Here is a 234,885-nt window from a genome sequence, read left to right on the forward strand (position 1 = left end):
CACAATTGGGTACTTTCTTTACCAGAATAAAAGTATATATTGATACATTGGTGTGTATATATATATATATGACAGGTTCAAAACACAAAACATCTTGGTGTGGCAGGGTAGCCTAGTGGTTAGAGCGTTGGACTAGTAACCGGAAGGTTGCAAGTTCAAACCCCCGAGCTGACAAGGTACAAATCTGTCATTCTGCCTCTGAACAGGCAGTTAACCCACTGTTCCTAGGCCGTCACTGACTTGCCTAGTTATATGGCTCTTCAAGGCCTTTGGTCACAGCTTGAGGTAAGATTGGCACTTGGTACATACTTGTTAAAATGGTAATGAAGGCATCCAGTGGGTGAGAGGTGTATGGTATATCTAGGCAATATGTACATTAAAGCAGTAGGCATAAACATATATTCATGCAGAGGTGCTGATGTTGAGAATGACGTCAGCCAGACCCTTTACTGCCCTTCACCTCCTTGTTCCTTTCTTCATTCTTGGTCTTCATCACATCGAGTGTCTTGGTTGTCTGGCTTCTATGCTGAAGGATTGTTTGACTGTGATAATGAGAGGAGCAGGCTGCCTCTCCCTCCTACTCAGTCATTTATTTTCAGTGTTCACATTGATTAGGCACCATGGATACCACCAGACTACGAATTAGCCTCCCCTCCTTTGTCCTTTCCATTGTATGGCATCTGCTCTGACAGATGAACTGAGAGAGGGACATTGCCTGTAATGATATTCTGATACATAACATGAGTATTTCAATTGAAGTGTTTCCACCTCATTTCTGTGGCAGCGATAGCCAATAAACAATGTTATTTAAAAAAATGCAACTTGCTATTAGTGCCTAACGATTAATGCTTTTTTAAAGGTTGGTTTGGTTTTAGTTCAATTATTAAAAAATAATCACGATTTTTGATGATTTAAAAAAAACATTAAATGCACTATGCATTATGTGGGTTGAATGCAGTAACAACAATGAATAAAAGTCCCATGATGGTCAGGCAGTGTTTCCCAAACTCGGTCCTCGGGACCCCAAGGAGTGCATGTTGATTTTTGTCCTAGCACTACACAGCTGATTCAAATAATCAACTAATCATCAAGCTTTAATGATTTGAATCAGCTAATGCTTGGGCAAACAAGTGACTGTGGTAGTCACGGACCATTACTGCTTATCACTTATTACCCATCAGTTCATCATATCGCTTTACTTCAATAAAATATTTCAGTATATTACATTAGTTTTATTTGATTACTTCATTTCACTCCAAGTCATCATCTCATCTGTATAGAGATGCTGCCTATGCTGCCTGACAAAAATCACAATTTGAGCAGTTCTTCAAAGTAAATCAGGTATACTTTTATGACAGCTGAATACCAAATATCAAATCACTTAAGACCATGTATTTTCAGGAAGAAATACCTTGCAAAGCAACAGCTGCTCTATCTAGTGTCTAGACAGACACCACAAAGTCATGTGTCTAGACAGACTGAGGGAGACGTATCAATAAGAGGCAGGCCTAGACTGAGGGAGACGTATCAATAAGAGGTGGGCCTAGACTGAGGGAGACGTATCAATAAGAGGCGGGACTGAGGGAGACGTATCAATAAGAGGCGAGCCTAGACTGAGGGAGACGTATCAATAAGAGGCGAGCCTAGACTGAGGGAGACGTATCAATAAGAGATGGGCCTAGACTGAGGGAGACGTATCAATAAGAGGTGGGCCTAGACTGAGGGAGACGTATCAATAAGAGGCGAGCCTAGACTGAGGGAGACGTATCAATAAGAGGTGGGCCTAGACTGAGGGAGACGTATCAATAAGAGGCGAGCCTAGACTGAGGGAGACGTATCAATAAGAGATGGGCCTAGACTGAGGGAGACGTATCAATAAGAGGTGGGCCTAGACTGAGGGAGACGTATCAATAAGAGGTGGGCCTAGACTGAGGGAGACGTATCAATAAGAGGCGAGCCTAGACTGAGGGAGACGTATCAATAAGAGGCGAGCCTAGACTGAGGGAGACGTATCAATAAGAGATGGGCCTAGACTGAGGGAGACGTATCAATAAGAGGTGGGCCTAGACTGAGGGAGACGTATCAATAAGAGGTGGGCCTAGACTGAGGGAGACGTATCAATAAGAGGCGGGCCTAGACTGAGGGAGACGTATCAATAAGAGGTGGGCCTAGACTGAGGGAGACGCATCAATAAGAGGCGGGCCTATACTGAAGGAGACGTATCAATAAGAGGCAGGCCTAGACTGAGGGAGACGTATCAATAAGAGGCGGGACTGAGGGAGACGTATCAATAAGAGGCGGGACTGAGGGAGACGTATCAATAAGAGGCGGGACTGAGGCAGACGTATCAATAAGAGGCGAGCCTAGACTGAGGGAGACGTATCAATAAGAGGTGGGCCTAGACTGAGGGAGACGTATCAATAAGAGGTGAGCCTAGACAGAGGGAGACGTATCAATCCCTGGATCTCACCCTCTTTGCTCTGAGTTTTAACTTTCTGATTGATAAGCTACTTTACAGGTCCACCATCTCTCTCTCTCTCTCTCTCTCTCTCTCATTGGAGCTGCCACATGCACTGTCCCCATCATGAAGCTCCCCCTGTAATGCCAGTTTATATGCCTCTAAAATCTCCCCCACAGGAACACTAGATCCCAACACTTTCTCCACACCCCCGTATTCACCTTCCTGATGGTAACATTCTACAATCTGTGTTTACCCATTAGTCTATTATTCTACCGGTCTTTTCTGGCCCATCATATTGTAATTCTCTCTGTGATTTCAGAGAGAACACCATTTTCTGCTGGAATTAAGTTGAAAGAAGTCACCCAAAAAACAGACCAAACTGAGATTAGCATGTACTCAAGGCAACTTCTATACTTGGGTAGTGTGTACATTAAGACAGTTTTCTACACCATTCTGTTTTGAAAGCAATTTAAATGTCAGAAGGTACATTTAAATATTTTATCAGATTAAATTGTCATTAATAAAATATATATTTTTCTTGAACCTACTCTGGTACAGAGGATGTTATTGCATGCTGCTCGAAGGCAGAAAACTAAGAACCAGACAGGGATATTCTTTCCTTGTGGAGGTTTACATGAATTTGTGTAATAACAGTTTCCAACTGCCACAGAGTAAGAGTGAGACAGAGAAACATGTGTCTCAGTTGCCTATTGACTGAGGTGCATGTTGGGCCATAGAAAATCAGGACATTTAACAAGTACTACCTTGCTGATTTCTGCACAACTGACTGCCTGATTGGACCAAATCAAATTTTGGGGATTTCCTTGGGGGGGGGGGGGGTATATTCTTTCTTCTGTTATGAGATGCATTAAGACTATACTATACAAACTGGATAACCTGTCAATTGATAAATGCAATAGTGTATTAAAGTAAAGCCCATTAATTGACTGCATTGCCTTGATTCTTGCTCTATTAACAAGAAAAAAGGGGGAAGTTGTACAATGCATTTAACTGAATTATGTCTTCCGCATTTAACCCAACGCGGGGTGCTGCCTAAATCAACATCCACACCATCGGCGCACGGGGAACAGTTGCCCAAACTACCTTGCTCAGGGGCAGAACTACAGATTTTTACCTTGTCAGCTCGGGGATTCGATCACCTGCATTGAATCACCTGCACCTGCAGTGCTTCTACACCTGCATTGCTTGCTGTTTGGGGTTTTAGGCTGGGTTTCTGTACAGCACTTTGAGATATCAGCTGATGTACGAAGGGCTATGTAAATAAATTTGATTTGATTTGATCCAGCAACATTCGGTTACTGGCCCAACACTAACTGCTAGGCTACCTACCACCCCAATTATTATATTGCCCTAGTAAATAAATAGGTTATAAACTCTGCCACCTGAGTTGACCTTTTTTTGTCCATTGGGATGAGTTTCTTTGAGAAGCAGATGTTTTCTACTAACACAGCACAAGACTGGGGAATAAATCACAAGAAAATGCAACGTTCAATTAAGTATTTTATTAATTGAAACCACCTACAGTTGTATTACCACTGACATAGTGTTACCAATCCTGACCTAAGGGCGTAAGACACGCTCTGGGCCAAAGAAGAGATCACTTGAACAACCAAACAATGCAATCCTGGGCCTTTGGGGGGAAAAAACTAACAAAAAAAAACAGGGCAACAGTTATATTTAACAACATTTACAGAGTCAAAGGATTGTACAGGATCACAGCTTTCAGAGATATTTGATGCGTACGTACGTGTAGAGACAAAGAGCCTCATAGGAGACTTAGTTGCATTGTTTTTTACGGTATAGAACAATCAAGAGGCATGGGAACTATAGGGGCACACAGTCTGTCTTCTCACGTCTACAGACAGAGGTGCAGGATTGAGTCTATTCTAACAAGTGATACGCCAGTGTACAGAGGCTATGCCAGATATGGTTGAGAGAAGCATTAGAGGTAAGTGCTAAAAATAAGTCCTCCATCGAAGTGATATGGAGAAATGCTGTAAATGTTAAGGGAAAGGTAACAAGACGCCTGATAAGGATCACTGCTAGTCTTAAATTGGAAAATGTCACATGTTGACGCATTTACTGTGCCGTCTTCGCTACTCCTTCTCCAGACCATCTACTATCAAATCAGAAATGACATCAGGTGAGATTTGACATGTCAATTGAAACAGTGCTTTAGTTGAGTCGTTCCACATGAACACAATCCACTGGTAAAATAGTATTACACGGTTGTGTTTAAAATGAGTTCACAGATTCCATATATAGACGTAGATTATTTATCATTCCACTCAGAAGCACAGATTACGCTAACGTGTCATTACAACAAAAGCCTGTATTTACTTAAAATCCTCTGAAAATGGGCAAATGTAATAAGTGTACCAACTGATAAATAGCAATATGTTAAATCCTACATTTAATGTGTCTGAACAAAGGATTACTGTATCTGCATAAGAAAATACTGGGATTAAGTTTAAACTACGGAGGAATTTTAACTATAGATGTCTTCAAGGGGTCAGCCATCGTCTTACGATAAAATATCAAAAGGTTAAAAGAATAAAAAACATTTAATATTATATTCAAAATGAATTCAAGGGTAGACCTCTTCATATGGACTTCTGTATATAAACCAAAATACTATCCTCACATTTATATAACAGAATCAGCTGTTAAGGTCTCGTGATATTAACTTGAAACCTTTGATAAATGTACCACATGTATTGTCTATATTAAGTGCTTCAATGTCAAAACACTCACTAACTTTCACAATAATCGTACAGGTCAAATAGTGCCACTATGTGAGGAGAACATTTCCAAGGAAAAGGTTTGCACACTAGCTAGCTAGCACAAACTACTGTAGAACGTTTGTCTAAAAACATGCATTACGGATATAGGTATATTTAGTTGGCTATTACCATCGAGCTCTACTAACACATTCTATTTGGTGTCTTCGTAGAGAATTTAAGAGAAAATAAAAAAAGTTATACAATAAAGTGAAAATAATCAAACATTTAAAGTAAACAATATATATATTTTAACTGTAAAGACTCGGTACTAGCCTCATGTCTTCCAAAAACAAAGTACATTTTCAAATTGGCTTTGCATCATTACAAATGTTTCTTCATAACATGTTAAAAAGCTAAATTCCTTCCAAAATCTTCAATACATGAAAAAACGCAAACCTTTTGGTAAGGACAAAACATATGTTGGTATGCAAAAGTCCATTGTGGAAGTGTAGACATACAATCCAATGTCTAACTAAATGCTTATGTCGTTCAAATGTCAGTAATATTTCTAATGAAAATGTGTAAATGATATTATAAATGTAATATCACCAGCATGTGTAAATGATATTATAAATGTAATATCACCAGCATGTGTAAATGATATTATAAATGTAATATCACCAGCATGTGTAAATGATATTATAAATGTAATATCACCAGCATGTGTAAATGATATTATAAATGTAATATCACCAGCATTGGAAAAAGGCAATATTTGCAAAGTACAGATCTATAAATAGTTCCCTAAAAGGAAACTTTGTCAATCAACAAATCTACCTAGGACAGCAAAACTACCGAACCACTTAAAACAAACTAAGACGACATTACGAGTTGAGCTGACGGAAACCTACTGAACTGTCGCGCTCAAGTACCTTCAAGAAAACAAAAATAGTTCTGCCTGAAAAACCTGTGATGTCAAAGAAACATAGCAGTCTAACCTTTATAAAGCTCTCTATAATATCCAAAAAGAACTCATTTATAAAGTGCACTATAAATACTAAATTTGATCTTTACAACAATAGTTTTCAACTTAGAATCTAAAACACATACGATTAGAAAAGACAAGAGGCATTGGTCTTTACACTACTCAAAAAGCAGAAGTATATTTTTTGCAATAAAGGATAAAAAAATAAATGGCTCAGCTGCATAAACTCTGATCTCAAGTCCAACATCAGTGAAATACTGCAGTCTGAAAAGATACGGATGCAGCTGCGACTGACCCAATCTGGGGAATATGTTTAAACATCCCAAATTGTTAATGTGCAAAATTAGGGATTGGAACGCTTTTGAACTGCGTTTTCTAACATGATAGTGCAGCCTTCCACACAACTAAGGACATTACTGTGTTTTATCTGGGGTTGTTATTACTGTTGTAAATGAGAGGCAAGAGACTGAAGATCCTAACCACATTTTTTTAGATCCACAATTAATCCCTTTCCAGGATTTACACCTTGGTGCATCTTCTGTATGAAAAATAAACATTCCCAGGTGAAAGGAACCTTAAAAAGGTTGAAAAATGAGGAAAAGCTGGGAGGAAATTGGATGTCCAAATCACCTGCCTATTCTCAATGGAAGCCATATTTGTGTAAAATACTCAACTTAACTGGTTCAATATGTCCAATGTTTACTTAAACTACATATCAAAATAAAAACTTCTGAGTAAGACTATTCTACATCTAGCCACTATTTATATATCCAAGAGCTAGCGTTGGTAATTCCACTAAACTGGAGACAAGAAAAATCCTCTCTCTTGACTGAAAGGCAAATAAATGGTTTTTATGAGAGGAAGGAACAATACAGCAATATTGAATAAAGCAATAGAGTCAAATGGGTCACAAACAATATTACGTTCAATACAAGAATGACAACATCAACATCAAAATAAAAGGACCACAAACATAATGCAATGTTTCCATACAAAAATGCTACGCCAGTCAATTTAAGGACGAGTATTCATCATTTACATTTTACACAACTGTTTTTGTTAAAACAGTGGCCAGATAAATAAATTACAGAAAATATATTCACACACTTTTGTTGCGTATTCATGGCTCTTTCACAGGCTCGCGAGGGGGGGTAGCTTCCTATGTGACCTTGGGCGGCGTCTCGGGTCTCCTCTCCGAGGTGTTGCGTTTGACTTTGGCCGCGGCCGGCTGGCCCTCCTGGTTGAGAGAGGGGCTGGACTGGGACTTCTTGAGGCCCGCGTCGCCATCTTTGCCAATGAGCAGCTCCTTCACGCCCTCCCTCAGGAGCTTGACGTACATCTCATAGCGGTTCTCCTACAGTGGAGAGACGACACAGAGAATGGGGTGTTACGGTGTAGAATACAAACACATGTAAGACTTATATACTGGCGAACAAGAAATGATGGAAAACAACTACAGCAACTACTTTGGTTTATCACCGGAAATTATAATAAAGAAATATAGGTAAACACAGCAATGAATGATATCGCCACCTCTGGCCTGATCACGTATCCAATGAATGATATCGCCACCTCTGGCCTGATCACGTATCCATTGAATGATATCGCCACCTCTGGCCTGATCACGTATCCATTGAATGATATCGCCACCTCTGGCCTGATCACGTATCCATTGAATGATATCGCCACCTCTGGCCTGATCACGTATCCATTGAATGATATCGCCACCTCTGGCCTGATCACGTATCCAATGAATGATATCGCCACCTCTGGCCTGATCACGTATCCAATGAATGATATCGCCACCTCTGGCCTGATCACGTATCCATTGAATGATATCGCCACCTCTGGCCTGATCACGTATCCAATGAATGATATCGCCACCTCTGGCCTGATCACGTATCCATTGAATGATATCGCCACCTCTGGCCTGATCACGTATCCAATGAATGATATCGCCACCTCTGGCCTGATCACGTATCCATTGAATGATATCGCCACCTCTGGCCTGATCACGTATCCATTGAATGATATCGCCACCTCTGGCCTGATCACGTATCCATTGAATGATATCGCCACCTCTGGCCTGATCACGTATCCATTGAATGATATCGCCACCTCTGGCCTGATCACGTATCCATTGAATGATATCGCCACCTCTGGCCTGATCACGTATCCATTGAATGATATCGCCACCTCTGGCCTGATCACGTATCCAATGAATGATATCGCCACCTCTGGCCTGATCACGTATCCATTGAATGATATCGCCACCTCTGGCCTGATCACGTATCCATTGAATGATATCGCCACCTCTGGCCTGATCACGTATCCATTGAATGATATCGCCACCTCTGGCCTGATCACGTATCCATTGAATGATATCGCCACCTCTGGCCTGATCACGTATCCATTGAATGATATCGCCACCTCTGGCCTGATTACGTATCCATTGAATGATATCGCCACCTCTGGCCTGATCACGTATCCATTGAATGATATCGCCACCTCTGGCCTGATCACGTATCCAATGAATGATATCGCCACCTCTGGCCTGATCACGTATCCATTGAATGATTTCGCCACCTCTGGCCTGATCACGTATCCAATGAATGATATCGCCACCTCTGGCCTGATCACGTATCCAATGAATGATATCGCCACCTCTGGCCTGATCACGTATCCAATGAATGATATCACCACCTCTGGCCTGATCACGTATCCATTGAATGATATCGCCACCTCTGGCCTGATCACGTATCCATTGAATGATATCGCCACCTCTGGCCTGATCACGTATCCAATGAATGATATCGCCACCTCTGGCCTGATCACGTATCCATTGAATGATTTCGCCACCTCTGGCCTGATCACGTATCCAATGAATGATATCGCCACCTCTGGCCTGATCACGTATCCAATGAATGATATCGCCACCTCTGGCCTGATCACGTATCCAATGAATGATATCACCACCTCTGGCCTGATCACATATCCATTGAATGATTCCCTCTCATGCCTCTCTACAAGTCTGCCAAATATCATGACAACCAAACAAGTTAAATAATATTGTGCTGATTATAGCACTAACAATGTCAAAATCTAATTTTATTTGTCACATACACACGTTTAGCAGATGTTAATGCGAGTGTAGCAAAATGCTTGCGCTTCTAGTTCCGACCTTGCAGTAATATCTAATATCTAACAATTTCACAACATCTACCTTATACACAAGTGTAAAGCAATGAATAAGAATATGTAGATGAAAATATGGCCGAACGGCATAGGCAAGATGCAGTAGATGGTATAGAGTACAGTATATACATATGAGATGAGTAATGTAGGGTATGTAAACATTATATAAAGTGGCATTGTTTAAAGTGACTAGTGATGCATTTATTACATCCCATTTTTTATTATTATAGTGGCTAGAGATTTGAGTCAGTGTGTTGGCAGCAGCCAATCAATGTTAGTGATGGCTGTTTAACAGTCTGATGGCCTTGAGATAGAGGCTGTTTAACAGTCTGATGGCCTTGAGATAGAAGCTGTTTTTCAGTCTCTCGGTCCCAGCTTTGATGCACCTGTACTGACCTCGCCTTCTGGATGATAGCGGGGTGAACAGGCAGTGGCTTGGGTGGTTGTTGTCCTTGATGATCTTTTTGGCCTTCCTGTGACACCGGGTGGTGTAGGTGTCCTGGAGAGCAGTTTCCCCCCGGTGATGCGTTGTGTAGACCTCACTACCCTCTGGAGAGCCTTACGGTTGAGGGCAGAGCAGTTGCCATACCAGGCGGTGATACAGCCCGACAGGATGCTCTTGAGTGTTTTTGGTGACAAGCCGAATTTCTTCAGCCTCCTGAGGTTGAAGAGACGCTGTTGCGCCCTCTTTACCACACTGTCTGTGTGGGTGGACCATTTCAGTTTGTCAGTGACGTGTACGCAAAGGAACTTAAAACTTTCCACCTTCTCCACTACTGTACCGTTGATAGGGGAGTGCTCCCTCTGCTGTTTCCTGAAGTCCATGATCATCTCCTTTGTTTTGTTGACGTTGAGTGCGAGGTTATTTTCCTGACAACACACTCCGAGGGCCCTCACTTCTTCCCTGTAGGCCATCTCATCGTTGTTGGTAATCAAGCCTACCACTGTAGTGTCGCCTGCAAACTTGATTGAGTTGGAGGTGTGCATGGTCACACAGTCATGGGTGAACAGGGAGTACAGGAGAGGGCTGAGAACGCACCCTTGTGGGGTCCCAGTGTTGAGGATCAGCGGGGTGGAGATGTTTCCTACCCTCACCACCTGGTGGTGGCCCGTTAGGAAGTCCAGGACCCAGTTGCACAGGGCGGGATTGAGACCCAGAGTTAATGACAAGTTCGGAGGGTACTATGGTGTTAAATGTCAGCATCTATGTTAAGGTAACGACCTTATTCAAGTTCATTGTTTCATGGCAACCCTTTTGCAGTGCTTGGACCCCTACTTACCACAGGATTAAGAGGTGAAATCACAGGTCGATAAGGCAATTCATTACAACAAGAAAGGGCATCCAGTCAAGGTTGTGTCCCAGTGCTGTAAGTCTCCACATTCCAGGATGTGTTCCTTGTTTAACCAGAGAAACAGATATATCTGCAATTCGAGTGACTGCAGCATTCTCTCATCATTTCTTTAAGGTTCTATGTGACACATAACAATTCCAGGGAGACAGACTAACACACAGATAGCAACAACCCCAGAGACATGTTCTTCTGTAGTATGAAACAGTTCAAAGTATTTCTGAGATGTTAAGAGACTTACAGTAGAGAGGGGCCAGGGGAGAACGTTTCTGTTCTCCCTCAGTGATTAAAGATAATTCTATTAATTCAGGGAAGGATTCATTGGAGATCGACAACAGAATTAATGAGTTGGTCATGAATGTTTAATTGTTCTTTATCATATCTCCCTGTGGTAGAATAACTCTGCTAAAATGGAGTAATAATGAAGCAAACTGGAATAGCAGAAGCATTGATAAGACGTGTGGCAGAGAGAGGGACTTGGTTCTCAGATGATCGTCCTGGCCCAGCACTAAATCCTCTTAACCCTGCTGATTACTAATTCAATACCGTTTCTGACTGTCACCCCCACCTGCATGCCAAGCTTGTACTAATGGAATACCAATATATAAAAGAAATACATTAGAAAACTAAAGTACATATAACTAGATCTACCGTAGATCTAAAAAGAGATCTCCTTGGCTTTGCATCCAGATCATTCCTTGACCAATTAGCGCATTAGTTTCCCTGTGGTTGGGGAGGGGTCTGCTTTGACATGGTGCGGATCGGGAGTGAAGGAGCAGTTGGGAGGTTAATGTAGCCGGTGTGTCGACCAGGACTCTCCTGCCACAACAGTCTTCAATGCTTCAACTGGAGAACAAGGTGAAGGGGCCGTTGATCTTATCGCCCAGGGCCCATAGGTAAAAAAAAAAAAACATCTCAAATGATCTGTTCATACCTTCATACTACAACAGGACATAAAATAGAAAGTGTGAGTAATGCCATCTCATGCAGACTTTTTGGATACTGTAGGTGGAAAAATAATTTTCCTTCGGCACAGAGGTAGAGCTAGCTCATTGATTACGGTAGTGTTTCACAGAGGTAGAGCTAGCTCATTGATTACGGTAGTGTTTCACCGAGGTAGAGCTAGCTCATTGATTACGGTAGTGTTTCACAGAGGTAGAGCTAGCTCATTGATTACAGTAGTGTTTCACAGAGGTAGAGCAGGCTCATTGATTACGGTAGTGTTTCACCGAGGTAGAGCTAGCTCATTGATTACGGTAGTGTTTCACAGAGGTAGAGCTAGCTCATTGATTACGGTAGTGTTTCAGAGGTAGAGCAGGCTCATTGATTACGGTAGTGGTTCACAGAGGTAGAGCTAGCTCATTGATTACGGTAGTGTTTCAGAGGTAGAGCAGGCTCATTGATTACGGTAGTGGTTCACAGAGGTAGAGCAGGCTCATTGATTACGGTAGTGTTTCACCGAGGTAGAGCCAGCTCATTGATTACGGTAGTGTTTCACCGAGGTAGAGCTAGCTCATTGATTACGGTAGTGTTTCACAGAGGTAGAGCTAGCTCATTGATTACGGTAGTGTTTCACAGAGGTAGAGCAGGCTCATTGATTACGGTAGTGTTTCACCGAGGTAGAGCTAGCTTATTGATTACGGTAGTGTTTCACCAAGGTAGAGCTAGCTCATTGATTACAGTAGTGTTTCACAGAGGTAGAGCTAGCTCATTGATTACAGTAGTGTTTCACAGAGGTAGAGCTAGCTTATTGATTACGGTAGTGTTTCACCAAGGTAGAGCTAGCTCAAAAGGCAGTGCTTGATTTTTGTATTTATTACGGAGGCAGCTAGTCTTCCTGGGGTCCAGCAAAACTAAGGCAGTAATACATTAAAAAAGAAACATCAAAACATTCACAACAGATTTCCCAACATATTAAGTGTGCCCCCTCAGGCCCCTACTCTAGTACCACATATCTACAACACAAAATCCATGTGTATGTATAGTGAGTATGTTATTGTGTGTTTGTATGCATGTGTCTGTGCCTATGTTTGTGTTGCTTCATGGTACAGAATCAATGTGCGGGGGCACCGGTGTCGAGGCAATATGTACATGTAGGTAGAGTTAAAGTGACTATGCATAGATACCAACAGAGTAGAAGAGGGTGGGGGGGGCAATGCAAATAGTCTGGGTAGCCATTTAATTAGCTGTTCAGGAGTCTTACGGCTTGGGGGCAGAAGCTGTTGAGAAGCCTCTTGGACCTAGACGTGGCGCTCCGGTACCACTTGCCGTGCGGTAGCAGAGAGAACAATCTATGACTAGGGTGGCTGTAGTCTCTGACAATTTTTAGGGCCTTCCTCTGACACCGCCTGGTATAGAGGTCCTGGATGGCAGGAAGCTTGGCCCCGGTGATGTACTGGGCCGTACGCATTACCCTCTGCAATGCCTTGCGGTTGGAGGCTGAGCAGTTGGCATACCAGGAAGTGATGCAACCAGTCAGGATGCTCGATGGTGCAGCTGTAAAACTCCTGAGGGGGAATAGGTTTTGTTGTGCCCTATTCACGACTGTCTCGGTGTGCTTGGACCATGTTAGTTTGTTGGTGATGTGGAGGTCAAGGGACTTGAAACTCTCAACCTGCTCCACTACAGCCCCATTAATGAGAATGTGGGCGTGCTCAGTTGTCCTCCTCCTGCAGTACACAATCATCTCCTTTGTCTTGATCATGTTGAGGAAGAGGTTGTTGTCTTTCCACACGGTCAGATCTCTGACCACCTCCCTAAAGGCTGTCTCATTGTTGTCGGTAATCAGGCCTACCACTGTTGTGTCATCAGCAAACTTCATGGTGTTTTAGTCGTGCCTAGCCGTGCAGTCATGAGTGAACAGGGAGTACAGATGGGGACTGAGCACGCACCCCTGAGGGGCCCCCGTGTTGAGGATCAGTGTGGCGGATGTGATGTTACCTACCCTTTCCACCTGGGGGCGGCCCGCCAGGAAGTCCAGGATCCAGTTGACGAGCTCTGAGGGGACTACGGTATTGAACGCTGAGCTGTAGTCAATGAATAGCATTTTCACATAGGTGTTCCTTTTGTCCAGGGGTGAATGGGCAGTGTGGAGTGCAATAGAGATTACGTCATCTGTGGATTTGGTACGCAAATTGGAGCGGGTCTAGGGTTTCTGGAATAATGGTTTTGATGTGAGCCATGACTAGCTTTTCAAAGCATTTCATAGCTAGACGTGAGTGCACGGGTCGGTAGTCATTTAGGCAGGTTACCTTAGTGTTCTTGGGCACAGGGACTATAGTGGTCTACTTGAAACATGTTGGTATTACAGACTCAGACAGGCAGAGATTGAAAATGTCCTGGTAATCCATCTGGCCCAGCGGCCTTGTGAATGTTGACCTGTTTAAATGTTTCTCACATCGGCTGCAGAGAGCGTGATAACAGAGTCATCCGGAACAGCTGATGTTCTCATGCAAGTTTCAGTGTTTACTTGCCTCGAAGCGAGCATAGAAGTTATTTAGCTCGCCTGGTAGGCTCATGTCACTGTGCAGCTCTCGGCTGTACTTCCCTTTGTAGTCTAATAGTGCAAGCCCTGCCACATCCGACGAGCGTCGGAGCCTGTGTAGTACGATTCGATCTTAGTCCTGTATTGATGCTTTGCCTGTGATGGTTCATCAGAGGACATAGCAGGATTTAGCTTCCGGGTTAGAGTACCGCTCCTTGAAAGCGACAGCTCTACCCTTAGCTCAGTGCGAATGTTGCCTGTAATCTATGGCTTCTGGTTGGGGTATGCGTCCTCGATGCACTTATTGATAAAGCCAGTGACTGACGTGTACTCCTTAATGCCATTGGAAGAATCCCAGAACATATTCCACTCCGTACTAGCAAAACAGTCCTGTAGTTTAGTATCTGCTTCATCTGACTACTTAAAAAAATAAGTATTGTTTTTTTTGTCGCTGGTGTTATTGGGGCTTCCTGCTTTAATTTTTGCTTGTAAGCAGGAATCAGGAGCACAGAGTTATGGTCAGATTTGCCAAGTGGAGGGCGAGGGAGAGCTTTGTACGCATCTCTGTGCGTGGAGTAAAGGTGGTCTAGAATTGTTTTCCCTCTGGCTGCACATTTAACATGATAATAAAAATGAGATTAAACTGATTTAAGTTTCCCTGCATTAAAGTCCCCGGCCACTAGGGGCGCCGTCTCAATGAGCGTTTTCTAGTTTGCGTATGGCGGTATACAGCTCATTGAGTGCAGTTTTAGTGCCAGCCTCGGACTGTGGTGTTATGTAGACAGCTACGAAAAATACAGTCTAATCTGAGGTGAGTAATCGCAGTTCTGATGTCCAGAAGCTCTTTTCGGTCATAAGAGACAGTAGCAGCAACATTATGTACAAAACTAGTTACGAATAACGCAAAAAACAAAAATAGTATGGTTGGTAAGAGCCAATAAGACTGCAGCCATCCCCCTCCGGCGCCATCTTCATACAGTCATGGCTCTATGTAGTACTGTTCGGCTCCCATAGTCAACTTGGGGACTGTGAAGAGACCTCTGGTGGCATGTCTGGGGTATGAATGAGGGTCTGAGCTGTGTGTGCCAGTAATTCAGACAGACAGCTCGGTGAATTAAACATGGCAATACCTCTCACAAAAACAAGTAGTGATGAAGTCAATCCCTCCCTCACTTTGAGCCAGGAGAGATTGATATGCATACTATTAATATCAGCTGCCTGTGTAAATGCAAGGGCCAGCCGTGCTGTCCTGAGCCAATTGCAAAGTCCCTCTTTGTGGCACCTGACCACATGGCTGAACAGTAAACCAGGTGCAACAAAACTAGAATCTGCCTTGTTGATAGTGCTGTTAAGAACCCAGAGTAACGCTTTATTATGAACAGACTTCTCCCCAGCCTAGCTACTCTTAATCAATATGTTATGAACATGACAGTTTACAATCCAGGGTCCTCCAAGCAGTTTAGTCTTCTAAACTTGCTAAATTTCCACATGATTCATTATAAGATTTAGCTGAGGGTTAGGGTTTAGTGAATGATTTGTGTAAGTGCTGTGCTTGATGACTGTCATTCACAGAGGTATGCCCGTAACTGTCTATGCCCTCTCTCTCTAGCTTTTGTTTTGGCGATTGTGGGCCGGACACAGTAAAAAGACTGCATTCAACCATTAACAGATTGAAGAAAAAGTTCTGAGGGTTAGGGAGCTGAGGGTTAGGGAGCTGAGGGTTAGGGAGCTGAGGGTTAGGGAGCTGAGGGTTAGGGAGCTGAGGGTTAGGGTTCAGGATCTGAGGGGCCTGACCTGTATGTCTGAACCATACTCCAAGAGATCTGATCACATTGATCCCTGTGTAAACAGGGTCTGCGTCCTAAATGACACCCTATTCCCTTTATAGTGCACTGCTTTTGACCAGGGCCCAAAGGGTAGTGCACTATATAGTGGATGCCATTTGGCGCGACAGGCGGGGGTGTAGAGTAGGAGAGTGGTAAAGCTCCGCAGGCAGAGTGGTAAAGCCAGGAGGATATCATTATTCCTATGATGTTTTGCACAAAGGGAGCACACAATTTAATTGATTATCTGGTACTTCAAGAAAGCGCTGTTTCTTTGATGAAAAAAAACTTACAAAAAAACAAACAATTTGCTCAATGAAGAAGGTTATTGATGAGGTCGTGTCTTCTCCTGTGGAAGTTTGATTGGAAAACAGTGCTACAGTCACAGCTCAATTAATACAGGGCTTTGGTGGGGTTCATTAGAAACCTATGACATGGAAATTGAGGAAGGCCAGAGGAAAGCTGTGATGGAATAATTGCTGACACTGACGAGAAGCATGTCAACTAATGCTTTCTCAGAAGAAAAAAATATAAAAAATATTCTTTATCCATAATCAATGTGTAAGACTCATGTAAATAAATAGATTTTCTTGTGTTCACCAGCATAAATGAGCTCAAGGGACAAAATTGAAATGACATTTTAATGGACGTTTGTCTGAGCTCTATATTGTAACGCCATGACAATAGAGGTCAGAGAGTTCCTTTTACATATGCTCTCATTAAGCTTGCCAGTACAGCCACCCCCTAAACAGTGATAGATGCATACTGTATGTCGCCCATACCCACTCTACTTTAAATGCGGGAAACAAACGCCTAGAATGGCCATTCAAGCAGCTACTTGGCAGTTTGTGACCTTGTGTGTTTAAAAAATAAAAAATAATGCAATGACTTCTCAAATGTTTCTATCCCATCTTTGGTGATATCCTTGGAATCTTGACCTAAGGACACGCCCGTGTTCAGAATAGAGAGCAGGGCTGAGAGAGACACACTCCTGAGCCTGGCAGATAAGAAAAGCAAAGCTCCATTAAGGTTGCCAGAGACTTCCCCAGCGGTCTGCCTGGAGGCATGTCAGAAACTGTCTGTGTCCGCACGGATCAGTGTTCGGAAGGGCTAGATGCAGAACGACACAAGAGTGAAGCGGCATAAAAGAAAAGACCCTGTGAACCAGAGTGTTGGACGATGACTGGCAGCAACCTGCTGCCTGGCCTCGCCCAACCAACCCTCTGCCAGTGCACATCTGTGGTGAATGATGATGTCTTACCTCAAACTCCAGGTAGTGCTCTTTGAGTCGGTACTCGTCGATCTCCTTGGCTTTAACCTTCTTGTCAGGAGGGTAGGATCTGTGCTCTGCCAGCTCTGTGGAAACGTGCTTCAGCTTCGCCTCGTGAGACTTCAGCTGTTCCTCCTGTAGATAGCACTTTATAGATGTAATACCAGGTTCTTAAAACACCAGACAGTCATCTCCCAAAAAAATTCTGGGCCAACAATGTATTTAAATGGTAGGCTGGTCTAGAACAGTGGTCACCAACCATTCCTGCGTCAATATCACTTTCTAAGTCAAAATGCAAGCAGGAATCTACTGCTCAGATTAAGAATAACAAAATAAAGTAAGCCAATGTAACATGAACCAATTAAAAACAGTTTTGTAGTAAAGAGGTTTGTGCAGTAAGTTATAGGCCCAGTACAATATCACTGCATATTGGACTGATGGCCTGCATCTGATGGTCAGTCTGAGGGGAGGGAGGGAGAAGTGGTGAGGCTGCCTCTCACCCAACTCACCGTCCCTCCTTCCCTGCGTTGAGAAAAGGGGCCAGTCTTTAAAGCTGGTGGCAAAACTCAAGTCACACTGCATTATTTCTGCCTCATGCACCAATTCATGTTGTGACTCCAATGACCAGAAAAAAAGGAAAATATTCCACGATAGTAAAAAAAAAAAAGCCGAGCCGCTAATGACACCAATGCAAGCTTATCGGAACACTTTTCTATACCCATTCATCGCAGCTGCACTGCTAGTTGTAGCATGAGTGGCAGTAGGGAGAATGTTCAACCTCTTTTCATAAGCAATAAAAAGGGTTGACAGCTGAAAAACTTAAACATGAACTTACACAAAATCTGTATTCATCGAGTCTATAGTTATGTTTTAAACGTTTTTAAATGTCACAGTATCAACTTTGCTGTGCATTCCAGGGCTATCTGATTTGCCAGCTGATTTGCCAGCAGGTGCACTTGATTTTCTCTCTGGGCCTGCCGGGTAGGCAGAGCTCTACCTTCAGACACATTAAATGGTTCAAAAATGGGAACACTTTTCCTTCCCGGCGCTAGGGCTGCTGAATCAAGTGCACCTTCCCGAGCTGTTGGCGGTAGGTGCACTTGATTCAGCAGCACTAGCGCCGGGAAGGAAAAGTGTTCCCATTTTTGAACCATTTAACGTAGTTTTTTTTTTATGTTTGGTGATCGACTTTTTTATGTTTGGTGATCGACTAGGAGTGCCTTGGAGATTGACCGGATGGTGACCACAGTCTAGAACAGGGGTGGGCAATTCCAGTCTCGAGGGCCTGATTGGTGTCACAGTTGTGCCCCAGCTAACACACCTGACTCCAGTAATCACCTAATCATGATCTTCAGTTTAGAATGACATTTGATTAAATCAGCTGTGTTTGCTAGGGATGGAGAAAAAAATAGGACACCAATCAGGCCCTGGAGGACTGGAGTTGCTCACCCCTGGTCTAGAAGGACATTTGCGCTAGTCAGACATTTATATCAATGGCAGAAGTGAACATTTGACTAAAGTGAAAGTTTGGGCTCTCCGTGAGGGAATCCTAATGTTTACCTACAGTACCATTCGGGAAGTTTGGACACACCTACTTAAACGGTTTTTCTTTATTTGTACTATTTTCTACATTGTAGAATAATAGTGAAGACATCAAAACTATGAAATAGTTTGGAATATGGAATCATGTAGTAACCCAAAAAAATTGTTAAATCAAAATTGAGATTCTTCAAAGTAGCCACCAAATGCCTTGGCATTCCCTCAGCCAGCTTCATAAGGTAGACACCTGGAATGCATTTCAATTAACATGTGTGCCTTGATAAAAGTTATTTTGTGGAATTTCTTTCCTTCTTAATGCATTTGGGCCAATCAGTTGTGTTGTGACAAGGTAGGGGTGGTATACAGAAGATGGTATTGTACCAAATAGGGCTAAGTCCATATTATGGCAAGAACAGCTCAAAAAAGAAAAGAGAAACAATCCATCATTCCTTTAAGACACGAAAGTCAGTCAATCCGGGAAATTTCAAGAACCTTGAAAGTTTTCAAGTGCAGTAGCAAAAATGATCAAGCGCTATGATGAAACTGGCTCTCATGAGGACCGCCACAGGAATGTAAGAGCCAGAGTTACCTCTGCTGCAGAGGATAAGTTCATTAGAGTTACCAGCCTCAGAAATTGCAGCCCAAATAAATGCTACAGAGTTCAAAACAGACAGATCTCAATATGGGCTCCGAGTGGCGCAGTGGTCTAAGGCACTGCATCTCAGTGCAAGAGGCGTCACTAAAGTACCTGGTTCGATTCCAGGCTCTATCTATCACATCCGGCAGTGATTGAGAGTTCTGTAGGGCAGTGTTGTCCGTGTTTGGACGTCATTGTAAATAAGAACTTGATCTTGAACAAATTCTTATTTTCAATGACAGCCTAGGAACAGTGGGTTAACTGCCTTGTTCAGGGGTAGAACGACAGATATTTATTATCTTGCAACCTTTCGGTTACTAGTCCAACGCTCTAACCACTAGGCTACCTGCCGCCCCAATCAGGCCTTCATGATCAAATTGCTGCAAAGAAACCACTACTAAAGGACACCAATAAGAAGAACAGACTTGCTTGGGCCAAGAACAACAAGCAATGGACATTAGACCGGTGGAAATCTGTCCTTTGGTCTGATGAGTCCAAGTTTGAGATTTTTGGTTCCAATCGCTGTGTCTTTAAGACGCAGTTGGTGAACGGATGATCTCTGCTTGTGTGGTTCCCACTGTGGCTATTTGACCAAGAAGACCAAGAAGGAGAGTGATCGCGTGCTGCGACAGATGATCTGGCCTCCACAATCACCCGACCGCAACCCAATTGAGATGGTTTGGGATGAGTTGGACCGCAGAGTGAAGGAAAAGCAGCCAACAAGTGCTCAGCATATGTGGGAACTCCTTCAAGACTGTTGGGAAACCATTACAGGTGAAGCTGGTTGAGAAAATGCCAAGATTGTGCAAAGATGTTATCAAGGCAAAGGGCAGCTCCTTTGAAGAATTTGTTTAACACTTTTTTGGTAACTACATGATTTCATACGTGTTATTTCATAGTTTTGTTGTCTTCACTATTATTCTACAATGTAGAAAATAGTACAAATAGTACAAACATTGGACTGGTATTGTAGGTAACGGTGATATTCCAGAGGTGGTGTTTCTGGAGGCTCTACCGTACCTGTGACATCCTCGTGGTGGTGGCCGGTAGCAGTGGACGGCTGAATTTCTTCTGAGAGCCAATGGCGGCGGGGAACGAGGGGGCAGAGAACATGGCTGCCACAGAGTTGACTACTCTGATCCAAGAGTCCATTTCCTCTGGGCTCCTGTTGGGAAACAGAGACAAATAAACAACTTACAAAAGCAGCCATTTGCTTTGAGACTTTATATGGGAACATTTTGAATTAAACACAGCTTTGGTATTCAACCAAATCCAGGCTAAAGCCGCAAACAATTTGCCCTGGAATAGCAATGTGTTCGGTTGTGATGGGGAAAATAATCGTTCAAAGTTGATAGAGTACGGTGAACTACTTAGAAATACAACCCAACTGTGCCACTGTTCATTTATGCATCATGGAAGTACATCCCAGGAGGAGGTCCTATCTTCTTCAATGATAAGCACCTCTATTAGGCACCTGGAATATTCCATGATGAGGGAACAAAGGAAACCAAGAACAATAGACTTTGGACAGAGTAATGGCCGAGACAAATGGATTTTCACTGCGCTTGAAGCCAAGCGTGAAATGACATTTTGCTTCCAGAAGTGGTCCTTTTCTCTCCCTCGTCTCTCTAGCTCTACTGGAAATAACGTTGGGTTGTTTTGCGGCAGTAAATTGTGCCACCCGATTGCAGAGGCAACGGTCGCTGGTGGTGCAATTTAAGGATAAAAGGTGAAGTTGTCCCTAGACGCTGATCCTGGGGTCAATTTTGCATTCCTCCCACTAATGGTTCAGGTTAGAATTGGAGGGAAAGCTGATCCTAGATCACCCTAGGGTAAACTTCACTCCAGAGCCAACTTACTGGGCCTGGAAGAGGAAGACCCTCCAGTCGGCTGTCTTGAGCTTGAGAACGTTGGGCTTCTTCTCGTAGTCCACGGCTTTGATGGACAAGGCGTGGTGGATGCTGATGGCATTCTTTAGGTCCTCCTCTGAGAGGGCCTTCTCAGCCTTGTACTCGTCCTGTGGGAGGGTAGGAGACAACAACAGAAATCAGGCATTGGGTCACACACCCCTACACTGCATAAGAAACCAGTTGGATGTAATCATATGATATTTTCTCAACCAGAAAAATTGTTCACAACCGTAAAGTAACATGTCTCACTGTTCCATTTTTCCCACTGGGTATATGATACCATGGCTGGCTCTAAATCTGAGATGGTTCTGGGGGCCAGAAAATCATTTTTACACTGCGAATTGACTAAGTAACTAAGCACCCAAATAGAATGTATTTCAAAATAATAACATTGAGACACGATCACATCTTTTTCTGTGGGAATACTTGGATACAGATTTCCTAAATTACATTTTTTTTGTCCAAAACGACCAAAAAATTCAAAACTAGGGGGCCAAAAAAATATATCACTGCCTGTTGACAACCCCTGCTCTAAACTCTTCTCCAGAAGAATGCATTGTCCAGCCATGCTTGCACCAATTAGAGGTCGACCATTTGAGTTTTCAATGCCGATACCGATTAATGGAGGACCAAAAAAAAGCGAGTTTTATATATTTGTAATAATGACAATTAAAATAAGTGTTCAGTATTGTTGTAACGTAATATAATACATCAATAAAATCAATTTAGTCTCAAATAAATAATGAAACATGTTGAATTTGGTTTAAAAAAATGCAAAAACTGTTGGAGAAGAAAGTAAAAGTGCAATATGTGCCATGTAAAAAAGCTAACGTTTAAGTTCCTTGCTCAGAACATGAGAACATATGAAAGCTGGTGGTTCCTTTTAACATGAGTCTTCAATATTCCCAGTTAAGAAGTTTTAGGTTGTAGTTATTATAGGAATTATAGGACTATTTCTCTTTATACCATTTGTATTTCATATACCTTTGACTATTGGATGTTCTTATAGGCACTTTAGTATTGCCAACCTAATCTCGGGAGTTGATAGGCTTGAAGTCATAAACAGTGCAATGCTTGAAGCACAGCGAAGAGCTGCTGGCAAACGCAGGAAAGTGCTGTTTGAATGAATGCTTACGAGCCTGCTGCTGCCTACCCCACCGCTCAGTCAGACTGCTCTATCAAATATCAAATCATAGACTTAATTATAATAAACACAGAAATATGAGCCTTAGGTCAATAACATGGTCAAATCCAGAAACTATCATTTCGAAAACAAAACGTTTATTCTTTCAGTGAAATACGGAACCATTCCGTATTTATCGAACGGGTGGCATCCTTAAGTCTAAATATTGCTGTTACATTGCACAAGCTTCAATGTTATGTCATAATTATGTAAAATTCTGGCAAAAATTATTACGGTCTTTGTTAGGAAGAAATGGTCTTCACACAGTTCGCAATGAGCCAGGCGGCCCAAACTGCTGCATATACCCTGACCCTGCTTGCACAGAACGCAAGAAGAGCGACAATTTCCCTAGTTCAAATAAATTAATGTTAGCAGGCAATATTAACTAAATATGCAGGTTTAAAAAAATATATACTTGTGTATTGATTTTAAGAAAAGGCATTGATGTTTATGGTTAGGTACACATTGTGGCAACAACAGTGCTTTTTCGCAAATGCTCTTCTTAAATTATCACCCGTTTGGCAAAGTAGGCTGTGATTCAATGATAAATTAATAGGCACCGCATCGATTATATGCAACGCAGGGCAAGCTAGATAAACTAGTAATATCATCAACCATGTGTAGTTAACTAGTGATTATGTTAAGATTGATTTTTACAAGATAAGTTTAATGCTAGCTAGCAACTTACCTTGGCTCCTTGCTGCACACGCGTAACAGGTGGTCAGCCTGCCACGCAATCTCTTCGTGGAGTGCAAAGTAATCGGCGTCCAAAAATGCAGATTACCAATTGTTATGAAAAGTTGAAATCGCCATTCCGATTAATCGGTCGACCTCTAGCACCAATCCAATGCTTTTAAATGCAACAGGAGGTAGTGAATGATACGAATGCAACCCATGACCTTCTGTGTAGGCCAGTGTGAAGTTTGTCAAACCTTTTTGTTTTGGGTCATAAAACAGTTCCTCGAGCGACCCCTCATGGCGTACAAAACCCTAATGACACAGAATAGTGACTCAGGATGGCTCAAAAGATGACAAAATAGTTGAACTGACTTCATCAACAAATCTAACTTGACGAGACAGAGGTGTCTGAATATGAGGGGTGGGGATTCATATGAAATCCCCTCACACCTTTGCGCCTCAGTGCATTGACAAATGTGTGGAGAATGGTAAACAGTTGACTATAACCTGTCAGGTGGCATATCAAGGTTATAATTTAACATAACATCCCCAAGATTCAATAGGTTACAGTTGATCATTTAGCTTCAATAGGTTACAGTTGATCATTTAGCTTTAATAGGTTACGGTTGATCATTTAGCCATAATAGGTTACAGTTGATCATTTAGCCATAATAGGTTACAGTTGATCATTTAGCTTTAATAGGTTACGGTTGATCATTTAGCCTTAATAGGTTACGGTTGATCATTTGCCTAACATCCCAGAGATTCAATATTCCTGCTGTCGATCGCACTACATGGAAAATTTGTCGTTCTGAATTTATCATCTAGAGGCCTGCCGGTCATCCTTCACCAACAATAATTCAAAGCAGTGTCATTTTTCAATACCATGCAAATTCATTAATTAAAATCACTACTACTACACAATCTTCTCAATGTATTTTTCCCCCCAAATACAATACAAGATACACTAGAGTCGACAGTAAAACACAAGTCTAACACAGCGTCCAACAGTAAAACACCACAGTAAAACACTAGTCTCTACAGTAAAACACTACAGTACAACTCTACAGTAAAACACTACAGTAAAACACTACAGTCTCTACAGTAAAACACTACAGTCTCTACAGTAAAACACTACACTACAGTCTCTACAGTAAAACACTACAGTCTACAGTAAAACACTACAGTCTACAGTAAAACACTACAGTCTCTACAGTAAAACACTACAGTCTCTACAGTAAAACACTACAGTCTCTACAGTAAAACACTACAGTCTCTACAGTAAAACACTACAGTCTCTACAGTAAAACACTACACAGTCTCTACAGTAAAACACTACACAGTCTCTACAGTAAAACACTACACAGTCTCTACAGTAAAACACTACACAGTCTCTACAGTAAAACACTACACAGTCTCTACAGTAAAACACTACAGTCTCTACAGTAAAACACTACACAGTCTACAGTAAAACACTACAGTCTCTACAGTAAAACACTACAGTCTCTACAGTAAAACACTACAGTCTCTACAGTAAAACACTACAGTCTCTACAGTAAACACTACAGTCTACAGTAAAACACTAGTCTCTAAACAGTAAAACACTAGTCTCTAAACAGTAAAACACTAGTCTCTAAACAGTAAAACACTACAGTCTCTAAACAGTAAAACACTACAGTAAAACACTACAGTCTCTAAACAGTAAAACACTACAGTCTCTAAACAGTAAAACACTACAGTAAAACACTACAGTCTCTACAGTAAAACACTACAGTCTCTACAGTAAAACACTACAGTCTCTACAGTAAAACACTACAGTCTACAGTAAAACACTACAGTCTACAGTAAAACACTACAGTCTACAGTAAAACACTACAGTCTACAGTAAAACACTAGTCTCTAAACAGTAAAACACTACAGTCTCTAAACAGTAAAACACTACAGTCTCTAACAGTAAAACACTACAGTCTCTAACAGTAAAACACTACAGTAAAACACTACAGTCTCTACAGTAAAACACTACAGTCTCTACAGTAAAACACTACAGTCTCTACAGTAAAACACTACAGTCTCTACAGTAAAACACTACAGTCTCTACAGTAAAACACTACAGTCTCTACAGTAAAACACTACAGTCTCTACAGTAAAACACTACAGTCTCTACAGTTAAAACACTACAGTCTACAGTAAAACACTACAGTCTACAGTAAACACTAGTCTACAGTAAAACACTACAGTCTCTAAACAGTAAAACACTACAGTCTCTAAACAGTAAAAACACTACAGTCTCTAAACAGTAAAACACTACAGTCTCTAAACAGTAAAACACTAGTCTCTAAACAGTAAAACACTACAGTCCTCTAAACAGTAAAACACTACAGTAAAACACTACAGTCTCTACAGTAAAACACTAGTCTCTACAGTAAAACACTACAGTAAAACACTACAGTCTCTACAGTAAAACATACAAGCTCTACAGTAAAACACTACAGTCGCTACAGTAAACACTACAGTCTCTACAGTAAAACACTACAGTCTCTACAGTAAAACACTACAGTCTCTAAACAGTAAAACACTACAGTCTCTAAACAGTAAAACACTACAGTAAAACACTACAGTCTCTACAGTAAAACACTACAGTCTCTACAGTAAAACACTACAGTCTCTACAGTAAAACACTACAGTCTCTACAGTAAAACACTACAGTCTTCTACAGTAAAACACTACAGTCTCTACAGTAAAACACTACAGTCTCTACAGTAAAACACTACAGTCTCTACAGTAAAACACTACACAGTCTCTACAGTAAAACACTACACAGTCTCTACAGTAAAACACTACACAGTCTCTACAGTAAAACACTACACAGTCTCTACAGTAAAACACTACACAGTCTCTACAGTAAAACACTACACAGTCTCTACAGTAAAACACTACACAGTCTCTACAGTAAAACACTACACAGTCTCTACAGTAAAACACTACACAGTCTCTACAGTAAAACACTACACAGTCTCTACAGTAAAACACTACACAGTCTCTACAGTAAAACACTACACAGTCTCTACAGTAAAACACTACACAGTCTCTACAGTAAAACACTAGTCTCTACAGTAAAACACTAGTCTCTACAGTAAAACACTACAGTCTCTACAGTAAAACACTACAGTCTCTACAGTAAAACACTACAGTCTCTACAGTAAAACACTACACAGTCTCTACAGTAAAACACTACACAGTCTCTACAGTAAAACACTACACAGTCTCTACAGTAAAACACTACACAGTCTCTACAGTAAAACACTACACAGTCTCTACAGTAAAACACTACACAGTCTCTACAGTAAAACACTACACAGTCTCTACAGTAAAACACTACACAGTCTCTACAGTAAAACACTACACAGTCTCTACAGTAAAACACTACACAGTCTCTACAGTAAAACACTACACAGTCTCTACAGTAAAACACTACACAGTCTCTACAGTAAAACACTAGTCTCTACAGTAAAACACTAGTCTCTACAGTAAAACACTACAGTCTCTACAGTAAAACACTACAGTCTCTACAGTAAAACACTACAGTCTCTAAACAGTAAAACACTACAGTAAAACACTAGTCTCTACAGTAAAACACTACAGTCTCTACAGTAAAACACTACAGTCTCTACAGTAAAACACTACAGTCTCTACAGTAAAACACTACAGTCTCTACAGTAAAACACTACAGTCTACAGTAAAACACTACAGTCTACAGTAAAACACTACAGTCTACAGTAAAACACTACAGTCTACAGTAAAACACTACAGTCTACAGTAAAACACTAGTCTCTACAGTAAAACACTACAGTCTACAGTAAAACACTACAGTCTCTAAACAGTAAAACACTACAGTCTCTAAACAGTAAAACACTACAGTCTCTAAACAGTAAAACACTACAGTCTCTAAACAGTAAAACACTACAGTCTCTAAACAGTAAAACACTACAGTCTCTAAACAGTAAAACACTACAGTCTCTACAGTAAAACACTACAGTCTCTGCAGTAAAAACACTACAGTAAAACACTACAGTCTCTACAGTAAAACACTACAGTCTCTACAGTAAAACACTACAGTAAAACACTACAGTCTACAGTAAAACACTAGTCTCTAAACAGTAAAACACTACAGTCTCTAAACAGTAAAACACGACAGTCTCTACAGTAAAACACTACAGTCTCTACAGTAAAACACTACAGTAAAACACTACAGTCTCTACAGTAAAACACTACAGTCTCTACAGTAAAACACTACAGTCTCTACAGTAAAACACTACAGTCTACAGTAAAACACTACACAGTCTCTACAGTAAAAACACTACACAGTCTCTACAGTAAAACACTACACAGTCTCTACAGTAAAACACTACAGTCTCTACAGTAAAACACTACAGTCTACAGTAAAACACTAGTCTCTAAACAGTAAAACACTACAGTCTCTAAACAGTAAAACACTACAGTCTCTAAACAGTAAAACACTACAGTCTCTAAACAGTAAAACACTACAGTAAAACACTACAGTCTCTACAGTAAAACACTACAGTCTCTACAGTAAAACACTACAGTCTCTACAGTAAAAACACTACAGTCTCTACAGTAAAACACTACAGTCTCTACAGTAAAACACTACAGTCTCTACAGTAAAACACTACAGTCTACAGTAAAACACTACAGTCTACAGTAAAACACTACAGTCTACAGTAAAACACTACAGTCTCTAAAGAGTAAAAACACTACAGTCTCTAAACAGTAAAACACTACAGTCTCTAAACAGTAAAACACTACAGTCTCTAAACAGTAAAACACTACAGTCTCTAAACAGTAAAACACTTACAGTAAAACACTACAGTCTCTACAGTAAAACACTACAGTCTCTACAGTAAAACACTACAGTCTCTACAGTAAAACACTACAGTCTCTACAGTAAAACACTACAGTCTCTAACAGTAAAACACTACAGTCTCTACAGTAAAACACTACAGTCTCTACAGTAAACACTACAGTCTCTACAGTAAAACACTACAGTCTCTACAGTAAAACACTACAGTCTCTACAGTAAAACACTACAGTCTCTACAGTAAAACACTACAGTCTCTACAGTAAAACACTAAGTCTCTACAGGTAAAACACTACAGTCTACAGTAAAACACTACAGTCTACAGTAAAACACTACAGTCTACAGTAAAACACTACAGTCTCTAAAGAGTAAAACACTACAGTCTCTAAACAGTAAAACACTACAGTCTCTAAACAGTAAAACACTACAGTCTCTAAACAGTAAAACACTACAGTCTCTAAACAGTAAAAACACTACAGTAAAACACTACAGTCTCTACAGTAAAACACTACAGTCTCTACAGTAAACACTACAGGTCTCTACAGTAAACACTACAGTCTCTACAGTAAAACACTACAGTCTCTACAGTAAAACACTACAGTCTCTACAGTAAAACACTACAGTCTCTACAGTAAAACACTACAGTCTCTACAGTAAAACACTACAGTCTACAGTAAAACACTAGTCTCTAAACAGTAAAAGAGTCTCTAAACAGTAAAACACGACAGTCTCTACAGTAAAACCACTACAGTCTCTACAGTAAAACACTACAGTAAACACTACAGTCTCTACAGTAAAAACACTACAGTCTCTAAGTAAACACTACAGTCTACAGTAAAACACTACAGTCTACAGTAAAACACTACACAGTCTCTACAGTAAAACACTACACAGTCTCTACAGTTAAAACACTACACAGTCTCTACAGTAAAACACTACACAGTCTCTACAGTAAACTACACAGTCTCTACAGTAAACATACACAGTCTCTACAGTAAAACACTACACAGTCTCTACAGTAAAACACTACACAGTCTCTACAGTAAAACACTACACAGTCTCTACAGTAAAACACTACACAGTCTCTACAGTAAAACACTACACAGTCTCTACAGTAAAACACTACACAGTCTCTACAGTAAAACACTACACAGTCTCTACAGTAAAACACTACACAGTCTCTACAGTAAAACACTACACAGTCTCTACAGTAAAACACTACAGTCTACAGTAAAACACTACAGTCTACAGTAAAACACTACAGTCTACAGTAAAACACTACACAGTCTCTACAGTAAAACACTACACAGTCTCTACAGTAAAACACTACAGTCTACAGTAAAACACTACACAGTCTCTACAGTAAAACACTACACAGTCTCTACAGTAAAACACTACACAGAAGTCTCTACAGTAAAACACTACACAGTCTCTACAGTAAAACACAACACAGTCTCTACAGTAAAACACTACACAGTCTCTACAGTAAAACACTACACAGTCTCTACAGTAAAACACAACACAGTCTCTACAGTAAAACACTACACAGTCTCTACAGTAAAACACTACCACAGTCTCTACAGTAAAACACTACACAGTCTCTACAGTAAAACACTACACAGTCTCTACAGTTAAAACACTACACAGTCTCTACAGTAAAACACTACAGTCTTACAGTAAAACACTACAGTCTACAGTAAAACACTACACAGTCTCTACAGTAAAACACTACACAGTCTCTACAGTAAACACTACACAGTCTCTACAGTAAAACACTACAGTCTACAGTAAAACACTACAGTCTCTACAGTAAACACTACACAGTCTCTACAGTAAACACTACACAGTCTCTACAGTAAAACACTACACAGTCTCTACAGTAAACCACTACACAGTCTCTACAGTTAAAACACTACACAGTCTCTACAGTAAAACACTACACAGTCTCTACAGTAAAAACACAACACAGTCTCTACAGTAAACACTTACAGTCTCTACAGTAAAACACTACAGTCTCTACAAGTAAACACTACACAGTCTCTACAGTAAAACACTACACAGTCTCTACAGTAAAACACTACACAGTCTCTACAGTAAAACACTACAGTCTACAGTAAAACACTACAGTCTACAGTAAAACACTACAGTCTACAGTAAAACACTAGTCTCTACAGTAAAACACTACAGTCTACAGTAAAACACTACAGTCTCTAAACAGTAAAACACTACAGTCTCTAAACAGTAAAACACTACAGTCTCTAAACAGTAAAAACACTACAGTCTCTAAACAGTAAAACACTACAGTCTCTAAACAGTAAAACACTACAGTCTCTACAGTAAAACACTACAGTCTCTGCAGTAAAACACTACAGTCTACAGTAAAACACTACAGTCTACAGTAAAACACTAGTCTCTAAACAGTAAAACACTACAGTCTCTAAACAGTAAAACACGACAGTCTCTACAGTAAAACACTACAGTCTCTACAGTAAAACACTACAGTAAAACACTACAGTCTCTACAGTAAAACACTACAGTCTCTACAGTAAAACACTACAGTCTCTACAGTAAAACACTACAGTCTCTACAGTAAAACACTACAGTCTACAGTAAAACACTACACAGTCTCTACAGTAAAACACTACACAGTCTCTACAGTAAAACACTACACAGTCTCTACAGTAAAACACTACAGTCTCTACAGTAAAACACTACAGTCTACAGTAAAACACTAGTCTCTAAACAGTAAAACACTACAGTCTCTAAACAGTAAAACACTACAGTCTCTAAACAGTAAAACACTACAGTCTCTAAACAGTAAAACACTACAGTCTCTAAACAGTAAAACACTACAGTCTCTAAACAGTAAAACACTACAGTCTCTAAACAGTAAAACACTACAGTCTCTAAACAGTAAAACACTACAGTCTCTAAACAGTAAAACACTACAGTAAAACACTACAGTCTCTACAGTAAAACATTACAGTCTCTACAGTAAAACACTACAGTCTCTACAGTAAAACACTACAGTCTCTACAGTAAAACACTACAGTCTCTACAGTAAAACACTACAGTCTCTACAGTAAAACACTACAGTCTCTACAGTAAAACACTACAGTCTCTACAGTAAAACACTACAGTCTCTACAGTAAAACACTACAGTCTACAGTAAAACACTAGTCTCTAAACAGTAAAACAGTCTCTAAACAGTAAAACACGACAGTCTCTACAGTAAAACACTACAGTCTCTACAGTAAAACACTACAGTAAAACACTACAGTCTCTACAGTAAAACACTACAGTCTCTACAGTAAAACACTAGTCTACAGTAAAACACTACAGTCTACAGTAAAACACTACACAGTCTCTACAGTAAAACACTACACAGTCTCTACAGTAAAACACTACACAGTCTCTACAGTAAAACACTACAGTCTCTACAGTAAAACACTACAGTCTACAGTAAAACACTACAGTCTCTACAGTAAAACACTACAGTCTCTACAGTAAAACACTACAGTCTACAGTAAAACACTAGTCTCTAACACAGTAAAAGAGTCTCAAACAGTAAAAACGACAGTCTCTACAGTAAAACACTACAGTCTCTACAGTAAAACACTACAGTAAAACACTACAGTCTCTACAGTAAAACACTACAGTCTCTACAGTAAAACACTACAGTCTACAGTAAAACACTACAGTCTACCAGTAAAACACTAACACCAGGTCTCTACAGTAAAACACTACACAGTCTCTACAGTAAAACACACACAGTCTCTTACAGTAAAACACTACACAGTCTCTACAGTAAAACACTACACAGTCTCTACAGTAAAACACTAACAGGTCTCTACCAGTAAAACCACTACACAGTCTCTACAGTTAAAACACTACACAGTCTCTACAGTAAAACACTACACAGTCTCTACAGTAAAACACTACACAGTCATCCAGTAAACACTACACAGTCTCTACAGTAAAACACTAACACAGTCTCTACAGAAAACACTACACAGTTCTCTACAGTAAAACACTACACAGTCTCTACAGTAAAACACTACACGTCTTACAGTTAAAACACTACAGTCTACAGTAAAACACTACAGTCTACAGTAAAACAACTACACAGTCTCTACAGTAAAACACTACACAGTCTCTACAGTTAAAAACACTACACAGTCTCTACAGTAAAACACTACACAGTCCTACAGTAAAACACTACACAGTCTCTACAGTAAAACACTACACAGTCTCTACAGTAAAACACTACACAGTCTCTACAGTAAAACACTACACAGTCTCTACAGTAAAACACTACACAGTCTCTACAGTAAAACACTAACACAGTCTCTACAGTAAACACTACACAGTCTCTACAGTAAAACACTAACACAGTCTCTACAGTAAAACACTACACAGTCTCTACAGTAAAACACTACACAGTCTCTACAGTTAAAACACTACACAGTCTCTACAGTAAACACTACACAGTCTACCAGTAAAACACTACGTACAGTAACACTACCCAGTCTCTACAGTAAAACACTACAGTCTACAGTAAAACACTACAGTCTACAGTAAAACACTACACAGTCTCTACAGTAAAACACTACACAGTCTCTACAGTAAAACACTACACAGTCTCTACAGTAAAACACTACAGTCTACAGTAAAACACTACAGTCTCTACAGTAAAACACTACACAGTCTCTACAGTAAAACACTACACAGTCTCTACAGTAAAACACTACCACAGTCTCTACAGTAAAACACTACACAGTCTCTACAGTAAACACTACACAGTCTCTACAGTAAAACACTACACAGTCTCTACAGTAAAACACAACACAGTCTCTACAGTAAAACACTACAGTCTCTACAGTAAAACACTACAGTCTCTACAGTAAAACACTACACAGTCTCTACAGTAAAACACTACACAGTCTCTACAGTAAAACACTACACAGTCTCTACAGTAAAACACTACAGTCTACAGTAAAACACTACAGTCTACAGTAAAACACTACAGTCTACAGTAAAACACTAGTCTCTACAGTAAAACACTACAGTCTACAGTAAAACACTACAGTCTCTAAACAGTAAAACACTACAGTCTCTAAACAGTAAAACACTACAGTCTCTAAACAGTAAAACACTACAGTCTCTAAACAGTAAAACACTACAGTCTCTAAACAGTAAAACACTACAGTCTCTACAGTAAAACACTACAGTCTCTGCAGTAAAACACTACAGTCTACAGTAAAACACTACAGTCTACAGTAAAACACTAGTCTCTAAACAGTAAAACACTACAGTCTCTAAACAGTAAAACACGACAGTCTCTACAGTAAAACACTACAGTCTCTACAGTAAAACACTACAGTAAAACACTACAGTCTCTACAGTAAAACACTACAGTCTCTACAGTAAAACACTACAGTCTCTACAGTAAAACACTACAGTCTACAGTAAAACACTACAGTCTACAGTAAAACACTACAGTCTCTACAGTAAAACACTACACAGTCTCTACAGTAAAACACTACACAGTCTCTACAGTAAAACACTACAGTCTCTACAGTAAAACACTACAGTCTCTACAGTAAAACACTACAGTCTCTAACAGTAAAACACTAAGTCTCTAAACAGTAAAACACTACAGTCTCTAAACAGTAAACACTACAGTCTCTAAACAGTAAAACACTACAGTCTCTAAACAGTAAAACACTACAGTCTCTAACAGTAAACACTACAGTCTCTAAACAGTAAAAACTACAGTCTCTAAACAGTAAAACACTACAGTCTCCTAAACAGTAAACACTACAGTCTCTAACAGTAAAACATCTACAGTAAAACACTACAGTCTCTACAGTAAAACACTACAGTCTCTACAGTAAAAACACTACAGTCTCTACAGTAAAAACACTACAGTCTCTACAGTAAAACACTACAGTCTCTACAGTAAAAACTACAGTCTCTACAGTAAAACACTACAGTCTCTACAGTAAAACACTACAGTCTCTACAGTAAAACACTACAGTCTCTACAGTAAAACACTACAGTCTACAGTAAAACACTAGTCTCTAAACAGTTAAAACAGTCTCTAAAACAGTAAACACGACAGTCTCTACAGTAAAACACTACAGTCTCTACAGTAAAACACTACAGTAAAACACTACAGTCTCTACAGTAAAACACTACAGTCTCTACAGTAAAACACTAGTCTACAGTAAAACACTACAGTCTACAGTAAAACACTACACAGTCTCTACAGTAAAACACTACACAGTCTCTACAGTAAAACACTACACAGTCTCTACAGTAAACACTACCACAGTCTCTACAGTAAAACACTACACAGTCTCTACAGTAAAACACTACACAGTCTCTACAGTAAAAACACTACACAGTCTCTACAGTAAAACACTACACAGTCTCTACAGTAAAACACTACACAGTCTCTACAGTAAAACACTACACAGACTCTACAGTAAAACACTACACAGTCTCTACAGTAAAACACTACACAGTCTCTACAGTAAAACACTACACAGTCTCTACAGTAAAACACTACAGTCTCTACAGTAAAACACTACAGTCTCTACAGTAAAACACTACAGTCTCTACAGTAAAACACTACAGTCTCTACAGTAAAACACTACAGTCTCTACAGTAAAACACTACAGTCTACAGTAAAACACTAGTCTCTACAGTAAAACACTACAGTCTACAGTAAAACACTAGTCTCTAAACAGTAAAACACTACAGTCTCTAAACAGTAAAACACTACAGTAAAACACTACAGTCTCTACAGTAAAACACTACAGTCTCTACAGTAAAACACTACAGTCTCTACAGTAAAACACTACAGTCTCTACAGTAAAACACTACAGTCTACAGTAAAACACTACAGTCTACAGTAAAACACTAGTCTCTAAACAGTAAAACAGTCTCTAAACAGTAAAACACGACAGTCTCTACAGTAAAACACTACAGTCTCTACAGTAAAACACTACAGTAAAACACTACAGTCTCTACAGTAAAACACTACAGTCTCTACAGTAAAACACTACACAGTCTCTACAGTAAAACACTACACAGTCTCTACAGTAAAACACTACACAGTCTCTACAGTAAAACACTACACAGTCTCTACAGTAAAACACTACACAGTCTCTACAGTAAAACACTACACAGTCTCTACAGTAAAACACTACACAGTCTCTACAGTAAAACACTACACAGTCTCTACAGTAAAACACTACACAGTCTCTACAGTAAAACACTACACAGTCTCTACAGTAAAACACTACACAGTCTCTACAGTAAAACACTACACAGTCTCTACAGTAAAACACTACACAGTCTCTACAGTAAAACACTACACAGTCTCTACAGTAAAACACTACAGTCTACAGTAAAACACTACACAGTCTCTACAGTAAAACACTACACAGTCTCTACAGTAAAACACTACACAGTCTCTACAGTAAAACACTACACAGTCTCTACAGTAAACACTACACAGTCTCTACAGTAAAACACAACACAGTCTCTACAGTAAAACACTACACAGTCTCTACAGTAAAACACTACACAGTCTCTACAGTAAAACACTACACAGTCTCTACAGTTAAAACACTACACAGTCTCTACAGTAAAACACTACACAGTCTCTACAGTAAAACACTACACAGTCTCTACAGTAAAACACTACACAGTCTCTACAGTAAAACACTACACAGTCTTACAGTAAAACACTACACAGTCTACAGTAAAACACTACAGTCTACAGTAAAACCACTACAGTCTACAGTAAAACACTACACAGTCTCTACAGTAAAACACTACAGTCTACAGTAACACTACAGTCTACAGTAAAACACTACAGTCTCTACAGTAAAACACTACACAGTCTCTACAGTAAACACTACACAGTCTCTACAGTAAAACACTACACAGTCTCTACAGTAAAACACTACACAGTCTCTACAGTAAAACACTACACAGTCTCTACAGTAAAACACTACACAGTCTCTACAGTAAAACACTACACAGTCTCTACAGTAAAACACTACACAGTCTCTACAGTAAAACACTACAGTCTCTACAGTAAAACACTACAGTCTCTACAGTAAAACACTACACAGTCTCTACAGTAAAACACTACACAGTCTCTACAGTAAAACACTACACAGTCTCTACAGTAAAACACTACACAGTCTCTACAGTAAAACTAAGTCTCTACAGTAAAACACTACACAGTTCTACGAAAACCATACCACAGTCTCTACAGTTAAACACTACACAGTCTCTACAGTAAAACACTACACAGTCTCTACAGTAAAACACTCCACAGTCCTCTACGTAACACACAGTCTAAACACTACAGTCTACAGTAAAAACACTACACAGTCTCTACAGTTAAAACACTAACCAGTCTCTACAGTAAAACACTACACAGTCTCTACAGTAACAACACTACACAGTCTCTACAGTAAAACACTACACAGACTCTACAGTAAAACACTACACAGTCTCTACAGTTAAAACACTACACAGTCTCTACAGTAAAACACTTACAGTCTCTACAGTAAAACACTACAGTCTCTACAGTAAAACACTACAGTCTACAGTAAAACACTACAGTCTCTACAGTAAAACACTACAGTCTCTACAGTAAAACACTACAGTCTCTACAGTAAAACACTACAGTCTCTACAGTAAAACACTACAGTCTACAGTAAAACACTACAGTCTACAGTAAAACACTAGTCTCTAAACAGTTTAAAACAGTCTCTAAACCGTAAAACACGACAGTCTCTACAGTAAAACACTACAGTCTCTCAGTAAACACTACAGTAAAACACTACAGTCTCTACAGAAAACATACAGTCTCTACAGTAAAACACTCACAGTCTCTACAGTTAAAACACTACACAGTCTCTACAGTAAAACACTACACAGTCTCTACAGTAAACCACTACACAGTCTCTACAGTAAAACACTACACAAGTCTCTACAGTAAACACTACACAGTCTCTACAGTAATTAAACACTACACAGTCTCTACAGTAAAACACTACACAGTCTCTACAGTAAAACACTACACAGTCTCTACAGTTAAAACACTACACAGTCTCTACAGTTAAAACACTACACAGTCTCTACAGTAAAACACTACACAGTCTCTACAGTAAAACACTACACAGTCTCTACAGTTAAAACACTACACAGTCTCTACAGTAAAACACTACAGTCTACAGTAAAACACTACACAGTCTCTACAGTAAAACACTACACAGTCTCTACAGTAAAACACTACACAGTCTCTACAGTAAAACACTACACAGTCTCTACAGTAAAACACTACACAGTCTCTACAGTAAAACACAACACAGTCTCTACAGTAAAACACTACACAGTCTCTACAGTAAAACACTACACAGTCTCTACAGTAAAACACAACACAGTCTCTACAGTAAAACACTACACAGTCTCTACAGTAAAACACTACACAGTCTCTACAGTAAAACACTACACAGTCTCTACAGTAAAACACTACAGTAAAACACTACAGTCTACAGTAAAACACTACAGTCTACAGTAAAACACTACAGTCTACAGTAAAACACTAGTCTACAGTAAAACACTACACAGTCTCTACAGTAAAACACTACAGTCTCTACAGTAAAACACTACAGTCTCTACAGTAAAACACTACACAGTCTCTACAGTAAAACACTACACAGTCTCTACAGTAAAACACTACACAGTCTACAGTGAAAACACTACACAGTCTCTACAGTAAAACACTACACAGTCTCTACAGTAAAACACTACACAGTCTCTACAGTAAACACTACACAGTCTCTACAGTAAACACTACACAGTCTCTACAGTAAAACACTACACAGTCTCTACAGTAAACACTACACAGTCTCTACGTAAAACACTACACAGTCTCTACAGTAAAACACTACAGTCCTCTACAGTAAAACACTACCAGTCTCTACAGTAAAACATACACAGTCTCTACAGTAAACACTACACAGTCTCTACAGTAAAACACGACACAGTCTCTACAGTAAAACACTACACAGTCTCTACAGTAAAACACTTACACAGGTATCTACAGTAAAACACTACACAGTCTCTACAGTAAACACTACACAGTCTCTACAGTAAAACACTACACAGTCTCTACAGTAAAACACTACAGTCTACAGTAACAACACTACAGTCTACAGTAAAACACTACACAGTCTCTACAGTAACAACACTACACAGTCTCTACAGTAAAACACTACACAGTCTCTACAGTAAAACACTACACAGTCTCTACAGTAAACACTACACAGACTCTACAGTAAAACACTACACAGTCTCTACAGTAAAACACTACACAGTCTCTACAGTAAAACACTACAGTCTCTACAGTAAAACACTACAGTCTCTACAGTAAAACACTACAGTCTACAGTAAAACACTACAGTCTCTACAGTAAAACACTACAGTCTCTACAGTAAAACACTACAGTCTCTACAGTAAAACACTACAGTCTACAGTAAAACACTACAGTCTACAGTAAAACACTAGTCTCTACAGTAAAACACTACAGTCTACAGTAAAACACTAGTCTCTAAACAGTAAAACACTACAGTCTCTGAACAGTAAAACACTACAGTCTCTAAACAGTAAAACACTAGTCTACAGTAAAACACTACAGTCTCTACAGTAAAACACTACAGTCTCTACAGTAAAACACTACAGTCTCTACAGTAAAACACTACAGTCTCTACAGTAAAACACTACAGTCTCTACAGTAAAACACTACAGTCTCTACAGTAAAACACTACAGTCTACAGTAAAACACAGTCTCTACAGTAAAACACTACAGTCTCTATAGAGAAACTGGACTAGGACACAGAAAAATAGATGAACACAACCAGTCTGTTTTGCCCTGCAATAAAACTGCACTTAAAGCCTCTACAAGTGCACACTCCATCCAATTTACACACTAGAAAGTTCATAACCATGTCAACAAGCGGAATGCACTATTTTGACCCTCACTTCAGTTATAAAACAGTTGAACAGTTATGCTGAAATACGCATCAGGATTTACATTATTCAGATATGTAGGAGTACTGGCAACCTTTTATTATCATCTTTAAAGGAGCCTTCCATACATCTGCAGAGCATAATGTTTCGTAAGAACCATTACTGAATTCCAGGAGTAGTTTATGTAACTTCCTGTGTGTGTGATGTACTAAAGGGAAGTGCAATTGACCTCTGCCAGTCGTGATTGTCACTCAGTGTTCTCAGGTGTTGTGATGAGTCCTAGAGCTGGTGGCAAGTCTGAGCACCTCACTGCCTCCACACGTCACAGGAGTTCACATTATAAACGTAGGACAAATTATTCTCTGCTTCCCAGAGCCTATTGACGAGGCACACAGATTCATTTGCGGTGATTGCTACTCCAAAGTTAATGTAGCTGTAACGTCATTGGTCATTAGCCGACAATACCACAGCAACCACTTGCAGCCAGGCATCAAAATCAGCACACAGAAGTAGAAACGCAATCTTCAAGACTGCCGGTTTCCTAGCCATTTCCAATCTGTGCTTTGCATCGGCCCCGGGCCACAGAGCAGCGGCCCCGGGCCACAGAGCAGCGGCCCCGGGCCACAGAGCAGCGGCCCCGGGCCACAGAGCAGCGGCACCAGGCCACAGAGCTCATCTGTCAATAGGGATTGAAATCAGTCACAAGGAGGAAAAGGTTCTCCAAACCTCCAATGGATTTTGTCACGGTTTTAATAAGGACCATGTTTAGCACGATAAGGTTTTAATAAGGACCATGTTTAGCACGATAAGGTTTTAATAAGGACCATGTTTAGCACGATAAGGTTTTAATAAGGACCATGTTTAGCACGATAAGGTTTTAATAAGGACCATGTTTACATTTGGAAACATTTTGTCTGTGCGACTTCAGATATTAAAATGTAATCCAATATTCTACTACAGATGTTGCTAATTAATAGCTGCATCTGTTAGTGATAGGGTAGGCAGAACGGATGCTGGCCACAAGAGCAGTGACATGTTGCCTGGTCCCATCTGTAGCCATTAGAGATCATCCATGCTGGAATAATTAAGTTGCTCTGGTTGGTAACGTAAGAGGACTCATAATAACTTCCCTCCCAAAACTGACACAGAGAGAGGTGGGGTGTCTAACAGGGGTGTCTGACTGCCAGAGAACATCAAAATAATACAATTGCCTTGGCAATGCCATTTGGGTTGTGTGCCGAATACAAAAATCTGTATTCTTAACTTTGTTCTTAATTTCAGGTTGTTGAAGTCCTTAAAAATGTTTTCTCCCTACTGAACATGACTGTGTCCTCACAAGCAGCTTAGCTGCAGCATTGGACATGATATCTGCTCTGCACTGATCCTGGCCCAGAGAGAGGACCAATGTGGGTTGACTCTGTGCCTATCTGGCAGTCCAGACAGTAAGAGCTGGCCTAGGATCAGGGGTTTGATAAGGTTGGAAAAAGGGGGACAAATTTCGGTCAATTTCTCTGCCGACTAACTGACCCTCATTAACCGGTCAACGAACAGTAACACGACCAAGAGAAAATACGATGCATGCATACAAAGAGCCATTTGTCATTAACACAGCTTAATGGAAACATGCAATCATAGCAAGCCTATCGTCTTCCAGTCAAAAGACTATCATGTTATTATTGAACATGCAACTGCTGTAATGAAGCAACTAATAAAACGATATTTGCCTAAATGCAATTAGCAGGAGAACTGTTCTTAACAGTTTACCTAATGCAAGAGGTTCCATGTGTGACAGAGATGAAAATATCCCTTAGAAACCTAGAGGGGGAATCTAATAGCAACAGGGATGGGTTGCTAATATGACTAGGATTGTGCCTTTGGCTTCTGGACAACGAAAGAAAGGTGATATGAAAGTGAATAGAACAGGAGAGAAATGCCGGTTAATGGCACCTGGAAGTCTTTATAAAAATAACTGCTCGCCTTCTGTTGACTACAGCCTATGCACTCGAATAGCGAAAGCGAGGCGCACATTAATTACGAGTTGAGATTGAGAAATGAAAATAGCTATTTTTAAATCGTGGTAATCAACAGTTTAACACACCATCACATTTACAATTGTTGTTTGCTGTGACCGGGGTTACTATTAACGAAAATACACACCCGCGAATTTAATTCAACTAAATTATGCAAATGACCTTTAGACCGATATGCATGACCGGTCATATGTATTTTCGGCGGCTAACCGATTAACAGTTTACTATTAACACCCCTAGTTGGAAACATATGGGTAGTATATGGAACTATGTGCACTGTGTGGCACATATGGTGTTAATAAAATGATTCGCAACATTTCATGCTTTTTTACATTTACAGAGCGACTTACAGGAGCAATTAGGGTTAAGTGCCTTGCTCAAGGGCACATCGACAGATTACTGGCACAACGCTCCTAACCGCTAGGCTACCTGCTGGTTACTGGCACAACGCTCCTAACCGCTAGGCTACCTGCTGGTTACTGGCACAACGCTCCTAACCGCTAGGCTACCTGCTGGTTACTGGCACAACGCTCCTAACCGCTAGGCTACCTGCTGGTTACTGGCACAACGCTCCTAACCGCTAGGCTACCTGCTGGTTACTGGCACAACGCTCCTAACCGCTAGGCTACCTGCTGGTTACTGGCACAACGCTCCTAACCGCTAGGCTACCTGCTGGTTACTGGCACAACGCTCCTAACCGCTAGGCTACCTGCTGGTTACTGGCACAACGCTCCTAACCGCTAGGCTACCTGCTGGTTACTGGCACAACGCTCCTAACCGCTAGGCTACCTGCTGGTTACTGGCACAACGCTCCTAACCGCTAGGCTACCTGCTGGTTACTGGCACAACGCTCCTAACCGCTAGGCTACCTTGCCGGACAAATAGAATGGACATAGTCAACTCAGTGTCATCAATGACATGTTAACCTGAGCAACGACCACAAATGTTACAAAAATCTTAATTCAAGGTGGTATACATAGCATTGTATTACCTTCTGCAAGTAGAGGATCATTCCTTTGAGAACAGCATAGAATGTTTTCCAGCCTCGCTTTCCTCTTGGTGCTGGAAAATGAAAGGGGACATTTTAGTGACCAACAACATCATTTTAAAAAGAGAATTATGATTATTAGGTACAATATTATTTGTGTAGGAGCTGAAGTAATGTTCAATTGCAATTTCATCTCTAATCTGTTGTGTTAATCACTGATACAATCTGCTTCAGTGTTGGGGACAATCATTTAATTCCAATCAAATAAGGAATTCATATAGAGAAATTCCTGTCAGGAATCGGAATGGAATCAAGCCCAGTTCTGGAATTAATTTGACTTACTTTTACTTAATTACTTTAAAATCCTTCTTTCATGATTTTGACATCAACAACTGATAAAAAAATGTGGCAAAACTAAAATGTAAAAAGTGTATTTTCAGCCGTGCCACTCGTGTGGGACATGGCATTCATTCCGAGCAGTGCCTAGGGCTGCATCCAAAATGACACCCTATTCCTTTAACTGTTGACCATGGCCCATAGAGTGCACTATATAGGGAGTAGGGTGCCATTTGGAAAGCAGACCTAGAGTCCGAAGTTGGGAGAATCTCGTCTCTAGCTGGTCATAATGTTGCAGCCCGACTACAGCAGCCCCATGGGACAACGACGTGCATTCTTACAGAGCATCATGTGATTAGCGGGGATCAGAAATGAGTTGAAACTCATAACCAGAGCTGCTTTTAAACTCCATTGGTAATGGTATAGGAAGTTAATAACCGTCCAGGGGTATGGAAAATATTGGAGGAAAGGTCTGACTGTTTGGAATGTTCCTGGCTTGGATGAATGTACCTGAAACCGGCCTGCTCTGAAAGGCATCACTATAGTTATTTACAATGACCATAGAGACTGATACTTGAGAGGGCTTCATTTTGAGTGACTTATCTCCCACGAGCTGTGTCCAGAATTTAAATAGGCCATTGTAAAAAATCTGCATGGTGTAAACCTCGACGACAGGACCTGATACAGAATACTAAACATTTATCAAAGACATTAATCAAGCAGCTTCTAACACTTTAACCAGTGATCTCTCGTTTCATGCCATATATTTCAATATATTTACTATCAGTTGGAAAGCCATCGTGGTATCTTGGAAGTAAATTAAACTTGTGTATAAAAACGCCGGGTTACCCTGTGCAGCAGATATTGACTGTAATCTGGATGGTTTTCTGCAGGCATAAAGCTCAGTGCTAATAAGTCAGCAGGTAAAGTCATTAGCGCCCAGAGATAAATGGATGTGAAACACCAACACCATCCATTCTCGTCGGGTTAACCGGCAGGTTCTGCATCTAAAGTGCACCCGTTAGGGGTTTCTCATTACGCAGCAATTATATTAATGACCTATTTGTCTCCACTGTTTCCAGACAAACATCACAATCTGAAGGTCGAGGTGGAATCTGGAGCTTCAGACAGGGAAAAAAAATTGTCCATTAGTGGGATCCTAGAGAGCAGAGGTTTGTCACAATGCTTAGTCTTTTAACCTGCTACAGCAAATCAGCATTTCAAAAAGCCCCAAAATCCCTCATTAGAAATGGTATAAAATATGTTTCTCTGACTGAGGCTAGTTAGGAACCCACAGAATGCTAATAATAACCTGAGTGGGCATATGAAATACATGCTGAGCACAGAGCCATTTTAAATACCATGTGTTACATACTGTATGTAAGGGACATTTAAAATGGTCCAGCTTGGGTTCATCTGAAGGTATACTTCAAAAGAACACTGAGAAAAATCGGTCTAAGACTCATTGATCACTTACTTTTCTTGCCGTCCATGTCGGCGTGGATTTTGCGGGCCAGGAAGCCTGTTTTGTAGACTGCGGCGTTGGGGTCGTGGGCAATGTCCAGGAAGGGGTTACTGCCACTGCTGATCCGCGTGATACTTTTATTGTCCTTGTTGTCTGCCAGCTCAGACAGAGACTTCTTCAGCTCATCGCCATCTCTGGAAATAAAACCGACAAATAGGATTCTGTGTTGCGGATGTTGGCTAGGTAAGAGGCAAGATAACTTTGATCATACTCCCTGAATGGATAGAAGCAATTTGGCTTTTTTTCACCTCCCATCATTTGGGTTATTTTCTAGTGGAACAGAGGCTGTGCTTTTGGAGCTTTCTGGTTGTCGTAGTAGATCCTACAGAACCACTCCCCTGTCGTAGTAGATCCTACAGAACCACTCCGCTGTCGTAGTACATCCTACAGAACCACTCCGCTGTCGTAGTACATCCTACAGAACCACTCCGCTGTCGTAGTACATCCTACAGAACCACTCCGCTGTCGTAGTACATCCTACAGAACCACTCCGCTGTCGTAGTACATCCTACAGAACCACTCCCCTGTCGTAGTACATCCTACAGAACCACTCCGCTGTCGTAGTACATCCTACAGAACCACTCCGCTGTCGTAGTACATCCTACAGAACCACTCCGCTGTCGTAGTACATCCTACAGAACCACTCCGCTGTCGTAGTACATCCTACAGAACCACTCCGCTGTCGTAGTACATCCTACAGAACCACTCCGCTGTCGTAGTACATCCTACAGAACCACTCCGCTGTCGTAGTACATCCTACAGAACCACTCCGCTGTCGTAGTACATCCTACAGAACCACTCCGCTGTCGTAGTACATCCTACAGAACCACTCCGCTGTCGTAGTACATCCTACAGAACCACTCCGCTGTCGTAGTACATCCTACAGAACCACTCCGCTGTCGTAGTACATCCTACAGAACCACTCCGCTGTCGTAGTACATCCTACAGAACCACTCCGCTGTCGTATTACATCCTACAGAACCACTCCGCTGTCGTAGTACATCCTACAGAACCACTCCGCTGTCGTAGTACATCCTACAGAACCACTCCGCTGTCGTAGTACATCCTACAGAACCACTCCGCTGTCGTAGTACATCCTACAGAACCACTCCGCTGTCATAGTATATCCTACAGAACCACTCCGCTGTCGTAGTAGATCCTACAGAACCACTCCGCTGCCGTAGTAGATCCTACAGGACCAATCCGCTGTCGTAGTAGATCCTACAGAACCACTCCGCTGTCGTAGTAAATTATGTACTATTGACCACTTAGAATGGTGTTCGGTGCTTTGTTGGCGTGCTATGTTTTCACTAGGGGACTCAGTGGGGGTGTTTGTGCAGTCGGAACAACAGCCCCAGTCAGACGGCTCTACTAACATCACCCTGTCCACCTTCATCACAATCAATTCTGGAACCTCCGTGTCATGGCACACACACACAATCACTGGGTAGTACAGCACCACACACACAGGACACAATGCCATTACACCAATGAGTTTGATCTTTGAGTGTGTCAGTTTCTATTCACAAACATCGAACTCTAAATATGGTCTTGTTTATGGAACTGCCGGTGATTTCGAAACTCAAATATAGTTCTCAATGAACAAAATGAAAAAGGATTAATGCAGTATTCTACCCAGACATTTAAGGAGCTAGTTACAGTGCCTGCCTAGTCAAGGTCTACAGTACACCCTGCACAAATTTCACATTCAACAGCCACAGATCAGAGGAAGGTCATGAAATAATTCCAAGACATAAATATCCCTTTGAGTACGGTCACATATGGTAATTACATCTGTGGATGAAGTATCACATCACCCAGATCTGTCCGTCCATCCGAACTGAGTCGTGGAATGTTTATATTTTTTAAATTGAATGTTTAACAAATTCTTATTTACAATGACGGCCTACCCCGGTCAAACCCTGACCTAATCCGGACGACGCTGGGCCAATTGTGTACTGCCATATGGGACTCCTGGTCACAGCCGTTTGTGACACAGCCCGGGATCAAACCAGGGTCTGTAGTGACGCCTCTAGCACTGCGATACAGTGCCTTAGACTGCTGCGCAACTCGGGTTGTAATGAATACAACCTGCTCAGGGATATCACTGAGGCTAAAGGTGCTTTTAAAACAGCAACCGAGTTCATAGGCTGAGTGGTGAGAAAACTATGCATGGATCAACAATGCATTCACTCCACAATACTGGCCTGTATGACAAGACTGAGAAGGAAGAAGCCTGTGCTAAAGAAATACAGTCCAAATCATCCATCCTGATTGCATCAAGGCCTTTAAGTAACACTGCAAGAGAACAGATTTAAAATGAAGGCAGCAAAATGTGACAACTAGGCCCGGGTGTTCAGACTTCTCCCCCCAAGGGGACTGTATACTGTACAGTATGTGGGAAAACCAAACCAAATGTTTCATACCAACGTACTACACACACACACACACACACACACACACACACACACACGTCTTCACTATTATTCTACAATGTAGAAACAGTAAAAAAAACACAAAAAAAACGCTTGAATGAGTAGGTGTCCAAACTTACTGTATATGCAGTATATTCAGAAAGTATTCAAGACCCCTTGACTTTTTACATATTGCTACTTTAGAGCCTTATTCTAAAATGGATGATATTGTCCCCCCCATAAATCTACACCCTATAATAACAAAACAAAAAATATATTTTATAAACTGAAATATCACTGTTACGGATACAAGTATCCTGTGTGTGTATATCCTGTGTGTGTGTTTCTTTTCTCTCCTTCTCCCCTCACAGGTGAAAATCATCACTCCCCAATCAGTCACCAATCATCAATCAGAAGACACACCTCCTCCTGTTTCCTACCCAATCACCGGTCCTTTCCCTTTGTTTAAAAACCCTGTCAGTTGTTTTGCTGTGGAGCTCAATCTCTCTGTAAATGCCATGTCTGTAGGTCTCTCTGTTTCACTCTCTCTTTGTGTATTGACCTCTCTTTTGTTTGAGCACCTCCATAACACTTTGTCATCACCTGTGAGTATTGTTTTTGGTTATGGTGTTTGTTTGTTTGCTGGTGGGAAAAGGGGGAACCAAGACAAGTCGCCCATGGGCATACACTACCCGTAGGTAAACTTTGTTAGATACACTAGTTAGAACTGGGCGGACCACCCACTGTATTTTTGGTTAGTTAGTTAGCTGTTGTTAAAGTAGGCTAGTCTAGCTTAGGGGTGTTTTTTAATACTTATTGTTTCTTTCCTTGGGTCCAGCTCAGCCCCTTTTCCTGCTCCCCCCATTACCGTGTGTTTTATTAATAAACCCTGAGTTTGACGGGAGATTTCAGTTGTCGTGGTTATTTCGTTCTCACTTTTACTTTGTCACTATTAGAATTGCATGAGTTATGTTACGGGTCTCATTACCATCCCCCTAGACTGTCGGGCCAAAAGGGATTCGTAACAATCACGTTTACGTAAGTATTGAGACCTTTTGCTGAAGCACCTTTAGCAGCGATTACAGCCTTGAGTCTTGGGTGTGACGCTACAAAATTGGCACACCTGTATTTGGGGAGTTTCTCCCATTTCTTCTCTGCAGATCCTCTCAAGCCCTGTCAGGTTGGATGGGGAGTGTCGCTGCACAGCCCTTTTCAGGTCTCTCCAGAGATGTTTGATCAGGTTCAAGTCCGGGCTGGGGCACTCAAGGACATTCAGAGACGTGTCGCGGAGCGACTCCTGAGTTGTCTGTGGGCATAGGGTCGTCCTGTTGGAAGGTGAACCGTCGCCCCCAGACTGAAGTCCTGAGCACTCTGGAGCAGGTTTTCATCAAGGATCTCTGTACTTTCCATGTTCATCTTTCACTCAATCCTTAGTCTCCCAATCCCTGATGCTGAAAAACATCCCCACAGAATGATGCTGCCACCACCATGCCTCACCGTAGGGATGGTGCCAGGTTTCCTCCAGATGTGAGGCTTGGCATTCAGGCCAAAGAGTTCAATCTTTGTTTCACCAGATCAGAGAATCTAGTATCTCTTTAGGTGTCTTTTGGCAAACTCCAAGCAGGCTGTCGTGCCTTTAACTGAGGAGTGGCTTCCATCTGGCCAAACTCCCATAAAGGTCTGATTGGTGGAGTGCTGCAGAGATGGTTGTGTTTCTGGAAGGTTCTTCCATCTCCACAGAGGAACTCTGGAGCTCTGTCAGTGTGTCCATCGGGTTCTTGGTCACCTCCCTGACCAAGGCCCTTATCCCCCGATTGCGCAGTTTGGCTGGGCGGCCAGCTCTAGGAAGAGTCTTCATGGTTCCAAACTTCCATTTAAGAATGATGGTGGCCACTGTGTTCTTGGGGACCTTCAATTCTGCAGATATTTTTTGGTAGCCTTCCCAGATCTGTGCCTCGACATAATCCTGTCTTGAGGCTCTTTGGACAAATCCTTCGTCCTCATGTCTTGGTTTTTGCTCTGACATGCACTGTCAACTGTGGGACCTTATATAGACAGGTGTGTGACTTTCCAAATCATGTCTGATCAATTGAATTTACCACAGGTGGACTCCAAGTTGTAGAAACATCAAGGATGATCAATGGAAACAGGACGCACCTGAGCTACATTGAGTCTCATAGCAAAGGGTCTGAGTGATTGAAAATACACACACAAATGCTCAAACATGTCTAAACAGTTTTCGCTTTGTCATTATGGGGTATTGAATGCAGATTGTTAACTTCTCTAGGGTAGGGAGCAGCATTCAGAATTTTGGATGAAAAGCGTGCCCAAATTAAACTGCCTGCTACTCGGGCCCAGAAGATATGATATGCATATAACTGGTAGATTTGGATAGAAAACACTAAAGATTCCAAAACTGTTAAAATAGTGTCTGAGCAGAACTTATTTAGCAGGTGAAAACCTGAGGAAAATCCAGTCAGGAAGTAGTTTTTTTTGTTTTGTTGTAGTTTTCTATTCAATGCCATTACAGTATCCATTGACTTAGGACTCCATTTGCAGTTCCTATGCCTTCCACTAGATGTCAAGTCTTTAGAAATCGTTTCAGGCTTGTATTCTTATAAATGAGGGAGTAAGACTAGTCTGAACGAGTGGACCCTACCGTTTCGCAGAGTTTTTTCATGCGCATGTGCATTTCTTGTTTACCTTTTATATTGACGCTGTTATTGTCCGGTTGAAATATTATAGATCATTTAGGCTAAAAAAACAACCTGAGGGTTGAATATAAACATCGTTTGACATGTTTCTATGAACTTTACGGATACAATTTAGATTTTTTTTGACTGCGTTTGAGCCTGTGGATTACTGAAGAAAACACGCAAACAAAACTGAGGTTTTTGGATATAAAGAGACTTCATCAAACGAAAGGAACATTTGAGTAAATTAATGTCTTCTGATTGCCACCATATGAAGATCATCAAAGGTAAGGGATTAATTTTATCTCCATTTCTGAGTTTTGTAAAGCTTCTGCTTGGCTGGCTACGGTTTGTAATAATTTGTCAACTGGGCTGTTTTGGGCTAGGTATGCTTTTGCCAAAAAGCATTTTATAAATATGATACTGTGGTTGGTTTAACAAGAAGTTCATCTTTAAACCTATGTAAAATATGTTTTCTGTATTTGAATATGGCGCTCTGCAATCTCACTGGACGTTGGCCAGATGGGATGCTAGCGTCCCACGTACCCTAGAGAGGTTAAGAACATTGTTTTATTTAATCCATTTTAGAATAAGGCTGTATCGTAACCAAATGTGGAAAAGGGAAGGAGTTGAAATACTTTCCGCATGCACAGTACATGGATTTATATACATCTTACCATTAGCAATTTGCTACGTAGGTTGCTAAACCACAGATTCATTTTTTAAAACCTGTTTTGACTGTTCCAGCTGTATTTCGGGTCACAGGAATATGGTCAGACGATAGGGCACTCACAGGTAGAAAAACATTTGTTCCTTTAAAAAGTTCCTTTAGACATAATTTTCTGGTTGAGAGGTCATAAACAGAGTAACGAACTAGTCTCTCTTAGAACCAGGTAATCACTTTCATGACTGGATTAGGACCAGATCCTGAGACTTATTCTGGTAGGTATCTGGACATATACCCACACAACCTGATAAAGAAAAAAAAAGTATAGAACCCGACCATGACATCATACAATGCATCTATGCAGACAGATTAGAACCAGACCATGACATCATACAATGCATCTATGCAGACAGATTAGAACCCGACCATGACATCATACAATGCATCTATGCAGACAGATTAGAACCAGACCATGACATCATACAATGCATCTATGCAGACAGATTAGAACCAGACCATGACATCATACAATGCATCTATGCAGACAGATTAGAACCCGACCATGACATCATACAATGCATCTATGCAGACAGATTAGAACCCGACCATGACATCATACAATGCATCTATGCAGACAGATTAGAACCCGACCATGACATCATACAATGCATCTATGCGGACAGATTAGAACCTGACATCCTAAAATGCTTCAATACAACCAGTATAGAACATGACCATGACATAAAATGCTTCATAATGGCATCATTACAAACCATTTGTTTTGTGCACTTCAAAGTGAGCTACAGTGTAACCATAATGTCCCATATTCAGTAATACATCTTCTCATCACACACACTCGCCTTGAGGTTTCAGAGTTGGCAGCAATAAAGCAACATTAACAGATGAGTTATTTGACCCAACAACAAAGGGATATGGGTAATAAATTGCTGTAATTGGAATGAACTTAGTTTTAGCACCGGTTTCCCCCTGCATCTTCCGCAAAGTAGCTCAACACCAGGGAGTCTCTTGAGACAGAGTTATGGTATGACCCGCACAATCTTTAAGATAAACTAGTAAATTATAGCAAAGCCATATTTCCTCATGCACTTTCCCTCGTCTCATCTGACAGACACACTCTGGAGTTTGCCATGTCCATTTAGTTTAGTTGCTTTGCTCAGAATACATACGATCTGGGTTCCCACACTGCGGTTGAGCCATGAACTCCTAAAACGTAGTGAAATAGTGAAACTAGGAATACAACTCCGCAAAAAGCCATAACAGACTACTACTAAATCTATTTTAGTGAACCTATTCCAGCAGGCCCACAGTGCTCACAAGGAATATGTTCTTATTAAAAGGCGAGCAGCTGTGGATCAGGAGTGCAGCCAAGCTTTGTGGGGCTGTGCTCAGGTCAGAAATGCTGCAGTGGGGCCATTACCTAAAAACACCACTAAACCCATCATGTAGATAGTCCGGGCTTCTTCTACACTGTTAACAGGTTTGAGAAACTACTAATATGATTGGCATCTCACTTTTTGATCATCACTGCTGTCTAGTATACATTTGTGTTTAAAGTAGGCCTAGTTGATACTAGCATCAAACCAGAACTAGATGTTGAAATAACAGCTTTGAAGACAAGGCCACGATTTTGAGCGGTGGCCTACTTTAATACCAGGACATATAAAACATTATTCAATATACATATTCAAAACAATGAGGGACTGCCTTCATGACTTTATCCTAAATTAAATTTGAACTAAAGGTCCCCATGGTCTTAGTAGCTGCAGGCCGGTCTGATTTGATTGAAGAGACATTTTCTACAAGATTCCTAATATAATTATTTTGGCGCAAGCAATCTTCTTTCATACATGGATTTGTAAAATGTACTACTTGCTTAGTTACACTGGTCATGCACTGACAGGGACGGTTCCCAGACCTTGATTAAGCACTTTAAAATGAGTTTCTCCATTGAGCATGCTTTTTAGTCCAAGAACAGGATTCCCCTGGTGTAACATGCTGAATATCCTAATTTGTCTATATGCCTTTGCATGTACATTTAATGTGACGCAACAGAAAAACTGTCGCTGTGACAACAGAGGAGTATTTTCCGTTCATGGCAGCCATTTGGTGAGGGGACAGTGAAGGCTCCTCCATCACACAACACATTCCAGTTCAACCAGTGCTACAATAACCATTTATGTACCAAGTGTAATCCATTTCATGTTAATGTATCCTTTGGGTCGGTCTATGCTACGTTTTCAATGACAAGTTAAACATCCCTTACTACTGTGGCATTTAAAATCTTCCGGCTCGGGCCCCTTAATGTCAAAAATGATCTTTCACCTGAAATAACATTTAATGCTAATATTCTTGGAAAATGGAGATGACAAACTGCACGAATGTAAACAAAACTGCAGACAGCCTTTGTTTTGCTTGCAAAAAGCGGTAAATAAGTTAATTGTCTCAACCCAGTTAGCCAAGATCATTAGCTAGCTAAGGTAGTTTACAGTAAGTAAGCAAATGCTACTACACTCTTTTTGCTAGCTACCATATCGCAGTCATGTCAAACAGATATCCAAAAATGACAAGGTGTATTGAATTCTGTTTCAATTTAGCAATTGTGATACACCTTCCATGTATACTTGCTTTCAATCCGCTTGGTCAAAATGTATATTCTATTTTAGAAATATCTAGAATTAAGACATTTGCTTTGAATCAGTCCGTGTCTGGCTCTGAGTTAATACAGTGCAGTATTTGTCTGCAAACATTCTTAGAGATTGATTAAAGCAGCAGGGTCACGGAGGTTTGAAACATTGTGTGAGAAGCACGTATTTTAACTAAATGCTAACAACCCTGGTCCCAAGCAGTGACGAAGGACTTTCAGATCACCACTGAGCTGTTGTAGCTCATTGAGAGGACTTTCAGATCACCACTGAGCTGTTGTAGCTCATTGAGAGGACTTTCAGATCACCACTGAGCTGTTGTAGCTCATTGAGAGGACTTTCAGATCACCACTGAGCTGTTGTAGCTCATTGAGAGGACTTTCAGATCACCACTGAGCTGTTGTAGCTCATTGAGAGGACTTTCAGATCACCACTGAGCTGTTGTAGCTCATTGAGAGGACTTTCAGATCACCACTGAGCTGTTGTAGCTCATTGAGAGGACTTTCAGATCACCACTGAGCTGTTGTAGCTCATTGAGAGGACTTTCAGATCACCACTGAGCTGTTGTAGCTCATTGAGAGGACTTTCAGATCACCACTGAGCTGTTGTAGCTCATTGAGAGGACTTTCAGATCACCACTGAGCTGTTGTAGCTCATTGAGAGGACTTTCAGATCACCACTGAGCTGTTGTAGCTCATTGAGAGGACTTTCAGATCACCACTGAGCTGTTGTAGCTCATTGAGAGGACTTTCAGATCACCACTGAGCTGTTGTAGCTCATTGAGAGGACTTTCAGATCACCACTGAGCTGTTGTAGCTCATTGAGAGGACTTTCAGATCACCACTGAGCTGTTGTAGCTCATTGAGAGGACTTTCAGATCACCACTGAGCTGTTGTAGCTCATTGAGAGGACTTTCAGATCACCACTGAGCTGTTGTAGCTCATTGAGAGGACTTTCAGATCACCACTGAGCTGTTGTAGCTCATTGAGAGGACTTTCAGATCACCACTGGCCTGTTGTAGCTCATTGAGAGGACTTTCAGATCACCACTGGCCTGTTGTAGCTCATTGAGAGGACTTTCAGATTACCACTGGCCTGTTGTAGCTCATTGAGAGGACTTTCAGATTACCACTGGCCTGTTGTAGCTCATTGAGAGGACTTTCAGATTACCACTGGCCTGTTGTAGCTCATTGAGAGGACTTTGTAGATTACCAATGGCACAATAGGCCAGCTTCATTCCTTATTACTTTTATCAGGGAGACCGATTGTCATGTTTTTCTAATGCTAATTATGGTACACTGCTCAGCTGTCACCTGTCCTATCATTTAGCATGGGATGATATACAAACACATACATTTACATATTCACAGCTTTGTTTGAACATAGTCCTACGGGTCCCTTCATTCTTATGAAAATCATTTTTACAAAATGCTAAGAGTCATTTTAGATGAGTCCCAAATTATAAATTCAATGTCATCCAGTATAACTTGATGCACATTGTTGTAAACGTCTTATGTCTACAAACAAAAACATGATTCCTTATCGACTGAACACTCCATTGTCGATAACTCGCTCCCTGGAGAATTCAATATACGCAACACATAATTGACACTGTATTTCTATGCATCGTTTAACTAGTTTATATTTTCAGTGGAGTACATTTGCACAATTCATCTGCCACCAACTAGATAATTGACTGTGGCGCCCATTGGTTCCAATTCATTTTCACGAGGCCTGCAACAAATAATGTGTGACCAATGTAATTAAATTGGGCCATCTGAAACAGAGTTTATTAAATGGGATCATGTTGCCCTTTTGAATGGTACACTGGGGCAGTGTAAATTCTGAGACGTCACCTCGTTCGTTCTAGTAGGTACAGTAGTAAGATGTGGAAGATGCCAGGGTAGATCTAGCTATATAAACATTTGATTCATATACAGTGTTGACATGCTCTCCCTATATTGGCCCACGAATGCTTATGTTTAGAGATCAAAATAGAATCTTACTTACATGGCCCATTCCAGCTTGTCGTTTTTGATTGAGTTGTGCAAGGCCTGTGAAGAAAATCAAATCTATTAGTATACATTATTTAAGGAAAAAAAATGTTTGAGCTTGTGCATGGTTCAAAAACATGTATCGACATCTTGACAGCTTCTATCACATCTAAAGCCTTTTGCGCGCACACACACACACACTCTAAAAACATTAAGACCACAAGGCTAAATAAAGTGACCATATAGTGGTAGTCTACATGTTTACACGCACAACTAGCAGAGTGGCTGGTATTCATATCCAGTGCATTACAGAGAAGATCTATTGGCATTGACAGCTGAGGGACAGGTGACAACGTTATGTTAATCAGGGTAGAAGAAAACAAAAGCACTGGACTCGCAGTGGGCCAACAACACGGCTGCTTCCTTCCGTCAGTAACATAGCAGGAGAAGAGAAAAGGGAGGACTAAAGCATCCATCTCTTTGAAAAGCCCCATGCCGCGCCCAATCGGTCAAATAATATTTAGTGGAAATCCAAAAAGGAGCATTTAACCAGGAGGGAAATGTAGCCATTTGATCCCTGGCATGTCCCCTAAGACCACTAACACTGCAGACTCAACACTAACACGTCTAGACAGAGTCCTTGGTCTAACACGTGGTTACTTACTGGAAAGCTCTGTCCTGACCCACAGTAATACAAAAAAAGACTTGATTTAAACAGATGTCGAGTTAAGGAGAAAAGCGCCAATGCACAAACCATTCAACTCAAAACCAGCTGCCTGGATACAGTCAAACTATTCCAGTCAGTTGTAAATGCTGTGCGAAAAAAGAAAAGTGCCTTTGACTTCAGAATCAATAACGCTTGTTCTCAGTCTCATCCTAATTGAATCTCCCAAACTGGATTTACAATCAAGCAGTGCAATGCTTTTTACCTTCTGTTTGTCCTTCTCTAGTTTGTCCTTCTTATGTTTTTCAGATGCAAATTCGGTGGAGTGGGACGTTTTGAGTGACTTAGAGCGGTGCTGCGGGGCCCGACGCATCGACTCCTCCCTGCCATATTTGACCGAGCTACTGCCGGGCCGCCGATGGCTGCCTGTCCCCTGGACACTGTTTACTCCGATCATTTCCGAAAAATCTAAAAAGGCAGCTCCCAAAACAGACACGAGACCAAGCAGTAGCGATAGAGACCTGGAGAAGCTCCTAGACGCACAGCTGTCCCAGAGACCTGCGCTGTTCCAGCCCCTGTAGCGGGTAGCGGGGAGTAGTGTTTCACTGAAGCCGAGGCAACAAGAGAGAGACGGAGCAGGAATGATCATAGAACACGTCCACGCTCTCTCAAAGCACCAGCAGTGCTGCCTTCTCCAGCATCGCTCCACTAGTGCTCGGATTCAGAGCGACAGTTTCAGTGAGATTCTGGCGTCAGCGTCTGTGTGTTACACACAGAGGAAGAGGGAGGGACAGAGGGAAGAAGAGGACAAAACCTCCCTTTACAAAACTAAGGCAAATGTATATAGTTGAAATAAAATTTGCCACAGGTCACCAAACCTGCCACGTTAAAACAACACTGAGCAGAAACCTCTGGCTTTGTCACTGGCTTGTGGTAGACACCTGATGCCTAAATGGACTGATTAGCCCAATGAGCAAACAGCACTGTTTTCACACCACTTCTGATTAATTCAATGTGTAATTCGAGCAAAATCAATAATCCAGAACAATTACCGAATTCAAAGTGCGATTTAAATGCAAATAAATTATTAATGCTTGGGATTACACAGCTGGTTCCAATTATTCCAACAAGCCAATATGTAAATGATGAGGGGCTGGCTAAATACATTCACACTATGAACCACAATGTCCTTCATGCCTAATATAGCACAGCACCCCCCTCCCCGCAACACAGTCACTCAAATGAACCTAAAACAAGTCAGTCAGCGGGATGAGTATAAAACACAAACAAGACTAACAATCATGACATACTGGAGTTTAAACAGGCTTGATCAAATTGCCATTTCAGTGAGCGTTTGCAAATGAGAATCTTAATTTTCTGGACAGTGAACATGTGTTTTTCTATGAATAAACATGACAGCTCTTAGACTTGCCACCAACTTAATCTTGCACAACTATGGACCCAAAAGCACTGATTTAACAAAATTCAGGAGGTGTAATGTAGTTGCATTGGCATTGGATTGAGTGTGTCGATGAAAATGTCAAAAACATTTCATTTGGGACCATCTCATACCAGAGATAAATGAACATTTTGGATATGTGCCATGTTCTGTGGAAATGTGTTGGACTAAAATAAAAATGCCAGTAAAATGTTCACTGCTGGGAATGGGCTCATTGGTTAGATAATTAACTCTTGGCCAATTCCGTAACTGGCTTCACGTGATCACTGAAGCAGTGGCCTGTCGTCATCAACATGGCTTCACGTGATCACTGAAGCAGTGGCCTGTCGTCATCAACATGGCTTCACGTGATCACTGAAGCAGTGGCCTGTCGTCATCAACATGGCTTCACGTGATCACTGAAGCAGTGGCCTGTCGTCATCAACATGGCTTCACGTGATCACTGAAGCAGTGGCCTGTCGTCATCAACATGGCTTCACGTGATTACTGAAGCAGTGGCCTGATGTAATCATCTTGGCCATCTGTTACTTGACAGTATGCAGGGGAGAATGTTGCTGAACTATTTCTCCTGGTGTCTCCTGCAGCACTTAGGCTACTCCAATTTCTCCCCAGTGCTGCTCAGCCTCTTTCTCACTGTGTGGTACTTTGTGTTTTATTAGAGATCTGTATATAATGAGGAGATGATCATGTCTCCACACTAACAATGGGAGTCTTTAAGACGGGAAGCAGAGATTATGTCGAGAGTGAAACCTCTCGCTTCACCTCTCCTCTCTGGTTTTATCAAACTGGGATTGTCAAAATGTGGTACAATCTAGGGGCCGCATTAAATTTCAGAAATCATAAAAAATGTAATTGAAACCTGCGTTTTATACTGAAATTCACGTGTTTTTTTGGCTTCATTAACGTGACCAGGAAAATGCAACTGTAGTTTTCATTCACAGAAAATACATTAGTGCAAAAACCTTCGGCAGATTACAACAGAAGTGCAACACTATGTGGTTAGCAGCCACACACATAAATTAGCTTACAATGAAAAAGTAATCTTTTTTTTGCAAAAACAATGCATGGGCATCATACCTTCTAATGTTAATTATAGAAAAAACCATGTAGCCAGCTACATCTACTGTTTTGGCTGAAGTCAATCAATGCATTTTACCAGAAAAAAGTACACAAGTTCTGGAGAGAAGTAGCTACACATTCAGAGTGCTGTCTGCTGATAGAATGGTTGTTCAGACATGAAATTCCCACATTCATGAAGACGAGAGGAAAGATCTCTCATCCGAGTGTAGATGTGCAACTGAACCCCAAAATGAGTCCGAAGCCGAGCAGAAATGAAAATGAATTCATTTGAGATCTGCGTTTACAAAACGCAGCAAGATATGAGATTGTAGCCATTCTCTGGCCATATGACTAAATAGAGGCAGGCTGTCAGTATGACCAACTGTTGGGTCTTCCATATGTACTGCCTCACTTCCATAACATACTAAGACCACACGTGTATATATCCACCAGAGAAAGAGTGGGTGTGACAGGCCAACAAGGCTAAATTAATTACCCTACAACATTGGGACACAGCAAATTAGTCTCATGAGACTGTAAAACACAAAAGGATAGTCAGAGTAGCTATTATTAACTCATCAACACTGTTTCCAACTGATATAACTACACTAATCATTGGTTTAAAATTGCCATTAAAAAGGGGAAGTTAATTCAAAAAAGTTACATTTTGATTTTCTTTTTCATCCAATATTTCTTCCATTCGTGTACTAACCAAGATCCTTCAGTGGAAATCTACAGCAGATCATTAAAGCTGGTAATGTCACAGGCTCATAGCCACACCCCTCAGCATCATTCAGGCATGCTTTTACTTTGAAAATTACCATGCCGTTTTAATAGTTTTGTGAAGTAATGATTCCATCAAATCAAAAGGTTTTATGACTAGATGAGGACAGAGCATAATAGTGGATAATGCTGTATGAGATGTACCCTTTGAGTAACCGGAGATAAGTGGAAAGAGGTTGAGAAATGGCAACGACCTCTAATCAATACATTTTCCTAATGGGTGTTTTGTATTGTTTATCTTCTTCAATTAACCGTTTGAGACTTGCCATAACAATTGACATTTGTGTTAATGCGTTTTGAAACAGGAATATAGCAGCAAAACAGACTGTTTACAGGGCTTACATCTATTCAGCCAGAGTGTGTGCATTTGGCTCACGGCCCAGTGTTTGGAAAGGCACACCTTCAGTTGTTTTTCTTGGAGCGCATTGCTCACGCTACTCTGATGCCCCGCCAGCTACATGTGGGAGGCTTTCTGTTGTGTTGTGAAGGGGGTTTTGTGAGGCTTTCTGTTGTGTTGTGTAGGGGGTTTTGTGAGGCTTTCTGTTGTGTTGTGTAGGGGGTTTTGTGAGGCTTTCTGTTGTGTTGTGAAGGGGGTTTTGTGAGGCTTTCTGTTGTGTTGTGAAGGGGGTTTTGTGAGGCTTTGTTGTGTTGTGAAGGGGGTTTTGTGAGGCTTTCTGTTGTGTTGTGAAGGGGGTTTTGGGAGGCTTTCTGTTGTGTTGTGAAGGGGGTTTTGTGAGGCTTTCTGTGTTGTGAAGGGGGGTTTGTGATGCATTCTGTTATGAAGGGTTTTTTGTGGGGCTTTCTGTTGTGAAGGGGGTTTGTGAGGTGTTGTGAAAGGGGTCTTTCTGTTGTGGAGGGAGTTTTGTGAGGTGTTGTGAAGGGGGTCTTGTGGGGCTTTCTGTTGTGAAGCGGGTTTTGTGAGGCTGAGCATATGGAGCTCATTGTCTTGATGTTAATACAGTTGATGAACTATGAATAAATGATGACTATAACCTTACAAAAGGAATTTTCTGCACTTTCCTACTCATCTCAGTGTCACCTCTCCCATTTCATAGCTCACCATTGTGGTGTCTGAGGTTAAAGTAATAAAGCAAGCGGAGATGATTGATAAGGACCAGCTTTATAAGGATGATTTACAGTACTGCTCCCTACTATTATAACTCTGTGGCGATACAGTTTATTACCCGTAATAAATACTGTACAGCAGAAAATATGCAAATGGTTGCAGAAAACTACCCGAGCATTTTCACTCTCCCTAAATGGAATTCACTTTTTTCAGATAACATTTCAATTTAAAAATCACAGCATGAGAACTACTTAGATCAACAGCGTCAACCACCAGCATGCTCTGCTGGGCCCCGATTTAAGCTTCAGTGTTTGGGGTTATAGTCCCATTATGTGACTTGATCATGTTACCCTTCTATCAGTAATCACATCTTCAACAGACTGGACTCATTCATTCACTGTGGATCTGGGTGGCTTACATGGCAACAAGCTGTTCAGCATTAGCAATTTAATCAGATAAGATAAAGCGATCTGTTTATTATACAAGTGACTACTAAATTGCTTTAGCGTCACTGTTAAAATTGGACATGCAAGTACTGTAGGTTTAAAGTAAATTAGCAGAAGACGTTTTCTACTGTACATGGACGTTAACAGAAAGTCATTTTGTTATTCTGTAAAATTGTCCTAACACTATCGTTCCTATTTTCTGAAATAAATGGATAAAATAAACCTATGACAAACTATATACACCAATCAGCATTCCGCAAGATGTATGAAAAGATGTCAATGTCCTACAAATCTCTGAAAAATCATGCTGCTATGAATAGCATTTACTGGGAGATGTGTAAATGATTGCGTAGGCTGAGAATGGATCAGAAAGGAGAGTACAGCCACAGCGCTCTCCCTCCCAGTCTCTCTCTCTCCCAGTCTCTCTCTGTGTCTCTCTCCCTCTCTCCCACACGCATATTTTTTTTTAAACCAGGGGTCGGTCATCTCTGCCGCTGACTCGCTCACTACTTGCGGGTTGTTAAAAATACCACAGCAGTAATTATTCTATAGAGCAGCTCCTGATGGGCTATAGGCACAGGACACCAGCATCTATAGAAACATGTCTGTTAATATCTAGGCTACACAGAGCAGGAAGTGCCTTAGTGGCACTGCTTACACAGGGTTGTGGAACCTTCTTAAACGTCATATCCAAAAGGAAGCTATAATAATTCAACCTGACAAATGTTTTGTCAGAAATGTTCCTTCCAACAGTCAAATGTTCAGTCATTTCACCACTAACCCTCAATGCACATTACATTTCCAACATTTGTCAAATTTGTCTGACGGAGGGGGCACTGGTTTTCCATTATTTACTTGCCCTTTCTTAGAAATGATAAAACAGGGCCCTGGCACCTGCGTTGCCAACATACAGTACAAAAGGATGTGTCTGGGAGACTTAGCTGTGCTAAATATATGGGTAAATCCATCCCAATATGACAGGCACTGTTCAAACACCAACGACCAAGAGGAAAGAATGTTCTGGGTAATATGACCCATGTGGAGATAACGACAATGTTAAAAACAGCGGCTTCATTTGCTTCTACAGAAGCTGAGCATTACTAGTAATGCTTCAATGACACGTGGGGAGGAAAAAAAAGTATTCCATAATTGTTTTATTGTACAGTAAATTCAGTAATAACCATTAATTCAAGGCATTTTCAACTTCTCAGGAAAGTGCACAGTCACGAGTCACTGACTGGGTCTCGTCTTAGCAGGAAGACGGAGATGGGGGAGATAGAGTTCTGCCCTAAAGGAGGAGCAGCGTCTCTGGTGCGGCTTGCATAGTTGATCTAAGCGGTTATGACACAGATTAAGATCTGAGAGCCAAGTCGAACCCAAAATTGGAGCTTGTCACAGGAGCACTGCCAGTGAGCGATATCAACTATGGTCCCAGTTTGTCAGTTTAACTCGATAATCAGTATTTCAGTAGTGGTTCACTGGCCACCACAGTCCATTTGATTATTTTACAGCTACAGCCTACATAACCCCAAAACAGTATTATAATTGCAATTAAGCCAAACTCAACCCAAGACCAGAAATTAAGTGTCCAAGAATGACATTCCAAAAAAACTTACATCAAAACAAATGAAGTAAATATCTATCAAAACACTGAAACATGTTATGCAGGAGCAGTAAGCTAACAATCTAAACTGGGTTTGTGGATTTAAATCTCAGCGCTTTTCACAGACCTAAAGACGATTGAGAGTGTGATGGATTGTTCCACCTTTTCACCCTGAGATCATGTCAACGACAGCAACGCCCCCGTCATTAAACCTACATGCACTTTATCTAAAAGGAGTCACAGGGGGATGCCCATCATATCTACGTTGCTGTTGAAAGTGATCCTCTTGGGAGAGCTACGGTGTCAGGAGATATTAGATAGAAGATGGCTCTGCCCTCAATACTATAGTAATGTTTATGATTCGATGTGCCATCAATGTCCATGTCGCTACAGCTTCCTTCAATGCAATAAAGACAACATTTCAACTAAGTGCAGGTCAAAACCATTGTATACAGCTATTATAACTGCATACAAAGTTTGAAATGCTACATGAACAATAGATGATTATCAGGGCCGTAGTCAGGATGAATTTTAGTGAGGTCCAGACAAGGGGGGGGGTTTAAAACGTTTTAATACGTAGCAGAGAAAGTATTGATGAATAAAATAGTTTACAGAACCATTTATTTTTCAGTTTTACAGCAAATATTCTGCAATTCTACACATTTTGCCATTGGGTGGGAAGACATTTGCGCAGATTTAAATGCATATTTCCCCATGACAAGGGGCGGCAGGGTAGCCTAGTGGTTAGAGCGTTGGACTAGTAACCGAAAGGTTGCAAGTTCAAATCCCCGAGCTGACAAGGTACAAATCTGTCGTTCTGCCCCTGAACAGGCTTACCCACTGTTACTAGGCCGTCATTGAAAATAAGAATTTGTTCTTAACTGACTTGCCTAGTTAAAATAAAAAAATATGATACGCTATTTATACACAAAGTATGTGGACCCTCCTTCAAATGAGTGGATTCACCTCTTTCAGCCACTCCGGTTCCTGACGTGTATAAAAATTGCACACAGCCATGCAATCGCCATAAACAAATATTTTAAATATTGTCAGTAGTATGGCCTTCCTGAAGAGCTGTGACTTTCAACTTGACACCGTCAAAGGATCCCACCTTTCAACAAATCAGCTCGTCAAATTTTTGCCCTGCTAGAGATGCCCCAGGTCAACTGTAAGTGCTGTTACTTTCCCCGGAACAACGTCAGCACATTAAATGTTCATCAGAAGCTTCATAAAATGGGTTTCCATGGCCGAGCAGCCGCACACAAGCCTAAGAACACCATGCGTAACGCCAGGCGTCGGCTGGAGTGGGGTAAAGCTTGCCACTATTAGGTTCTGAAGCAAAGCGTTCTCTGGAGTGATGAGTCACGCTTCACCATCTAGCAGTCCGGCGGATGAAATTGGGTTTGACGGATACCAGGAGAACGCTGCCTTCCCCAAAGCATAGTGCCAACTGTTAAGTTTGGTTTTTCATGGTTCGGGCTAGGCCCCTTAGGGAAATCTGAACACTACAGCATACAATGATATTCTAGACAATTCTGTGCTTCCAACTTTGTGGCAAGTTTGGGGAAGGCCCTTTACTGTTTCAGCATGACAATGCCCGCGTGCACAAAGCAAGATCCATACAGAAATGTTTGTTGAGATCTGTGTGGAAGAACTTGACTGGCCTACACAGAGCGCTGACCGCAACCCCATCGGACATCTTTGGAATGAACTGGAATGCCGACTGTGAGCCGGGCTTAAAATCAGTGCCCGACATCACTAATGCTTGTGGTTGAATGGAAGCAAGGCCTTTTATTGTCCTCAGCACAAGGTGCACCTGTGTAATGATCATGCTGTTTAAATCAGCTTCTTGATATGTCACACCTGCCAAGTGGATGGATTACCTTGACAAAAGGATAAAATGTTCACTAACAGGGATGTCAACCAATTTGTGAACAAATTGAGAGAAATCAGCTTTTGTGTATATATAATGGAACATTTCTGGGATCTTTTATTTCAGCTCATGAAACATGGGACCAACACTTTACATGTTGCGTTTATATTTTTGTTCCGTGTATAAACCCTGGTATTGTACCCGTTTACGGTGCTGATGATCCCAAACTGTCATCGCAGCTTTTGTGGATGTCGATGAGTGTCTGATTACATAAAGGGACATTTGAGCGGCTCCTCTGTTCTGAAGGTCAGCATCTGAACATTGGTAAGCATGTAAGCTTAGTGATGCGCTCCTGTGAAAACATTGTCCAGGGTCATAAAATGTTGGCCCAAAAACCTGCCCCTTTAATCCCCCTGATATTTGATCTCATTGTGTGCTCAGGGCCACAACAAAACCTATTTCGAAAGGGTTGGCCAGTATCCAGATTTGTATACCGTTCCTGTACCATACCGGGGTATATGGTATTACCGGCAGTTTCTTTCCAAAAACATGTCATTTTATTTTTCAAGGCACAAAACAAATTTAGGCAGCAGGGATCTTGATCCATGTGGAGATTGATTATCTCTGCTGGAACCAAGAAGCTTGATCTTTCCATCAAGCCGCTTAGATAGCTAGTTAGCAAACCAAATGCATAGCTGGAGCCCCGAGCTGGATATCATTTATTTGATACAGCTTAGATAGTTAACTAGTTATAAGAAGTGGCGTAGCACCATCTCAGCACCCAATAACAAGACAATGATGACCAACCCTGTGGTCACATCCACTAGACAGGGTTTATTAAGGTACTGGAGTGACCGACCGAGGCAAAATTCAATAACATCCGGTGCTGTCAGCAGGACCTATCTGGACTCCCTGCTAATGCAGAGGATATAGGGCTTCACATAAAGGAGTCGGACATCATAATACCCTACCTTTCTAGAGCAAACACACATTCACAACAGCAGGCCATGGACTGGTGTGTGCCATCTAGTTATTACAGAGGAAATCTAGGGATCTACAGAATGAATCTAAGGCCCCAATTTGATAAATCACAGAGAAAAATCAGCACTGAGGGTTCACAGATGTGGTTTCCCTCAATATCCAATGTCTGCGAGAAGAGCAGATTGCGGGATGTATCGGGTTAAAACATGGTTAACACCTCCAATAGAGTATACACATTCCTCCATCTGTGTTGGATTGAACAAGCAGAACATATGTTCTGCTGGTTCTTAAAAGTAAGAGAAGAAGCCAGGTTAAATATTAGGATGTAGGCTAACTCATAAATGCCTATTCTGGTTGATGTGATATTGAAATGCTAAGAGTAAATCACCAGATAATTAGAAAACCTGCCACTTTGCACTTCAGTTGTTTTCACCCAGCCTTGACAAAATGTACCTCGCCTCATCAAGGGTTCTCAGCTCACACATGGTAGTGCTTAGTAACCATCAAATAGAAAAGGCACTGATAAAAATTAAGAAATAAGCCCCGTTATAAGCATTCAAACTGTATAGTGCAATATTGATCAACTTGTTTTTTAAATGTATTACTAGACTTTGAACAGCAGTTGACTTGGGGCTCTCTGTTCAATAAAAATCAGTTAACCATTCTTTCTAAATTGCATGTCTGGATTTAGATAAATCTACTAAACCATTTTTTACAGTGTGAATAAAAGAATACCAGTAAAACAGAGAAGGTGTTAACCCTAAACAAAAGCCCTATTCACACAGGACTAGTACATTATAGAATGTTGTCTATGTATTTATTACCCCAGCATGCCTGTTTCCAGTGGACGAGTCGGACCGGATTAGTTTACCAAACAGCCCCCTGTAATTCAATAGATTTTTTCTCATTGAAAATGGACCGTTATGACAGTAGCCTGGAGGCTGTTCTAGGTGTGAAGATATTTCAATTTCGCTAGGGATAGCCTATTACTGGCTTTCAGTTCGGAAAACTAAACAAGAATCAATATGAACCATGAACTGTATGCAGATCATTTCATTAAACTGACGTATTTGGTGATGTATCAATTCCACAGGATAAGTATTATCAGAGGACCTTTCCTGAGAAACAGCAGGTTATTAGTGCTGAGATAATAACCTTCCTGTCAAATCAAAAGTACGGACATGGCAGATTAGGACAGGATTAAAAAGACAAAATGCGGTGATTTGTGCTCATCCCGTCCGAATAAGGCTATCGACTATGTAACGGATGGATGTGCTGCAGACAATCCTGGCTTACAAGGTCATTATAACCTTGGGACGAACTGAAGGAATGACATCACCGAGTCTCCGATCAACATTCAACTTTTACAGCATGTTGGTGATGAATCATAATTATGAAAAAGTCCATGAAATGATCAGTTTTATATTCAAGGCAACTAGCCAGGTGTGAAGGATTTTCATTTCTAAACCAGCTACCGACGAAAGTCATTACATGAACAACCAAGCAAATTGCATTGACGAGCCATACCGCACAAGTACTCTGAGGAAAATTAGACTTCGTAACAGGAGTACATCTAGGCTATAAGAGGAATACGCGATACAGCTACATAGACACTGTTTAATATTACAAGAGACAGCTCCCATATGTCCATATGCATCCTCTTGTTTGACGATCACATGGAGCCTTTGGCCAAAAAGCGAAGGCAGATTGAAGGTTAACTCAGGACCAAACAGCATGTCATGCTTTCTAATACAAGCCATTGGTGTCAGCTTATTCCTGGACCAGAGAAGACTGCAGTTCCAATGACTTTCAGGCGGTGACAGAGGACACGTCAACAGTGTGTGGACCAAATTGCATTTGGATATTTAGAGATCGATTCTCACAGACACTGCTACTGGGAATCTAATATTACGCTATATAACGCTTAACTTTGAAAACAGTCCAGAACACCATTCAATAGTTTTTGCATTTGGCCAACCTGCTCTACCTGTCTGAGCGTACAGTATACATTCTATTTTCACACAACAGTGTACTAATCTAGGGAGAAAGTATGTATGTAACACTCCAGGAATCAACTCCATCTAGTGTGAACAAATTCAGGGATATTATGGACACTTCCATCCAGTACTAAGCATTTCCAAAGTGGTAGAGCTCCCTTAGGCAAAACAACCATGAACGAAAATACACTCAACCCTGACCCATTTGCTAAGCAGAGTAGAAAAGAGACACTACAGGATTTGTAGAATTGACCGACACTCACTCATACAACATCAACATACAATGTTGACAAGAGACTATACAATTTGGTCCCTTCAAAAACAGCCACACAAATGGAAACAGTTGTTTAGGGTGAAAAGGTCTTGAAACTTCAGTGGATTCCTGACATCCATCCAGTTGGCACCCAGGTTTCTTTGAGCAATGTACTAAAACAAACCTAAAACAGTTACAATCACCAGCCAAGAAAACAGCTGGTTGTTGTTTTAGAGACTAATTACAGCCAGCATATTTCTGTGATTCAAGCTTTCAGTTTCCCCTCGCCATCTTTTTCTGATTTCTTGCATGACCATAAGATCAACGACAGATTTAGTAAATAAAAAAACTCTTGAGTCAGACTAAATGTAGTGGTTTGGTGGCTGTCATTCAATTCAACATCATTCTACTGCCCTAAATTGAGGTTTCAGCTGTCGGCCAAGACTAATCGTCCTTAAACCCCTGACAAGACGCCTCAATTAACGTTTACTCAACTCCATCAGCACGATGAATTCATGATTTTGCAAGTGCTCACATCATTCAAATTTTAGTAGGGGAGGTGACATTTGGGCCATAGACTTGCACTAAACTGGTAAAGAACTGTTGTATGTCTTAAAAGGGGCAGTGTTGTATTTGAGGCAGGCTTGAATAATCTAATTAGCCAATAGGCAGAGAGCAGCATAATGTGTCTGATTCTCTGTAATAATGCTGTGGGAATAACAAAGCATCTTATTTTGTAAAGTGGTTTCTTGCATCAAACAACATTTTCAGTCACCTTGTCTGAAGGACATGTAGATACAGATTCATGTCAATCCCTGTGTGTTTTCCAAAAGTCTCATGGAATGTAGGCCTACATTTTACACCACAATATAGGCTGCTACTGTAGGCTGAATGATAGAACAGCTATTTCCATGTTAAAATGTTGCTCAGTGGCAAAACAAATTGAGGGAACATTGCTTCTTAGTATATTTACTCATATATCTCCCCTAGAACATAACGAGAATCTGACAATTCTGCAAGATGTTAGTTCTGGGTGTCTGAGATTAAGATGAAGCTGTCTACATGTTAGGATTGGACACTGCCAAATGTCTCCAGTTTCTGTACTCATCTGCCTAAAGACTCAAACACCAAGAAGCCAACACTTAACATTTAGAAGGGAGAGCCGAATGTTATCCACCATCCATGCAAGTATTCATACTGTAGGAGTCATGCTGGAGCCTGTGTTGGCCAAGCTTAAGGGAACACTACCTCTGCTTACATAAGCTGTTTTGCTATGCACCAGGTGCCAACGGGTAAATGCAATAGGAGGCATCTTGATTTACATACAACGGCTATGCTTGTAATCCTCACAACTCTCAGGTTAACTTTCTCATTAATCAAATCGCTAACCATAGCTAAGTCAAATGTGTTTACTGTTTATCTGATGGGTCAACCTTTAGTGACAAATGGCAGAAAACTTCAGGACCTAGACAATAAGGTGCAGTGGGCCAGTAACCAGAAGGTTGCTGGATCGAATCCTCGAGCTGACAAGGTACAAATGTCATTCTGCCCCTGAGCAAGGCAGTTATCCCATTGTTCCCCAGGCTTCGGACTATTAAGGCAGCCCCCCACACCTCTCTGATTCAGAGGGGTTGTGTTAAATGTGGAAGACACATTTCAGTTGGACAACTGACTAGGTATCCCCCTTTCCCAGTAGGCTTAGTTTATAGGCCAAGAAATCTCCAGAATGAATAGTAATTTAATCTTCCATGTAACCTAAACCCTTTTCCAAGGTTGTAATTACAGCAAGTGAACTACCTGAAGATTGGAACAAAAACAAAAAATAGCAATGTGGAAAATAATATTCAACCAATCACATTTATAATGGCTGAGCTAGATCCTTCCCACATTGTTCAAATGTAGTTAGTCAAAAACGACTAACTACACTGTAGGATTCCTATTTTGACAAAACTACAATTGTATACATCTAAACTTCTAAACTTCCATTAGTGCACTGCATACCGCTTTTGATTATTTTGTGGTGTAAAAATGCCTAACAGTTTTTTTCTGATCACAAACCGAAAACTCAGGGACCTCCACTTCATATTATCTCACGGATGTATTCAAACCAAACTAGCATCTGGATTTAAAGGATAAGTGCAAAATGTCAATGTCAATGATAATGCTGCTTATATTTCTTTTGTTTCACAGTGTAAATATTGGTTTGTCACACCCATTAATCCAGTACTCATATTTAAAGGGTCTATATGAAACTAGGTATCCTGGATAAGGAAACGCATCACCTGGCTCCAATGTACTGTTTGTCAGTAAACATTTGACCCCCAGAAAATATGAACTTTTTGGATGTTATTCTGAAACAATGGACTGATGTCACTTGGGAAACCAGTCAAGCAACTGCAGAATATTACCATAGCAGAGGCCATAGAAAAGGATGAATAGTTTTTATGAAATCGATAATTCTGCCATTAGGCAATGGGCTAAGATGGACTTGCCTATTCATTCGGAAAGTATTCAGACCCCTGGACTTTCTAAATATGTTATATTACAGCCTTCTGAAATTCATTAAATATTGTTTCCCCCTCAATCTACACACAATACCCCATAACGACAGGTTTGACATTTTTGCTAATTTATATATTTTCTTTTACAGAAATACCTTAACATAAGTATTCAGACCCGTTGCTATTCGACTCGAAATTGAGCTCAGGTGCATCCGGGTTCCACTGATCATATTTGAGGTGTTTCTACAACTTGGAGTCCACCTGTGGTAAATTTTAATTGATTGGACATGATTTGGAAAGGCACACACCTGTCTTTACAAGTTCCCATAGTTGACAGTGCACGACAGAGCAAGAACCAAGCCATGAGTTTGAAGGAATTGTCCGTAGAGCTCAGAGACAGGATTGTGTCAAGCCACATATCTGGCGAAGGGTACCAAAGAATGTCGGCAGCATTGACAGTCCCCAAGAACAGTGGCCACCTTCATTCTTAAATGGAAGTTTGGAACCACCAAGACTCTTCCCAGAGGTGGCCGCCGGGCCAAACTGAGCAATTGGGGGGAGAAGAGCCTTGGTCAGGGAGGTGATCAAGAAACAGATGGTCACTCTGACAGAGCTCAGAGTTCCTCTGTGGAGATTGTTGTCCTTCTGGAAGGTTTTCCCATCTCTGCAGCACTCTACCAAATCAGGCCTGTATAGTGAAGTGGCCAGACAGAAGCCACTGCTCAGTAAAAAGGCACATGACAACCCGCTTGCAGTTTGCAAAAAGGCACCTAATGAACTATCAGACCATGAGAAACAAGATTTTCTGGTCTGATGAAACCAAGATTGAACTCTTTGGCCTGAATGCCAAGCGTCACGTCTGGAAACCTGGTACCATCCCTACGGTGAAGCATGGTGGTGGCAGCATCATGGTGTAGGGGTGTCAGGATGGAAGGAAAGATGAATGGAGAAAAGTACAGACAGATCCTTGATGAAAACCTTCTCCAGAGCGCATAGGACCTCCGACTGGGATTGAGGTTCACCGTCCAACAGGACACCGATCCTAAGCACAGAGCCAAGACAACGCAGGAGTTCTGAATGTCCTTGAGTTACCCAGCCAGAGCCCAGACTTGAACCCGATCTAATATATCCGGAGAGACCTGAAAATAGCTGTGCAGCAACACTCCCCATCCAACCTGACAGAGCTTGAGAGGATCTGCATAGAGGAGCGGGAGACACTCCCCAAATACAGGCGTGGCAAGCATGTAGCGTCATACCCAAGACGATTCAAGGCTGTAATCGCTGCCAAAGGTGCTTCAACAAAGTAATGAGTAAAGGGTCTGAATACTTATGTAAATGTGATTTGTTTTATTTGTAATACATTTGCTTGTTGAATGAACATCCCCTGATCTATAATCCCTACATCTCATATTTGACATGACAAAAGGACTGTGTTATGATATGACAGCTGACATGATCCGAACATTTCAGTGTTTAGTGTAAAGGCCATCCATCATCGTAGGACATGTACATCTGTAAATGATCCAAAATGGCCTTTTGTCATACAGAATTATTTTGCAAAATACTTTCACAGAATAGCAACAACATAAAATGCTCAACATGTGAATAATGTTCGCAGTGCCAGTACACTCAGTCGCATTCATTCATTCATATGCCACCAGTTTAGCGAGTGGTTTAGCGAGTGGTTTCCCCAGTGATGTCTCTGCAAATGCAGTAGTGTTATTTTTTAAATGAGGTGAAATTAGATGACTAATGGTTGTGAATAGGCTACAGGGTGGTTTTTGAGTTTTATAACGGCCTGTTAAAATGTTCCATAAATATATTAAAAAAAGACATTTTAAAATGTTTTACTATGGACACCAATATTGATAAATTAGGGTTGGAGTATTAATAGGGGGTGGAAAAAATGTGTGGTTGCAAAATAGATCATGTTAATATTTTATCTCGTCCGAGACATTCCAGAGCAATAGGACAAAGTTAAGAAAACAGATTACTGCTCTGCCGGGTTTCCACATATGAAGTATGAAAGATATCTGCGAGATCAAGTACTTCTAGTCTTTATTTAATGTCTTGCGTCACAGTGAGGCACTGCTTTTGTTTTATGTTATCTGATAATTGGCACTCGATGCAGGTGCGTTTGTGGGTTGAGTCACTGATGTGATCTTCCTGTCTGGGTTGGCGCACCCCCCCCCCCACTTCAAAATAACTGCACTTAGTTGACCGGGGCAGCTCTAGCAGGCCAGAAATTTTACAAACTGACTTGTTGGAAAGGTGGTATCCTATGACAGTGCCACGTTGAAAGTCACTGAGCTCTTTAGTAAGGACATTCTGCCAATATTTGTTTATAGAGATTGCATGGCTGTGTGCTGTCAACAACTGTTGTGGGTGAAATAGGTGAATTAACTCATTTGAAGGGGTGTCCACATACTCTTGTATTTATTAATCTGAAATGCAGAAAATATCTGATCTGAAAAGATGCACAAAATGTACAGTAATTCATGTCCGAATTTTGTAGACGAAACAGTACAGTCCCATTCTCTACAGAGCCAAACTAGAGCCATGAAGCAAATTCCCAAAAGACTAAAGAGGAAAGAGAAGAGAATCTAAGATGACTTATCCAAGCTGGCGCCAGGCGATGCCGAGGAGGCACAGTAAGGGCATTTTGCTTTGCCTGGAGATCGTCATCCTGCCCACCATTTGGCCATGTCCAATGCCAACGGGTGTTATTGCCAAACGCTAGTCGATGCAAGAAATTTGCTGTGAGAGCTAGGTGTGTGTTCTTTTTAATTAGACAGGAGGGGGGGATATTATTTCATTAAATGATGAACAGTGAGAAGGAGTCTTGGCAGAACATGCTAATTTCCTATTTTCTTGGCCAGTGGAGCTTATGGCCAGCAGGGCTATGCTCTGGTTCACCCAGCAAGGGAGTAAGCTTTTTCCTCACCGAGTGTGCCAACACCGGACATCTCAGAATGACCGTGGGAAGAGATTAAGCAGCAGGAAGTGTTGCTTTCTATTGGTGCAATATTGGCAGGTCACTGAGATGATTGCAATATTTGCTGACGGTGAAAATACTGCAGGTTCATGAAACTACAGTATACCTTGCCTATAATCAATATCTTCTTAGAGAAAATGATACCTAAAAACTTGAAGGCCCTCAAGTAAACAAAAAAGACATTAAGAATATTACAATATGTCTAATGTTTTTGCAGTGTACTAACTGAAGAACTAGTAGCAACAAATAGTTTGCATAGTTCGCCATAGACCACAGCAGCTGCCATAATATAAGTGGACTGTAATAGAACCTTCTATGCTTGTGTGGTCTGATGTTTCACTTTGAGGCAAAGTCCCAAGACCTTTATACCCGGTCTCCAATGACAGAACCTAACTAGCACTAATTAATACCAGGGTAGAACGTTTGTCATTCGGTTGTAAGTCATTCAGAATATCAGGTGAACAAATATCAGGTTAACGTGGGCTGAATGGCCGAGGCAAGTGCTGAATGGCCGAGGCAAGTGCTGTCTGACGGCTGAAGGGATCGGATTGTCATTCGAACAGAGTGGAGCTAATATCGCGTTTTGTGTTACTTGGTGCAATAGAAGTCTCCTCTTTCACATGACAGGCCATTGGACCAGTCTATCCACAGTCTTGTTTCACTCACGCCATTAAGGCACTCATCATTTTACATTCGAGGGCCTCCAGACATGATCCTCCATCAGCCTTACACAATCACTGGCAAATTATTGAATGAGGCAAAGCAACAGGACCTACCTTTAGGAGCTCTCGGGGGAAATCTTGTCCTCCATTTAACCCTTCCAGGTTATTGATGAATTCCTGGCACGTCATCTTCTTCCCGATATTCTGTAAGGTGTAGGAAAGATTTATTACTGGGACGATGTGAAAAGAGCATCAGACCGAGGCCTTGGTTAACCCTATCAAACTTACACAGTTAAAAGGGGGGGCCATGATCATGACTTACTTTATGCAGGAAGCAGAGCGTCGCCTGCATTCCAAAATAGTTCCTGACCCTAAATACAAAACTAAGTGGATAGGTGCTACATTCATGGCTACGTCAAACTGAGCTACTATAAATTTGACATCATCCATACATTTATAATTTCAGAATAAGCACCAAGTCCAGAATTCTAATACAGACATCAAGGGTAAACGGAGGTGGAAAAGTGGCATCTTATTGAATTGGAAGATATAATCACTTGGCTCCCATAATAAAAGACCATTAAGCTTTTTGCTCTGAGGCAGTAAGTAAGTCGCTGGCTGGATAAGAGTACACTAGGGGGAATTTCAAGTCCCGACTGAAAGTTGGTGGAATGTAGGTGCAATCAAATATCTTTATTCGATACATTGGATTTAATTCAAATAACCAAACGTTGTAAAGGAAAAGTTACAAGATCATTGCTGCGGCATAGTATATCAGTGGGATTTAGAGGAGGTACCTACAGTGGACTACTACAAAAATGATCTACATTATCTGGTACTTCATTGTTGTGCAGTGTGTTCCCACAATGCACCACAATGAAATCCCAGTCTAAAACTAAACTCCATTAAAGTACTCAACCAAAACACGCTGGTACTGTACACTCATGTCAAGTAAGGGGGTCTGTTTCCCAATGGAGCTCTGTACTACTGTCTCTCAGAAAGTAAGGGGGTCTGTTTCCCAATGGAACTCTGTACTACTGTCTCTCAGAAAGTAAGGGGGTCTGTTTCCCAATGGAGCTCTGTACTACTGTCTCTCAGAAAGTAAGGGGGTCTGTTTCCCAATGGAGCTCTGTACTACTGTCTCTCAGAAAGTAAGGGGGTCTGTTTCCCAATGGAACCCTGTACTACGGTCTCTCAGAAAGTAAGGGCGTCTGTTTCCCAATGGAACCCTGTACTACTGTCTCTCAGAAAGTAAGGGGGTCTGTTTCCCAATGGAACCCTGTACTACTGTCTCTCAGAAAGTAAGGGGGTCTGTTTCCCAATGGAACCCTGTACTACTGTCTCTCAGAAAGTAAGGGGGTCTGTTTCCCAATGGAACCCTGTACTACTGTCTCTCAGAAAGTAAGGGCTCTGTTACCCAATGGAACCCTGTACTACTGTCTCTCAGAAAGTAAGGGCTCTGTTACCCAATGGAACCCTGTACTACTGGCTCTCAGAAAGTAAGGGCTCTGTTACCCAATGGAACCCTGTACTACTGTCTCTCAGAAAGTAAGGGCTCTGTTACCCAATGGAACCCTGTACTACTGTCTCTCAGAAAGTAAGGGGGTCTGTTTCCCAATGGAACCCTGTACTACTGTCTCTCAGAAAGTAAGGGCTCTGTTACCCAATGGAACCCTGTACTACTGTCTCTCAGAAAGTAAGGGCTCTGTTACCCAATGGAACCCTGTACTACTGTCTCTCAGAAAGTAAGGGCTCTGTTACCCAATGGAACCCTGTACTACTGTCTCTCAGAAAGTAAGGGCTCTGTTACCCAATGGAACCCTGTACTACTGTCTCTCAGAAAGTAAGGGCTCTGTTACCCAATGGAACCCTGTACTACTGGCTCTCAGAAAGTAAGGGCTCTGTTACCCAATGGAACCCTGTACTACTGTCTCTCAGAAAGTAAGGGCTCTGTTACCCAATGGAACCCTGTACTACTGTCTCTCAGAAAGTAAGGGCTCTGTTACCCAATGGAACCCTGTACTACTGTCTCTCAGAAAGTAAGGGCTCTGTTACCCAATGGAACCCTGTACTACTGTCTCTCAGAAACATAAAAATACTTGTAACATTACATGTATCATTAGTAAAGATTGAACAAGGTTTTTCCTTCTCAGTACGAAATGGTTGTAGACTAGATCACTCTAATATTGCTGTTAATAGTGTAGGGGACGAAAGCTAGTATTCACTGCAACCGCTTGTTCTAATTCTAACAGAATGAGCAGACGGTGTTTGTTCCAATGACTTGACGGTTCCTGCCAACACCGGCCAGAGTTTGTAGGTGGACGGCACTGACAAATGTTCAGACTGGCACACGATTTCCAAAAGGCAACACCGAGCACGTTTTGATCAATATAACTGCAAGAGCTGACAATCTCTCTGTGTACGAGTGTTAGAGTGCAAGAGTGTAATGAAATCCTATACATTGTGTTTAGGATGCATACTTCACATCAAAATTCTGTTGTTGTTCAGAGATTCTCTCTAATCTATGCTACACCAAGAGGCATCCATTTACTGTGCGATGACGCCGTGGACCCAACTAAGACATTAAAATAACCTCCCCGTTTTTCAACTCACTAGCAAACTATTTCTTATGTTTAGTCCCCCCAACCTTCAGAACAAGACTTGTGACTACTTACAGGCAAGGTCAGAGAGAGCCTCTGGTGGCTGTGTGCACCCCATAACTTGCCCATAGTGCCAATGAGCACAAGTCATCCCCCCTGAGAAGGTACATATACTTTAGTGACCAATTCACAGCAGGTTGTTTTCGCTCAGGGCTCTCGAAAACACAGTTCCAGCAACAAAAAGAAGATGCTTTCATGTTAGCACAGCATAGCAGCTCGTGGCCACACAGCGATGCTATTCTAATGGCAGAGTTTAATCATGTTTTAATGGCATAGTGCTGTGGGCCCCGTGCAGCAGAGTAATCATTGAACTATACTAAACAAAAATAAACATGCAACAATTTCCGAGATTCAGCTGAGTTATAGTTCATCTAAGGAATTCAGTCCATTTAAATTTATTCATGAGGCCCTAATCTATGGAATTCACATGACTGGGCAGGGGCACAGCCATGGGTGGGCCTAGACCCACCCACTGGGAGCCAGGCCCAGCCAATCAGAATTGGTTTTTCCAACAAAAGGGCTTTATTACAGAAAGAACGAATCCGTTGCACGCATCCCTTAATTAAGGTATCTTTTTTTTTTTTGTCATTATGGATATCAGCCAATAGAAACACATTCAATAACATTCACTACATGGAACATATTAAAAGAAAGTTTGTTTAAGAGTCTGTCCTATATCAGAGACACGATCAGGAAACATACCGACACACAGCAAATAAATAAACATCCTCTCACTGTCAACTGCGTATATTTTCAGCAAACTTAACATGTGTAAATATTTGTATGAACATAACAAGATTCAACAACAGACAAACTGAACAAGTTCCACAGACATGTGACTAACAAAAATTGAATAATGTGTCCATGAACAACAGGGGGGGAGGGGGCAAATCAAAAGTAACAGTCCGTATCTGGTATCTGCATTAAGTACTGCAGTGCATCTCCTCCTCATGGACTGCACCAGATTTGACACTTGCTGTGAGATATTAACCCACTCTTCCACCAAGGCACCTGCAAGTTCCCAGACATTTCTGGGGGGAATGGCCCTAGCCCTCAACCTCCGATCCAGCAGGTACCAGATGTGCTCAATAGGATTGAGATCCGGGCTCTTCGCTGGCCATGGCAGAACACTGACGTTCCTGTCTCGCTGGAAATCACATACAGAACAAGCAGTATGGCTGGTGGGAGGAGGAGGACTTCCCTGTAACGCACAGTGTTGAGAATGCCTGCAATGACAACAAACTCAGTCCGATGATGCTGTGACACACTGCCCCAGACCATGACGGACCCTCCAGCTCCAAATCGATCCCGCTCCAGAGTACAGGCCTCGGTGTAACGCTCATTCCTTCGACGATAAACGTGAATCCCACCATCACCCCTGGTGAGACAAAACCGTGACTCCTCAGTGAAGAGCACTTTTCCAGTCCTGTCTGGTCCAGCGAGGGTGGGTTTGTGCCCATAGGCGACGTTGTTGCCGGTGAGGACCTGCCTTACAACAGACCTACAAGCCCTCAGTCCAGCCTCTCTCAGCCTATTGCGGACAGTCGGAGGACTGAAGGAGGGATAGTGCATTCCTGGTGTAACTCGGGCAGTTATTGCCATCCTGTACCTGTCCCGCAGGTGTGATGTTCGGATGTACCGATCCTGTGCAGGTGTTGTTATACATGGTCTGCCAATGTGAGGACGATCAGCTGTCCGTCCGGTCTCCCTGTAGTGCCGTCTTAGGCGTCTCAGAGTACGGACATTGCAATTTATTGCCCTGGCCACATCTGCAGTCCTCCTTGCAGCATGCCTAAGGCACGTTCACGCAGATGAGCAGGGACCCTGGGCATCTTTCTTTGGTATTTTCACAGTAGAAAGGCCTCTTCAGTGTCCTACGTTTTCATAACTGTGACCTTAATTGAAGGTCCTCAAGAACAGTGGTTTCCATCATTCTTAAATGGAAGAAGTTTGGAACCCCCAAGACTCTTCCTAGAGCTGGCCGCCTGGCCAAACTGAGCAATCACGGGAGAAGGGCCTTGGTCAGGGAGGTGACCAAGAACCCGACGGACACTGATTGAGCTCCAGAGTTCCTCTGTGGAGATGGAAGAACCTTCCAGAAACACAACCATCTCTGCAGCACTCCACCAATCAGGACAGATGGAAGCCACTCTTCAGTAAAAGGCACATGACAGCCTGCATGGAGTTTGCCAAAAGACACCTAAAGGACTGACCATGACAAACAAGATACTCTGGTCTGATAAAACCAACATTGAACTCTTTGGCCTGAATTCCAAGGCTCACGTCTGGAGGAAACCTGGCACCATCCCTAAGGTGAAGCATGGTAGTGGCAGCATCATGCTGTTGGGATGTTTTTCAGCAGCAGGGACTGGGAGACTAGTCAGGATCGGGGGAAAGATGAACGTGCAAAGTACAGAGAGATCCTTGATGAAAACCTGCTCCAGAGCACTCAGGACCTCAGAATGGGGTGAAGGTTCACCTTCCAACTGGATCTCAAATATATTTTGATTTGTTTTACACTTTCTTGGCTAGTACATGATTCCATGTGTCATTTCATAGTTTTGATGTCTTCTATTATTCTACAATTCAGAAAAGAGTAACAAATAAATAAAACCCCTGGAATGAGTAGGTGTCTGAACTTTTGACTGGTACCGCATATCTAGTTTAAAACAGACGGATTTTGATGGGGATTTTTGTATTATGTTAATTACATTTCTGCGGGTACGTGACCATTGTAGGCTAAGTGTTATTCAGCTTTTTGATATGCCACACATGTCCAAGTGGCGGGATTATCTTGACAAAGGATAAAAATGCTCACTAACAGGCACGTAAACTAATTTGTGCACAACATTTGAGAAATAAGCTTTTTGAGCATATGGAACATTTTTGTGATCTTTTATTTCAGCTCATGAAATATGCAACCAGCACTTCACGTGTTGACTATATATTTTTGTTCAGTGTAGTATTTTATTTATTTGAAATCAAAAGTCTAGTCAGAAAGGGAAGAGACTAATTCAAATAAATGTAATCTCTCACCAGTTGCAATGTGTTTGACAGTTAGCTGGACTTAGAAGTGAGACAAGGCTTCCTTAAGAGCAAACCGAGTCTGTCAAACAGTGTCAGGGTGTTGATCAGACTGACTAATGCCTACCTAACCAAAGCCTGTATGGCCGAGTAGGGAGCCACAAGCAGATGGTACATGGGAGAAAAAACATTGACCAGACGGAGAAAATATCCAAAACCTTGAGCCAATACAAAGTTACATTAACACTACTTTCCATCACTTACATGCACATTGGAATCATCAGAGTGCATAGCCTACCCCTCGTCTCTGTAAGAGGAGCACATTATATAACTAAATGGACAGATTTCCCCCGAAAACTATTGATCCCAGTATTTATTGAGTTGTGGTGGTGGGCAAACCAACCAGTCATCCTCTTAACTGCCCCTGTTCCCAAACAGAAGGTGTGTGTTGGACAGGCACCGCTTCGATAGCCATTCATCACTGCTCTGTGTCCTTGTCTAGGAGTATTCAGCCATTTTACAGGAGGGACTGGAGAGGATCCCAGGGTGAAGTGGTAGCCTTCACTTTATAAATTGCTCAAAGCTTAAAAAAAACACTAAATCAAATAAAAGCCTGTAATTTAGTAGCCAGTTCTCAGAGAGGATGATGTAAAAAATAAATACATGAATACATGAAGTTAAAAATGATTCAATTATCTTTGAGGCACAAGCTTAATATTTAGAATAAGAATAATTGCAGTTTTTGTAATCAAACATATATATTAGTGAGTCTCCTTGGAAAGACACAAAAAGGGGCAATCTGGGGTTGGTACATTCATTATACATTTATTTATGTATGATCTATAGCCAATCATTATACATTTATTTATGTATGATCTATAGCCAATCATTATACATGTATTTATGTATGATCTATAGCCAATCATTATACATTTATTTATGTATGATCTATAGCCAATCATTATATATATTTTATGTATGATCTATAGCCAATCATTATACATTTATTTATGTATGATCTATAGCCAATCATTATACATTTATTTATGTATGATCTATAGCCAATCATTATACATTTATTTATGTATGATCTATAACCAATCATTATATATATTTGATGTATGATCTATAGCCAATCATTATACATTTATTTATGTATGATCTATAGCCAATCATTATATATATTTTATGTATGATCTATAGCCAATCATTATATATATTTGATGTATGATCTATAGCCAATCATTATATATATTTTATGTATGATCTATAGCCCATCATTATATATATATATATATATTTTATGTATGATCCATAACCAATCATTATATATATTTGATGTATGATCTATAGCCAATCATTATATATATTTTATGTATGATCTATAGCCCATCATTATATATATATATATTTTATGTATGATCCATAACCAATCATTATATATATTTTAAGTATGGTCTATAGCCAATCATTATTGAAGAATCGAACTTAGAAATGCCTTATGAGCTTAGGTCAAATGATGCACCCCATCAGAACCTTAAATTAGCTTATTTTAGATTATTTTATTTTTTTTGTAAACAATGTATAACTTCAAAACATGGTTAACACTATCCCCTTGATCTCATGGAGGGTCAGTCCTTACATCTATAGCTCTGTCTAGTCATTTGAGAGTGGTTACATTTCTCCATTCCCAAACGTCAGTTGTTTTAACCCCCCAAAAAATTGTCAGGGTGGATGTTTTGCTGCTGTTTGAATTGCAGATTGCCCCTTTAACAATGCCTTATGTGATAAGATTAGTGTAGTGTTTCTAAAGGGTTAGAATGGCAGGAACAAAAGGTCAAAAGCTCAGCAGAGAAAGAGAGTGAAGAACTTACATGGCCATGAAGGTCCGTGTTCAACAGCATCAGAGCACATGTAAGGCAATGGGCTCCATCTGCAAAAATGTGGTTAATTAGTGAAGGGGAATTTTAGGAGTACCCATTTTAGCAATGACGGATGGTTGTTCTGTGCTCATATGTACATCAACAAATATTTTTTTAATGTTACATTTCATGAGCAACGGGATACAGGTTGTGGTGCGTACTGTTGGTTAGACCAGCAAGGTACAAAAACATAGTTTTATCTTTCTCATGCTGCTGAAATGTCACATCATGCACAGATTTATAAAGATGCCCTCTAGAAAAGGAACAAGTCCCCCCAATGAAGATCAGTTCATCCATTTCTACATAGTGGTGTAACATCACTTCCATGGCAACGAGAGGACCGTTTTAGCTTTTACCCATACTGGTCAGAGGCTTGTTGTTACTAAGACTGTTGCTATGGAAGACATGACACTGGTATTGGGCGAGTACTGTAGACTGCATTTGAAGGTAAAAACCAATGCATTTGATTCCATTGAAATGGACATTGTTAGAAAGACTAGTCTAATACGACTACTGAGCCAATGAAGCTACACGATATAATCAAGCAATGAGGGGGAGTGGAATATGGCCAATATACCACGGCTAAGGGCTGTTCTTATGCACGACGCAAAGCGTATATCACACAAACCCCCGAGGTGCCTTATTGCTATTATAAACTGGTTACCAACGTAATTAGAGCAGTAAAAAATATATATATTTTGCCAATAGCCATGGTATACAGTGTCATATACCATGGCTGTCAGCCAATCAGCATTCAGGGCTGGCACCACCCAGTATAACTAGTGGAACTAACACAGCAAATAGTAACCCTTCAGCACACACTGAGATATGACAAAATCTTTGGTATGTCAGCCATTGGGTAAGCACTTTTCATATTGCCAGTCATTCAATCTTGTTTAATCACTCAAACCACTTGTCAAGTCATGTAGCATAGACACAAAGAAGTTAACAAGTACCTTGTGAGGAGATGACGGTGGGGTTACATTGATAGTACCTATTGGAAAAGTGGATCAAAACCCGTTCTCTCTCCTGGGTTTCGCCTATTAGTGCAAAAGCTTTCAAGAAAGATCTGAGGACACAGAAGCAGCAAGTCAGATGAAATGAAGTGCATACATCAATATCAGGGCTCGAAGAGGACCCTGGGTCTCTTGAGGAAAAACAAAACACTGGTCATATCAAGATGTAATTTATTTGGATTACCGGGGAGGCAGGCATTAAACCTCTATTTTTTGAGAAATGCCTTTGTTGCCTTCATGCTTGAACTAAATGTGTCAAATGGCTACAATAGTGATAAATGGTTACCTGAGAGATTGGTCCAATGTCATCCCTGTAAATTCAAAAAATGTAAGGTACTCTTCAGCAACCATCTTGCTGAAGTCATTGCTGTAAGAAAGAAAGAAGATGGTGTTTAGATACACATCGAAGACCACAATTGCCAGTAACAAAACTCACAAGTAAATAGTTTATAGGTAACTGTTGCCTTGCCACGAGGATTCAAAACTCCCCACACACTACCCTGAAAGGGTCAAGGATCTCAGGCTCTTACTGGTTTGTACAGAGCCGTGTACAGAGCCGTGTACAGAGCACATCACTTTCATACCTAAAACACAGCTTCTAGCTCTACCTAAGGCTCTAGCGGGGGTTTTATCTGGGCTTTATCGGCTTGGCCCTAATTTATGTGCTCTGACACATGGAGTTGCATGGCAAATGGTCCAGGATCAAAGGACAATGCCCAAGGACTAGGCAAAATGCATATCTGTTGAAGTATTCAGTGGACTGAATATTGTGACAGAATAATTCTATAGTATCCATCATGTATTGTATCTATCTGAAACGTGTTTACTCTAGATAACTGTTGTTATCCATGGATGCATGATCTCGGTGGTAACTTGCATCTGCACAGGGTGAACTCTGATTTACTATTACGCAAAGGGTTTTTGTCTTAGGAATTCTGTCTTGGTTTTATGTTGAAAGGTGACACCTTCAGAATTAAATGCCTTCGTTCTCTCTTATCCTGTACCCAGTCCACAGGGGAAGGTTATATGATCAAATCTCTTTGTTCATGCTTTGTCTTCCAAGTTCAGGATCTATATGCCTAGAAGTATGCTTTGTAAATTAAGCTTTACGCCTTGTATGTGAATCCATTCATTGCACAATTTTAATACAATTTATGCCTTTGATATAGACAAATTCTCAGACAAATTCTTGCTAGTCAACGTCAACTCATTGCCTAATGCTTGCTTGTATATTTTTTATTATCTTTATGGAATCAGAAAAACATTCTAATAGGCTAATTACAAGTCGCATGTTAAGTATTTATAGTATCTTATATACTGTATATATACACACACACACACACACCAAATATTACTGGCCACTACAGCTGTATCTGGGAATAGTCAGAATAAAGGACAAAGCAATGTAGGAGTTGGTTTCCTTGGCGACACAGACCACTGTATTTGATCAGAGACTCTCCTTAAAAATCTGTGTGCATCTGACAGCCAGTTCAATTTGGGGTTATTCCAATGAATACTAATAATAATTTGTAGAGTATATTCTCCGCCCTCACCGCACACAGGAAAACAGGTAAAAACAACAAAAAGTAGAAAGAAAAAAAACTATGCATTAGGTTATATTTTGATGTCAAAGACAAGACTAAGCAGATTAAGCAATCAAACAAAATTTAGCTGGAATAGGTCAGTCTTCAGTTGTTTTTAAATGAGGAAATTTAAGCTGCCTCCTTGACATGTGCAGGTTGAGTGTTGAAGAGCTGAGGGGACACGTGTGCAGGTTGAGTGTTGAAGAGCTGAGGGGACACGTGTGCAGGTTGAGTGTTGAAGAGCTGAGGGGACACGTGTGCAGGTTGAGTGTTGAAGAGCTGAGGGGACACGTGTGCAGGTTGAGTGTTGAAGAGCTGAGGGGACACGTGTGCAGGTTGAGTGTTGAAGAGCTGAGGGGACACGTGTGCAGGTTGAGTGTTGAAGAGCTGAGGGGACACGTGTGCAGGTTGAGTGTTGAAGAGCTGAGGGGACACGTGTGCAGGTTGAGTGTTGAAGAGCTGAGGGGACATGTGCGAAGGCCTCGTCACCCATGCTGCACAGATTTGCGGCTGGTGTTAGCAGGCTGTTTGACTCTGACTGTAGTGGGTGTACTGGGGAGTAGCTCTCCAGAATTTGGCATACGTATGTTGGTGCAATAGGTTTTGTATAGAGCTCATAAAAGAACCCAAAGTCGCTGAGGATGGCAATTGACAAACAAAACAGCCCTAATACCATTTCATAACGTCTTACTAAAATATGCTAATAAGCCTAATTTGTTCTGCCCAATTTCCTAAGTGTAATTGAAATGATAATTGGTGGTGATTATCTAATTTGCCTCAATTCTCATCAGTTTGTCGTTTTGAATAAAACTTTCCAATCCGAGCCTTCTGGCACAGCAGTCAAATTAAACAGACCGGTCTGATGTTATTATGCTACTCATTTCCACTAGCCTGGTCCCAGATCTGTTTTAAATTACCTTAGGAGTTGGAATGACAAAATAAAAACAAAAATCAGGGCCACTGATTATTAGAAAGAGAGCAATCGTCTCCTTTTCTTTCTCTTAACGGTGACAGTAACAACCTAGCCAGCAACATTGTTGTCAGTTTTTTAAAACATTTTTCTTCACAGAACTTTTCTTGTTCTTAAAGCAGATCTTTGAGACACGTGATTTTGTCTCTGAGCGTTGAGTGAAGCAGGCCAAGCTGTGTGACGTCGGGGCTTCCGTTGCAGTATTTACTCATGGTGGAAAACGTTGCAGGGGTTGTGGCAGCACAGATCCAAGATGACTCTCTTAACCATCATATCCATCTGGTACTCTTCTACCTCATTCTTCTGGACCGATTTCAGCGAGAGGAACTCTGGAAGAAGATCCGAGTCTCTCTTTGGGCGTTTCTCTCCGCACACCAGGTAGAGGGCGTCCATCAGGTGAGTGCCACACAGGTACTGGGGGGGTGAGGGCAGCGTCCGCAGCAGATTGGAACAAGAGGCCTATGGGGGATGGTGGTGAAGCTCTGTAGGAAAGTAGCAGCAGAAATGCCAAAGGAAGAATGGTTGAGGCAGAACAACCAGGTCCTCCCCCCCCATCTACACCCATGGAGCAGACAGGAATTTGCTCTTTGCCAGTTTCTGCGGAAAAAGAGAAGTCACTATGTGATCAAATGGTAAGTGACGATCCAATTGCTCGTCTCATTAGGCATGTTCGTCTTTCTAAGTGAGGGGAGCGGTCCAAGCGCAGGGCTGGTGAATGGGGCGTAACTGACAGGATGAGTGGCTCAGATGTCAAGAGGATTCAAGGCATTGGTGGCCTATGCATGGCCCACCTTCTCCTGAATCAACCATACTAAAGAGCACAGGAGGTGTTTGTTTGAAGGTAGCTAGTGCGAGACAGCTGGTGGCTCCAAGAGTGTTCTGAGTGTGTGTTCAAGTACTTAGTACCTTTTGGAGGTGAAGGTACTTAGTAACCATATCCTTTTGAGGTGTTAGTGGGATGTTCCATGTTGACACATTGCTCATTAGCTGAATCTCTGAACATGTCAGATCTTTTTGTGACAACTTCTTTAACAACGCACTCCAAGTTGATGTCATGGTTAAACTGAGACAGCTATATGACATTGGGGCAGCCGGTAGCCTAGCGCTTAGAGAGGTGAGCCAGTAACCGGAGGGCTGCCAGTTCGAATCCTGGTGATGGGCTGGCAAACAGAGGGTTGCTGGAATCAAATCCTAGATGCCATTGCCTGCCATTGTGCAAGACACTGAGGCCCACACAAGGTGGAAGTCAAATTTCGATTGGACCTTGTGATCTTAATCTTAAATTGCCATGAACAGCAAGATACACCACTATAGTACTGATCAGTCAATTCATAATTTTTTCCCTGCTAGTGCTGTCCCAGTCAATTGTAAGTGCTGTTATTTTGAAGTGGAAATGTCTAAGAGCAACTACGGCTCAGCTGCAACGTGATAGGCCACACATGCTCACAAAATGGGACTGCCCTGTGCTGAAGCGCATAAAAAGTGTCTGTCCTCAGTTGCAACACTCACTATCGAGTTCCAAACTGCCTTTGGAAGCAACATCAGCACAAGCATGGTTTGTCGGAAGCTTCATGAAATGGGTTTCCATGGCCGAGCAGCCGCACACAAGCCTAAGATCACCATGTGCAATGCAAAGCGTTTGCTGAAGTGGTGTAAAGCTCACCGCCATTGGACTCTGGAGCAGGGGAAACGCGTTCTCTGGAGTGATGAATCACGCTTCACCATCTGGCGTTCCGACGGACAAATCTGGGTTTGGCGGATGCCAGGAAAACGCTACCTGCCCCAATGCATAGAGCCAACTGTAAAGTTTGGTGGAGGAGGAATAATGGTCTGGGGCTGTTTTTCGTGGTTCGGGCTAGGCCCCTTAGCGTTCAGATTTCCCTTCCCTGGAACTACGGCATACAATGCCATTCTAGAAGATTCTGTGCTTCCAACAAACTGGCAACAGTTTGGGGAACTCCCTTTCCTGTTTCAGCGTGACAATGCCCCGGTGCAAAAAGCGAGGTCCATACAGAAATGGTTTGTCGAGATCGGTGTGGAAGAACTTGACTGTCCTACACAGAGCCCATCGAATCCCTTTGGGATGAAATGGGACGCCGACTGCGAGCCAGGCCTAATCGCCTAACAGTGCACAAACAGACTAACGCTTCTGTAGCTGAATGTAAGCGTAGTAATGTCCACGTAGTAATGTTCCAACATCTAGTGGAAAGCCTTCCCAGAAGAGTGGAGGCTGTTATAGCAGCAAAGGGGGGACCAACTCCATATTAATGCCCGTGATTTTGCAACGTAGTGCATCGTTAAGTATCTCACATCTGGTGAGGTCAGTAGCGAGTCATGTAGTAGAATCTAATCCTTGAGACAGGACAAGCATATCCTATTTCTTTGTAGTGCTTGTCACCACACACACACACACACACACACACACACACACACACACACACACACACACACACATCAACCCTAGTGCAGCATAGACACAAAATTATTATTTATAGAATGTGGTATGTAATCAATACCACTGAGGGGTCCAATTTTGGGGCATTTTGAAGTGTTTGTCTGACAGGCCTGTGAGAGGTGTGTGTGTGCTGCGGTTATTGCAGGTGGAGGAGGAGGTGCTATTCTTCTGGAGTGAGGGGGTGTATAAAAGGATTGGGGTCCTAGAGGCAGAACAGCTGCACCCCAGGGCAACATTCAGGCCTGGCAGGGAAGCAGACCCGCAGCATTAGGAAATTGGATGAGTCGCTAGAACCAAAGGAAATCCTGGCCAAAGCTACATTCCAAATGGCACCCTATGCCCTGTTTAGTCCACTCCTTTTGACAAGGTCCCATAGAGCTAGTGTCAAAAGGAGTGCGCTAAATAAGGAGGCATTGGCGACGCAACTAGAAAGTGATGAGACAACAAATGCATAAATTAAGCAAAGACCAAGCCTGTATTGGCAGCTGTTTAGCCAGGACTATTTTTGATGCCAGCATGCAAATAAAATACTGGATTTTGCATGTGTGGGATTTCTAGGGTTGGGAGATCATGTTTGTTGACCTTTCATTGACTCATCACAAATGGAATTCATAACTATCCGCACCACATCATTTTCAGCAAAGAGCAGTAATTTCCCTGTCAAAAACGGTGTTTTAGATAAGCAGTGATATTATGCTGGTAAACAAACAAACTCCAGCTAACTTTGTAGCCATAGATTGTGCACCTTCCATTGTTTAGCTAAGTAGCTAGCTGGTTGATGGTTTTCCTTATGTAAGCAGAACAGATGAAAGGAATATTCACCTCCACAAATGCTGTTTACATTGATATCCATACTGAATAAAGCAGTTAAGGGGCCTTGTGGGAACCCTTACATTTTTCACTTAATTTAAGGGGGAAATTCACCTTAAAATATTTTGCGCATCTAACTTAAAGTTAAGGAAACTAAGAGAAAAGGGTGAAATTAACTGAAGATGTTTTATGCAACAGACCCCAGGTCCTTGACCACAGAGTCTGAGAAGGAGTAGAGACCTGAGTTAGGTAACAACAGTAGAGGACATGAAGGAGACCTGGTTTAGGTAACAGTATAGGGTAGGACACACTCACTTCTTTCCCAGGTGCTTGGCCACGTCGGAGCGGCGAAAGCCCTCCAGGTGGTAGAGCCGTCGTGCGAGGCGCTGGGCCCCCTCTTGGTCTCCTCGGTTTCCATTGAGCAGTGTGTCCGTGCTGTCCTTCAGCCGCTCCGTGCTGCCCATGTCTGAGTCCCAGTCCGACAGCGCCGTCTTCAGCCCTGCATCACTGCTGGGAGAGAAGGATGGGAGAGATGAGGAGAAATATAAAGCGAGCAAGAGGGAGAGTGAAAGAGATGTTTATCAGGGCACAATAACCAAGCATTACCCCAAACACAAATAACCCTGGTCAAACCTGTCGCCTACAAGTCAACACACAAATCTAGAACGTAGAGCACACCTTGAAGGGCTTGCAATGGGGATCACACACTGAAAAGCTTGGTCCCAGAAACCTATAGATTAATCATGTCAAACTAGGGCCGTATTCATTCACGGAAAAACTAAAACATGCATTTCTAAAAATTGACAAGTTCAGGTTTGTCCCTCCCCGTTTCAACCTGTTAGACCAGTTCTGTGCTTTTCAATCCAGTTCTGTGCTTTTCAATCCAGTTCTGTGCTTTTCAATCCAGTTCTGTGCTTTTCTTCTGCCTGACACTCATTTGAAACGTTTCATATAAACTCCTTGGAGACATCAGATTGCAGTGACAGTGGAGCCTGGGAGTCAAGTGCTTATTTTGTAGTTTGCCTTTCATTCCTGACAATGTCATGTCAATTGCTTTTACCTGCTGGGAAGATAATGGCTGCACATTAAGTTCATGCTGATGGGTGAAATAAAGACAGACTGTGATGGTGGCAGTATTAGCACTGGGATCACCTTCCCATTGACCCAATATTAGAAGTGACGCCAAGTACAAATAGTGTACTTCCTACACACTGCTAGGCTAAATACAGCAGATTGTCTTTCAAACGAGGCCAGCCTGTCAATTAACAACCATTTCTTATTTATAATGACGACCTGTACCTAGACTAAGAAAGGAATCCATCTTACATCTAACCAGACAGTCCAACATGTAAAAAAAATATAAAATTATCACCATGAGTGGGCATCAGGGGGGATCCTCAAACTAGATCAGTGAGATGATGGAATGGGGTATATGCAGTATCTAAACCCAGTACTGGATCAGAGGAGCAGGTTCTGCTGCCTCACAGATAGAACACAGTGGATCCACTCACAACACAGAGAGAGAAAAGAGGGAATGACAAGGACGAGCTAGAACCAGCCATTAGGGAGTACTCGCACAGGGCCGGCCCCGATGAGAGGCGGTGTCAGTAGCAATTAAGCTGTAACATCCAGGGTGTGTGTGTGCTGCTCGGTCCATTTCTCTCCAGCAAGGCTGGCACAGCGGGCAGGTGGCATGATGAACCATGATGAATGGTAAGCGATTTGATGTTGCACAAGGACAACCGCTAAATAAATAAAAAACGTAATTTGAACAAAACTGTAGAGTTGAGAAACAACTTGAGTTCCTAACTTCTGTGCAAATGTTGGCCTACTGTAAATGGGTTCATTGGTAGTAACACAATTAATTGCATCACTCTCAGGCGTAAAATCCTAGTTATTGGAGCGCAATATCCAGTAATGGAGTTGAAAGGTCAGCTGGTATGAAAGGTCTATTTCTATCAGCCATACTGCACCAGGAACTTAGGACAACTGCAATACTAATGTGCTTAATAAGAGTGGATAACATGGAGCAATACCACATGACTGTGCTTATAAATGAAAACAATATAGCCAGTCAAGAGTTGGTGGGCTTTTTCAACACTGTACTGGGTAAAAAAGAAAGCCCAATAGTTTATACTGCACTGCCACCTGTTGATCGTACAAGCACACAGCAGTACAATAGGTCTCTGTAATAGAAATGTAGGCTATGTACTACTATTGCAATTAAACCACTGCAAAAAAAGGGACGTGTGGAAGACAGAGCAAAACGAGTCAAACTAAATGGCCCTGTTTATCCAGAGGAGCATTCAGTAGGGAACAATTTGGAACAGCATGTGAAATAGGTTATTGATATATAAAGGTATCATGCCAGCTCGATTCAGGACATTTAGAAGTGTAACTATCTGCAACATTTGCATACTGAACGTGGCCCTGAACATCAGGCAGGACTAGAAGGTCACTGTGACAGCGTTTCCCATTTGCATCCCATTTCCCTACATCAACATACCAGTGTTTAATCCCATCATTTTACTATAACCCACTGCTCTAAAAACAAACAAAAAAATGGTTTAATACACTGTCTAGTGCTGTGTGTGTGTGTGTGTGTGTGTGTGTGTGTGTGTGTGTGTGTGTGTGTGTGTGTGTGTGTGTGTGTGTGTGTCTACCTGACTTTTTTTATATTAAGCAACAGTAAATGTATCATACCCATTACCACCTGGATGGATGGCACACATCATACCCACTACCACCTGGATGGATGGCACACATCATACCCATTACCACCTGGATGGATGGCACACATCATACCCACTACCACCTGGATGGATGGCACACATCATACCCATTACCACCTGGATGGATGGCACACATCATACCCATTACCACCTGGATGGATGGCACACATCATACCCATTACCACCTGGATGGATGGCACACATCATACCCATTACCACCTGGATGGATGGCACACATCATACCCACTACCACCTGGATGGATGGCACACATCATACCCATTACCACCTGGATGGATGGCACACATCATACCCACTACCACCTGGATGGATGGCACGCATCATACCCACTACCACCTGGATGGATGGCACACATCATACCCACTACCACCTGGATGGATGGCACACATCATACCCATTACCACCTGGATGGATGGCACACATCATACCCACTACCACCTGGATGGATGGCACGCATCATACCCACTACCACCTGGATGGATGGCACACATCATACCCATTACCACCTGGATGGATGGCACACATCATACCCATTACCACCTGGATGGATGGCACGCATCATACCCATTACCACCTGGATGGATGGCACACATCATACCCATTACCACCTGGATGGATGGCACACATCATACCCACTACCACCTGGATGGATGGCACGCATCATACCCACTACCACCTGGATGGATGGCACACATCATACCCATTACCACCTGGATGGATGGCACACATCATACCCATTACCACCTGGATGGATGGCACGCATCATACCCACTATCACCTGGATGGATGGCACGCATCATACCCATTACCACCTGGATGGATGGCACGCATCATACCCATTACCACCTGGATGGATGGCACACATCATACCCATTACCACCTGGATGGATGGCACACATCATACCCATTACCACCTGGATGGATGGCACACATCATACCCACTACCACCTGGATGGATGGCACGCATCATACCCATTACCACCTGGATGGATGACACGCATCATACCCACTATCACCTGGATGGATGGCACGCATCATACCCATTACCACCTGGATGGATGGCACGCATCATACCCATTACCACCTGGATGGATGGCACACATCATACCCATTACCACCTGGATGGATGGCACACATCATACCCACTACCACCTGGATGGATGGCACACATCATACCCATTACCACCTGGATGGATGACACGCATCATACCCATTACCACCTGGATGGATGACACGCATCATACCCATTACCACCTGGATGGATGGCACACATCATACCCATTACCACCTGGATGGATGGCACGCATCATACCCACTACCACCTGGATGGATGGCACACATCATACCCATTACCACCTGGATGGATGGCACACATCATACCCATTACCACCTGGATGGATGGCACGCATCATACCCATTACCACCTGGATGGATGGCACGCATCATACCCATTACCACCTGGATGGATGGCACACATCATACCCATTACCACCTGGATGGATGGCACACATCATACCCATTACCACCTGGATGGATGGCACGCATCATACCCACTACCACCTGGATGGATGGCACGCATCATACCCATTACCACCTGGATGGATGGCACGCATCATACCCATTACCACCTGGATGGATGGCACGCATCATACCCACTACCACCTGGATGGATGGCACGCATCATACCCACTACCACCTGGATGGATGGCACACATCATACCCATTACCACCTGGATGGATGGCACGCATCATACCCACTACCACCTGGATGGATGGCACGCATCATACCCACTACCACCTGGATGGATGGCACGCATCATACCCATTACCACCTGGATGGATGGCACGCATCATACCCACTACCACCTGGATGGATGGCACGCATCATACCCATTACCACCTGGATGGATGGCACGCATCATACCCACTACCACCTGGATGGATGGCACGCATCATACCCATTACCACCTGGATGGATGGCACGCATCATACCCACTACCACCTGGATGGATGGCACGCATCATACCCATTACCACCTGGATGGATGGCACGCATCATACCCACTACCACCTGGATGGATGGCACACATCATACCCACTACCACCTGGATGGATGGCACGCATCATACCCATTACCACCTGGATGGATGGCACGCATCATACCCATTACCACCTGGATGGATGGCACGCATCATACCCACTACCACCTGGATGGATGGCACGCATCATACCCACTACCACCTGGATGGATGGCACGCATCATACCCACTACCACCTGGATGGATGGCACGCATCATACCCATTACCACCTGGATGGATGGCACGCATCATACCCATTACCACCTGGATGGATGGCACGCATCATACCCACTACCACCTGGATGGATGGCACACATCATACCCACTACCACCTGGATGGATGGCACGCATCATACCCACTACCACCTGGATGGATGGCACGCATCATACCCACTACCACCTGGATGGATGGCACGCATCATACCCATTACCACCTGGATGGATGGCACGCATCATACCCACTACCACCTGGATGGATGGCACGCATCATACCCATTACCACCTGGATGGATGGCACGCATCATACCCACTACCACCTGGATGGATGGCACGCATCATACCCATTACCACCTGGATGGATGGCACGCATCATACCCACTACCACCTGGATGGATGGCACGCATCATACCCATTACCACCTGGATGGATGGCACGCATCATACCCACTACCACCTGGATGGATGGCACGCATCATACCCACTACCACCTGGATGGATGGCACGCATCATACCCATTACCACCTGGATGGATGGCACGCATCATACCCACTACCACCTGGATGGATGGCACACATCATACCCATTACCACCTGGATGGATGGCACGCATCATACCCATTACCACCTGGATGGATGGCACGCATCATACCCACTACCACCTGGATGGATGGCACGCATCATACCCATTACCACCTGGATGGATGGCACGCATCATACCCACTACCACCTGGATGGATGGCACGCATCATACCCATTATCACCTGGATGGATGGCACGCATCATACCCATTATCACCTGGATGGATGGCACGCATCATACCCATTATCACCTGGATGGATGGCACGCATCATACCCATTATCACCTGGATGGATGGCACGCATCATACCCACTACCACCTGGATGGATGGCACGCATCATACCCATTACCACCTGGATGGATGGCACGCATCATACCCACTACCACCTGGATGGATGGCACGCATCATACCCATTACCACCTGGATGGATGGCACGCATCATACCCACTACCACCTGGATGGATGGCACGCATCATACCCACTACCACCTGGATGGATGGCACGCATCATACCCATTACCACCTGGATGGATGGCACGCATCATACCCACTACCACCTGGATGGATGGCACACATCATACCCATTACCACCTGGATGGATGGCACGCATCATACCCATTACCACCTGGATGGATGGCACGCATCATACCCACTACCACCTGGATGGATGGCACGCATCATACCCATTACCACCTGGATGGATGGCACGCATCATACCCACTACCACCTGGATGGATGGCACACATCATACCCATTATCACCTGGATGGATGGCACGCATCATACCCATTATCACCTGGATGGATGGCACGCATCATACCCATTATCACCTGGATGGATGGCACGCATCATACCCACTACCACCTGGATGGATGGCACGCATCATACCCATTACCACCTGGATGGATGGCACGCATCATACCCACTACCACCTGGATGGATGGCACACATCATACCCATTATCACCTGGATGGATGGCACGCATCATACCCATTATCACCTGGATGGATGGCACGCATCATACCCATTATCACCTGGATGGATGGCACGCATCATACCCACTACCACCTGGATGGATGGCACGCATCATACCCATTATCACCTGGATGGATGGCACGCATCATACCCACTACCACCTGGATGGATGGCACGCATCATACCCATTACCACCTGGATGGATGGCACGCATCATACCCACTACCACCTGGATGGATGGCACGCATCATACCCATTACCACCTGGATGGATGGCACGCATCATACCCACTACCACCTGGATGGATGGCACGCATCATACCCATTATCACCTGGATGGATGGCACGCATCATACCCATTACCACCTGGATGGATGGCACGCATCATACCCATTACCACCTGGATGGATGGCACGCATCATACCCATTACCACCTGGATGGATGGCACGCATCATACCCATTACCACCTGGATGGATGGCACGCATCATACCCATTACCACCTGGATGGATGGCACGCATCATACCCATTACCACCTGGATGGATGGCACACATCATACCCATTACCACCTGGATGGATGGCACGCATCATACCCATTACCACCTGGATGGATGGCACACATCATACCCATTACCACCTGGATGGATGGCACGCATCATACCCATTACCACCTGGATGGATGGCACGCATCATACCCATTACCACCTGGATGGATGGCACACATCATACCCATTATCACCTGGATGGATGGCACGCATCATACCCATTACCACCTGGATGGATGGCACGCATCATACCCATTACCACCTGGATGGATGGCACGCATCATACCCACTACCACCTGGATGGATGGCACGCATCATACCCATTATCACCTGGATGGATGGCACGCATCATACCCATTACCACCTGGATGGATGGCACGCATCATACCCACTACCACCTGGATGGATGGCACGCATCATACCCATTACCACCTGGATGGATGGCACGCATCATACCCATTACCACCTGGATGGATGGCACGCATCATACCCATTACCACCTGGATGGATGGCACGCATCATACCCATTACCACCTGGATGGATGGCACGCATCATACCCATTACCACCTGGATGGATGGCACGCATCATACCCATTACCACCTGGATGGATGGCACGCATCATACCCATTACCACCTGGATGGATGGCACGCATCATACCCATTACCACCTGGATGGATGGCACGCATCATACCCATTACCACCTGGATGGATGGCACGCATCATACCCATTACCACCTGGATGGATGGCACACATCATACCCATTACCACCTGGATGGATGGCACGCATCATACCCATTACCACCTGGATGGATGGCACGCATCATACCCATTACCACCTGGATGGATGGCACGCATCATACCCATTACCACCTGGATGGATGGCACGCATCATACCCATTACCACCTGGATGGATGGCACGCATCATACCCATTACCACCTGGATGGATGGCACGCATCATACCCACTACCACCTGGATGGATGGCACGCATCATACCCATTACCACCTGGATGGATGGCACGCATCATACCCATTACCACCTGGATGGATGGCACGCATCATACCCACTACCACCTGGATGGATGGCACGCATCATACCCACTACCACCTGGATGGATGGCACGCATCATACCCACTACCACCTGGATGGATGGCACGCATCATACCCACTACCACCTGGATGGATGGCACACATCATACCCACTACCACCTGGATGGATGGCACGCATCATACCCATTACCACCTGGATGGATGGCACGCATCATACCCATTACCACCTGGATGGATGGCACGCATCATACCCATTACCACCTGGATGGATGGCACACATCATACCCATTACCACCTGGATGGATGGCACGCATCATACCCACTACCACCTGGATGGATGGCACACATCATACCCATTACCACCTGGATGGATGGCACGCATCATACCCACTACCACCTGGATGGATGGCACACATCATACCCATTACCACCTGGATGGATGGCACACATCATACCCATTACCACCTGGATGGATGGCACGCATCATACCCATTACCACCTGGATGGATGGCACGCATCATACCCATTACCACCTGGATGGATGGCACGCATCATACCCATTACCACCTGGATGGATGGCACGCATCATACCCATTACCACCTGGATGGATGGCACGCATCATACCCATTACCACCTGGATGGATGGCACGCATCATACCCACTACCACCTGGATGGATGGCACGCATCATACCCACTACCACCTGGATGGATGGCACGCATCATACCCATTACCACCTGGATGGATGGCACGCATCATACCCATTACCACCTGGATGGATGGCACGCATCATACCCACTACCACCTGGATGGATGGCACGCATCATACCCATTATCACCTGGATGGATGGCACGCATCATACCCATTATCACCTGGATGGATGGCACGCATCATACCCATTACCACCTGGATGGATGGCACGCATCATACCCACTACCACCTGGATGGATGGCACGCATCATACCCACTACCACCTGGATGGATGGCACGCATCATACCCATTACCACCTGGATGGATGGCACGCATCATACCCATTACCACCTGGATGGATGGCACGCATCATACCCACTACCACCTGGATGGATGGCACGCATCATACCCATTATCACCTGGATGGATGGCACGCATCATACCCATTATCACCTGGATGGATGGCACGCATCATACCCATTACCACCTGGATGGATGGCACGCATCATACCCATTACCACCTGGATGGATGGCACGCATCATACCCACTACCACCTGGATGGATGGCACACATCATACCCATTACCACCTGGATGGATGGCACGCATCATACCCACTACCACCTGGATGGATGGCACACATCATACCCATTACCACCTGGATGGATGGCACGCATCATACCCACTACCACCTGGATGGATGGCACGCATCATACCCATTACCACCTGGATGGATGGCACGCATCATACCCATTACCACCTGGATGGATGGCACGCATCATAGCCACTACCACCTGGATGGATGGCACGCATCATACCCATTACCACCTGGATGGATGGCACGCATCATACCCACTACCACCTGGATGGATGGCACGCATCATACCCACTACCACCTGGATGGATGGCACACATCATACCCATTACCACCTGGATGGATGGCACGCATCATACCCACTACCACCTGGATGGATGGCACGCATCATACCCACTACCACCTGGATGGATGGCACACATCATACCCATTACCACCTGGATGGATGGCACGCATCATACCCATTACCACCTGGATGGATGGCACGCATCATACCCATTACCACCTGGATGGATGGCACGCATCATAGCCACTACCACCTGGATGGATGGCACGCATCATACCCATTACCACCTGGATGGATGGCACGCATCATACCCACTACCACCTGGATGGATGGCACGCATCATACCCACTACCACCTGGATGGATGGCACACATCATACCCATTACCACCTGGATGGATGGCACGCATCATACCCACTACCACCTGGATGGATGGCACGCATCATACCCACTATCACCTGGATGGATGGCACACATCATACCCACTACCACCTGGATGGATGGCACACATCATACCCACTACCACCTGGATGGATGGCACACATCATACCCATTACCACCTGGATGGATGGCACGCATCATACCCACTACCACCTGGATGGATGGCACGCATCATACCCACTACCACCTGGATGGATGGCACGCATCATACCCACTACCACCTGGATGGATGGCACACATCATACCCATTACCACCTGGATGGATGGCACGCATCATACCCACTACCACCTGGATGGATGGCACGCATCATACCCACTATCACCTGGATGGATGGCACGCATCATACCCATTACCACCTGGATGGATGGCACACATCATACCCACTACCACCTGGATGGATGGCACACATCATACCCACTACCACCTGGATGGATGGCACGCATCATACCCACTATCACCTGGATGGATGGCACGCATCATACCCATTACCACCTGGATGGATGGCACGCATAAAGATGAAGCAGATACTAAACTACAGGACTCTTTTGCTAGCACAGACTGGCTTCATCAATAAGTGCATCGATGACGTCTTCCCCACAGTGACTGTACGTACATACAGTTGAAGTCGGAAGTTAACATACACCTTAGCCAAATACATTTAAACTCATATTCGCACAATTCCTGACATTTAATCCCAGTAAAAATGCAGTTTTAGGTCAGTTAGGATCACCTCTTTATTTTAAGAATGTGAAATGTCAGAATAATAGGAGAAAAAATTATTTAAGCTTTTATTTCTTTTCATCACATTCTCAGTGGGTCAAAAGTTTAGACACTCAAGTAGTATTTGGTAGCATTGCCTTTAAATTGTTTAACTAGGGTCAAACTTTTTGGGTAGCCTTCCACAAGCTTCCCACAATAAGTTGGGTGAATTTTGGCCCATTCCACCTGACAGAGCTCATGTAACTGAGTCAGGTTTGTAGGCCTCCTTTCTCACACGCTTTTTCTGTTCTGCCCACAAATTTTCTATAGGATTTGAGGTCAGGGCTTTGTGATGGCCACGCCAATACCTGGACTTTGTTGTCCTGAAGCCATTTTGCCACAACTTTGGAAGTATGCTTGGGGTCATTGTCCATTTGGAAGACCCATTTGAGACCAAGCTTTAACTTCCTGACTGATGTCTTGAGATGTTGCTTTAATATATCCACATCATTTTCCTACCTCATGACGCAATCTTTTTTGTGAAGTGCACCAGTCCCTCCTGCAGCAAAGCACCCCACAACATGATGCTGCCACCCCCGTGCTTCACGTTTGGGATGGTGTTCTTCGGCTCGCAAGCCTCCCCCTTTTCCCTCCAAACATAACGATGGTCATTACGGCCAAACAGTTCTATTTTTGTGTAATCAGACCAGGGGACATCTCACCAAAAAGTACGATCTTTGTCCAAATGTGAAGTTGCAAACCATAGTCTGGCTTTTTTAATGGCTGTTTTGGAGCAGTGGCTTCTTCCTTGCTGAGCAGCCTTTCAGGTTATGTCGATATAGGACTCGTTTCACCAAACTAGCATGGTCCAAGCACACCAAGACAGTCGTGAAGAGGGCACGACAAAACCTATTCCCTGTCAGGAAACCGAAAAGATTTGACATGGGTCCTCAGATCCTCAAAAGGTTTTACAGCTGCACCATCGAGAGCATCCCGATGGGTTTCATCACTGCCTGGTATGGCAACTGCTCGGCCTCCGACCGCAAGGCACTACAGAGGGTTACCCAATTGTGATTTTTCAACACCGATACCGATTATTGAAGGACAAAAAAAGCAGATACGGATTAAATCAGACGTTTTTTTTCCACATTTATTTGTAATAATGACAATTACAACAATACTGAATGAACACTAATTTTAACTTAATATAATACATAAATAAAATCTATTTAGCCTCAAGTAGATAATGAAACATGTTCAATTTGGTTTAAATAATGCAAAAACAAAGTGTTGGAGAAGAAAGTAAAAGTGTAATATGTGCTATGTAAGAAAGCTAACGTTTAAGTTCCTTGCTCAGAATATGAGAACATGAAAGCCGGTGGTTCCTTTTAACATGAGTTTTCAATATTCCCAGGTAAGAAGTTTTAGGTTGTAGTTATTATAGGACTATTTCCCTCTATACCATTTGTATTTCATTAACCTTTGACTATTGGATGTTCTTATAGGCACTATAGTATTGCCAGTGTAACAGTATAGCTTCCGTCCCTCTCCTCGCTCCTCCCTGGGCTCGAACCAGGAACACAACGACAACAGCCACGCTCGAAACAGCGTTACCCATGCAGAGCAAGGGAAACAACCACAAGCTCAGAGCGAGTGTCGTTTGAAACGCTATTAGCCAGCCATTTCACTTTTCACAGCCTCATCTAGGGAGTTGATAGGCTTGAAGTCATAAACAGCGCAATGCTTGACGCACAACGAAGAGCTGCTGGCAAAAAACGCACAAAAGTGCTGTTTGAATGAGTGTTTACGCACCTGCTTCTGCCTACCACCGCTCAGTCAGATACTTATATGCTCAGTCAGATTATATTGCAACCCCCCCTCCCCTTCTACGCTGCTGCTGCTACTCATTATCTATGCATTGTCACATTAATAACTCTACCTACATGTACATATTACCTCAACACCGGTGCCCCCGCACATTGACTCTGTATAGGCACCCACTGTATATAGCCTCCACATTGACTCTGTACCGGTACCCCCTGTATATAGCCTCCACATTGACTCTGTACTGGTACCCCCTGTATATAGCCTCCACATTGACTCTGTACAGGCACCCCTGTATATAGCCTCCACATTGACTCTGTACCAGTACCCCCTGTATATAGCCTCCACATTGACTCTGTACAGGCACCCCTGTATATAGCCTCCACATTGACTCTGTACAGGCACCCCCTGTATATAGCCTCCACATTGACTCTGTACAGGCACCCCCTGTATATAGCCTCCACATTGACTCTGTACCGGTACCCCTTGTATATAGCCCTCCTATTGTTATTTACTGCTGCTCTTTAATCATTTCTTATTCTTATCTCTTGCTTTTTGGGGGGTATTTTCTTAACTGCATTGTTGGTTAAGGGCTTGTAAGTAAGCATTTCACTGTAAGGTCTACACCTGTTGTATGTGGCGCATGTGACAAATAACATTTGATTGACACGCATCATACCTATTACCACCTGGATGGATTACTTTTTCACAGCAGCCACAATAAGAGCAGGAATATGTGATCCTGGAGGAGCTTGTCCAGTGATCCTGAGAGACTAAAAGGAGGAGCTTGGCCAGTGATCCTGAGAGACTAAAAGGAGGAGCTTGTCCAGTGATCCTGAGAGACTAAAAGGAGGAGCTTGGCCAGTGATCCTGAGAGACTAAAAGGAGGAGCTTGTCCAGTGATCCTGAGAGACTAAAAGGAGGAGCTTGTCCAGTGATCCTGAGAGACTAAAAGGAGGAGCTTGTCCAGTGATCCTGAGAGACTAAAAGGAGGAGCTTGTCCAGTGATCCTGAGAGACTAAAAGGAGGAGCTTGTCCAGTGATCCTGAGAGACTAAAAGGAGGAGCTTGGCCAGTGATCCTGAGAGACTAAAAGGAGGAGCTTGGCCAGTGATCCTGAGAGACTAAAAGGGGGTGCTTGGCCAGCGCTTTTTACTAATTTTGATGGAGTGAGATGTGTACTGGATCCGAAAGACAGGCGCTCCACCCACGGCAGTGTTATACTTGGAAAGCTCTCTGGCAGAGCCAGAGGCCCCAGGGCTAAAGAGCTGGATGGATATATAGGAGCTGCATCACAAACTGAACCCTATATAGTGTACTAAGTAGTGAGGGGAAGGATGTGGAGACGCGCTCCACTTTGACACCATCCTCTGACTCATCCTCAAAACACACGTTGCTATGCAGAATTTTTTTTATGCGAGGCAACAACTTGTATTGATCTGTGAAATGGTGCTAGGTTACAAGAAAAGGGTTATTTTTGAGTCTTTAGTGCCTTCAGAAATTACAGCCTGAATTTCAAAATGTATTAAATATATCCCCCCCCCACCCACAAACACATAATGACAAAGTCAAAACATGTTTAGAAATTGTAGCTAATTTATTGAAAATGAAATCTCATTCAAATACGTATTCAACCCTGAGCCAATAAATGTTAGAATCACCTTTGGCAGTGATTACAGCTACGAGTCCTTCTTGGTTGCACACCTGGATTGTACAACTGCCCATTATTCTTGTTAAAATTCTTCAAGCTCTGTCAAGTTGGTTGTTGATCATTGCTAGACAGCCATTTAAGTCTTGCCATTGATTTTCAAGCCGATTTAAGTTAAAAATGTAATTAGGCCACTCATGAACATTCACTGTCATCTTGGTAACCAACTCCAGTGTATATTTGGCCTTTAGGTTATTGTCCTGCTGAAAGGTGAATTTGTCTCCCAGTGTCTGTTGGAAAGCAGACAGAACCAGGTTTTTCTCTAGGATTTTGCCTGTGCTTATAGCTGTATTTGTACCCCCCCCCCCCCCCCAAAAAAAACTGGCCAGTCCTTAACGATTACAAGCATACCCATTACATGATGCAGCCACCCCCATGTTTGAAAATATGAAGAGTGGTACTCAGTGATGTGTTGAATTTGCCCTCAATATAATGCTTTGTATTCAGAACATAAAGTTAAATTTGCTTTGCCACATATTTTGCAGTATTACTTAGGTTCCTTGTTGCAAACAGGATGAATATTTTGGAATATTTATTTATGTTCTGTACAGGCTTCCTGTTTTTCACTGTCATTTAGGTTACTATTGTGGAGTAACTACAATGTTGTTGGTCCATCCTCAGTTCTCATATCACAACCATTAAACTCTGGAACTGTTAGAAGTCACCATTGGCCTCATGGTGAAATCACTGAGCTGTTTCCTTCCTCTCCGGCAACTGAGTTAGGAAGGACACCTGCATCTTTGTAGTGACTGTGTCTATTGATACACCATCCAAAGTGTAATTAATTACTTCACCATACCCAAATGTCTACTTTGTTTATTTTTTACACATCTACCAATTGGTGCCCTTCTTTGCAAGGCATTGGAAAACCTCCATGGTGTTTGTGATTGAATCTGTTCTTTAAATTCCCTACTTGATTGATGGACCTTCAAGATAATTGTATGTGTAGGGTACAGAGATGGGGTAGTTATTCAAAAATCATGTTAACCACTTTTATTGAAAATAGAATGAGTCCGTGAAACTTGTGAAGCACATTTCTACTCCTGAACTTATTTAGGCTTGCCATAACAAAGGGGTTGAATACTTAGTCTGATGACATTTCAGCTTTACATTTATAAAAATTTCTAAAATAATCTAAAAAATATATAAAAATATGTCCACCTTCAAATGATGGCGTATTGTGTAGCTCAGTGACACAAAAACCTTATTTAATCTATTTTAAATTTAGGCTGTAACATGTGGATAAGTAAAAGGGCGTGGACACTTTCTGAAGGAACTGTATACTGTGAAAATACGGAACGGGTTCAATTCCAGCACCACAGCCCTAGTGAAGAATTCACATTCCTGGGTCAGTGGAGCAATGTAAGACAAACGGAAATTCACTATTGAAGGTTAGACAAAACCAAGTTTTTCATAGTTCTGCATTTAACTGAGCAAATGGTAGTCACACGTTAAAGTAAACTGATTGTTCATTTAGCACAAAATGACAGCCTTTGTTTCAATAACTGTCTATTGAGTAGAGGCCCAAGTACTTGAACTTTTTTTTTTATACAACCAATAACTGAAGTTGTCCAGCCAATACACTGACCCCAAAACATATATTTCTAGAGCTATGCACCAACCAAAACTATAATAAAGCTATACAAAGAGAAGTCTTTTTTGAAACTATGATTTTTCATTAGGGAGTTTACAGTGCGTTTCAGATTGTGGATCTGGCACTAAACGCAATGTAAAATAACACAGATGTATTTGAGGGAAACAATTAGTGAAAATACTTTCTGCTGCCCGAGCCTAATCCTTAAAATGTCACCTAAACACAATCTGGCTGCTTGCACTATGGAACCGTGGCACTACTAATCATGGTATTTACAGGACATGAATGCCCTTGGTTTCAATAATTTAATTTAGAAAAAGCTTACTGAAAATACATTGAGGCCATGACAGAAAAGATGAACTTGCTCAGGAGTGCAGTCTACTCTATCATCTTATAACTCGAACACTTCCCAATTTTCTTTCTTAACAAATATGGCTACAACTTCTGCTAAGTAAAATGTAGGTTTGTGCCATTATCTATGAAACAGTGTTTGTCGGCACCAGCCTGGGGTGTTACTGACTGAGATGTTGCCCAGACGGTTGGTCCATTTATTCAGTTCTCCTCAAGTGCTTGATTTAATGTCAGCACTCCTCCGACCATAGCAATGGACCACTGTTTACTTGACCTAGCACATTCATCTCGTAGGCATGTGTCCTAAAAAAGCATGCTTGAATTCATACACAAAGGTTATCCGTGAGTGAGTGAGAGTTAAGGATGCTGTTCTAGATATCTACCACTGTGTGGCACAACTAAGTGAAAGCCAAGGGAGATTCAGCTTCATCTATTGTACAGCTGCCCGATGGGTTATAAAGGTTTATCCTCTTGTTCCTCGGAAATCACCTCATTCAACTGTATTGCTAGACATGGACTACAAACTTGTTTCTTCAAATTGGACATCGCTTCACTGACTCATCCCTCAAGGAGTTACCTAGGCAACATGCTATGCCAGGTATCCTTTGCAAATCCAGTGCAATACATCAAAGAATGTCTGGCATTCTTCACTCAGGATAGCCCAGCATAAGCACACACACAGTCCAGTTGATATAGCCAGATAAAAACACATACTATACAGCCTTTTCAATATAGCTTCTCAGTCAACTGGACTTTTTAGAGTGTTTGTGAGTCAAAAGATAGGTTATTTCCATGTGTCATTTTGCCAATTACAAAATAGTAGCAGGAAGAGCTTATCGTTAAGACATCTAAAATGTTAATAGGAAATAAGCAGCCAAAAGATCATCAAAAGCTTGAATGTATGACTATTTCAGTCAAAGCATCCATGGCATTAGTAATGTGAAAGCAGAACACACTAAATTGACAGTGGTTGACTGATGAATCCCTGACGTGGAGCAAAACAATTGGTGTGAATCGTAATGAAATAATTTAATAATTTATATAGTTTTTCATAAATACAACCATGAACTGCACGTGTCGTTTGATTGAAACGTATCGTTTAATTATAGACAATGAAACAGAAAGCTGGTTTGGTAATCACGTGCTTCGTTCTGACTGTCACGCAATTCCAGGGTAATAAAGAATGTATTTTCTTATTTTGAAAGGATATTCACTAAAACAACGAATATAAGTCATGATTCCATGCACTAAAAAAAGACAACCAAGAGCTCAGTTTAGTGAGTAACGTTAGCGGCACAAATGTTACCGTTGAACGTTACATGGGCTGCGTTAAGTCAGGCAGACCAATTCTGATATTTTCTCAATAGGTATTTTGACCAATAGGTATCAATAGACCAATTAGTGGAAAAATATCAGATTTGGGCTGCCCGTCTAAACATAGCCTTAGTTGTTTCGTGAAGTGAGAAATTACACATTACTGAGAGAAGAAACCTGTTGAAAATCTCTCTCAAAAGGACACCTAAACTCCACCCTCCTAAAAAGACAACAGTGTAGCATACTTGCCAATTTGTAACTGTGCCATGGATAATCTCACCTTCCAAACATTCCTGCGTCCCGTTGGTTATACGTCACATTTGGTGAGTTGTTGGTTTTGTGTTTCATGCGAGTAAATAGCACTAAGTCGTCTCATCGCAAGTTGGAATTCAATTGACCACCGTGTCAGCGTTTCATCCAACAACTAAAAAACTTTACCTGCTGCGAGATTGTGCACAGATATCCAACATTTAAGTCTGAATACGTTGCTTTAAAAAGACTACGGAAAGTTATTCGCGTGCATTCCAGTCCACATGTATAGAGTGCAGCTCATGCTGTATATTAGTACCGCGCGCAGTCCACAATACGTTTGTTCAACGAAGAAGAAAATACTTTTACTTTGTTGAATCTAGGCTCATCTCCTACTAGGCTGAAATGTGGAGGCATTTCCCACAAACCATTGCATTCAGATAGCGAGTACCGAAAGAAGAGAGTCCCGTCAGAGAGCAAGAGGCGAAGCGAGAAGGTTCACTCCCGTCAAAATCTGCCCACGATATGCAGACCGCCTGCCTTCCCGCCTTTGGGACAACGACTCTCATTGTTAAAGTGGAAACAAGATAGTCTCGTCATTATACAGTATCTCTGGTCCCGTGCATTGAAACACACATCAAACAGAGAAAGTTATAACATCCTGCCTCTCCGCGAGTGCAGCACAACTTCCCCTTCAGCTGAATAGGCAAAGAGTGTAAGAACAGAAGTAATGAAAGACGAATGCTGAAAATTAACACTTCAATCTGCTCATCCATCGGACTTGCCCAAGTATATCTAATTTATGTTAATGGTTATGTTAATGCAATATGGTTTGGCATTCTCCATCTTTGGGTTTGACATGGACAATAAACTATTCCTCATTTTAATCGACTGCATTTTGTCTGATGAGTCATACCAAAACAAACCTCCATTTTAAAGCAGTAGCCTCTTATATAGGTCTAAACTAGCAAAGAAAACACAGAGACCATATCTCGACCACAGTAACCCTTATTTCAGCCAAACAGGCAATAACAAAAATACACAGTTGATCCTCCTGGGATCAAGATAGAGACAAAACAAACCATTTGCATACAGCCAGTGTATAATCAGCATTTAGAAGGCTTTTACTGAGCATTGAAATCATGTGTCATTTGGTCTGAAAATGAGAAACCACTGCAATTACAGAACCAACTCATCTGTGACGTTGGGTTGGATGTTCCTCAATTCTGTCAAGTTAAGGTTGCAACATTTTGGAATATCAAAACGAAATTAACCTTTAATTTGAATGACAATGAATAATCAAGAACTTCAGAATCTGCACTGCACTAAAACATAGGCCTACGCCTATTGCATGAAAACCCTCCAGCAAAACAGAGGTTTAAAGAAAAAACATGTCGTACACAAGCTCATTGTCACTCAAGCTCATAGTCTAATAAAGCAAATGACAGACCCTTAAACCATTAAATTATCTATAACATTTAAAAAAAACAGTTTAAGCATTCAGAGACAGATAAAGTAAGTTGACCACACTCTGGTGATTGACCATTGAAACACCACAAGGGGAAACCAGCATGCGAATGTGGTGTTTGAGTTCAACTTCATAGGTCATTTTTTGGTGAATGGATAACTTGAATGCCTCCTCTACTCTCCAATGATTGTCTCTCTGTCACTGTCTGTAACCACAGGCAGACCAAGCCAGCGGTGTTCTGCTCTGTATTCCCAAGTCTCCAGAGGGTGTGTCCAAAAACAGCTGCCGAGAGATTTCCCAGCAATGACTCACTGTCGTCTCGCCCATCCATGGTCTCACTCGTCTCATTAGACGTCCTGGAGGCCTCCTCCATCTGGGACAATGGAGGATCAGGAGCCTGTGCACCAAATGGCACCCTGTTCCCTGTGTAGTGAAATACTTTTTAACAAGGCCCATAGAGCCTATATGGTTCTGGTCGAAAAGTTGTGCACTATACAAAGAATAGGGTGCTATTTGGGGCACAAATGGTACTGTTGAAAAACCAGTAGCAGTTGCAAGAACCAACAGATTAGCAGTTGCTAGAACCAATAGTAGAAGTTACTACAACCAACAGAGAAGCAATTGCTAGAGCCAACAGAGTAGCAGTTGCTAGAACCAACAGAGTAGCAGTTGCTAGAACCAACAGAGTAGCAGTTGCTAGAACCAATAGAAGTTACTACAACCAACAGAGAAGCAGTTACTAGAGCCAACAGTGTAGCAGTTACTAGAACCAACAGTGTAGCAGTTGCTAGAACCAACAGAGTAGCAGTTGCTAGAACCAACAGAGTAGCAGTTGCTAGAACCAACAGAGTAGCAGTTGCTAGAACCAACAGAGTAGCAGTTGCTAGAACCAACAGAGTAGCAGTTGCTAGAACCAACAGAGTAGCAGTTGCTAGAACCAACAGAGTAGCAGTTGCTAGAACCAACAGAGTAGCAGTTGCTAGAACCAACAGAGTAGCAGTTGCTAGAACCAACAGAGTAGCAGTTGCTAGAACCAACAGAGTAGCAGTTGCTAGAACCAACAGAGTAGCAGTTGCTAGAACCAACAGAGTAGCAGTTGCTAGAACCAACAGAGTAGCAGTTGCTAGAACCAACAGAGTAGCAGTTGCTAGAACCAACAGAGTAGCAGTTGCTAGAACCAACAGAGTAGCAGTTGCTAGAACCAACAGAGTAGCAGTTGCTAGAACCAACAGAGTAGCAGTTGCTAGAACCAACAGAGTAGCAGTTGCTAGAACCAACAGAGTAGCAGTTGCTAGAACCAACAGAGTAGCAGTTGCTAGAACCAACAGAGTAGCAGTTGCTAGAACCAACAGAGTAGCAGTTGCTAGAACCAACAGAGTAGCAGTTGCTAGAACCAACAGAGTAGCAGTTGCTAGAACCAACAGAGTAGCAGTTGCTAGAACCAACAGAGTAGCAGTTGCTAGAACCAACAGAGTAGCAGTTGCTAGAACCAACAGAGTAGCAGTTGCTAGAACCAACAGAGTAGCAGTTGCTAGAACCAACAGAGTAGCAGTTGCTAGAACCAACAGAGTAGCAGTTGCTAGAACCAACAGAGTAGCAGTTGCTAGAACCAACAGAGTAGCAGTTGCTAGAACCAACAGAGTAGCAGTTGCTAGAACCAACAGAGTAGCAGTTGCTAGAACCAACAGAGTAGCAGTTGCTAGAACCAACAGAGTAGCAGTTGCTAGAACCAACAGAGTAGCAGTTGCTAGAACCAACAGAGTAGCAGTTGCTAGAACCAACAGAGTAGCAGTTGCTAGAACCAACAGAGTAGCAGTTGCTAGAACCAACAGAGTAGCAGTTGCTAGAACCAACAGAGTAGCAGTTGCTAGAACCAACAGAGTAGCAGTTGCTAGAACCAACAGAGTAGCAGTTGCTAGAACCAACAGAGTAGCAGTTGCTAGAACCAACAGAGTAGCAGTTGCTAGAACCAACAGAGTAGCAGTTGCTAGAACCAACAGAGTAGCAGTTGCTAGAACCAACAGAGTAGCAGTTGCTAGAACCAACAGAGTAGCAGTTGCTAGAACCAACAGAGTAGCAGTTGCTAGAACCAACAGAGTAGCAGTTGCTAGAACCAACAGAGTAGCAGTTGCTAGAACCAACAGAGTAGCAGTTGCTAGAACCAACAGAGTAGCAGTTGCTAGAACCAACAGAGTAGCAGTTGCTAGAACCAACAGAGTAGCAGTTGCTAGAACCAACAGAGTAGCAGTTGCTAGAACCAACAGAGTAGCAGTTGCTAGAACCAACAGAGTAGCAGTTGCTAGAACCAACAGAGTAGCAGTTGCTAGAACCAACAGAGTAGCAGTTGCTAGAACCAACAGAGTAGCAGTTGCTAGAACCAACAGAGTAGCAGTTGCTAGAACCAACAGAGTAGCAGTTGCTAGAACCAACAGAGTAGCAGTTGCTAGAACCAACAGAGTAGCAGTTGCTAGAACCAACAGAGTAGCAGTTGCTAGAACCAACAGAGTAGCAGTTGCTAGAACCAACAGAGTAGCAGTTGCTAGAACCAACAGAGTAGCAGTTGCTAGAACCAACAGAGTAGCAGTTGCTAGAACCAACAGAGTAGCAGTTGCTAGAACCAACAGAGTAGCAGTTGCTAGAACCAACAGAGTAGCAGTTGCTAGAACCAACAGAGTAGCAGTTGCTAGAACCAACAGAGTAGCAGTTGCTAGAACCAACAGAGTAGCAGTTGCTAGAACCAACAGAGTAGCAGTTGCTAGAACCAACAGAGTAGCAGTTGCTAGAACCAACAGAGTAGCAGTTGCTAGAACCAACAGAGTAGCAGTTGCTAGAACCAACAGAGTAGCAGTTGCTAGAACCAACAGAGTAGCAGTTGCTAGAACCAACAGAGTAGCAGTTGCTAGAACCAACAGAGTAGCAGTTGCTAGAACCAACAGAGTAGCAGTTGCTAGAGCCAACAGAGTAGCAGTTGCTAGAGCCAACAGAGTAGCAGTTGCTAGAACCAACAGAGTAGCAGTTGCTAGAGCCAACAGAGTAGCAGTTGCTAGAGCCAACAGAGTAGAAGTTACTGGAGCCATCAAGAATATGCAATTTAATTTCTTCAAAGTACATTTTTCAGTGGGGTGCTCTCACGAGCACAATTTGAACTGCACTAAAGAGCTGTCACATGGACTAACTAAACGTTATTAATATTGCATTTGAACTTAACTCGGATGAAATGAATCTATTCTCATTGTCCACAAACGGGGAGGATCACTTAATGCTTAGCAGCGTTTATGTCTGCATGTGGCAGAAGATCAAATCCTTTTCAAATCATAATAGTCTGACACCAGCATGTCTCCATCCCTACTTTCTCAAACCTCCTCCAACACCATAGTCGTTTTGCAATTGCTACATTGATTGACAGATAAAACTCTGTCACAGTCACTAAAACTGGCTGACACTGGTTCATAAAAAACATGTAGACGAGGAGGGTTTTTATCAAAATCAACATAAAACTGTAAAAATTGACAGCGTATTCATTCATTACTGTACATGGCCTATGGGGAAAAATCAACCCACCTAATGTTACCAGTACCATGCTCTACAGTATAACCCACAAGCCTAATGTTACCAGTACTGTGCTCTACAGTATAACCAACCAGCCTAATGTTACCAGTACTGTGCTCTACAGTATAACCAACCAGCCTAATGTTACCAACACCGTGCTCTACAGTATAACCCACCAGCCTAATGTTACCAGTACTGTGCTCTACAGTATAACCCACCAGCCTAATGTTACCAACACCGTGCTCTACAGTATAACCCACCAGCCTAATGTTACCAACACCGTGCTCTACAGTATAACCCACCAGCCTAATGTTACCAGTACTGTGCTCTACAGTATAACCCACAAGCCTAATGTTACCGGTACTGTGCTCTACAGTATAACCAACCAGCCTAATGTTACCGGTACTGTGCTCTACAGTATAACCAACCAGCCTAATGTTACCAACACCGTGCTCTACAGTATAACCCACCAGCCTAATGTTACCGGTACTGTGCTCTACAGTATAACCCACCAGCCTAATGTTACCGGTACTGTGCTCTACAGTATAACCCACCAGCCTAATGTTACCGGTACTGTGCTCTACAGTATAACCCACCAGCCTAATGTTACCGGTACTGTGCTCTACAGTATAACCCACCAGCCTAATGTTACCGGTACTGTGCTCTACAGTATAACCCACCAGCCTAATGTTACCGGTACTGTGCTCTACAGTATAACCCACCAGCCTAATGTTACCGGTACTGTGCTCTACAGTATAACCCACCAGCCTAATGTTACCGGTACTGTGCTCTACAGTATAACCCACCAGCCTAATGTTACCGGTACTGTGCTCTACAGTATAACCCACCAGCCTAATGTTACCGGTACTGTGCTCTACAGTATAACCCACCAGCCTAATGTTACCGGTACTGTGCTCTACAGTATAACCCACCAGCCTAATGTTACCGGTACTGTGCTCTACAGTATAACCCACCAGCCTAATGTTACCGGTACTGTGCTCTACAGTATAACCCACCAGCCTAATGTTACCGGTACTGTGCTCTACAGTATAACCCACCAGCCTAATGTTACCGGTACTGTGCTCTACAGTATAACCCACCAGCCTAATGTTACCGGTACTGTGCTCTACAGTATAACCCACCAGCCTAATGTTACCGGTACTGTGCTCTACAGTATAACCCACCAGCCTAATGTTACCGGTACTGTGCTCTACAGTATAACCCACCAGCCTAATGTTACCGGTACTGTGCTCTACAGTATAACCCACCAGCCTAATGTTACCGGTACTGTGCTCTACAGTATAACCCACCAGCCTAATGTTACCGGTACTGTGCTCTACAGTATAACCCACCAGCCTAATGTTACCGGTACTGTGCTCTACAGTATAACCCACCAGCCTAATGTTACCGGTACTGTGCTCTACAGTATAACCCACCAGCCTAATGTTACCGGTACTGTGCTCTACAGTATAACCCACCAGCCTAATGTTACCGGTACTGTGCTCTACAGTATAACCCACCAGCCTAATGTTACCGGTACTGTGCTCTACAGTATAACCCACCAGCCTAATGTTACCGGTACTGTGCTCTACAGTATAACCCACCAGCCTAATGTTACCGGTACTGTGCTCTACAGTATAACCCACCAGCCTAATGTTACCGGTACTGTGCTCTACAGTATAACCCACCAGCCTAATGTTACCGGTACTGTGCTCTACAGTATAACCCACCAGCCTAATGTTACCGGTACTGTGCTCTACAGTATAACCCACCAGCCTAATGTTACCGGTACTGTGCTCTACAGTATAACCCACCAGCCTAATGTTACCGGTACTGTGCTCTACAGTATAACCCACCAGCCTAATGTTACCGGTACTGTGCTCTACAGTATAACCCACCAGCCTAATGTTACCGGTACTGTGCTCTACAGTATAACCCACCAGCCTAATGTTACCGGTACTGTGCTCTACAGTATAACCCACCAGCCTAATGTTACCGGTACTGTGCTCTACAGTATAACCCACCAGCCTAATGTTACCGGTACTGTGCTCTACAGTATAACCCACCAGCCTAATGTTACCGGTACTGTGCTCTACAGTATAACCCACCAGCCTAATGTTACCGGTACTGTGCTCTACAGTATAACCCACCAGCCTAATGTTACCGGTACTGTGCTCTACAGTATAACCCACCAGCCTAATGTTACCGGTACTGTGCTCTACAGTATAACCCACCAGCCTAATGTTACCGGTACTGTGCTCTACAGTATAACCCACCAGCCTAATGTTACCGGTACTGTGCTCTACAGTATAACCCACCAGCCTAATGTTACCGGTACTGTGCTCTACAGTATAACCCACCAGCCTAATGTTACCGGTACTGTGCTCTACAGTATAACCCACCAGCCTAATGTTACCGGTACTGTGCTCTACAGTATAACCCACCAGCCTAATGTTACCGGTACTGTGCTCTACAGTATAACCCACCAGCCTAATGTTACCGGTACTGTGCTCTACAGTATAACCCACCAGCCTAATGTTACCGGTACTGTGCTCTACAGTATAACCCACCAGCCTAATGTTACCGGTACTGTGCTCTACAGTATAACCCACCAGCCTAATGTTACCGGTACTGTGCTCTACAGTATAACCCACCAGCCTAATGTTACCGGTACTGTGCTCTACAGTATAACCCACCAGCCTAATGTTACCGGTACTGTGCTCTACAGTATAACCCACCAGCCTAATGTTACCGGTACTGTGCTCTACAGTATAACCCACCAGCCTAATGTTACCGGTACTGTGCTCTAACCCAGTGAGCCATTGGCACCGTACTCAAACACAGCTTGTCATACAGTTATTTACTGTACTGCAACAGAAGAATTGGGGCTATCTCCCAAATGGAACTTTATTGGAACTTTATTCCCGATTTAGTGCACTACTTTTACCCAGGGTACTATGGGCCCTGGTCAATAGTGCACTATAAAGGGAATAGGGTGCCATTTGGAGCACGGCCTGAGAGATTATGAATCATTCGGTTTGGTTTCTGGTGTCATTACAGAAAATGAAAGGGGTGGAGGTGCTAAAACACATTGTGACTACTTTAGTACAGTAAACATGATCATTTACATTCATTTCCTCTGACATCTAAAGAGGGAACTACACAGCATGAGGAAGTTATTGTCGTCATGACAACCTGTATACTACTCCAGCAAACAAAGTATGCCTCTCACTTCATCCAAATCAAACCTGGTTATGACACTCCGCTTGCTTGAGAAACACATGAAGGGATTTAATTGCAGTGGAATTGTTGTCAGCCGAATACTTTGCATGTGAAGAATGTCTCTAAATGTGGCCTGTGGGTTTATGCCACAAAATATATTTTCAAGCCATATAAAACTAAAACAGACAAAGGCATCCTAAATAAGTGCTTTTAACTGGAAGATGTGAATAAGAGAAGAGGTGGATGTCTTGTATACCAGCTATTTGCTGTTCTGTTGTGTGTAATGAGAAGTAAATCAGACGCTGCACTTGACGCATTTATGAAATTGCTTATTCCAGTTACTAATAAGCACGGTATGGCACGGTATGGTTGAAAGGGATGAGGCAAAAGGAAATGGCAAATAAGTTTGGCTGCCCAGACGATTGGCAAACGTACTGTAGATTGTGAAATCATGTAACTAAACAAAAATAAGAAGAAACTGTACTATGAAACAAAGGCGAACTCCATTGAATCAGATGGCTCATTCATTAAAAAAAACACACTAATGCCAAATACTTTACTTTTTTCATTGACAAGATTAGCAAATTTAGGCATGACAACCTCAAACTCTGAACCTACACATCCATGCATAACGATATTGTGGTATAATACATATTGTATTGTAGCTGTTTTGCAAGGAGGAATGTCTCTCGATGTGCAAAACTGATAGAGACATACCCCAAGCGACTTACAGCTGTAATCGCAGCAAAAGGTGGCGCTACAAAGTATTAACTTAAAGGGGCTGAATAATTTTGCACGCCCAATTTTTCCGTTTTTGATTTGTTAAAAAAGTTTGAAATATCCAATAAATGTCGTTCCACTTCATGATTGTGTCCCACTTGTTGTTGATTCTTCACAAAAAAATACAGTTTTATATCTTTATGTTTGAAGCCTGAAATGTGGCAAAAGGTCGCAAAGTTCAAGGGGGCCGAATACTTTCGCAAGGCACTGTATGTAGTGGTAGAGTAGTTGTGTAATAATGTGTTGTATGATGTACTGTTTTATTAGAATTATTTTGTGATGTAATTGCCTTAAATCTTGTTTGGACCCCAGGAAGAGTAGCTATGGCAACAGCTAATGGGGATCCTTAATAAATACAACAACAAAAAGACCTGTCTCGAGGGGCCCATATTCGTACAGCGGTTTAACACGGAACTAGAGGTCGACCGATTAATCGGAATGGCCGAAGTTTTCATAACAATCGGAAATCGGTATTTTTGTGTGCCGATTTTGTTTTATACCTTTTATTTAACTAGGCAAGTCAGTTAAGAACGCATTCTTATTTTCAATGACGCCCTAGGAACGGTGGGTTAACTGCCTTGTTCAGGGGCAGAACGACAGATTTTCACATTGTCAGCTCGGGGGATCCAATCTTGCAACCTTACAGTTAACTAGTCCAACGCAATAACGACCTGCCTCTCTCGTTGCACTCCACAAGGAGACTGCCTGTTACGCGAATGCAGTAAGCCAAGGTAAGTCGCTAGCTAGCATTACACTTATCTTATAAAAAAACAATCAATCATAATCACTAGTTAACTACACATGGTTGATGATATTACTAGATATTATCTAGTGTCCTGCGTTGCATATAATCTGACTGAGCATACACGTATCTGACTGAGCAGTAGACAGAAGCAGGCGCGTAAACATTCATTCAAACAGCACTTTTGTGCGTTTTGCCAGCAGCTCTTCGTTGAGCGTCAAGCATTGCGCTGTTTATGACTTCAAGCCTATCAACTCCCGAGATGAGGCTGGTGTAACCGAAGTGAAATGGCTAGCTAGTTAGCGCGCGCTAATTGTCGATGTATTGCTGGTTCGAGCCCAGGGAGGAGCGAGGAGAGAGACGGAAGCTATACTGTTACACTGGCAATACTAAAGTGCCTATAAAGAACATCCAATAGTCAAAGGTTAATGAAATACAAATGGTATATAGGGAAATAGTCCTATAATTCCAATAATAACTACAACCTAAAACTCCTTACCTGGAAATATTGAAGACTCATGTTAAAAGGAACCACCAGCTTTCATATGTTCATGTTCTGAGCAAGGAACTGAAACATTAGCTTTCTTACATAGCATATATTGCACTTACTTTCTTCTTCAACACTTTGTTTTTGCATTATTTAAACCAAATTGAACATGTTTCATTATTTACTTGAGGCTAAATTGATTTTATTTATGTATTATATTAAGTTAAAATAAGTTCATTCAGTATTCTTGTAATTGTCATTATTACAAATACATTTTTTCCCAATTTTTTATTTTATATAAATCGGCCGATTAATCGGTATCGGCTTTTTTTTGTCCTCCAATAAATCGATATCGGCATTGAAAATCATAGTCTGTCGACCTCTACACGGAACCCAAACTGGCTGAGCACGTGCGCCATCGTGCATACGTTTATTTTGTCCCCCCACACCAAACGTGACCATGACACGCAGGTTAAAATATCAAAGTATTACCGCCACCAACCTCGTTCGTCTTTCAGTCACCCACGTGGGTATAACCAGTGAGGAAATAGCAGGTGGGTACCTGCTTCTATAAACCAATCAAGATATGAGAGGCATGACTTGCAGCGCGATCTGCATCACAAATAGAACTGACCTCTATTTTAGCCCTTGGCAACGCAGAAGCTCGTTGGCGTGCGCGAGCAGTGTAGTCAGCCTGTAAGACTAGGATCGGTTTTGGCTTTTAGATCACAATGAATAAGATTACGTGGTGTGGGGAGACCTGATCCTAGATCAGCACTCCTACTCTTGAGACGCTTGGTACATAATGGCCGCTGGCGCCTGTTTCTATTCACCCATAGTTTTATTTCTTAAGAGGTGGTTTTCCTTTTGTACTATTTCTACATTATCCTTGCGGAGTGCTGACTGTAGGCTATATACACTGAACAAAAAAATATAAAAACGCAACCTACAACAATTTCAATAGTTACAGTTCATATAAGGAATTCATTAGGGCCTAATCTATGGATTTCACATAACTGGGAATACAGATATGCATCTGTTGGTCACAGATACCTTAAAAAAAAAGACGTTTTAAAGTAGGGGCATGGATCAAAAAAACAGTCCGTATCTGGTGTGACCACCATTTGCCTCATGCAGCATGACACATCTCCTTCGCATAGAGCTGATCAGGCTGTTGATTGTGGCCCATGGAATGTTGTCCCACTCCTCTTCAGTGGCTGTGCGAAGTTGCTGGATATTACCGGGAACTGTAACACGCTGTTGCACACGTCAATCCAGAGCATCACAAACATGCTCAATGGGTGACATGTCTGGTGAGTATACAAGCCATGGAAGAACTGGGACATTTTCAGCTTCCAGGAATTGTGTACAGATCCTTGGGACATTGGATCGTGCATTATCATGCTGAAACATGAGGTGATGGTCGGTGGATGAATGGCACGACAATGGGCCTCAACATCTTGTCCCGGTATTTCTGTGCATTCAAATTGCCATCGATAAAATGCAATTGTGTTTGTTGACCGTAGCTTATGCCTGCCCATACATACCATAACCCCACCATCACCATGTGGCACTCTGTTCACAACGTTGACATCAGCAAACTGCTCGCCCAAACAACGCCATACACAATGTCTGGCATCTGCCCGGTACAGTTGAAACACGATCCAGTTGGTGAAGAAGCCCGATGTGGAGGTCCTGGGCTGGCGTGGTTACATGTGGTCTGTGGTTGTGCATATGGACCATTATTGGGATCTTTTATTTCAGCTCATGAAACATCTCACGTACACTACCATTCAAAAGTTTGGGGTCCATTTTTGTCAGAAATACAGTGTAGACATTGTAAATATTTCCAGCTACAATAGTCATTTTCAACATTAACATAGGCATACAGCAGGAATGCAAACTGGTGTGGGCTCAAAAAGGTGACACTTGTTTTGTGTAAAATAAAAAGTGGCTAATGTGAACCTAACTCACATCTAAAAAATATAAAAGAAAGCAATCCAATGTTATTTGTCGCCTAGACTTTACTGCAAATGGCACTCAAGTCTTGAGAAGAAAACAGCACTAATATTGCAGTTAGCCATGACAGCCTTTATAATAGAATGCTTGTTACCATGACAGCCTTTACAATGGAACGCTTGTTACCACGACAGCCTTTACAATAGAACGATCGTTACCATGACAGCCTTTACAATAGAACGCTCGTTACCATGACAGCCTTTATAATAGAATGCTTGTTACCATGACAGCCTTTATAATAGAACGCGTGTTACCATGACAGCTTTTACAATAGAACGCTGGACTAAAGCATCCGCCAACTCCTAGACAGTCTGTGGTGCAACGTGGCGTTGGTGGATGGAGCGAGACATGATGTATATATCAATAATGTTGCTCTTGCTGCGAGCGATTCCCTGATACACCTCTACGCAGACGACACCATTCTGTATACTTCCGTCCCTTCCTTGGACACTGTGCTATCTAACCTCCAAACGAGCTTCAACGCCATACAACACTCCTTCCGTGGCCTCCAACTGCTCTTAAACGCTAGTAAAACCAAATGCATGCTATTCAACCGTTCGCTGCCTGCACCCGCACGCCCGACTAGCATCACCACCCTGGATGGTTACGACCTAGAATATGTGGACATCTATAAGTACCTAGGTGTCTGGCTAGACTGTAAACTCTCCTTCCAGACTCATATCAAACATCTCCAATCTAAAATCAAATCTAGAGTTGGCTTTCTATTCCGCAACAAAGCCGCCTTCACTCACGCCGCCAAACTTACCCTAGTAAAACTGACTATCCTACCGATCCTCGACTTCGGCGATGTCATCTACAAAATAGCTTCCAATACTCTACTCAGCAAACTGGATGCAGTTTATCACAGTGCCATCCGTTTTGTTACTAAAGCACCTTATACCACCCACCTCTGCGACCAGTATGCTCTAGTCGGCTGGCCCTCGCTACATATTCGTCGCCAGACCCACTGGCTCCAGGTCATCTACAAGTCCATGCTAGGTAAAGCTCCGCCTTATCTCAGTTCACTGGTCACGATGGCAACACCCACCCGTAGCACGCGCTCCAGCAGGTGTATCTCACTGATCATCCCTAAAGCCAACACCTCATTTGGCCGCCTTTCGTTCCAGTTCTTTGCTGCCTCTGACTGGAACGAATTGCAAAAATCGCTGAAGTTGGAGACTTATCTCCCTCACCAACTTCAAACATCTGCTATCTGAGCAGCTAACCGATCGCTGCAGCTGTACATAGTCTATCGGTAAATAGCCCACCCAATTTACCTACCTCATCCCCATACTGTTTATTTATTTACTTTTCTGCTCTTTGCACACCAGTATCTCTACCTGTACATGACCATCTGATCATTTATCACTCCAGTGTTAAATCTGCAAAATTGTAATTATTCGCCTACCACCTCATGCCTTTTGCACACAATGTATATAGACTCTCTTTTTTTCCTACTGTGTTATTGACTTGTTAATTGTTTACTCCATGTGTAACTCTGTGTTGTCTGTTCACACTGCTATGCTTTATCTTGGCCAGGTCGCAGTTGTAAAAGAGAACTTGTTCAACTAGCCTACCTGGTTAAATAAAGGTGAAATAAACATTTTAAAATGATGTCCCAGATGTGCTCAATTGGATTCAGGTCTGAGGAACGGGCGGGCCAGTCCATAGCATCAATGCCTTCCTCTTGCAGGAACTACTGACACACTCCAGCCACATGAGATCTAGCATTGTCTTGCATTAGGAGGAACCCAGGGCCAACCGCACCAGCATATGGTCTCACAAGGGGTCTGAGGATCTCATCTCGGTACCTAATGGCAGGTCAGGCTACCTCTGGCGAGCACATGGAGGGCTGTGCGGACCCCCAAAGAAATGCCACCCCACACCATTTAAAAAAAAATGTTTTAACCTTTATTTAACTAGGCAAGTCAGTTAAGAACAAATTCTTATTTTCAATGACGGCCTAGGAACAGTGGGTTAACTGCCTGTTCAGGGGCAGAACGACAGATTTGTACCTTGTCAGCTCGGGGGTTTGAACTCACAACCTTCCGGTTACTAGTCCAACGCTCTAACCACTAGGCTACCCTGCCGCCTCTAACCACTAGGCTACCATGACTGACCCACCGCCAAACAGGTCATGCTGGAGGATGTTGCAGGCAGCAGAACGTTCTCCACGGCGTCTCCAGACTACAGTGTGAACCTGCTTTCATCTGTGAAGAGCACAGGGCACCAGTGGCGAATTTGCCAATCTTGGTGTTCTCTGGCAAATGCCAAATGTCCTGCACGGTGTTGGGCTGTAAGCACAACCCCCACCTGTGGATGTCGGGCCCTCATACCACCCTCATGGAGTCTGTTTCTGACCGTTTGAGCAGACACATGCACATTTGTGACCTGCTGGAGGTCATTTTGCAGGGCTCTGGCAGTGCTCCTCCTGCTCCTCCTTGCACAAAGGCGGGGGTAGCGGTACTGCTGATGGGTTGTTGGCTTCCTACGGCCTCCTCCACGTCTCCTGATGTACTTGCCTGTCTCCTGGTAGCGCCTACATGCTCTGGACTCTACGCTGACAGACACAGCAAACCTTCTTGCCACAGATCTCATTGATGTGCCATCCTGGATGAGCTGCACTACCTGAGCCACTTGTGTGGGTTGTAGACTCCGTCTCATGCTACCACTAGAGTGAAAGCACCGCCAGCATTCAAAAGTGACCAAAACATCAGCCAGGAAGCATAGGAACTGAGAGGTGGTCTATGGTTATCACCTGCAGAACCACTCCTTTATTGGGGGTGCCTATAATTTCCACCTATTGTCTATTCCATTTGCACAACAGCATGTGAAATTTATTGTCAATCAGTGTTGCTTCCTAAGTGGACAGTTTAATTTCACAGAAGTGTGATTGACTTGGAGTTACATTGTGTTGTTTAAGTGTATCCTTTGTTTTTTGAGCAGTGTATATAGGAAATCCTCAATGAGAAGGTTAATATTACAGTAATAATATATTGTTATAGGAAATCCTCAATGAGAAGGTTAATATTACAGTAATAATATATATATATATATATAGGAAATCCTCAATGAGAAGGTTAATATTACAGTAATAATATATATATATAGGAAATCCTCAATGAAGGTTAATATTACAGTAATAATATATATATATATAGGAAATCCTCAATGAGAAGGTTAATATTACAGTAATAATATATATATATAGGAAATCCTCAATGAGAAGGTTAATATTACAGTAATAATATATATATATATATATAGGAAATCCTCAATGAGAAGGTTAATATTTATATATATATATATATGAGAAGGTTAATATATATATATATATATAGGAAATCCTCAATGAAGGTTAATATTACAGTAATAATATATATATATAGGAAATCCTCAATGAGAAGGTTAATATTACAGTAATAATATATATATATATATAGGAAATCCTCAATGAGAAGGTTAATATTACAGTAATAATATATATATATAGGAAATCCTCAATGAGAAGGTTAATATTACAGTAATAATATATATATAGGAAATCCTCAATGAAGGTTAATATTACAGTAATAATATATATATATAGGAAATCCTCAATGAGAAGGTTAATATTACAGTAATAATATATATATATAGGAAATCCTCAATGAGAAGGTTAATATTACAGTAATAATATATATATATAGGAAATCCTCAATGAGAAGGTTAATATTACAGTAATAATATATATATATATATATATATATATATATATATATATAGGAAATCCTCAATGAGAAGGTTAATATTACAGTAATAATATATATATATAGGAAATCCTCAATGAGAAGGTTAATATTACAGTAATAATATATATATATAGGAAATCCTCAATGAGAAGGTTAATATTACAGTAATAATATATATATATAGGAAATCCTCAATGAGAAGGTTAATATTACAGTAATAATATATATATATAGGAAATCCTCAATGAGAAGGTTAATATTACAGTAATAATATATATATATAGGAAATCCTCAATGAGAAGGTTAATAGTACAGTATTAATAAGATATACACTGCACATTATTACATTGTACACGTTCTGCCTGTGGGGACATCCATTCTACAATGTGCCAGCAAAAGTGAGAAAGAGGGAAGTGTGTGTGGTGTTTCTTTCACCTCTATAGTGGCATCCAGTTTAAGCCAGGCCCAGCTCCTGCTACACTTTATCCCTGAATCCACTTGTCTAACAAGCAACGCCTAATTTGGACCTAATTCTCTCATAACTAGCTAACGTTGGCTGTCTGACTTTATTAGCAAGTTAATTTTCCCACCATAAACTCAATTATTTGATTAGATGATTTGGCAAATTTTGCGCAACATTTCTCTGGCTAGCTAACAGAGAATTCGATCCAGCTTTCAAGATACTTAATGCTAATACTTGTTCCACCACACTTTCTCCCTCACCTCAAACTTTCCAAATGCTAGTTTTTTTTTCTCGGTTACAGCTCATGAAGTTCGCTTCATCACCTTCTCACCCCCGTCTCCGTGGTCAGGCATCTCACCTAACTTTACCTCTTCATTATCGTACTGTAACTAGTAAGTTGGTTGTCTATTCTTTCTTAAGTCGCATGCTGCGCTGCATTCTGTTGTTATGTAAACGATTGGCTGAGCCTTGGAAACAGACAGTATTGCTCCAAACGCACATCACTCGTTCGGATACAGCCAGTAGTGATTCAAAAATGGACAAAAAAAGAAGCTTTTCTTTCAAAAACAAGGACATTTCTAAGTGACCGCAAACATTTGAATGGTAGTGTACTTGTGTCACGTGTCTTGATATTTGCCATTGACGTAACAAGAAGCACAAATAAAGGACTGTTGACTGGAACACAAGAGGCTTCCCCTGAGCAAGGCAGTTAGCCCACTGTTCCCCGAAGACATGGATGTCGATTATGGCATCCCCAGACACCTCTCTGATTCAGAAAGTTTGGGTTAAATGCGGAAGACACATTTCAGTTGAAGGCATTCAGTTGTACAGCTGACTAGGTAACCCCCTTTCCCACTTTCAGAGCCAATAGTTTTTATTAGGCCCACTTTTTACTGATTCATAGAAAAAAAGTTCAGGTATCACAAAACAACAATAATAAATACTGAGACCAGCAAAAGATTATACAAAAAAAAAATAAGTGTCTGGTATTTCCCTCTTTCCTTCGTATATCATCCGAGGCCCTATCCTGGCCTGGGTTAACCTAACTGTGCCTCCTCCATATGGTGGGCCCCTCCCACATGCTTAATTTTCTTTACACCATTCATCATATGACCCAGGCAGCCCTGTCTGCTCACCATTCATCATCATATGACCCAGGCAGCCCTGTCTGCTCACCATTCATCATCATATGACCCAGGCAGCCCTGTCTGCTCACCATTCATCATCATATGACCCTGGCAGCCCTGTCTGCTCACCATTCATCATCATATGACCCGGCAGCAGTCTGCTCACCATTCATCATATGACCCAGGCAGCCCTGTCTGTTCACCAATCATCATATGACCCCGGCAGCAGTCTGCTCACCATTCATCATATGACCCAGGCAGCCCTGTCTGCTCACCATTCATCATATGACCCAGGTAGCCATGTCTGCCCACCATTCATCATATGACCCAGTCTGCTCACCATTCATCATATGACCCAGGTAGCCCTGTCTGCTCACCATTCATCATATGACCCAGGCAGCCCCGTCTGCTCACCATTCATCATATGACCCAGGCAGCCCTGTCTGCTCACCATTCATCATGACCCGGCAGCAGTCTGCTCACCATTCATCATATGACCCGGCAGCACCGTCTGCTCACCATTCATCATCATGACCCGGCAGCACCGTCTGCTCACCATTCATCATCATGACCCGGCAGCAGTCTGCTCACCATTCATCATCATGACCCGGCAGCAGTCTGCTCACCATTCATCATCATGATCTGGCAGCAGTCTGCTCACTATTCATCATATGACCCGGCTCACCATTCATCATATGACCCGGCAGCACCGTCTGCTCACCATTCATCATCATGACCCGGCAGCAGTCTGCTCACCATTCATCATCATGACCCGGCAGCAGTCTGCTCACCATTCATCATCATGACCCGGCAACAGTCTGCTCACTATTCATCATATGACTCGGCTCACCATTCATCATATGACCCGGCAGCCCCGTCTGCTCACCATTCATCATATGACCCGGCAGCACCGTCTGCTCACCATTCATCATATGACCCGGCAGCACCGTCTGCTCACCATTCATCATATGACCCGGCAGCACCGTCTGCTCAACCAATCATGGTCCTGGAGTGAGTGGAAAGACAGGGGATTACAGAACTGCACTGACTCAGACTTAGAGGGTGTGTTGGTGTGTGAACAAAAGACACAGACAGACACACACACAGAAAAAGTGTGTGTGAGGAAGGGGGGAAAAAGAAGAGGGGTGATCTGAGAGCGGGTAATCAAAGAGCACATGACACTTCCCATACCAGAGGAATGGAGCTGCTTCCTGTTATCCTCCCCCGCATCGCATCGGCTCAGGAGATGAACATGGCCTGCAGATTAAGCTCAGTCCTAACACTGAACCATGATGGTATAGGGCAGGGAATCCCAAACTGTTTCACTTAAACACCCCCCCTGTCCCCCCCCCTCCGCCCTCTCCTCTCTCTCTTGTTGGCAGAGATTTTTTGCTGGTTTTAAAGCTTATTTCCAGCAATTCTACACATTTCGGCATGTCTTATGTGTATTCATGTGATATTTGTGTGACTCGAACATTACTACAAAATCTATGGGCTAAAAAACCTAGCTAAAAAATATGATAGCTGACAGGGCCTAGTTGATCTGGACATTTCTGTCGAGTTACAAATACCTCTCTAAGGCAGGGTTTCCCCAACTCGGTTGAATTAGCTATGTAGTGCTAGGTCAAGAACCAAAACGTGTGGGGGATCACTAATCTAGGGTGAAGTTGCCACTAGACACTGATCTTGGGCCAGCTTTGCATTTCCCCCATTTTAATGGTTAAGGTTAGGATTTGGGGAGAGGAAGCTGATCCTAGATCTGTGCCTAAGGGAAACCCTGACAGAGAGGATAGGGGATGTGGGTAGAGGGCCATGTGTCTCTGAAGGAATGACTCAGCATCTGCACCGTCATCTAGCCTATAAGCTCATATTCACCATCCTTAGAAAACACTAAAAGACATGGCTACATCATTGATTGCTCTTTGATTCAGTATGTCTTGTTAAGCTTCCACAAGCTTCTCATTTGGTTGTGAATCGGATATGCTTCATAATTACCTAGTTCACATGTTTATTTGGCAGCAGAAAATTGGTGTGATTTTCTGACAAGGCTCAGCATTAGTGTCATCCTCCAGAGGTTCCCGTGTTTATTTTACGCGTCTTTCCCTGCTCATCACTGACCTCTGGCTTTCAGGAGGAGGAACTGACAGCAGGGTCATTTTTATTAGAAACCAAATGGAGGGAATACCTGGACTTGTCCAATAAGAACCACTTGTTTTTATTTTCCGTTGTAACATTTTGTTACGATGTGTCCTGATGAACGCAACCCAGAAAACGTCAGCAAGTCAAACATTCACTTCAATTGCCAAGTTTCAGGTTTTATTAGTTGTATGTACGGGATTCTTAAGGTATCATTCGAAAAGCACACTTAAGTTCCTTCTCAACAATGCAACAACAATAAGAAATAATAAAACAATACAAACAAAGTAAATGTCTCAGTAGAATAGAATATACAGGAAGGCACCATTTATAGTCCAATACTTACATTTGTATTGGGGAAGGGGGGAAGTTTATAAACTGAGCAGTATAATAAGAGTCTGGTAGCAGCAGTTGTGATGTGTGTGTATGTAACAGTCCTCTTCTTGCGTTGTGTACAATCAATCATCGACACAAACTCCAACTCGTAGCACCAGTCATGGAGCTTTATTCTGATAGAAACAGCCTTTATAATAGAACGCTTGTTACAATGACAGCCTTTATAATAGAACGCTTGCTACCATGCCATCACAAAATTGCACGTCATGCAATGCACAGCTCACCATCCCACTTTGCACTCATGCACGCTGGTTTGGTGCTTGTTCACTGGCCAATGTAGTTAACAAAATAATAACAATTACTATATACAATATAATATTTTGAACAATGTACCTGATAGAAACAGCACAAAATTGCACGTCCTGCAGTGCACAGCTCACCATCCAACTCTGCACTCACACACTGTACAAAATATACGAACCCCCCCCCACCCCCCACCAGACACAGTAAGCTGCTAGCTAGTATTAGCTGGAATTCTCTACAACAAAATGCACAACAAATATGCACTAAAATATGCTGCATCTTATGTGTGATGTTCAAATAACATTTACAAACAAATTGATATAAATTGTACATTTAAATCATCACACAAAATCACTTTTGAAATACAGTGCTTTGCAACCAACAACTTACCGCTGGTTTGGTGATTGTTCACTGGGACGATTCTAACTGAAACATCCTCCCTCGTAAGCAAGCTACGCAAACCAGCCAATAAGATGCCATGTTGAGTAGGTGAAGGCAAGACAAAACTAAAACCAAAAACCCATTGGCTTAACAATAAAGTGGCAAGGGGAATCACCAATATAACCCTGTTACATGTAGCATGAATGTACACAGTCTATTAGGTACGCCCCTACAGACAGTGAGTCACAAGGCAGTGGCATGCTATATAAAGCAGGCAGACAGGCATCGAGGCATTCCGTTACTGTTCTAATTAATGTTAGAATGGGCAAAACGAGTGACCTAGAAGGGGAAAGGGTGTAGGGAAAGGGTGAGAGGGTATAGGGAAAGGGTGAGAGGGTATAGGGAAAGGGTGAGAGGGTATAGGGAAAGGGAGAGAGGGTATAGGGAAAGGGAGAGAGGGTATAGGGAAAGGGAGAGAGGGTATAGGGAAAGGGAGGGACTGGTCAGTCAGTCCCCACAGAGGGACTGGTCAGTCAGTCAGTCCCCACAGAGGGACCGGTCGGTCAGTCCCCACAGAGGGACCAGTCAGTCAGTCAGTCCCCACAGAGGGACCGGTCAGTCAGTCAGTCCCCACAGAGGGACCGGTCAGTCAGTCAGTCCCCACAGAGGGACCAGTCAGTCAGTCAGTCAGTCCCCACAGAGGGACCAGTCAGTCAGTCAGTCAGTCCCCACAGAGGGACCAGTCAGTCAGTCAGTCAGTCCCCACAGAGGGACCAGTCAGTCAGTCAGTCCCCACAGAGGGACCAGTCAGTCAGTCAGTCCCCACAGAGGGACCAGTCAGTCAGTCAGTCCCCACAGAGGGACCAGTCAGTCAGTCAGTCCCCACAGAGGGACCAGTCAGTCAGTCAGTCCCCACAGAGGGACCAGTCAGTCAGTCAGTCCCCACAGAGGGACCAGTCAGTCAGTCAGCCCCCACAGAGGGACCAGTCAGTCAGTCAGTCCCCACAGAGGGACCAGTCAGTCAGTCAGTCCCCACAGAGGGACCAGTCAGTCAGTCCCCACAGAGGGACCAGTCAGTCAGTCACCGCTGAGGGACCGGTCAGGGGAGGGACCGGCAGTGAGGGACCGGTCAATCGGTCACAGCTGAAAGACCAGTTACCCACCCCTGAGGGACCTGCTAGTCAGTCAGTCAATCACCATGAGGGACCTGTCAGTCAGTCATCAGTCCCCACTGAGGGACCTGTCAGTCAGACGTTAGTCCCCACTGAGGGACCTGTCAGTCGGACAGTCACCACTGAGGGACAGGTCAGTCAGCCACCCCTGAGGGACCTGCTAGGCTGTCAGTCACCACTGAGGGACCTGTCAGTCACCACTGAGGGACCTGTCAGTCAGACAGTCACCACTAAGGGACCTGTCAGTCACCACTGAGGGACCTGTCAGTCAGACAGTCACCACTGAGGGACCTGTCAGTCAGACAGTCACCACTGAGGGACCTGTCAGTCAGACAGTCACCACTGAGGGACCTGTTTATTAGTCAGTCAGCATCTATGATTCACATGGCCAGGCCAGAAGAAAGCTCACTGGACATAGAACTTCTGACATAGACATATCTTCACTTCTAAAGCTTGCAGTTCCTCATTGCAATAATCCTCCAAATGTGTCCAATGATATATGCAAGTTTATCAGGCTAGTCCTCAAAATGTGTAAAATTGTGTTTTAATATTAGTCTGAACAATAAACAGCACAGAATATTGATGAACATTCCTCATCATGATTAAAGGGTGACACAATGGTACGTTTGATCCAGGCTACCCCTGAACTGAAGAAGTCAACTGCAATCATCAAGTACATTACTTACAGTTGAAGTCGGGAGTTTACATACACTTAGGTTGGAGTCATTAAAACTAGTTTTCAACCACTCCACAAATTTCTTGTTAACAAACTATAGTTTTGGCAAGTTTGTTAGGACATCTAAATTACTTTGTGCATGACACAATTAATTTTTCCAACAATTGTTTACAGACAGATTATTCCAGTGAGTCAGAAGTTTACATACACTAAGTTGACTGACTTTAAACAGCTTGGAAAATTCCAGAAAATGATGTCATGGCTTTAGAAGCTTCTGATAGGGTAATTGACATAATTCAAGTCAATTGGAGGTGTACCTGTGGATGTATTTCAAGGCCTACCTTCAAACTCAGTGCTTCTTTGCTTGACATCATGGGAAAATCAAAAGAAATCAGCCAAGACCTCAGAAAAAGAATTGTAGACCTCCACAAGTCTGGCTCATCCTTGAGATGGGAACACCTCAAGGTACCGCGTTTATCTGTACAAACAATACACAAGTATAAACACCATAGGACCACGCAGCAGTCATAACACTCAGGAAGGAGACAGATATATTGATATATTGAAGAAACATCTCAAGACATCAGTTAAAGCTCGGTTGCGAATGGGTCTTCCAAATGGACAATGACCCCAAGTATACTTCCAAAGTTGTGGCAAAATGGCTTAAGTAAAACAAAGTCAAGGTATTGGAGTGGCCATCACAAAGCTCTGACCTCAATCCTATGGAACATTTGTGGGCAGGACAGAAAAAGTGTGTGAGAGCAAGGAGGCCTACAAACCTGACTCAGTTACACCAGCTCTGTCAGGAGGAATGGGCCAAAATTCACCCAACTTATTGTGGGAAGCTTGTAGAAGGCTACCCGAAACGTTTGACCCAAGTTAAACAATATAAAGGCAATGCTACCAAATACTATTTGAGTGTATGTAAACTTCTGACCCACTGGGAATGTGATGAAATAAATATTCTCTACTATTATTCTGACATTTCACATTCTTAAAATAAAGTGGTGATCCTAACTGACCTAAAACAGGGGATTTTTACTAGGATTAAATGTCAGGAATTGTGAAAAACTGAGTTTAAATGTATTTCGCTATGTAAACTTCCGACTTCAACTGTAAATCCACAGAGAGCTACAGGATTAGGCCTAAATCCAAATATAGAAATGTGCAGTATTCGGTCCTCACATGCATGACACGCCAACCTGCTCCAAACAACAACATGAAGGAAATATACAATTTCAACATCCAATATTGGAGTAAAATGGCAAATGGTTAAAGAAACTTCAATCATATAACTTGCGAGCGTGACTCTTCGCAAGAAAAATCTCCTTATTAAATTAGGCTAATTTAAGAAAAATAATGGGCTGCTGTTGATCAATAATGACCTCAGATTCAATGTAAAACAATTCAAAATCAGTAAAGAACAACTTCATTGAACAATCTGGCTCGTCATATTTCCAATTGATGCAAAGTAAAGGCGTGATTTTTTAGCTCAGTCTTATCAATAGTGAGGAGGAATTATCATCTGCCAGTTTCCACTAGTTTTTCCACCATAAGGTCGGTTTTTGGACTAGAATTAATGTACGACTACAACTTATTTTTCAAGATGGCGCCGATAGAGATGGCAGCTTCGCTTCAAGTCCTTAGGAAACACGTCCTTTTGGTTTTTTTATGTATTATTTCTTACATTGTTAGCCCAGAAAATCTTACGTGTTTTACATACAGCCGGGAAGAACTATTGGATATCAGAGAGACGTCAACTTTAGTTTGGTCTAATCTTGATTTTTGTCCAGTCGTGTGGTCCAGTGCTGCAAGGAAATACCTAGTTGAGCTGCAGCTGGCCCAGAACAGAGTGGCACGTTTTGCTCTTAATTGTAATCAAAGGACTGATATAAATACTATGCATGCCAGTCTTTCTTGTCTAAGAGTCGAGGAGAGTGACTGCATCACTTCTTTTTATAAGAAACAATCTGTTGAAAATCCCAAATTGTTTGCATAGTCAACTTACACACAGCTCTGACACACACACGTATCCCACCAGACATGCCACCAGGGGTCTTTTCATAGTCCCAAATCCAGAACACATTCAAGAAAATATACAGTATAATATAGAGCCCTTATTGCATGTAACTTCCTTCCATCTCATATTGCTCAAATAAACAGCAAACCTGGTTTCAAAAAACTGACAAAGCAACACCTGGTGGCACAACGCCTCTTCCCTATTTGACCTAGATAGTTTGTGTGTATGCATTGATATGTAGGCTACGTGTGCCTTTTTAAAAATGTATGTAGTTCTGTCCTTTAGCTTTTCTTGTCTGATGATGTCTGATGATGATGCATATTATGTCATTCTGTATTACATTTCATGTTTTGTGTGGACCCCAGGAAGAAAAGCTGCTGCTTTTGCAACAGCTAATGGGGATCCTAATAAAATACCAAACTTACCAGCACTACGACCAGGAATATGACTTTCCCAAAGCAGATCCTTTGTCTGCATCTCCCAGGTCATTTAAACTGATACCAGAGGCCGACCCAAATCCAACAGGATTTCCAGTGTATCGTGCCGACAGGAACAAACATCATTCTGATAAAAAGAAGGGCAGGGTGTATATTTCATGATTAACGGCTCATGGTGTAATTGTAACACCATACAGGAACTCAAGTCATTTTGTTAACCTGACCTAGAATTCCTCACAATCAAATGCCAACCATATTGTCTCACAAGAGAACTCTCCTCGGTTAGCGTCACAGCCGTGTATATCCCCCTCAAGCAGATACCAAGACGACCATCAAGGAACTTCACTGGACTTTATGCAAACTGGAAACCATATATCCTGAAGCTGCATTTATTGTAGCTGGGAATTTTAACAAAGCTAATCTGAGAACAAGGCTACCTACATTCTATCAGCATATCGATTGCAGTACACGAGCGAGTAACATACTCAACCATTGCAACTCTAACCTCCGCGATGCATACTAGGCCCTCCCCCGCCCTCCATCTGGCAAATCTGACCATGACTCCATCTTGTTGCTCCCATCCTATAGGCACAAACTAAAACAGGAAAGGCCCATGCTTCGGTCTATCCAACGCTGGTCTGCCAAATGGATTCCATGCTTCAAGATTGCATCGATCACGTGGACTGGGATATGTTCCGGGTAGCCTCAGACAATAACATTGACGTATACGCTGACTCTGTGAGCGAGTATATAAGGAAGTGTATAGGAGATGTTGTACCCACTGTGACGATTAAAACCTTCCCGAACCAGAAACTGTGGATTGATGGCAGCATTCACGCAAAACTGAAAGCATGTACCACCGATTTTTAATCATGACAAGGCGTCTGGAAACATGGCCGAATACAAACAGTGTAGTTATTCCCTCCATAGGGCAATCAAACAAGCAAAGCATCAGTACAGAGACCAAGTGGAGTCGCAATTCAACGGCTCAAACACGAGACGTATTTGGCAGGGTCTACAGACAATCACAGATTACAAAAAGAAAACCAGCCCTGTTGCAGAAATCGACATTTGGCTCCCAGACAAATTAAACAACTTCTTTGCGCGCTTTGAGGAACATACAGTGCCACTGACATGGCCTGCTACCAGGGACTGTGGGCTCTCCTTCTCCGTGGCCAACATGAGTAAAATATTGAAACATGTTAACCCTCGCAAGGCTGCCGGTCCAGGCGGCATCCCTAGCCGCATTTCCAGAGCATGCACAGACCAGCTGGCTGGTGTGTTTACGGACATATTCAATCAATCCCTATCCCAGTCTGCTGTCCCCACATGCTTCAAGATGGCCACCATTGTTCCTGTTCCCAAGAAAGCTAAGGTAACTGAACTAAATGACTAAGCACTCACTTCTGTCCTTTATGAAGTGCTTTGAGAGACGAGTCAAGAATCATATTACCTCCACCCTACCTGTCAGCCTAGACCAACTCCAATTTGCTTACCGCCCCAACAGATCCACAGACGATGCAATCGCCATCACACTGCACAATCCCATTTAGACAAGAGGAACAACTATGTAAGAATGATGTTCATTGACTACAGCTCAGCATTCAACACCAAAGTACCCTCCAAACGCATCATTGAGCTCGAGACCCTGGGTCTCAACCCCACCCTGTGCAACTGGGTCCTGGACTTCCTGATGGGCCGCCCCCAGGTGGTGAAGGTAAGAAACAACATCTCCACTCCGCTGATCCTCAACACTAGGGCCCCACAAGGGTGCGTTCTCAGCCCTCTCCTGTAATCCCTGTTCACCCACGACTATGTGGCCATGCACACCTCCAATTCAATCATCAAGCTTGCAGGCAACACTACAGTGGTAGGCTTGATTACCAACAACGACGAGACGACCTAGAGGGAGGAGGTGAGGGCCTTCGGAGTGTGATGTCAGGAAAATAACGTCTCACTCAATGTCAGCAAAACAAAAGAGATGATCGTGGACTTCAGAAAATGGCAAAGGGTACACCCTCCTATTCACTTCGAAGGGATAGCAGTGGAGGAGGTGGAAAGTTTTAAGTTCCTCTGTGTACATATCACCGACAAACTGCAATGGTCCACGCACCCAGACAATGTGGTGAAGAAGGTGCAACAGCGCCTCTTCAACTTCAGGAGGCTAAAAAAATTGCAGTGTCACCAAAAACCCTCACTAACCTTTACAGGTGCACAATTGAGGGTCGGGTCTACACAACGCATTACTGGGGGCAAACTACCTGCCCTCCAGGACACCTACACCACCCGATGACACAGGAAGGCAAAAAAGATAATCAAGGACAATAACCACCAGAAGGTGAGGTCAGTACAGGTGCATCAAAGCTGGGACAGAGAGATTGAAAAACAGTTTCTATCTTAAGCCATCAGATTGGTAAACAGCCAGCACTAGCACAGAGGCGTCTGCCTACCTACAGACTTGATATCATTGGCCACTTTAACAAATGGAACAATAGTCACTTTAATAATGCCACTTTAAGAATGTTTACATATATCGCATTACTCATCTCCTCTGTATATACTGTACAGCCGTGGCCAAAAGTTATGAGAATGACACAAATATTAATTTTCACAAAGTCTGCTGCCTCAGTTTGTATGATGGCAATTTGCATATACTCCAGAATGTTATGAAGAGTGATCAGATGAATTGCAATTAATTGCAAAGCCCCTCTTTGCCATGCAAATGAACCGAATCCCCAAAAAACATTTCCACTGCATTTCAGCCCTGCCACAAAAGGACCAGCTGACATCATGTCAGTGATTCTCTCGTTAACACAGGAATGAGTGTTGACGAGGAAAGGGCTGGAGATCACTCTGTCATGCTGATTGAGTTTGAATAACAGACTGGAAGCTTCAAAAGGAGGGTGGTGCTTGGAATCATTGTTATTCCTCTGTCAACCATGGTTACCTGCAAGGAAACATGTGCTGTCATCATTGCGTTGCACAAAAAGGGCTTCACAGGCAAGGATATTGCTGCCAGTAAGATTGCACCTAAATCAACCATTTATCAGATCATCAAGAACTTCAAGGAGAGCGGTTCAATTGTGGTGAAGAAGGCTTCAGGGCGCCCAAGAAAGTCCAGCAAGCGCCAGGACCGTCTCCTAAAGTTGATTCAGCTGCGGGACCGGGGCACCACCCGTACAGAGCTTGCTCAGGAATGGCAGCAGGCAGGTGTGAGTGCATCTGCACGCACAGTGAGGTGAAGACTTTTGGAGGATGGCCTGGTGTCAAGAAGGGCAGCAAAGAAGCCACTTCTCTCCAGGAAAAGCATCAGGGACAGACGGATATTCTGCAAAAGGTACAGGGATTGGACTGCTGAGGACTGGGGTAAAGTCATTTTCTCTGATGAATCCCCTTTCCGATTGTTTGGGGCATCCGGAAAAAAGCTTGTCCGGAGAAGACAAGGTGAGCGCTACCATCAGTCCTGTGTCATGCCAACAGTAAAGCATCCTGAGAACATTCATGTGTGGGGTTGCTTCTCAGCCAAGGGAGTGGGCTCACTCACAATTTAGCCTAAGAACACAGCCATGAATAAAGAATGGTACCAACACATCCTCCGAGAGCAACTTCTCCCAACCATCCAGGAACAGTTTAGTGACGAACAATGCCATTTCCAGCATGATGGAGCACCTTGCCAAAACATTGATATTTTGGGTCCATGGCCAGGAAACTCCCCAGACCTTAATCCCATTGAGAACTTGTGGTCAATCCTCAAGAGACGGGTGGACAAACAAAAACCCACAAATTCTGACAAACTCCAAGCAATGATTATGCAAGAATGGTCTGCCATCAGCTGGGCTGCCATGAAACCCAGAAGTTAATTGACAGCATGCCATGGCAGATTGCAGAGGTCTTGAAAAAGAAGGGTCAACACTGCAAATATGGACTCTTTGCAACTTCATGTAATTGTCAATAAAAGCCTTTGACACTTATGAAATGCTTGTAATTACACTTCAGTATTCCATAGTAACATCTGACAAAAATATCTAAAGACACTGAAGCAGCAAACTTTGTGGAAATTAATATTTGTCATTCTCAAAACTTTTGGCCACGACTGTATACTGTACCCTTCACTATCTATTCTTTACTATCTATTGCATCTTATCCGCTCTGTCACTGCTCATCCATATATGTCATACATATATATTCTCATCCCATTCCTTTACTAGATTGTGTGTATTAGGTTTGGTTGTGGAATATGTTAGATATTAGGTTGTTGTGGAGTTGTTAGATATTACCTGTTAAGACACTGCTGCAGTGTCGGATCTAGAAGCATAAGCATTTCACTACACTCGCAATAACATCTGCTAACAACGTGTATGTGACCAATAAAATTTGATCTCACATTTTAACTGCAAATATCAACTGTAAAAATTACAAACATGTTTTTACACTAAAGTAGCTTTTTTCCCAGCCTTGCTACATTTTGATCTGCATGTTGCATGAAACTCTCCCCACAACACCAAATTGGATGTAGAGAACTACACATGCAGGAAGGATGAAGGTTTTAACAATTCAATGCAATGAAACTGAGTATTAAAGTCTTATAGGAGATTAGTCCTTTCCATTTCTGCTTGTAACTCAATGTCACTGATATGACATATACATGTACCACTGTCAATTGTCTATCTTGTGTGTAAACGGCATGTCTTTTTTCATTTGAATGGCCTTTTGCATTTCGGTCCTGGATGAGTTAGTGGGCTTCACGTTATACAGTTGCAGACTTGAACTAAATGCCCAGAGAGGCTATATTTTCTCAACCCATTCAGCAAATATTCAAATGGGCCTAATATCTCAAATGGCTTTCCAATTAGCATGACATTGAACAGTACATTACTATTCTTGTCATACTCCTGTTCTCTTTCCTGGTGGTACAGGAACCACCCACTTCCTGGGAGAAGGAGAGAGCGAGGGCGAAAAGGACAACAAAATTAATACTGCAAAGCAAAGCCTCCCGTTAACAACCTTTGCTGGAGAGAGAGGGAAAGAGAGAGAGAGAGAGAGAGGAGTAAATCGGCAACTGTTTCTACAAGCCACACTGCAGAGCACACAGCACACGTTAAACAGCAGGAGAGGAGAGCAAACCGCTTGGCTGCATTCTCCCAGCCGACAGCCTATGAAAGAAAGGCTAGGAGCAGCCATCGTCATGACGATAAGGCAGAATGTCATGCATTGCTGAAGGTCGCCACTTACTGGATGGAGTCGCTTTCAGTTGCATCAGCGGCGTCGGCTGGGCCTGGCTGGGAGAAACAGGCCGATACAAAGGAGCCCATAGGAAGCCGGCCTCACCAGCAGGAGAAGAGGGGGAGGAGGAAGAGGAGAAAAGTCCCTAAGAATGAAACTCTTTAGCTTTAGCCTGCGCCATGTGACCGGCGGCCGGGTCCCTTAGCGCTCTGTGCTTTGACCTACATGGAGACAAGAGCACTGCTGTTTCTTGCCCTCGGCTGCTGCTGCTGCTGCTGCTGCTGCTAGGACAACACAGGTAGAAAGCCTCGATTCTGCTTATTCATTTGAAGCCGAAAGCTCTGGGCCCGACTGGCTGGAGTGTGTCTGTCTGTCTGTGTATGTGTGTGTGTGTGTGTGTGTGTATGTATATGACTGCATGCGTGCGGCAGGGAGCCGGCAAGAGGACACGAGTTTTAGTCCATCACGGTGCTCCCTGTGATATCCAGCTGGAAATGAGCCTTGCTTCCTGCCTCCCTCCCCATCTGCTGAAGGGGCCTGAGCCCTGACTGTGTGCTGAGGCCACTCCTCACAGAAGCATGAATGAAGGAAGAAGTGGGATTGTGCTGGCTGCTCGGGTGGTGGCAGGCAGGGTGTGTGTGTGTGTGTGTGGGGGGGGGGGGGGGTATTTATGTCCTTCACCATATGAGTGTGAGAGTCGGGGCTCCGCGGGGCTTGTGTCTGCTGTTCTACTCAGGCTATAAATAACACTGCTGCTTAATATCCTCTAACCTGGCTTGGTGGTAAAATGAGAAAAAAACACCTTCGCAGAGGGATGTCAGTTGCACACACATGCTGGAAATAGTAAGCTACAGTATGAGCCTCTGCTCACAACACAGATACCTAACATCTGATGATGTACTGCAGTGACGTAACAGATTGAATGCCAAATTCATTTTCCCGAATGGAATATAATAGCTGCAGTGTTTGGAGATGCGTATTAAATAGGCTGTGTTTCAGAAGAAATCTTTTACAAAAAGCTCACTACAAATTGGATGCAAGAGCCATTGGATAAAATTCTGAATGAATCGAAATTAGGATAGATTATTGCCAAGTGTAAAGAAAAATTATTTACAATTCACTGCTCATTTGACCTTTTTCAAGGGTAGATGGTTGTATCTATTCATTTGACCCATTACTCTTATCCATCCTTGCAATTTGACATGTGAGTCAATTCCTATCAAAGGTCGATGATAAACATCAAAGCCAGGATGAAGCTTTCCTTTCAAATGTGGAGGCAGGGCCAGACCACTTGGCTTGAGACGCTTTTGAAGTTAGGACTGTGACGGTTATGGAATTTAAGATGACGTTTTGTCAGCCAAATGGCCGCGGTCACTGTACATTTTTCTATTTATTTATTTTCTCCTCTCCTGAAGGCATGTGCTGCTGCTGCAGGGGGGGGGGGGGGGGTTCCTAGGCAACCGAAGACTAATTTGCTACAACACCGACAACAAGTTTCATCACGTTGTAAAGAGTTTGTGTTACCATGGAAATGGACTAAACTGCACAAATGGCCAACCAGAGTCTTTGGTCAGCTGTTCGTTCAACACAAAAAAATGGTTATGACAGTTATTTACTTTCATGACAATCTTCATCTATAAAATCGGCAGTTACACGATTATACAATTACCAGCCCTATTTGAAATAGTATATTCCTTTTGAAAGAAAATAATCTAAGGGAGCATACATCTTACCCCTGCTGCACCCCACCCATGCAGAGGAGGATTTACTGTGTGCTTTCACATTTCTGTTGGGAAAAGGAAGGAAATGTCTGCAGACTCAATGCCTCCTGCTCAGTAATGTGCCCAGGAATTCAGACCTCAAATCCTAAAAGCCGTTTCCAATGTAATTTGTGCTCTTACAGTTCTGGTTTTTATTGTCTGTTAGCTTTTTAAAAAGTACAGGAACAAAGTTTACAATGTTTTGACTCGTGGAGGGGTACAGTAAGCCTAGACTAAATGTTGATTCTGAGAGCACCTAAAAAGTCAAGGTATAGAACAATAAGACATTATTTGATTATGGCCAATTTAGGATTCACAAAAGAATACTTTACCACAAAGCACGATAGCAAAGTTATTGTAACTGAGCTGGTGGGTTGTACAAATTCAATTCTGTGCCTTCGAGATGTTTTTGTTGCGTCCATGGTACACTGTGCTAAAACAATAATGTATTAAATGACCCTAATGGCCTGACCCTAATGGCTCCTGCAAACCAATTATAAAAGCCTATTACTACGGTGATGGATTTACAAACTGCTCTTTTAAGTGTCTCTGGAGTGGAAGAAAGTATGCAAAAACCTACCTATGTCTGTATATTAGGAGACACTGAGGCGTGTTTCTTAACACCTAGGCTGAATTCATATCAAAACAAAACTGTAATCATAGATATCGGATTGAATAATGGAGATATTGATTCATACAATTGGAGTTTAAACTTGACCCAAGGCAGTGGACCTCTAGTATCATTATCCCCATGGAATACCGCAACAGAAGGATGTGTCCTGCAGAGGGCAGCATTACCATAGTAATAAAACAGGAACTGGGTAAGATTGGCTGGCACTGTGAAGCAGGAACTGGGTAAGATTGGCAGACACTGTGAAGCAGGAACTGGGTAAGATTGGCAGGCACTGTGAAGCAGGAACTAGGTAAGATTGGCACACTTTGAAGCAGGAACAGGGTAAAATTGGCAGACATTGTGAACCAGGAACAGGGTAAGATTGGCAGGCACTGTGAAGCAGGAACAGGGTAAGATTGGCAGGCACTGTGAAGCAGGAACAGGGTAAGATTGGCAGGCACTGTGAAGCAGGAACTGGGTAAGATTGGCAGGCACTGTGAAGCAGGAACTGGGTACGATTGGCTGGCACTGTGAAGCAGGAACTGGGTAAGATTGGCAGGCACTGTGAAGCAGGAACAGGGTAAGATTGGCTGGCACTGTGAAGCAGGAACAGGGTAAGATTGGCAGGTATTGTGAAGCAGGAACTGGGTAAGATTAGCAGGCATTGTGAAGCAGGAACAGGGTAAGATTCGGCAGGCATTGTGAAACAGGAACTGGGTAAGATTGGCAGGCACTGTGAAGCAGGAACTGGGTAAGATTGCCAGGCATTGTGAAGCAGGAACGGGGTGGCAGGGTAGCCTAGTGGTTAGTGTTGGACTAGTAACCGGAAGGTTGCAAGTTCAAACCCCCGAGCTGACAAGATACAAATCTGTTGTTCTGCGTTAACCCACTGTTTCTAGGCCGTCATTGAAAATAAGAATTTATTCTTAACTGACTTGCCTAGTTAAATGAAGGTCAAATACATTTTTTTAAAGATTGGCAGGAACTGGGTAAGACTGGCGCAGGCACAACCTCATATACACCTTGAAAGAACATTATATAGAGCAAGTCAAAATGTACCAATGTCTGGGAGTTTGGATGGATGAGAAGTTGAGCTTCACCACCCATGTAGAGAACCTTGTCAGGAAACTCAAGCTGCGTATTGGGGTTTTATTACAAACACACAGCTTGTTTTTCCTTTGCCGCCAGAAAATCGTTGATTATCTGTATTTGACTATGGTGGTACTACTTAGTTTTGTCACAAATCAGAGACGTCTAACTCACCATTGTGATCTCTACAGTGCTGCCGGGTGGACATCACTAGCAACACGCAGGCTCAAACACTGCTACATTCTTATTTATAAGGCCATTTTATTTGTCCTCTCTTCAAGCTCGGAATGAAAAACATATACAAGCTCAGATCTAAATCTTGTTTAATACTAACAGACCCGAGCATTAGAACAAGAGCATGTTCCTTTCATTACTCAGACAGCCTACAACAACAGGACCTGGTGTCCCTGGAGGAGGTCAAAGGACAAATAGATGAACAGGTTGTTGAGACATGTAGTTGTTTCTAGTTGTCAACCCATGCCACTAGTTTGTGTTGCCTTATGTAAGGAAGCATGTTGATTTACCTCACACACACACACACCACACCTCTTTCTATAAGTTTATGCAGAATAAATCACCTTGAACCTTCTGTTCAGTGCCAGTGTAAGAAGTGCTACAACCTATAACAAATTCTCTATGAGAGTACAGGCCTAACAGTACAGTGAGCCTGTTGTTATTCAGCCACAATAATAAAGTATATTCTTTCCTACCTCAGGCAGCCGTGCAGCCAGTCCTTTGGGTCCCGCTCCACCCCATTGGCCAGGGGTCCGCTGGAATGTTTATCTGATTGGCCGCTGAAAGCGGGGTCCCCACTCGCTACCACCTCCTCTAGGTAGGAAGACGTCACTTCCAGGGCGGCTTTCCCGCCCTTCCCCGTGGTCGTGACGCTGAGTAGCTCCTGGCGCTCCCGCTGGCGCCCCGCGTCGGGCAACAACTCCACGAAGTGGCCTGTCTCCTTGAGGCGTTGCTGGATCATGGGAGTAAGGGGCATGTCGAAAGTGAAGCCCGAGTCCGCCTCGTCGTCAGCCGAGGAGGATAGGGCATCCAGAGAGTCCAGGCTGCTGTAAAGGGTGCTACGGAAACGGTCTGACTCCAGGATGCTCTCGAACTGCGAGCTGAAGACGTCGGTGGCCTCCTGGCTCTCCGATGTCTCCTTGCCATCCCGGTTATCCGACAGGTCCTCGCTGCCATTGGTCTTCGTACTCCTGAGGAGTCGGGAACAAACAGAGACAATCATGGAAACTTTGATGACTGGGGACAAAAGTCAAGTCTTAGTCTTAACTTAGCAGAAGAAGACTGGAATTCAAACTAGCCTGTGGGAAACCTTAGCCATTATATTTCACAGTACATATCCATCTGGCATTCCTCCTCAATTAAATGTTTTGAACCATAGAGATAGAAAGATGAGTCCTCTATCTATCTGCGCTAGTATAGCATCTCCATTTTGAAGTAGTCAATTTTTCTTCACTATTGGCTGATCCCTCCTGATGACCCGGTTGAACATGACTCCAACAGGGTCACCAGGAGGGATGAGTCAATGAAGTTGGAAGTCCCATCCCGTTTACTACATAAAAAATTGTGGAAGCCCTCAAGGGCACTGCCCATGCTAACACGGCCACTAGTGGCCTCTATCATCCTCTATGGTCTGAGTCTACCTTTAATGAGAGGCATTATTCAAAACCACCTCATCTGCAATTGGATCACCTTCAACCAACCAGAGGACGGCCTAATTCAAAGCAGTGTTTGGCCACCTGTGATTTTGTCCTAAAACCCACCCATTGGTTCTGAAAGGATGCGGATTGGACCGGTCATTTGCTAACTCATTCCAAACGCCAATCTATTGGAGGAAGGCCTAACTGATGTGATAGTGAAGTGAATCAAAATGGAGAACGCTGCGATCAGGCTGGTTCCACAAGGGTACTGAAACCTGGCCTGAATTGCTTGGATTAGGATATTGTTTCTCTACCAAGAAGAAATAGATTAGATTCAGCAATATGACGCTACCATAAGAAGCGGGGCAACTTGCAACCCAAACAAAAAGAGTAAAAACCAAGATGCTAATCTCGTCAGCATTTGTTGTCAAGCGGCTATCATGTTGCTCGAGGGAAGCGTGTAACTCCCCTGCACATGCTCAAAAGTATCTGTACGAGTTAACTAGTGCAGCATCTTGCTTGGCACTCCCCATGATAACATCTTTGGTCCCACTGCTGTTTATGGTCACATCATACTGCTTACTTCCTGTTCCTCAAAAAGAGCTAAATACACTGTCCCTGTCGTAGAGGCCTATAGCCGCTGTGGTGAACTCTCAGAGGAAGTTATAAAGTACACGATTCCATTATTAACCCAAAGACCTTGCACCTTTCTACCTCCTCTCAGCGAAACTCTAACAAAACAACACATTTCTGTGGACTGTGACAATGCTCGTTTCCATTTAATGGAAACATCCAGCAACTAAAAGGGCAAAAAAGCTACGGATGTTAGAAATATTGAAACATAGTGGGGGATCAAGTGTAAATAGTGCCATAAAATAAACAGTGAATCATAATCACACTATTTAGTTTGACATCTTATTTTACAGGCCTTCAGTCATGACAATCTAATTGGTCACAAGGGGATGAGCTGAGGAGAGAAGTGCTGAATTCCAAATAGACACCTAGCCCCCAATAGCCCCTAGGGCAGGGGGATGGGAACCAAGTTGACAGGAAGATTCATTTTTTTAAATGTTTACTAAAACGTAGTACTCTGGGAGCCACGATGGAAATACCCCACAGATGAACCCGTCAAAAACAATGAGACTTGGCCTGGGGTGGACTAGCAGTCTAAACCACTGCCTCTGTAGCACATGTATGATGTACAGCAGACAGCATGGGTTTTCAACACTCTGTAGCACATGTATGATGTACAGCAGAGAGCATGGGTTTTCAACACTCTGTAGCACATGTATGATGTACAGCAGACAGCATGGGTTTTCAACACTCTGTAGCACATGTATGATGTACAGCTGACAGCATGGGTTTTCAACACTCTGTAGCACATGTATGATGTACAGCAGACAGCATGGGTTTTCAACACTCTGTAGCACATGTATGATGTACAGCTGACAGCATGGGTTTTCAACACCCTGTAGCACATGTATGATGTACAGCAGACAGCATGGGTTTTCAACACTCTGTAGCACATGTATGATGTACAGCAGACAGCATGGGTTTTCAACACTCTGTAGCACATGTATGATGTACAGCAGACAGCATGGGTTTTCAACACTCTGTAGCACATGTATGATGTACAGCTGACAGCATGGGTTTTCAACACTCTGTAGCACATGTATGATGTACAGCAGACAGCATGGGTTTTCAACACTCTGTAGCACATGTATGATGTACAGCTGACAGCATGGGTTTTCAACACCCTGTAGCACATGTATGATGTACAGCAGACAGCATGGGTTTTCAACACTCTGTAGCACATGTATGATGTACAGCAGACAGCATGGGTTTTCAACACTCTGTAGCACATGTATGATGTACAGCTGACAGCATGGGTTTTCAACACTCTGTAGCACATGTATGATGTACAGCAGACAGCATGGGTTTTCAACACTCTGTAGCACATGTATGATGTACAGCAGACAGCATGGGTTTTCAACACTCTGTAGCACATGTATGATGTACAGCAGACAGCATGGGTTTTCAACACTCTGTAGCACATGTATGATGTACAGCAGACAGCATGGGTTTTCAACACTCTGTAGCACATGTATGATGTACAGCTGACAGCATGGGTTTTCAACACTCTGTAGCACATGTATGATGTACAGCTGACAGCATGGGTTTTCAACACTCTGTAGCACATGTATGATGTACAGCAGACAGCATGGGTTTTCAACACTCTCTCTCCTATTATTCACCTCATCGATCACTATCCAATAAACATACAAAATACCTCAATTAAAATCTTTGTAAAGAAAAAGAAATTGAGAGACATTGGCGCACTTGGCTGCATTTCAAACGAAACAGAATTGTGTTGAATAGTAAGGGGTGTAGTCAACTTCAACGGTTTTCAAATAACCTTTTCTGTGGCTGTTCAAGTGTGAGTAGAGCTAATTTGATGTGTTTATTTGAGTACTATTAGGCCTATAGTGTATTGATTACTTTGACAAATTATAGATCACCAAAGCCACACGTTTCAGACCCCTGCACTAGGGACTAGGGACATCTGTAGATCTGAAAGGATTGGATCGTCCTGTCCTATGGACTGAACTTAATTACAGCTGTCCAATCCTTTCAGAGGCCGTATGTAACAAGTGTCTCAAAGTATGAGTGCTGATCTAAGATCAGCTACTTCCTGTCCATATAACCGTATTAATTGAAAGAAAACAATGAAGCTGAATACAGCCCCAGACCCACAGGAGTGGCTATGGGTCAGAGGCCATTTGGAATATAGCAGATATGTGACGTACCTATCTGAGCTGGGCTCCCGTGCCGCGTCTCCATCAGGGCTCTGGTGCAGAAATATGTCAGGGAGCACCCGGAACACCTCGTCCTCCAGGGACAGCCGGCAGGGGAGTCTCTCTAGAGGACTCAGACTGTCCACTGAGCTCTCTACCTTCAGACTGCTGCAGCTCCTACGTCCCTCCAGTCCCTTCTCCGAGTCCTCACTACCTCGCTCATGTCCCATCTGACCACAAACGTCTGTCGCCGCCACCACCGTCGTCGTGCTCCCTGGCCGGCTCTCCGCAAATCGCAGTTTCTTAGGGGGCTTCTCCCTCAGCTGGCCCCCGTCTAGGAAGGCGGTGAAGATGCCTGGGATCTCGGCCAGGATTTTACTGGACTCCTCCAGGGACTCCTCGTCCAGGAGCAGCCCCCCTCCGGCAGGCTCGGTCGCTGCCTCTGAACCCCTCCTGGGAGGTTCAGACTGGTCCACCACGGGTACCACACCCGCCCCTGAGCATGGCCCAGATGTGAATGCAGCAGCTGTCAGGCCGGCACTTGTTTTTTCTTGGCAGTTCGCAGCGGGCGCATTCCTGAAGTCTCCGTTTACCTCGGCCGCCACGGTGGAGACGCCCAAGGCCTTCTGGGCCGCGGAGCTCAGGGAAGCCGTATCTTTCAGCAGCGTTTCCGTCCACGAGTCCAGGAGGAAGGTGGGCGAGAGGAGTGGGTCTCCCGGTGGAACAAGGCCCAGGCCAGACATGTCCAGGTCCACATTGGTCTCCTCCCCCTCACCGTTTCTCTCTGAGGTCCGGCTGGAAACATCCTGCGAGGCCCCGTTTTGACCGCTACAGGGGATCATGATGGCTGCGCTCTGATGTTCACTACTGTCCGCTGGGTGTAGGCTGTCCACAGGTTGGGCGTGGGCGGCTGGAGCATTCTGGCTCCTGGCGCTGAGGCCGCTCAGCAGGTTGGCCAGCTCACGGTCGATCTCCAGGAACAGCGAGGTTTCATCGATGTCATCGTCCTGGAGACAGGTGTCTAGACTGGTGCTACTACTCCCCTCGTCCGCTAAGACGTGAGAGGTTGATGCTGAAACTGAGAAAATGAGATGTGTCAAATACTACAAGATAAATAGATCAATACAAATGTCACATGTGCACTTTAAAAATATATAAATGGTTACTTATCATCGCTATCACCATCATTAGATAGATTATATTGATTTAGGATGTGAAACAATGTGCATTTCCTCTCGGTGTAAGATAAATATCTCTCTTGGACTAATTCTGAATAAGCCTTGTAGTCTGAACACTACGGCACTGTGTCCACTTCATGAAAGGAGAAGGGCTAGGAGGTGCCAAGGAAGGGCTGGGATGAATCCAAACTAATACTGCTGGTTCCTTTTCTTTCTTTCGTCCCTTCACACGCAGATGTCCCTTTCACTGGCCGGCAAACGGCTTCAGACAGTGGACCAAAGCTCAGCATGCTCAGTTCACATGTATTCACAAACATTTATTTCAAATTAGCCGAGTGTGATGGATACAATTTTGCCAAAACAGCAGGTCTTTTTTTCTATTGAATACCTTAGTATCTAGTTCAATATTGAACAGCTTTAAGCTGCTTTGAGCCATGTAGGGAGAATGTATAATTACTAAATTAACTAAATACACCTAAGGGTTTTTATCCTGGAGTATTTCACTCTGTCCTCTTGTTGAACCTGTTCACGAAGAGTTGGACGAGACAGCTGTGTCAATTAATACAATTATCCAGTTTAATTTGACATGAACGGTGGAGTGGATGAGGTCAAGTAAGAGGTCTATTGTCACAGTGATACATAGTGAATACCATCAAAGGTACTGCATCATTAGCATGTAGGCTAATGAAACCCAGAACAGAACTGGATGAACAGGAGGTAGCTTAAAAGTAAAAACATCATGTGCAACCTGCTCCGCCCTGTTTAGGCTAATAGGCCCAGACTTGAAACCAACACAATGAGTTCAACACGGTTCTGTTTATTAGGGCACACCGTTTTGCTACGGTAAAAGAAAGCAATCGTTCCTTTTCAGATCGTACCACTCCATTTCAGAGCGTTTTCTTCCATGTCCTGCCTACTTAACCAGACCCCGATCCCTGTCTCCAGTTACTGTATGTCCTCGTCATAGAAGACGTTATGTCAAGAACACGATTACACTAGATGGCAGCATTTCCTTGTTTTTACTGTATCAATATCTGTTTCTACTGGAGAGTGACTGACATAGCATGAGAGATTCGAGGCCATGTTTCTTAACCCATTAGAGTCTAAGCCGCGGGGGGGGGGGGGGGGGGTTCTACTAAGCCATATGGAATTGTTTTTGGCCTTACTGTCATTAGCCCATACAAACGCAATGAATAAAAGATTCCCTACATGGAACAACAGATAGTTCCAAAGGGAAGTTTGTTCTGAAGTTTCTGTCCTATATCTGAGCGTATAAGAAAGATCAGGAAGCATTTGTTATTTTTTTGGACAGGTATTTAACTACTTATTTTTGGCACTAAACAATCTCCATATATACTGTACTTCCATTTTTTTTCAACTGGCCCCGGGGACCTTCAGGCGAGTCTTGTGAGGCCTGTGGGCATCCTAGAGAGTCTCACCTTTCCACAGAGGGGTCATATTAGCGTGTATCCCAAACTGTCTGGACGCTATAGACTGAAGTTGGCAGATTGGTTGTACCGACTCCAGTTGTGTGAGAAGAGAGATTTTCAGGATGTCTCATGGTCTGATAAACACCGCTCTAGCTCTGTCACCTTTCACCGCAAATGCAGAAGTTCGACATAGGCCGATGAGGTGGATTGAGACGCATCCAAAACAAAACAAAATCTCTAGATTAAACGTATGGATTTTCATGGGGACTTATTATTATTATGCTAAATTAGATTTCTGCCATCAAAATAACTTATGACTTGGGTGACACAGGGAGTTAAAACAATAGACCTTTAGACTGGTGTTGCGTCAGAACAGAGGCTGTGTCAGGCATAGTGCACTACTTTAGAACAAATCCCTATGGGCCCTTTAGTAGTGCACTTCATATGCCATTTTGGACACAGACAGCGTATCTTATACAACAGTTGTATATAATGTCTAGTTAACGAGGGAGGCTGAGGATCACCAGTTGTGTGACCCCTGTAGAGAAGGATAGGATAGTGGACAGAGTGAAAGTGATAGCACTAAGTCATGACTTTGCAGCATCACTTGGGAGATGTCTAGATGATGTTTGCAAATCCCTGTGGACTACTAATGACCTTTTAAGCTCCTGCTAAATAGCCTGGGTAACCAGTCAGGGCTGAGACCTCTTATCGGACTGGCTCTTGACAGGTAATAAAAAGAGGAAGTCTTCCCTGTGCAGATGTAGCATTACCTCAGCAAACAGGCTAATGTTCACACTAAATGGAACGATAGAAACACATCACTATACAGTACTTATTCATCTCTAGTTTCTGGGAATGTTTGACACAGCACTTAACTACTGTTCATGGGCTTGCTTTGAAAAATGGTTTGTTTATATAGGCCCTACTACAGTTCCCCAAAATGATTCATTGCACTTTGGGAAAGTAGGCTCTGTTCAACTCATGGCTAAAAGGCAGTGAATGCAAAGGCTCAACTTCTACAGCCTCTTTCTGTAGAGAAATTGGCTTGTTGGGCCGATTCATCAATAACTGGTTGATATAGGAGCTTCCTAGAACTTTCACAGTATGGTTCTTACAGTGCACTATAAATAGCTAAGTACTGTAATTGGGCAGTCCTGCACTAATCATTTAGAATTATTCATATTAGCCAGTAAAATAATGTATGCATTAGGCCTGATGATGAATGATTAATAGACCAGGATTAGTCTATATTTTTAGTGGATTTCAAGAACCCTTTTCAGCAAAATGCAGGGGTCCAACTGTGACACATTTCATGCATGTTATTAAATGAACAATTAAACATTTTTAAAAAGAGGATAATGTCCCAGGCCTCATGCCAAGTGTAGCCGTAGCTACAGCAAACAGCATAACATCATACTGTTGTGAAGTATCATGTGGGGTAGATTATATGAAAGGTGCCATACCGCTTTCAGTAGAGCTGGTCTCGTCTCCTTTTCCAAAGAGAAACTGGTACTTGGCCTTCGCAACACTTTGAGCGTGTGAAGACGAGCTGTTAACCCAAACAAACGTTTCAGCCTGCAAGAATAAACAAGAACATGTATTTACCGTAGGCAAGATGATTCTCTGATAAGTAAGCATTATCATTCATAAATCATTGAGATCTCTCTCCACCAGTGGCCATTGATTGGACAGTAAAACAGAGTTCATTTCATCTGGGTGTTTTGAAACCAAAATCAGATTGAGGCTAATCACATCACCTTGACAGTAGACCTACCGCTATTTAACCATCTGGCCATGTTTTCAAAAGCATTTCCCTTGACCATGCTCTACGAATCAACTTCAGATCTTGATATCGTTTCTGATTATAAACGACCAAAATAATTTCCGGTTGCTTTAGTTTGATTTATTGATTTTGTTTTTAACAGCAACATCTTTGATTGATTATAACGTACAGAGTACCATCAGCCACTTACCGCCATGTCTCTTTCAAAGCAGGGAACACTCATTGGTAAAATCTCTGTGAGCATAAGGGTAAAACTAACATGAGTTTGTAACGTAAAACCATAACATTATTACACATTTTTAAAATCTTGAAACAGCGTAACCTAGCCCAGGGTGTTCCAAAACTCTTCACTTAGGCCCCCCTTCCAGCATTGGGGAACATCCCGTGCACCTCTTGTTGGCAGGGAGAACATTTTACCGGGTTTAAAGCTTATTTTCTGCAATTCTACACATTTATCATTGGGTGCAGAGAACATTTTGCAGTTTTAAAGCTAATTTTCTTACAACTCCATACATTTTGCCATGTCTAATGTGTACTACAAAATCTATGGGCTAAAAAACCTAGCCCCCCAAAAAACTGACATGGGATAGTTGATCTGGACATTTCTGCCAAGTTATAAATACAGTTTAGAAATTTTTTAAAAAAAAGACCCCTAGAGCCCTCACAATTTGGGAACCACTGATCTAATCTAATCAAACATTGACAAAGTTGAAGAATTCTAAAACAATCAGACTTTTTTTAAAGAACAAAGGCAGTGCTAAAGGGTAAAGCTAAATGTGATACAGGAGTAGAGTTCAGGCCTACATTATCCTAAACTATCTGTGTTATAGATAAGAACATGCCACACAGCATCCTCAATAAAAGCTCAAGCAGTCCATGTTCTGAAAGTCAGAGCCTCCCTTAAAACAGCTTACAGTGATGTGTCTCTAGATCGTGATTTCTGCCTGCCAGGCCGCCAATGCCATCAAAGTGGTCTCATGTATCAGAGTAGCTACTCACCTGCCATGATCTCAAAAGACGCTTAAGCTACTGCCTAAGTGCCGAGGAGGTCAAAGGTTCACATATGAAGGATCCATCTAATGTACGTGAAGCATTTGGCTCTCTCAATCCAAGTAAGGCTAGTGAATTCTGTTTGAACCTTAGCAAAGGCTCAGTAAAGTATTTCATTAGCCAACATTCCCAACAGCCATACAATTAATAGGCCTAGTTCTGCTAAAGTCTACAACAGTGATTGCATGACGTTCCTTCAGGATGACTCAACAGGAGAAAGGCACTCTGATTCAATGAAATCCACATTTGAAAACCATTCCAAAGCTTAGTGCCATGACCATTACAAGAATTAAGCTCTGCAGATCAAATGACAGGCAACTAAAACTAGAATTACGCCAGCATCCATCAACGAGCACAAAAGGGGAAGAGTGGGAAAACACTATAGATGGGCCATAAAAACACAGTGAGATCATTATTGAGAAATAGTCAATAACCTACACTAGTAGGCTAATATGAACACTAGCATAATCTGAATGATTGATTACAATTCCTACATAGACTAAATAAAAACTTCCAAAGTAAAATGACCTTGTAAATTACATTCCAATCTAAATTGAGAGGTTAAATTGTAGAAGAAACTATGAAGCGAACTTAGCTCTCTGTGGGAAAGCGGTTGTTGCCATGGCTGCCAATGTGAGACGTGAGAATGCAGACCCTTTTTTTTTTAACCAGAAAAGTGTTGTTGTTTTTTGCAGCCCCCCCCAACTCTCTTGAAATTAGACATTGCTTAAAATGAACAATTGATAAGCCAATATTGAAGACTCAATGCCCACACAAACTAAAAAAGTATCATGTTGACTGCAATAACAGAATTTATGCTATTCAAATGAGGTGGTTGGTTAGACAGAGACCATCTTTTGGAACTGTTATGACATTCATGAGAACTGTTGTGTTGATCAAGGTGAACAAAGCCTAGAAAATTAACAAAATTCCATCATTTTGTGAAAGACAAGACACTATGGCAGTGTTTTTCACAGAAAACATTTCGTACAGAAACAACAACAAAAAACACACTGGTTAGCCTAGATAGGCTACTCTACTAAATCTGCCCAGATGGACTAAATTATTTCGCTTAGCAACAGCTGGGAATCTCATTGGAGGGTGAAGGCCACATCATAATTCACTAGTTTGTTTAATGCTTCGGGTAATTAATAGAGTTGACTTCCACATAGTCATGGGAGGTGAGCTGTCAATCAGCTTCCATTAAAAAGGTCACGATGATCTCTTGTCTATATTCCAAATGGCACACTATTCCCTATCTAGTAAACTACTTTTGACCAGGACTCATACATTGGGTCCTGGTCAAAAGTAGTGCACTATATAGGAATATGGGCCCTGGTCAAAAGTAGTGCACTAGATAGGGAATATGGTGCCATTTGGGACTTTACATTAGTCTATTCTTTACACTCCAGAGAGGCACCATAACTCAGTACATTGTCCTTTCCCACAGGAGCCAGAGCAGTGTCACATCAAGGTCCTAGAAAACACTGGAGCTCAAGAACTCGAGCTAAGAGTTATCATACTCCAGAGGGTTCAGAAATTCACCGCCTGTGCTAAAGTAAAGTCACTCTCTGGTAAGGGCAATTCCATGGTAACAGAATTACACTGAGACCTAGATTTTTCACTACAAATGTTGACCAAACAAAAACCATTGATTTTCAAAGTTTGGTAAAAATAATTACAGTAAAATCTCAGTTTTATTCTGTTACAAAACTTTGTATCTGCACAGTAGTCATTGTGTATAGAGTTCTGTGTTTTGTTCAACTTTAAAATCAATGTTTTGTTTGGTATAGATTTTAAAGTGAAAAATCTGAAGAACTGTGCAGATATAAAGTTTGGTAACAGAATAAAATGGAGGGAGATTTTATCTTAATACTGTTACCAAACTTTGCAGTCATTTAAAAAAAATGTATTTTAAATCAATGTTTTTTGTTCAGCATACATTTTAAACTGAGAATTTTAAAAAGCGAATCTCAGCATAATTCTGTTTACTTGGAATTGCCCGTAACCAATCGGGCAATATTTTGTCCTCAAAGGCATCAAACTACATTTGAAAAGAGAACATCTAAACTAGATCCACATCTGAGCTGAAATGTCTTATTTCACCAGGTATGCCAGTTGAGAACAAGTTCTCATTTACAACTGCAACATGGCCAAGATAAAGCAAAGCAGTGTGAAACAAACAACATAGAATGGAACACATGGAATAAACAAACATACAGTCAATAACACAATAGAACAAGTCTATGTACAGTGAATGACCTGCCTACGGCCTGCCTAAATCTGATGGAAATGAATGACAAAAGATCAGCGTGATTCAGGATAATAAAACATTGCAAATCCATCACAATGTTTTGGGGAATTAGTCAAATGAAACAGTTTATGTTTGACAAAATGAGGAAAGGGGGTTCCCATTTTTTGGTTCAAATTTGCCTCATCCCAGGACAGGACATTAGAGCGTAGTATGTATTGCATTTTGCTAGCTCAATATCTGAGCCAAACTTACATCTGGGTAAAAGAAGTAGCGGTACATCTCAAACAGGATATCATTACTTTGACTGTGAAAGATGTGCTCAGCTGTAGAACTAGGTATAGTGCTTCCAGAACTCAGCATGTGTGAGACTTGTGTAAACAAGCACAGAAAAAGGTTGGGCTTTTTCTTTTCAAGGACTTGCAGACTGACAAGTTTCTGGGGGACTTCCATACCCTACCCAGTCCACAAACAAACATCTTATTCCAAACTATCAAAAAAATGCTTCTTGACATTATTTCCAATGTTATCAAATGGTACACTAACTCAAACTGACTGAGGAACAGTTGTTGAATAATAGTGCAACTGTTCTGCTGTCCTGATAAGGAGAGAAAAATACCAACCATATCTAGGTGAACACAAAAATACAGAACGCTAAATAAGTGAAAATAGATTGGCCTACCTGCATCTCCTGAATTTGAGAAGCTCCTCTTAATCAATGAAAAGGTTTTCAACCCTCTTAACTTCTGTCATACAGTGTGCAGAGATCAGGGATAGTGTTCGGAGGACAAACCCAAGCATTCTAAAGTTATTGTAAACTTTGACAGGACACACATAAAGAGCAAGTCTTCGCTACTAGAGTAGTAAACACGGTCAGAAACAATACAGCCGGTGTGTATTTTATGGTTAGTAAGTATTTGTCAATCCAAAAGGCTGTGGGACGACCGTGCTCCGATCCATCTAGGGTTGGAAAATGTTTTTGGAGGTTCAAAGAAAATTCAAAAGTGCAGATGGCTCGGAACACGCAGCTGCACAGTTGGTTCACTGCGTTTGGAGCGCCTAACCTACAGGTCAGCTTTTCCGTTATGACACAGGCACGGCCCACATAGACTCCTAGAGAACTTTAACTCTCTAAAGGGAGAGTAATGTCCCAGACAATATCAAGCCAGGACAGCAGATAGGGTAAAGGTGAAGAAAATCTGCTTTTGAGAAGTTGCATAAGATGACATGCTACTCAAATGAACACACTGACCAATCCTCAGTCATTCGAGGGTGATGACAAAATATGTTTCCCCTGTCATTTTTACAATGCCGTAATAAGGCTGGGCCACAGTGGCTCTGCCATGGGCAAACATTCCAGATTAAAGCTGAGCAGCATGTCTACCTGTGATCTGTTGTGGCTGTGTTTCTGTGTCACCATGTAATGGAGGAGGTGCAAAAGTACTAATTATTACAGAACTAGTGTGTGTGTTCACAATCTGGTCCTGTGAGTGTATGAAATGGTACATAGTAAGTACACCATTGGACTGAAGACTTAGAAGAGAGTAATACAAGTAACAAGAAATGGAGGCAAAATATGCTTTTATCAAAGCAAAATATGTTAGGCTTATTATTCCAAACCAGTAATGTCATATGCCTAAATATGCTCATCTAACCTACTTCGAGTACAATCAGTTTATTTTTTTTATTTTTCTCTCTGTTCTGTTTGTAAATAGGCTTTGTAAATCTGTAGTGCAGAGTCAGCCATAAATTACAACTAAAGTGAATCTCATGAAACTTCCGGTATAATCCGCTTTTGGATCTTTCATGAGCGTTTGATAAATAGGACAAAAGAGCTTCCTTTAGAGCAGCTTCTTGCCAAAACTCTTATTGATATCAGATGCCAGACACATCAGTCACTTGACACAGGGCTTTATACCTGCACTCTCTTCAGCGAAGTGCTTTTAAACTAAGTTTAAAAATCCAATACATTTGACCCAAAGATGTAGGCCTATAACATGCATATAAATGGGGTTGGTGATGCAGTTGTATTCCTTTACAGATCACTGGATGTTAGTTAGTGGGATTGTCATATGACCTATCAGTCAAACAGGATAGACTGGATATGAACCCTGAAGGGTAATACCATTTAAGAGGTGATAATAACATCTGTTAATGAGGTGAAATGGGGGCTTCCATGTAGGGCACTACTTATAGGAAGAAGCAGACTCCTTATAGGGAGGGAGCTTGTAAATTAGACATGATCTAGTTAGTGCGGCGTTCTGCAAGGGCAAGACTGCTTTTACATTTCCTTATCACATTTCTGTTCCGGAAAAGTCCTGTTACAGGATTTCAATAACAATGATTGTGCATCTGGAGACCTTAGATACAATAGAATAGATAGGCTACACGGCATTAGTGAATTACATTTGCCAATGCATAATGAGGGGGAAAAAACACCAGAAAGATTCCAAACACTTTTAAATGATGTGCCAAATCAAGTCATGTTTTGCTACAAGACCTCATTTTTAGAGGTTTGCAATGCATGCACACTTTATTAATGGAAAACAGAACCCCATGTGTCATTGGGTTTAGCTTGACTCATGGAAGTAAAGGAAGGTCTGTCCAAGAAGACACAAAACTCTCACTATTCACATTAGCTGAGGAAAAAACTATTCCTTGTTTGCCTGTAAAAAAAAAAGACAAGAGTGTTTGCCCAAAATCTGTGCCGTATGGGTTATGGGAGAAGGAGCTGGGTTAGGAGGCACTTCTAATAGCAATGAGCTAAAGAGTAGGTTAGCAGGGAGGAAGTCAACCAAATGAAAGCAATAACGATCTCATATGCTCACTGATTTTAATTCACCTGATAACAGGACAAATGAAGAAACATTTAAATGATTATTTGATGTTGATCAAGCCACTTTTTATGATAGCCTTACTCCTGTACAAAGACTAGCCAATTCCCAGCTCCCTTTTGGCTCTTAGCATAATGCTTTGTTTCTGTCTCTCCCCTAAGGAAACAATGCATCCTTCACAGCTGTCAGGCCAGTCAACACCATATGCAGCCACTCCCATGTCAGACCAGGCCAAGTGTCAGGTGAACAGGGGGAGACAGAATCCCAGACAAACACAGGACACCTACCGGAGGTGGCAGAAATCTCTACTGAGTGTAAGCGGGGAACACCGTCTTCATTAACATTTTCTGGAACAGTGAAGGAAGTGTGCTCTTAATGACAGGTTGCAGGCATTCCTATTGCACACAGGATAGACTTCTGGCCCATCCTGACTCAGGGCCATTGAAGGCTTATGTAGCAATACAATAAAGACTGTCTTTCAGAACTGTGCTATGATGTGGTAAAACCAGGTCATCCTCATAAGTAGTGAAAATACTTAGGAGGGAAATTGTCTCTGACAGCCAGTTAAGGGACTGTGAGATGCATGCGTCAATACATCTCTAATGTTCTGTCATACAAAGGCCGAGTGGATAAACTGCACCGTGTATGGGATGAACTGTAAGATGTGTCTTGGACAATAGGTAACTTATTGAGCCCCTTGAATTTAACCATGTGATATGTCTTCTCACTAAGGTACATTTATGACAAATCCTGACTGTGTAAAAAAGCAAGAGAAAGAAACACTGTCGATTTTTCAATCCTGTACTCAGTCAATCAAACAGTTTACGAACGAAGCCATTGCTGCTAAATGCACTGCTCTCTTGGCAATTCATTTTACAATGCCAGTAAGACTGCTGGACCACTCCAAGCCTTCCCAATTACATTAACATAATCACATCCAAACAGAGCACAACTGTACAAAGTGAAGAATTAGTTCAGGCAGACCCCGCTGACTTCTAGCTAAAGCTCCTGAAATTGAAGAGCGAATGAGGGGAAAATACTGAAGTGGAAACATTTGCTGAGGGGAAAACACTGTTGGGGCTCTACCCCAGATTTGAATCTGATCCAAGGATTAATCCAAGCAAGCACAGCCAATTTAAATGTCATATTATAGGAGCATCCTTGTTATGTTAAACCCCTTGGCTAGTTGAATCTACCTTCAAAATAATGTTACAATGACTACAGTGTTGAAAACTGAACTAGCAACTCAGTTACTGTAAATAATGTAGCTACTAGGTTTACCGTAAAAATGGTTTATTTCACAAAATTTACAAAAATAAAGAGCAAGTTGATTTAGTGAAGAGTGCAAACTAGGCTTTGATCATGAATTACAAACAACAAAATCTAGCATCTTCAATGGATAAAAATGAAAGTCTAACTAGCTAACAGTTAGACTATAACATTAGATCATGGTGAATTGAAGGGGCTTCCTGACAACAAAGAGCTTCCACTTGATACTTATCCAGCACCACAGCAAGCCACACATTTCAAAATGTCTTGGCTATCGTTACATATTCTTACTGGTATAACGTTAGTGGCAAACATAATACGTTTGGAAAAATTGTATTTTTTTTAAATATTTGTCACTATGCTTGCTATGGTGTGATATGACAGTTAGATAGATAGCATGATGCTATCAACTGCCAGGGACAACAGCTAACAGTAGCAATCACAGCTGACAATGTGCTAGCCAACAAGCCAAATTATCGTTATATTCTGAGCTGGCTAGGTAACTAGCTATAAAAATAAAAAACAATAAGACATTATGGAATTTATTTTAGCCAGTTTACCGTTACTGCTATAAGCACCTTACCCCATCATCACTCTCGTCCATATCCCCAATGTTTTGTGATCACTCTTCGCGAAGGAGCTGGCAAGCTGTTCTGACAGTTGTTCACTTCATATCCCTTGACTGACTGAAATCCCCACCACCACCATTTCTCAGTATATAAAACTAGCCAATATTGACTTATGCTACAAACGCATCAAACAGTTCTGTCCTCCGAAGAAAACTGACCCGTTTTCCTAACATGCAGGACGTGGTTTACACTACTCGTAACGTCTACATGCAGCCCTCAATCCAAGGAGCAGAATCCGTCTGGCTGGGAATGGATGACTGGAGGAACTCGAAACCCCACGAACTACTGTACTGTAGCTAGCTAGCCAGCGAGCTAACCACGAATTCGACTTCAGCCAGCTCCAGCATCCTTCTGAATCCAATAACCAGCCATTGTTGACTCGAAAAGTTTGTTCTTCGGGTAGTTAACAATGCATTTACTTACCAACGATTGATTTATTCCATCTGTGTGCAAAGCATTTTCTTGATCCGACGTCCTACTCCCGCTTCCTATCTGCTACACTTTGCCCTCGGTGTTTATCTATTGACTTTTGTTACGCTTTCCAGCCTTCCCCTCAAATATGGTGACACTTGGTACGTTCCCATCTAAAATCGCTTCGTAGTTCATACTATTCCTGATCTAACGAGGGTAGATTATCCTGTGGCAGATACAGGACATCGAGAAAGGAAAATAATGAAGCTCTTATCCAAAGATTAAACTGACTGGCAGCATGAAAACCTGTTCATGAACTATCTATCCATCATACATTTGCAATAATTTTAGAATAGAGAATTTCAGTCATGCATGCTGTATTTATGTAGGCTACCTTGTGCTTATGAAAGTTGTTTTCCCCGTGATGATAGGCTATCATGACTGTGGCTAAACTATTCTCTGGAACCCATTCTGCCTGCTAGTTCAGAAATTCTGAGACGACAATTTCCCCTCATTCATGAGAAACGATTTACATTTGGTTTAAGTGGTGTTGCCAATCGCCAAGCGTGTCTGTACAGCATGACTATAAATTGTGCCTTCCTGTATATTATATTATACTGAGACATTTACTTTATGTTCGTATTCTTATTTGTTATTATTTCTTATTGTTGTTGCATTGTCTAAAAGGAACCTCCAAGTAGGAATTTCATTGGACAGTACCATGTGTATCCTGTACATTCACTAATACAATTGGAAACGAATCCATATTACACACGTTTTACAAAAACCTGAAAATCTCAACCGAAAAAGAACCTGATTGTACAGATAAAAAAGACATCCAATCAAGACATGCGGTTGAAATGCAGTGTGTGCAAAATGGAAAGAGAACAACAAAAACCACAGCCTATGATACCTCTCAGATAATGATTGGCAAGAAATGTATGGTACAAAATGAATAGAGTTAGTGCAAAGCTCCATGTGGCAGTCGGCCTATACATACAGGGTTTATGTTCTGTGGCATGTACATTTATTTGATACAGTACTTTTTCACCACTCTCTTCTATTACTGGTCTCTAGGGGCACAGACAGACTAAACACCATTATTATGTATATCTTTCAAAAATGTCTGTATTTTTACATCACCACATGTAATCCTTAAATAGACATTTACTGCAAAGTGTTAGACTTCCCAAACATCAGGACAGAAAACAAGCTACGGGACGGGTGGCACAGATGTGCACAAGCCCACAGAAATGGGGATTATGATTTTGCTGTTTTAAGCAAGAACATAAGTGGAAAGAACCAGTTTTTCCTGTCTGATTCTTAAAGAAAACAAATACTCTGTAGCATAATTTCCTGGATGGTCAGGGCTGGGTTCAGGCTTAAACTTGTGCTTAGGGCCCCCGGCCGGTAAGGGCCCCCCAACCCAAATTGTTATTTAGTAGAACACACTAGATGCAATTTCAAAATTTGGATGTGCATCAGCAGTTTTTTTCATGTTATTATCAGTCACTGACAGTTACTCCATTAGCCATGTCAACAATTTTTTGTTTGGTAATTAGTCTAGCCAGCTATAAACTTGTAGTAATCATTGCCGAATACCGACTGGGCCCGCAGGCCACGTACCCAGGGGCCCTGATCTCAAAGGGCCCCCCATTGATTTTGTTAGTCATACTCACTCAGATATCAAATTAACATGACATGAGTCATTACAAAATGTGTAGAATTGCAGGAAATTAGCTTTAAAACTGCAAACACCTCTCCACCCCATGGCAAAATGGCTAGAATTGCAGAACATTTTGCTGTAAAAGACTTGTCTCTTTCCAATGTAGAGGATTTGAATGATATTATTGTTGATGTCTGTAAGCAGGAATCCACCCCGCTGTACACTGCATTGCCCCCCACCCCCGGAATGCTGCTGCCACTCTCTGTTATCATCTATGCACTTTAATCACTCTACCTATGTGTACATATTACCTCGACACCGGTGCCCCCGCACATTGACTCTGTACCGGTACCCCCTGTATATAGCCTCCACATTGACTCTGTACCGGTACCCCCTGTATATAGCCTCCACATTGACTCTGTACCGTAACCCCCTGTATATAGCCTCCACATTGACTCTGTACCGTAACCCCCTGTATATAGCCTCCACATTGACTCTGTACCGGTACCCCCTGTATATAGCCTCCACATTGACTCTGTACCGGTACCCCCTGTATATAGCCTCCACATTGACTCTGTACCGGTACCCCCTGTATATAGCCTCCACATTGACTCTGTACCGTAACCCCCTGTATATAGCTTCCACATTGACTCTGTACCGTAACCCCCTGTATATAGCCTCCACATTGACTCTGTACCGGTACCCCCTGTATATAGCCTCCACATTGACTCTGTACTGGTACCCCCTGTATATAGCCTCCACATTGACTCTGTACCGTAACCCCCTGTATATAGCCTCCACATTGACTCTGTACCGTAACCCCCTGTATATAGCCTCCACATTGACTCTGTACCGGTACCCCCTGTATATAGCCTCCACATTGACTCTGTACTGGTACCCCCTGTATATAGCACCGCTATTGTTATTTACTGCTGCTCTTTAATCATTTGTTATTCTTATCTCCTACTTTTTTTGTTGTATTTTCTTAAAACTACATTGTTGGTTAAGGGCTTGTAAGTAAGCATTTCACTGTAAGGTCTAGTAGTTGTATTCAGCGCATTTGACAAATAAAACATTGATTTGATTTGATATCGAGATGTCATATTGATGAGTCTACCTTTAATAAGATACTGTAGGTAAATAAAGCAATACATTTAGCAAGAGACTGCTAGACTTTAGAAAATTCAAATTTACCTGCATAAATATAGATTTTTATAGGCATTTATGTAAATATAGACGCGTTCCTCATTGCAAATGCATGGATATTTAGATCACAGACTGCCATATCTGATCAGAGTGTTAAGAGTTGAAAGGACATTGTAAATCATATATTTGACAGCGCAGGATTAATTTGCGGGTTTCGTGGAATAATATTGTTTAATCCTCTCTGCTAATAATTCATAAAGCATAGCAAATACAGCAATATTCCTATTTTCCAGTGCAATATTTGAAACTCCAACACTAGGGGGTGATCCAATTCCAGGTTGAGCCATTCACCCACACCCCCCCTCACCTCAATCTTATTTGGAAGTTTTTCCCATAATAATACTATGGCATCCCAATGGTGTCAAAGACGACCATGGCCTATATACACAAAGCAACACATAATTGGTTTTGCCTTTCAAATCATAACAAATAAGAGTGCTGACCTGATCCTAGATCAGCACTCCTACTCTGAGACACTTTGTGAATACAGACCGCGATGTTCAGTTTACCACAGTAGCATGGAGAGGCCTACAAGAATAAGTGGAGTTGGATTTATTTACAGAGGGTTAAGGTTAGACAGAGGATACTGGTGGGCTTAACCCACCTAAATACTAATAATCTCATTACTTCATTAGTGTGGACACAGACAACCAGGAGATGTGTGTGAAATCTGTCTCTTCAGTAATTACACTGTAATGACACTGCGCAACTGTTTGTTATAAATACCAATTTCAAGAGGCTAAAATACAGGACTGCTCCATGGGCTGTTTGTGATTATTGTCCAGAGGACTTCAGAGACCGGTGGGTTATCTCTTGAAAAGATGATATGTCTTTCTAGGCCATTTAGTCTGAGGAATGACAGACAAGCCCCGGATACCTACTAGCTATCATTCCATCTGGGTGTGGAGCTACAGAGAGTATTATTCGTCTTACGTTGTCATGACTCATGTCTCATGGAAGTTGATTGGCTGGTTTTATGTCTACACTACCAAGAGCACTTTAACATCTCAAATCTACTTTATATTTATCCCTGGCTGGTTAGTTTAATCTACTGTACATTAGGGCCCTGGATGGTTAGTTTTGGTATAATCCCAGTGCTCAAAATCACAAATGCTCTTCTTGGGAATTATCAATGTAATGTTGATTGTAAAAATCACATATTATGTAGTAGCCTAAGGACACAAATGCAAACAGTATACTGTACTGTAATTACGGAACAATCAAGGATGTGAAGCCACAACATCTCATCAAGTCATCAACTGTACATGCAACTGGATCATCCATCAGATACACTTTCAGTAGCAGCACATCTCTGCACACACAGAACCTAAACAGCAACTCACCTTCTGAGCTGGAACAGGCTTTATCATGGAGGGACGAGCAGCACTGATCACAGAGGATGGAGCAGCAACTGTTGAGACTGTGGGTTTTGACATAGCTGAGCTCACCACAGAAGGCTCTGAAGAAGAAGCCGGTGAGGTCACAACACTGGATTGAGTGACAGCTATAGACGTGGAGAGACTCCTTGTCACTGCGTTCCTGTACGTGTCTCCAGGTACCTTTGAGGACCTCTCCTTGACTGCATACAGAAAGGTCTTGCGCTCTTCTGGACTTCTAAGGAACACTTGTGAACCACTCTGTGGACCTCTTGGCTTCTCACCAGCCTCCTTCTGCTTTGCACTGCTAACCCAACTGTTAGTGCTGCTGGGGCAATGGGGGCTGGGAGCCACGTTGGGTTGGGTAGGTGGTGGGGCTGGGGCCGGGGCCTGATGGAAAGGCTTCTGGCTTGGCTTGTCCATCTCCATCTCAGTGGCCTTGGGCCCGTGGGTGTCGGGCACGGATCCTTCTGCTGGGTGCAGGAAGCTTACTCGTGGTGCTGCAGAATAAGCTTGAGAGTGGGGTGCTGGTTTAGTGGTGGTTGGTGTCCCCGCTAGTGGCTGTTGATTGTCCTTGTTCATCATTGTCTGAGGACTGTCCTCCCGCAGGACCCAAACAGGGAAATCCGACTCCGAGGTACTGAGACTATGGTCCTGTAATCCAGTCACTGATTCCAGATCAGCTTTCAACAATAAGTTCTGGTAGTTCTGAGTCTGAGGGTCCCCTGAGACGACCGAAGCCACATCTCCAGCATGAGCTGAATAATCGGATGTTTCCCCTCTCTCTCTGGCTTTTTCGTCTACTTCTTGATTTGAGTTGATGTCTACTCTCAAGGCCGTGACACTGCAGTCCTCTATGTGGTCAGGTGGGATGGGTGCTGCGGCTACAGATGTGGATGTCACTATAGCTCCAGCCGAGTTGTTCGTCGACCCTCCTTCCTCTGTGGCGATGGAGCTGGCAGTGTCAGCAGGATACGGCAGGTCATGGGCCTTAGAGGGCGACTGCAGTCGAATAAAGAGGAAGGAAGTCTTAACCTGATGATGATGATCGGCCATTTCCTCTAAGGGAGGGGGATCTTTTGGTGCGCTGCAGGAGGGGGATGAGAGGGGGCAACACGGCCCTGCAGAGGGCTCAGTGAAAGAGGAGATGGGTTCCCAAGGCCAGTTCTACATATGTCACTGCAGAGTTGAGAGAGAGAGAGAGAGAGAAAGAGAGAGAGAGAGAGAGAGATGGACATAGAGCGAGAGAGAGATCCATTAATGGCCCTAAAGAAGGTATATTTTAGAGTTACCCTCCTCTCTGCTTTTACACACTTTAGAAAACACCAGTTCCACTCAAAGCTGACCGAAGTCTCAGCAGCATAAGACCCAACTGCTATGAAGTCACTATGATACATCTGGTCAGATCATTCTACAATCCCCCCTCCCTGCCACACACACACACACACACGCGCATACACACACACGCGCATACACACACACACACGCACACACACATGCACATACACACACGCACATACACACACGCGCACACACACACACACACACTCACACACACACACGCGCGCATACACACACGCATGCACACACACGCACACACACATGCACATACACACACGCACACACGCAAAAGCACACACACACACATCAAGCCCATCCCCCATCCCAAGCTAACATATCAGTGCTGACACTGTGACCTAAACATAAGCCTCTAATGCCCAGGGTTCACTTACGGACATCATCACATCAACATGGACTCTCGTGCCCTTTGCCACAGTGAAAAGGCTCGGAGTGTGCTGGGGTCATCTAACCAACAGCAGTGAAATGCCCACCCTCCCATACAATACATCTGCTATTTCCCTGGTCACACGCACTGTTTCTCACAGTACCAATAAGAGAAATGAAACCACTGGGTAAATGTAGTGTGTTTATTCACAGAATATACTGTTAATTCTTAAACTGGCAAATGTATTAATTGCATTGGGGGATTTTTACTGGGAAATACATTGTATCATTGAATAGGGCTGCACTTCGACAGCTCATAAGATATCTCTTAGTCCTGCAGTGAAATAAATGTGATACAGGCCAACTCTCATGAATGTCAGTAGACCGAAAAAATTGGCAAATTGAAAGTGAAACTTTGCAAGCACGCATTGTCAGGAGCTGTTTGGTAGTACAGAAGAATATCCACTTGAGGTTTTGTCAGCAAATATGCAATATGGCAGCACAGTAGATCCCCTCTGGGGCATTTCTTAATCTGATAACTGAGGAAGAAACCGTTTAATCATGTGACTTCATCTACAGTCACTCAGACTGATGCAATTCTGGTAAAGATGAAATAAAACACCGCCCAAGACTTATATGCATAGAAAAGTATTGTAATATTGACGATGTGGGTTATTAATACTTACCCTAATTAAATATGCTCATTAAATCAATTCAACAATCAATAGGTTGTATGAATAAAGAACGCGTTAGACTATGACTATTTAGTCAGACCAGGTCTTCAATCAGACCAAACACTTCGCCCCCCCTCCACACCTGTCCTTTACTCTTTAATCTTTACTCTGGCCGTATCCTAAATTGCACCCCTTTCCTTTTACACTGCACTACTTTTGACCAGAGCAATATGGCTTGGGTCCAAAAAATACGATGCCATTTGGGATGCATGCTTATTTGTATTTGTTTTTAAACGCACACCATTGTACTGAGCAGACCAGACCGATGCTGAAATGTGTGGCAGAATGCCCATTTCATCTCCAGTACGGTTATTACTGTGGAGCCGAGGTTTAGGGGACGTGCTTAATGCCAGTTTGAAGTGGGATCCGTCTAATTCAGTAGTCAAGCAGTGTGACCCACATACAGAAACACACAGAGACGTTTCTAACAGGAAAAAACATTATCTCCAACCAGGGTCACGATGTGCCACAGACTGTACAGCCAATGTGGTCTAACCATTGTCTTTGTGCTTTTTTTGTTGGCCAGTGGCAAATTTAAGAATAGGAGGGTAGAGTTGATGGTAGCTATGATAGCCTACACTGCTTTAAACATTTTTGAATGGCCAATTGTGTATTGTAAGTATACAGACAGATTTCCACTTTCCTAGTGCTGTGGTGGTGGAGGTTAGATGGACCGACCGCCAATAAGCAATTTTCCACTGTTATCATAGTACTGTGTAGTACTGCCCAATTATAGTATATCCTCTGTTTACAGAATGGTTGGCCATTAACTTACTGTAGCATACAAAATGCTGGAAGTCCAACTGAACTGATTCCAAAGCTGACCACATTGTAAGTACCCCAAGCCATGTATTTTCAAAGCTGAAGTTACTCTACATTGCAAATGTAATGACATTTTTAACTGGAGAATTTGTCCCTCCATCCCGTCCCAGTGTCCCCCACAACCTGACCACAGCCTCAAACACCCACCCTCCATCCCGTCCCAGTGTCCCCCACAACCACAACCTGACCACAGTCTCAAACACCCACCCTCCATCTCGCCCCAGTGTCCCCCACAACCTGGCCACAGCCTCAAACACCCACCCTCCATCCCGTCCCAGTGTCCCCCACAACCTGACCACAGCCTCAAACACCCACCCTCCATCCCTTCCCAGTGTCCCCCACAACCTGGCCACAGCCTCAAACACCCACCCTCCATCCCGTCCCAGTGTCCCCCACAACCACAACCTGACCACAGCCTCAAACACCAACCCTCCATCCCGTCCCAGTGTCCCCCACAACCTGACCACAGCCTCAAACACCCACCCTCCATCCCGTCCCAGTGTCCCCCACAACCTGACCACAGCCTCAAACACCCACCCTCCATCCTGTCCCAGTGTCCCCCACAACCACAACCTGACCACAGCCTCAAACACCCACCCTCCATTCCTTCCCAGTGTCCCCCACAACCACAACCTGACCACAGCCTCAAACACCCACCCTCCATCCCGTCCCAGTGTCCCCCACAACCACAACCTGACCACAGTCTCAAACACCCACCCTCCATCTCGCCCCAGTGTCCCCCACAACCACAACCTGACCACAGCCTCAAACACCCACCCTCCATCCTGTCCCAGTGTCCCCCACAACCACAACCTGACCACAGCCTCAAACACCCACCCTCCATTCCTTCCCAGTGTCCCCCACAACCACAACCTGACCACAGCCTCAAACACCCACCCTCCATCCCGTCCCAGTGTCCCCCACAACCACAACCTGACCACAGCCTCAAACACCCACCCTCCATCTCGCCCCAGTGTCCCCCACAACCTGACCAAAGCCTCAATATCACAGGCTGCAAAGTTTCAAGTTAAATGTGCTTGTTAGCATTCTGATTTGTTAGATGTTCACCAAAGCTCTAGATGTTATCAATACCAACATGGGCTTGTGTTATTGAAACTAAACACACAGTACATTATGTCATCAGAGGACTCCTGGGGTAGGGAGTCGTGGTTTTGGGGGGAAGCACTGGTTTTTGGTCAGTTTCACTGCCTGACCTCGCCCTCGTTCATCACTAGAGCCGTGCTGATGGTTTCCCTTCACACTGAAATAATTGTCTTGGCAGCCTTAATGATGTGGGCTGGACAAGCGTGAGCCAGCAAGGGAAAACAGCCGGGCTAGCTGAGCTAGCAATGAAAACAGCTGGGCTGGCAATGACAACAGCTGGGCTAGCTGGGCTAGCAATGAAAACAGCTGGGCTAGCAATGACAACAGCTGGGCTAGCAATGACAACAGCTGGGCTAGCTGGGCTAGCAATGAAAACAGCTGGGCTAGTAATGAAAACAGCTGGACTAGCAATGACAATAGCTGGGCTAGCTGGGCTAGCAATGACAACAGCTGGGCTAGCAATGAAAACAGACTACCCCTCTATTTGATAAAAGAACCTCAATTTTTTCAGGCCCAGAGGAAGTCAAGAGCTTTTCTTAGAAAACAAGTGTTTATTCATAATTTCAAGTACCACAAAAAGTAGCCGTTGAATGTGATACAATCCTTCCAAAGGGTCAGACTCAAAGCTAAACTACTCATTCCACGTCAGAACCATCAAATTAAATGGTATTTAACATCCATATATATTTTTGATAGTCCCCACAATGTTACAAGCCCAATGTCTGCCTTTCAATGGCCTAGTTTCAGAAAGGCTCCAAAGGCAATGTAGTCTAATATAAGCACCACTTGGGAGTGTGGACAGAGTTAAACTAAAGTCCTTCTGAAGTCTTGGTCTCTCGCCCACATGCCTTGGATGCTGGTGGCGGTGTAGTGATAAGGCAGAAGACATGGTGGTGCCTTGCATGGGCGGCCAACCAAACATTCACAGTCGTGATAAAAGGAAAGAGTGGGGGGCGTTGTCATAATCCCGGCCTACAGCTTGTGACCTAGTCCTAACAGAGAGGAATCTGTCTGGGAAACAAACCTCTCTTTATAGGAAGTCTTTCTGAAGGGAGTCGGACCGTTAGAGCATTTTACTGCTGATGGATACTATTTGCTGTCATTGCTATGGGGTTCTGTATGCTAACATCGATTCCTCCTTAATGATGCTTTCTTGCGATTTTGAAGATAACATTAAAGACAACCAATGTAATTGAAATGACTGCATATGCTACTCTTGAATGCACAAGATGTAAGGTTAACTTACTTATAGTAACAGGCTATTTAGATTCATTCTAGGCATTGTATAATTTATTCAGAAAACAGCAAGGTGAGTCAGTGTATTAAAGCAAGGCGAGTCAGTGTATTAAAGCAAGGTGAGTCAGTGTATTAAAGCAAGGTGAGTCAGTGTATTAAAGCAAGGTGAGTCAGTGTATTAAAGCAAGGTGAGTCAGTGTATTAAAGCAAGGCGAGTCAGTGTATTAAAGCAAGGCGAGTCAGTGTATTAAAGCAAGGTGAGTCAGTGTATTAAAGCAAGGCGAGTCAGTGTATTAAAGCAAGGTGAGTCAGTGTATTAAAGCAAGGCGAGTCAGTGTATTAAAGCAAGGTGAGTCAGTGTATTAAAGCAAGGCGAGTCAGTGTATTAAAGCAAGGCGAGTCAGTGTATTAAAGCAAGGCGAGTCAGTGTATTAAAGCAAGGTGAGTCAGTGTATTAAAGCAAGGCGAGTCAGTGTATTAAAGCAAGGCGAGTCAGTGTATTAAAGCAAGGCGAGTCAGTGTATTAAAGCAAGGCGAGTCAGTGTATTAAAGCAAGGCGAGTCAGTGTATTAAAGCAAGGCGAGTCAGTGTATTAAAGCAAGGCGAGTCAGTGTATTAAAGCAAGGCGAGTCAGTGTATTAAAGCAAGGTGAGTCAGTGTATTAAAGCAAGGCGAGTCAGTGTATTAAAGCAAGGCGAGTCAGTGTATTAAAGCAAGGCGAGTCAGTGTATTAAAGCAAGGTGAGTCAGTGTATTAAAGCAAGGCGAGTCAGTGTATTAAAGCAAGGCGAGTCAGTGTATTAAAGCAAGGCGAGTCAGTGTATTAAAGCAAGGTGAGTCAGTGTATTAAAGCAAGGCGAGTCAGTGTATTAAAGCAAGGTGAGTCAGTGTATTAAAGCAAGGTGAGTCAGTGTATTAAAGCAAGGTGAGTCAGTGTATTAAAGCAAGGCGAGTCAGTGTATTAAAGCAAGGCGAGTCAGTGTATTAAAGCAAGGCGAGTCAGTGTATTAAAGCAAGGCGAGTCAGTGTATTAAAGCAAGGTGAGTCAGTGTATTAAAGCAAGGCGAGTCAGTGTATTAAAGCAAGGTGAGTCAGTGTATTAAAGCAAGGCGAGTCAGTGTATTAAAGCAAGGTGAGTCAGTGTATTAAAGCAAGGTGAGTCAGTGTATTAAAGCAAGGTGAGTCAGTGTATTAAAGCAAGGCGAGTCAGTGTATTGGGGGGAAAAAGAACACACCTATAATGTTAATACACCAACAGTCTATTCTACAGGAAGTATTGATACAGCATACTGTTCTGATGGAACGTTTACATTCAAGTTTAAGCAAGATAATGTAATAAAACACAAGTGGATCTGGTATGAAAAGGATCAAATAATATGTCATTTTCTTCCCCTCCCAAGTCATCCAGGCTGTATCACATCCGGCCGTGATTGGGAGTCCCACAGGGTGGCACACAATTGGCCCAGCGTCGTCCGGGTTTGGCCGGTGTAGGCCATCAATGTTAATAAGAATTTGTTCTTAACTGACTTGCAGAGTTAAATAAAGGTTAAAAAAATATACATTATTAAGGTAATCATCACTCTTTTGGAGGGCTGATAACTCTCTGTTGTGTCTATAATAATAGCAATTATACAATGCTGTAATAATGTAATGATCATTTTTGTTCAGTAGTTTAACATTTTCCTCCCCAGTACACATACCTCAGCCACTTATATAGTATCAAAATGTGTACATGACACTTCATCCTCCCTCAGGTCATAAAAGGCACCCACCATCATCTACATCTCAAGGTGACTAAAGTTTATTCCAGGTCACTCAAATACCTCAAATCCAATTACTGAAACTTTCAATTTGCACAACTTGACATAAATCACAGAGTCAGATGCTAAGTTCCCCCTTATAATAATTTAAATGTACCATTTATAGTCAATTCTCCAAACCAACTCTGGTTTTTAATTGAAGCTTACAGTCGTTTACAAGAGGCAGTTTCTGGAATCAGTCATTGACTTACTTTCATGAAAGTATACCTTCACTCTTGAATCATTGTGTCCAAAATCTCTTGCAAAGGCAACAGCGGTCAGATCCAGCAGGGCTTCAAATGTACGTGTATGAGAGAGATAATTAAATACCATGTAACGTTGCTAAACTTCTTGCTACATGCGCGCAAAGGTGTGCTTCCCGTGGTCTCTCCGTTCTTTTTCTGTTACCTCGTTCTCTCGCTCCATGTACCCCAAACTGAGATTTTTTGGCGACCTTATTTAGCATCGCAGGTTCTCAAAGGCATACTTTGTCAAGTGGGGGAAAATACACTGTCAACCCCTCTTATGTGTCATCGGCACCCTCAGACCGGAGCGCAGGAGAGGTTAAGATATTCAGACATTCTGTAGAATTGACAATATGTCTACTATAATCAGTTTCGCAACTGACAAAATAACATATTCAGGGATTGACTTTCATTGTGCTTCATACTTTTAAAAAAATGTTGTGTTGCTTCTTACTATTTTTACAGGCAGACCTAATTATGTTGAAATAATGTATTTGTCTGTGTAGGAATCATTTTACATTTTTGCATAGTAGTCACAACCTGTCCGATATTTCTCCTTCCTCTCTGTTCATTGTCAAATGGCAGTGTGTTTACTTAACAGTGATGGCACCAGTGAACCAGATGATTGTGATGATAGGGATAGGAGGTGTTTCCAGCTGATTGCCCAGGGAAATACAGCGTTGTATTACACCCTGAACTCAGTGGAACAGCACAATGACTGACCTGTCCATCCAGACACGACAAAAGCACACACACACACACACACACAGACAGACAGACGGACAGACAGACGGACGGACGGACGGACGGACGGACGGACGGACGGACGGACGGACAGACAGACAGACAGACAGACAGACAGACAGACAGACAGACAGACAGACAGACAGACAGACAGACAGACAGACAGACAGACAGACAGACAGACAGACAGACAGACAGACAGACAGACAGACAGACAGACAGACAGACAGACAGACAGACAGACGTGTTATGTACAATAATTGTAAATGTTTTATGTCATTTTTTATAACATTTTTAATGTTGATGTGACATTAAAGGAAGTATGCATAGCATATTGGGAACACTCTATACAAATGCTACAAAAAAACCAGTCATACAGCAAATCCAATAGAAACGTAGGGGACCATTTCGTCTATAAAGCATGTGTAGGTCCACACATCCCTGGTTTTCCTATAGAAGGCCGTTGTGTATGACAGAAGTAGAGCTGTTTCCAATCTGCTCTCGTTCTGCCTCTAATCCAAAGAGTATGCTTGTGTCAGTTAAGCACAATGCATTGATTGTGCTCAGAGGAAATGATCTTATGCTCGCCTCTTTCATTAGCACCAGAACAGCACACTTGCAATAGCGCTACACTGTACAATGGTCCCACACTGTGCATACAAAAAGCCTACATACTCTTAGAATAAAAGGTGCTATCTAGAACTTTAAAGGGTTATTCCGCTGTCCCCATAGGATAACCACTTTGTAGAATAATTGCTGGTACTAGGTAGAACCCTTTTGGTTCCAGGTAGAACCCTTTCCACAGAGGGTTCTATCTGATACCCAAAAGGGTTCTAACTTGATATCCAAAAGGGTTCTCCTATGGGGACAGCCCGAAGAACACTTTTGGAACCCTTGTTTCTAAGAGTGTACTTAAAGTGCATCTAAATAATGTCAGCCAACAGGTCATGAAGATGCATTACTGTGTGTATGTGATGACAGGTTCTGGAAGGGAAGTGTGTGTGTGTGTGTGTGTATATGTGTGTCCACTTGTGTGTGCACTCATGTGCATGTGACAAAGTCTGTGTGGCCAAGGAAGCCTTTGTCGGTACCAACCCTTTGGACAGCACTTGTTGACAAAAGTTCAACATCTTGGTTCATTTAGATGCCTTCTCTTCCGCAGTAAGTTAGTTTCCCAAGTAACGATTCATTCATCCCGGCAGTTCAGTTGGTAACCACTGCCTCTCCTTGTGTGACACAGCTTCCTGCTATTCAAGGATGTTGTCACTCACTGGGTACCTTTTTATCTTCATCCATTTGGACATTACTGTATATTTAACCTGATAGATTACCGTTGGAGAAGTGAGAGACACATATGCGCACACACACACAGTTATTTGCATGCTTGTCTTGGTCAGGCTGAGGTGATTGTACGATGGCAGTATGGCGCCTGAATATGTAACCTATATTTATTTCATCATGACTATTTCAAATACATACACCTTCAAACTCATACAGTGTGTAAGTATTGAAAATTAAACTCTATTTTAACTTGATAGAAAAAAACAATGTTCTCATCCGAAGGGGGGGTTGGTGGCAGGATAAAATAGTAAAAACATTTTTTTAAACATGTAGCAATGTATGTATATTTTTTAAACCTCCAATAAGCTTCTTGAAATCTCCTGTTCCTAAACCAGATGCATTTGTAAAGAGGACAGCGTTTTTAATGTGAGGGTTTCAAAATTAGGACATGATTTATGAAATTAATTTTCTTCTGATTCGAGGTCAGTGCTAATTAGAGACACACTTCTCCCCACAATAAAGAAATGGGTCAGAGAGTGACATGAGAACCATCAGCCACCCTGTCTCTGTCCCAAATAGCACCCTACTTCCTATGTAGTGCACTACTTTTGACCAGGGCTAATCGACAGGCCCCGTCTCTCTCTATGTTTCACACCACCTGGACCAGTTTGCTGAAGCTCCAGTTAAAGTTGGTCGACACAAAACAGTCACCCAGTAATTTTTGTTTGCTTGTATAGCTGCCTTTAGCCCTGTTGACATAGTTACAGAACGTACTGTAACGTTCTGTAACGTTACAGTTCCAATGTAATAATATCAATAACTTTCACTGTTGATTCCATTCCACATAATCATAATCTGTAGTCGACATGATCCTCACCATCGTCATCACCACCACCCTAGTCATCTCCTTCTTCATCCCATCAAACACACAGCTATAACCCTGCCATACTGTGACAAGCTGTGCTGACAATGCCGCTCAAATCAGTGTGTGTGTGTGTGTGTGTGTGCACATGTGCGTGGGGCTGCCTAGTTATCAAGGATTGTTTGATGATTTATGGAATGTGATACACAGGAGTTCCATTTAAACAATCACTTCAGCTCGCCCAGACAGACAGGCCAGGTGCCAGTCCTTGGAAAGAGAGACCCAGATGTTGACCCCGGCAGCTCAGAGGTCGACCTAATTGCAGTGCCGTGCGTTGGAGGAGGAATTCCAGTCAAAACAGAGGGAGGTCTGAAAGGGCCATTGTTCTGTTAATCATGCCTGGGCGACATGTAGAAGTAACATGTCAGTTTGGCTCAGAGCAGCACGGACCTATAGCTGGAGTTTCAACTCAAAACGGGTGAAGTTATGATTGAAATCGCCCTTTTCTCAACGTGACACGCAATGATTAAAGTGAAGGAGGAAAAAAATACATTGGGTAGTTTACATGTCTGTCATTTAGCAGACACTCTTATCTAGAGTGACTTACAGTTAGTGCATTCATCTTAAGATAGCGAAGTGGGACAACCACATGTCATAGTAAGACCATTTGTCCTCAATAAAGAAGTGAAGTGCAAAGTCATTGCTAGTGGGGGGGGGGGGGGGGGGGTCAATTGCAAGTCTAACAGTCCCGCTACACTACAATCATCGGGTGACCGGCGTTGACGTCAGACAGACGGCGTTGGCGTCAGACAGACGGCGTTGGCGTCAGACAGACAGCATTGGCATCAGACAGACGTTAAAAAGGGAATGCTTCCCTTGAAATCAATGAAAGCTGCTATACTGCCTATGTTGCGTCACATCCAATGCAGCGTCCAAGCTCAAGAATCGGCAAGGTTACATTTTTGACGGCTGACACGCGTGTTCATTCTATCTGAATTTAAACAATTTAAACAATGAGAAATAAAGTTAATTTGGGTTGCATTGTGAAATTAGAGGATCATTTCGCACAACCACGAGCAACAATTTAAGAGTACTTGCAAAAAAATTGACCAATGCTATTGTACTGATGCATAACGGATGGATATGGTACCGTAGGGGAGAATAGAATACACAAGCTCTGTGTAGCAGGTAAAACGTCACAATGACATGACGCTGATGGCAAAACACTGCTTAAAGTAGAGATAAAGTGTCAAGAGGGCCAAGAGACCAGAGTTGGCAGAAAGGGGTACTTGGGTTGAGGTGTAGGGTTTGAGCATAGCCTGAAGTTAGGGAATTGGACGCAAGCTTCAACTGGAAGCCAGTGGAGTGTGCGGAGGAACGGGGTGAGATGGGAGAACTTGAGAAAGTTGAACACCAGGTGGCTGTGGTGTTCTGGATTAGTTGCAGGGGTTTGATGGCACAAGCGAGGAGCCCAGCCAACAGTGAGTTGCACTAGTCCATACAGGAGATAACAAGTGCATGTGAAGTAGGGTCGTACGTTACAATATTGTACAGCATGAATCTGCAGGAGTGAGCCACTGCTTTAATGTTTGCAGAGAACCACAGGGTGTTGTCCAGGGTCACGCCAAGGTTCTTTGCACTCTGGGAGGGGGAAATCTTGGAGTTGTCAACCGTTATACATAGGTCTTGGAGCGGGACGGCCTTCCCCGGGAGGAAGAGCAGCTCCGCCTTGTCGAGGTTGAGCTTGAGGCAGTGAGCCAACATCCAAGCTGAGATCTGTCAGGCACACTGAGATGCATGTCGCCACCTAGGTGTCAGGAAGTGGGGAAGGAGAAATTAGTTTAGTGTCATCCGCATAGCAGTGATAGGAGATACCATGTGAGGATATGTACAGTGCATTCAGAAAGTATTCAGACCCCTTGACTTTTTCCAAATTTTGTTACGTTACCATAAAGGCCTGATTGGTTGAGTGCTGCAGAGATGGTTGTCCTTCTGGAGGGTTCTCCCATCTCCACAGAGGAACTCTGGAGCTCTGACATAGTGACCATCGGGTTCTTGGTCACCTCCCTGACCAAGGCCCTTCTCCCCCGATTGCGCAGTTTGGCCGGGCGGGCAGCTCTATGAAAAGTCTTGGAAGTTCCAAACTTCTTTCATTTAAGAATGATGGAGGCCACTGTCTTCTTGGGGACCTTCAATGCTGCAGAATGATTTTGGTAGCCTTCCCCAGATCTGTGCCTCGACACAATCCTGTCTCTGAGCTCTACGGACAATTCCTTCGACCTCGTGGCTTGGGTTTTGGTCTGAAATGCACTGTCAACTGTGGGACCTTATATAGACAGGTGTGTGCCTTTCAAAACATGTCCAATCAATTGAATTTACCACAGATGGACTCCAATCAAGTTGTGGAAATATCTCAAGGATGATCAATGGAAACAGGATGCACCTGAGCTCAATTTCAAGTCTCATAGCAAAGGGTCTGAATATTATTTATGTTTTTACATTTCCAAAAACCTGTTTTCGATTTGTGATTATGGGGTATTGTGTGTAGATCGATGAGAGGGTTTAAAACAAAAATCAATTTTAGAATAAGGCTGTAACGTAACAAAATGTGGAAAAAGTCTAAATACTTTGAGAATACACTGTATAGAGAGAAGAAGGGCTAGAACCGAGTCCTGGGTGAACCCGGTTGGAGCGGCCTGCAAGGTAAAATTCAATCCAAGATTTTCAGGGCTGCCCAGCCCCTATAGGGTGTAGTGGATACATCTAGGAGGATGAGAACAGAAGAGAGAGAGAGTCAGCTTTGGCAGTGAGGAGAGCCTCTGTGACACAGGAGAGCAGTCTTGGTTAAGTGATTTGTATTTAAGCCTGACTGGTTAGGGTCAAGAAGATCATTCTGTGAGAGATAGCGACAGAGTTGGTTAGAGACAGCATGCTCAAGTGATTTGGAAAAAAAAGAAAGGGATACCGGTCTGCCTTTTGACGTCAGAAGGGTCGAGTGTTGTTTTCTTGAGGAGGGGAGCAACTCTGACCATTTTGAAGTCAGTTGGGACGTAGTCAGTGGTCAGGGATGAGTTGATGAGGAATGGGAGAAGGTCTCCAGAGATTGTCTGGAGAAGGGAGGAGGGGATGGGCTAGAGCGGGCAGGTTGTCGGGATGCCGGACCTCACTAGTCGCAGGATTTCATCTGGTGAGAGAGGGGAGAAAAAGGTCAAGGGTAGTTCTGTGTGAGTGGGATCAGTGGACTCAGTAGGGTAGTTCTGTGTGACTGGGACCAGTGGACTCAGTAGGGTAGTTCTGTGTGAGTGGGACCAGTGGACTCAGTAGGGTAGTTCTGTGTGACTGGGACCAGTGGACTCATTAGGGTAGTTCTGTATGAGTGGGACCAGTGGACTCAGTAGGGTAGTTCTGTGTGACTGGGACCAGTGGACTCATTAGGGTAGTTCTGTATGAGTGGGACCAGTGGACTCAGTAGGGTAGTTCTGTGTGACTGGGACCAGTGGACTCAGTAGGGTAGTTCTGTGTGACTGGGACCAGTGGACTCAGTAGGGTAGTTCTGTATGAGTGGGACCAGTGGACTCAGTAGGGTAGTTCTGTGTGACTGGGACCAGTGGACTCATTCGGGTAGTTCTGTATGAGTGGGACCAGTGGACTCAGTAGGGTAGTTCTGTGTGACTGGGACCAGTGGACTCAGTAGGGTAGTTCTGTGTGACTGGGACCAGTGGACTCAGTAGGTTGAATGAATGAGGAGTGGATGTTGTCAACCTTCTTTCAAATTGGAGAGAGGAGACAGTGGAAAATAGTTTCCTAGGGTTAGAGGCAGAAGCTTGACATTTAGAGTGATAGAAAGTGGTTTTAGCAGCGGATACAGAGGAAAAGGAGGTTGAGGGGAGGGAGTGGAAGGATCGTAGGTCCTCCGGAAGTTTTGTTTTCCTAAATTTTCACTCAGCTGCCCACAGCCCTGTTCTGTAAGTTCGCAATGAGTCACTCAGCCACAGAGCAGGAGGGGAGGACTGAGTCTGCTGGGAGGAAAGGGGCAGGGGATGGCAGGGGATGGCAGGGGATGCAGCAGGGGATGGCAGGGGATGCAGCAGGGGATGGCAGGGGATGGCAGGGGATGCAGCAGGGGATGGCAGGGGATGCAGCAGGGGATGCAGCAGGGGATGCAGCAGGGGATGGCAGGGGATGGCAGGGGATGCAGCAGGGGATGGCAGGGGATGGCAAGGGATGCAGCAGGGGATGGCAGGGGATGCAGCAGGGGATGGCAGGGGATGCAGCAGGGGATGCAGCAGGGGATGGCAGGGGATGGCAGGGGATGGCAGGGGATGCAGCAGGGGATGGCAGGGGATGGCAAGGGATGCAGCAGGGGATGGCAGGGGATGCAGCAGGGGATGGCAGGGGATGCAGCAGGGGATGCAGCAGGGGATGCAGCAGGGGATGCAACAGGGGATGCAGCAGGGGATGGCAGGGGATGCAGCAGGGGGTGCAGCAGGGGATGGCAGGGGATGGCAGGGGATGCAGCAGGGGATGGCAGGGGATGCAGCAGGGGATGCAGCAGGGGATGCAGCAGGGGATGCAGCAGGGGATGGCAGGGGATGCAGCAGGGGATGCAGCAGGGGATGGCAGGGGATGCAGCAGGGGATGCAGCAGGGGATGGCAGGGGATGCAGCAGGGGATGCAGCAGGGGATGCAACAGGGGATGCAGCAGGGGATGCAGCAGGGGATGGCAGGGTTACTCCAATTTGAAAATATTAAAGTAATTGATACATTTGTTGAGCACATTCATTTATATGTGCACAGTTGCAAACACATGAGAAATAGAGTTTTTGACATCCAGATGCACCGTGACCTGCCTCTTTTGACTATTGCTGTAAGGCGATGTTTCAACAAACAAAAACATGTTTAAAAAAAAAACTATATTCCCAAGACATTATTCAGAAAATTAGAACATTCCCGAAACAATATTTTGTTGTGATGAGTCATATGTTAGAATCCTCTGGCATGGTCTGTCTGTGGAGACAGCAGGAAACGAATGAATGCAATCACATCCCCATTCCTCAGCCCAAGCACAGGAGACACTTTAAACAGTCGCAGCCCATGACTGGGGCGGCAGGGTAGTTAACCCACTGTTCCTAGGCCGTCATTGAAAATAAGAATTATAAGAAAAATAAGAATTAACTGACTTGCCTAGTAAAATAAAGGTAAACTAAACAAATAAAATGACCAGGCAGAAACAGAGAAGCCATTCACTACATGGAGGAAAACTAGTTTGTCAACCAAATATGGCAGTAGCATGTCTTTAATTACCAAGACGTTCCTCAGACATCATAGCCTAAGACGACTGTTAGGACCTTAGAGATACATATATATCACTACTTGGAAATAGCCTGGTTTTGCATGTAGATTTGCTTTGAGGACTTCCACCATTTTAAAGTAGTCAACTGGGTGCGACTTCCTATGGGAAGACAGACAGTGGTACTGTCTGTCCATGTGTCACTGTTTGTCACCTCAACATTTTCTCTCAACCAATGTGCACCTACGCTGTAAACTTTACACGGGTAAATGTCATTCAATGCTTTGAGATGAATTTCTTTAGCTTTGGTGATACATTTTTTGGAGAAGTAATGAGGTCTGCAGAGGCAAGGGATTTGGAAGGACTATATTACCACACCCAATACCACCTGCATGCTGATGTCTTGGCATGAAAATATAACTTCCTCCAATCATATCCAGGAGAGATATATGTGCACTGGCTATGCTGTACCACAATGATTCATTTTCATGTTGTAAATATAAATGATTTCTGTTTCAATCAGGTCTGATGCGGAATTATTATTTCCTACACAATAAAACACTATTGTTTCTTCTGACATCAGAATGCAAACAAGTCAAGAATGTATATTTTATTATTTTGTACATTTTGTACAATGTTTTCTGTGTTCTGTGATGATATTGTAGCAACCTCAAGTCACCTAGCAACCACATCAAGACGTTCAGACCTCTTGGTGTAACGGTTAAGGTGTTGGCTTGAACGTAGCTTGACCGGGATTCAAGTCTTGGTGGGGGCTACCCCCCAATTTCGCTACAATATTATTTTTATTTTTGTTGAAAATGGGAGGATCAAATGTTTGAGATTGTCATGTGAGAAACACATGATGAAACAATTTCAATAAGTATATTTTCATACTCAAATTAAACTGTCCTTTGTTATTATAGGTATGTCACAAGTGAGGAGAGGTGAGTATAAAGATATCCACATTTGTAGCCTACTATGTAAAAAATGAAATACAAATGACTATTAAGGGCACTTCCCCTTTCAATGCAGTCTTTCAATCTACCTGGACCACTTAACATGACTTCTGCTCACATGTTGAGAGGAGGTCATTGGTAGGATCCTAAACCATTAAAGGAACCACAGGAACGCGACCAACAGGCGTGATGACAGCTTTACACCACAAGCTCACTGGATTTTCCTCTGCACCTCCAAAGACACTATCTGTCAACACGGAGAAGTATTAGACCCAACGTCTGGATCCTGACATGCAGACCCTTCCCATATCCACGGTCATGTTCATTAGGAATGTAATCGAGGAAAACAGACAAGCAGGGAGGAACTATCTGGATTTGTCCAATAACAAACTTTCAGAGAAAGAGAAAGAGAAAGAACCCTGCTTTTTTTTACATTTGGCTATGGTGTACTACTGAACATAACCCTTTAAACTCACTTACTGGCAGTCATTGGTCTCTCTGACCACCACACATTCATGGACATGTATGCTCTGTCACAAATAGTTCACAATGCCTTGATGGAATTATCTGTGAAAGAACACTGAATCTTGTGTGTATGTCCTCAATGGGGCAAACACTGAGACCTTGAGATGAGACCACTACCGCGGTCCAACAAGGTACATAAATAATGTCAGCCGAAATGTGAGAAAATGTCTGGATGCTTTTATAGTGGATATCAAGTTTATAACTTCCCTGTCTGGGCTGATGAGACAGTGGATTGTGTAGTCAGATGGAACAGAGTAAATAGGCATTTTAATGTCATAGATTTTTCCTGTGGTAACTTGTGAAATAGACACCGGCTGGAATGCGCTTTTCAGCATTCAGGATTAGACCCACCTGTTCTATATAAATAGAGACATTCAGCTGCTCACGGAAGATCTAAAGGACATTTTCATTGACTCAGTCTTCCTGCTATCCAGACCCTCTCATTGACTCAGTCTTCCTGCTATCCAGCCACTCTCATTGACTCAGTCTTCCTGCTATCCAGACCCTCTCATTGACTCAGTCGTCCTGCTATCCAGCCACTCTCATTGACTCAGTCTTCCTGCTATCCAGACCCTCTCATTGACTCAGTCTTCCTGCTATCCAGCCACTCTCATTAACTCAGTCTTCCTGCTATCCAGCCACTCTCATTGACTCAGTCTTCCTGCTATCCAGACCCTCTAATTGACTCAGTCGTCCTGCTATCCAGCCACTCTCATTGGCTCAGTCTTCCTGCTAACCTAGACCCTCTCATTGACTCAGTCTTCCTGCTATCCAGCCACTCTCATTGACTCAGTCGTCCTGCTATCCAGCCACTCTCATTGACTCAGTCTTCCTGCTATCCAGACCCTCTCATTGACTCAGTCGTCCTGCTATCCAACCACTCTCATTGACTCAGTCGTCCTGCTATCCAGCCACTCTCATTGACTCAGTCTTCCTGCTATCCAGACCCTCTCATTGACTCAGTCTTCCTGCTATCCAGCCACTCTCATTGACTCAGTCTTCCTGCTATCCAGACCCTCTCATTGACTCAGTTTTCCTGCTATCCAGACCTTCTCATTGACTCAGTCGTCCTGCTATCCAGCCACTCTCATTGACTCAGTCTTCCTGCTATCCAGACCCTCTCATTGACTCAGTCGTCCTGCTATCCAGCCACTTTCATTGACTCAGTCTTCCTGCTATCCAGACCCTCTCAATGACTCAGTCGTCCTGCTATCCAGACCCTCTCATTGACTCAACCTTACTGCTATCTAGCACGTCTCCTCCTCTAACTAACACACAATCTTCACTGTGAAACTTTTGATAACAGGTCTTCACCCTCTCAGCCAAATGATGTACATGTCCATCTGCCCCATCCATCTTCTGAAACCAAACTGTCCTTCTCTTGGGAACAACAGAGGAATGTCCCCCTAACCCCTCCATGCCTGTACAACACTGTTGACATCAAACACTCAACAGGGCACAAACTGTCTAGGGCCATGTCTAATTGGTCTATGATACCACTTCTAAAACAATGTCACGTACCAACATGATAGCATCAGCGGTTGCGTAAACACAGAAAATTATAGAGTTCCGTTGGAACGTGGACCAGGAAATGGTTATTGCCTTTGAGCCCATGCCCAGTGCTATTCCCAAATATATATTTTGTAAACATTCTGCAAATTAAAACCTTCAAGTCTCTGCCTGGGTTCTCTCTCTCGCACCCCCCCCCCCGCCCCACTCTCTCACACACACACACACACTCTCTCTCTTTCTCTCAAAGGCAGATGCTGCAGTCTCAGTCCTTGTTCATATAGCTTGGCTAGGAGGGGCAATCTGCAAACCAAAAGCAAATGTGCAGCGAGCAATGCAGCCTAATGTTGGGTCCTTTCCTAACGAAACATGTCCTTTCCTAAGGAAACATGTGCTTTCTGTTAGGAAACTGGTAGTTTGACCATGTCTGTGGTTCGGTGTATTGTACCTACCGGAGGAATATAGGCTGCTCTTCTTCTGCTTTCTATAGCTGGTGCCAGGTCAAAGAGAGTGCAGTTTAATGCTTTAATGTCATGATATTTATCAATATGTTGTTTCTCTCAATGTGCATGCAGGCCTGGTGGGAGAGCAATGAGAGATTATCCCAGAGAAGCTCAAACAACCCAAATGACAGGTTAAGACAATATGCTGGACACAATTCCCCCAAAATATTCACAGTTTATACTTATGCTGTGTATTTCCCATACCGATGTATGTTGTGGGTTCTATTCCTCTGTGTATTTCCCATACCGATGTATGTTGTGGGTTCTAGTCCTCTGTGTATTTCTTAAACCGATGTATGTAGTGGGTTCTATTCCTCTGTGTATTTCCCATACCGATGTATGTTATGATTATACCCTATATCAGCTAGATGCAGGCAAGAGTGTACAAGGCGGTTTTGAATGTGGTACTGTCTGTCCATGTGTCACTGTTTGTCACCTCAACATTTTCTCTCAACCTGTGTGCACCTACATTGTAAACTTTAATTTATAGGCTAGGTTGTAGCAACCTCATGATGGGTATAGGGAAATTCGAGTATCATGTAGTCACCTAAACCTATCGCTGTTACATTGAACTGGGTGAATGGAATATGAATGAGAGTCATCCAATATGCTGTAATGGAAATAAGGCTAGCTATATATCATGGCTTTGCGAGCTAGCCAGCTAGCTATATATAATGGCTTTGCTAGCTAGCCAGCTAGCTATATATCAAGGCTTTGAGAAGTGCCTTTGTTCTATTACGATCCTGTTATAACAAAATTAAATAATGTCCTATCCCAGGTGCAACGTTTCATGTTCTTTATTAGGAAACTCACACCAGGCTGAGTGCTCACCGTAACCAATGACTGCAGCAAAAAGGGACCATTCAGTGGTTTGAATGTGGTCCCACAGGCTCCATATAAAAGGAGCACGCCATAAGAGCAATGGGACTCTCGCAGTCTTACCAATAGCAAGTCTTTTGTTAAAGGAATATTGTGTTCAAGTCTCCATACAGCCCCTAGTGTTGCATTGTTAAGAATAGGGTCCACAAAGGAGACCATAAAGGACAGACACATTTACATAAAGACCCTGTTGAAGTAATGGGTTGATGATAAAGGATATGTTTGTATGGGTAAGCACTTATTTCTATTATAAGTCAGTAACCTTGCAGTAGGAGCCTTGGCTTGTGTGATTTGGAACAGGGGTAGCCTAGTGGTTAGAGTGTTGGACTAGTAACCGAAAGGTTGCAAGTTCAAATCCCCGAGCTGACAAGGTACAAATCTGTCGTTCTGCCCCTGAACAGGCAGTTAACCCACTGTTCCTAGGCCATCATTGAAAATAAGAATTTGTTCTTAACTGTCTTGCCTAGTTAAATAAAGGTAAAAAAAATAGAGCAGGAGCCCATCTCCTGTTTCTCTAGTGTGGGGCAGCCTGATGAACAAGAACACATCCTGGTCAGGATGCTTGTCTATAGCAGGGCCTTACCCCCAATCCATCTGCTGAATGCCAAACAGAGACGCAAAGGGTTCCATTTTTTCAGGGGAGGACGCTAACCACGAGGCCAGTGTGTCACGACTTCCGCCGTAGTCGGTCCCTCTCCTTGTTCAGGCGTCCTTCGGTGGCCTTCTAACCATCGCCGATCCACTTTTCATTTTCCATTTCTTTTGTCTTTTTCTTACACCCCTGGTTTCAATCCCCCAATTACTTGTTAATTATTTAACCCTCTGTTCCCCCATGTTTGTTTGTGAGTGATTGTTTATTTGTAATACGGTCCGTTATTGTGGGCTAGAATTATTGTGTTATATTTGTGGATATACTTGAGTAAATTACATTTATTACTCATATCTGCTGTCTTGCGCCTGACTCCTCTACACCAGCTACACACAGGCACTATTACAATTCTATTCTATTCACATAGCCCACCTATAATTTAGCCCAAACAACTACCTCTTTCCCTACTGTATTTTATTTATTTATTTATTTTGCTCCTTTGCACCCCATTATTTTTATTTCTACTTTGCACATTCTTCCACTGCAAATCTACCATTCCAGTGTTTTACTTGCTATATTGTATTTACTTTGCCACCATGGCCATTTTTTGCCTTTACCTCCCTTATCTCACCTCATTTGCTCACATCGTATATAGACTTGTTTATACTGTATTATTGACTGTATGTTTGTTTTACTCCATGTGTAACTCTGTGTCGTTGTATGTGTCGAACTGCTTTGCTTTATCTTGGCCAGGTCGCAATTGTAAATGAGAACTTGTTCTCAACTTGCCTACCTGGTTAAATAAAGGTGAAAAAATATATATATTGTCTATACACACTATTCTCATACGTATATATTTATTTATATTCCAAACACGTTCTGATATGTCTTCATTTCTTGATTCTTTTATTTTTGGTAGGATTACGTATTGCTATTCTATTGCTGCATTGTTGGAGCTAGACATACAAACAATAACATCAGCAAAACTGTTTACGCAGCCAATAAACGTTGATTTGATATAATTCTGGTCTAAAAGGTTGCTATGCAAGGTCGAAGTACTGCTAAATGGTAAAGAAAATACATATCAATGTCCTGAGTGTAATATTGTGTGGTCAAAGTAACGTGTGGGAACAGGAATGTGAAACGTTCTTTTCTTCTCAGCTGAATTCCTTGTAATCTTAGATTCACTTTATATATAAGTACACCGCTGATTATACTGCACAATATTTCAAAACAAGGAATATTAACTCCTAAACAAGTTTTTTACATTGATCTTTCAACTTAAACCAAAACCAACCAAACCCCATCGTTCAAGATCCAAAGCACAAAGACTTGTTCAGTCTGGTTAACTCTCAAGCATCTCCTCAATGGAATACTAATGGACTGGCCCTTGAACTTCTTAGCGCTGAGTTTTTCACATGTTGCATCTCAAATGGCAACCTATTCCCTATTTATTCCCTATGGGCCCTGGTCAAAAGTAGTGCACTATATAGTGAATAGGATGCCATTTGGGAATATCGGAGTTTGCTTGCAATTTAATACAAGATGAAGTCAAGTGTTTTGCAGAGGTCGCAAGTGAGATATTTATTGTTAATTGACCCAAAACTAGTCTTCTTCTTTCCCATTTGATCTTACTTTAATGCCCAAGTCAGTGGTTCCCAAACTGTGAGTCGGGACCAACTTGTGGGTCATGGCAGGTTTCCAGGTGAGATGTCATTCTTTGTGCATTGTTCCAGATAATTTCATTATTATACAGTCAATTCTCCTAAAATTGATCACAAGAACCCATGCTAAAATCTACATTCGGTTTCTAGGATAATTTTTTTTTTTTTTACCAAACCATTTGTCCTTTTCACCTTCCTCTGTTAAAAATGGTGTGTTGAACGTTTCACTTTCACATTCCAAAGGGGCAGAGTCTGCTGACAGGTTGCCTATGGTGACAGATTGCCTAGTGTTGCATTGTTTCACCCAGCCTTGACCTTAACACAGTCTTATTAAGCTGAAATGTGTCATTTTGTTATCTCCTCTGTTGGTGCTGGGAGTGTGCGCTGGGAGTATTGTACAGTGGCACCATCTTGTGAATCTAACTTCAACAACTCTTTACTAAAAATTGGTGAGGAATAAAGGAGTCATTTTGTCTGAACACGAGAACCAGTCTGTCAAGTCCAAGAACTCTGAAAGGATTCTTCATTATATAAAATATAAAATATTTAAACATCTGTTGTTTCTTTTTGCCAAAAGGGTGTTTGTGGCATGTATGCAGTGGTGTAAAGTACTTAGGTAAACATACTTTAGAGTACTACTTAAGTCATTTTTTGGGTTATCTGTACTTTACTTTACTATTTATATTTACTTTAGTACATTTACAACACTACATTCCCAAAGAAAAGTATGTACTTTCTACTCCATGCATTTTTCCTGACACCCCAAATTACTTGTTACATTTTGAATTTTTAGCAGGACAGGAAAATGGTCTACTTCACACACTTATCAAGAGAACATTACTTGTCATCACTGCTGCCTCTGATCTGGCGGACTCACTAAACACATGCTTTGTTCGTAAATGATGTGTGAGTATTGGAGTCTGCCACAGGCTGTCTGTAAATAAAGAAAACTTGTATAAGGAACTGGAACACAAAGTACTCAGAATCAACATGGCAGAGATAAAAACACAGCAAACAGAGGACATAGAAGGAACAGTGTGTGGGTGTATTGGCATGAAAGCTGAGGTGTGTGTTTTTGTGTTCTGAAAAGTGTGGAGTTAAGTGAGTGAAAAAGGCAAATGGTTGTAAATCCCAGAGCCCATGTGTGTCTGCGAGCATGGGTTATGAGAGAGAGCTTTCAATTCTGTGCAGATATGGGATATACATTTTTAAATAAATTATAAATACAGTTAATTTATTTATTGTCCTATCATGATGAGACAGTCCCCAACCCTATCCCCTAGACACCTACCTGAGAGACCCTCACACTAAGACCCATCCTTATCTGTTTTATAGGCCTACTGTGAGTAGGCACGCAGCCAAGACAGTAAGATAAATGCGGTCAGAGACCCACTAAAGCAGCACCACCCCCTCAAGATTCTGATCCTGCCTGACAGGGCTGGTTCTACAAAGCCAGAGCCCCCTGATGGGAGAGCATAATATACAAGGAATTTCTCAAAGCTACTAATGAGAACCTTGACGACCTTGTACCTAGCCGGTGGGGATTCCGGTGGGGTGCCCCCACCCAGGTAGTGGCAGAGCTGGCAACATTAGCTGCAGTAACCAATCGGGAAGGGGTCACACTCGGACATTCAGAGAGAGGGCATAGTATTGTGGCCCTGGTGGCACAAAATAATCAAAGTTCTGACTGCACAGAGATGCTTGGGAAAATGGTTACAACGGGGGACCAGCGTGTGGGTGTTTCAGGGGAAGGGGAAAGATCTGATCTCTATCAGCTAGGACTTGGATGCCTTCTCAAACAACTGTAACTGTATATGCATTCACACATCAAGTCCTTTCTTGAGTTGGGCTCGGGGATGGAACAACTGTTGAACATCTGAGCTTGTGGTTGTTTGTGGGGAAAAGGGGTTGAGTGTGTATGAGTGTGTGTGTGTGTGTGTGTGTATCCCACATATGCTATGGGGTAATGATGTTGGGGACAATATAGGATGAATCACAATAATTGTTTGCTAAAATAATAATTGCTTGCCAAAAATGTAATCTTTGTAATAGCGATACTGGTTATACTGTTGGTAACAACCCTTCGCATCAACTGCCTACATTACTAAGCATATTATTCGTAAATTGTGGAATTAAGATACACACAATTTGTTATGTGACCACTGTGTTCTTGGGGACCTTCAATGCTGCAGAAATGTGTTGGTACTCTTCCCCAGATCTGTGCCTCAACACAATCCTGTCTCGGAGCTCTACGGACAATTCCTTTGACCTCATGGCTTTTATTTGTCCTCTGACATGCACTGTGGGACCTTACAGGTGTGTGCCTTTCCAAATAATTTCCAATCAATTGAATTTACCACAGGTAGACTCCAGTCAAGTTGTAGAAACATCTCAAGGATGATCAATGGAAACAGGATACACCTGAGCTCAATTTAGTCTCATAGCAAAGGGTCTGATTACTTTTTTATATATATATATATATATATATATATTTTTTTTTTTATTTTTTTTATTTTTTTTTTTCAGAAAAGGAAAAAAAGGAAAAAAGAAAAAAAACTGTTTTTCACTTTGTCATTATGGGGTATTGTGTGTAAATTCATGAGGTGGAAAAATGATTTAATTAATTTTAGAATAAGGCTGTATTGTAACAAAATGTGACCGACTGGCTCGTTTCGGTCTTATAGAGCAAAATTTGAAATTGTGTTTTTTACATTAGGGACTCAGAGCCAGAAAATCATATATCATACACTACAGTTGAGGAACAATGGGAAAGTAATTCTGCTTTGAAAGTTGATAAACTTGTAAACTCACTTTTGAGAAAATGCCCCATTAATATTTTGGTACCTACTAGAGAGCTTTTCTTTGTCTACACCCATTCAGCATCGTTCACATCCTTTTAAGCTTTAGCCCCACCCATCTCTTTAAGGAATAACGTGAGACCATGGACTAAACAACCAAAGATTTCTAGATTAAAGGCTGGTTATACTACGGGTGTGTTCGTAAATTTAATCTGGAGTGCCAGATTGTGCTCTGGGCGTTCGTAAAGCTTCAGAACGCACACTGGGCGCTCTGGCTGAAAAATATGGTTGAACCGAGCGTTCTGAACAAACAACAGCAGTCAAGCACTCAAGCTAACTGGCTAATGTTGGCTAGCTTGCTAGCAACTTCCAGACACAAATGAGAGAACGGCTCACTCTGACCATTTTACTTGCCCTAGCAGAGCTGGTTAGGCTGTTATGTTATCCAGAGTGTTGGTGACTGCAACTGTGCTGCTGGCAACAATTTAATTATGCTTTTTTGCCAACGTTTATTGACACTGGCCATATTCAACCAGAGCGTTCGTAAATTTGGCAATTATTCTGTGCTCTGGCACACTCAGACGAGAGTGTTCTGAAATCGCAGTAGATAGCCAGAACAAATTTACCAGCTACGTCTATCGACAGTTGTCGCAGTGACATCATAAACATTCTATTGAAATAGTTACATGCAGAGTGAAGTCTTGTTTAGCTAGCTAAACAATTAACCATAATTCCAACTCATAACGTTACTTCCCAGCATGAATCTGCAGGAAGCTAACCAACCAGGTTCAATGTTAGCTAGCTAACATTAGGCTATAACGAGCAATGCAAATAGCATATTTGCATTCAAACGCCAGAATTTTCTCCATCTTCTTAGCTATCATAATCTAATTCCACAGATTTCCAAACTCGGTCCTCCAGAAAGTGGAGAAAGTACACAGAACCACAAGAAGAAAACAAGGTAGCTTATGATGCCTCAATCTGCCGTGGAGGAGGGGAAACAACCATGACTAAGCAGGGATTTTTCACCTATGGGTGATTCGTTGACCAGCTCCATTATTGCAATTCTTAAATTGATAATAAAGGTTAATTGTTTGAAGAAATTACAAAGTCTCTCTCACTTGATTAGAATTTCAAACAACATTCACGATCATTACCTTTGTCTGCTGACCACTCCAGAGGACCAGGGTCATCCGTGCATGGGAATATAAAAATATTGATTAAGTATGTTTGGGAACAGTACTGTGTGAATGTGATATGAGAGTTGTGTGAGGGTGGAAATAAGTGTTAAGCTGGAGTTTGGGTAATAAGAGATTGAAATTTGGATAATTTGACATTTGGATAAAAATATATAGAAATTTGCATAATAAGTGATTGAAATTTGGATAACAAGTTTTGATTTATAACGTTATATGGGGATTCTGTGAGGATATGAAAACATGATAAATTGTATGTGGGTATAATCAATTACTAGAGATTTGATAAAGTAACAATGGTAAAAAATTCTAATAATATAGAACTTGCACTCCATATTTAGACCTCCCCAAGGGGTGTAAAAGTATTCTGGCAGGTTCAGTGTGGTCCGTTTATCGATCATTCAATAAAAATAAGGTTTTGCATTGTATGTTTAAATAGGTTTGGGAAATATGCTTTTTTTGTTGCCTAATGGTCTGCTGGAGTAGCCTACTGAGAATGAGGTCGTAATTTAAATCACTGAATCAAATATTAATCATATGGATATGAACTGAATATATTCTTGTCAACAACAGCAAGTTATATTACCTGTAGTCTAATCAGAAGGGACAGTTACCTAAATCTAATGCATTCTAATAACAGACGATCGGCAATTGCGATAGACCTGTGACCATGATCATAATTGATAACTAAACATGGGTATTAATTATTGCATGATAAAACAAGGCTACAACAGCAATGAATTGTGGGCAGTAAGAGGCTCTAGTATTGTGAACTATTTTAGCTCCCCCCGAAATATATATTTTCCCTTAGGAATTGGCTGAGGTATTTTATGAATTTGGCGCATTACATGTTAATCATAAAATAACAGACATTTAAGAAGTGTGAAGCAGAAAGTGAATATCCAACAGAGTTTGGTAATAAATATAGAGTAACATTGTTAGGGTAGATTACAATCAAAACATTGCCTTCTAATAAGGAGAGAATAATCATGTTGGTTTTTTTTGTTTTCTAAATCTTACGATAAGGGACAGTGACGTAGACATTGATAAGGAGTGTTGATGTAAACTTAGTGTTGACACAATGTGAATGCTAATATGTTATTAGTGATTTTTTAGGATAGTACTCTAATGCCATATGTTAGTCATGTGAAGTTTGAGGAAGCTGAGGTTTCAAAACAAGGTTCAATGATGAATAGAAGGATTAAGCTTTGAGGCTGACAAAATAGATAAGATGCGAGTGACAGTGAGTAGTACTCACTGAACTCAAACAGGATGTAAGGGCCAAAATGGGACATTTGGAGCAGAGGTATGAATAGTTGAATGGGAGACGCTCTTTGACTATTTCTAATTATTATTACTAAATGTTATAGTTTGAATTTATGAAAGAAGGTTATGTCATTTAAAATTATAATCTGTTTCCATTACGAGGAACAGTGTCAAGTATTTTAATTAGATTTTTTTACCTTTATTTAACTAGGCAAGTCAGTTAAGAACAAATTCTTATTTTCAATGACGGCTTAGGAACAGCGGTTTAACTGCCTGTTCAGGGGCAGAACGACAGATTTGTACCTTGTCAGCTCGGGGATTTAAACTTGCAACCTTCCGGTTACTAGTCCAACGCTCTAACCACTAGGCTACCCTGCCGCCCTATTTAAAGTAGATTGAAGTAAATGTTTTAGTATTGAATATTAAGATGATAAGACAGAACCAACTTTTTGAAGGTCCTAATAGATTTGTTAAACAACAGGTTGTATATTTTGACTAAATCAATGCAACAGGTTAAGATGATAAGATTGGTGTCAGGGTTCTGGGGATTGTTTACTTTAGAAGGTGTTCTGCTCAAGGGGATACTATCATCTGATGTGTTTTAGGTTTACACTACGGTTCGCAAGCACCCACACACAACACACCTGTTATGAATATTTGTTAGTGGTGTTAATACCGTGTTTGATTTCTTTTCATTTGGTTTTTGTGTGGTTTTCACAGGTTAGAGAGGATGTACCTTAAGGGGTACACAAATTACATTTTTTTCTGTTTTTATTTTTCTGAGTTTTAATTAAACGTGTGAATTATTTTGAGAAGAAATGTACTGAAAACACCCAATGTAAACCTGGTATACAAAATGTTTTAAAAGAATTAGTCTGAGGTACAAGGAAAGGAAAGGGAAAGGGAATGAATGACCTCTGTCCAGACTTTCTAGTGTGGTTTGATCACCCTCACTGGAGAGGCGAGAGACATTGGGTGATGATTTGTTATTAGTGATTAGTGTTTGGGGTTTTAGGCTGGGTTTCTGTACAGCACTTTGAGATATCAGCTGATGTAAGAAGGGCTATATAAATACATTTGACGTGATTTGATTTGATGATTTGAAGGTCATATGCAAGGGTATTAACTCTAACTCAATTTGTTATTATTTATTATTTTAATTTAAGGCTTTTTGATTAAATATGCAGATTGATACCTGCCTGTAAAAAGAAGCAGTGTATCAAAGGATATATGCAGAAGTGTATGGCTGTTTGTTTTGTTTGTTCTGGTTCTGTTTCTGTTACAGGAATTAAATTCCTATATGTTTTAATACCTAATTAAAATTAAACACTCTGTCAATTCCTAAGAATTTGTAAGACTCTTATTTGCATAAAATGGACAGAGACCAGTCTCAAAATCAATCAGCAGCATTTATTCTCGAGAGTACTGAACATGATACAGTTTACCACAGGTTATAAACTGAAAATGACGTCATTAGTTTTCGAACTGTCCCGTCTCTTCTTCACCCTGGTACAAAGGCTGTATAGTTCTCAAGCCTTCCCACATCGTCTCTCCTAATTTAGATCATTTATGATCCGAGCCAAGGTCTGCCTGTGTAGATAAGCATTCTAGCCAGTCTAGCGATAAGTTCATTCATTTCTACCAAGGAACAGACAGTCATTGTTCTAATTCTTGATTATATTTACACACATTATATTCAGTACTAGGATTAAAAGAAAATTCATACATATACAGTAACATAATAGTATTCTGATTAGTCAGTCCTGATTGAAATGTATACATAATTAGTCATTATTGATTAAAAAAAATCCCTTAACAGTTTCTGTCTTGCTTTAATATGAATCTCACCAGATTTGGTCTGCTGGATGATCGAAATTTCTCCCTAAGAATTAGCCACCTAACTCCCTCCCTGTAGCTCTGCAGTGAGGTCGTCGATATGATGGGGGAGTATATGTAGCTATTCTCTTTGACATGTGTCTTAGAAATGTGTATTAAGAATATTGGTAGAAGTAATAACTTGACATACAGTAAATCATTTGTCTGGATTTCTTGACTCAGAAATGCCCTAAACTAAACTGTTGTTCTGATCTGTCCTCTCTCGAGGTTATGGTGAAGGTGACCTCAGATGGTATCTTTGGACCACAGATGGCCGTCATTGTAAATAAGAATATGTTCTTAACTGACTTGCCTAGTTAAATAAAGGTTCAATCAAAAAATAAATAAATAAAAATCTAGTTGCATGAAAGGGACAATTTGACTGAGAAAAGTGTGAACCTAAATCCCCTCTAACCGTCTGAAGTAATGAGGAGAAAATGGCATTCAGTATGGTCCTTCACCATTTCTACCGTGAGACCTGAGTCCGAGCCAGCAACATGTACACAGCATCCAGTCGATGCTATCAACTGCCTGTGCTCTCATGCCTTTTCTCTCAGGAGTGTGACAGAAGTCCACGTGGAGTGAGCAAACTTCTTTCATGTTGCTGGTATACTGGTTGGCAAATGGACAAGTCATAACGGACTGTAAAGGACAGTGTGAAAGACATTATCAAGGGCCATCCACTTTGAACATGTGTGCCATCGGGAAGACTAACTTGTGTGTGATGTTAATTGTATGTTTTTTATTATTTTCCAGAGTCAGTGTTTTGATAAATAAGGTATTAAACTCAGCAACTCAAATGAAGGTTGTTTACCATGGAGGAAATGTCAGGCACCAGAAATATGTCTTTTGTTTGTTTAAATGTATGCTTAACAATAATTATGTAATAAAGATACATTGATTGAAGAAGTCTAACGCTCACGTGATCAGAATTTCCCACAACAAGAGGAAGTACTTCAAGCATATGTTTTTGTTTCAGTCTCCTCCATCTCCACTAACCAAAGATAATTGTATGGATTTTTTTTCTATTAATTATGTAAAAATGAACAGCTGTACAGAGACTCATGTGAAGGACAAATTACAGAGGAATAACTTCTTGATACAATTAAAGCCTTTAAGTCTGGGAAAACCAGGGTTGGATGGCAAACCAGTGGAGGTATAGTAAACCTTTTTGATATACTCAGAGGACCGTTATTAGCATGTTTTAACCACTCCTACAAAAATGGTTGATTATTAGATACTCAACAAGAAGGTCTTATTTCATAATTACTGAAACCGGATCCTATCAAGGCGCAAGGTGAGACCCAAATGCAGACACAGGAGGCAGATTGGAGTCTTACAATGTTTATTAATCCAAAGGGTTAGGCAAGAGAATGGTCGTGGACAGGCAAAAAGGTCCAAACCAGATCAGAGTTCAAGAGGTACAGAGTGGCAGACAGGCTCATGGTCAGGTCAGGCAGGCGGGTACAAAGTCCAGAAACAAGCAAGGGTCAAAACCGGGAGGACTAGAAAAAGGAGAATGCAAAAAGCAGGAGAACGGGAAGACCGCTGGTTGACTTGGAAACATACAAAATCAACTGGCACAGAGAGACAGGAAACACAGGGATAAATACACTGGTACAGAGAGACAGGAAACACAGGGATAAATACACTGGTACAGAGAGACAGGAAACACAGGGATAAATACACTGGTACAGAGAGACAGGAAACACAGGGATAAATACACTGGTACAGAGACAGGAAACACAGGGATAAATACACTGGGGAAAACAAGCGACACCTGGATGGGGTGGAGACAATAACGAGGACAGGTGAAACGGATCAGGGTGTGACAGATCCATTGACAAAACTGTAGGCCACTTACACTTCAGTCTAGTGATGCAAAAAATTCTAGCAAAATGCATAGCGCATAGAATGAAAAAAGTATTGTTGGATATTATTCCTCCTAATCAGACATTGGCTATAATATAAGACAAGTACTGGAAACAATAGAAAACTACATCTGGGAAACCAGGCCTGGTATTCATAGCTGACTTTGAAAAAAACTTTTGATAAAGTACGACTGGAATTTATACAGTATCAGTCAAAAGTTTGGACACACCTACTCATTCCAGGGTTTTTCTTTATTTTTACTATTTTCTAGTAATAGTGAAGACATCAAAACTATGAAATAACAAATATGGAATCATGTAGTAACCAAAAAAGTGTTAAACAAATCAAAATATATTTTATATTTGAGATTCTTCAAAGTAGCCACCCTTTGCCTTGATGACAGCTTTGCACACTCTTGGCATTCTCTCAACCAGCTTTGTGTGCAAAGCTGTCATTATGTAAGCAACACCCCCCCCCCCCCCCCAATTCTTAAAAAGAAAAAACTTGGGGGGCCAAGACATCACTGCGGGCTGTTTTGGCGCCCGTTGCTGACCCCCTGGAGATATCTATTCACACATTGGCAGACATATGTGCTGCAGACACCAGCCACGAGAGGGAGGTACAGCACTGGTGTGTGATTATGGAATTCCCTAAACCGCAACAGAACGTCGCACACGCTGAGTCGGTGTCCCAAAAATCTCTCCCTTCCTCCTGAACTGTGCACTCGTTCATTACTCCCCATTAATATTTTGGATCGGTGGTGTCATGTGCTAGTGGGAGTTAGTTTCCACCATATTTCTTATACCAGTCATTTTCTTTCAAATCAGTGAAGGGGGGTGAGCAAGTGCAAACTATGGGACAAAGGGAGATAATTAGGACGCACTCTGAACCTCTAATGTTGTCTGCTCTTTGGATGACTGCCCACTTTTCTGTTCAAGGGTTCTTATGATGCCTGGAAGTCTATTTCAGCTCCTGGATCATAAGGCCTTTATCTCTTCCATAAGTTCGAAACAGTGGGTAGATCCTCTCTCCCTTAGTGAAGACCATGTCAGTGATGGTGTAAACGTGACTCCTGGACACAGCGTTGTAGAAGGAGACCCACCTCTCCTCAATATCCACACACACATCCAACACTTTAAGGTTAGAGGGCCAGGGGAGGTTGGTCTTGAAGACACATAGGGTGGAACTACAAGAAGGTTTACTTAGACACCAGTAAACTTCATTTGGTGAGAAAGAGAACCATCCTTTCCTTTCAGCAGACTCCTGGTCACTCCTACAGCCCAACTTGCCTCCACCTCAATATTCACCTCCACGTGCCAGAAGTGTCGTCCAGAGCGGAAGCCCTCCTTTCCCAGGATACAGGCCCACCCATCAAATCTCTGTGGATTATTAGGAACCTTCCTATTTTTTCCTACTGTCATTCTCCTCCCATTATCAGACAGGATCAACTCACAGTGAGCTGTATCAGGGTCCAGAGTCACATCAGCTGTGGAGAGGAACAACAATTACCACGATCACAAATGTCACTATAGATTAGAAAGGAAAAATCTGATTTGAGATACAACATGATGGTTTACTAGATTTTGGAACAGGCGCATGTTATACTGAAGTATGAATAATATAATACTCAAAATAGCCGTACCTGCCAGTGGGATGACTGTTTCTTTGCTAGGTTCACTCATGTCTCCCTCTCTATAGATGGCACACACTCTGACTCTGCAAGAGGTGTGTGTGGGGGTTAGGGAGTACACACACTCGTCCCTGTCTATTAGCAGTATGACCCACTCGTCCTGTCCCTCCTCTCTGTACTCCAGTCTGTAGTGGAGCACAGGCCGTCCCTTTGCAGCCTCCACTGGTCTTCTCCAGGTCAGAGTGACCGAGTTTCTGTCTGCTGACTGGACTACCGGACGCCCAGGCTCAGACCCTGACCCAGTCTCTGCCACAGTGATGTCACTGAACTCACTAGTCACTCCTGCCATGTCCTCTGCTCTGTGTCTGATCTGGTACTGTGTATCTCTCTCCAGGCCTGATATCACAAAGGCTTTCCCATTTTCTCCGGTCGTCATGCTTCTCCAGTTCTTCTCCTCATGGAGAAAGAACAGGTCAGGTCTGACAGATCTGTACTCCACTCTGAACCTGTCAGTGTGTCCAGTCTTTGACGGGGATAAGAGGAGGGTCACACTACTCTGCTCTGTGTCTACTACCTTAACAGTCTCAGGCTTTGACACAGCTTCATAGTCAGAGTCCACTAACCTGCCTCCCTGGTAGAGACGGATGGAGGCTCCAGGAGTGGAATCGTTTGGAATGGAGGTTGCAACGAACTTGAGTTTCTTGGTGACCTTAACGAAATCAAGAAAAGCTCTAGCTGCCGTTGTTACTCTATTCTTGTTCTCCTCAGACTTGAACCAGGGTTGAGTGTGCTGGTAGCGGTGGCCAGGCCTGGTCTGTGAGTATGTCTGTAGGGAGTCAAGATGCTGGATGAGAGATACAGGTCTGTTTCACCCAGAGAGGTGAGAGTGAAACACACCACAGTGTCTGTCTTTGAATTACTAATGACTTTTTGCAGCTGGTCTGTAGACACCATCTTAGATCTGATTTTAGAGTCAAGAGATTCAAGGAACTTCAGCTCAGCCTGTTTGTCATCCAGCCACTGTCCTGTTGCTTCCATTCTGAACGGGGACAGATCATGACCTTTCATCTCCTCTTCAACAGCTTTCTCCTCCTGCACTTCTGACCTCACAGACACCAACATTCTACCCATGAGTTTCTGCAGTTGAGCTAGGTACTGTTGAATGAGATCTATAAAACGGATCAATTTATCTTTCAGGTCCTGAACTTTACTGACCCACTCATGCTTTACCATCTCCTCACACCTTGTGCCTGTGTATCTGTAGTGTTCCATCTCTCTCTCTACCCTGGACTGCAGGTCTTCACTGATCTCCCTCACACAGGTTGCTGCAGGGTACAGGTTCTTCAGAGGGCAGAGCCAAACTCTCAGAGGAACAGCCTTCTCTCCACTGAGACCCAGCAGCTTAGGGAAGGACTCACTGAGATCAGTTATCTCTCTATCACCTCTATTTGTCTCAAGATCTCCATAGTAGGTACAGGTGAGACCAGAAGATGTAGCTAGTTGAGCAGCTCCGTCCTCTGCTGTGAGAAGTTGGATCATTTTCTTCAGTTTATTGATAACTTTGCTCATGGTCCATGTTCTGTTGGTCTTACAAACGATAAAGGCCTGAGTTCCATATGTCACAGCCATGACCATGTGTGTGGATGTTTGCTGCTGAATCACTTCAGGACACCTCACCTTCTCTAACAGGAAGAAAGTCAACTGATCCAGTCGGGTGGTTCTCTTGTAGTGCAGAGTCACATAGTCCCCTTTGTGCAGGAGAGGATGGTTTAGATACTCTGCAGCTCCTCCCACATCCACCAGTCCAGACAGGAAACTGGTTCTGATTGGCTGATCCAGTCCCAGAGCTCTGAACCTCTCCTGCAGAGAGTCTGTCTCTATTACCTTGGTCTCAGTGAATGGGAACGGCAGGGATATTTTCCTTTTTATCTTATTGTCTGAGTCACACAAGAAGTCTGAATGGAGTGAAAATGTCATGTACAGTATTATAATTTAATATAATTCCATATTCTCCAAGACATTTATATTATTCTCATCCATTCCACTATCCCTATAAACACGTAATAATTCTGAACATAATCGGTGCAGATATCACTTAAATGTAGAGTTACCTGGAGTGAAGGACTCAGAGCAACAGTCATACAGCATTCCAGGGTGAATGGGCCGACCCAGAGCTGGCACCTCCACCCAGCCTGAGAGACCACATGGGAGAGAACAGTAAGATATATGAGACAATAGTCCACACAAAGAGACATGTTGATAATACTATCTTATTTACTTCAGAAATATATAACTGTCATTCTGATAGGATCATAGTCACACTGACTAGAGTTGATTGCGGGAGACACCGAGATTTACTGGGATTTGCTGCCTAAAACCACTCCCTTTTCCTGGGAAAAATAACTGTGAGAAACCCGTAAAATTATAATAAATGATTTATATGAACAGCATGGAATGGAACTGTTAAATATATGCCATGTCTAACTCTGGCTTCTCTATGGCCTCTGCATGATGAATCATCAACGCTCAGGGTGGGGACAGACAACCCATCTCAGCATCTTTCTCTCTCTATCAAATCCATTCAAATTGCATCCAAAATAGATAATACTGTTGTAGATTGATATATATCTCTATACATTGCATTTGGAAAGTATTAAGACCCCTTGAATATTTCCAAATGTTGTTACGTTACAGCCATATTCTAAAATGGACTAAATCCCTTTTTTCTCTCATCAATCTACACACAATACCCCATGATGACAAAGCGAAAACAGGTTTAGACATTTTTACAAACTTATTTACATAAGTACTCAGACCCTTTACTATAAGAATCGAAATTGAGATCAGGTGCATCGTGTTTCCATTGATCATCCTTTAGATGTTTCTACAACATGATTGGAGTCCACCTGAGGTAAATTCAATTGATTGGACATGATTTGGAGAGGCACACACCTGTCTATATAAGGTCCCATAGTTGACAGTGCATGTCAGAGAAAAAAACAAGCCATGAAGTCTAAGGAATTGTCTGTAGAGCTCCGAGACAGGATGGTGTCTTGGCACAGATCTGGGGAAGGGTACCAAAAAATGTCTGCAGCATTGAACGTCCTCAAGAATATAGTGGCCTCAATCATTCTTGAATTGAATAATGGAGGCCAAGACTCTTCCTAGAGCTGGCCTCCCAGCCAAACTGAGCAATATGGGGAGAAAGGCCTTTTGGTCAGGGAGGTGACCAAGAACCCGATGGTCACTCTGACAGAGCTCCAGAGTTCCTCTGTGGAAATGGGAGAACCTTCCAGAAGGACAACCATCTCTGCAGCACTCCACCAATCAAGCCTTTATGGTAGCGTGGCCAGGCAGAAGCCACTTCTCAGTAAAAGGCTCATGACAGCCAGCTTGAAGTTTGCCAAAAGGCACCTAAAGGACTCTCAGACCATGAGATACAAGATTCTCTGATCTGGTGAAATAAAGATTGAACTCTTTGGCCTGAATGCCAAGCATCATGTCTGGAGGAAACTTGGCACCATCCCTACGGTGAAGTATGGTGGCGGTAGCATCATGCTGTGGGGATGTTTTCAGCAGCAGGAACTGGGAGACTTGTCAGGATCGAGGGAAAGATGAACGGAGCAAAGTACAGAGAGATCCTTGATTAAAACCTACTCCAGAGCACTCAGTACCTCAGACTGGGGCAAAGGTTTACCTTCCAACAGGACAACGACCCTAAGCACACAGCCAAGACAATGCAGGAGTGGCTTCGGGACAAGTCTCTGAGTAGCCCAGCCAGAGCCTGGACTTGAACGTGATTGAACATCTCTGGGGAGATCTGAAAATAACTGTGCAGCGACACTCCCCATCCAACTTGACAGAGTTTGAGATTATCTGCAGAGAAGAATGGGAGAAACTCCCCAAATACAGGTATGCCAAGCTTGCAGCGTCATACCCAAGAAGACGCGAGGCTGTAATCGCTGCCAAAGGTGTTTCAACAAAGTACTGAGTAAAGGGTCTGAATTCTTATGAAAATGTCATATTTTTCTTTTAAAGAAATTTGCAAAGATGTCTAAACCTGTTTTTGCTTTGTCATTATGGGTTATTGTGTGTAGATTAAGGGGGGAAACTATTTAATCAATTTTAGAATAAGGCTGGTAACAAAATGTGGAAAAAGTCAAGGGGTCTGAATACTTTCCTGATTGCACTGTAGATGTCCGAGCCTACCTCTTTCAGGTATTAAATTCAAATAGCCTTATATTTAATTAATTAATGATGGGTTATAATAACCCATCATCTTGAGCAATAGACTCTGTCTCTTGCTCAATACCCAGACACCTGTGCTCCGCTGGCCTCTCTCCTTAAAAAAACGCTCCTTGGCTCTTGGAGTCCCATGCAGGAAAAGCAAGACTAGAATAGGCAGCTGGACATTTTTTTTTTTTACATTTCTAATACCAAAAGACTATTCAAAGAGGGACACAAGCTCTTGTTTGCTGAATGTTAAATACTGCAGCCAATTGATAGAAGAGCAAATGCGGTAGGTTATAGCAGTTATTTATTCAGATCCATAACCATACAATCTTCGTGAAGAGAAGTGAAAGCCTTCTGCATCTAATTCTTATATTATTCAAGAATGATTAAGATAAGGACAACGAAACGTGTGAAATGTAACTGTTGAAAGCGATTAATTAATGAAGCAACAACAGAGAGAGAAAGAGGTAGGCCAATAACATTTGGGGAAATACACTAAATGGCCATAAGGATGTGGACACCCATTCAAATGAGTGGATTCACCTATTTCAGCCACACCCATTGCTGCCAGGTGTATAAAATCGTGCACACAGCCATGCAATCTCTGTAGATGAACATTGGTAGTAGAATGGCCCGTACTGAAGAGCTCAGTGACTTTCAACGTGGCACTGTCATAGGATGGCACCTTTCCAACAAGTCAGTTCATCAAAGTTATGCCCTGCTAGAGCTGCCTGGTCAACTGTACGTGCTATTATTGTGAAGTGGCAATGTCTAGGAGCAGCACAGGCTCAGCGCGAAGTGGTAGGCCACACAAGCTCACAGAACAGGACAGCCAAGTGCTGAAATCGCCTGTCCTCGGTTGCAACAAGTTCCAAACAGCCTCTGGAAGCAATGTCGGCACAATAACTGTTTGTCGGGAGCTTCATGAAATGGGTTTCCATGGTCGAGTATATGCTTTACAATGCTTTTGAATCACATTTTTGGCGTGAAATACCGGGTTACCCAGGAGAAAAGTGATTTATTCTCAGAATTAAACATTTGTAAAATACCGGTAAAATATTCAACCCTAACACTGACCAGCTGTAATATTCTCCAGGTTTCCTCTCTCAGTCTCAGCTGCTTTCTGTTGAAGGTCTGAGCGGAGTTTGTTGATGGTCTTATACAGGTCAGCAGTTCTGATGTCCATCCGTTGTTTCTCAATTGCCTCTTGTTTTAATACTGAATTCTCCTTCTTCAGCTCAGAGATGATTTTCTTCAGCTCAGAATCTTCTTCCCCCATCTTCATCTTTTTAGAGACGCTCCCCTCCACCTCATTCTCATTATTCCTCTCCTGAAGAGTAAACAGGACACACACACAGTAAGTCTCATTATATCAACAATAGTTGGGTCGTTCCACGAATAGAGTACGTTTTTTCTCTCTTTGATGTTTTAAGTAGAGATTGTGCACAAATATCTAATTTTAAAAGCCTGTTATATTAAATGAAGTGCATATAAAATAATGAAGACTGCATGGAAAATTCAATAAATCAGATTTTTATGAATAAAGACTTGCGAAAGTGCAAAAAAAATCTGCGGGGTTTTTCTGACTTCTAGGAAGATTCTTACCCAATGAAATCACAACATTTCTCAATTTCTCATTGTAAAGTTATTTTGTTGCTTTGAAGTCATTTCTGGTTATTATTATTATTTATTCCATGTGTGAACTACAATGAACTACATTCTCGTTTTAATATAGTGAAACAATTTTTAAATTATTTTTTCAAAAGAAACATAGAACACATAATAGTCCAATCATAATGTAAAAGCATGTGAGATATTTCCACTCATTTTGTCAATTTTCTGGTGTTTTGGGGTGGAAAATTATAGAGTTATAGGTTTGCGTTGTAGGTTTCATGATATTTGTATCTAAACCAAAGTAGATCATTTTATTAAGATTGTTCTATACATCAGTTGGGGTCTATATAAGCTTAAAATTAGGTCCTAAACCTAGCATGAAAGTGCATCCTTGTAGCTGTGTGGGCTAATATTGTCAAAATGTTTGCCTTGGTGTAAGTTGAGCCAACGGCAAGTTGTGTGTTTTCTTCCCAGGCGTAATGCAAGGCATTATCGCTGGAATATGAGGTAACAACAGGGCCTATGTTAAAAGTGTAAGTAACAAGAGAATTTCCCAGGACAAAGACATATCTGATATTGTCAGAAAGCTTAAATTCTTGTTAATCGAACTGCACTGTCCAATTTACAGTAGCTATTACAGTGAAATAATACCATGCTATTGCTTGAGGAGAGTGCACAGTTTTAAACTTGAAAAGTTATTAATAAACAAATTAGGCACATGTGGGCAGTATTGATACAAATCCTTTTACTGAAACGCAATGGTTCATTGGATCAGTCTAAAACTTTGCACATATATTGGCCAAAATCTAAATTGCAGCTGGGCTGGAATAACTTCCTCTTGCATTTCAAAGATGATGGTACAAAACAAATACAAAAGAACGTTTGTTTCTTTCTTTGTATCATCTTTTTACCAGATCTATTATGTTATATTCTCCTACATTCCTTTCACATTTCCACAACCTTTAAAGTGTTTCCTTTGAAATAGTACCAATAATATGCCCATCCTTGCTTCAGGGCCTGAGTTACAGGCAGTTAGATTTGGGTATGTCATTTTAGGTGAAAATTGAAAAAAAGAGTTGGATTCTTAAGAGGTTAACTTCTTATGTCCAGAGGCTTACCCCAAGAGACCACTTTTTTGGACAAGCTATGTTTTTAAAACCATAATGTTTACATTAATTCTGATTATTTCCAGGGGTCCACAACATCCTAAAATATATGTTGATATCTTTGTTAGAAAGAATACTATATGACGGAGTTGTCACGTTCTGACCATTATTTCTGTTGTTTTTGTCATTATTTAGTATGGTCAGGGCGTGAGTTGGGGTGGGCAGTCTATGTTTGTTTTTCTATGATTTTGGGATTTCTATGTTTCGGCCGAGTACGGTTCTCAATCAGAGGCAGGTGTCATTAGTTATCTCTGATTGAGAATCATACTTAGGTAGCCTGGGTTTTACTGTTTGTTTGTGGGTGATTGTCTATGTTGATTGCTTGTGTCATCACAGTTCTCATTTAGCTTCACGGTCGTTATTTGTTTATTGTTTTGTATAGTGTGGTTCAGTGTTTTCTTTATTAAATTTCATCATGAACACATACCACGCCGCATTTTTGTCCTCCGATCCTTCTCGCCTCTCCTCTTCAGATGAAGAGGAGGACGCCTGTGACAGGAGTAATGCTGATGCCACATTCACGTGCTATCGGAGCTCCTACTTCCCAGTGGGAAAGTTCACTTGAACAACCCTCCATGTCGGAATTACAAGTGGGAAAATGTTGTTATCCGAGTTGTGACTTTTCACCACCGACCTTTCACTTTTTCAACCAAAAGATGACAAATCAGATTTTGACCATTACAACCATGTCAATATTTTGATGTAGCTAGTCTGACCATATTGTCAATGTTAAGCAAGCTAGCTAACTTTATTATTAGGATTGTTAGCTAGCTTATCAAGCAAGCTAGAATTGTATTGGTTAAATAATTGTTATGACTTCAACATAATTTGAACACTATCATGTCGTACTTTCCACTTCCCAGTTTCCTATTTTCCACGAGCATGTGAAGCCAGTATGAAGGTAAAAAATGACTAAACTTGCACCTCTCCGTTACCCCTCTCCCTCTCCCTTACCCTGGGCCCTCTCCCTTACCCCTCTCCCTCTCCCTCTCCCTTACCCCTGGCTCTCACCCTTACCCCTGGCCCTCTCCCTTACCCCTCTCCCTTAACCCTGGCCCTCTCCCTTACCCCTCTCCCCTACCCCTGGCCCTCTCCCCTACCCCTGGCCCTCTCCCTTACCCCTCTCCCTTACCCCTGGCCCTCTCCCTTACCCCTGGCCCTCTCCCTTACCCCTGGCCCTCTCCCTTACCCCTGGCCCTCTCCCCTACCCCTTACCCCTCTCCCTTACCCCTCTCCCTTACCCCTGGCCCTCTCCCTTACCCCTGGCCCTCTCCCTTACCCCTGGCCCTCTCCCTTACCCCTGGCCCTCTCCCCTACCCCTGGCCCTCTCCCTTACCCCTGGCCCTCTCCTTACCCCTCTCCCTTACCCCTGGCCCTCTCCCTTACCCCTGGCCCTCTCCCTTACCCCTGGCCCTCTCCCTTACCCCTGGCCCTCTCCCTTACCCCTGGCCCTCTCCCTTACGCCTGGCCCTCTCCCTTACCCCTGGCCCTCTCCCTTACCCCTCTCCCTTACCCCTGGCCCTCTCCCTTACCCCTGGCCCTCTCCCTTACCCCTGGCCCTCTCCCTTTCCCCTGGCCCTCTCCCTTACCCCTGGCCCTCTCCCTTACCCCTGGCCCTGTCACAAGTGGATTTATGGACGATTTAAGATGAAAACATCAACCCTGTTATGGTCAAACATGTTACTTTATTTGCCACTTACTATAGTCATTTGATTTATTTCACCTCTTGTGATGGGAAAACATGATTATTGAAGTTATTCATGTGCCTTTATGACCGAATGCTAAAATGTAAAAACATTTAAATGACCAAATTTACACTACCCAAAAAGTACTCTATTGGTGGAACAACCCAGATAAGTGCTTGTAGTCATGTCTAATATTATATTTCTAATGACAGTACCTCTTTGATTCTCTCTGTCTTTCCAGTGTTACCATGGTGGTCTTTGTGTCCACCGTATCCAATGACATCGGCCAGGGTGTGTCTCTGCAGAGCTGGGATGGTGTAGTGCTGCCTGACGTGAGGCTCACAGTAGGAGACAGTGCAGGTCAAACAGGACTTAACCGCCCTCAGCTTCTGGCCAGAGCATATATCACATGCCACATCCACGGGCCCAGCGTAGCCCAGAGCAGGGAGGGCAGGACTGAAGCCTGCCTGCTGGAGCTCGTGGAGCACCTTGGCCAAGGCTGCGTTAGTGTAGAGCACAGGCTTGGCTCTGAATCTCTTATTGCACTGGGGGCACACATAGTTTCCTGCCGGGCTGGGCCCAGTGTGTGCTGATACACTGCCTGCAGTAACTGTGTCCACAGGGAATGGAGACCGGGTTCCTCATCACATCTGAAATGATGTACAGTCAGCAAACTAGAGAGAGAAGAGAGAGAAGAGAGAGAGAGAGAGAGAGAGAGACAGACAGACAGACAGACAGACAGACAGACAGACAGACAGACAGACAGACAGACAGACAGACAGACTTAACTGTGTATTGCCTTCCTTCAAAACGGTCAACCTGGTCGCACCAATTAACATTATATTATATATTTTTAGGTTCTTCCGTGTCACATGGTGTGATACGATCCTCCATGTCACATGATATGATACGTTCCTCTATGGCTGCGTTTCAAACACGTAAAAGACACCCTCACTTTATGCCCTTTGGGAAACTCACGCGGCCATCTTTGGCATCAGTCCAAAGAATTAGCCAAGCAAAGGAAGTTGGCAACGTAAGCCCCTCAGCCCTCGTTTGTGATCGAGTGTGCTGTCCTGAAACGCCCCATAATTCAATTTGCGATGATTGTACATCCGCTAAGAAAAGTCATCCGAAACTTAAAACCAACATCAATATGGAGAGGTCAACATACAAATGTAAGCAAAAACAGTCAGAAATTGTGCTCCTGATGACGGCACAAACACCTATCGTAAAAGTAATGATGTTTTTGTTTGGTTAGCTTTTGGAAACGTTAGCTAGCTCATATAACTTTCCCTAACATCACACTTATACGTTGTAATTTTCCATTTGACCCGATATCGTTTGGATGGCTAGTATTCGATGTCTGCGGATGCTTTGTCTTCCAGCCTAGATATGAAAAGCAATCATAATTGACTGTAGCGCATATAAACACACACAACAGCTATCGTTTTTTCCATGATAACTGAAAACACAACTGTAGGATGAACAAGTGACAAATTTCCGGGCAAGGGTGGTCCATTTAAAATGAATTAATTCTTCCCTCGCTCCTTGCCCTGCAACTGTCAACTCATTATATGTTATGATACGTCATCAGAAGTAACCACTTAATTTGAGGACTGAGGGGAGAGGGTTTTGCGTGTTCGTAATGCAGCCCATGTCACATGATATGTTCCTCCATATCACATGACATGATACGTTCCTCCATGTCACATGATGCGGATTCATATGATAGAGCTGATTGTATTATTTTGGTGTGAACAGACCATTTGTGCTCAAAAAACGTGTACTATCCTATATCTAGTTGGTGCGACCGGGCTGAAACTATGTAGTGTTGCAGTCTGGCCTTTTTCAAACCTCTCACCTTAGATCCGGGGGCATGGTTTCTCCTCTGAAGTGAATGGGTTCAAACATTGAACTGTTACTCTTCATAGACAGGCAGCTGAGACCAGGTGACTCAACTCTCTCCTCCTTGACACTACAATTCAGACAATATTGTTATCACATATCACAAGGTTTTGTTTTAAGCAACTAATGTTTGATTCAGAGATGTTTTATAATCCGTAGTGTAACATGAATTTTTGGGATAGTAAAGGTTTATGGGTTGGTTGTAATTCTGGACTATAATCAGTGGTAAAACTGAACTTTGCTCAGGGTTTAGCCTCAGATAGTTGTACATGATTGATAGATTTGATTAATTGATACATTTTATTATTGCATCTTCAGCATTTAAAAAATAAAAAATATACCTTTATTTAACTAGGCAAGTCAGTTAAGAACACATTCTTATTTACAATGACGGCCTACCGGGGAACAGTGGGTTAACTGCCTTGTTCAGGGGCAGAACGTCAGATTTTTACCTTGTCAGCTCGGGGATTCGATCCAGCAACATTTTGGTTTCTGGCTCTAAACACTAGGCTACCTGCCAGAGGATGCCCCTCCCACATGGGCTTATAAGACACTGTATTTGCTGTAGCTAAATAAAATAATTATGTCTATATGTGCACACTTACACACACACACATACATATATATATATATTCAGTTGAAGTCTGAAGTTTACATACACTTTAGACAAATACATTTAAACTCAGTTTTTCACAATTCCTGACATTTAATCCTAGTAAAGATTCCCTGTTTTAGGTCACTAAGGATCACCACTTTATTTTAAGAATGTGAAATGTCAGAATAATAGTAAAGAGAATGATTTATTTAAGCTTTTATTTCTTTCATCACATGCCCAGTGGGTCAGAAGTTTACATACACTCAATTAGTATTTGGTAATATTGCCTTTAAATGGTTTAACTTGGGTCAAATGTTTCAGGTAGCCTTCCACAAGCTTCCCACAATAAGTTGGGTGAATTTTGGCCCATTCCTCCTGAGAGCTGGTGTAACTGAGTCAGGTTTGTAGGCCTCCTTTCTCACACACGCCTTTTCTGTTCTGCCCACAAATTTTCTATAGGATTGAGGTCAGGGTTTTGTGATGGCTACTCCAATATCTTGACTTTGTTGTCCTTCAGTCATTTTGCCACAACTTTGGAAGTATGCTTGGGGCCATTGTCCATTTGGAAGAGCCATTTGCGACCAAGCTTTAACTTCCTGACTAATGTCTTGAGATGTTGCATCAATATATCCACATAACTTTCCTACCTCATTATGCCATCTATTTTGTGAAGTGCATCAGTCCCTCCTGCAGCAAACCATCCCCACAACATGATGCTGCCACCCCCGTGGTTCACAGTTGGGATGGTGTTCTTCGGCTTGCAAGCATCCCCCTTTTTCCTCCAAACATAACAATGATCATTATGGCCAAATAGTTCTATTTTTGTTTCATCAGACCAGAGGACATTTTTTTGTCCCCATGTGCAGTTGCAAACCATAGTCTGGCTTTTTTATGGCAGTTTTGGAGCAGTGGTTTTTCCTTGCTGAGTGGCCTTTCAGGTTATGTCGATATAGGACTCTTTTTACTGTAGATATAGATACTTTTGTACCTGTTTCCTCCAGCATCTTCACAAGGTCCTTTGCTGTTGTTCTGGGATTGATTTGCACTTTTCGCACCAAAGTACGTTCATCTCTAGGAGACAGAACGCATCTCCTTCCTGAGCGGTATGGTGGCTGCGTGTTCCCATGGTGTTTATACTTGCATACTATTGTTTGTACAGATGAACGTGGTACCTTCAGGCATTTGGAAATTGCTCCCAAGGATGAACCAGACTTGTGGAGGTCTACAATTTTCTTTCTGAGGTATTGGCTGATTTCTTTTGATTTTCCCATGATGTCAAGCAAAGAGGCACTGGGTTTGAAGGTAGGCCTTGAAATGCATCCACAGATACACCTCCCATTGACTCAAATTATGTCAATTAGCCTATCAGAAGCTTCTAAAGCCATGCCATCATTTTCTGGAATTTTCCAAGCTGTTTAAAGGCACATTCAATTTAGTGTATGTAAACTTCTGACCCACTGGAATTGTAATACAGTGAATTATAAATTAAATAATCTGTCTGTAAAAAATGGTTTGAAAAATGACTTGTGTCGTGCACAAAGTAAATGTCCTAACCGACTTGCCAGAACTATAGTTTGTTAACAAGAAATTTGTGGAGTGGTTGAAAAATGAGTTTCAATGACTCCCAAACTAAGTGTATGTAAACTTCTCACTTCAACTGTATAGATATATAAACATACGTTCATACGGCAGTGAAAAACTATTGAGAAAACAACCTTTCAAGTATTCAACTTATCTAGTTGCATCTTCCAAGCTTTGGAAATAAAATTTGCAACCAGGAATATTTATTTCCTAAATAGCCATTTAAGTTTTTCTTCATCTTTACTCCAGAAGAGTTCATGTTTTCTATGCAACATTTGGTCGAACAGTATAGCTCTTAAATCATCATATAAAGTACAATAAACTAAGAGGTGCAGTTTATTCTCAACCCCCCTTAAACCACAGACAGTACATCGTCACTCTCCCTCATCTAAGGCATTGAACCTACCTACTTCAATTGCCAGAGGCACTATCCCGGTTCTCAACTGGGCACACAAGGACTTTTGGTTTCTGGTTAGGTGATAGGTGACATAAGGTTCTGGATCGTAGCTGTTTTTGATCTGGTTGTAAGTTTAGAGTTTTGGTTTTAGCCATTTTTCAGTTGAACATTTGTCTTTGTAGCTAAGGGTTAACTTGTGTTTGATCAGGTTGATATTGCATCTTAACTTGTTTCTAAATATGTGTTGTAGATCAGCTTTCTTGAATATGTAATTGACTTCCTTTCTCCAGTGGTAGTTGTGTGTTTTATCTCAGTTTAAAAAGGTTTTTGTTATTCTGTCCTCTGATATATTGACAAGACGGTTCCATAACCTAATCATTTAACCTTCTTCCTTTTTTCACAGGTCTCATCCCATGTCTCCTTGAATAGCAAGGCTTGAGGCAAACTTATACACTTCCCAGAAAACATTGTATGGCTCTTTTTTTTGTAGAGTTAGCTGTTTTAAATTCTTTAAAACCCCAGATTCCAGCAGCATAGTTCAGTGTAGGACACATACAGTATTGTACATTTACCATGTAGGATAGTTAGGACGTTGTGTTTCTTTACGTTGCTTTTGTAGCATCAAAAATCTAGTCTCTTAAAATCAATAGCTTAAAACATCCTCTAATAAAATCAAACAGAAGAAGTGTTGTTATTGCTCTATTATGGACAGCCCCTCTCTCTGACTCACCTCCTACTCACGACTTCAGGGTCTCCCTCAAGCTCCATATCATCGAATGTCTCTTTAAGACTATGCTGCTCAGAGAGATCTCTCAATCAGGAAGGCTACCTAGACAACACAAACATAATACATTAATGCTCTATGTGCAACAACACAATAACAATTTCAACCTCAAAAAACTATTTACTCATACTCACTGAACTCAGTTCTTCAGCACCCTTAGTCCCCCTGATCTTCCTATGTTAATGGCGTATTAAACATTTCAATGGGCGGAGTCGGCTGACAGATACTGTTGACAGACAGTGGCTTCATATTCAACTTTGGCCTTTGAATGTCCCAAGGATCCCACATAGCACTAACCTTAAGTGAATCTAACTTTAACAACTATACCAAAAACATGAAGCGGCTTGGGGAGTCATTTTTTTCTGAACACTAAAGCCAGTCAGTCTTTCCAAAGTCTAATAACAACTCTGAAATGTAATTCTTCAGTATGTTACAACAGACCTTCAGATTCCTCCCTTCAGAAGATATTTAATTAGGAAAGCAGCTAAATATTTCTTGACACTACAATTTTAGACACAATTGTTATCACATATCACACAAGGTTTTGCATAAAGCATCTAATGTTTGACTCAGAGATGTTTTATAATCAGTAGTTTAACAATAAGTTCTGGGATAGTAAAAAGTTTACGGGTTGGTTGTAATCGTGGCTTATAATCAGTGGTAAAACTAAACTTTGCTCAGGGTTTGGCCTAGTTGTAAATATACCGTGTAGGCTAATTAGGATGTCCATTTCCTTTAAGTTACTTTCGTAATGTCCAAAATCCATCACTTTTCATATCAATGGCTCAGAACATGTCGGGACTTGGGGAGTCATTTTGTCTAGAACCACTCAGTCTGTCCTAAGTCTAATAACAACTTTGAAATGAACTTCTTCAGTACATAAAAACACTGCTTGGTATTTGTATTTATTACAGATCACTATTAGTGGCTGCCAAGGTAGCAGCTACTCTTCCTGGGGTCCAGAAACATTAAGGCAGTACTCCATGTTCAAGAATGGCCTTTTTATATATAGTATGTATAAACTGGAAGTAGAAGTGCTGCTGCCGATAAGTTCACTTCAATTAGGGGATGGGTGTTAGGGTTATGGGAAAATAATAAAGGAAAATATATATTTTTTAGAAGAAAAAAAGAGAGAAAAATATATATATATACAGTACCAGTCAAAAGTTTGGACACTTACTCATTCAAGGGTTTTCTTTATTTTTACTATTTTCTACATTGTAGAATAACAGTGAAGACATCAAAACTATTAAATATAACATATGGAATCATGTAGTAACAAAAAAGTATATATTTTAAAATATTAAAATATATATATTATATAAATATATATATATTTTATATTTGAGATTCTTCAAAGTAGCCACCTTTTGCCTTGATGACTGCTTTGCACACTCTTGTAAATAAACTCTTGTAAATAAACAGGCATTTCCTTCTCAGCCACATCCTACAGTCTTACGACTAACTTTTGGGACATACTATTATTTAGCAATAAAAAAAAAATTGCTATGGAGGTTTTATACGTTTCAAATCCTTTGGAAGACTATTTCAAAGAATGACAGCTGAGTATAAAAAGTTTATTTCCCCATACCACTTTTAAATCTAAAACAAACTACGTTTGTTCACTCCTTCAAGTGGAATAGTTTAGGTTATCCAGTACCAAGTTAAAGTAGTACATAGGTACCCGGGGACCATACCTGGAGACCATGGGGTGGCAGGTAGCCTAGTGGTTAGAGCGTTGGACTAGTAACCGAAAGGTTGCAAGATTGAATCCCAGAACTGACAAGGTAACAATCTGTCGTTCTGCCCCTGAACAAGGCAGTTAACCCACTGTTCCTAGGCTGTCATTGAAAATAAGAATTTGTTCTTAACTGACTTGCATAGTTAAATTAAGGAAAAAATCCTCTTAACAATCTTATTCACAGGACACAATTTATTCTGAGACTCTCCTCCCCTTTGAGGCATCTAAGGCTTTCAAAGTGGGAATGGTCAAGATGTGGAAGTGCTGGAATTTTAAGAATAATCCTGAGTAATTTGCTCTGAGATGTCTGCAATTTATTTTTTATTATCTTGGGGGCACTATTGTACCAGGAAGAGCACGAATAGTCAAAGTGGCACTGAACAAGAGCCGTTGCCAATGACCCCATTGCACTTATCCAGAAACCTAATTTTATGGTTCACTTTGGAGAAAACTTTTTGTGCCATCCTCTCCCTTGTTGTCAGATGGGTATCTAGCACACGTCCAAGATAATTAACAGTCTTATGCAGTCTTCTGCTAAGTCAGCTACTACCACCTTAAAGTCAGGGGATTTCCTTCGTTTCACTTTAGACCCAAACAAGATGGACTCTGTTTTTCCAAGCAAAGTGACAGCTTATTGTCATATAGCCATTTACTGACATTCAGAAGTTCAGCACTGAGGACTTTCACTGTCAAACGCTCCCTAAAACATTTCAGCGAGCAGGCCTTTCTAATCGACCTGGCCAGGGTATCCTGGAAGGATATTGACCTCATTCCATCAGTAGAGGATGCCTGGTTATTCTTTAAAAGTTCCTTCCTCACCATCTTAAATAACCATGCTCCATTCAAAAAAATGTAGAACCAGGAACAGATATAGCCCTTGCTTCACTCCAGACCTGACTGCCCTTGACCAGCACGAAAACATCCTGTGGAGTACTGCATTAGTATCGAATAGCCCCCGCGATATGCAACTTGTCAGGGAAGTTAGGAACCAATCAGTTAGGAAAGCAAAGGCTAGCTTTTTCAAACAGAAATTTGCATCCTGTACCACAAACTCCAAAAAGTTCTGGGACACTGTAAAGTTTATGGAGAATAAGAGCACCTCCTCCCAGCTGCCCACTGCACTGAGGCTAGAAAACACTGTCAACAGCGATAAATCCGCGATAATTGAGCATTTCAATAAGCATTTTTCTACGGCTGGCCGTGCTCTCCACCTGGCTACCCCTACCCCGGTCAACAGCCCTGTACCCCCCACTGCAACATGCCCAAGCCTCCTCCAGTTATCCTTCACCCAAATCCAGATAGCTGATGTTCTGAAAGAGCTGCAAAATCTGGACCCCTACAAATCAGCGCAGCTAGACAATCTGGAACCTCTCTTTCTAAAAGTATCTGCTGAAATTGTTGCAACCCCTATTACTAGCCTGTTCAAACTCTTTCGTATCGTCTGAGATCCCCAAAGATTGGAAAGCTGCCGAGGTCATCCCCCTCTTCAAAGGAGGAGACACTCTAGACCCAAACTGCTACAGACCTATATCTATCCTACCCTGCCTTTTTAAGGTCTTCGAAAGCCAAGTTAACAGACAGATCACCGACCATTTCGAATCTCCCCATACCTTCTCCACTATGCAATCTGGTTTCTGAGCTAGTCATGGGTGCACCTCAGCCACGCTCAATGTCCTAAATGATATCATAACCGCCATTGATAAGAGACAATACTGTGCAGCTGTATTCATCGACCTGGCCAAGGCTTTCGACTCTGTCAATCACCACATTCTTATTGGCAGACTCATCAGCCTTGGTTTCTCAAATGACTGCCTCGCCTGGTTCACCAACTACTTCTCAGACAGAGTTCAGTGTGTCAAATTGGAGGGCCTGTTGTCCGGACCTCTGGCAATCTCTATGGGGGTGCCACAGGGTTCAATTCTCAGGCCGACTCTTTTCTCTGTATACATCAACGATGTCGCTCTTGATGCTGGTGATTCTCTGATCCACCTCTACGCAGACGAAACCATTCTGTATACTTCTGCCCACACCTGCCCGCCTGGCCAGCATCACTACTTCGGGCGGTTCTGACTTAGAATATATGTGGCAACTACAAATACCTAGGTGTCTGGTTAGACTGTAAACTCTCCTTCTAGACTCACATTAAGCATCTCCAATCCAGAATTAAATCTAGAATCGGCTTCCTATTTCGCAACAAAGCCTCCTTCAATCATGCTGCCGAACATACCCTCATTAAAACTGACTATCCTACCAATCCTTGACTTCGGCGATGTCATTTACAAAATAGCCTCCAACACTCAACTCAGCAAATTGGACGTAGTCTATCACAGTGCCATCCGTTTTGTCACCAAAGCCCCATATACTACCCACCACTGCAAACTGTATGCTCTCGTTGGCTGGCCCTCGCTTCATCGCCAAACCCACTGGCTCCAGGTCATTTATAATTCTTTGCTCGGTAAAACCCCGCCTTATCTCAGCTCACTGGTCACCATAGCAGCCTACGGGTGGGTAGACACGGTAGACGGGAAATTGACAGTAGGCCATAACCGATAGCTTAGCCTGCAGATTTTTTTTTGCATTGAAATGTTAAAGGATAGATACAATTAAAACATTGACACATAATAACAGTAGATCCTACATCGAATTACAATTGAATCCTCGGGTCATCCCACTTTATTCAGTATAACCAAAAACATTTGATTATAGTTCTTTAGGCCTCAACTGAAAGTGTAGACAGATATAACAAGAGCGCCATCTTGTGTACAAACAACATGACAAGGTTTTTCTCTTCAAATCAAATCAAATTTTATTTGTCACATGCGCCGACTACAACAGGTGTAGTAGACCTTACCGTAAAATTCTTACTTAAAAGACCTTAACCAACGATGCTGTTCAAGAAATAGAGTTAAAAATAAATATTTAGTAAATAAACCAAATGTAAAATTATAACATGAAAAAAATCTTACGTACAGCCCTGAGGGTTTCTCAACCACGTCGCTCTGGGTGGGAAACCAACAGTGCAGAATCATCTGCATAGATGATAGATGGGAAATTGACAGGAGGTCATAAACTATAGTTTAGCCTGTCTGTCTTCAACACTGGGCACGTAGACTCGACGTAACATAGTACATGTAAATCCGGAACTCACAAATTAGTATGATATGTTACATTTGGTATGGTTACATAAAATTGGTTACTTATTATGCAAACGTCTATCAAACCCAAAAATTGCGTGTTCGAATCTCATTGTAGACAACTTTAGCTAATTAGCAACTATGCAACTACTTACTACTCTTTTTGCTACTTTGCAACCACGTAGCATGTTAGCTAACCCTTCACATAACCCTAACCTTAACCCTTTTAGCTAACCCTGCCCCAACCCTAAACTTACCATTTAACCTTACTCCTAACCCCTAGAGCTAGCTATTGTTAGCATTTTGTTGTTAGCCACAACAAATTGGAATTCGTAACATATCATGCGTGTTGCAAATTCGTAACATATCATACGAAATAGAGTGTCTCGGATTGACATACAGAATCATTTGAAATGCTCTGAGACCACGTTGCAACACATGACACTCAATATAGTCTAGACAGCAATGAGCTCCATTATAATAATAACCACTAACGTGCAAACTAGTTATTCCACAGCAACCGCTGTTCCAGGTACAATATCACATGGTACTCTTCGGTATTTTGAATATGAGGTCCAAAATATGTGACACTGACAACGTAACTATTTCTCGTTCAGATAACATTGCATCTACTGTAGCCGACAACATTACCGCTGCTCGCAGGAAACAATAGGCCTACTCGCTTCAGTTACCCGTCTTCTATATTACTGCAAGCATCATACTCAAAATGAAGCACTCAAATATTCACATTTATTTAGGTATTTTATGGTTGAAATGGCCCTATCTTGCCAATGTCTTTCTGTTTTTTGTCTGTCTGTCTTTTTGTCTGTCTGTCCATCTGCTCCCCACCTATTTTATCAACAAGTTGTTGATAAAATATATAGTTCCATAAATAATTGTTCTGGTCAGCACATAACGCACATTGCATTATTACATGTGCCATAACACTGACAATTGTTTATATCATACTAGTCTCTAGCCTACTGATAATTTGCACACAATTTAGACCCTTACAGAATAGCATTACTTTTACCTGAAGTAAATTAGTCTCCTGTACTCTCTCCTGGACAGACTAGATAGATGTGGCTGCAGACCAATTACGCGAGACTTTAGTTCTGTTTTAGCCAAGACTACTGGGTACTCGGGTGGAAAACTAGGTCAAATCATGACGTCAGTGACCCTCACGTCGGAAAGTAGAAGCTCCAGAAAGAACTGTGGCAAGACATCAGTAGGTTTATAATTGAACACATTTATGAAGATTTTACACTATTGTGGAGAGATGTACTGTTTGGATTCTTTACATACAATAGAAATAAGCGGAATCATTTTTATGTAATTAATTTCATTATTCTTTTGGCCAAATTTCATATACACAAATGTAAATTTACAAACAGAAAACCATATTTTCGTACCCTACAAAAAGAAATTGAACTGTATTTTAAGACGGTTAAATGCTCTACTAACAAAAAAACTGTTAGAATTGTAAGTATATGCATGTCCCTTAAGGTCCTTGTGTAATTGTAATGTGATATTGTACCCCCTAGCTCGATTGTCCATTGTTTGTAATCTATGTATGCTTGTGTTCCCTCATGTGCTTTATGTATTGATTTGTTGTTAATAAAAAAAATATATATATATATATATAAAAAATATTTACATTTTTTTTTTTAAAGAAGCTCCAGAAAGATGCCCGAGTTTTCGAATTGGAATTCCGAGTTGGATGACATTTCAAAACGACTTTTCCCAGTCGGAGCTAGTTTTTTTTGCCGATTTACCAGTTGTCTTGAACGCACTGAAGTCAGAGATTTCCGAGTTTCCAGTTGTTTTGAACGCTGCAGTAGTCTACCTGCAATAACAGTGGGTGGGATGGACAAATATTAACATTTGCATAAAGGAGTGTTTTTTTCTTGCGAAACTTGTTGGCACTTTTGTCCTTCATTTAGGAAATAAGTAACCTACGGAAAACGTTACCGACAACGGAACATTTGTCATTTTCGTTAAACCTGCGAAATACCGCTAAATAGTAGGCTACAGGAAAAATCTATACATTTGCAGGCGTGACCATCGGCCCATAGTGTGACTCATGCCGAACATTCCCATGGGAGATTTTGTAAACAAGTTATTTTTTAAGGCGTCCACGTTCCACGTATCGGCTGTGATTTCCACTTTCAGGATATACACCCTAGCGGTAAGTACATTTGGATGAACTCCGTAATGAAATGTATGTAACGTATTTTTGTTTACCATTTCAACATCCAGTGATAGTACAAATATATCAACACTGCAAATGTTAAGTCGGCGTTATCATTTACTGCCAGCATGATCATCATCCATTGTGAATGTGCTTAGTCATAGTTGATTATGGACTTAAGTTACTTTTGTTGTATCTTCCTTTAATTAACGTCCCGACTCTAGCTGTTGTAGGTCTGTGTAGTGACGTTTCTGTACTTAAGTACTTAAGTAGATACTGGTAGTTAAATGGGCAGGTTGTAGTGAACTCCACTGTATCCTATTACTATTTGAACATCAAAATGACAGCCATGTCTTCACAGTCGACGTGCAATTCAATGGATTTGACGAGTTTTCAATCACTGTATTTCAAATTTATTTCGCACGGCAAATTCCTATGTCCCGCAGCCACCTTTTAATTGTTTGCATACAGTTGGCGACACGGAGCCAAAATAGGCTGCTATCTCACCACGAGATCATTATGCTGTGTTATAGTATACTGTTTCTTCCATGCTTATTAAGCACGAATCACAGTCGACAGAGAAGGTTAGAGTTCAGAGACTGGACTATTGTCTTCCTACATACTCTTATGTATGTGTGTATGTATGTGTGTGTGTACACCAGTTGCAACATCTGACCTGTGATGTGAACAAACATATCAGGCACTGTACTGGCTATACCAATAAAAAATGTGTGGAGAAGGCAGCAGGTACTCTGATGCACAGTTATGGTCAAAGCAGCCATTTCTTATGGACATTTCTGTTTCTTTCAGTGGGAATTCAGAGAGTGAATACAGGCATGGACCAGCCTTCATTAGATGATTAACAACTCCCTATTTCAACGGAGAAACTCCCAACATCCAACCAACACCAGGTGTTCTCTGCTAATACTAAAGTTCTCTCTGGATACTGTTGCTGAGACATTGCAGCTCTACGATGCTCCAGCAGATTTTGACGGACATGTTCATATCACCTGAGCTCCTGGCTGAGCTGAGCGAGGAGCAGAAGCAGGTGTTGTTCATTAAGATGCGTGAGGAACAGGTCCGACGCTGGAAGGATAGAGAGGCTCGACTAGAGAAGGAGGATGCCACTCTGAAGAAACCCAAGAAAGGTATCAGTGAGCCGTCAACACTGACAATGAATGGTTGTGTGTGTCCCTCATGGCACCCTATTCACTTTCTAGTGTACTACTACTCTGTATAGTGTACTACTACTCTGTATAGTGTACTACTACTCTGTAGTGGCAGAAAGCCTAGTGGTTCGAGCGTTGGACTAGTAACCGAAAGGTTGCAAGATCGAATTCCCGAGCTGACAAGGTAAAAATCTGTTGTTCTGCTCCTGAACAAGGCAGTTAACCCACTGTTCCTAGGCCGGCATTGAAAATAAGAATTTGGTCTTAACTGACTTGCATAGTTAAATAAAGGTCAAATAAATAGTGCACTACTTTTGACTAGAGCCCTATGGGGGAATTAGGTGCCATTTTGGATACGTTCCATTCCTCTCTCTGTGAAAAGCACATTTACTGTTGGGCTCCTGGGATGTTTCTGTTTTTCTATATGCTAGCTGAGTTATTCTCAACTCCATGATGTTCATCACATCAATAGTGTGTGTGTGGTGGGGGCGGGTTGGAACTCCAACTACATCGAGCCGCTGTCAGGTCGATATTTTCGAAAATGTACATTCTGAAACCCTTTCTTTGCTTAGATCCATACTTTCTTATAAAACTACCGACTGTTTCCTCGTATCCACTGACAGCGACTTGATGTAGTCTGAGGAACACTCTGCCCACAGTCGTTGCAACCCAACTCCACAGAGATGTACATACCGTGGTGTTGAGAAACCCAGCTAGTTATATGCCAAACTGGAGACTAAAGGACATATCGGGATCTCCACTGAAACGTTGCGTTCAGATGGAGTGATGGAGAGTACGATTCACTCCTGTTAAAGTAGTCCAACTGCAGCTGTGTTTTACAACTGTGTTGCACTGTGGAAAATAAATTGAGCAATATTATGCTAGGATGAATTAGCACAGTATTTCTCTAACTGTGTGTGTGTGTGGTGCACGTCTGTGTGTGTGTGTATGTGCGCATTTTGTGCATCAGCCTCTGTGAAGAGTGTACAGTGGCTGGCAGGGATGGATAGTGACGTATGGGTGTGGGTGATGGGGGACCACCCTGCCGACCAGTCCTACGAGCAGATCTGTGATGACATCATAGCCCAGAGGGCAGCCTGCCAGGCCCAGAGAGAGGCTGAGGAGCTCAGGTGGGAGGAAATTACATCATCACATGCTGTACATTTTTTTTTGCAGTGCAACGTGTTTGTGCTTTATCTCTCTCCTTTGTTGTTGTTGTGCCAAACACCCTTTGTCATTGGCAAAAATGTTAAAGGTTAAATATGTCAGTCAAAGCAGAGAGAGACCTGACTGTCAGGTCATTAGCCACATATTTGACTCTTAACACTTTAAATAGAACACCTTCTATGGAGACAGACATGGTTGTCATAGCCACCAATAACACCGTGTTCTGACAGGTGGTTAAGCTTGTTGTCTTGAACAGTGGCATATACACTTACTTAATTTACAGACCCTGTAATGGGATGCAGTGGTTGATGTAGGCAAAGTGTGTGTCTATGGTCTATTTGTGGCTTATCACACCAGCCAACACAAAATGACATGTAAGGGAGGCTCTGCACAGATTCTCTGGCTGTCGGTAATACCCACAGGGCTATAGTTTGGTTTAATCTAGACATCGCCCTTCCCAGCCAGGAAGCCCAAGTTAAACATTTCTTCAACTAAACCTCTCTTTTTATTGAGTCAGGCACTGCCTGTGTTGTGAGCTGCACTTAACCAAGATAGTGTTGCCTATAGCGTTGTTCCCACAACAACAAGTCATTCAACGCTGTGGGGGAGTATGACTTCTTAGTCATGTTTCCCTGTTAAGGTGGTGATAATGATAACCGGCTGCTGTAATAGTTTGGTTGAGCCACAGGTATGTATTACCCCAAATTAACCTGTAACTTGTGTGGGCAGGAAACAATGTGCCGTCTCCACCTCTGGTTAGTGCCAAATACAACAGGTGTAGTAGACCTTACAGTGACATGCTTACTTACAAGCCTTTAAACAACAAATGCTTTAATAAGTTAAGAAAAAAATAAGTGATAAGTAAAAGTAAATTCCTGTGAGCAGGTGGCTGGTGTCACTTTAAGTCAGAGGTGCTCGTCGTAATGGAATGAATGCAACGCTATGTGTTTAAAACCTTCCCATTTGTTCGATTCCAGCCATTACAAAATGCCCTTCTTCCAATGAAGAAGGTGCATAAAGATGGCGGCCACCGTGTACAAATGCCTTTCTATTGCTCAGTTGGCCGTATTGTTCATTGCTCTCCGTGACTCTTTTTTTTGTATCATCGACAAAGCTCCAAGATGGTGACCATTTTTGAGAGAAAAAAAATACAAAAGTAGATTGTGATGATTTGCTGTCACATTGAACCATGGATAGTGCTAAAACAATGATGTCCTGTATGAATTCCTCTGTCTTCATGCCACTTCGCAATTTCACATTCCATCATCTGTATGTGCGAACATTGTTGTTGAACATTCTACTAAATTGACATCATTCTGACGTTTCAAATTCTTCTCTAAGGCTGGTCAGACAAAAGCCTTACTTAACCGCCCATATGGGTTATATAATAGAATTCCATTTGAGAACATGCTGTCTCACACCCCACTGTTCTGTACTTGTGGATACTTGAGTTCTCTTACTAAGTGGTTTCTAAATTTAAACCTAAAGTAACAACTTTTTTTTACAGACAGTCTATCACAGAATCCTGTTTTATTGTGTTCTCTAACATCCACATTCTCCATTTTAAATGAATGTGTTGATAATTCTGGGCCAAATCCTAACTGGAGATCTGTAAAATCGCTGTAAAAAGTTAGAGGCAGCCTCCCGGGTGGCACAGTGGTTTCAGTGCTAGCTGTGCCACCAGAGATTCTGGATTCGAGCCCAAGCTCTGCCGCAGCCGGCCGCGACCGGGAGGCTCATGGGGTGACGCACAATTGGCCCAGCGTTGTCCGGGTTAGGGAGGGTTTTGCCAGCAGGGATATCCTTGTCACATCGGGCACTAGCGACTCCTGTGGCGGGCCGGGCGCAGTGCACGCTGGCCAGGTCGCTAGGTGTACAGTGTTTCCTCCGACACATTGGTGCGGTTGGCTTCCGGGTTGTATGTGCGTTGTGTCAAGAAGCAGTGTGGCTTGGCTGGGTTGTGTTTCGGAGGACGCATGGCTCTCGACCTTCGTCTCTCCCGAGTCCGGACGGGAGTTGCAGCGATAAGACAAGACAGTCACTACTACTAATTGGATACCACGAAATTGGGGAGAAAGGGGGGTAAAATAAAGTTACAGGCAAGTGTTTAAATTGCGACTTGGTCCTCAGTGCCTGCATGTTGGCTGTTACCATCCTGATCTGGATGTGTGTCATAACATTCCACTCCTCAGAAGAAGGTCCTCAGACCTTCTATTGTTGAGTCCTCAGCATGAATGTTGTTCTGGAGGCAGTGGTAACTAGCTGATGGATGCTTAGAGTTCTGAGTTTAGAGAGTTTAGAGTCGAAATGTTATAATAAAATCACCTGGGAGCGTTTTCCTGTTTTCCTCATAGTAGTTGCCATGTGCCTGCATGGATAGGACATATCTGTAGCTCTTTTTTTCTATCCATGCCTCGAGGTAGGGGATTGTGGACTGTCATTGGAGGGGCCATGGGACTATTTGGAGAGGTGGAAGGTATTTTAGATTTTTAGGGAAAGCTTTACAAATCAGTGGACAGGTAAAGATCTACAGGTGCTCGTGTGTGTTCTCACTCAGTCAATCTGTGTGTGTGTGTGTGGTAGGGCGAAGAAGGAGGCGGAGCTGGTCAAGAGGTTCTCCAGTGTGTTGATGGACTCAGAGCTGCAGTTGTGGAAGGAGGAGGTGGAGCGACAGGAGGTGGAGCGACAGGAGGTGGAGCGACGGGCTGCAGCTCAGGAGCAGAGCCAACAGGAGGTGGAGATTAAGGTCCCCCAAGCCCATCATTAAGGTCCCCCCAAGCCCATCATTAAGGCCCCCCCAAGCCCATTATTAAGGCCCCCCCAAGCCCATTATTAAGGCCCCCCCAAGCCCATTATTAAGGCCCCCCCAAGCCCATCATTAAGGCCCCCCCAAGCCCATCATTAAGGCCCCCCCAAGCCCATCATTAAGGCCCCCCCAAGCCCATCATTAAGGCCCCCCTAGCCCATCATTTTGATCTAATTCACATGCCACAGCTTATTTAGAGAGTTTGACTTTTCTTCCAGCTGTAGACTTGGATAGACATTGCCTCAATGGCGCTGCCCATGGGACAGATACAATCTCCATTTTGAAGTAGTTAATTTAGTTTCTCTATTACTTCTACGTTGGCAAACAAACTGAAAGGGTACATCCTGCCACCTAGAGTGTGTTGTTTGCACAGGTATAAAGGCAAGGCCTTTATGGAACGTTTGCTCACTCATTAATTCATTTGCCGTTCCTTCCTGATGACCTGGATGGAATTGTGTGATCCTTCCTTAACCCATAGGAAATCCAGTTGACTACACTGGTGGTAGGTAGCCTAGTGGTTAGAGCATTGGGCCAGTAACTGCAAGGTAGCTATTTTTTTTGGGGGGGGGGTTACAGTCAATGCATCAAGGGTTTTGATCATAAGTACAGTTCGACAGGTTATATGGTTAAGTATTAGCCCATTGATTAAAATAATGTCATTCTATAATATTGTCACAGTATGAGTGTTTAAGTTATGTAAACAAGGAAGTTGATGATGCATTGATATAAAACAATTAGCCTCACAATAGGTGTTGAAAGCTCATTTTGTCAACTTACAGGAACAACTCAGTGTTTCATCAATGGTATTGTTTGCCCACATCCTCAAGACAATAACACGTTAACTAAACAACCCATATAATCGCTTTCCAGTTATCGTTCATTTGACCAACTTTTAGAACAATGTCCTTCCTAAACAGTCAGTTGTTTTATACTTCCCCATATAGGCCAGTTCAAAACGATGATTAAATACATTTGTTTGAGCTCATAGCATAACTGTCTTTACACAGTGTTTGAAATTGACTTGATTTACTGCAGGTAAAACTCTGGAGGAGGAAAAAAATGTTTGGACTTTTTGCCAGGTGTGCTCTAATGAACATGACCCTGGTTCAATACCACAGTCTTACTATTTGTTTAGCCACTACTGTTCAATGGTGACATTTCTTTCTCTCCTTCCCCCTCTTTCTCTCAGAAAAGAGAGGCGGAGGAGAGGAGGAGGGCTGAGGAAGAGGTGCGAAGAGTGGAGCAGAAGAGAAAGCAGGAGATCTACATGGACTTGAGGGAGGTCAGAGAGGAGAGAGATGACCAACACTGGCAAGATTCATGTAAAGAAACACACACACACACACACACTGGAGAAGCTCTGAAGCATACGGATTCTAGGTCGTCATTTTTGCAGTCGAGCTTCACATCTCAGAAGATTGCCATTAAAACCGGTGTTTCTTATAGACTGGTTGGTTGTGCAGCAACAAAACCTTCACGGGTGCAACTATGGGGCAAAACGGACAGGGTTGGCTTAGATTGTTGAAAACATGTAAACTATATTTAGTCTCCAATATGTTGATTGAAAACATCCATTTGCACAATGAGCACTTGTTGTCTCTCAATTACATCATTACAGTTGTTGGTTAGCTAGCTAGGGAATTCTAGCCATATTAACATTGACATGAAATCAGTCAAAACGCCTCAAAACAAGCCATGGTATCAAGAAGAAGAAACTAGCTGAAACAAGTCACCTACGATTCCCCACATGGTAGTTTCTTGTCATTGTTGGTAGTAATATCTGGCCATCCAGAATAACAACTTACAGACTTCTGCCTGATTTGAAGCATCGCTTTCATGACGTTGTCAGCTAACCCATCTATTGGACAAGCCCAGAATGTGAATGTGATTCCTGATATCCTTGGAAACCTCGGTCCTCAGCCAGATCCTTAGCATGGCTTGGGGTGATGTGTGTTACTTGCCATTCTTTGTTGGCGCTAATTTTAGAACACTCAACATGATCTCAGAATGGCTGCAAAAATATGTTGACCTCATTGGAAAAGGTTTTGATTTCGTGGAGGAGAAGACATGTCTGGGGGATCCGTGCAGTCCTATAGTTTACCACCGACCTGAACATCTAGATTGTATAAATAGGAATTTAAGTATTGTATTAATGTTAAATTGGACAAAAGTACATCATATTAAATATGATGATTATTTCCTCCATGGCAAACTCCCAAGTATAATGAATATAGTTCCAACACACAGGTTAATATTTAACCATCTTGTTTGACAAAGATTAGAGCTGACCTTCAGTTGCACTGATTAACAATATAAATAATCATGCTGCTTTGAATGGTTTTTTAAAATTCATTTTCTGCCAAAGTGTAGACATGTGTTTGTCTTGTGCTTAGTCTGAAATGTACACCAGTCTTCCACTGTTGCCTCTCTGAATGTGAAAACCCTTTCTGCTGTTTTCACACTTAACACTTTAACACCAATCATAAATGGGTTGAAATCAAATGTATGGAAGGCAGGAAAACCCCCTTGGGCCTCTGGATAGAGCTATATAGGGCACACCAGTTGATCATTACACAGATGACTGTTTCTTGGCCTTGTGAAACGGTTTGTTTACATTCAGTAGGGTAACCAGACAAATCGTGACCTTGGGACTAGTAAGGTTATATCTGTTCTGAGATATTGAGTAGAAGCTCTGCGTCTCACAAAGACACGGCGGTTGGAACCAAAAATCTCAAAGGAAAGGACGAAAGGACAGATTTCCACCTGTCTAATGCCAATTGCTCGTGTTTCTTGGCCCAAGAAAGCCTCTTCTTATTGGTGTCCTTTAGTTGTGGTTTCTTTGCAGCAATTCAACCATGAAGGCCTGACTCACGGAGTCTCCTCTGAACAGTTGTTAGCTGTTACTTGAACTCTGTGAAGCATTTATTTGGGCTGCAATCTGAGGTGCAGTTAACTCTAATGAACTTATCCTCTGCAGCAGAGGTGCCTCTGGGTCTTCCTTTCCTGTGGCGGTCCTCGTGAGAGCCAGTTTCATCATAGCGCTTGATGGTTTTTGCGAATGCATTTGAAGAAACTTTCAAAGTTCTTGAAATGTTCCATATTGACTGACCTTCATGTCTTAAAGTAATGATGGACTGTTCTTTGCTTATTTGAGCTGTTCTTGCCATAATGTGTACTTAGCCCTATTTGGTAAAAGACCATCTTCTGTTTACCACCCCTACCTTGTCACAACACAACTGATTGGCTTAAACGCATTAAGAAGGAAAGAAATTCCACAAATTAACTTTTAAGAAGGCACACTTGTTAATTGAAATGCATTCCAGGTGTCTACCTCATGAAGCTGGTTGAGAGAATGCCAAGAGAGTGCAAAGCTGTTATCAAGTCTTATCAGAAACATGTTACGTTGTTTTCTCAGCTTTTCATTTAAAAACCGGTCAAACTGATGACATTTTGCACAGTGACAATCTTTCCACTGTTTTGGAGTTATTGCGTTTTCTCCCCGGTCCCTAAACGAAACAGACAGGTTTGCCGCTGTTAACTAGATTATTAATACATTCATTTGATCAATGTAAGACATTATTCTGAAGAGCACTACTTTATTTAGTCTTCTGGGGCAGGCCTCCCGAGTGGCGCAGTGCTCTAAGGCACTGCATCGAGTCCTATCTGTGCCATTAGAGATTCTGGGTTCACGTCCAGGCTCTGTCACAGCCGGCCGCGACCAGGAGACCCATGGGGCGGCGCACAATTGGCCCAGCATCGTCCGGGTTAGGGCGCAGTGCACGCTGACACGGTCGCCACATGTGTGCAGTTATCATACAAATGACTGTCATCACTGAACAACGATGTGGCAACATCATTTACTTTACAATTTCTGACAGAGTTTAAATTTTTTTTGTTGCTTGCGTGCCATTATTGTTGGCTGAACAGGTTAATGGGTTAAGGGTGTGTCGCTGGTCATAGTAAGGTCTTTGCCATCTCCCTCTAAGCCTAGACCATACTTGGAGGGAGATGGCAAAGATGTGTTCTGATTGGTTCGTCTTTATTCGTTCAGGCTTGTGATTGGATTGCAGATAGAACCTTATGGCGCCATGTTCAAATGGGTTTATGCAGATCTAACTTTCTAATTTTTCATTTATTTCGCTTAATTTTAACAAAAACAAACGTCATATATATGAAGAACCATGAAGGTAGGTTTTTGTGTGTGTGTGTGAGAGAGTTTACATGTATGTGTTTTGTATTCTTCTGTGTTTTTCCACAGTGCGGAAGTCCAAAGCGGCTGACCTGCGGCGCCGGTCCATTGCCAAGCAGACCCGTGATGACCACCGGCGGCAATCAGTCAAGGCTCTGGAGCGAGGCCGTGTGGCTGCTGTCACCAAGGCCTTCGGCGGGGACAGACCTGCCCTCCCGCCCAAACCCAAACCCAGGAACCTTACTGTGACCAGCGACACCCTTAACCCGTGAGCTGACCTGTGCCTTCACAGTAATACAAGGCCTGTTCGGCAGAGTTGGGGTCAATTCCTTTTAAATTCAGGATGGAAACTGAAATGAAAATGTTCCTCAATACTTCTCGGGGAAATGTGTGCATTTGTTGGAATGTCCGTTTACTTCCGGAGTTGACCCCAACCCTGCTGTTCAGGAGGTCTAGGGTCCAACATTCTAGAACATTCCGATAGAAATACTATTGTTGGTTATGTGGAGTAGGGAATCATTCTGCAGTTATGTTAGCTCTATTAATTACATTTATATCTGCACCGTTAAGGATGTTTGACATTACTGAATACACCCTGGACTAGGCTCGACCCCACTGAAACCCAATGGTATCCAGTCATCTGCTATGGCACAGCCCAAAACCCTAGTCCCTTCCCTTAGTGACTACCACTTAGGACTTTGCAGGTCTGAAGGTCAATAATATAACTATTCAATAATATTATTGAATAGTTGGTTAAATCCACTCTATATTCACACTGGTATTAGTGAACCAAATCTTTCTACCAGCCTGATATGGTAATGTTTTTTTGCAGTAGTCATCCTGTGAGTACATGTCAATCCTCGTGCTTGTGATGGTTTGTCTCATTCACTGAAAGCTGATGTCTAGGGATTCCCCTTTCAGACAAAGCCATGCAGAAAAACACTGAGCCTTCGAGCTTAAACACATGAATGCCTTTCACTGGCTGGCTGACTGCCTGACCCACTTTTTCTCTCTGTGTCGCTGCCTGACAGGAAGCAAGGGGTGCGACGCACACTGTCCACCTCCAGCAGGGAGCACATTATTAGATGGTTCCAGGAGGAACAGCTGCCTTACCGAGCGGGTTTCCAGAAGGACCAGAGTCGCATAGCGTCTTGGTTCCATGGTAAGGGGCCAAGTTGCACCGGAAATGTTTCTAAACTGAACAAGAGGATTCCATCTAGAATGAACAACATATGCAAATAGCCACAAATGCAAATCAATCTTAATTTGTTTACATTAGACCGGAAGTCATTTACTGTATGTGTGTGAAGAGACCACATCAGTCTCCATGCCACGTAGCACAGTTGGTTAGAATTAGGTCTGATGCCCCCTACTGTTTGTAATATCTTAATTATACCACAGAACACCCAAGTTTGATCAATTTACTGAACCACACAGTGCAGGGGTAGGTAACCTGGAGTGCCGCAGGTACTGCAGTATTCCAACTAGGCACCAGACCTGACCAACTGAGCTAATTGTTTGGTGATTGCCTAGATTCAACACACTTGGTCTGCCAAAAACGTGAAGTACATGCTGGGTGCTCCATGACCAGGGTTGCCTAGCTACCCCTGACATAGTAGGTGCTGGGCACCTATGCAAATTCTGCTGCTATACAGCGGGTTTATCAGTAACTCTCTTGCCTTGGGACTTCTGCTATATTTAATACTTATCTGAAAGGACTGGCATGATCAGAGGTGTATTCACTAGGAACCAAATGCAACGAAACAGGGAGGGACCTACCTCAATGTGTCCAATAGAAACTCTTGTTTTCGTTGCGGTATGCGACTAATGAATACACCCCAGACAGGTTTCTCATGTTGAACGGAAGCAACGGCCCTGTCCAGAAACACCTCCTTTTCCCTACTCCCTAGATGCACTTGTGTAGCTCTGACTGGGTTGCAATATGGAGGAATTAGAATTTGGCCTATCAGAAGGCCAAGTGGAGCTATTGTCATATTGCTTAAACCTATTAAATCCTGTCAGATCTCCACAAGTATCTCAGGGCTACAGGTAGTTTTCTGGAGAGTAAAACATGTACATGTACATGGTCTTCAGCTATCCAGCCTTAATATGTCACATCAGGATGTCATTCTGACTTGGCAATACTTAATAACTGACCCACCTTTACTTTTACCACCAAGGCATCATTTCGCGGCAGGAAGCCGAGGACTTACTGAGCGAGAGGGAACCCGGGCACTTTCTGGTGAGGGTCAGCGAAAGGATTCTGGGATACGTCCTGTCTTATCGATGCAAAGAGGAGTTTAAACACTTCCTCGTTGACGCGACAGAGGGCTGCTACATGCTGCTGGGACACCAGATCAGATTCACCTCGTTGGCAGAGCTTGTGGAGTTCCATGAGGTAGTGGCACATCTAGAGCCCTTATTTTGTGCTTTAAAAAACAAAATGTTGTTGTGTTTGGGGGTTGTTTAGGGTAGCTTTGAGGGTTTTACTGGCAATGGTTGTGATATTTGGTGGTTTTGCCTACTGTAGTTGAATGCACTTATAAGTTGCTCTGGATAGGCGTGTGCTAAATGACTAAAATTGAAATACAGGTTTTCTGTGGGTGGTATGTTGAATATCACCTCTTCTCTTCCTCAATATTGAGACTGTAATGTACCTTGTTTTGTATTCACGTGAACTGTTGTAGTGGAGCAGAATAATGACGCTTTGCATTTTCTTCTGTCTCTAGGGGGAGCCAATCACCATGTCAGGAGGGGAGCAGCTGCTCCAGCCATGTGGCCAGAGGCCTAGTGGTGTGGACTATGCAGACCTCTTTACCTGAAACCCTGCAAGGGTCATGTCCCAATAGTCTAAAACAGACTCCTTTCCTAATCTCCTTCCTTCATGACCACTGGTCAGAAAGTTCTCAGCAGGTGAATGATCGAGACCAAGTGGTTTCACCTGTCAGTAGCTTTTAAAGTCTATGGACAGTAGTCAAGGAGGGAAATAGACAAGGAAGGAAGCCACTTTAGAATATTAAGACACAACCTTCAGGCATGAGACGGATCTCTGTGGAACAAAGTGTTTCTACGGGAGACTCACGCTATGGTTAGATAACCAACATAGCTTTTTTTTTTCTCAGGAGGATTTACAGGATGTTCAGATAGAAGTGTAATGTTTAGAACTGATTACGATGTCTCATGTAGACTAGAACAATAATAGAATAACCTTTTTTTTTTTTTTTTTTTCAAGGAGGAACTTCGGTTAACTTCATACTAGGAAATCGTGTCCGCTCAAGTAATTCTATCTGCAATGTTCAGAAAGTTTCACATCCGTGTTGACTCTTATCCCCCCCCCCCCAGTGCCAACTGTCAAGCCACTGACTTTCTATTATATCTAGACCTCCTCTATCCCCCATGTACAATATGAACAGGCCTGTAGTATCATTTCTGCTAATGTATTCATAGACAAGTACCAGGCGGCCAGTATTGTAAAGGCACATTTGACAGCGACAACAAACAGTCGCCTGTTTGGGGACGAATCACTTGAATAAATTCTGCACTTTGTATTGCAACTGTCTAGTTGGTTTCAATGCTGACCTGAGGAGTATGCTGCTACTACTACAAAAAGCACGATCAATGAGTTGGCTAGCTAACTTGCTTAAATATTCAGATTTTTTTTTTTAAAGATGGGCATGGTGTAATTGACTCAACAACCAAAAACACATCTAGGTTTCGCTTTTATGAACCGGAAAATCAATAGTTGGTTGTTTATCAAAGTTAGCTGGCTAACTAATGAATCGTGGTTTGGATACCCCTATAGGAGTCTGACAAAACACATGACAAAGAGATTCATTTCATGTTGCAGTTTTTGTTTTCTATAAGCACATTATGAACATAATACATTACCTGCAAAGAAACAATAACTGATTCAGCTTTGGGGAGTCTACGGCTGCGTTTACACAGGCAGCTGAAATCCGATCTGCCACTTATTTGTTTTTCAGACCATTAAGATCAGATATTTTGCCAATAATGGGCAAAAGATCAGAATTGGGCTGCCTGTGTGAATGCAGCATACATTCATTGGTTCTACTAAATGTATCACCCACACAGCCCTAAAACAAGAAGTCATTCTACTCTAGCAATTTTAATAAACTATTTTTAAAAAAGGACGAGGCTGCAGATCAGACTTCTGGACCGTTCTTCCCGCCAGCAAAAGGTGTGTGCATGGGCGGGAATCTCTACTTTATGCACGGTCTCTGTTCTACTCGCCTTGTGCATTTCTCCTTCTGTGCATGGGCGGGAATCTCTACTTTATGCACGGTCTCTGTTCTACTCGCCTTGTGCATTTATCTGCCAAGCATGTATAATAATTCTTCAACGAACTTCAATGCATCAGCGCAATTCCCCCTGGCGCATCTTGCCTTGTTTCTTTACCGATAAAACATTGTACATGTTAATGCAACAGTAAGCACCAAATCATGTAACCTTAATTTTCCCCCACGATGAAATTGGGGATGGGACTGTATCTGTCTCCATCCGTCCTTTAGTCACACGCAATATCTCGGACACCACTGACACGATCTTGACCAAACTTGGGTGAATGTTGCATCTTGCCATAGAGAGCAGTCGTATACAAAATTACACTGATTGGCCAGATGGTGATACTATAACAAGTGAAAATATAATTAAAAAGTCAGTCCGTTTTGACTTAGTCATGAAATTTGGTACATAGGTCCCTCTCACAAGGAACAAATTAGAATTTTGTGAGAAACGTGTCAAAGCTACTTTTCTGGTACTGAAAAAATTTTTTGCACAAAACTGTGGCGTCTATGGACAAAGGCCTCAACGCAATATTTTCCAGACTAGTACCTAAAACAACATAGCTGCTATTGACCAATAAACATTCATGCAGGTGTGGTCTGGCACATAGGCATAAAAATCAGTGAAGAATATTTGTATTGGTACACATTGCAAACACTGTCAAGACTCAACATATGTAAGAGCATTCATATCGACCACATGGTGGCACTATAACTGGCACATGTTTATATCTCTTGATCTATTTGACTGAGTGCTGAAATCTGGCACACATGCTCAGGGATGTGTGTCTAGCTAACCCATGCGATATCTCGGACACCACTGGCACGCATTTTGACGAAACTTGGGGGAATGGTGCTTCTTGTCATAGAGATCTGGCATTTATAAAATTACACTGATTGGCCCAAGGGAGGTGCTGCATCATTCATGGGGGACATGTTTACTGTAGCCTTCTCTCTTCTTCAGTGATTCACCCAGCAGTCATAGGAGACAGAACTTACTAACAAAACTGTCCTAAAGCTCTTTCTCTCTCACAAGACTGATTGTAGAGGTTGCGTGGAGGGCTCTGTCCTTAATTTAGCTTATTTTTATTTTCAGGTGGAGGCTAAAACATTATTATCCCACACAATGAAATCAGAGGTGGGACTGGGTCTTAATTTGGGTTTCCAATCTCTCCAAAAGAATGTGGTGATCGATGGTATCAAAAGCAGCACTAAGGTCTAGGAGCATGAGGACAGATGCAAAGCCTCGGTCTGATGCCATTAAAAGGTCATTTACCACCTTCACAAGTGCAGTCTCAGCGCTATGATGGGGTCTAAAACCAGACTGAAGCATTTTGTATACATTGTTTGCCTTCAGGAAGACAGTGAGTTGCTGCGCAACATCCTTTTCTAAAATATTTGAGAGGAATGGAAGATTTTTTTATTTTTATTTTTTTATATTTTCTGGGTCAAGGTTTGGCTTTTTCAAGAGAGGCTTTATTACTGCCACTTTTAGTGAGTTTGGTACACATCCGGTGGATAGAGAGCCGTTTATTATGTTCAACATAGGAGGGCCAAGCATAAGAAGCAGCTCTTTCAGTAGTTTAGTTGGAATAGGGTCCAGTATGCAGCTTGAATGTTTAGAGGCCATGATTATTTTCATCATTGTGTCAAAAGATATAGTACTAAAACACTTGAGCGTCTCTCTTGATCCTAGGTCCTGGCAGAGTTGTGCAGACTCAGGACAACTGAGCTTTGAAGGAATACGCAGATTTAAAGAGGAGTCCATAATTTGCTTTCTAATAATCATGATCTTTTCCTCAAAGAAGTTCATGAATTTATTACTGCTGAAGTGAAAGCCATCCTCTCTTGGGGAATGCTGCTTTTTAGTTAGCTTTGCGACAGTATCAATAATACATTTCGGATTGTTCTTATTTTCCTCAATTAAGTTGGAAAAATAGGATGACATCCTGGCAACTTGGAGAAAAAAACACTAACGGCGTTGTCTTTGTTAATTTCAAGACGGTCTATGCATATTCATGAGTCTAACATAGCGTCTTACTCTCCATTGAATACAGGCAGTTGACGTCAACACCCCTCATTAAATAACGACATGTATCCATCAATCCAAAGAGGAATAGGCAGGAGCTTGACAGCCCACCATTCTGCTCTGTGGACAACAAATCCCATTGAGGGTGTAGACAAGTATCTTGTCATTAGCTGTGTTCAAGAAGATCAGAACTCTGATGTATCCTATGGAAATTGTGACTGACTGACTGATTTACAAATAATAATGACTTGTTTATTTACAATACAAGGCTCTTTGTAGATCAGTCAGTCGGCAGTCACCTGCAATGTTGAACAAGCCCATAATATCCAGTATCGCCGCTGCAGTGGACAGCAAGTTGCTGCTCTTCACCAACAGTCATCACCTGCATTGTGGGAAGCTCTATTGCCAACCAATCATTAGGGCGTTTTTGTTTGACCCACACCAGTGTGACCAAAGACATGACTGAAACAGGAATGAACAGTGGATATATACAAATGTACTATTTGATGCTCTCGCACTGATGTGATTGTATAATGTACACACAATTTCAATTTGAGTCTGTTATATGGGGGTTGAAGCTATCTTTATTTCGACATAAAGAACACCTTTTATAAACTACGGCAACACTGCCATGTTGATCTGAACCTTGCTGTTGGAAAAATCACATTAGTGTCCAACTTTCGGCTGTCGCCGATGCACCTCCCCCACCTTCACTCCTACAGTCAGTTGCTTTGTCCTTACCATTCAAAAGCGCCCTTCTTCCATTTGTTAGCTAATTGATTTGCAAGTGATGGCATCATGCCCAGTAATTGCTTATACAGTGCATTCGGAAAGTATTCAGACACCTAGACTTTTTCCATGTTTTGTTACGTTAGCCTTATTCTAACATTTATCAAATGCTTCCCACCCCCTTCAATCTACACACAATACCCCATAATGACATAACAAAAACAGGTTTGAAATTTCTGCAAATATATATATATTTTTTTAATCACATTTTACATAAGTATTCAGACCCTTTACTCAGTACTTTGTTGAAGAACCTTTGGCAGCGATTACAGCCATGAGTCTTCTTGGGTATGATGCTACAAGCTTGGCACACATGGATTTGGGGAGTTTCTCCCATTCCTCTCTGCAGATTCTCATACTCTTTCAGGGTGGATGGGTAGCTTTGCTGCACAGCTATTTTCAGGTCTCTCCTGAGATGTTCGGATTGAAGTCCGTTGTCTGGCTGAGCCACTCAAAGACCTTCAGAGACTTGTCCCGGCTGTGTGCCATCTGCTAGCCCCAGCCTGCTAGCTGTCTGAATCGCCGTGTCTCCAGCTCGCCTAGCTACTCACTGGACCCTATGATCTCTCGGCTACACATGCCTCTCCCTAATGTCAATATGCCTTGTCTATTGCTGTTTTGGTTAGTGATTTGTCTTATTTCACAGTAGCGCCTCCAGCCCTGCTCAATATGCCTTAACTAGCCCTTTTGTTCCACCCCCCACACATGCAGTGACCTCACCTGGCTTAATTGGTGCCTCCAGAGACAAAACCTCTCTCATCGTCACTCAATGTCTAGGTTAACCTCCACTGTACTCTCATCCTACCATACCCGTCTGTACATTATGCCTTGAATCTATTCTTCCACGCCCAGAAATCTGCTCCTTTTACTCTCTGTTCTGAACGCACTAGCTGACCAGTTCTTATAGCCATTAGCCGTACCCTTATCCTACTCCTCTGTTGATGTAGAGGTTAACCCAGGCCCTGCAGCCCCCAGCATCACTCCCATTCCCCAGGCGCTCTCATTTGTTGACGGCTGTAACCGTAAAAAAGGCCTTGGTTGCATGCATATTAAAAGCCTCATCCCTAAGTTTGTTTTATTCACTGCTTTAGCACACATCGCCAACCCGGACATCCTAGCCATGTCTGAATCCTGGCTTAGGAAGGCCACCAAAAATCCAGAAATTTCCATCCCTAACTAACAGTTTCCAACAAGACAGGACTGCCAAAGGGGGTGGAGTTAGCCTTCAGAGTTCTGTCATACTATCCAGGTCTGTGCCCAAACAATTAGAGCTTCTACTTTTAAAAATACACCTTTCCAGAAACAAGACTCGCCAGTGCGGCTTGTTATAGACCCCCTTCAGCCCCCAGTCAGTTAGGAAAGCAAAGGCTAGCTTTTTCTAACAAATTTGCTTCCTGTAGCACCAACTCCAAAAGGTTTTGAGACACTAATGTCCATGGAGAATAAGAGCACCTCCTCCCAGCTGCCCACTGCACTGAGGATAGGAAACACTGTCACCATCGATAATTTCAATAAGCATTTTTCTATGGCTGGCCATGCTTTCCACTCGGCTACCCCTACCCCAGCCAATATCTCAGCCCCCACCCCCGCCTCTCCTTCACCCAAATCCAGATAGCTGATGTTCTGAAAGAGCTGCAAAGTCTGGATCCCTACAAATCAGCTGGGCTAGACAATCTGGACCCTCCCTTTCTAAAATTATCTGCCGAAATTGTTGCAACCCCTATTACTAGCCTATTCAACCGCTTTCATATCATCGGAGATCCCCAAAGATTGGAAAGCTGCCGCAGTCATCCCCCTCTTCAAAAGGGGGAGACACTAGACCCAAACTGTTATAGATCTATAACCATCCTGCCCTGCCCTTCTAAAATCTTAGAAAGCCAAGTTATCAAACAGATCACGATCATTTCAAATCCCACCATACCTTCTCCACTATGCAATCTGGCTTCCGAGCTGGTCACGGGGGCACCTCAGCCACACAAGGTCCTAAACGATATAACCGCCATCGATAAGACAGTACTATACAGCCGTCTTCATCGAACCTGGCCAAGGCTTTCGACTGTCAATCACCACATTCTTATCGGCAGACTCAACAGCCGTGGCTTCTCAAATGACTGCCTCGCCTGGTTCACCATCTACTTCTCAGACAGAATTCAGTGTGTCAAATCGGAGGGCCTGTTGTCCGGACCTCTGGCAGTCTATGGGGGTGCCACAGGGTTCAATTCTCGGGCCGACTCTTTTCTCTGTATATATCAATGATGTCGCTCTTGCTGCTGGTGATTCTCTGATCCACCTCTACGCAGACGACACCATTCTGTATACTTCTGGCCTTTCTTTGGACACTGTTAACAAACCTCCAAACGAGCTTCAACGCCATAACACTCCTTTCGTGGACTCCAACTGCTTTTAAATGCTAGTAAAACTAAGTACATGCTCTTCAACAGATTGCTGCCCGCACCCTCCCGCCCGACTAGCATTACTACTCTGGACGGTTCTGACCTAGAATATGTGGACAACTACATACCTAGGTGTGTGGTTAGACTGTGAACTCTCCTTCCAGACTCACATTAAGCATCTCCAATCTAAAATGAAATCTTGAATCGGGTTCCTATTTTGCAACAAAGCATCCTTCACTCATGCTGCCAAACATAGCCTCGTAAAACTGACTATCCTACCGATCCTTGACTTCGGCGATGTCATTTAAAAATAGCCTCCAACACTCTCCTCAGCAAACTGGATGTAGTCTATCACAGTGCCATCCGTTGTGTCACCAAAGCCCCATATACTACCCACCACTGCGACCTGTATGCTCTCGTTGGCTGGTCCTCACTACATATGGTCGCCAAACCCACTGGCTGCAGGTCATCTAGAAGTCTTTGCTAGGTAAAGCCCCGCCTTATCTTAGCTCACTGGTCACCATAGCAACACCCACCCATAGCACGTGCTCCAGCAGGTATATTTCACGCCTTTCCTTCCAGTTCTCTGCTGGCAATGACTGGAACGAACTGCAAAAATCACTGAAGCTAGAGTCTTATCTCCCTCTCTAACTTTAATAAGCATCAGCTGTCAGAGCAGCTTACCAATCACTGTACCTGTACACAGCCAATCTGTAAATAGCACACACAACTACCTCATCACCACATTACTTACCTTCTTGCTCTTTTGCACCCCAGTATCTCTACTTGCACATCTATCACTCCAGTGTTAATGCTAAATTGTAATTATTTCGCCTATTTATTGCCTTACCTCCCTACTCTTCTACATTTGCACAAACTGTATATAGATATATTTTCTTTTTTCTTCTGTGTTGACTGTACGTATGTTTTTGCCGCACTGCTTTGCTTTATCTTGGCCAGGTCGCAGTTTTTTAATGATAACTTGTTCTCAACTGGCCTACCTGGTTAAATAAAGGTAAAATAAAAAAAAGTTAAATAAAGTCGTTGTCCTTTTGGAAGGTGAACCTTCACCCCAGTCGGAGCGCTCTGGAGTAGGTTTTCATCAAGGATCCCTCGATCCTGACTAGTCTCCCAGTCCCTGCCGCTGAAAAGCAACCCCACAGCATGATGCTGCCACCACGCTTCACCGTAGGGTTTCTTCCAGACATGACGCTTGGCATTCAGGCCAGAGTTCATTCTTGGTTTCATCAGACAAGAGAATCTGGTCTCTCATGGCCTTAATCCTTTAGGTGCCTTTTGGCAAAATCAAAGCTGGCTGTCATGTGCCTTTTACTGAGGAGTGGCTTCCATCTGGCCACTCTACCATAAAGGCCTGAGTGGTGGAAGGCTGCAGAGATGGTTGTCCTCCTGG

At 42.5% G+C, this 234,885-nt stretch overlaps 2 protein-coding genes and 1 pseudogene across 11 annotated transcripts; 1 reads left to right on the plus strand and 2 right to left on the minus strand.

The window, feature by feature from the left end:
• Positions 1-3,969: 3,969 nt before the first annotated feature.
• On the minus strand, positions 3,970-161,676 carry psd3l (pleckstrin and Sec7 domain containing 3, like). 7 transcript variants are annotated; one of them, XM_031802301.1, is made up of 17 exons: positions 156,267-156,396; positions 148,001-148,044; positions 147,491-147,602; positions 143,429-144,494; positions 139,680-140,174; positions 87,602-87,796; positions 81,755-81,835; positions 81,409-81,521; positions 80,405-80,463; positions 72,961-73,050; positions 54,521-54,564; positions 44,027-44,208; positions 42,217-42,287; positions 21,347-21,504; positions 20,508-20,652; positions 17,303-17,446; positions 3,970-7,544 (listed from the first exon to the last, which is right to left on the minus strand). In XM_031802301.1, exons 2-17 carry the CDS (start codon positions 148,031-148,033, stop codon positions 7,350-7,352), a joined length of 3,183 nt encoding a protein of 1,060 aa, XP_031658161.1. In that variant the 5' UTR covers positions 148,034-148,044; positions 156,267-156,396; the 3' UTR covers positions 3,970-7,349. The 7 variants fall into 7 exon arrangements, with proteins under 7 accessions (XP_031658161.1, XP_020312928.2, XP_020312927.2 ...); XM_020457339.2 differs by lacking the exons at positions 148,001-148,044; positions 156,267-156,396 and adding an exon at positions 160,470-161,676 and having other exon boundaries at positions 87,602-87,793; XM_020457338.2 differs by lacking the exons at positions 148,001-148,044; positions 156,267-156,396 and adding an exon at positions 160,470-161,675.
• A 30,780-nt stretch (positions 161,677-192,456) lies between these two features.
• On the minus strand, positions 192,457-204,042 carry LOC109868739 (neoverrucotoxin subunit alpha-like; annotated as a pseudogene).
• A 19-nt stretch (positions 204,043-204,061) lies between these two features.
• Positions 204,062-227,516, plus strand: sh2d4a (SH2 domain containing 4A). 4 transcript variants are annotated; one of them, XM_031802963.1, is made up of 9 exons: positions 204,062-204,252; positions 215,442-215,779; positions 216,771-216,930; positions 219,551-219,713; positions 220,963-221,095; positions 224,032-224,230; positions 224,994-225,124; positions 226,143-226,360; positions 226,692-227,516. In XM_031802963.1, the coding sequence occupies exons 2-9, from the start codon at positions 215,605-215,607 to the stop codon at positions 226,782-226,784; spliced, it is 1,272 nt and encodes a 423-aa protein (XP_031658823.1). In that variant the 5' UTR covers positions 204,062-204,252; positions 215,442-215,604; the 3' UTR covers positions 226,785-227,516. The 4 variants fall into 4 exon arrangements, with proteins under 4 accessions (XP_031658823.1, XP_031658824.1, XP_020313816.1 ...); XM_031802964.1 differs by having other exon boundaries at positions 204,064-204,252; positions 219,551-219,701; XM_020458227.2 differs by lacking the exon at positions 204,062-204,252 and adding an exon at positions 214,329-214,628.
• Positions 227,517-234,885: the final 7,369 nt, after the last annotated feature.

The sequence above is a fragment of the Oncorhynchus kisutch genome, linkage group LG23, assembly GCF_002021735.2.
Source record: "Oncorhynchus kisutch isolate 150728-3 linkage group LG23, Okis_V2, whole genome shotgun sequence".
NCBI classification, from domain to species: Eukaryota; Metazoa; Chordata; class Actinopteri; order Salmoniformes; family Salmonidae; genus Oncorhynchus; species Oncorhynchus kisutch.

Bases quoted from the DNA above. Each gene is read 5' to 3' on its own strand.
- psd3l (XM_020457338.2), bottom strand. From the start codon at position 161,558: ATGGCCGATCATCATCATCAGGTTAAGACTTCCTTCCTCTTTATTCGA. The intron at 87,797-139,679 runs GTAGGAAAGAAT...CTTCTCTCCCAG, and splicing joins TGGCTGCACGGCTGCCTGAG to CAGTGATGCAGGGCTGAAGA. The intron at 42,288-44,026 runs GTAAGTGATCAA...TTCATTTTCCAG, and splicing joins CGACATGGACGGCAAGAAAA to CACCAAGAGGAAAGCGAGGC.
- sh2d4a (XM_031802963.1), top strand. From the start codon at position 215,605: ATGCTCCAGCAGATTTTGACGGACATGTTCATATCACCTGAGCTCCTG. The intron at 216,931-219,550 runs GTGGGAGGAAAT...TGTGTGTGGTAG, and splicing joins AGAGAGGCTGAGGAGCTCAG to GGCGAAGAAGGAGGCGGAGC. The intron at 226,361-226,691 runs GTAGTGGCACAT...TTCTGTCTCTAG, and splicing joins AGCTTGTGGAGTTCCATGAG to GGGGAGCCAATCACCATGTC.